This window comes from Balaenoptera musculus, chromosome 8 (genome assembly GCF_009873245.2).
Source record: "Balaenoptera musculus isolate JJ_BM4_2016_0621 chromosome 8, mBalMus1.pri.v3, whole genome shotgun sequence".
In the NCBI taxonomy this organism is placed as follows: Eukaryota; Metazoa; Chordata; class Mammalia; order Artiodactyla; family Balaenopteridae; genus Balaenoptera; species Balaenoptera musculus.
Genome location: NC_045792.1, coordinates 102,403,049 through 102,677,872, shown reverse-complemented (window position 1 = coordinate 102,677,872; position 274,824 = coordinate 102,403,049). Strand labels below are relative to the sequence as shown.

Below are 274,824 nucleotides of genomic sequence, written 5' to 3'. Positions count from 1 at the left end.
ATTGATCACAGTCATTATTATTGTTATTATATTACTATTTTTATTAAACCTCCCCCTACTGATGAGTAGGGAGCAAAATAAGTATTTATCTCCTCAAATGCCATATTCCCGGGAGGGATAGACCCTGACACTCTGTGAGGCAGTAAGAAACCAATAAAGACAACTTTGTAAGCTGCTGGCCTCCCCGCCTGGATCTGTCTTCCTGGGGTTTAGAAAATGGAGGGAGGAGTGGGGGCATCAGAGACAGCTAAAGACCAGGTTGTCTTCCTGTATTTTCACAAATCGGATGATGTTCACATGGGGGTAAGTGAGGAGAGTTTACAAGCGAAGGGACGGGACTTCCCTGGTGGCACCGTGGTTAAGAATCCGCCTGCCAGGGCTTCCCTGGTGGTGCAGTGGTTGAGAATCTGCCTGCCAATGCAGGGGACACAGGTTCGAGCCCTGGTCTGGGAAGATCCCACATACTGCGGAGCAACTGGGCCCGTGAGCCACAACTACTGAGCCTGCGTTCTAGAGCCCGCGAGCCACAACTACTGAAGCCCGCACACCTAGAGCCCATGCTCCACAACAAGAGAAGCCACCGCAATGAGAAGCCCGCGCACCGCAACAAAGAGTAGCCCCTGCTCGCCACAACTAGAGAAAGCCTGTATGCAGCAACGAAGACCAAACTCAGCCAAAAAATTAATTAATTAATTAATTTAAAAAAAAAAAAGCGAAGGGACGGTTTACAGAAGTGTGGGCAGCATCAGAGGAACCCACCAAGGAGTGGCGGCGCCCTGAGCCCCGACAGCAGTGAGGAGCTGGTATCACCCCCGGGTCAGCCGGGCGGGAGAAGGCAGGTGTTACTCTGCGGGAGCCAGGCAGGAAAAGGCAGGTGTTACCCTGCGGGAGCTATGGCTCTCAGTAGAAGCACTTGGCCATGGCCAAGCAGGAAGGCAGCCCAGGAAATTAATTCCTCCACCTCACTCTACTCCCTCCCTCCCTCCCTCCCATCTCCTGCTTCCTTTTGTCCAAACCCAAGCAGCAGCCAGAGGCCCCCTGGAGCTGAGTTTCTGCAGGTCTAGAGGGCAGCCTTTGGGGTCCAGAGCAGGGTGGAGACGGGAGGAAGTGGATTTGAAGAGCGCATCCTGCTGCCCCACCCAGGTGAGACTGCTGAGAGGAGTAGGGGGAGGGGAGGTCTGGGAGGGGTCTCACTTGTTCTAATCTGGGGTGTCCATGACTGGGCAGGACCCAGGCGTTGAGGCTGGGCTGGGTGAGGCAGGAGGATAAGGGCTGCGTGCTGGGATCAGGGCAGGCTGTGCCCTAAGGCTTGTGGAGGGCCCTAAAGGTAGGGAAAGGGGCCTGGTTAGAGATGGGGATTGGAGGGTGCCCGTGAAATTCCAGGGCCTGGTTAGGAGTGCAGCCTTGATTCCAGTCTAGTTCTGCTGTCATGGGCAAGTTACCTGACCTCTCTAAGCCTCAGTTTCCCCATCTGTAAGTGGGGATCATAACATCCATCTCATGGGAGGTTCTGGTGAGACTTTGGCAAGACAATGAGTGTAAAATGCCTTCAGCTTACTCAGGAAATGTTTGCCTATGGAGATGCAGAAGCCCAAAGAGAGGGCCCAGGGCAGGGACACTGAGGCCTCTTACAAGCTAGGGCCTCCAGCCATCCTCACCAAATTGGAGAAATGGCTGTTTCCCTGGCACCCCTCAATAATTTAGCCAAAAGATTTTCACAGTTTTACCTTAAAAAAATTTTTTTTCTCCCGAAGTTTTATGTTGACAAATTTCAAACCTACAGAAAGATTGAAAGAATATGAACGCCCTGGGACTTCCCTAGTGGTCCAGTGGTTAAGACTCTGCGCTCCCAATACAGGGGGCCCGGGTTCAATCCCTGGTCAGGGAACTAGATCCCACATGCCGCAACTAAGAGCCTGCATGCCGCAACTAAAAGACCCCGCATGCCGCAACTAAGACCTGGTACAGCCAAATAAATAAATATTAAAAAAAAAAAAAAAGAATGTGAACTCCCTACACTCTTCACTTAGATTCACCATTATTAACATTTTGCTGCTTTTGCTCTACTTCTTTACCCATATAAACGTGTATACATAGCATGTATTTTGCTAACATTTGAAAGTAAGTTGCAGACAACCTGAACTTTGCACCTAAATACTTTGCAGGCGTCTCTTAAGAATAAGGAACCATCATGCCGTGGAGCAACTAAGCCCGTGCACCATAACTACTGAGCCTGCAGTCTAGAGCCCGTGAGCCGCAACTACTGAGCCCATGTGCTGCAACTACTGAAGCCCACGTGCCTAGAGCCCATGATCCTCAACAAGAGAAGCCACCACAATGAAGAGTAGCCCCCGCTCACCGCAACTAGAGAAAGCCCACGTGCAGCAACGAAGACCCAACACAGCCAAAAATAAGTAATAAATAAATTAAAACAAACAAAAACTAACCACCCCATATTTCGGGGCCCTCTCACCTTCAAAAATAAATAAATAAATAAATTTATTTAAAAAAAAAAGTATAAGGAACCACCAAGAATTCCCTGGCAGTCCATGTCATTTTTTTTTTTTTTTTTTTGACCTGGCAGGTCCAGTGGTTAGGACTCTGTGCTTTCACTGCCGAGGGCTCAGGTTCAATCCCTGGTCGGGGAACTAAGATCCTGCAAGCTGCATGGCGCGGCCCAAAAAAAAAAAGAAAAGAAAAAAAAAGAATAAGGAATCACCAGAAGTCACTATTATTATCTCAAGCAATTTAATATTTTTTTAAATTTATTTATTTTATTTATTTATTTTTGGCTGTGTTGGGTCTTCGTTGCTGCGCGCGGGCTTTCTCTAGTTGAGGCAAGTGGGGGCTACTCTTCATTGCGGTGCGCGTGCTTCTCACTGCGGTGGCTTCTCTTGTTGCGGAGCCAGGCTCTAAGCACGCAGGCTTCAGCAGTTGCGGTGCACGGGCTCAGTAGTTGTGGCTCGCGGGCTCTAGAGCACCGGCTCAGTAGCTGTGGTGCACGGGTTTAGTTGCTCCACGGCACGTGGGATTTTCCCTGACCAGGGCTCGAACCCATGTCCCCTGCATTGGCAGGCGGATTCTTAACCACTGCGCCACCAGGGAAGCCCTCAAGAGATTTAATATTGATACTCTGTATCAATCTGTTATGGGTTGAATTTTGACCCCTAAAAAATGAAGTCCTATTACCAAATACCTCAATATGTGACCTTATTTGGAACTAGAGTCATTGCAGATGTAAGTAGTTAAGATGAGGTCATTAGGGTGGGCCCTAGTCCAATATGACTGGTGTCCTTTAAAAAAGGGGAAATTTGGGGCTTCCCTGGTGGCGCAGTGGTTAAGAATCCGCCTGCCAGTGCAGGGGACACGGGTTCGAGCCCTGGTCCAGGAAGATCCCACATGCCGCGGAGCAACTAAGCCCATGTGCCACAACCACTGAGCCTGTGCTCTAGAGCCCGCGAGCCACAACTACTGAGCCCACATGTTGCAACTAATGAAGCCTGTGTGCCTAGAGCCCGTGCTCTGCAACAAGAGGAGCCACTGCAATGAGAAGCCAGCACAACGCAATGAAGAGCAGCCCCCGCTCGCCGCAACTAGAGCCTGCGTGCAGCAACGAAGACCCAACGCAGCCATAAATAAATAAATAATAAATAAATAAATTTATTTTTTAAAAAAGAGAAAAAAAAAAAAGGGGAAATTTGGACACACACACACACACACACACACACACACACACACAGGGAGAACACCCTGTGATGATGAAGGCAGAGCTCAGGGTGATGCTTCTACAAGCCAAGGAATGCCATAGATTTGCCAACAAACTGCTAGCAGCTAGGAGAGAAGCCTGGAATAGATTCTCTCACAGCTCTCAGGAGTAACAAATCCTGCTGACATTTTGATCTTGGACTTCCAGCCTCCAGAACTGTGAAATGATACATTTCTGTTTAAGCCACCCAGTTTCTGATATAATTGTGTCAAAAATGTTCTCTGTAGCATTAAAAAAAAAAAAAAATTGAGCATCCAATTCTAGATCACATGTTGCATTTGGTTCTTGTGTCTCTTGAATCTCCTTTAATCTACAACAACTTTCTCCTCCCACCTTTTTGGGCCATCTTTCATGATATTAACTTTTTTTTTTTTTTTTCGGCCGTACCACACAGCATATGGGATCCTACTGCCCTGACCAGCGATCGAACCCTCTTCTCCTGCAGTGGAAGCGCAGAGTGTAGAATAACCCGCAATTTGCATTTGTCCTGATTGTTTCCTCATTAAAGTCAGATTTAATATTTTTGTCAAGATATTACATAGCAGATGCTATTTTAAATTAATTTTAATTACAATAATACCCTTTTTTTTTTTGGTAAATTAGAGGCTGAATTCCCATTTTGAATCCCTGCCCTCCTCTCATAAAGTTATGTCAGTGTTCCATATATGCCCATACATGTTACTGGCAGGCATCAAGACGGACCACCCTCCTCCAGCCTCCTTGCCTCCATCAATGGGAATCAAGTTGGAGCCTCAGAACCCTTCCTACCCTTGGCAGGAAGCCCTGCTCTCCGTGCTCTCACACTCACAGCCGGCCCACCACCGTACCCCTGCCTCAAGACCATCAGAACCGGTCCTACTCTTTGTCCCTGTTGCTCAGTTTCACCGCAGGGACTGAAGCCTCTAGGTTCTCCATGGCTCTGGCCATCCCTTTAGCTGATCCCATGTCCACCTTCAGCTCCTGGTAGCTGTTCACCATGCGCTCTAGAGCTGATGGTCCATCTTCAGCAAAATCTCCCGTGTCCTCGCCCCCTTCTGCAAATGGTCCTTAACCCTCCTGCTCTGTCAGAAACTTTGCCCTCCCTGGGGTCACTGTTGCTCGCTGCCCCATGTCCCACAGGCTTTCTACACCCCTCCCACCACTGGGCCTGGAGATGGGGTAGGGGTCCTCCCCCATGGCCACCGATAGACATCCTCCTCCCTCCTCCTTTCAAATACTTGGGTTTAAGCTCAAGTTATTAGCTTATACCACCCACTTTGCTTCAGATATCTCCTAACCCATGCATGGCTCATTTCTTGATAATTCTGGCTCCTGGCTTGCTGTCACTCTCTCCATCCTATTCCTATTTTAATTCTTAGAGACTTTGATATACATGTGGATGATCCAGCTGCCAGGCCTCTCAGTTCCTTGAACCCATCTTCTCCCATGATCTTGCCTTCCATCTCATCCCAGTCACTCACTCCCATAGCTATACTGGAGAGCCGCACTGTCCTATATGGGAGCCACTGGTCACATGTGGCCACTGAGCACTTGAAATGAGACTAGTCTGGGGACTTCCTTGGTGGTCCAGTGGTTAAGACTCTGCGCTTCCATTGCAGGGGGCACAGGTTCGATCACCGGTCAGGGAACTAAAAAAAAAAAAAAGAAATGTGACTAGTCTGAATTGGCATGTGCTGTGAGTATAAAACACATACCAGGGACTTCCCTCGTGGCTCAGTGGTTAAGAATCTGCCTGCCAATGCAGGGGACACGGGTTCGATCCCTAGTCTGGGAAGATCCCACATGCCGAGGAGCAACTAAGCCCATGCGCCACAACTACTGAGCCTGCACTCTAGAGGCCGCAAGCCACAACTACTGAAGCCCACGCGCCTAGAGCCCGTGCTCCCCAACAAGAGAAGCCACCACAGTAAAAAAGCCTGTGCACCGCAATGAAGAGTAGCCCCTGCAACTAGAGAAAGCCCTGGGGCAGTAACGAAGACCCAACACAGCCAAAAAAAAAAAAAATACATACCAGATTTCAAAGACTTAGTGTGGGAAAAAATGTTATCATTAATAATTTTTATATTGATTACAAGTTGAAATAACGTTTTGGATATATATTATTAAAATTAATCTCACTTGTATCTTTTACTTTTTTTAATGTAGCTACTAGAAATTTTAAAATTACATATGCAGCTCATGTTAGGTTTCTACCGGAAGCACTGATCTAAATCTTTATTTTTGGCCGAGCTGCCTGGCTTGTGGGATTTTAGTTCCCCAACCAGGGATTGAACCCTGGCCCTCGGTAGTGAAAGCGTGGAATCCTAACCACTGGACTGCCACAGAAGTCCCCTAAATCTTTTCACTGCCAATAATGACAGCAGCCGTCTCCCTATAATCTCAATCCCAAGCATCCTACTCTCTATTCAACACCCCTATCTTTCCAGCTCTCTTTAGCACCCCAACTCCAATAAACTTTTGACCCCATTGGAACCTACAATCCATTGATTTTGCCACGCTTTTGCAGCCCCTCATCCCTCTTATGTCCTTACGTTCCTCCCTCAAACAGCCTAAATTCCAGTCAATTGTTGTAATCACTCCTTTGTATGAATGTATTTGTTCATTTATTCAGCACATAATTGTTGAACATCAGTTATGTGCGGGACACTATTCTAGGCACATGGAACACGTCAGTGAACAAAACAGACACATTCCCTGTCCTCGTGGAGCTTATATTTTGATGGTAGGAGAGAAATAATAGACAAATAAGTAAATTATATTAGATGCTGGAATAGTGGTTCTCAACCGGGAGCAATTTTGCCCCCCAGGGACATTTGGCAATGTCCGGAGACATTTCTATTGTCACAACAGGGGGAGGGGCATCTAGAAGGGGTAGAAGCCAGGGTTGCTGCCAAGCATCCTACAGGGCACAAAACAGCCCCCAACTACAAAGAATTATCCAGCCCCAAACGTCAATAGTGCCTAGGTTGAGAATCCCTGTTCTAGAAGGTGTTAATGCTTTAGAAAGAAAAAAAAAAAAAAAAAAAGTAGAGTGGGGTGGAGGGACTGAAAGAGGAATTTGGGTTGGAGAGTGTGATTTTAAGTAGGCTGGTCAGGTCTGGGTCAGCCTCATTGAGAAGGTGGCATTTGGGAAGGAGACCAACTGGGCTTCCTATTTCATTGAGAAAATGAAAGTACCCATGTATTCTGCCTTCTCTCCAATTATTATTATTATTTTTAAACTTTATTTTTTTTGGCTGCGTTATGTCTTCGTTGCTGCGCGGGCTTTCTCTAGTTGTTGCGAGCGGGGGCTACTCTTCGTCGTGGGGCGTGGGCTCCTCATTGCGGTGGCTTCTCTTGTTGTGGAGAACAGGCTCTACGTGCACGGTCTTCAGTAGTTGTGGCACACAGGCTCAGCAGTTGTGGCTCGTGGACTCTAGAGCACAGGCTCAGTAGTTGTGGTGCACGGGCTTAGTTGCTCCGCGGCATGTGGGATCTTCCCGGACTAGGGATCGAACCTGTGTCCCCTGTATTGGCAGGCGGATTCTTAACCCCTGCACCACCAGGGAAGTCCCCTTCTCTCCAATTATTATGGCTAGACTGTGTTCACGCTCCTAGCAAAGTACAAGTCTGTCACTCAGGAACTCCCATCCTCTCTACTCGTTCAAGGTCATCAGTCCTGCATTCTCTCCTATTAAACAACAGCCACAACACCATGACTTCCTTTGACCCTCTTCCCCCTCCAGCTGCCATCTTGATTTTTTTCCTTCCCTTTGCTGCAAAGCTCACTGAAAGAGTTGTGTATTATCACTGTCTCCAATTTCTTTCCTCTCATTTTTCTTGAGCCCAAGAACTCTGGGCTGTTGGTCTCAAACCGCTCCTAAGGTGGTCACCAGGGGTTCTCACAGAGCTAAATGCAGTCAGTCCTTGGTGCTCAGCTTGCTGACCTGTGGGCAGCACCCGACACTGTTGATCACCCCTCTGCCTTGGTCTTCTGAACCAGATGCCCGTCTGGTTTTCCTCCTATCTCTCTGGCTGATCCCTCTCAGAATCCTATTCTGGTTCCTCCTGGTCTCCCAACCTCTACATGAAGGGGTATCCTAGAACTCAGTCCTTGGTGATCTCATTTCCATATACCCCTCACTCAATTTCCCCTAATGTTAACATCTTACACAACATGGTACATTTATTAAAACTTACTGATGAAAACTATAAACGAAGCTACAGGTTTTATTTGAATTTCATAAGTAGGGCTCACAGTTGCCCAAGACTTGACTGGTTTAGTTTTAAAACTGAAAGTCCCGTTCCCCTGAAGTCCCCTCAGACTTGGGCAAGCTGGGACAGTCAGCCACCCTATTCACCAGTTTTTCCACTAATGTCCTTTTTTTCTGGTCCAGGATTCAACCCAGAACACCACGTTGCATTTAGTGGTCCTGCCTCCTTAGTGTCTTCTAATCTGCAACAGTTTCTCAGTCTTTCCTTGTCTTTCATGACCTTGACACTTTTGAGGGGAACTGTCAGGTATGAGCAGTCTGAAAGTCCCTCAGTTTGGGTTTGCTGGATGTTTTCTCATGAATAAGGCTAGACTTATGGTGCTTATGGGTTTTTCTGGAAAAAACCCACAGAGGTGAAGTAGGGCAGGAATTTTATCTCTTTTATTCACTGCTACATAGCCAGTGCCTGGGATTGAGTGCTTGGCCCATTATGGGCACCAAAAATCTGTTTGTTAAATGAATAAGTGAATGAATGATTCTGTAGAAATTTAGTATTGTTTTGAAGTTTTAAAATGATAATATAAATACTACCCTATCATACATATCGCTCTGTAGCTTTTTCCCCTCTACAATTTGCCCTGAAGATCCATTTTAGGATGCATAGAGCTACTTTACTCTTCTTGTATACAAATAACTACAATGGTTCTTTAGATGTTCCTCTTTGCACACGTGTTAGATTTTCTCATGGACAGAAAACTAGACATAGAGTAGGCACATTTACGTGTTAATGGATACCGATAAATATACAACTACAATGGCTGAACACGTTTACAGTACTCCAGCAGTGTTTAAAAGTACCCGTTTTCATCACATCTTGCCGACACGTGATAACCTACAGAAGCTCAGCAAGTGCTGAGGATGCCTGCTCACTCTCCGGACTACAACTCCCAGAATGCACTGCGGTTCCCCTGCCTACCTGGGTCTGCGTGAAATGGAATGACCAATCCCTGAGGGCCTCAGGAAGGTGGCGCTGCCTCCGCTCCTCATCTACCTCTGGGTTCTGCAGCGCCCAGAGCAGCGGGACTACCACTCCCATAAGCCACCGCGGACTGGCCGGCCCAGCCACCATTTCAAGACTTGGCAGGGACAGGGGCGGGCCCCGGACTCCACTTCCCGGCAGGCAGTGCGGTCCGAGGGGGCGGAACTCCATTTCCCAGCAGGCTCCAGGCGGCGGGCGCCGCTGTGCCTTGTGTGGGATGTAAGCGCGGAGGTGGGCGCGGGGGACCGAGGCCAGGACTCTCCTTGGGACTTGGGGGGCCTGGCCTAGGGGCGCCTTCCGGGCGGACTCTAGGGCCCTGGGGGTATGGGCGCAGAGAGGGGGCGGGGCGGCCATTGGGAGTCCTCAGTGGGGTCCTAGGGGCGCACCCCCATCGGGACCGGGGCTCCTGGGGTTGTGGGGGACAAGAAGGCCCCGCAGCCTCGGCTGAGGGGTCTCTTCGACGAAAGAGGGGGAGCAGATGAGCGGAGCGTGAAGGGGCGGGGAAAAAAGGGATTGTGTCTGTGAGTGTGTAGGGGGGTGTGGAAAGCTAGTCGAGCCTGGGAAGGGGACTCCTGGGCCGTGCCCACCCGACCCTCCCTCCCCACGCTTGCCCGCAGGCCGAGGCCCGCCGCCATGGGGCTGAAGGCCGCCCAGAAGACGCTGTTCCCGCTGCGCTCCATCGACGACGTGGTGCGCCTGTTCGCTGCCGAGCTGGGCCGAGAGGAGCCGGACCTGGTGCTCCTATCCTTGGTACTGGGCTTCGTGGAGCACTTCCTAGCTGTCAACCGCGTCATCCCCACCAACGTGCCCGAGCTCACTTTTCAGCCCAGCCCTGCGCCCGACCCTCCTGGCGGCCTCACCTACTTCCCCGTGGCCGACCTGTCCATCATCGCCGCGCTCTATGCCCGCTTCACCGCCCAGATCCGCGGCGCCGTCGACCTGTCTCTCTACCCGCGAGAGGGGGGCGTCTCCAGCCGCGAGCTGGTAAAGAAGGTCTCCGATGTCATCTGGAACAGCCTCAGCCGCTCCTACTTCAAGGATCGGGCCCACATCCAGTCCCTCTTCAGCTTCATCACAGGTTGGAGCCCGACAGGTGGCAAGGGGCGAGAATCCTGTCTCACGTGTGAACCTTGGCCCACTTTTTCACAACACTGTGTGGTTTACAGAGCCCTTTTGAGACCTGTAAGCCTTGTGAGGTGGAGCAAGTGTTATGTCCCCCTTTGCAGCTAGGGAAACTGAAGCCCAGAGAGGGAAAGTGATCTTCTAAAGTCACACAGAATGGCAAGGCTGGGACTGGACCCCAGTCACTTGACTCCAAATCCATTAGCCCACCCTCTGCCCCCTCAGCACCCCCCTCCCTGCCATTGAGCAGCTACAGGAGTCCTGCAGCCCAGCCTGAGGCACAGAGGGCAGCAGCAGATTTAGGGAGTGAGGAGCCAAAATCGGGCTACATTTGAGCCAATTCCATGAAATATCTATGAACATGTTTTGAAAGTGAACAGACCAGGGCTTCACCTCAAGAAACTGAAGGCTCAGGGCTTGCAAAGAGCGTTCCTCTTTGATCCAAGCCCAGTTGACTGGCAGTCAGGTCCTGGAGTGCCATATTGAGAAGGAATCTGAGGCTGCTTCTGAGCTTAGCAGGAAAAGAATACAGAGAGAAATTGGGAGTGTCTGCCAGTGGGTGTGTAAAAAGAGTGTTGGCTAGTGTCCTGTTTTTGCCGTCCCCGGTTATAACCTAATAGGTACAATAAAACGAGGAAATTCTTTAATTAGCAGAAATATATAATACAGTTGCAGAGAAAGAGAAGAGACAGGGTCAAAAGCTGGGTGGAACTACAAAAGATCCAAGGTCTCCTGTTGAGGATGGGGAACGTAAAGGGGGAGGGAGAGTCTCTGAACACGTAGGAGGAAAGGGATAGAGAGAAGACGGGCAGGAGTGCCTGAGGTTTGAGCACAGGCTTGGAGGTGAGTGTGGGAGGGTGCATGGCCCGTCACTACCTGGTCCCTTCCCCCAGGCCAGAGCTCAGAGGACCCTCTTTCATTACTTTCCCTTCCACAGGCACCAAACTGGACAGCTCTGGTGTGGCCTTTGCCGTGGTGGGGGCCTGCCAGGCTCTGGGTCTCCGGGATGTCCACCTGGCCTTGTCTGAGGACCATGCCTGGGTAGTGTTTGGGCCCAATGGAGAACAAACAGCTGAGGTCACCTGGCATGGCAAGGGCAACGAGGACCGCAGAGGCCAGACAGTCAACGCGGGTGTGGCTGAGCGGGTACTGCACCCCTCCCCATACTCTCCTAGCCCAAGCCACCCAAGGAGCTCTGCTTTCTTGGGCCATGCTCCCCTCTTCCTATCACCACCTACATATGTCAGGAAGGGGAGGGTCCCCTTCCTGGCCGTCATTCCCTAGAGCAGGCACAGGTAGGCCATCGTGAGACATCTGGTCTTGTCCTCTCCCAAGAGCTGGCTGTACCTGAAAGGATCATACATGCGCTGTGACCGCAAGATGGAGGTGGCATTTATGGTGTGCGCCATCAACCCTTCCATTGACCTGCACACTGACTCCCTGGAGCTGCTGCAGCTGCAGCAGGTGAGGGGTGCCTGTGGGACCCTGGGCCCGGGCGCTTTCCCTTCCTGAGCTTCAGCTCCCCCTTCTGTAATGTGGGTGAATCATTCCTGGCCTGGACTTTCCTGGGGCTCTTGGGAGGGGAGAATTGAGACATGAAAGTGCTTTGACTTCAATAAGGGGCTAGTTCTGAATTCTGGCTTTTCCCACCTGGTGGGAGGTCCCTACTGGTGCTGGCCCTCCGTCTGCCTGGTAGACTGAGGACCCCCCTCTCTCCCGCCAGCTCACACTTCTCTCCTTTGGCCCCTAGAAGCTGCTCTGGCTGCTCTATGACCTGGGACATCTGGAAAGGTCAGTAGAGGGAAGTGGCCAGGCTGGGCTTCGGGGTGGGCTGGGGGGCAGCTTGGACTCATGAGCCTTTCCCAGGTACCCTATGGCGCTGGGGAACCTGGCAGATCTGGAGGAGCTGGAGCCTACCCCTGGCCGGCCGGACCCACTCACCCTCTACCACAAGGTGGGGACATCTCAGGAGGGTACAGAAGGGAGGTGCAACGATGGCTGGGGTTCCCTTCTATCTGGGGACTGGGAGGGGGCAGGTGAGGCAAGAAGAACTTTGTGTGTATTGGGGGGTACCGCCCATCCAGTCCCCATTTTGTATTTACCGTGTGCATATTCAGGGCAGTCAGGGCTGTCTGAGGAGTGTTCTGGGTTCCCTGCCTGGGAGTGGTAGGTCCCGGATTTGTCCCCTCGGCCCTACCTTTTCTACTGCCTGTCATTGTCCTTCTTGGAGTATAATGGAGGTCAGACACCGTGAGAGCACTGAGGCGGGGGTGTTAACTTGGTGGGGCTGCGGGTAGGAGGGACATTGGGCTGGGCTTGGAAGGCCAGCCCAATGCAGACCTACAGACCCAGGGAGGAACACCTGGTAGAGAGGATGGCCCGGGGTGAGGTCACGTGGGAGATGAGACTCTCTGGGATCTTCCTATTGCTCCTCCTGGGTGTGATCCAATGGGACATTTGTGCCACCTGGGGCAGCTGGGAGCTGTCTCCCTGAGGCCCCTCTGCTCTATCCCCAGGGCATTGCCTCAGCCAAGACCTACTACCGGGATGAGCACATCTACCCCTACATGTACCTGGCTGGCTACCATTGTCGCAACCGCAATGTGCGTGAAGCCCTGCAGGCCTGGGCCGACACGGCTACTGTCATCCAGGAGTGAGGATCCCCCCACGGGGCCCCAGCCTGGCCTTTCTTCCCCTTCCACCCAATTTCCAAACACCCTCGTCCAGGAGGGAGGCCTGGGTCCCAAGCCCTATCCCCTCTCCATCCAGTCAGCAGGCAGCCAAGGCCACCATCACCCAAGAGGTAGGGACCCCTGATGAGAGCTTCACGCCTTTCCTTCCCTCCCCTCCTCCTAATTTCTAACTACTGTCATCCAGCTGTGGAACCTGCATTCCCCACCCCCCTCCTCACTCTTGCTCTGGGCTGACAGACACCACCATTTTGGAGTGAGGACCCCAACCGTTCACTCAGTCCCTGGATGACCCCGGAAAAGAAACCGGGGCTCCATCCCCTGCCAGATCCCTGGGGGTACCCACCATGTCTGAGACCCCACAGTGCCCTGCTGCTCTCACAGCTACAACTACTGCCGTGAAGACGAGGAGATCTACAAGGAGTTCTTTGAAGTAGCCAATGATGTCATCCCCAACCTGCTGAAGGAGGCTGCCAGCCTGTTGGAGGCCGGCGAGGAGCGGCCAGGGGAGCAGACCCAGGTGAAGGGCTGGACCTCCAGCCTGTGTACACCTTCCCACCTGAGCAGGGCTCCCAGTCACAGGACGTGGGACTGCTGCATGGGACTGGGGATGGCACGGGACAGGTGGCCCAGCTCAGGCAGATAGCTGTGTTCTCTTATGCAGTAGCTGAGGGCCTGGGTTTGGGTTTGAGGAGTTGAGGTAAATGGGGTGGAAGCCCCTCTCTTTCTCTGTCAGGGTCACTCATTCAGCTGAGGGGGTGAGATGGAGGTAAGGGATGGTTCCTCCCTCCTCCCAAGTCCTGGCTAAGGACTGGTTTTATAAAAGGAAGGCGGTTCTAAGAATTCTCTCCATCTATGCTCACATCTGCCAGAGCCAGGGCTCTTTGTCCAGGCGAGAGGTCTGGCCTGTGCCCTCTGATGAGGGGTGAGTAATGGGGTCTGAACTGTGCCCTCCTTTCCCCCTTTCCCAGGGCACCCAGAGCCAGGGTTCTGCCCTCCAGGACCCAGAGTGCTTCGCCCATCTGCTGCGATTCTATGATGGCATCTGCAAATGGGAAGAGGGCAGTCCCACGCCCGTGCTGCACGTGGGCTGGGCCACCTTCCTTGTGCAGTCCCTAGGCCGTTTTGAGGGACAGGTGAGGGACAGCTGTGCAGGGTGGCTGGGGAGGACAGGTGGTGACAGCAGCTACAGCGGAGTCAGAACCTTTGTAGCCCTGAAGGGGATCTGCCCATCCCCTTTGGGTGCAAGTGAGACCGAGGCTCCATGACAGGATGGTCTTGGCCGGGTCTTGGGGTTCCACCCACTGGCCTGCAACCTCTTCCTCCGCTTGCCCCCCCCACCCCAAATCCGGCCCAGGTGCGGCAGAAGGTACGCATAGTGAGCCGAGAGGCAGAGGCGGCCGAGGCAGAAGAGCCGTGGGGCGAGGAAGCCCGAGAAGGCCGGCGGCGGGGCCCGCGGCGGGAATCCAAGCCTGAGGAGCCTCCGCCGCCTAAGAAGCCGGCGCTGGACAAGGGCCCAGGCGCGGGCCAGGGTGCGGTGCCAGGACCCCCCCGGAAGCCCCCAGGCACCGTCCCGAGCACTGCCCGCGGCCCTGAAGGCGGCAGCGCGGCTCCGACGCTGGCGCCCGCCGCCTCGCCGCCACCGGAGGGTCCGGTGCTCACTTTTCAGAGCGAGAAGATGAAGGGCATGAAGGAGCTGCTTGTGGCCACCAAGATCAATTCGAGCGCCATCAAGCTGCAGCTCACGGCGCAGTCACAAGTGCAGATGAAGAAGCAGAAGGTGTCTACACCTAGTGACTACACTCTTTCATTCCTCAAGCGGCAGCGCAAGGGCCTCTGAAGTACCCGGGTCTCAGTATCGGCCCACTCGGAGCCCGCCCTCAATCAGGATGAGGCTCCACCCCAGCCCCCCTAGCGAGCCCAGGCTCCGCCCCTGGCCTAGGGGCCTAGGCCCCGCCTCCAGGCCCCACCCCTACCCGGAACTCAGGCTGCAGGTTCCCAGAGTAGACTACCCAGCGCCCGAATCGAGGGCTCTGCCCAGTCACTGGAATATAGAGCCCATCCCCCAGGATCGCAGCCGGCCAATTGAAACCTTACCCTGAGTCCTTCACCCATCTTTAAAGGTCCAACTACGGGAAGCTCAGGCTCCATCTCAGAACCGAGGCTCCAACCTTCGGCCTAACCAGTGTTGGCTCAGGGTTGCTTCCAGCCCATAGGGCTGTTTCACCCTAAACTCTAGGAGCGCAGGTCCCACCCACAGCCCGGGAACCAAGGACCCCGCTCAGCCCCTAGGAGTACGTTTCCGCACTTCAATAATTCCATTCCTTGGGAATCCAAGCCCCCTACCGCAAAGAACCTAAGTAACGCTTCCAGAACTTGGAAATCCTAGCTTCCTCCCTTCCCTGTCGCGAGTCCGGGACACGAAACTCCGCTCCCGGCGTGTGCGAATCCTGAGCCCCACCCGCTTCCTGACCAAACTGGCCCCAGATCAGAGCAGACCTCTCTTCCGAACCTCTGGGAACCTCCCCGGGGTCCATCCCGTCTCGGGGGACTCTGGAGGAAATCTGCAGGGGTTTGCGAGTGGGTGAGGGGAGCCTGATCGCTTCCTGTTTTGTACATAGATTTATTTTTCAGTTCCAAGGAAGATGAATACATTTCGTAAAAAAAAAAAAAAAAAGTACTTGTCCGTGTTTCATCTGGGAATTTGGGAGTGGAGCTCCCCCTCTTTCCTCTGCCTTCCGGCCCTCCGGGCTTCGGGCTCCCCACCTGTAGAGCGCGAGGAACCGGTGGCTGGCAGAAGAGCCTCGGCACCATCGGCTCGTCCCGGGCTCGGGACTTTCCCTAGCCGCCGAGGGCCGGTCCCGCGGGCGCCTCCTCCCGGCCGGGCGGCGGGGCATCCCCGGCCTGGCCCCGCCCCGGGCCCCGGCCCCGCCCCCGCGGCCTCGGAGCCACCGGCGCCCGCCTCGGCGGTCCCACCCCGCCCCGCCCCGCCCCGCGCCGCCCCGCGCCGGCTCCGCGGCTCCGCAGCTCGCGCCCGCCCGGCGCCGGGCCATGGCGCTGCTGCAGAATGTGTCGCTGCAGGATCCGCGGGACCGCTTCGAGCTGCTGCAGCGCGTGGGGGCCGGGACCTATGGCGACGTCTACAAGGTGCGCCGGGCGGCGGGACGGGCGGGAGAGAGGAGAGGAGGGTACGCGCTCCGCGCCCTGCTGCGGGATCCGGCCCCCAGCCCCGCCCCTCCTCATCTCGCTTCACCCCCTCCGCCCCTGCAGGCCCGCGACACGGTCACGTCCGAACTGGCCGCGGTCAAGATAGTCAAGCTAGACCCAGGTGAGGGCCCGGAGCCAGGGCCTCAGCGCTGGAGGGAGGGCAGAGGGCCGCAGAGCGGGCACGGTGTGAGAGCTGACATTTCCGAGACCCCCTGAGGGGCAGGCCCCGGGAGGTACTGTCCGCTGGCACCTGTCTGCCCTGGAGAGGGGAGGCACTCTGTGCCCATTTTGCAGATGGGGGCATTGAGTTAAGGCGGCCCCCTTCATGATGCCCTGTGTTTCCCAGGGGACGACATCAGCTCCCTTCAGCAGGAAATCACCATCCTGCGTGAGTGCCGCCACCCCAATGTGGTGGCCTATATTGGCAGCTACCTCAGGTGAGGCTGCTTTATCCCCTTGCCTGCCCCCAGGCAGCCCCCATATGGCCCTGCCATGTGCCCACCCCAGCTCTGTGTCACCCCAGGAATGACCGCTTGTGGATCTGCATGGAGTTCTGCGGAGGGGGATCCCTGCAGGAGATTTACCACGGTGAGGGCCAGGACTCCAGGCCACAGAGGGTCACAGCCTTCTTCCCATCCCCACCACAACACAGGGCAAGAGGGGAGAGCTGGGGCCCTGGATTTGGGCCCCTCTCCACTTCTCACTAGCTGTGTGACCTTGAGAGAAATGCTATCCTTTTCTGGGCTGTATATCCCAGCCTATGTCGGGAGGGGATGTGGCCAACTCCCCTTTCACCAGCAATGCCTGCTGCTTACCCCACACAGGGTGGAGCCTGGGAGGGTCAACATATCCCCCCAGACCCCCCTGCCAGCCCTTACCCCTCCCATTTCAGCCACCGGGCCCCTGGAGGAACGGCAGATTGCCTATGTCTGCCGAGAGGCACTGAAGGTAGCTGGGCCCATAGGGCTACTTACACCCCCAGTCCCCTGGAGCAGGGCAGGGAGCCCAGCTGGCCAGTGTGTGTGTTGGGGGGTGGGGTGGGTGGAGTGCTCAGGCAAAGGTGCCTGAGGGGCTGTGGGTCCTGGGGGGAAGGGGCCCCAGCCGTGTTGCCGGAAGCAGCCCATTTCCCTTTTGGCTCAGTCATTTCCTGTTTGGGGAGAGGGGAGGAGGAAGCAGCTTGGGTGGGGGGCCCCCGTCCTGAGAGGGGGTTCAGGAGAGGTGGGATATACTGGGTAGCTGCTCTCAGGGGCTCCTCTTCGTCCCCAGGGGCTGCACCACTTGCATTCTCAGGGGAAGATCCACAGAGACATCAAGGTAGGGGTCTGGCCAAGGGCATCGTGGGAGGGAGGAGGAGGCTCTCGGGGGCACCAGACGGGATTCTCTCTCCTCCATTCCCACAGGGAGCCAACCTTCTCCTCACCCTCCAGGGAGATGTCAAGCTGGGTCAGTACCCTGGGGACACAATCAGGGTGAGGGTTCTATGGGAGATCCTGGAGTCTTAGAGCCTACTTTCAAGTGCAGCTTGTCCTTGAGCAAGTCATTTTACCACTTGAGCCTCAGTTTCCCCATTTAGAAAGTGGAACAGTTCTCCCTTCCTGTTGGAAGTTGGATGTGGTTGGGTCCGTAGGGAGTCTAACATGGGACCGGGCACGTGGTCATGGAGGGAAGGTGCTTGACCCCTCCCAGGAGGGGACCTGGCCTTGCCTTGTGCCTGTGGCAGTTGTGGCTGAACCTGGGCTGCCTATTTTCTGAGCCCTGCCAAGTGCATCCTGAGCCTGAGCCCTGGACGTGGGTGGGGAGTGGCAGCCAGAGGTCGGATGAGAGCAGCTCTTTCTCCCTGCAGCTGACTTTGGGGTGTCAGGCGAGCTGACGGCATCTGTGGCGAAGAGGAGGTCTTTCATTGGGACTCCATACTGGTGAGCCTGCACCTCTGGCTGAGGGGGTGGGGGCCACAGTGGGGCACCCGGCCATCTCATCTGTGACCCCGCCTCTAGGATGGCCCCGGAGGTGGCCGCCGTGGAGCGCAAAGGTGGCTACAATGAGCTGTGTGACATCTGGGCCCTGGGCATCACCGCCATCGAGCTGGGCGAGCTGCAGCCCCCTCTCTTCCACCTGCACCCCATGAGGTCAGCTGAATACTTGCCCCTTGCCTGACCCCAAGAGCCCTGTGACCCTCGACCCCTGACCTGTGGTCTCCATAGGGCCTTGATGCTGATGTCAAAGAGCAGCTTCCAGCCGCCGAAGCTGAGAGACAAGACTCGCTGGTGAGGGCCCACATCCCTTGCTGGGGCCCCCTTTTCAGCCCAGCCCCATGGGGGCGGAGGAGCCCTCTGCCACCCCCCGGGGTGCAGCCTCAAGGGCCCTGCCCTCTCTGGGCCTCCACAGACCATCCGCAGGAGGGGCCTGGGCCCTGCTTCTGGGCTGGGGACCAGTGTGGACAAAGAAGGGCAGATGGTTGATGACGGAGGCGCTGCCGGGTCGCAATAGCAGTGTTGCTCAGGCCAGCTGCCCTCGGCCTCAGGCTGGCTCCTTCCTGGGCAGGCCCAGCAGACTCCTCTGGAGCGGTGGCAGGATGGCCTGCCTGAGGGCTAACCTGGGCCTGCGGGTGGGGTCTCTTGTACCCACTAGGACCCAGTATTTCCATCACTTCCTCAAGCTTGCCTTGACCAAGAACCCCAAGAAGAGGCCAACAGCAGAGAAGCTCCTGCAGGTGGGAGGTAGAGGGGTGGGGCAGGGGGCTCGATGCTCAGAAGCAGGGACCCGGAGGCCAGGGACCAACCTGCACCCCCTCCATCCTCCAGCACCCCTTCACGACCCAGCAGTTGCCTCGGGCTCTCCTCACACAGCTGTTGGACAAGGCCAATGACCCCCACCTGGGAACCCCCTCCCCAGAAGACTGTGACCTGGAGGTAAGTGAGAGCAGCTGGGGACTGGGTCTTGGCCTGGTCTGGTCATAAGGCATGCAGAGATGACAGAAGTCAAGGTCCCTTCAGCTTGTATGTTTCCAGCACATGGAGCTTCAGTCTGGTCGAGCCCACCCGTTAGGAATCTTCCCTGAGCTGGTTTGCCTCCTTGTCGCCCCCCTGTGATAGGTTCTTGCCCTTGGCCCAGCATGACCGTGACCCTAGTTAAGCCATCTTCTGCTTTCTCTGTGATCTTTGGCGAGTTACTTGCCTCTCTGTGCTGGTTTTCTCATCTGTGAAACGAGGGTGCCGTTTAATCTCGCAATAATCTCAGGGCGTTTTCGTGAAAACAAACACATCAGTGTGTGTAAAGCAGCTCAAGGAGTACCTGATGTGAGGTGGGCGTGGACACGTGTCCACTGTCTGTGTTCTCTCGTAGACTTACGACATGTTTCCCGACACCATTCACTCCCGGGGGCAGCATGGCCCAGCCGAGAGAACCCCCTCAGAGATCCAGTGTGAGTCTGCTTTGGCGGGGGGCTGTGTGGGTTGGGGGGCTGTGCGTGTGGATTTGGTGAGAGTTTCGGGGTCGGTCCTGAGGCTCTGGCGCCCTAACCCCCGGATCTGGGCCCTCCAGTTCACCAGGTGAAATTTGGCGCCCCACGAAGGAAGGAAACAGACCCACTGAACGAGCCGGTGAGGGGCTGGCGGCGTGGCAGGGTGGGACGCAGGGCTGGGCTGGGGAGCTGTGCGGGTGACCGAGCACCGCAAACTCAGGAGCCTTGCAGCAGCAGCAGCCTGGCCCTCGGGCCCGGGAGAGCTGTCCAAGCAGGCCTGTCCGCCCAGGGACCCGGAAGCCTGGGGGCTCCTTCCTGGCGCAGGTTGTTTTGGACAGTCAGCTGGGGGTGGCAGGGTGACCACGCCTTTCTAAAACGTGGGCCTGTCACTCGTCTGAGGACGCCCCCGCCCCCTTCGGCACGTCCTTCTCTGCCTCGGTCGCTGTGACTGCTGGGCTGGCGGACTCACCATCTCTGCTCTCTCGCTGTCTCTCCTTATCGGCATCTCTCTTCACCCCCACGATCTCAGTCCCTCCCTGCCCTTCTCTCTCACTGTCTCTCTGTCTCCTTCTCTCTCGTTGTTTGTCTGTTTGGCCCTTTTTCACACTTTCTCGGCCTCTTGTTGTCTCTCTCACAGTCTTCTTGCTTGTTACCGATCTCACTTTCCATCTCTGTCTGTCTGCCATCTCTCTCTCCCACAATCTCTCCAGCACTCTCTCATGTTGCCTGTCTGTCTCTCTGCCTCCCTCCCGGTCTTTCTGACTCGGTTTCCCCACAGTGGGAAGAGGAGTGGACGCTGCTGGGAAAGGAGGAGCTGAGCGCGTGAGTGAGGGGGAGGGAAGCTGCGGGGGGGGGGGCGGCAGGAGGAAAGGCTGACCTCTGATCCCTTCCCCTCCTACCCAGGAGCCTGCTGCAGTCAGTCCAGGAGGCCCTGGAGGAAAGGTGAGGGGCCAGGGCCCAGAGCAGGTGGGGGGCAGCTGGGCTCAGGACCCAGTCACATCTCACACCTCGTCTCCCTCTGATTTGTCCCCGACAGGAGCCTGACCATCCGGCCAGCCTTGGAACTCAAGGTACGGAGAGAAGGGGAGCGGGGGATGGGGATGGGGGGCAGTGCGATAGCAGGTGCAGTTGGAGTGGGGGTAAGTTACAGGGTCCCCTGCTAACAGCTGGGCTGGGTTCCCTGACCCTCCTGCCAGGAGCTGGACTCCCCAGATGACACCATAGGAACCATCAAGAGGGCCCCGTTCTTGGAGCCGTCCCCCACTGAGCCTCCAGCTGAGGACCTTCAATCCAGCCTCCCAGGTGAGCCCCAGGCTCGGGGGACCAGGAGGCGGGCCCTGGGAGGTAGGGGGTGGTCCAGGACCGGAATTCACGGCAGGTCTGTGCCTACAGGAACCGCACCTCCACCTGTCCCAGGCCCTGACAGCCCCCCACTGCTCTCCACTGCCTGGGCCACCATGAAGCACCGGGAAGATCATGAGGTGAGGCGGTGCAGTAGCGGGGGTCGGGGAGATGGGAGGCTGGGGCTGTGGCCCTGACTCCTTTCTTCCTTCCCAGAGGTCATCCTGCCATGGGCTCCCCCCGACCCCCAAGGTGCACGTAAGTGTTTGCGCGTGGCTCCACCTCTGCACCGCCTGCTGCCCCACCGCCTGCGGCTTCCCCCGCCCCGTCCCCCCAACCTAGTGCTTCATCAGCCTCTTGCCTCCTCTCCAGATGGGTGCCTGCTTCTCCAAGGTCTTCAATGGCTGCCCCCTGCGGATCCACGCTGCTGTCACCTGGGTTCACCCTGTCACCCGGGGTAGGCCGGGGGCAGGGAGGAAGCAGGAGCCTGGGAATCCCCAGCTTGGGCCAGGGGACGTGGCTGACCTCTGACCCCATACCCAAACCTGCAGACCAGTTCCTGGTGGTGGGGGCCGAGGAAGGCATCTACACCCTCAACCTGCATGAACTGCATGAGGATACGCTGGAGAAGGTGAGGCCCGGCTGGCGGGGGAGGGCCGAGGGCCTTGGGCGTCTGGGGTGCTGACCCCTGTCCATCTATGGCTCTGTGGCCTCCAGCTGATTTCGCACCGCTGCGCCTGGCTCTACTGCGTGAACAACGTGCTGCTGTCACTCTCAGGTACAGTTGGGGCAGGCGGGGGCAGGGCCAGCGCCCCACCCACCAACACTCTCTGAGCCCCTCTCCCCTCCGTCCCATCCCTCCGCAGGGAAATCCACGCACATCTGGGCCCACGACCTCCCAGGCTTGTTTGAGCAGCGGCGGCTACAGCAACAGGTCCCCCTCTCCATCCCCACCAATCGCCTCACTCAGCGCATCATCCCCAGGTCAGGGACCCTGGGGAGCCTGGCCCTGCGGGGATGAGGGAGGAGGGAGAGGCAAAGGGACAGAGCCAGGGCTGGAATGCAGCCTTTCCCGGTACTGAGACTGTTGGGATCTGAGACACGTCACTTGGCCTCTCTGAGGCCCTGTTTCCTCATAGGTCAATACAGTTGGTAGCCTCCCCTCCCCCTGCACCCAGGCCTGTCGGGAGGGAAGGAGACAGGGCATGTGAACGTGCCTGGCAAGCTCTGGGAGCTGCGGTGGGTAGGCTGTGGGGCAAATGTTTCCTGAGAACCTACTATGCGCCAGGTCTTAGGCTGGGCTTAGGGATGACAAATCAAATGAGTTCTTGACAGTCAGCTCCTGGGACTGAGGTGCGCCAGAGGGAGAGCTGGAAGGGGTGGGGAGGCCCCAGAGAGGCCAGGCGAGCTCGCGGAGTTTGACAGAGCGTTGGGGGTCTTCCAGGCAGATGAGTTAGGAAACAGCCTTCTAGCAGTGGGAGGAACAAGTGTGAATTCTCGTAGGCGATCGGGGGAGTTAAAAGGTGTTTGGCCCGAGCTAGGAGGGGGGAGCAGCCCAAGAGGAAGCTGCACAGGTGGCAGAGCCCTGCCGTTGACGCCAGGCCCAGGATCTGGGCTTTGTCTGCCTGGCAGCGGACCTGGAGCATCTTAGAAGGGTCCCTCTGTACATCAATCAGGGTTCTTCCTGTTGCAGGTGATTCAACTCGCTGGCTTAAGGACAAAAGGGAACTTAACGGCTAGTGTAGGAGTAGGGTCAGCTGCATGCCCAGCTGGATCCAGGCTTAAATGGCATCTTCAGGCATCTTCCTGCATCTCCTGGCTCTATTTTCCTCTTGTCACCTTCATTCTCACTCAGGCTTTCTTGTCCAGTGATGGCTGCCTGCAGGTCCAGGCCAGCGTTCCACTAGCTAACAACCCAGTGGAACTGGAACCTCTGTTTCCAAGTAATCCCCACAAAAGTCCAGGGCCAGTTCTCACTGGCCTAGCTTAGGTCCATGCCTACCCCCGGGGTAGTCACTGTGGAAGGGGATGAGGAGCCAGGGCCCAGGCCTGCGTCCCGTGCCCTCTCCTGGAGCTGGGGGAAGGAGAGGGGGGCTTGTCTGGGCAGATGGAACCAGGAGCGTCTGCTGGCCGCTCTGGTGACAGTGGGAAGGATGAATGGAGGGGGAGGCTGACGAGAGGGCCTGGAAAGGAGGCCGGTGTAGTGACCCCAGGCAGTGTGAGAACTAGATGGACTCCAGCAATATTTAGGAAGTGGGATTGACAGGATTTGGGGACTAATCAGAGTGAGCTGGAGGGAAAGGGAGGGACTGGGAGACCCCCAGAGAGCAGACTGTGTGGTGCGTTTATGGGGCAGTAGAGTCCCTCATTCAGCCATTCAGCACCTAGCATGCGCCAGGCAGTGTCCTGGGCGTGAGATACACCTGGGAACTGGAGACCCTCATATTCCCCAGACTCTCCTGTTGAGACAGACGACAGTGGACATGAGAAGGAGTCTATGCGGTGGTGACACAGAGGGGAAAGTGCCCCGTGGAGAAGAGCAGGGTGGTCAGGAAGGACCTCGCTGAGAAGGTGCTTTTTGAGCAAAGACTCGGAGGGGTTGATAGAGCAAGTCCTGAGGGTATCTGGGGGGCTGGAGCCGGCCTGCCTGTCTGAGGAACAGCAAGGAGGCCAGTGAGTCCAGATGGATGGAGCGAGAGGGAGCTGGCGTCCGAGGGCTCTGTAGCCACAGTGAGGGCTTTGCCCCTGACTCAGAGCAGCCTGAGGGCCACTGCAGAGGAGTGGCGTGACTGAGGTTTTCACGGGTCACTCTGGCTGCTGCGCTGGGAGGAGACTGGAGGGGACGCGGGCGGACGCGGAGACCCGTCAGGAGGCTGTGGCACCATCAGGTGGGACGTGATGGCGGCTTGGGCCAGGGAGGCCGTGAAGGAGGAGAAAAGCGGTCAGAGTCCAGTTTTATTTTGAAAGCTGAACCAACAGGATTTCCGGACAGTTGGTGGATGGAAGAGAAAGAGGAGTCAAGAATGACTCCAAGGTTTTGGCCTAGACAATGGGAAGGATGGCGCTGTCATCAGCTGTGGGTGGAGCAGAATTCAGTGTTGTCACATGGAGTTTGAAATGTGCAAGTGGGACCTCAGCCCTTGGCGGGGGCTGGGGGGTGGGGGGTGGCGCTGAGTTCTGAGGGGGAAGGTGGGCTGTGGGCTTAGACATCGTCATGACCAGGTGGGTGGTGGAAGCCGGTGGGGAGGGCGGGGGAGGCCGGGCCATGGGCAGATGAGGGGCCCAGGGCCATTATTCAGCGGGCTCGCTTGAGGACCACATCGGGAGCCCCGTGGCCTTGGGGCTTCCTGACCTCAGTCCCAAGCCAACCTCTGCTTTGGCCCAGGACCTGCAGGAAACAGGCCCATTACAGGCCCAAGTCACAGGCAGCTTTGGGCGTGTGTTTGGGAAATCACAGTATCACAGCAGAGATCTCGAATTGTTGGGAAAAAAAACAAAAAATATCCGCCTCTGTCCCGTCTGAAGGCCAGCTGGGAAAGAGAGTGGAAGGAATAAGGAGAGAGAGAAGAGTGAGGACAGAGGCGGAGAGAGAGGTGCTGGCTTCCTTGGCGGGGCCCACATCCCAGCAGAGGGTGCAGACAGGGCTGGGTCACTGGGAGGAGGTGGCAGGGCTGCTGACATGTAGCCCTGTTCCCCAGAGGAAGAAACAGGTTCGGAAGGTCCCCTGAGGGTTTGGGGGACAGCCAGTAACCAAATGAGGGACCCCACTTCTCCCTCGGCACCAAGGTGAGCCACCCACTGGCCACCCCATGGAATAGCCTGAGCTGAAGCAGGAGAGGGCAGGGCGTTTGCTGTTTTGTGAGTCTTCATCTCCTCCGCGCCCGGCTTGCTCATCTGTGACTTGCAGCGTGTCGGGTGGGGACTGGCCCTGAGTGCTCTGGCCGCCGGAGGAGCTGGAGGCTGCATTAGCTTGCCGCCCTCCCACACCCTCGTTTTCTCAGTTATTTCTTTACTTACACCCTGCCTTTGCCTAAAAAGTATTTTCGATGACTGAAAATAGGTGGAAAAGTAATAATAACGGGATGAGAAAAGTTAGCCTTTTGTGAGGGCACCTGATGTGCCAGGCTCTGCTGCAAGCTCCTCCCCTGAGTTAACTCATTTAGGCCTCACTGCGACCCTGCGAGGGGGGTACCACGGTTATCCCCAGGCTGCAGGTGAAGCAGCTGAGGCCCGGAGAGGTTAAGTCCCGAGGGTACTGCAGGTGAAACTGCAGGTGAAGCAGGTGAAGCAGTCGAGGCCCGGAGAGGTTCAGTGCCTTGCCCCAAGTCGCACGGTGAGAGGTAGCTCTGTGATCCAAACCCCTGGACTGGATGTACACGCTCCAGGCTGTATAGGGGGTGCTGGAGCCACGAGCACTGCGTCACATCCTGCGCAATTCACAGCTTCATGGCTCCTCGGATACTCGGGCCAGGGGCTTGACCTCTCTGAGCCTCGGTCTGCCACCTGTGAGGCGGGGAAGGTGTTAGTACCCGCCCCTTAGGGCTCTGCAGGGGGCCTTGCCCAGGGTGGCACCCGTGACGCCTGCCCTGGTTGCCACCCCACAGGCGCTTTGCCCTGTCCACCAAGATTCCTGACACCAAAGGCTGCCTGCAGTGTCGCGTGGGTAAGAGCTGGGCGAGGTGGGCGGGGCCGGGTGGGCGCGGGTGGGCACAGCCCCGGGCCCACCACCCCCTCTCTCGCAGTGCGGAATCCCCACACAGGCAGCACCTTCCTGCTGGCCGCGCTGCCCACCAGTCTGCTTCTGCTGCAGTGGTATGAGCCGCTGCAGAAGTTCCTGCTGCTGAAGGTGCGGGGCCGGTGGGGGGACCCCCCGGGCGGGTGGCAGGGTTTCTGGGAGGAGAAATGGAGGCCTGAGCGCCCCTGCTGCCCCCAGAACTTCTCCAGCCCCTTGCCCAGCCCAGCAAGGATGCTGGAGCCGCTGGTGCTGGATGGGAAGGAGCTACCGCAGGTGTGCGTGGGGGCCGAGGGCCCCGAGGGGCCCGGCTGCCGCGTCCTGTTCCATGTCCTGCCGCTGGAGGCTGGCCTGACGCCGGACGTCCTCCTCCCACCCGGTGAGCTGGAGGGCCAGGCTGCTGTATGTGAGTGTGTGTGTGAGTGTGTGCATGTGCATGTGATATATATAGAGGGAGAGGGAGAGGAAGAGGGAGAGGGAGAAGTTCCTCACAGCTTATGGCGCCACGGAGACCTTGGGGACCCGAAGCTCCCAGCCTCTCTTCAGCTCAGCAGCTAAGAAAACCTGACCAACCCTGCAGGGGCTGCAGGGACAGAGCCAAGCTGGGGAAGGCGGGTGCCAGAGGCCTCCATTCTGAGCAAGGAAGCAGGACACTGGGCGTTGGGACAGCTCAGGGGAGCGGAGTGAGTGGCAGTGGGTAAAGAAAGGGGAAGGTGCCCTGGACCAAGTCCTTGCGGTGGCCCAGACCCCCAGCCAGGGGTCTCATGGGATTTTACTCTTGATCCTCACAATGGCCCTGCAAGGTAGGCGTCGTCGTGCCTGGGTTACAGATGAAGAAACTGAGGCCCAGAGATTCGAGGTCACACAGTGACCGAGTCATGAAGCCTGGCTCTCCTGACTGCAGAGCCCCTGCCCTCCCAAGCCTCCCTGGGCCTCAGCCCTGCCCCTTGCGATGGGTCACTTTGCTGCCAAACATCAGTTCCCCTGCTGTGCAGTGAGACTGGCCATCGTGACCCCACCCGGCTGTTGTGCAATGCACTTGTGGTGACAGCTGGCTGATGCACACCTCCAGCTTTTCCTCTTGGGGCCAGAGTGGGGCTGGTGGCTCAGCCAGGCCGTGTCTCCCTTCTCTGCCTGCAGAGGGGCTTCCGGGCTCAGCCCAGCAGGTGATCCAGGTGGACAGGGACACAGTCCTAGTCTGCTTTGACCGTGAGTGTGCCTGGTATCAGGGCTGGGGGCTGGAAGCAGGTGGTGAGGGAGGCCAGGTGGGTCTGTCTCCCCAGAAGGGAGCCACCCCGCCCCGCCCACCAGCCCGCCCCCTGTGCAGGCTGCGTGAGGATCGTCAACCTGCTGGGCGAGCCCACGGCGACGCTGGCGCCTGTGCTGACCTTTGACTTCCCCATTGAGACTGTGGGTGAGTGAGCAGACAGAGGTGGGGGCGGGAGTATCCCTGGCCTGGGGCACGTGATGTGGCCCCGGGGCCCGGGGCTGGCAGCGGGACAAGGAGGCAGGTCCCCCAGCCCCTCTGGAGAGCCATCCTGCTCAGCTGCGGCCCAGTCTGTGAGGACCTCTGTGGCCCAGACCCGGGCCCAGGCCGTAGCTGGGGGAGCCAGTGTCCCCAGGGCAGGTGCAGGGCTGATGGCCGCCTGGCCCCTCCTAGTGTGTCTGCAGGACAGTGTGCTGGCCTTCTGGAGCCACGGGATGCAAGGCCGCAGCCTGGACACTAATGAGGTGAGTGAGACTCAGGAACCTGGTGGCTCCCCACCCAGTTGTCCCCACCTTTTAGGAGAGGACCCGCTGGGGTGGCCTCAGTGCCCCTTTTCTTCCCAGGTGACCCAGGAGATCACAGACGAGACAAGGATCTTCCGAGTGCTTGGGGCCCACAGGTAGGACACGGTGCCCCGGCCTCCCCTTCAGACGCTCTCCAGGCCAGGTGGAGCTGCCCAAGTGTCTTCCCACCTTGCTCACCTCCGGTTCTCTCCCCTCCAGAGACATCATCCTTGAGAGCATTCCCACCGGCAAGCCGGGGGCTCACAGCAACCTCTACATTCTCACGGGCCATCAGAACAGTTACTGAGCCAGCGGGCCGGCCTGGCCAGGGGCATCCCCCGCCCGCCCCAGGCCTTAGCGGCAGTTCTTTTAGGCAGAGGGGACCCTCCCAGATCAGAGGAGCCCAGGCCCCGGCTCTGCTGGTCTGAAGGGCAGAAATCCTGAGAAGAGTTTGGGGGCTGGGGAGGGTAGGGGTACCTACCCCACACCTCTGCAATAACTGGACCAGAGGAAGCTGCTGTCACCTCCCCCTCCCTGGCGGGCAGCCAGTCCCCAGTGCCCCCTGGCAGGGGCCCTGGGCTGGTTGGGGGCGGGCCCGGGGCTATCCATTCCATTTGGTTCCACATTTCCTTTCCACTCTTCCTGCCAAGAGCCTGCCCCTGTGCTCTGTCCTGGGGAACATGGTATTTAAAAGAGAGACTATATTGGTATTAAAGCCGGTTTGATTTTATTCCACTGGTTCCTCTGGTTTGGGGGGAGCTGAGCCCACCTGCCTCATCTCCCTCTACCTCTCCCTCCAGCACACCTTTCTTTCTGTAGCACCAGGTGCTGTGGATATAACATGGAAGGGAGGCCACCAGTGTCCTGGTGGCTCTCTCATGGGGAGCCAGGCAGAGGTGAGGGGGAGGCCATGGCCCCCCGTGGCATCTCAGGGTCGCTGTGTCTTCCTGGGCTCCCTTGCTCAGGATGAGCCCTCAGCCTTGCAGTGTGAGGTCTCTTTTGTGGCCAAGGAGTCATGCAGATGGGGCCAGGGGAGGCACTAAACGAGGGACTCATCCGAGCACCCCTATCTCATACGAGATCTCACCAGGTAGCCTATGGAGAGGCCCGCCAAGGGCTGCTCCACCCAGCCCCGGAGAGGCTGCAGCCTTTGGAGACAGCCTGCCCTGACCTGTATCCCCCACCCAGGCCTGGGGCTGCCTCCCGGCCTCCCACCTGCTGCCTGGATATCAGTTGCTCTGTCAGGCCAGGATTCCTGAACATGGGTGTGCTCACCACGCTAGACTCTGGGAAGATTAGCCTGTGTCCATTTAACAGGAATTCCCAGAGGGTCTCTTCAGTGCCCATCCCTGGGCTCCCAGAGGGGCCCCTACCAAGATGTAGACCGGCCCCCGGTGAGGGGAGCTGTCCTTGCTGGAGCCTGCGTCTCGAGGGCGCATTCGTCCACCCGTTGCTGGCCTTGTGCTTTGCGTCGTCATTCTCCCACATTTCCCTCTTAGCGGGCTCCACGCCCCCAGGCCAGGGAGCCCCCTGTGGCCCCAGGCACTGACCAGGCTGCTCTTGACCAGAGCCTTTGGGCAGGTGAGGCCAAGGAGGCAGGATGACAGCTGGCCTTAAAGGAGGGGTCAGTTGCACAGACAGGACCAGAGCTGCGGAGGGTGGGAAGGCCTGAGTCTGGGGGAGGAGCTTGAGCAAAGGTCCAGGGTCAGTTTGGCCCGATCATCTCCCTTCTGATGTTCAAGGCAAGTGTTTGAATGAGAACTCTACACCTGGTGGGCTGTTGGTAAATACTTGATAAATGAATGAAATGATAAGTGGGTGTGTGCTGGGTAGATGGCATGCCAGTCCCCAGTGCTCCTGGCAGGGGACCCCGGGCGATCTCATGGTTGTCATATTGTCCCCTTTTCCACCCTTCAGCAGAGCTCTGACTGCTCTCTTAGAGACAAGGGAGGGTTTTGAAATGGGGAGTCAGATCAGGGGCAGAGACACAGCTCCTGTGAACCAGGCATGCATGCCTGTGTTCCCCCTGAGACCCAAAGGAAGGAAAGAGGCACCTTCCAAGTTCTGAAGGTTTGTCTGCACCAGCCTGGGGAGGGGGGGCATTTGATGGGCCAGATGGAGGGGGTGACTGGGATATGATTCCTAACTTCGTTTTTCCAGATTTCTTAGCAGAGGTGCAGGATTAAGGAGTGCCGGGGGTGGGGAGGTGAGCTCCTGCTCCTTGGACGGAGACCCCTGACCCTTGACCCCAGGTACCGGGAGAGGACTTTCAGCCCATGGAGCAGCAGGCGGCAGACAGTGCCACCTTGTGGCAGGTTGCCCCAACACTCTAAAGGAGGGTTGGGGGGTGTCAGAATGTAATGTGCCAAAGCAGGGGTGCCTGGGAGAAGCAGGGGCCCCTGATAAAATATTTGCTGCCAGCAAAGTCTGGCCACCAGCCGAAGAAAGGCCAAGAAGCCAGGGAATATGCACTGAAAGACCAAAATTGTTATTTTATCTGTGTGTTTTTAAATAGGTAGCCCTTGGCCATAGGTACACAATTTTTTTAAAAATACAAAGTAAATACAATGAGAAGTCTCCTATTCAGGTCCCAGTTTCTTATAAACCTTCTGGAAGTACTTATGCATATTTAAGCAGCAATGGTATGCTTTAGTCTTCCCTGTTTCTTACATACACGGTAATATATTCCACACACTGTTCTAATCTTGCCCTTTAAAATCTGTCCTGGAGGGAATTCCCTGGCGGTCCAGTGGTTAGGACTCCACGCTTTCACTGCCCAGGGCCCGGGTTCGATCCCTACTTGGGATACTAAGATCCCGCAAGCTGAGTGAGTGGCCAAAAAAAAAAAAAAAAAAAAAAAATCTGTCCTTGAGAGCTTTCCATGATCAGTGCCTCCCACTTTGTTCTTTTATAGCTAGTGGTATTCCACTGTATGGGTTTCCCATAACTAATGTGAATTAACTGTAGTTAGATCCCTATTGATGGAAATTTCAGTTGTTTCTACTAGTTTGCTATTACAAATGATGCAGCAATAAATACTCTTATGCCAGTGCCACTGTGTACGTATTCAAGTGTCCCGTAGGATAAATTCCTGGAAATGGCCTTGCTGGGTCAGAGCTGGCTGTCTTTGTCCTTGTGACAGCTACTGTCACACTGCCGTCCCTGGGCAGAAGCCTCTGGGATGGGTCAGATCAGCCTCCGTTAGCCATTCCGTGGGTAAGAGGAAGAGGCTAGGGCACCCCAGGATGTTCGGGTAGCTGGCCCATAGCCGAGTCAAGTGAGGGTCAAGGTGAGAGGTGACAACCAGAATGTGTGCTTCAAGACAGCAGGGCATCGGCCGTGCTCACAGTGGTATGTCCAGTGCCTGGTCACTGCCTGGTGCACAGAAGGCCCTCAATCATGCTTTCTGAGTGAAGGAATGAGCGTGATATTGTGAAGAGGAGGCCCTAGAGTTGGGCCCCTGGACTGGTGAGCTTGCTGAGCTGTGTTTTCCCCAGGTAGACCATGTCCTGTCTATCTGCAGGGTATAGGGAGGATTGGAAGTATTGTAGTACACATAATGCAATGACACAGATGAATCGTAGAGATGTAATGCTGAGTGAAAACAGCAAATTGCATAAAATGACACACAGTGTGATAGCAAAAATAAGCAAAACTAAACCATCTATTGTTTGGTGATTTAAGCACATGTGATAAAACTCTTAGGAGATCAAGGGAAGAAAAAGCACAAAATTCACATGATGGCCCCTGTGAGGGGAGTGGGAATGGGGTAAGGAAGGATCCCAGGAATTTGCAAAGGTGTTGGTAATACCTTGGTTCTCAGGCTGGGTGGTGGGTTCATGAGCATTCGATTTATAGCTCAGTTCCTAATGCACATAAGGTTCCACACAGCCTTCTGTATGTATCAAATACTATGTGAGGGAATTCCCTAGTGGTCCAGTGGTTAGGACTCCGTGCCTCCACTGCAGGGGGCACCGGTTCACTTCCTGATCTGGGAACTAAGATCCCCCATGCCACGCTGCACAGCCAAAAAAAAAAAAGTAAGAAAACGTAAGTTTAGATATTTTAAAGTAAGCACTTAAAAAAACTGTAATCGGGCTTCCCTGGTGGCGCAGTGGTTGAGAATCTGCCTGCCAATGCAGGGGACATGGGTTCGAGCCCTGGTCTGGGAAGATCCCACATGCCGCGGAGCAGCTAGGCCCGTGAGCCACAACTACTGAGCCCGCGCGTCTGGAGCCTGTGCTCCGCAACAAGAGAGGCCGCGATAGTGAGAGGCCCGCGCACCGCGATGAAGAGTGGCCCCCGCTTGCCGCAACTAGAGAAAGCCCTCGCACAGAAACGAAGACCCAACACAGCCAGAAATAAATAAATAAATAAATAAAAATTAAAAAAACAAAACAAAACAAAAAAACTCTGTAATGGCTTAAAAAACAAAACCAAAAAGGCAACATAATCCTTTCCCAGATGATAAAATCAAGTGGAGATAATGAAATCAATGTTCCAGTGACAAACTATGGGCAGGTCCCTCTGTAGCTGCTTTCTTCTGTTGCTTCTTTTAAAACAGCTTTACTGAGGTATAATTGGCACACAATGAACTGCATATATTAAAAATGTACTATTTGATGACTTTCACACATATACACCAGTGAAACCATTATTGCAATCAAGATAAACATTTCCATCACCCCCAAAGCTTCTTCCTCTTTCTAATCAGGGCCTCCTGCTCCTCCTTGCCTCCCCATCCCGAAGTAACCACTGATCTGTTTTCTGTCACTATAGATGAATTTGCATTTTTCAGAATTTATATAAATAGAATCATATTGTATGTATTCCTTTTTTTATTTGGCTTCTTTCACTAAGCATCATTATTTTGAGGTTCATCCATGTTGTTGCATGTATTAATGGTCATTCCTTTTATTGCCAAGTAGTATTCCATCATATGGATATACCACTGTTTGTTTAGCTAGTTGCCTGTTGATACACATTTGGGCTGTTTCCAGTTTTGGACTATTTATTACAAATAAAGTTGCTATGAACATTCACGTACATGTCTTTGTGTGGATATATACTTTCATTTCTCTTGAGTAAATGCTTTCTAGTGGAAGGGCTGGGTCATATGGTAGGTGTTGTTTCATTTTTTTTTCTCTTTTTTTCTTTTTTGTTTAATTCTAATTAAAAAAATATTATTTTAAATCTTGTTTCACTTTTTAAGAAACTACCAAGCTGTGTTCCAAAGTGGTTGTACCAGTTTGCATTCCCACCGGCAGGGTAGTTGAGTTCTAGCTCCTCCAAGTCCTTGCAAACACTTGGTATTGTCAGTCTTGTTTAATTTTAGCCACTCAAACACATATGTAGTGGTATTTCATAGTGGTTTTAATTTGTATTTCCTTCATGACTAATGATGTGGAGCATCTTTTCCTGTGCTTATTTACCATCTACAGGTACACCTCAGAGGTACTGCGGGTTCTGTTCCAGGCCACCACAATAAAGGGAGTCCCGTGAATTTTTTGGTTTTCCAGTGCATGTGAAAGTTACGTTTACACTATACCATAGTCTATTAAGTGTGCGATAGCATTATGTCTTTAATAAATATACACACCTTAACTAAAAAATACTTTATTGTTAAAAAAATTGCTAACCATCATCTGATCCTTCAGCGAGTTGTATCTTTTTGCTGGTTGAGTGTTTGAAATATTGTGAGAACTACCGAAATATGACAGATAGACACAAAGGGAGCGAATGCTGTTGGAAAAATGGCACCAACAGACTGGCTTGACACTGTTGCCACAAACCTTCAATTTGTAAACACAATCTGCAAAGTGCAGTAAAGCAAAGCACAATAAAGTGAGTTCTTTGGTAAAGTGTCGATTCAAATTTTTTGCTTTTAAAAAATAGGGTTTTTTTACAGCTTTATTGAGATATAATTGACATACAACATGGAAGTTTAAGGTATACAGTGTGATGATTTGATACACATATATACTGTGAAATGATTACAACTAGTTGACACCTCCATCACCACACAAGTTGTTTCTTTTCTTTTTTAAAAAATTATTTTATTTATTTATTTTTGGCTGTGTTGGGTCTTCGTTGCTGTGCGCGGGCTTTCTCTAGTTGCAGCGTGCGGGGGCTACTCTTTGTTGTGGTGCGCGGGCTTCTCATTGCGGTGGCTTCTCTTGTTGCAGAGCACGGGCTCCAGGTGTGCGGGTTTCAGTAGTTATGGCACCCAGGCTCAGTAGTTGTGGCTCGGAGGCTCTAGCGCACAGGTTCAGTAGCTGTGGCGCACGGGCTTAGCTGCTCTGTGGCATGTGGGATCTTCCTAGACCAGGGCTCAAACCTGTGTCCCCTGCATTGGCAGGCGGATTCTTAACCACTGCGCCACCAGGGAAGCCCACGAATTGTTTCTTATTGTTGAGTTTTGGGACCCTGGATAAAAGTCCTTTACCAGATATGTGATTTGTACATATCTACTTTGCTATTATTTCTGATTTGTAGCTAACTCACAAATTCCAATACCCATCCCCCCCACCTTGTTCAAATTACCTTTAATTGGGAGTTGTAAATAAACATGGTTTTCCAGAGGAAAAAAGTTATTAAAAGTACTTGGTGCATCATGTGTGCTCACTCCATTGTAGATATTATTATTCCTAATTCAGGCAATGGAATCATGTACGGGGCTCTCCAAAGGCTGGATGCGGGGCGGAGGGGGCGGTTGGTTGTGGTGAACAGCGATGGATTTGCTCCCTCTAGGCTCAGCTAGCTGCATGATACTACCTCCTGATCTTGCCAGGGGCCTGGGGTTTCTGAACTATCAGATTAGAGTTAAAAGATAGAAAACGCCAGGGATTAGTAGGTAGGGGTCAAAACCTTTTTTTTTTTTTGGCTGCACTCCGCAGCATGCAGGATCTTACTTCCCCAACCAGGGATCAAACCAGTGTCCCCAGCGGTGGAAGGGCAGAGTCTTAACCACTGGACCACCAGGGAAATCCTGAAACTTCTTACTCTTTATGTTCTGACACCAATTCTCTGATACCAACTGGATGTCCTACAATTCAATTCTTTTTTTTAAAAAAATTAATTTATTTATTTTTGGCTGTGTCAGGTCTTAGTTGTGGCTGGGGGCTCAGTAGTTGCGGCGCGTGGGCTTAGTTGTCCTGCTGCATGTGGGATCTTAGTTCCCCGACCAGGGATCGAACCCATGTCCCCTGCAGTGGAAGGCGGATTCTTAACCACTGGACCACCAGGGAAGTCCCCTGCAATTCACTTCTGACATGAATTACCTGAGTTGGGGAAGACCCCACAAGTTAAGGAGTTCAATCACAAGTCCCGGGTCATCAGGCTACCCACATCTCTGTCTAACTTGGCTACAAATTCAGGGGTTCCCACAGCCCCCCTTCAGGTTCAATGATTTGCTAGAATGACACACAGAACTCAGGAAAGTGCAATATTTATGATTACCAATTTATTTTAAAGGCTACTTTTAAATGAACAGCTAGATGAAGACATGCGTTGGGTGGCAAGGTCTGGAAGAGTCCTGAGCCCAGGAGCTTCACCCTGACCCGTGGAGTCAGGATGCATCACCCTCCTGTTACATTAATATGTTCACCAACCTGGTGGATTAACTGCTTTCCAAGGCTGCCTACTAATCCCAGTTATGGGTGATCTCGTTTATTCAGCCATTCACATATTGATGGTAATCTACTTCGTTTCCAGGTTCTTGCCATTACAAACAAGGCTGCAGTAAATGCAGTAGAAGACTTTGAACTCATTACATTATATAATCACATGCCTTGCTTTGGGGCAGATTCCCAGGACTTGGAGTGCTACATTGAAAGGTTTAATTTTTCCTGCAAGGGGTACAATTTTAACAGATAACAGAATGCTTTCCGAAAAAGAATTCATAGTAGGTGTTAGCACTTTTTTTTTTTTCTATTTGATTGTTATTTAAAGATTTCTCATTATCACCTTAATTTGCATTCCCCTGCTTGGGCTGTTAGTACCTTTCACGTTTTTTTGGCTGTTCAGATTTGCTCTTCTGAGACTTGCCTATTCAGTGTTTGCTCATTTTCTATTGTTTTTGTCTTTTTTCTAATTAGTTTTCAAGACTTCTTTGCATATTATAGATATTAGCTCTGTATCATATGTATGGTAAGTATATTTTCCTAATGTCTTATTGTCTGTTGACTTCTATCATAGGTTTACTTTCTTTGGTAATCAAGTATATTTTTTCTTTATATTTTGAGTTTCCTGTCTTCATAAAGTCTCTACCCCTAGATGACCCTGATAATCTCCTAAATTGTATCGTGTCTGTTTTATTGTTTAGATTTAGGACTCTATACCATTTACTAGCTAAATCTTTTCCTTACTGAATTGAAATACCACCTTTTTGGTAGGTATTGTAGGGAATCTATTTCCAGACTCTATTCTGTTGCACTAATCTGTTTTTCCTACAACAATAACACATTGTTTCATTATTGTCTTTTATACTGTGTATTATCTGGAAAGGCAAGCTCCGCCATAATCTCGTTTACAAGTTTCCCCACTATTTTCAGTTATTTTATATGACTTAAAGATGATTTAATCAACCCCAACCTCGTTGGGATTCTAATCAAAATTAACTAATTTTGGAATTGACAACCTCATATTGCTTTCCACGTAAGATATGTGTACCTCCATCGGCTCAGATATCGTTCCTTAATCCGTCAACAAGACTATTTCATAGCTTTTGATTTTTCCACTTTTATTTTTTTCAAAAACAGTAAGTCCCCTTTCACCTGAGTTGTCAACGGATCTGGTTTACCCAACCGCGCCAGCCCCTCCCCCGTCCCTCGGTTCTGGGTTACCAAGGGAATCGAGGATTGACGTCACCAAGGGCTTCCGCGTCGGACCCGAGGGTCGAAGGTGAAGCCAAGTGCTGAGAGGCGGTTTTGAGCCATCTACGCATGCGCGCTGCTGCTCCGTTCCCCGCGACCCTAAATCTCCTTCGGCCCGGGCTTTTGCGTCGCGACCTCTCGCTTAAACCCAGCGAAACTACTCCCCAGGGGAAGGGAGTAGAAAAAAGAATCGAACCAGCGACAGCCAATCCCATGACACTACGACGCAACCGAGTTTGACTCCATCAACTCCAGCCAATGGGAGAGCGCTTGGCCCCCACACGTCACAGAGTTTGCCCCACCCTATCCCCGCCTTTCTGGACTCCGAGCTCAGTTCGCGCAGTAACAAATGAAGTGCGCGCTGCGACACCTCCCAGCTCTCCAGGCTCAGCCGCCATTTCCTCGCCTGGCCTAACGGTCCGGCCAATCCCAGCGCGCATCGAGAAGGGCTAAGGCTCCGCCAATCGGAGGCCGCCGATTTCGACCCCTTGCCTCGGCCCGGCCCAATCCAGGCTCCGGCCCCGTCGCCCCCGGCCCGCCCCCGCGGCGCCCTCTCTCCTCCCTCTTTGTGCGTCTCGCGCCGCCGCCGCCGCCCGCCGCGTGAGAGGACGGGCTCCGCGCGCTCCGCGGCAGCACAGTCAGGTCCCCTCCCCCCAGAAGATTCGCGAAGGAGAAACCGCCGCCGCCGCCGAAAAGGAGCCGCCGGTGCCGGTCCCTGGGGGGCGCCATGGCGACCGGAGCGAACGCCACGCCGCTGGGTAAGCTGGGCCTCCCTGGCCCCAAAGGGGGCTTCGAGCCGGGGCCACCGCCTGCTCCCGGGCCTGGGACGGGGCTGCTGGTGTCCGGGCCGCCGCCGCCCCCGCCCGTGGGCTCGGTGGGGGCCCTGACCGCGGCCTTCCCCTTCGCGGCGCCGCCGCCGCCGCCGCCGCCGCCGCCGCCGCCGCCGCCGCCCCCCCCACCTCCCCAGCAGCCGCCGCCGCCCTCCCCGGGCTCCTCGTACCCGCCGCCGCAGCCGCCCCCTCCGCCGCCGCTCTACCAGCGCGTGTCGCCACCGCAGCCGCCGCCGCCACCCCAGCCGCCGCGTCAGGACCAGCAGCCGGGCCCGGCCGGTGGCGGAGGAGGTGAGTCGGGCCGAGAGAGCGCGACAGGCGCTGCGCGGATGGGCCCGGCCGGCTGAGGGGCGCGCGGCGGCGGCGACGGCGGCTGCACGCGGCTGGGGCGCGCGCGCACGGGGAGACCCGGGCGGAGGCGCCACGGGGCGCGCGGCCGGGTTCTCGGGCCTCGAGTGCGCCCGCGCGTTAGGGGTGGGGGCCCGGCGGGAGGAAGTTTGTTGTGCGCAGGCGCAGTGTGGCGGCCGGACTTTGCGGCCAGCCTGAAAACCTAGGTGGGGGGGGGGGACCCCCTGTTGCTCTCCGCCCCTGGTGTAGGGGAGAGGCGTGGAGGGGGTCGAGTGAGTGGATGGGGTGTTGGGTGTGCAAGTCTGGAAGGTGTGAAAGGGTCAGTTGATGACGTGGAGCGTCCTTTTCCTGGTTGTAGAAGAGTTCTAAAGGGAGAAGAGTACCCAGAGTAGCTCCTCGATTGCTACAGTAAGGCAGGGTTTTCACTACAGAGAACCAAAGAGGTTGAAAGTCTTCAGAGGATGGTTGGGTCTGATTTTTTTGTGGCTCTTTCTGGGGGAGGAAATTCTGTTCGTTTCCTAATCTCCCTTTATCTACCTAAGAAATGTGACATGCCTTCCCCTCTTGAGGCTTTCCCCCTGGGTCTGGCCCCTGAGGAGAACACTTTTGTGTACCAAATGCTAGGGAGTTTCTGCCTGTGTACTGGAGAAGGAGGATTTGGCTTTTATATACCTTGCTCTTTGTTGAATTTTTGATACATCTTTTAGATACTAAGTGTCCAACTGGCCAGGAAAATTGACTGCTGATCTTGACTAAATTTCTGAGAAAAAAGTGATCTTGCTGAAGAATCCAGGTTTTTCACTTAGTAACTATAGGTTTAGTTGTGTTTTGGCCCCTTTAGACAGGTGACTGATGGGGAGGTGGGAGGAGCCAGCAGGTCCCAATATTGCTTTACACGTTTGTCTGAATGTTTAGTCTACTCTTATCTCCCCTGGGGCTGTTAAGGTGTTTATGGACAACCACGTAGTATATTATCTTCTCAGTATTTTATTTTACTACTTGAAACTTTATGCATTGAGATTTGTTACCTTGTTTACGTACTTCACAGAATTTCTGTGGACAAAAATTACAAATGTGAAATGTTAACTTTTCAGACCCAGGTCCAGGTCCCCTTCTAGTGGCCATGTCTCTTGACTCCTCAGGTTTGTGTTCCATTCTTTGCCATTTCCATTTTAGGTCAAGCTCTCAGTTTCACAGTCTGCTGAGGTTGTGTGTAATAATCATAAGTATCCTAAAATTCTTTTGGTAGTTACTCTGCTGGTTTATATTTGCATCTGATGAACTTTATTTCTTTTAGACTTTCCCAGTAAGAAGCGGAAGAGGAGCCGCTGGAACCAAGACACAATGGAACAGAAGACGGTGATTCCAGGAATGCCTACAGTTATCCCCCCTGGACTTACTCGGGAACAAGAAAGAGCTTATATAGGTAAATACACGTTCTGCACCCAAATGCATTTTCGGATTGTTACTATTCTGAGCAACATTTTATCTGTTGAAAGTTTGGGACTTTAAAGTTTTCTCTTTTTTGAGAGGAGGTATGGTCAGGTGTACTTGCGACTTTGGTATAATCTATCAGTTTTTGCTCTGTGAGTCCTGCATTTGTAGCTCCTTGTTTTGGTCTGTTGGTAACAGCAGTGTTCTCCATGAGTGCCAGCAGGGTAGAGGGGCCCACTTAGTGAGACTAGTCCCCAGTCCAGCACCCCACCCCACCCTTTTCAGCTGCTGTTCATTGCCAGTTGATGAGGTGAGTGTTTTATGCCTCTCTGGACACGGCCCCAGTGGAGAACACTGCAGGTATTGTAAACCGAGTACCTTTTTCACAGCATGGCCTTTCACCATAATTTCATATTTCTCCCTTCCCTAAAATGTGGTCTTTTATTTTTTATAGGTACTTTCTAAAAGGGAAAAAAAAGCTCAGTTTAATCAAAAAGTGGTTCTGAAAGTGTGTTTACAGTGCACCCCTTTTTTACCATTTTGATGAATTTAACCTTTCCTTTAGCATCTTTTCTGGTTTGGTCTTTTGTGGAGAGCTGTCTTGAAATGAGGGCTCTTGTGTTTACTACTAAAGAACTCTGCAGGGAAAGGGATACTGCTTGGATATGGAATAATGAGGTGGTTAGGATAAAAGATCTTAACTGTTGAGAAATTTTGAGAAGTAAGAATGTCCACAGTAGAAATGAAATTAACCTCAAAATTACCTTTTTTTTAAATACTAGGATATTAATGCAAGTTTTACCTTTATTTATGTAATTGTGCAGCTGTCTCAAAAAAGTTCACTTGATAAACATTTCCTACTAACCAAATAAACATCCCCTTTGGAGTAAATTAGGGCAGACGCCTCCTAGACCCGTGAGGTTGTGGCCTTCACGAATAAAAAAACTTCAAGGCCGTTGTTGTTCTTGAGGATCTTAATCTCTTGTGTTTCTAGATTGCTGAGAATTTTGAGGTGTTGGAATTGTCTATCTCTTTTTTACAATACTAATAATTCTTTCCCCACTGTTCAGTCTATTCCCACCCATCCCTTTATGTCTCATATTTGACTGGTCTGGGTCTTGATAACCTTATGATGTTCCTAGTGGAGTGATATCCCAAGGACACAAGCAGATGTAGAAAATGGGAAAAACAAACTCATTCTTTACATCTCCAGCTCTCTTCCCTTGGAGGGAGTTAATGCTCTGGGCCCTAAGGGCTATTTATAGCTATAATCAAAGTAGAGAGAATCAGAGCCTAGGCTACTGTAGGTCTCTGCTCCAAGGAAGATAGCAGCCTTTTGATTTAAGTGCCAGCAATTTTCCTTAGATCAGATCCCACACCCCTAACAGTCCAGTTAAGATGACTGCCTATCTCCATGAAGGTGACTTTCACCTTGAGCTGTTGAGCTAATACTTGACTGCCAAGTCAGAACTTTTCTGGCATAAAAGAGCTTAGGGGCCCATGTGTGTCTTACTGCATTTCTGTCTTTCATGGTACATACTGCCCTGTACAGAATGCCCCCAATATCTTCTCTTGATATTAATGTGGATTTTCATTTCTTCAGAGTTTGAGTGGCTGTGTGATATATCCCTGTGGGATGTATTTAAAATTAGAAGGGTGTCTGGGGTTAGACATGCATTAATTCTCGGAGCCAACTCAACTTTAACCCAACCCAGTAAAACTTGCCCTTATTTAGAAGTATCTGTTTAGAACACTCAGATACTACAAAGGTAAGAAACAGGTGGTCTTCAGCATGCCGAAGAAAGTGGTTTGGCTCTGCAGTGCCATTGTCTTGAGAAAACATCTGGGTAATATTCCCCTGGAATCACTGAACTTTTGTGAAACCCTCATCTCTCTTTTTCACATACAGCCTCATTTGTCAAGGTCTGAGGGCCACACATACTGTCTTTGACCAATACTTTTCATCCTCTGCACCCCTACTTTTACTCCCCACATAAGGAACAAGTCTAAAAACAGACTTCTTGCATCGTAACGGTTACTGGTTTATTAAGGTATATGGATTGTCATAAAATTTGAATAAAAAACAACAGGTATTGGGAGATCCTTTGGATCTGGTTTTACACAAAGAGTATGTACAAACTTATATGAGATTGTTGAATTGGTTATTAAATGTCTTATTTAAGGAATTTTAAGTCTGGTATCAATGAAAATGATCTTTGCTTAACTGGTGTTTTTCCTTGTCCCATGTTAATTGAGTCTCATTTTGGGTTATGTTTAATATTTAATGAAGGAAAAATAAACTCTAAGAGTCTTGCACTCAAGAATGTAATTTGATGGGAACAGGATATTGGTGATAACGTGCTTTAGTTCTGGGTACCAATTGTATAGCAAGCCTTGGTGGGGAGGGAGAGGTGAAACACCTCCTAATAATTGCTTTGATGTTAGCCTTAGCGAACAGTCTATACTGCTAACCCCTCTTCCAACAAATTGTTTGCTTCCTTAAGTGATAACCATTTTGAAGTGAAAGATACTTATAGATGTAAATGGACTCCTGCCAATAGGTGGTTGGGGGTTTTTGCCTCAATGTGTTCACTGATCAGTCGTCCCTTTCAAAGTCTCCGAGTTCTTCATGCTTGTTGTTGAGATTTGAGATGTTTTTTGGTAACATTGTCTTTTTTCCATCCTTTTTTTTTCTTTCCTAACCTGGTTTCTTCCAGTGCAACTGCAGATAGAAGACCTGACTCGTAAACTGCGCACAGGAGACCTGGGCATCCCCCCTAACCCTGAGGACAGGTTGGGAAACAGTTTTAACCAGCTGACAGTAACGCTTTTACCTTTTTCTCAATACATTTTACTGGTGGCAACATGTTGTGTCAGTTCAATAAAATCCTAGTAAGAAGACTGGTACTGTGACCATTCTGGCAACTAGAGTGTAAATTAGCAGTATATATGGTCAGTCATCAGTTAGAAAATTGGAATGAAATTTAATTACTAGCAGAATCGAAAGTTAACAGGAAAATGGACAACCGGTTTTCATTTGGTAAGCATGTAGGTTTTTTAACCTGATTTACCCACCGGTAGGGACAGTGAGGTGGCCCGTTAACCAGCCATTTCAGTACCTGTTTTGGCTGAGAGCCCAGGTGTAAAGTTTTCCTCACAATGTAGGGAATAAGAATATTTTTGAGCATCACTGAATCTGAGTAGGCCAGAAATTCATTCTGGTCAGCTCATTGCTGCAGTCTCCTGCTCATGGTTTTGACATGGTTTTAAAATAGACAAGATTCTAACCAACTTCCTTCACTGCCAGTTAATTTTCAGCCTTGGCCATTGCCTGGGGTGTTGGGAGGGGCCAGAATATTCTCACCTGTTTTGGGAAGGCAAGCAACCAACCCTAAATTACTTTTTTTTTTTTTTTTTTTTTTTTAAAGGGAGTGTGGTCTTCAAACAGCTGTGGTCTTGTCATTTCAGTTTATAATTTCTCTCACCTCTGAAAAGTAAAAAGTCTAAAAAGTCTGAGGGAAATGAACTTTTTAAACAGGAATTTTATTCGCAGGCTGATATTTGAGCAGCTAAAATCTGGTCCATTTAATAGAAGGGCAGTATGCCTCCCTCTCAGTGAAATTTCTCTTAGTGCATGCAGCATAGTTCAAAACACTTTGCTTTTAAAAAGTAGTGTTTTTGGCTTTTGTTACCCATTTTAATAACTTGTTAAATCAGGAAGATGATGTAATGGTTTTAGAAGCCACTCAATTAAGCATCTTTCTGCTGCCCTTTGTCAGGAAACAAATTAACTTATTTCTCCATATTGACGCTTTTAATTTTATTTAATTAAATTTATTATTTTTTCACCAGTAGATTTTGGTTGGAGGGTTGTATTATGTTTTATATTTTGACTTTTTTAAGATTTGAATTATAGGTTGTAGACCACAACTGTTAGTGTCTTTTTGGCCTTTTTCCCTTTAATGACATGTCTACAGGTTACCAGGCAATTCCTCAAAAAGTTGAATTTTTAACAAACCTTCTTTGCTTCCTGGAGAATTTGGATTAGAAACTAGATGATCTATAATAACAGTGCCTATTCAAAGCGAAGAAGTTGGGCCAATCTGACCTCTAGAATATTGGCTTTTGCCTTTCAATTCCACAATTTGGAAAGAGGTTCACTGTTGCAGGACCTTTAAATGACCAATTTGGTGCTGGTAAAACTGGTGATTAGCCAGAAATGCTTAATTCTAGACAGCTATGAATGAGGTGGGAATTAGAAACGTCAAGCATGTTAGAAATAAAAACAGAGCAGAGTTTTTTTTCCTCCCTTGTATTCAGTTTGAAAGAGGCCCTAATTAATGCCTGATGGTTTTGCTTTGAAAGAACCCAGGTTGGAGGGAAATGCTATGAGTTTCTTACTTAAGATTATTTCTTAAGAAGGTGTATTCTCAATATGAAGCCACTTTATGCCATTTTGATTTTGCTCAAGTTGCACAGTTAAAAATGTTTTAAAATCTCTTATAGACTTAAATGTATAAGATGATAGTCTAATAAGCTGGGGTATGTTTGTTTTTGTTCACTATTATTGGATTGTGCTAACAGTTTATACAAATGCTAGAAACGGAGGTGTCATTTAGCCGTCATTAGCCATGAACAAACCTGACCTTTTATTCCATCGTGTGTGTAACGTGGTATGACATGGTTCCCTTTAGGCTGAAGACAGTGGGAGCAGCCGAGTTCAGTCCTTGCTCTCCAACTAGGCAAGGTTCTCTCAACTAAACCAAGGGTATAGGAGTCTTGACTACTTTCAGGATGTTTTTAAAATAACCTGATCCACATGGTCTCTTCCCTTCTTGCAGCTGCTACTAAATTTTCATTCAGAATATCAAGCTATGGTCCTTTTTGTAATCTTAACTCAGAATTCTAGGAGTGTAACTTTTCTTTTTTTTTTTTTTTTTAATTACCGCAAAATCCAGCTGTGGTAAACTGACCATTTTATCGTTACTATTTTTTACTTGTAGCAACAGCATTTTACTCCTTAAAAAAAGAGAGAGAGAAAATCTGCTTTCTGGACTTGTAAACTCTGGTGGAGAATCATAGGATTTCCCCTTGCTGTTTGCAGGTTCAGACCCTAGACAAGTACTTGACCAAATCTGCATTTGCAGCCTCTCACAGAAGCTGCTTTAGCAATTTAACGGTTTTCTCTACCCAGACTCCCCAACCTCGAACAGCCAGAAAACAGGTTGACTCCTGGGCCTTGGACACAGCCAGCCAGGCCATTGAAGGAAAAGCAGAGACGAAGCCTTGAACCATCTCTCTCCATTGTGGGGGCCAAGTAGCTGCAGTAGCCTTGAGTCCCAGTTGCATTGGGTTAAAGAGCTCATACTTACTATGTGGTAGGGGTACAGACTCTCTTCCTGATAGGGCATGAGCTCTGCAAGAGTAAACGTTTTGCCTAAACTTCGGGTTTCCGTGGTTCATAAAGTTGTAATGTTAATTTTTTTTCAAATGAAAGCAAATTCGTATTTGGCAAGAAGACTCCAGAGGATGATAACTGTCCTTGCCATTTACAATCTAGATATTTCCCCCCAGAAGGACAGACTTTTTTTCCTCTCTTCACTTTTAGAAGCAAAACTACTTTTTTCTTTCTCACACACACCCCAGTCCCCCTAATGCTAAGCCAGCTTCCACCTCCCCATTCCACACGATCGTGAATAGCACACGTTATGGTCGGTTCCTCCGAAGAGTGTTGAGTTAGGGTCTGAGAGGCAGAGGGGCTGGGGAAGACTTATTTTAGCCCATGTGGGAATGAGAGAAAAGTGAAGGCAGAACAGTGATGGTGGTCTGTTTCCCACAGGTCCCCTTCCCCTGAGCCCATCTACAATAGCGAGGGGAAGCGGCTTAACACTCGTGAGTTCCGCACCCGCAAAAAGCTTGAAGAGGAGCGGCATAACCTCATCACGGAAATGGTTGCCCTCAACCCTGATTTCAAGCCACCTGCAGATTACAAGTAAGCAGGGGCCAGGTGATCTGGGACAAGGACACCTGCGGATTAGGTGTGGTCTGGTAGAGCAATTTTGGTACTAACCTCTTACTCCTTACCCCCAGTCACCTGTAATTAACACGTGGTGTCAAGGTTTAGTTCTAGAAGAGCTCTCTATTTGTGTCATCTTGGAAGTGTGCAGAGTCTATGAGTCTTTTCTTTCTTAGACCTCCAGCAACACGTGTGAGCGATAAAGTAATGATTCCACAAGATGAGTATCCAGAAATCAACTTTGTGGGGCTGCTGATTGGGCCCAGGTGAGTAACTACTATCCTCTGGAATATAGAATTCCTAAGGACCTGGGAGATGTATCTGTCTTCTGCCTATTTGGGTGCCACTGGTGGCTTATTTTCCTGTTTTGGGTAGGATGTTCACTTTGGCTGAGTGCATGCCTTTGTGTGAGAAAATCTCTTTAACTTCCCGATTTCACCGCAGAGAAGTCAAATCTTGAGGGTTGCTGTGTCTGTGACCTTAACTTAGAGATCATGGAGCTCTTGGTGGGAAAATCCCATTCTCTGCACTCACGGTTTCCTTCCAGTGCCCAGCGAGCCACTCTGGCATGTGAATTTGTGTGTCAGGTATGACAGCGGTCTTTTCTGCCTTTGACAGAGGGAACACCTTGAAGAACATAGAGAAGGAGTGTAATGCCAAGATCATGATCCGGGGGAAAGGCTCTGTGAAAGAAGGGAAAGTCGGGCGCAAAGATGGCCAGATGCTGCCAGGAGAAGATGAGCCGCTTCATGCCCTGGTTACTGCCAATACCATGGAGAATGTGAAGAAAGCAGTAGAACAGGTGAGGGAGCCAGAAAGGAAGTCTCTAGCCAGAATTCTAGGTGGTAGTCCCAGGACTTATATAACTGTGCCCGTTGCATCTCCACCAGATAAGAAACATCCTGAAGCAGGGTATCGAGACTCCTGAGGACCAGAACGATCTACGGAAGATGCAGCTTCGAGAGTTGGCTCGTTTGAATGGGACCCTTCGGGAAGACGATAACAGGTATGTATGTGATCAGTTTAGAGGGGAGTGCACAGAGACCTGAAGTACCTATGGAGGAAGGGTGATTGGCCATAGCCCTTCAGGTGACTTTTTTCTCTCAACAGGATCTTAAGACCCTGGCAGAGCTCGGAGACCCGCAGCATTACCAATACCACAGTGTGTACCAAGTGTGGAGGGGCTGGCCACATTGCTTCCGATTGCAAATTCCAAAGGTGAGGGTTTCCTGGTAGCCCGTGGAATACAGGACAGTTCCTGTTAACCTGCAGACCCAAGAGAAGCTTTCTTTCTGTGAATGTGGTCTGTAATGGTGTGATTTAAAGCCCAGGATGATTAGAAACAGCTGATGCAGAACATCCCTGTTTTATTGCTTATCTTGAGCCCAGGGAAACTGGAAAACTTCCCTTCTGGGTATAGGTGTTTTCACAGTGGCTTAATGTTAACTGCCATTTGCTGCTTAAGATTGGTACAAGAAGACAGCAATCCTGTGGAGTTTTGACCAGTTGCGAACCAGATTTGATAGCAATGTTTTTCTACTTTGGGTGGCAAATATAAAAGCTTTGTTAAGGAAGTTCTGGCAGTTGCTCCGGTCTTGCATAGATTTTCCTTCCCTCAAACCTGGAATGTAGAAATTGATGAAACTTGCTGTTTTGGAAAAACCTGCGCTTTCCTGGCTGGCGTGGTTGGCTCTGGTCTGGTGCTTCCTGTCTCCTCTGTTCTTGCCCTAAGGGTCTCTGCTGTGGCAGAGGTACATATGGTAGGTAATCCCAGTTGCAGAGCTGGGCATGGAACTGAAGCGCTGATGAGACTCTTTTGAGGAAGGGGTCAGAAAGGGTGACTGAATTCCTCAGAACTTCCTCTGTGTAAATTTCTTACAGTAAAGGTTTCTATCTTAAGGAATTTTTTTCCTTTTCTCTCTTTGTGTCCCCCACCCCACCTTCAGGCCTGGTGACCCCCAGTCAGCTCAGGATAAAGCGCGGATGGATAAAGAATACTTGTCCCTCATGGCTGAACTGGGGGAGGCACCTGTGCCCGCATCTGTGGGCTCCACCTCTGGGCCCGCCACCACACCCCTGGCCAGTGCACCTCGGCCCGCTGCTCCTGCCAACAATCCACCTCCGCCGGTGAGCTTCAAGGGCTGGTTCTCGTAGCCTGGCCCCCCTTGTCTTTCGAAGAGACTGGGGGGACGTGGCCAGGTGCTTTGGGTAGAACAGGTGGACATGGGCGGCAACATTGTTCTTTCGGGACGTCAGGAATGTTTGGGGACCTCTCAGTTTGGGGAAGATCTTGTCCTTGTGTCCTGGTCCTGTGGCATAGCCGAAAGAACAGTGTTGCCACCAGGGGGAGCAGGCAGGGACGCTGGCGGGAAATGCTCTCACGTAGTCTCTCATGTCCACTACCCAGAGCCGCCCACCCTGGATGAATTCTGGCCCGTCAGAGAGTCGGCCCTACCATGGCATGCACGGAGGTGGCCCTGGTGGGCCCGGAGGTGGCCCGCACAGCTTCCCACACCCGTTACCCAGCCTGACGGGCGGGCACGGTGGACATCCCATGCAGCACAACCCGAATGGACCCCCTCCTCCTTGGATGCAGCCGCCGCCACCACCGATGAACCAGGGCCCCCACCCACCTGGGCACCATGGCCCTCCTCCAATGGGTAAGTAAGTGTCAGACCAGAAACCTTGGGGCTTTGGGATAAGCAAGGGTTTGTATCGTCACTGCACACTGGAAGCAGGTCTCGGAGCGGTCGGGTATTGGTACTGAGTCTCTTGCCGAGGCTTGGGCTCCAGGTCAGGAAGAAGGTTCCATCCTGGTTCAGGGAGGGACTTGTGTGTGGGGTAGGCACAAGCCTACTGCTTAGGGGCGGAGTCTCAGAACTGCCCTTGTGAGGGTAGTGATCGCAAGCTGTGCGGCTAAGCTCTTGGTGGGGCGGTGTCTTCCCTGGCCAGTTCCAATGTCCTGCTAAGTTCCTGCTCTTTCCTTCCATCAAGATCAGTACCTGGGAAGTACGCCTGTGGGCTCTGGGGTCTATCGCCTGCATCAAGGAAAAGGTAATGGAGCCTGGCCATTTGCTCACTTTGGGGTGTCCCGTCCCAGGCCTGGGAGTGAGTGGGGGCTCTGTCGCAAATCCCTCTTCTCTCCTGAGGCCTCACCCTTGTGTCCACCTGCCTGCAGGTATGATGCCGCCGCCGCCTATGGGCATGATGCCGCCGCCGCCGCCGCCTCCCAGTGGGCAGCCTCCACCCCCTCCCTCTGGTCCTCTTCCCCCATGGCAGCAGCAGCAGCAGCCGCCGCCACCCCCTCCGCCCAGCAGCAGTATGGCTTCCAGTACCCCTTTGCCATGGCAGCAAAGTGAGTGGAATATTTTGGGCTGGTGGGGGTGGGTGGGATTGCGGGGGAGGGGGATGAGAGGAGTGAGAGACCCTTGCAGACGGGCAGGCAGACACCTTGGGGTGAGACTCTGGTCTCTGCTGCAGGGTAAACAGAAGGGCCTTGTGGCCCCTGGGGGCCTCGGGGAGGAGAGCTGATGTTCGGTGTGGTTGTGTCTGGGGAGAGGTTTGTGGGGGCCTGGAGGGGAGCTGCCATCATAGGTAGGGTGCCAGAAGTCCAGGCTCTCTGCCGAGTGAGCTGCTGGCTGGCCCAAGCCTATGCGTTAGGCCCGGGTTGGGGGTGGTGCATGCCTGCTCTGGAGAGGGATGTGATTGGGGCCTGAGAGACTGCGGGGATGGGATCGGGATCGGGCAGCGGGGAGAGTAACCGTGGCCTTGAGGTTGAATGTGCCGTTCGGTGGTGGCGGCGGATGGGCGGAGGGATGTCAGAGCCGGTTCTTGTGTCTGGTACCTTCCCCTCAGCCCTTCCAGGGGCATTGGTGACAAAGGGCTTACTCTGTTAAGCCTAGAGACCTTGAGGCTGACCCCAGGGTAGTCCTGCCCACCCCTCCACCCCCATCGTCAGGACAGCCCCGCCCGCCCGCCCCCCACCACCGTACCGCATGCCAAGCAAGGAGCAGGCGTCCCTCGCCCCCCCATCCCAAGGCAGCAGCCGCAGAGAGCCGCGGTGTGCCCCCGCGCGTGTGACCTTGGGCTTCTTTACCACCCCAGATACGACGACTACCACCACGAGCGCTGGCACAGGGTCCATCCCGCCATGGCAACAGCAGCAGGCGGCTGCCGCAGCTTCTCCAGGAGCCCCTCAGATGCAAGGCAACCCCACTATGGTGCCCCTGCCCCCAGGGGTCCAGCCGCCTCTGCCGCCCGGGGCCCCTCCCCCTCCGCCGCCTCCACCGCCTGGTTCCGCCGGCATGATGTATGCCCCGCCCCCTCCTCCTCCGCCTCCCATGGACCCTTCTAACTTTGTCACCATGATGGGCATGGGGGTGGCGGGCATGCCACCCTTCGGGATGCCTCCAGCTCCCCCACCGCCTCCACCACAGAACTAGACTCGGTTTTTTAAGAAAATATATATTATATAGAGAGAGAATTGGTCTCGTTTAAACACACGCCGAACCTCACCATATGGAGCCAGACATTGGGACGCACGCATGTGATTGTGTGCACGCATGTGTGTGTGTGCACGCACCGGGCTGGGCCAAGCGACTGAGGCCTCACTTAGGAACGGGCAGGTGGTAGTAGGGGCGCCAGCTTGGGCTCTCCTGGCGCCCCGTAGCATCGAGTGTCTTCTTTGTCTTCTTTCTCTCCTCACCCAAATCCCTTTGCCTCTCCCCAAACCGGGCCGCCAGGATCCCTCCCCGCGGCGGCGATGGCCCGAGCCATGAGAGTGAGGACTTTCCGCGCCCATTGGTGACCCTTCCAGGCAGACAGCCTCAGCAGCGCCCCTGGTGGACAGGATGGTTCGGCAAAGCAGCCTGAGTTATTTTTATGGACGGAATCGGAACACGCTGGCTCCATATTGTGAAATTTTTTATTAAATTTTTCTTTTTCCTTTGTTATTTCCTTATCTTTTCCTTTCTTCAGACTCCGTCCAAGGAGATGCTCTCCCCGGTCTTCTGCTGCAATTAGATTTCTTTCCCTTTTCTCATTCCTCGTTCTTCTCTTTCTAAGGAGAGAGGAACAAATGGTTTTTAGGCAAAGGCTTTTGGCCATCAATGTCAGGGTAGTGGGGGGTTCCTTTGGTTCTAAGATTTTCAAGGTGCCATAGTCGCCCTGAGATTTTTTTTTTCCTAATTTTAAGCGTGGGGTTTTGTCTGCCACCTTTGTAGACTAGCAGGTTGACCCCCATGTCCAGGGTCCATATCCGTCCTGGCATCCCTGCCAGTAGTTGGGGCCGCCTACGCCGCCGTGGGCTTGTCTGCCAGCCAGGAGCGCCCTTTCCACGCCCCTGAGCACCTGAGCTGCCTCAGATTTCATTTGTTCCTCTCTTTCCTGGAAGGCTTCCTTTTCAAATTTATTTTAGTCCCAAATGTCAGTGTTTTGCAGTGTCTAGGGGTTTGAGCCCCTTGTTTTCCGTTCTGCTTCCTTTTTTTTCTCCTTCCTCTTCATGGAGTGATTATGTTGACAGTAATGTATAATGCGCGTTCTCTTCACTGGTTTATCTGCAGAAATTTCTCTGGGCTTTTTTTTTTTTTTTTGGTGTATGATTCAACACTGCGTTAAAGGGGGATGTTCATTGAATAAAAGAGCAGTGTGGTTTTCTGGGTCTGTTTATTTCCTTTTCTTTTAAATCCCCTCTGCCACCATCAGCACCAGCACCAGTTACCTTACCTGCGTTCAGCTCCTGGCCGCACTTGTCGTTTTCTTCCTGGAGAGCCTCTGGGACCTTGCTGAAGGAAGCCCCCGTCTACCTCCCTGTGCAGTTTCGCTGGGGGAAGCTGGTGTGTGGGTGGCCCCACCTCCTCCCTCTGCCTTCGTAGTTAATGGCTGAGAACCTGGTGACCCCCTCCCTGGTCTCTGTCCTTTCAAAGGCCTTTCCCTGGGGTTTGGACCTCCACATGCGATGAGCTCCAGTTGTGATTTGTGCCTGGGAGCTGCCACCTGACTGTGAGGTCCTGGGCCTAGGGAGGCATCGGCACTAAAGGTCAAGCCAACTAATCCTGCCTGTCAGGCTCAGAGCTGCTAAAATTAAAACCGCCAAGTGGCTTTTTCTGTCTCTGCTGGTGACTCGCCGCCTGCCAGCACTGCAGGCTTCGGGGAGAGGTGGGGCAGGAGAAGGGGCCCCACCTTGTGCTTTGTAAGCACTTCGCAGAGGGTCTCAGGCTGTTTTGGTCTTTCGTGTCTGGGGTAGTAGATAGGGCCCATGGTGGCACTAGAAAAATCCATCTCAGGACATAACATGGGGCAGTGAGGGTCTTGTTCAGCTGCTGCTGCTTTGCTACAGTTCCCCTGGGGAGAGTTGCGCTGGGGCCTGCCTTTTCCCACTAGCTTTCCTTCCTTCCGGGAGGCTGAGGGACAGCAAGCTCCTGTTGCCCACGGCTCCTGGCCAGTGGGGACAACACAGTGCTGGCCCGGGCTGCTTTCCAGCTTCAGGCTGGGGCTGGCCGCTGCTGTTTTATCTGGAGCAGAGCCTGGGTATCTGGGCCCCGTCCAGGGTGCCTGTGTTTGCGGTAGGCCCGCGGGGGTTAATGAAGCCTCAGAACCCAGACCTGTTCCCTGGGTCTCCCTAAGCAAGCCCTAAACTTCAGTTGACTGAAAGGGAGCAGGGAGATCTTTTCTCTTTGTCCTTAGCTGACAGAATGGGGGCAGGGCCTGGGGCCTGGCAACCCTCTTTGACCTCGGCTTCATCACATTGTTTCCCCCCCACAAGCTTGGTTTCCCTGGTGGGCTCATTGGGCAGTTAATTAGCTCTTTGAAGCTCTGGAAGAGGCAAAGTGGCGCTATGTGGGTTTTAGAAATAAAATCAATAAATGACTTAACCACAGCCCAGCTATCTCCGTTTCTCTCCCCTGGGGCCAGCTCCATTCCTGCGCTCACTCCCTTTCTGCTCCCTGCCATCAGCTTTTGTTAAGGTTTTGGAGGGTAACGAAGTGGCTGAAGGAGGCATCAGTGTCGGCCTTTCTCCAAGCAGCTCAAGGCCCTGAAATGGACGAGAGACAGCAGGAAGGCTTGGCCCTCGGAACCACAGCAAACACCTGCCTTTGTGGTGGAACCGGAGGGAGAAGTGCTCTCCCACCCGTCTTGGACACCTAGAGTAGAGAAGAGCCCTCTACTTGACCCTGTTCCTGTTCTGCTGCAGCAGCAGTGTCTCCCCACCCCCTCAAAGCTAGGTTGGGGAAAGGAATGTCGGTTGGGAAAGGTCACTGTTAGGGCTCTGTTACTGAGACCCAGCCAAGGGCTCTGGAGAAACCCAAGATTGGTCCCAGGAAGGAGGCAGGATTTCTGATTGGAAACCTAGTCGGACATAAACAACCTTGAGTTAGTTCAGGTTGGGAAAGTGTGCGCTCGGGGTTCTTTAAAGTCTATACATGCAACACTAATGGGGGTGAAAGGGGAGAAGGACTTGGGGAAACAGGTAAGTTTCAGCCTTCAAGTTTCCATCATGCTGGGCTGGGGGATGCAAAATAAAAGGGGGGCTCCTGAGATGGCGTCACCTTTGGAAAAGACTGGAAAGTTTTGAGTGGGTGCCAATGACACAACAAAGACCAAAAGAACCCAGAAGAAAGGTAGTTGGAGAAACCAGTTCAAAGTACATCTGTTTTCCAGGAGAAACAGGATGTGTCCCAGTTCAGCAAGTGCCTTGAGTGCAGGGGCAGGGTGAGCACTAAGATAAGCAGGGAGAGGGGCGTGGATGGAGTTGACTTGGGGAGCAGGATAAGAAGCTAGGAAAGCTCTGTTAGGAGCAGGTCCATAGTGGCAGGAGAATTAGAGGTCAGTGCAAAGGTTTGTGTGGCCAGAGCACGCAGCCACAGTTGGGGCATGAGGTGACAACATGGGTAACTGGCACTACCTTGTCGACAACTGTGCCAAGGAGCTTCTGAGCTCTCCGCGGCCCTCCACAAGGAACCACAGGCCAGGCAGCCCAAGATGCTGGCCAAGCCCAGAGACCAGGTGCTTGGTGGAGGGTGGGGTGAACCTCCCCAGAGGCACAGCCCAGGAGGAAAGGCTGAGGGTGGGAACTGTGAGACCTGAGGGCCACCAGGCATTCTTTTGAAATACAAGGTGTAAAAAACTTTTCAAATGCAAACAGGTTTTAAGAGGAAGTTTTCTACGTTCTCATGGCATCTGTGCAGATGTGTTCTGGTGTTCTCTTCGTGGTCTTTTTTCTCTGCTTTGAAGCACGCACTATGGAAGACCAGAACAGACGCTATTTGGGAGCAGGGGTAAGAGCAGAGCTTGGCCTTTGGAAGACTTGGAGTTTGGCCCCCATACCAGGGTGGTACTTCCAGGGCTGGGTCTGCTGTGGCTCAGAGAGTCCTCAGAAACAGCTTGGCCTTCCTTGAACCAGACTCTAGCATCCTGCAGCTGTCCAGGTCTCTGACCTACTTCCTTGACCCTCAGACCAGAGCACCCAGTTCCCTTCCACCGGCCCACTGCCCTGCCGCGGGAAGCCCAGGCATCCTTTGAAATAGCACCAGGCCCTGGGCTCCTTTTGCTCAAAGAACAAAGCAGGATCTGAGGTCAGCCTCCACAAGAATAGGAGGCAGTGGCTGGAGGAAGCAGGGATTTATATTCTCACTTGAGCGTATACATTTCTTGAAGGAATTCAAGGCTCAGTAAAGTAAAGCAACCAGCCTAAGTTCCCACAGCAAATCAGTGCTGGGGCCAGGACACCAGCAGTGAATTGGGGGCAGCCAAAGCCACAAAAGGAAGGATCTGTAGCTGCCAGGCCATGAGGAGGAATGGTGTAACATTCCCGGGGTGCAGGAGCTCCCATTTTATGGGTGAAGTCACATTTGTGAACCTGGCCCACTCTTTTTTTTTTTTTTTTTTAAAATGTTGAGTTTCTTTAGGAGTTTTTGTTTAAATTCCTCTACTTTTTTAAAAAAAATTTATTTATTTATTATTTATGGGTGTGTTGGGTCTTCTTTTCTGTGCGAGGGCTTTCTCTAGTTGCGGCAAGTGGGGGCCACTCTTCATCGCGGTGCACGGGCCTCTCATTATCGCGGCCTCTCTTGTTGCGGAGCACAGGCTCCAGACGCACAGGCTTAGTAATTGTGCCTCACGGGCCTAGTTGCTCCGCGGCATATGGGATCTTCCCAGACCGGGGCACGAACCTGTGTCCCCTGCATTGGCAGGCAGATTCTCAACCACTGCGCCACCAGGGAAGCCCCCACTCTTTTTTTTTTTTTTTTTTTTTTTAATACAGCAGGTTCTTATTAGTCATCAACTTTATACACATCAGTGTATACACGTCAATCCCAATGCCCAATTCAGCACACCACCATCCCCACCCCCCCGCAGTTTTCCCCCCTTGGTGTCCATACATTTCTGGCCCACTCTTTAGGCCTGTCCAGCGTGTGGCCCTGTCTAGTGCATGGTCCCAGGTGGGAGAAATGAATGGGAGAAGGCTTCACTCACTCACCTGGCAGCTGCGTCATGGGGGAGACCTAATGCCATTGGCCAATGTTGTGTGTATGTGTCTGTGTAGGGGGTGCTTCAGTTCTACCCCTGTGGGCCACAGGACTACAGTTCCCAGGGGCCCCTGCTCCAGGCTGGTGGCCTCTAGCCAAAGCTGGCCTGTAATCTGACCGTCCCTCTCAAAAGGTCACTTCAGAGGTCCTTGAGGGACAGCAACAGGGGGAGCTCAGAGTGACTTGACTTTGTGAGGGGTGGGGCGGGGAGGGGCCCTGCCTCAGGCGACCTCCCTATACCACCCCTGGAACCCGGGGTCCTGGTCCCCCTTCTCCCAGCCACCCAGTGTCCTCTGCTAGCTGCCCTTCTTCTGTTCGGGGTACCCTGATCCTCAGCGCCTGGGCCTTCAGCCTGTGGGGAGTCCTGGCCCCTCTTGCCACATGTGTCCTCCCCACCCGGGTGCAGGGCCACCGTGGAAGCTTGACCAGAGGGCATCCCGCCTGTGGTTTGCAGCCTCTTGCGTGAAGGTCTAGAACCGAAGTCAAGCTGCTCTGATGGAGGCTGGGCCTCCTGCCACCTGTCCGCCTTTGACAGCCCCCTCGGCCTCTCCAAGGAGCCCTGATTGAGGGCCCGCAATCAGGCTGCATCCTTCATCTATAACCCAGGAGAGGGGTCCAGATCAGGGTGACCTCAACCAAAGTCACAGCCCAGAGGCTCCAGTCAAGCCTCAGGCCTCTCAAGCCAGCGCTCTGCCTGCTGCATCTTGTCTCTGACCCTGCAAAAGGCAGGGACGGGGAAAGAAGACAGCAGACCCCAGTGTGTGAGGCCTGGCAGAAGTGGGTCAGCGCAGGGCTGCGAATGAGCCAGGGTGGCCCTCCCTGTCCTGTGTGGAGCTCGGCCCTGCCCTCCCTGCCCCTCCTCTCCTCCCCTCACCCCAAAATAGCTCCCCGAGCGGTCAAGCCAAGACCCTCCCATCGAGGGAGGAGGCGGGGCACGTTGCCCAGAGCCAGGCTTTAAAGCACCAGCCGGCTGGGGATCTCCACTCAGGCCGCCCACCCGTCCACACAGTCAGTCCGGCCCGCCCTCCCGCAGCCATGTCCCGGCCCCTGACAGACCAGGAGAAGAGAAAGCAGATCAGCGTGCGTGGCCTGGCCGGCGTGGAGAATGTGACCGAGCTGAAGAAGAACTTCAACCGGCACCTACACTTCACCCTCGTGAAAGACCGCAATGTGGCCACCCCTCGAGACTACTACTTTGCGCTGGCCTACACCGTGCGTGACCACCTCGTGGGCCGCTGGATCCGCACGCAGCAGCACTACTACGAGAAGGACCCCAAGGTGCTGCTTGGGGCACCCCGGGAGGGGAATGGGCTGGGTCCCCTGCCTGGGGGCTGGGAGATCTTGACCAAGTGGCAGCCCCTCCCTGGGGTCAGGGCTCTCTGCAGCAAAATAAAGGGTCACTCCAGGTTCCTGAGGTTGGAGGATCCAGGGGTGCCAGGTGCAATGGGTTGCTGGGGCAACCCAGGGGGAGAAATCTGGGACGGGGACAGGTCAGGGGGCTCGGGTCAGGTAGGCTGGTTGCAAAGGCCCAGGGCTCACTCAGAGAATGGAGGGGCTTCTGGGGGGCATGAAGACCCCTGTGGCCTGGGTTGGACCCTAAGTGGAAGGACATATTGAATGCGTGCGTGGTGTGTGTGCTGGTGCAGCGCATGGGGCGCAGCTGGGGCAGCTGGGGTGGTGAGATCAAATGTCTGTTGGGGTCACTGGTAAATGTCAGCAACCTGACACTTCTGGGCAGGAGTGGGGGAGGGCCAGGGAGGGGACCCAGGGAACCAGGAGACCAGGCACCATCAGCATCCTGGACCCTGGCGGCTCTCCGTCCCCTTCTTGGGACTGAGGCTTGAGGGCCAAGGGGCCCTCTGCAAGGACGGGAGGTGGCCAACTCTAGCCCTGCGTCATGTGTGACCTTGAGCCAATGACTTCTTTCTCTGGGCCTGGCTTTCCCCTCTGGGGAGCACTTGGAGGGGCTTCCCTATGTCCTGACTCCCTGATGGGCTGTTGGCAGGATTGCATGCGATGGAAGGAGTTCCTACCTCTCCTAGGCACCTCTCCTAGCCCCTGAGGTAGATATGGCCAGCCCCATTTTCCAGCTGAGGAAACTGAGGCTCAGAGAAGAAAAGTGATTTGTCCAAAGTCAGAAGAAATGCTGGGACCAGAATCTTGCCTGTTGGGTCCCAAAGCCTGAGAAGGGGGGAGAAATGGAGGCAGGGCTGGAACATGCTGGGGCCTAGGAGTGGGGCAGGAAGTATGAGAGGTGCAGGCCCAGCTGGGCCTGGCTGAATGTCAGTGGGTGGCCTTGACGCCCTCCCCTCCACCTCCCCACCTGTCTCTCTGGGCAGAGGATCTACTACCTGTCTCTGGAATTCTACATGGGCCGGACGCTACAAAACACCATGGTGAACCTGGCCTTGGAGAATGCCTGTGATGAGGCCACCTACCAGGTGTGTAGGGGTGGGGCAAGCCTTGGGGCTTGGGAGATTGACCTGCTGGCCCTTGGCCCTGACGCCTGCCATACCCTCCCGCCTCTAGCTGGGCCTGGACATGGAGGAGCTGGAGGAAATCGAGGAGGACGCAGGGCTGGGCAACGGGGGCCTGGGCCGGCTGGCGGGTAAGTAAGCAGGGTGGCAGGGGATTGGACAGAAGGGTTCCTTTGTGCTGCGTCTCTGACACCCACCTCCATGCACACCCCTAGCCTGCTTTCTGGACTCCATGGCGACACTGGGCCTGGCTGCCTATGGCTATGGGATCCGCTATGAGTTTGGGATTTTTAACCAGAAGATCTCTGGGGGTTGGCAGGTGAGTGACCTTGGGCCCTGACCTTGTAGTTATGATGGAGAAGACCCCTATTTGTTCATTCATCTGCACATAGATCCAGAACCAGCCCCAGCCTTGGTGGAAAACATCCTTGCCCCTTCCCCCTGGCCCCGAGCCAGTTGTTAGCTCCTGGGATAGGAGGTCCACACCTGTGGAATGTCTCAGACTCTCATACACACACCGTGTCCCCTTGGATATTCCACCAGACCAGGGGCCCACCTATCCCAAAGTCCTTCATTTACACCCTCCCTGTATAAGGCACATTAAGGCCACTGCTCCTGCCCTACTCACCACCTGCTGTGGTGTGAGCCTGGCTCTGACACTGCCTTCCTTTCTCCCCTGACCTGCCTTGGGCTCAGATGGAGGAGGCTGATGACTGGCTTCGCTACGGCAACCCCTGGGAGAAGGCCCGACCCGAGTTCACACTGCCTGTGCACTTCTATGGCCGAGTGGAGCATACCGACCAGGGGGCCAAGTGGGTGGACACGCAGGTGAGGGGGAAGCCAGGGAGCGGGGGGTGGTGGTGGGAAATCTAGTGAGGAAGAGGGGAGGAGGTTCTAGAGGAAACAGGGAGAAATAAGGACAGAGCCTGGAGGCTACTGGACCTAGTGCTATTTTATAATGGATGCCACTGAGGCTCAGAGAGGTTAAGTGACTTATTCGAGGTCACACAGCTAGAACCAGGAGAGGCTGGAGACACGGTCACAGGGGAGCCAGACCAAGTGCAGAGCCTGGGAGGAGGAGAGAGGCCGCCCTACTCTACCAATGCTTCTCCCCTGACCTGGCTCCTTTCCATCACCCCACAAGACTCATCAAAGGATAATCACCGAGTCTTGGCCCCCCTGCACATCTGAACTGGGGGCTTGATGGGAAACAAAGCAACAGCCCAGAAAGGGGGACAGGGGAGAAACTTAAAGCCTGGAGAGGGCAATTGACTTGTTCAGGGTCACAGAGCAAGTTAGAGGCAACCTAAAGCTAAACGAGGTGTCCAAATCCCAGCTCAGCCAGTTCTCTTGCTGTGGCTGCAGGTCATCGGCCTCCAGATGGCTGCACAGCAACCTCTAGACTTTCAGAATCAGAGTTTGTTCTGCTGTCATCCACGCTAAGGTCCAGCAGGGCTCTGGCTGCCCGCCTAGCTCTATGCTCTTGGGCCAATCCCTTCCCTCTCTGAGCCGCAGCTTTCACTCTGCTCCAATCAGAGGCTACTTAACGTTGGGGAGGGAGGCGTGGGTGTGCCCCCGCCCCGTGGTAGCAGGCAGCTATCGGCAGCAATTATTGATGTTTGCTAATTGTGGGAGGTGGGGCCAGCATTAGTCACTGCTAATTAGCCCTGTGGTCAACCAGGCGTAAGCCCTTTGGATGGACTTGACCTCCGTGACCCCCTCAGCCAGGCCCCATGATTCCTCCCAGCCCTTCCATGAGTCCAGAGTGTCCTCTAGACTGTGCTCAGGCCGGCGGCCAGCTCATCCCCGTCATGGCAGAGTGGCCACCAACAGGGCCCCACCCTGGGCTCCGAGCTCCTCCCCGCCTCCTCCTGGAATTCTCACAGCAGCCCAGCAAGGAGGGGCATGGGGGTGTGGGGAGGCACTGGGAAGTCCTCTCTTTATGGACGAGGTCCAGAGAGGTTGGCGGGGTTGCTTGTGGTCACCCAGAGTTGGGACGAGAACCCGGTGTGGGGAGTTGGCGGAGTGCAGGGACAGAGCCCGGAGTTCCGGCTCTCAGGGCCTCTCGGGCACGGCAGATGCCCACCTCTTGACGCCACACCGGGTGCCCCGCAGGTGGTGTTGGCCATGCCTTACGACACACCCGTGCCCGGCTACCGCAACAACGTCGTCAATACCATGCGCCTGTGGTCTGCCAAGGCCCCCAATGACTTCAACCTCAAGGACTGTGAGTTCAGCCAAAGCCAGCAGCCCCTGCCCACCCCGGCCCACACTCGACCCAAGCCTGACCCTGTCCCCACGTTCGTTCCTCAGTCAACGTCGGTGGCTACATCCAGGCTGTGCTGGACCGCAACTTGGCTGAGAATATCTCCCGTGTCCTGTACCCCAACGACAACGTATGTTACCCCCTGGGCTGGGGACAGGAAGCCAGAGTGCATGGGAGAGGGCAGGAGAAGGGGAGTGACACTTGCCGGTGCCCTAGTCACACCCAGGGCATATTGCTGGCCCCTGTGTGTCCTGTTCTTCCCCCAAGTTCTTTAAGTGGGAGGATGCCTGAGTCCTGGGGGCAGCAGGTTAGGGTGGGGCACTTTGGATGAGCCGCTCCCTGGTAACACCCACAATACTCCTGGTCCTTATCCCTCCCTCCAGCTACCATCCACATTGCTGCTTCTTGGTGGGAGAAAGACCCCTGGGTCCCTGAGGTGGGGCACCTTGGTGTGGGTGGGAGTCTCCCCTGGCCACACCCACAGCAGTGTTAGGCCACCACCTTGACTCCACCCTGCCTGGCACTGTCCCCAGTTCTTTGAGGGGAAAGAGCTGCGGCTGAAGCAGGAGTACTTCGTCGTGGCTGCCACGCTCCAGGACATCATCCGCCGCTTCAAATCCTCCAAGTTCGGCTGCCAAGACCCTGTGCGCACGAGCTTCGACGCCTTCCCGGATAAGGTACCAGGCCCCAGGGAAGGCCGGCCTCTACACCTCCTGTGATGGGTGCCATCCCTCCTTCCTCCAGTCTCAGCCTGAACTGTCCATTTTATAGATGAGGAAGTGGAGGCTGGGTGTTGGGGGTGGGTGTGGGGGGATCTGCTCTCGATCCTCAATATAACCTCGCTCCCCTCTTCCTCCTGCCCCATACCTGCCCCCATGAGGGCCTCCACCCCCAGCTCAACCCTAGAACCATGAGGGGCCCTGGGGGGGTGGTGCTCTGAAGGGGCAAAGGACAGCGATCATAGCCTTGGTTTGGAGCCCAGACTGACTCCAATGGCCGCCCCCCCACCAGGTGGCCATCCAGCTCAATGATACCCACCCCTCCTTGGCCATCCCCGAGCTGATGAGGATTCTGGTGGACCAGGAGCGGCTGGACTGGGACAAGGTGGGCTTCAGGGCCCCTCCTCCACCCCTGCCTCACCCGCTGCGTCTCAGGGTTCCCCTCCCAGCCTGGGGAGTGGAAAGATGTGGGTGGAGCCCCCACTGCACAGACGGCAGTGTGAGGCCCAGAGGGCGGGTGTCCTAGAACCTGGCATGGCGGTGGCAGGGCCGGGGCTCTTGGCTGCACAGTGTGTGTGGAGAGTCATCCGGCTTCAGCCCGGGGGTCCTTCCTCCCCATCCCATCTGTCAGGCATGGGACGTGACTGTGAAGACCTGTGCCTATACCAACCACACGGTGCTGCCCGAGGCCCTGGAGCGCTGGCCCGTGCACCTCATAGAGACCCTGCTGCCCCGGCACCTCCAGATCATCTATGAGATCAACCAGCGCTTCCTTAACGTGAGTGGAGGAAGCGTGGGGTGGAGGGTGGGGCGTGGAGGGCATGGAAAGCATGGCTCCTGAGACTCTGGCAGGGAGGGCTGTGGGCAGAGATCTGGGCGTAGGGGCTGGGAACCTGGGTCCTGGGTCCCCGTCCTAGCTCTGGGCTCTCCTGGCACAGCGGGTGGCGGCTGCGTTCCCAGGGGATATAGACCGGCTGAGGCGCATGTCGCTGGTGGAGGAGGGCGCGGTGAAGCGCATCAACATGGCGCACCTGTGCATCGCCGGTTCACACGCTGTCAATGGCGTGGCTCGCATCCACTCCGAGATCCTCAAGAAGACCACGTAAGACCCGCTCCCCAGACCCCGCCCCTCCCGCTGGAACCCCGCTCACCCCCTCACTGCCTGGCACTGGCCATTCACAGTCGCCCTCAGCTGGCCCCTTCCACAGGTGGCGCCGCTCTTACAAGCATCGTAGCCTTGCCGTCCGGTCCAGCCCTGTCCCCAGATGACCCCTCTTACACACAGCACCCTCCCCCTCCCCTCCAGGCCCCTTTGATCAAGAAACCAGGGTAGGGGCCCCAGGGAGGAGGCCTTCATCCCACAGGGGTGATTGGTGATCCCCCGACCCCATCCTGTAGCTTCAAGGACTTCTATGAGCTAGAGCCTCATAAGTTCCAGAATAAGACCAACGGCATCACTCCTCGGCGCTGGCTGGTTATGTGTAACCCTGGGCTGGCAGAGGTCATTGCTGAGGTGAGCATTCACGTATGGCCAGTAGGGGTCAGCGCGGTCACTGCAGGGAACGTCTGGGTGTGGTTGTGTATGCGGTTCACTGTAGGGCACCCATCTGAGGGCTGAAAGCCATCCTGCACCGCGTTCCCCAAGCCTTGCATCTATCTGGAGGAGGGGAGCCATTTTCTTGCTTGCATGAGGGTGCCTGTGGGCGAATGGAGGCCCTGGCTATGAAGGTCAACCTGGTGGAGTTCACAGTCTAATGGAGGGGTTATCAGCAGGTCACATCTGAATTGAGACCAGAAATGGGCAGAGATTGGGAGCAGGGCCCTGAGGTCAATGCCTGTCAGAGGAAAAGGCCAGGGGGAAGGCCTGTGGGGTCAGATGGGGGTCAGCCATCAGAGCTCAAGGTCAGGAGGGGAGGAAAGATGCACATACATGTACCACCCCCCAGCTGGGAGGCTGCAGAGGAAGGAGCTGTCTGCAGTGGACGGGGCTTGGTTGACCTGGAAAGGGACCCCTCTGTGAGGGAGGACGGAGGAGGGACATGGGCCTAACTGAGAGCTATCTTCCCACAGCGCATCGGGGAGGACTACATCGCAGACCTGGACCAGCTGCGCAAAGTGCTCTCCTATGTGGACGATGAAGCCTTTATCCGGGATGTGGCCAAAGTGAAGCAGGTGAGGAGCGCTGCGACCTGGGACAGACCCCTATGCCAGGGCTTGAGTGGAGGGTGCTGGAGGGGCCGGATGTCTGAGTCAGGAATGGTCGATAGAGCTCATCTCTTCTGCAACCTCAGGCCATTGGTAGAAGTTGCCTGGAGTCAGTCCATGGTGGGAAGGCATCATCTGACCTCACTGGAAGAGTGCTGACATTGATTAGCAATGTCTGCCCTGATGCAGGAGTGGATGAATGTGGCAAGGGAGACTTCTATCCTCACCTTCCTGGGAAAGAAATGAGACTGTAGGATTTCCTGAGGCTGAGGCCTATTGGTGAGCTCTCTCCACTCCCCTGCCTTCAGGAAAACAAGTTAAAGTTCTCTGCGTACCTAGAGAAGGAATACAAAGTCCACATCAACCCCAACTCGCTCTTTGACATCCAGGTGAAGCGGATTCACGAATATAAACGCCAGCTCCTCAACTGCCTCCATATCATCACAATGTACAACCGTGAGTGGCAGGGCTCCCTCTGGCTCCCGGTTCCCCCCTCTGTGTACCTCCCAGGGTACTACATACTTCCTGATCAACATCTCCTTTGACCTCTTGGGACATGGAATTTTCCCCATTTCACAAATGGGCAAACTGAGGCTCAGAGGGGGCGGAAGTGACAGATCTGAGGTCACAAAGCAAGTGATTGCCCAAGTCAGGGCTACTGTCTCCCAGCCCAGCCCTGGCTGGATGGGTGCTGTCAGGTGTTACTGCCCAGAGGGAAAGCCTGGCCCACTCACTGGATCCCTCTATTTCTCCACAGGCATCAAGAAGGATCCCAATAAGTTTTTTGTGCCTCGGACTGTGATAATTGGAGGGAAGGTGAGAAGCCGGGCTGCAGACCACGGCTGTGGTTCTTTGACATCCAGGTTGAGGTCAGCCTGGCTGGGTTGCAGGATGGGGGTAGGAGGTCAGGCTGTGGAGCTGACCCCAGACTGTGCTCCCACAGGCTGCACCCGGGTACCACATGGCCAAGATGATCATCAAACTCATTACAGCCATTGGGGATGTGGTCAACCACGACCCGGCGGTGGGAGACCGCCTCCGCGTGATCTTCCTGGAGAACTACCGAGTCTCACTGGCCGAGAAAGGTGGAATGCCGCCAGTGGGGACCCTAGGGAAGCTCTGATTAGTTCAGTCCCAGGAAGAGATATTAATCTCCTCTTGTTAGGGTGCTTGCACTTTGAGGAAGAATCTGGAGAGGACAATACTCAAATCATGAGGATGTCCCTTTAATGGTGGTATGGGGTGAAATTATAGGGGAGATGGGCCTCAGTGGTGCCCTTTAAATCACACAATGGAGCTGGGGGGTGGGGGGAGTCCAGGTTAGATCCCAGATGTTCAAGAATCAACAAGAGGTGGCGGGGCGGTGGGGGCAGTGAGAGGGAGACTTAGTTGGTTAAGACTGGAGGGTTGGGGTGGAGGGGACTCTGAATCTGGCTAGGTCTAGGGCCAGACTAACTCCAGAGTCTCTAGCTGGTCTGGGGCTCTTCCTGGAGCTGAGCTTGTCCCCTGCTGCCCCACCCCCCACAGTGATCCCGGCCGCTGACCTTTCTGAGCAGATCTCTACTGCGGGCACTGAGGCCTCAGGCACTGGCAACATGAAGTTCATGCTCAATGGGGCTCTGACCATTGGCACCATGGATGGGGCCAATGTGGAGATGGCAGAAGAGGCGGGAGAGGAGAACATCTTCATCTTCGGCATGAGGGTGGAGGACGTGGAAAGGCTTGACCAGAGAGGGTATGAGCTGCAATGTTCACAGTCTGTGGGCAGGAGGCACCAAGGTGCGACTGCTGGAGGGTAGAGCCGGGAGCAAGAGGCATGACTGGAAAGGCTGGTCCAGGCTGCACAAGGCCTTAGTTATGGCCATCACGAGTCTAGAAAACTTTTGGGGTAACTTATAACAAAAAAGGTTAATGAAATGGGAAAAGAAAGAAGTAACATAGAACTGAAGGAAAAGGAAGAGAAAATAATATCAACCCTAAGAGATAATATTATTTCTGGAATTGGAAGTAAAGTGAAATTCTTAGCTCCCTGGCAGCCATGGCAAAAAGGGAAATATGAGTACAGTAGTCATATCTGTGCTTGTGGTCAGAAACATAGATCTTCAGAGAAGACATTTTCCTGGCATTACATTTTTAACATTTTAAAATATGATTTTTTCTTATCATAAAAGCAGTACATGCTCACTGGTTAGAAAAATACAAAGCCACAAAGAATAAAACAACCGTCATCCATAATCTCATCACCCAGATTTAAAGCCACAGTTCTCTTTTTCTTCGTGTATTTATATGTGTGTGTATATAGTTTTCAAAAGTTGGGAATAATGTATGTACAATATTGAATCCTGTTATCTTAACATTGGTGAGGCATTTTCCATGTCATTAAATAGTCTTCAAGATATTTTAAATGTTTGTATAGCATTCTATCCTATGGACATGGCATAACTTATTTAACTAGTTCCATATGGTTGGACATTAAGGTTGATTTCCCCTGTCTGTTAGGATAAATGTCCCTGGTGATGACTAACCTTTTACATTGATGTCCACATCTCTGATTATTTCCTTAAGATAATTATTAGAAGGGGATATTTCTGAGTAAAAAGTATGAGTTCTTAAGGCTCCTGATACACATTGTCAAATTGTTTTCCAGAAATTTGGTACCAGTTTACACTCCCACCAACAGCTTACAAGAGCTGGCACTGAATATTGATAGGAATTTCTCCTGTGGGGCTTGACTAGAAAGTTTAGACTTGGTCCTTTGTTGTTGTTGTTGTTGTTTTGGTTGCACTGTGTGACATGTGGGATCTTAGTTCCTTGACTAGAGATTGAACCCGCGTCCCCTGCATTGGAAGCGCGGCAGACTTGGTCCTTTCGACAGGAAGGAAATGCGAAATGTTTTGAGCAAAGTCCAACACGTTCAGAACTAGGCTCCAGATGGACACTTTTGGCTGCAGGAGGGCGGCTTGACTGGAGGGGACAATGTCTAGGTGGGGGACCAGTGTGGGGCTGACGCCAGACGGCACTGGGGGTCCCCTGCAGCAGACCAGTGCTGGGGATGGGGATTAGGGACAGTGTTGAGGAGGCGGACTTGGTTTCTGGTTGGAAGAGAGAAAGGAAGGAAAGAGATGAGACTGGTCTTGAGAGATATGAACCCAGGTGGCTCAGGAATGGATTGTGCTGCCTTAGGAAGTGGGACACTGGAGGAAAGTTGGTGCCAGGCACAGCGATGAGCTTGGCTAGACGGTTTGAGTTTAAGGGTGTTCCTCAGGATATACCTGTTCGCTCCTCCTGGGGCCTGAAGGCGGGGCCAGGGATGGGCTGTGGATGGTGACGCAGAAAAGCCATTCACGGAGGAAACAAACCTGTTGGGAGACAGTGGTGGTGTGTGGGAAGAAGAGCGCTTGGTTTGGGGCCTTTGGCTCTGACACTACCTTTCTCTCCTCTCTAGGCCTCAGTTTCATCATCCACAAAGTGGGGGATGAAAAGCTGAGCTGAGAAGGGAGGGGGCCTCTTGGAAAGACCTCCGGAGGGAGTGTGGCAGCTGCGGGGAGGGCAGTAGCAGGCTGGGCCTGGGTTTTGACCCTGGGGCTTGGAACTTCCTGGATTTTTGCTGGAGGAGGAGGAGCCAGGAACCCATTTCCAGGGCGCTGACTACGGCTCTTCCCCCACAGGTACAATGCCCAGGAATATTATGACCGAATTCCAGAGCTTCGGCACATCATTGACCAGCTGGACAGTGGCTTCTTCTCCCCCAAACAGCCCGACCTGTTCAAGGCCATTGTCAACATGCTCATGCACCATGACCGGTGAGCTGGCCGGCCAGGAAACTGCACACGTGGGGCTGCTGGGCTCAGTAGGGCTCAGGTGCGGTGGGGAGGCTGGACAGGGCTTCTGGGCAGTTGGGACTAGATTCCTTTGGAAGCAGCATCACTGTTCAGGGCCTCAGAAATCCAATGGGACAGGATGGGCTTGGCCCTTGACCTCATGAAACTTCCTGCTTCTCCATTCCCCTCCAGGTTTAAAGTCTTTGCAGATTATGAAGACTACATTAAATGCCAGGAGAGAGTCAGTGCCCTGTACAAGGTGAGGGGTCCTGGGCCAGGGGTTGGCAGGGCTTTGGTGGCCCTGGTTGGGATGAGGTGGTAGGTGGGGCAGAGCAAACCCAGAGCTCCCTTTTGGCTTGTAGAACCCGAGAGAGTGGACGCGGATGGTGATCCGGAACATAGCCACCTCTGGCAAGTTCTCTAGCGACCGCACCATTGCCCAGTACGCCAGGGAGATCTGGGGCGTGGAGCCGAACCGCCAGCGCCTGCCAGCACCTGACGAGAAGATCTGAGCCTCTAGACCAGACCCAAACCTGCCCCTGAGTCTGTTGGCGATCCCTTGGGCCAGCTCCAGCTCCTCATCCAGAGGGTGGGGTACTGGAGTTAGATCTCTAAACCTCTTCCTGGAGCCCCATTTCCCATCAGCCTCGAGATCCCAGTGTTCAGCGTGACTAAGGACACTGCTCCTGTCCCGTCCTCGGGCTCCCTGCCCGCTCCTATTTATGGGTCTGACCAACTTCACCCACTCCCCAATAAATTGGTTCTCCTTGGGAGCCTCCTTACTCCTCTCTCTGTTGGGAAATATTTTTAGCTCTGGGCGGCATAGCAGCTGCGCAGTCACCGTGCCTTACCCCCACCCGTGTCAGGTGCGTTCCCTCAGAAGGTGGGGGTGGCCTGTGGGGGCGGGGCCCGGACTCTCCTGCCCCTTTCCAAGCGTCACCCTCCACGCCTCTCTTCCCAGTGCTGTGTCCATACTAGGTCAGCGGCCTGCTAGGCTTGCCGGGGGCGTGGCATCCGCCCGGGTGGGGCCCACCCGGGCCGGGAGCTGGGACTTAGGCAGAGGCCTCCAGGACTACTGAAGATCCACGCGGTCGGGGGGCGGGACTCAAAAGGGGGAGGGGCCTCTGGGTGGTTGGCGCCTTCTTGACTCCGCCCTTAGCCCCGCCCCACTGCGGCGTTTAAGGGTCTCTCAGCAGGTGGCTGCTCTAGGTCCAAAGTAAGGAGAGTGTTAGGGCGGGGGACACGCACAGACCGTCTAGGCTAGGCCGGTGTTGCCCCTCCTCACTTGGGGAAACTAAGGACCAGAAGGGGCCTGTTTGTAGGTCTCGTTTTACCGAGATTGAGGTGTGGGGGAGGTCCTGCCTCCGCAGCCGGGTAGCAGGGCGGGGCAAGCCTCAGAAGATTTGTTTGGGGCCCGATGGTTTCACAGTGAGTGTGTTTGAACCCGAACAGCCGGAAACGGTTACCGGCTCCCCTAGGCCCGGCTTGTGGGGACCCCAACCGCCTGCGGCTTCCCCTCCCAAGTTCCTCTCTGCCGGGGGCGGGGGGGGGCGCAGGCCCCCAGGCTCCAGTTTTCTAGCTGCGGAGAACCCACCCGTCGCTTGCAGCTGCCCCTTTTCATCTGGCCTCATGGGGAGCCAGGCTTCCGGGGCCCCAGTCCCTCCTGTGTGAACTGGAGCTCCCTCTATCCCCAGACCTCGAGGCCCCTTCTCCAGGTAGCCGCGTTTTCATTCCTCCCTCCCCACAAGCCCCTCTCCTCCAAGTGTTCCCACCTTGTCCTAGCCCCTCCCCCAGGCTATCACAAGGACCCGCCGCGCCCACGCCCCCGATCTCTACCCGACCTGTGCCCCCCGCTGCCCGCAGGAAGACGCCCGGCCCCAGGCCGGGTTAGCCCCGTGGGAACGGTTTGTCTCGAAAACAGGAACCCGGGCCGGGGGCTGGGCGGGGCGCCCCTTCCCCACCGCAGTCTGCTTCCTGCCCCTCCCAGCTTCCTCTGCCCCACACCAGGCAGGGCGGGGGGCAGGGGGGTGTCTGTGGTGGGGGGAGAGGACCGGTGGTTTAGTTTCCCCCCTCCATGTCCCGCGCGGCCTGACCTCCCCTCACCCACCCTCGGCGCGGCCCGTGGCGCAGCCCCCCCGCCCGCGGCCCTGGTCTCCCGGTCGGCGCGGCAGGGCAGGGGTTAAGCTGCCGCAGGGACCGCCGTGTGCGGGGCGAGAGGGAGCCCCCGATGGGGGAGGCGCAGCCGCCGGTGCGGAGCCCGGCGCAGGGGCGGGAGGGGAGGCGAGGGGAGGGGAGAGGAGGGGGCGGCCGCGGAGCGGGGGCGGGGCGGCGGGGAGCGGGGCCGCGGCGCGGAGAGCGGGCGGGAGCCGCAGCCGCAGCGAGGTCGGCGGGCAGGAGAGCACGGAGGTGGCGCCAGCCGGGCCGGGTGCGGGCTTCTTGCCGCGGGTCCCAAGTGTGAGTGAGCGAGCGCGGGGGGGAGAGGAGGGCGCGCAGGGCAGAGGAGGCCCGGCCCCTAGGGGCCCTCGAGGGCGGCGCAGACGGGCTGGGGGCGGCGGGTGGGTTGGTGGGTGGGGAGGCTGCGGCCCGGGTCAGGGCTAGGAGGGACCTGCCGAGAGACCCGAAGCTCCCTGGACAAGCGCGGGAGGGGGCGGCATCCGGGGCGCACCCGGCCCCTCCTAGCCATGTCTCAGCGGGACCTTCCCCGGCGAATCCCCCATTTGACAGATGAGAAAATTGAGGCTCCGAGAGGCCAAGTGACCCTCAAGGTCACACAGCGAGGAAGCGGGAGAGCCGGGCGGCGATGACTCTGGGTGCCTCTTAGGAAAAGTCTACCAGAGAACTCCATAGAGGAGTCCCCCGCTCCCCGCCCGCAGCCCGGGGGAGTATGTGTAGGGGCGGGGTACCTTCTGTGGGGCAAGGCTTTGCCAGCGTCCATGGGTGCGGGATGTCAGGTCGCTGGGGCCGCAGGGCTGGCCCTGGATCGCAGATGAAGGGGGCGGGGGCGGAATGGGCGTGTGTGCGTACCCACCGGGTGTGTGCATGTGTGGGAGAGTGTACATGCGTGTAGGTGCACTGCCTTGCGTGTGTGCACACGTGTGCGGATGTCAGCGCTGCTGTGGCCGCGGAACTCCAGGCTGGCCTGGCTCTAGTGAGCAGCAGGGCCGGAAGCCGGCCCCTTCAACGGGTTTGCATTCTGGGGTAGAGAGCTGGGTATGTGTGTCCGAGGTTTCCTTCGTTCAGGTGTGCGAGGGGTGTGGGTGCCATTGTGTGTGTGAGAGAGAGTATGGGAGGTAATTGCCTGAGGCTCGGCTTTTTGGGAGCCTCAGGCATTCTTGCACCCCGATGTGGGTCCCTGGCCTCGGGCGTGGAATGAGTGTCTGTCTCTGCATGGGTGTGTATATTCCCGCCAGTGACTGGAGTTGCTGGTGGAGTCGTACAGGCACTCTCCACCCCCCACGGTGCTAGCGCCCCCTCCTGGGCACCCTACTCTGTGCTCGAGTGTGGACGGCCTGTGTGTGCACTCAGTTCGACTGTGCAGTATGGGGACCTGCGTCAGGGTCTGGGGATGAAGATAGCCTGCGGAAGGGCTGAGCCGGGACCCTTGGGGCCTTCACGGAGGAGGTGGCTTAGGAACGCGCGGTTCCCAGGCTCAGGCTTCCCGCTGACGCCTCCGGGCCGCAGTGGGCTCCCCGCTCCGCCCTCTCCGCCCCCCCCCCCCGGAATGTTCCTCTCCGCTCCAGCCCGCCTCCCCAAGGGCAGGCCCCTGGGGGCTGCCACAGCCCCGCCTCCCCTTCCGGGGAGCCCGGGAGGGGGCGACGCGGGCAGGACGCCTGGGTTCCTCCCCCCTCTCATCCCAGGGAGAAATTCCTCCGAGGTCCCCTCAGGCTCTGGGTTCCCAAAATAACCCTGCGGGGGAAGGGAGGCTGTGAAGGGAGGGAAGCGGGAGGGGCGCAGAACTGAGCTGCGGGGTGCTGCAGGTGCCTCTGGGGAGAGGACGTGAGGAGAAGAGGGCCTGCGGGGAGGGGGGCTGGGCTACTAACCAGCCCCCGGAGTTCTGGCTCGTCCCCATCCCCGGGGAGTCCCTCAGCCCTCCCACGACTCCAAGGGTGGGCCGGAAGCTTCTTGGCCAGTTCGTTTCCCAACTGGTGGGTTGCAACATCCCGGGCCAGTTAACCCCAGGAGTGGCCGCGGCGGACGACTCCGCCCCTGCCCAGCAGGGGGCGTGCCTGCCCCGCCCCATTTCTGTCCGCGGGGCCGCTCCCCCGGCCCGCGCCTTCGCAGACTCCCGCTCTGCCTCTCCCGGGACAGGGGTCCGGTCCGAGCCCCGTGGAGGCTCTCGGAGCGCAGCTTGGCCCAGCCTACCCGCGCCGGAGGCCATGGCGGGCACCCTGGACCTGGACAAGGGCTGCACGGTGGAGGAGCTGCTCCGTGGTTGCATTGAAGCCTTCGGTGAGTGGCACGGGAGGACACGCCCAGCCTGAGCCCAGCCGGGAGCCTGAACCCGGACCCCTGCCTCCCAGGGCAGACCTCTGCCCAACTCGCATCCTGCAGCCTCTTTGGCGAAAGTCTCCTCTGCATCCCGGGGTAGAGAGAGCCACACGCTGCAGAAAGAGAAAAGGTTTCCCTTCCCTAGTATACCAGCGTTGAAGGGAGGGACGGCGGTGTCCCCAGGCTCTGACCCATGAGGACCATTATCTGCCTCCCCGGGGGATCCGGAGGAACTCGCTATTGCGGCCTGGAAGCTGTTTCCGGCTGATGGGGGGTGGCTTATCTGGTGAAGGGGTGCCCCTTCCCCAGGCACTCAGGAAATGACCTCTGGATTCTTGACCCCGCGGAACCCGTCTCCTTCCGCCCCAGCTGGTTCCCCTCCAGACTACAGGCCCGACTCAGACGCTCCTCTCCTCTAGTTCCTCGGATCCTGCCTTATCCCTCTTCCACCCTACCTTTACTTTATAATCTGCCTCCTGGTTTCGGAGCCCTGGGAAAGCCGGAGGCGGCCGGGAGCCAGAAACCCGGCAGGCTGCGGGGTAGGGTTTAGGGACCGCGGCTGCGGGACGTAGGGTCAACCCGCTTCTCCTTGACCCCTCGGAGTTAGATGACTCCGGGAAGGTGCGGGACCCGCAGCTGGTGCGCATGTTCCTCATGATGCACCCCTGGTACATCCCTTCCTCTCAGCTGGCGGCAAAACTGCTGCACATATATCCTTCGCCAGCCTCGCCAAGGGCCCTGCGGTCCGGGTCCATAAGGGAGCCCCGCTGCCCAGCGGGGGCAGAGGATGGGCTTCGCTCCTAGAGCGTGGGCCGCTCCCACATCACAGAATTCAGGATTGGCCCAGGCTCCAGCTAGGGCCTAAGCTCCACCCCTTTCCTCCCCTCTGAACTAAGGCCCCGTCCCCGGGTCTCTCCCCAGCCTAGGCCTTGCTCTCTCCTCCCCACAGCCTAGGACCTGCTTCTACTCCCAGCGCAGGTCCTGCCTCTTGCTTCTTTCCCAGAACCCAGGTCCTGCTCTCAGCCTCTCCCAGAATCTGGCCCCCATGTCCACCCAGGCACCCTCCCAAAGCTCACACCTCACCTCTGCCTTCAGCCCCTTTCCAGAGCTTGGGCCCTGCCCACCCCAGACCCCACCCCTAGAACTTCTCCTAGAACCAGGCCCTGCCCTCATCCTCCCCCAAGAACTCGGGTCCCATCCCCTGCCTCCTTTTCTAGAGTAAGTCTCCATCCTTGTTTTCCTTAACTCTGCTTCACCTACCAACAATCCCGGAAGGACAGCTCCAATTCGCTTCAGGTGAAAACATGCCATCTGGTCAGGTGAGTCTTCCTCTTGGGGCTCAGTCCCCTCCTCTGCTCCCTTATCTCAGGCTTCAGACTGGCCTGAAGGAGTGGAAATAGCTCGTTCTGCAAGCTGGTCATGTGGGTTTGAACCCGGCTCTGTCCATGGTGGTGGTGCTGCTGAAGGCTTGCCCCTTCCTGGTCCTGGACCGGTCCCTGTTTTCTGATCTGCCCAGTGCCGGTGGGGAAGGAAAGAGCTGGGCGAGGGGAACCACAGTTTGAGGCTCTTTCCCCGTCTCTGGGAAACTACGATCCTAGGGAATGTGGGGGAAGGGCTGCCTTGGGTGACTCTGAACCTCCACCAGGTACTGGATTTCAGCATTCCCAGCGGAGTTTGATTTGAATCCTGAGCTCGCTGAGCAGATCAAGGAGCTGAAGGCTCTGCTAGACCAAGAAGGGAACCGCCGGCACAGCAGCCTCATCGACATCGAGAGCGTGTGCGTGGGGGGAGCTCGGAGGGCTGGGAAGGGCACTCAGCATCCTACACCATCTGCACTTAATACATGTTTGTTGAATTGAATGGGTGAGGGTCATGTCACTCTTGCTTAAAAACCTTCTATGGCTCCCTATCGTCTTCACAATGCCTCGGCTGGGGATTAAGGCCTTTCATAGTCTCAGGCCAGCTTGGCATTCCTGCCTCATCTTCCACAGCCCGCCGCCCTATACCAGGCACCTCATACTGCAGCTGCACGGGTCCACCCACCATTCTGCAGCCCCTGCATCCTTTCCCACCATGGCTCTTTGCTCATGTCCCCTTGCCTCCTCCTCCGTGTTATCAAAGCTCAGCACAAGTGTGGAGTGTCTGTGGACTCTTTCAGGGCAGAATTTGTCGTTCCTGCCTCTGTTCCTCCATGACACTTTGTGCAGACCCCTGCCCAGAGACCTCTGCACTTGTGCCACACTATTTCGTGATTGTTTGTTTCTGTGTCTGTCTCCCTCAGTAGACTGTGAGCTCCTCGGGGGCAGGAACCGTGTCTTGCTCATCTCTGTACCCCCAGCGCCTAGCACAGTGCCTGGCACAGAGTAGGTCTTCCATAAATCTGTGTTGAGTGCGTGACGAGGGGGAGATTGCAGGAGGTGCTGGGACTGGGGACATTCGTGCTCTGCACAGTGTCTCGCAGTCAGCGTGAGTGGCATGAGTGTGGGGCCATGAGGGGTGGGGCATCTCCAGCAAAGGACTCACTGCCCCGCCCTACTCCCCCAGCCCCACCTACAAGTGGAATCGGCAGGTGACCCAGAGGAACCCTGTGGAACAGAAAAAGCGCAAGATGTCCCTGTTGTTTGACCACCTGGACCCCATGGAGCTGGCAGCACATCTCACCTACTTGGAATATTGCTCCTTTTGCAAGATCCTGGTGCGGCCCAATGGCCTTCGGTCAGGGAGCGGGTGTGGGCTGGAGAGGGGGTGCCAGGAGGGGCAGGGTCTCTGGGGTAGGTGGGGTCACAGGGTGGGTCTGGGGTTTCAGTGTAACCACCAAAGGGCCACTGGAGGGTGAGGAGCGGCTGTTGGTGAGGGGAGGGGCCACAGGGTGCTGAGGCCACCCTGCCTGCAGTTCCAGGACTATCACAGTTTCGTGACTCACGGCTGCACCGTGGACAACCCTGTCCTGGAGCGATTCATCTCCCTCTTCAACAGTGTCTCGCAGTGGGTGCAGCTCATGATTCTCAGCAAGCCCACAGCCCCGCAGCGGGCCCTGGTCATCACACACTTCGTCCACGTTGCAGAGGTGCCTGCCCCTCCCCTTCCCCCCAACCTCCCCAATTGCCAGTAGGGCTGAGTCCCTCCTTTCCCCTAACCCACTGCCAGGTCTTCTCCAGAAAAGCTGGGCCAAGTTCTGGGCCCACTCAGTGACTCACTGCCTCATCTCTCTCCATTTATTCCCCAGAAACTCCTGGAGCTGCAGAATTTCAACACGCTGATGGCGGTGGTCGGGGGCCTGAGCCACAGCTCCATCTCCCGCCTCAAGGAGACCCACAGCCACGTGAGCCCGGAGACCATCAAGGTGCTTGAGACTCGGGGGGTCAGGGGAACGGCCTGGTCAGCCTTCCCAGGGCTGGCCTCGCTGAGAACTCCCAGCAGCGCTGGGGGCTGGGCACTCCCTCTTCATTTGATAAATGAGGAAACTGAGTCTGGGGGTTAAATCCTTTCCCAGTTGCACAGTGAAAGCAGCAGAGTGGAGTCTCACAGGTCTGCCGAACTTCAAAGCTCGTGCTTTACTCTTCCCCTGCTTATTTTATTTTATTTTATTTTTTCGGCCGTGCCGCACACATGTGGGATCTTAGTTTCCTGACCAGGGATCAAACCCGTGCCCCCTGCAGTGGAAGCACCGAGTCTTAACCACGGGACCACCAGGGGAAGTCCCTATTTTATTTTAAAAAACATAACTGGTGACATACATATAGAAAAGTCTATAAAACATATGTACAGTTAAAAAAATTAGAAAACGCCTGTGTAACTACCACTCAGGTCTAGAAGTAGAACACTGCCAGCACCTTAGAGCATAACTCCCTCCTCATCAGAGGCAAACAATGTCGTGACATTCCTAAGGATGATGACCTTGCTTTTCTTTCTTTCTTTTTAAAAATTTTTATTTATTTATTCATTTATTTTGGCCGTACTGCATGGCATGTGGGATCTTAGTTCCCCAAACCTGTGCTCCCTGCAGTGGAAGCTCAGAATCCTAACCACTGGACCACCAGGGAATTCCTGACCTTGTTTTTCTGGATGGCTTTACCACCTATGTATGCATCCCAAAACCATGTGGGTTTCTTGTTGCCTGTTTTTGAACCTCCTATGAATGGAATTGTGTTGTATATGTGATTTTACTTCTTGCTTCTTTCATTCTTACATTCTGTTGTGTGGAGCAATTGTTCATTCACTTCCGTTGCCGTATAATATTTTAGTCCACCCCGATTTGTGTATCTCCTCTACTGTTGAACATTTGGGGTTTTTCCAGTTTGGGCTGTTACGAATGATACCACTAAGAATATTCTTCGAAATCGTCGTCCTGTGCTGCTCTGCCTCCCTGATCCTCAGTTTCCTCTCCTGTGAAATGGTTTTTTAAAAAATTATTTATTTATTTATTTTCTTTATTTTTTTGGCTGTGTCGGGTCTTAGCTGCGGCACGTGGGGTCTTCGTTGAAGCTTGCGGGATCTTTTGTTGTGGCGCGGGCTCTTCATTGCGGCGTGCGGGCTTCTCTCTAGTTGTGGCGCACAGGTTCCAGAGTGCTGGGCTCTGTAGTTTGCGGCACGCAGGCTCTCTTGTTGAGGCACGCGAGCTCAGTAGTTGCGGCATGGGGGCTTAGATGCCCCGCAGCGTGTGGGATCTTAGCTCCCTGACCAAGGATCCAACCCGTGTCCCCTGCATTGGAAGGCGGATTCTTTACCACTGGACCACCAGGGAAGTCCCCTCTTCTGTTAAATGTTGATGATAATCTGTGCCTCGGCCTGGTGTAGAGGTGTGGTATTTGGTAGTGGGTGTCCCTTTGAACTCATGACCTATGAATTCTGATTCCCAGGGGCTAAGGGAGCCAGTGTTGGGGGATAGTGAGGGAGGCTTTTGACCTTTCACCCATTCCTGACCCTGACTCCACATCCTCTCCCACGTTTCCAGGGCTGGGCAGGGGAAGGAGAGTTGAGCCTGTGACATGTGATGTGTATGTGATGTGTGTGTGTGTGTGTGTGTGTGTGACCCTCTGCCCTTTGTCCCCCAGCTCTGGGAAGGTCTGACCGAACTAGTGACGGCCACTGGCAACTATGGCAACTACCGGCGCCGGCTAGCAGCCTGCGTGGGTTTCCGCTTCCCCATCTTGGGTGTGCACCTCAAGGACCTGGTGGCCCTGCAGCTGGCACTGCCTGACTGGCTGGACCCCACCCGGACCCGACTTAATGGGGCCAAGATGAAGCAGCTCTTCAGCATCCTGGAGGAGCTGGCCATGGTGACCAGCCTTCAGCCCCCAGTGCAAGCCAACCCCGACCTGCTGAGCCTGCTGACGGTGAGGGGCCAGCAGCGGGGTCGACAGCTGCACCTGGTCCTGCAGGCTTGGCCTTGGGTTCTCAGTTCTGATCGAAGAACTGAGACCCAGCCTGGGCCCCAAGGTTGGGGTGAACTTGGAGAAGGGTTCTAGGCTCCAGATGGGGCTGTGGGCCCCTGAGGCTGGCATGTGGACTTGAGGCTGGGCCTGGGCCCTGAGTTGAGTTCCTAGCAGTGGGCTGTGTTCAAGGTTTGGGGTCAAACTCTGGATTCTGGGTATAGGGGTGGCTTTTATTTTATTTTTTTAATTTTAATTTTCATTTTTTGGCTGTGCTTCGTGGCTTGTGGGATCTTAGTTCCCTGACCAGGGATGGAACCCGCACCCTCGGCAGTGAAAGCGCTGAGTCCTAACCTCCGGACCGCCAGGGGATTCCCCAGGGGCGGCTTTTAAACATGGCCCTGAGCTCTGAGGTTCTGGGCTTGGTCTTGGACTTGGTTTTGAGCCCTAGCGTAGGAGTTGTGTTCTAGTCCAGATCTGGACTAGGTTCTAATTGTTGGGCTGGGGCTTAGGTTTTAAGGTTTGGTGTGAAGTCCTACCTGTTTCTAGGTTCTGGACTGAGATGGGGATTGAAATCTGAGCTGGAGTCTGGTTGCTGGATGGGGTTCTATGTTGAGGGGGGAATTTCAGAGCTCTCAGCTGGGTTGTGACCTGGATTCTTGGCTGAGATCTTGGCAGTGCATTGTGTTCAAGGTTTGGGGCCAAGATACAGGTTCTGGTCTGTGGGCTAGGCTGGCGTGTGGTTGCTGGGATGTGTTCTAAGCTGGCCTTTGTCCTGAGTCTAGCTTCTGGGCCAGGCTCGGGGCTGGGCTGTGACCTCTAGGTGGACCTGTGGGTCTGAGTTCTGGGCAGTGGGCTCCTGAGAGCAGCAGAGGCCGGTGGGCGTGATCAGACCTGTGTGTCCCAGGTGTCTCTGGATCAGTATCAGACAGAGGATGAGCTCTACCAGCTGTCCCTGCAGCGGGAACCGCGCTCCAAGTCCTCGGTGAGGGGCGGACTCGCTGCTTACCCACTCGGCCCATCCTCTTCCTCCCCCACCTCTGCCCTCCTGGGAGTTCCAAGATTAGAGGCTACCTCACCCATCCTGCTCGTTGGGCAGGCTTCCTTGTCCCCAGGGCTTGCCCTCTCTCCTCCACTGGGCCCTGGGCTTCCTCACCTCTGGCCCTCTCTCAGCCTCGACCATTCCCACAGCCAACCAGCCCCACCAGCTGCACACCGCCGCCCCGGCCCCCGGTGCTGGAGGAGTGGACCTCAGCGGCCAAACCCAAGCTGGATCAGGCACTCATGGTGGAGCACATTGAGAAGATGGTGGAGGTGAGACTCCGTGGCAGCCGGCTCCGGAGTCCGCGGGGGGCGGGGGGGACAGGCGTAGTGGTCAATCAAGGCTAGTTGTGCCAGGGCACTGCCCTGGGAGCCACCACCAGTGCCAGGTGCTAGGGCCAACACTCAGTCTCCAGAAGGCACGGGGCGCAGCTGATGGGTGGGGTTGGGATGGGGGTATGGAGAAGGGAGGTGGTGGGGGAGACAGACAGCTGCCCACGGCTGAGACGCCCCCCCCTTCATCACTTGGACTGGGAATGTGGGCACGGTGGGGCCGATGCTCCTTTTATCCTCCCCTCCCCCATGTGTCCCTCTGTGTACCCCAGTCTGTGTTCCGGAACTTCGATGTCGATGGGGACGGCCACATCTCACAGGAGGAGTTCCAGATCATCCGTGGGAACTTTCCTTACCTCAGCGCCTTTGGAGACCTCGACCAGAACCAGTGAGGAGGCCTGGGGGCAGGGGGAGAGGGAAGGCAGGCTCACTTCCCCTTGGGTTTTAGTTTCCTCCCGTGCAAGATGAGGACATTGAACCAGATGATCTTGAGGGAGGAAGCCACCCATGTGGGGAGGGGCTCTTGTTTTCGGGGTGGCTGCCAGCTGCAGAGGCACAGGGTTACCTCACTTATTCAGACCGAAGAGGGGGTGGGGGGACTCCACCTGAATCTTGCGAAGACTGTGGCCTGGGGACTGTTGCTACGTAAATGCCATTTTATTTGTGGAGCTCACAGCTGGCAAAAAGTGTGGGCACGTTGAACTCCTCGGTAGCCTGTCTTAATGAATAGATAAGAAAAGCCTGCAATTAGCAGCACCCACTTGCTTATCAACAATTCACAATTCACATGCTGACAATTTGGACAAACAGCTGGTTCTCTGGAGTAGGTTAAACATGCCCCCTGCAGCCATGTTCGCACCCTGGTTTTGCTGAGCGGACAAAATTCCAATCAAAATTTATAGTCCATCCCAGGTCGATTTACTTTTTAATGTTATCCGTATTTCAAAAAGCTGGGTTTTTTTCCATATTATAAAAATCCATGGATAAAAAAAATCCAGGTAGTAAAATAGATTTATAGTGAGCAAAGTGTATAAGGTAAGAAGTGAAAATTCCCTCCCTCCTTTCCCACTCAGAGGTTGTCATTAGTAACTATGTTAGTAACATTACTGGCTGGCAATGCCTGTATCTTTCCAGTCTTTTTTTCATGCATGTTGCAAATTGTTAGAGAATTTGTCTGTGTCTGTTTCATAGACAAACAGGATGATGGTATAAATCTAGTTCTGCCAGTGGCGTTCATTGTAGTTGCTTTGTTTCTCCTCCCACTGTTGGGAGCAAATAGTTGAAAACAGAGTTTTCTCTAAGTTGAAAACAGTTCCCCGTCACCTCCCTGGGTGGGGTGGATTTTTTCCAGGCCACACTTTTAGGGAGGGTGCAGCCCTTGGAGACCTTCAAGGCGTCAGCTTCATGCAGGCATCTCAGCCTTAACTCCCCACCTCCTGCAGGCCCCAGGCAGGTATCAAAATCCAGCACCTGGCTCCTGGGGCAGCCGCAGCTCACTGCCTCAATTTGAAGATCTCTCTTTGTTTCTGAAACTTGGGGGTTTCCATTTCTTACAAACTCACCTGTGCATTTAAAGCAATTTTTGATATATTTTAACCAGCATCTGGGTATTTGTAGCAGTAGGGTTTTCAGGGTTTTTTTTGTTTTTGTTTTAAAATCACTGTCTTGACAGAACTGCATGCTTTGTGTTTTTTTACTTTTGTTTTCCACTTAAACCCTCATCATGGACATCTTTCCAGGCCGATTCATGCAGAACTACCTCATTCTTTAGAACAGCTGCAGAGTATTACACTATGTGGCTGGGCCATCATTTGCCTCACCATTCTCCTGCTGATGGACATGTAGACTGTTCCCAGTTTTCCGCTATTAATATCCACCATGCTACTGTGAACATCTTTGTACCGATGCACTCAGGCCACTATTTTTGTAGGAGAAATTCCTAGAAGTGGGATAATTGGATCAAAAGATATGCACATTCTAAATTAGAAGAGAGACTGCCAAGGTGACCTCAGGCAAGGTTGTGCCAGCTTGCACTCCCATCAGCAGTGAACGAGTGCCCATTTCCCAACTTCCTTGCCAACAGTGGATGCTATAATAAGCTTTACAATTTTGCCAGTCTAATTGGCAAATGGTGTCTTGGTTAAATTTGCATTTCTTTAATACTAGTGGGGGTAGGATATCTTCATATGTTTATTGGCCGCTTCTGTTTCTTCTGTAAATTGCCTGTTCGTGTTTTTTGTCCATTATTCCACTGGGTTTGTGAGTCTTTTTCTCATTGATTTCTAGAATCTCTGTTAATGGATATTAACCCTTGGTGTTGAATATGTTTGCAAATATTTTCTCCCAGTCTGTCATTTATGTTGTCCTTTTCCATATAAAATTTTTTAAAAATGTGTGCTCAATATGTCAGTCTTTTCCTTTATGGCTTCTCGGATTTGTGTTATGCGTAGAAAGGCCTTCATCCCCTCAAGATTACAAAATTCTTCCCTCATACCTTTTCAGATACTTTGAAAATTTTATTTTTTACATTAGTGTTCTGAATTTAGTGGGAAACAAGTTTTCATGAACAGTGTGAGATAGGAGCCTAGGTTTACATATTTTCATAAACCGTCAGTTGTCCCAATGTACCATTGATTTGAAGGACCACCTGGATCACCCAAATACAATGGGCAGGCGTTTCCGACAAGGGCCACCCCTGGTGGAAATAGCTCCCAGTGGCCCAGCACCTATTAACCATTACAGACACTGTTGTCAGTGCTCCATGGGCACTATCTCATTTAATCCTTACCCAAAGGCCTCTGAGGTGTAGGAACTATCATCGTCCCCATTTATAGAAGAGGAAACCGAGGGATGGGGAGATTAACTAGCCTGAAGTCACACAGAGAAGAAGTAGAGCCCAAATTTGAACTGAGTTCTGTCCATCTCCAGAGCACGTGCTCACTCTTTCCCTAAAATATGTGAATGGGTGAAAAAAAAGGGCTCCGTGGGGAAGCCCCGGATTACCTTTCTGGCAGGATTGCACAAGAGTGAGACAGGTGCAGCTTTTTCCAATCTTACCTGGTCCCCAAACTCATCAGAGATCTCTTAATTCTCAGGGCTCCGGACTGGTGTTCCACAGAGCTCACTTTGGGAAACAGAAGCTGATAATCCCATGGGAAAGTGCAGAGCAATTTTAGTTTACACACCAACTCTGTGAAGTGAGCAGGGCAGGAATTATGATCCCCATTTTTCCAGGGAGGAAACCCAGGGCAGTGACTTGCCCAAGACCACACAACTAGTTAGTAGCAGCTACTACATCTGCCTGACTCCAAGTCTAGTGCTCTTTCTCTTTCCTGCACCAGGGGTCCAAAATCAGGAGTCGGTGAGGACCTTTAACTTGGTAGGGGTTTTTCCCAGTGGGATGGGTTAAGCTGGTGGTGGGTGGTCCCAGGGAGGCCCCCAGAGCTGAGGCCCTCCCCCTTCCCGGACAGGGATGGCTGCATCAGCAAGGAGGAGATGGTCTCCTACTTTCTGCGCTCCAGCTCTGTGCTGGGTGGCCGCATGGGCTTCGTACACAACTTCCACGAGAGCAACTCCTTGCGCCCGGTCGCCTGCCGCCATTGCAAGGCCCTGGTGAGCCCCCGCCCAAGCCACACCCCTCCAGCACCGGCCCCGCCCCATCCACGCCCCGCCCTTCCTTCTGGCCCCTCCCCTGCCGGAGCCTTCTCAGCCTAGGCAAAGCTTAATTCCACCTGCCTCTCCTCTTGCTGTTCTGAACAAAACCCTGAGGGGGCCCTAAGGCTCCAGAAAGGGTCAGTCCCACTCCCTGCCCATAGAAAGGAAGAAGTAGAGTCATCCCCTCTAAACCCCTCCCCCCTACTACGGCCCCCTCCTCTATTTCAGATCCTGGGCATCTACAAGCAGGGCCTCAAATGCCGAGGTGAGATGGAATTACAGGGCTGCTGGGCTGAGTTTTTTGGGAAGAGTTGCTATCTGGGTGAATATTCTTATTTTGGTGGGGTAATTGCCAAGGAGTGAAGTACCTTAGAGCCAAAGAGGCATGCTGATTGATGTGAAGCGTGTAGCCTTTAACAGGGCTTTTGTTGGGACTTCCCTGGCTATCCAGTGGTTAAGACTCCGTGCTTCCACTGCAGGGGGTGTGGGTTCGACCCCTGGTCTGGGAAGTAAGATCCCGCCTGCCTCGCAGTGCTGCCAAAAAACCCCCCCAGAAACCAAAAACCAAGACAAGCAAACAAAAAACCCAAAAAACAAACAACAACAAGCAAACAAACAAAAACCATGGCCTTTTATTTTGGTGAGGCAGCTGTCCAGGAACAGGGAGCTTTGGAGAGGGCACAGACTGCCGAGTAGGATGAAGAGAGCGCTTGGAAAGGAGGCTCTTGTTTTGGTGGGGCAGCTGCTCAGGAGCAAAGGGACCTGGGGAGAGGTGCAGGCCTGCGGAATGGGGTGAAGGGTGTTCTGATCAGTTGATCTGGCTGGGTTCCCCATCTGCCTCCCCAGCCTGTGGTGTTAACTGCCACAAGCAGTGCAAGGATCGCCTGTCAGTTGAGTGCCGGCGCCGGGCCCAGAGTGTGAGTCTGGAGGGGTCTGCCCCCTCACCCTCCCCCACACATACCCACCATCGCGCCTTCAGCTTCTCCCTGCCCCGCCCTGGCAGGCGAGGCTCCCGGCCTCCAGGTAAGAAGGGGTCTCTTTCTGTACTGGCCTGTGGAGGGAGAGAGGCAAGGCCATGGTGGCATAGTATTACCTTCTCCAGGATGGAAACTATTGCAGAGTTTGTAATTGTCTTATTTTGGTAGGGTGATGGAGAAGGGCTGGACAGGTAAGGGTGTCAGAAGGTGACCAGGGAGCCCTCAACCCTCTGAGGCTGAGGAGGAGAGAGACTAATAAATAAAAAAGAGTAAAAGTGAAAGAGACTTCAAGATTCAATTTGCACTCTTATTTTGTTAGGGGGATTGACAATGGATTGGAGAGGGAGTTTGGTGAGCCATTTGCCTGTGTTTTCCTTTTTGGCTGCTTTGGAGGCTATTCTGAGAAAAGTCCCTTGTCCCCCAAATCTCCCAGCAGCTCTCTTGGAGCCATTGGTGGTTCTAGGTCAGTTTTCTGAATGACAGTTCCTCAAATGATTATTTTGCTGAGAACACTCTGAACAACCATGTTAAACTGGGGTCTAAGGCAGTTGACCACAACTGTTCAGACTGGCATAAGTCCTCAAAAATAGAGGCAGGCACAGGGCATAAGGTCTCAAATACAGAAAAGATGAAACCATTTGCATTGCGCCTTCCAGAAGTGCCGGGGTCTAAAATGTAAAACACACACAAAACTGACATTTAAGCAAACCGCACCGATACATCTGTGGCTGCAAAAAAGCTGTGGCAAAATGAAAACTTAGAAAAAGAGCCTCAAAAATTGGGCCTTTTGGTCATTCAGTGAATTGATTTTTGGTGGATGGTTCTGCTTCTGGGATGGGGCAGGGTGCCTCCGGGGATGGGGAGAAGGGCTGCTGAGGGCACAGGGACCCAGGAGTTGGTCCTGTGACACCCCCCTCCCTGCAGAGATCCGAGAGGAGGACGTTCAGATGGTGGAGGACGGCGTGTTTGACATCCACTTGTAATCGATGGTGAGCCCCCCTGCAGCCTGTGCAGAGCCTCCCCACTCAGGGCTGGGGCAGTGCGGGGATGAGTGGGACGGGTGTTCTGTCCAAATGGCCCAGGCCAGGTGGAATCCTGCTTTTTGGGGAGGGGGGAGGGTCTTCCTCACAACCTCTGTCTTTTTCTTCCCAGCTGTGACTGGATCAAGCACTCATGCCTGCTTTGGAGAAAAGACTTGGACCAGAGCAGGGAGCCTGGGGTGCTGCGGCAGCAGGCTGGGGCTGGGGGGCGGGCTGTGAGGGTGGCATGCGGCTGAGGGCAGGGCCAGGGCTGGTGTCCCTAAGGTTGTACAGATTCTTGTGAATATTTGTATTTTCCAGATGGAATAAAGGCCCAAGTAATTAACCTGGACTATCAACGCCTAGAATCCTTGCGGGGGGCAGAGGGCAGGGGTCCGTAATCACAGGGACTAGAATTGTGGAGCCTAAAACTTTGTAGTCAGAGAATCTTGGGAGATCTGGAATCTCATGTGTCTGGAATCTTGGGGGGGAGTAGAATTGTAGGGGATAGAGCCTTAGAACCAGGAAACCGTGGAACAGAGAGTTTGGGGGGGAGGTCTAGAATCTCTAGGAGTCCAGAATCTTGGGGGCCTAAAACTTGAAAGTAGAATTGCAGAGCCTGGTGGTCATGTATAGCCATAGCCTTCAGCCCGCAGCTGAATTTCCCTTGCTTGACAGGTGGTCTTTCAGCCTCTGCTTGTATACTTCCAGCAACGGGGAGCTCACTACAGAGAATCATGGGAGGGAGGGGGCAGCCCAGAGTGCTGGATGTGGGGGAAGGAGCGAGGGGGGCCACACTCCTTGGGCCTGCAGTCTCCTGGCCTGGCGCTGCTGCCAGCAGAAGGACAGGGACTTCCAGAGGAAATGCATATTGATCCTGCTGTCAGCCTCTGGCAGCTTCTCCCGACCCAACTCTTCCCTCCCGAGTTTGCAGCATGGAGGTTTTGGGGGTCACCACTACCTGAGGAAGGCTAAGGCCACTTCAGAGGCTGGTCTTGGTGAGGAGGGTGGACTGGGGGTCTTCGAAAGGTTCTGAAGCTGAGCCAGGCTGCCCCTGGGGTCAGGAGGCTCTAGACAGCAGTCCGAGAATGGGAGCTACCTCCCCAGCCCCCCTGTCCCAAGCTGAAGCATGTCCTACAGCAACTGCAGGTTGTTCTGGGAGTAGAGGCCTGAGCACCCCAACTCCTACCTGCAAAGCACAATATCTGAGGACTTGGCAATGGCCTTGGCCCCCTCCCTCAAAGTTCCTTGACCCCGTGCCCATCTTTCCCTTTGAGACCCCACTCCCCCTGGCCTACTCCTCATCTGGGGTACCTCCTCCTCCCACCCTGTTACTTCTCAGCTGCAGCTCTGCCACCTGTTGGGCCCCCCCAGCCCTGTCCCCCGTTGGGTCCCCCGCACTGCCCCTCCTTCCATCCTCAGCCCCCTCCCTCCCTTCCTCCTCTGGAGGCTGTAATATCCGTTTCACGATTTGGGGGCTGAGTTGCTATAACAACAGACGGCGATTGTGCTGTGAAGAGCAGCTCGCTCCCTGCGCTGCCTCCATCCCTGCAGCCTGGTCGGCTCCCCTCCCTGCCACCCCCCAGCCCCAGCCTGGCCTCTTCCCAGTGTGTGTGTTTGCAAATGTGTGCCCAGGTCTGCTCCCCCTGGGGATTGTGACGTGTGACTGCCTTTTCATGGTTGCCTGTGTGAATTTGGCAGATGAGCTTCACATTGTGTGCGTGTGTGCATGTGTGTGCACAGGCACGCATACTGTATTTGCTGCATTTCTCCTCCACCGTGTGTCCTCACTGGACCGCGCATGGGAGAAGGGCCACGTTGGGTGGGTGCCTGTTGGGGGGGGTGTCTTGAAGTGGTGGGTCCCACCTACATCCGGTACTCCGAAGCCTGGACCTGGGTGGGGGGAGACATCACTGTAGCTGGGGGAGGGGCAGGGAGGTGCAGCAGCTGCCAGGTGACCTTTCCTGCCCTTGATGGGCAAAGGTGGCCCAGGGAGCTGGGGGTGGGGACCAGAGACAAGTGCTCACTCTTGAATCTCTCCCTGCCCCTGCCCTCCGCCCACCCCTTCCCACACCCATCTATAAGGGTCTGAGAGAAAGTCTCTGTGAGTCACTGTGCCTGTCTGTGTACCCATCAATGCCCTGTTGCCTGGCTGGACACGTCTCTGTGTGTGTGTGCGTGTGCGTGTGTGTGTGTGTTGTGTGTGTGTGTGTGTGTGTGTGTAGCCTGCAGGGAGAGGAGCAGTGGGGGATGGGTAGGGCAGTGGGCTCTGGGGTTAGAGAGGCAATTTCACATTCACAGGCCCTGACTCAGCAGTTCCCATTCTCTGGCTCCTCTAGTGGCCTTGGTGGGGCCATCCTGAGGGTCTCTCCGTCAGAGTAGGCCCCCCAAGTCTAGAACCTGGCTCAGGGATCTCTCTTCCCAACCTCTAGGGTCCTACAGCCTGGGTCCCCCTCTCATCCCCTCACAGGCTGGGAGGGAGCTCTCTGGTGGGGGGGGTGTCCCCACCCATCTACTCAGTAATTGACCACTCTGTGCAAAGTGCCTCGGGGGGCAGGATGACCTCATCCTCTGTGTACACCTGTTCCCCCTGAGGCATGCATCTGCCTCAGGCACCTGTGTACACAAGTTTGTGTATGTTCTTGAGCAAGTATATGCTTCTTGTGGGCGTTGTACCATGGGGGGGGCATTTCTGCAGGTGTCCCTGTGTGTCCCCTTGGGAACGCCTGTGTGCACATGGCTGTGAGTACACCCACGAGTGCGCATGCATGCATTAGTGGTCGAATGCTAGTGTTCTTGCATGTTGCCTCTGGCTAAGGAAGCGCCAACTACCACTGGCTGTGCAGATCACGGACCCTGCAACAGAAATCAGGGTCCTGGAGTGAGCTGGCAGAATGGTCTTTCACACACACACACACACACACACACTGCCTCCCTCATTCAGAAGCCCAGTGTCCAACTTTGTGATACACACGCTAGGTGCCAGGTCCACCTTGGGTTGGATGAGTGAGTGAAGGTGGTCCCTTTCTTTCCAAACTCATACCGATGCATAGTGATGCAGACGCCCTCACAGGGAAGACCTTCACCCCAGCACCACATTCACTCCGAAAATTCTGGTTGAAGGGAGCTGCTGCCAGCTTCCCTTCTGTGGTCCGGGCAGTGTACATCCACGCCCCTGCCCCTCAACCTACTCCTATCCCAGTCCAGAGTTCCAGGCAGGACTGGAAATCAGGCTTCAAACTCTGGGATTCCCATGAGGCAGGGCTGGGAAACCCCAAGCCCCTAGGTCTACCCCGCCCCCATCTCTGCCTGTCCCTCCCCCACCGCGCCTCTGTCCTTTTCCCAGGAAAGACCCCTCCTCAGTTCTAGGGGCGGCCAGGGGGCCCTTGGGCAGTGGGAGGCGGAAGCCAGGCAAGGGCTGGAAAGGGCCTCCAGCAGCCCACGTCCCTAGGCTCCGGGCAGCCCGGGCCCGCTCCAGGGCGTTGCCAGCAGAGGGCGCTGCGGCCCGGGCCCCGCACAGGTCCTGCTCCTTCGGGGCCCCAAGTCTGGGCCCACAGCCTCCCCTTCGGCTCGCCCCAGCCCTGGGCGCTGCCACCTGGGCCCGCGGGCCGGGGGATGCGGGATCCCAGGGCGAGAAGCTAGGGCGCCTGGGTTTCCGGAAAAGTCACCGGGGTTGGGTTGGGGGTCTGCCTGGTTGGGGGCCCAGGCGCCAGGGTTAAGGACCTCGAGAAGCGGGGAAGAACTCGGATGCCGGGAGGCTGGGACGCCGGGGTCCCTCGCGGGGGGGTGGGCCTGTGGAGCAGCGGGACTGGCGGCTTCTGCGCCTTCGCATTGGCTGCGCAGCTCGTCCGTTAGCGCAGCGTGATCCAATGCTCGCGTCTGGGGGCGGAAACTGGTGCTGATGCTGCCGTCAGTCGGTGTTGCAGGGATGCGGCGGCGGGAGCAGCCGCCCTGACTCGCGGAGCATCCTTCTCCGAGCGGCACCGCGGCGGGGCGGGCGGACCGGCAGGCGGGCGGGGACGCGGCGGGGAGCGAAGAGAGGCGCGAGGCGGCAGACACCACTGGCCCTGGTTCTGCCACCCGCCGGAGACGGGGCGGCCCTGGGGTTCTGACACCCACCCTCCTGCTCCTGGCGCCCCCAGAACCAGGTACGGGGGGGTTGCTGCGGCGGAGACGGACGGTGGGGGGGCGAGAGCCGATCGGGGGAGGGGAACGATTGGAGGGGCGGGGGAGGCAAGAAGGGCGGATTGGGGGGCGGGGGCGCTGCCGCGCTGAGAGGGCTGGCTGGGTGACAGCGAGGCGGCTAAACGGCTTGGGGGGTTGGGGGTCGGAGGCTCCCTGTGGAAGGGGCACTGGCCCTGAGCTGGGGTGAATGGAGGGGGGTGGGAGGGATGGTCGTTGAGGGGAAGGAATGTGGCGAGAAGGAGGGGCATCCGGAAGGCTTGTGAGGGAGGCTCTGAAGGGGGTCCCCAGCCTATGCTAGCCCCGAGGGCTGGAAGCAGTGCTCGTCCAGAGGGGATGAGGAGCTGATGTGCTCTGAAGGGTCTGCAGGGGAGAAACCAGCGAGGAACTGGCCTTCCTCGGAAAAGGAGAGGGGGCTGGAGAGGGGAAAGGAGAGAAGCGGAGAGGCAGGGAGCAGGGCCAGGCCAAGGGCTCCATACTGGGGGGCACCACGGAGGACCAGGCTTTACTGGGGGATGGGAGCCAAGGGGAGAGGAGGTTATTGGGAGGGAGCAGAGGGGAAGGAGCCAAGGTGCTAGAGGCAGAGATGGGCATGTGCTGGTGGAGAGCCGGGAAAGATGGGGGGCCCGAGGGAGAGGAGCAGAAGCTTGCGGGGGAAGGTTGGAGGTGATGAGAGAGGGAGACTGGGAAATCAGTAGGAGGGGGCTGTGCTGGGGTGGGAACGCGCTGGGGGCGGTGACAGGGTTATGGTCAGAGAGTGCTGCAGGGAGAGGAAGCTGCAGGGCCCTGGGCTCGCTCCCCTGCCCCCAAAGAGGAGGGGAGCATTCCTCATGTCCCAGCCTCCTCCCCAGCTGAAGGAGCCATCTGCCCTGGGTCCTCTGGGCTGGGGTATGAGCCCTTGAAGCCTTGATGGGTCCTTGGAGGAAAAAATTGGCTGTGGGCGGCTGTTGTCTTCCTTACTCTCAGCGCCCACCTGAGTCCTGGGTGAAGGCATTCGGTGCCTCATTGAGCCAGCAAGGGCTGGGAGGGGCTCGCTCTTGGTGCCTGGAGGTGAAGGGGGAAGCTGTCCAGACCTGGAGTGATGAAATCAATCTTAGGGTGTGGGTCTTGGGTCTCCAGTCCTCTTGGCTGCCTTGGGGCTTCCATACACTTCTAGTTTTTTATGTGTTGGGGGTGGGGTCAGGTGGGCGAGGACCTCCCGTTCTTTCCTGCCCCTCCCTCTCGTCTACCTTCCCAGTGTCTGGGTATTCCTTTTGGGGCAGGGTAGACTTCAGGGCTTTGCATTCTCTATCTTTCGCCAGAGAAGTAGACAGAGAGAAGGAAGACAGAGGAAGAAAGAGAGGAGGGAGGTCGGCTGATCTGTTAACCGTAAAGCCTTCTGTTTTGTGGGTGCTTTGGCCACTCAGGTCCCTAACTCCTTCTGCCTCCAGGGATGCTGGCATCTGAGGCTCGGCTGGATCTTTCTAGGGGCAGGGGAGAAGGGTCAGGCTCGGGGCTTCCTTCATTCCTGCTACAGGAGGTGTTCTCAGATCCGTCCTGTCCTCATACCCACAGGGTGGGCGGGACTGACCGACAGGCAGAGGTCGGCCATCAGAGGATGGCTGGGCAGTTCTCTCCAGGAGCCGGGGCCTCTGCTGGCTTCTCAGCCTGGGCTGAATCCAAACTATGGGTTCCTGAGAGGAGGGGGCTGGCTTCCAGAGGGACTGCTGGGGACCTCTTTCCCCTCCCAGGTCCTCAGTCTCTATCCAGGTCCAGCTGCTCCCTCCCGCCCGCCCTTGCCAGTGACACAGACAACCTGACACTGATACATATGCTCAGTGGCACCCACCCAGACACACACCTACACAGGCACACACACCTGCGTACACAATACACCTCCCGGCTGCACACCGCCCACACTCCCCGCCCAGAGAGACAGCCACCTTACTGCCTGCCTCAGAGACCTCCCCCAGGCGCCCTGCTCTCCTGTACGTGACACGCTCATGGCCCCTACCTGCCCCCAGAGCCCCAACACTGCACTGTCAGCCCTCACCCTCAGGTGCACACAGCCCCCCATGCAACCATTCACCTCCCCGGATTCACACAGACATCTCAGGCACATCTGTATTCTCGCAACATACCTTCACTCCCTGGGACACACCCTCTCCTCCTAGCCGCACCCCACCCCCATCATTAAGCACCACGTTCTCTTCCTGGTCCTAAGCTGTTTGCCCCAGGCTTGGGTGTGCACGACCACAGCCCCTCTGGGTCCGGCCCAGCACTCAGCCACACCTGCCATCCTCAGAACCTTCCCATTTCTAGGCGCTGCACCCCCCAGCACTAATCCTCACACTCACACCCTGCCTGGTGCCAGAGCCATGCTGTCCATTTATTCCCAGCCCTCATGGGGACACCCCGACCCACAGTGCGAGCCCACGCCACCCACCCTGCTCCTCCATCTGCTGGGGCGCTCCCGGCCTGGCCCCGTCCACACCGGCAGGGCTATGGCTCTCAGGGACTCATTCAACAAATAACCTGGCATCTGCATGACACCTTGCCGGTCCTTGATCCTTACAAAGCTGTCTCTGCTGCCGCCACGGTGGAGTGGGGTGAGAGTGAGGCCGCCTGGGCTCAGCTCTGCCCCTCTGTGAGCCTCAGTTTCCTCATCTGTAAAATGGGGGTTCCCATACCTACCTCATGGGGTTCTTCTGAGGAGTAGGCCAGATGATTATGCTGACAATAATAATAGTAACAACTGTATTTACAGGCATACTTTGTTTTATTGTGCTTCACAGATATTGTGATTTTTTGCAAATTGAAGGTTTGTGGTAACACTGCGCTGTCAGATGATGGTTAGCGTAATTTAGCAATAAAGTAATTTAAAATTAAGGTATGTACATTGCTTTTTAGACACGATGCTATTGCACACATGATTACAGTATAATAGACCATGGTATAGTGTAACTGGGAAACAAAAAATTCGTGTGACTTCCTTTATTGCAATATTCGCATTATTGTGGTCGTCTGGAATTGAACCTGTGGTATCTCCAAGGTCTGCCTGTACTCTGTACCTACTGTGAGCCTGGCTCTGTGCTAAGCACTCTGTGAACTTTGTCATGTATTTGTCATGACCCCGGTAAACGGCAGCTATTTCCAGCATCATCACGACACGCATGCACACACCTGTCAGGGGTACCTTTAGGAAAATTCCCAGGCACCTCCTGCTTACTCACAAGTCTACCCCTGGAAACCATCTATCCCCTCTGCATCGCTGGGGTGTACCCACCTGCGGCATCATCCCTCAGCTGTGCATAGCACAGGGTGGGCACAGGGGTGAGCTCACTCCTTTCACTGACTACCCCCAAGCTCCTAGGCACCTGTGCTCCGGCCCCCACTCTGCCGAGTCATTCATTTGCACCTCGGTCCCCAGCCCACCCGTCTCCTCAGCCCCCCACACCTGGCAACAGCCTTGTCATGCACATCTTGAGCTGCCGCTCTTGTGCTCAGCCCCCCTCACGAACACCTGCTCAGGGGGACCCTTGCACACACCTGCCCACTCCCAGCCGTGCTGCTGTGGGACCTCCACTAGTCTCCAGACCCATTCATCCCTTTCCCACCTTCCTAGGTAGGAGGAGGTGCTCAGCAGAGGGGAGGAAGGCTCAGCAGGCAAAATCTGAGTCCCAGCTCTGCCACTGACAAGCTGTGTGACCTTGGGGACTCTGCACCCAGTCAGCTCCCTAGCACCCCCTACCCACAGGTGGACTCTGAAGCCTTGAGCCAGCGGTGATGGGAGCTGGAGGGGGTCGGGGTGGGAGTGACTCTGCTGCTCTCAGGATCTCAACTCTTTCTTCCCCCACAGAATCCTGTCCCATAGAAATGGGCACTCAGAGGCAACTTCTCTTCTCTGAGTGTCAGTTTCCCCATCTGCAAAAGGGGGCAGTTATAAGGCCTGCAGGTGGGAAAGGGATGGACCATTACTTCTCTCATCTGGCCTTGGTGAGAATCAAAGGAAACAAGAGACACATAGAGTTCTGCAAACTGTAAAATGATGAGATGAGGAGTTTTAAAAGTGATTATTAATACAATACATACTTTTCCACTTTAGTCTCTGCTAGGCACTGTTTCAAATGCTTTACATATATTAACTCTTAATTTTGACAGCACTACTAATATCTCTATTTTACACGTAAGGAAACTGAGGCCCAGAGAAGCCAAGCAACTTGTCTGAGGTCACACAGCTAGAAAGGGGTAGAGCTGGAATGAACCCAGGCCCCTGAGTCAGTGCCTCTAATCACTGCAGTATCTCACTTTTGCTTTTGCCCCCTGCCGAGATGTGGCTGGACTTGGACTTGCCCAAGGTCTTCCCTTGTCACTTCTAGGTCATCAGGGCTGGAAGGAGGGAGCAGGAAGAGGGGGTGGGACCTATTCGCAGCCCACCAATCCTGCCTGAGGTTTTAGGGAGGAAACAGGACCCTCCAAAAAACACCTTCTGCAACTGAAAGGGCCCTCAGAGCTCAAGCACTTCGATGCCCCCTCCCCTATGATTCAAGAGCCCCCCTCCTGAGCACCTCTGAGCAGTAGTCATCCTTTCTCAGCTCACACACCTCCACAGACGGGGAACTCACCCCCCCACCCCCCCCACCCCCCCGGAGGCAGCCTACTCCACTGTTGGCTGTTTTGGATTGCCAGCAAGTTTCTCTTTAGCTCGAGCCAAAATCTCCCTCCCCATAACACGTACTCTCCCACCTGTCCACGGGCTGCCTTCTGGGGCCACCAGAATGTGTGTAAACCCAGCTCTTCCTCCCTGATGTCTGGGGGAGGCCCCTGCTGTCACACTCCCAGCTGGCGAGGGAGGGAGCTGGCGTGAGGAGAGCCAGAGGGAGGCTGGTGTTCCCATGGCTGGAAGTGTGTGTGTGTGTGTGTGTGTGTGTGTGTGTGTGTGTGTGTGGTGTAGATGTGGCCAGAGAAGGGGCTGAGTGGATGCTGGGAGAAGACCCCTGACCAGGGGCTCTGCTGGAATGGGTACAGACGATCTCACCCTGGAATTCACATCCATTCACTGAGTCTGTGCTGGTGATATGGGGGCTAGGCCTTTGGTCAGGCTAAAAGGTCCAGGAGTGGAACAGTGGGTACAGGGGAAGCATCTAGAATGGGAGGCCAGCGACCTTGATTTTAGTCTTGCTCTTCTCTGTGGCCCTGGGTCAGTCACTGCCCCTCTCTGGGACTCCGTTTCCCCCTCAGAGAAGACGAGAGGGGTAAACTCCGTGAGCTCTGAGGTCTGTGTCTTTCAGCCCCCGGGGCGGACTCAGAGTCTGGATTGTCTGAAGAGGGCGGTGGCCCCCGTGAAGGTTGGGTCGGAGAAGGGTGGGCTCTGTGGCCCGTGCACAGTGCAGGGTAGAAGGAAGGCCATAGGTGCTGGAGCCAGCCGGCCCCTCACCTGCACTTGGGCAAATGAATCCATCATTTGAAGCTCAGAGTCCCTGTTTGTAAGCCCGGGGTGACAAAACTACCTCCTAGAACTGGAGGATATGTAAGACAGTGCGTGCATGTGGTGGTCCAGCCTGCCACCCGATGCACAGTGGGAAGCCCCAGCGTTGCAGCCCAGATGCCACACTGGCACTGGCCTGGCCATGGGAAGATGGGAAGGAGGCTGTCAGCCTAGGAGGACCCAGAAAGAATCTGTGGGACAGGATTCTGTGGGGGAAGAGTGTGGGCTGAGGTCCTGAGCGCAGCTGAGTCACCCCACCCCCACCCTCTCTAACTCCCATCACCGCTGGCTCAAGGCTGCTGAGTCCACCTGTGGGTAGGGGGAGCTAGGGAGCTGACTGGGTGCAGAGTCCCCAGTTACAGGGAAGAGGTCTGTTCCCCAGAGGAGCAGTGGCCCTGGGCCAGCAGTGGCTGGCAGTGTGCACTGCACTGACATCAGTCAGCAGGCAGGATATCCCGAGGCTGCTCTGGCAATGTCCCCGCACTGGCAGAAGGCACTGGAGAAGAATCAATCTTGGGGAGCAGCACCTGGACACTGTGGGTGCAGGGGGGCTCCCACTGTACTGCATGAGCCCCGGGGAGGAGCCATGTGCAACTCCAGGGACACTGTTTACTTGATGTAATTGTGCAAGGCCATGGCCCTGGCCCACGGGGAGGAGACCTGAGGCCAGAGAGCTGCGTACCAGGAGCTGAGGAAGGATGGAGCATCCTAGGTTAGCAGGAAGCCCCTGCGTCCTGGGAGGAAGGGTGGGTTGAAGGCTGGCTCAGCAGAAGCTTGGTCCTGGGGAGGCAGGGAGTCCGAAGGGAGGGGACAGGAATGGCGAAGAGCAGCAGGTTTCCTGGGAACTGTAGGGTGGCGTGGGGTGGAAAGGACCCAGGTGTCCGCTTAGCTCATGCCCCTCTTGGGGCTATCTCTGCCTCACAAGCCTGAAGCTGCCTCATTGCTCCCTGGGTCCCTGGAGAGAGGACGCAGGGAGGGCCGGGGCTACCTCCTGGCCAGCTCTGCAGCCCCTGTGCCCCTGGCGCTGAGCTAGGCAGGCCTGTGCTGCAGAGCTGCGGGCTGTGGGGAGAATGAGTAATGAGCTTTGAGGGGGGGCAGGCCCAGACCCTGCCCCGGCCCCTCCCGGAGGCACCGCAGAAGCCCAGCCTCTACCCCGGCAGGCGCTCGCAGGCACGTGCCTGCGCACAGCACCCGCTCCCTTGCCACACTCTTCCTCCACATCTGGGCACACAAAGACCGATAGAGTCATCCCCTCCTGGACTCTTACCCACTTTGCCACTGCCGCTCCCATCCCCCAGCCAGGTAACATTCCTTCCGGCTTTTAGGACCTAGGCATCTGCCTCCCAGCCTCTGGAGGCCGCCTCACCATCCTTCACTCTTTCTGTCCTCTGCCAACTTCCTGAATGAGGGAGACCCTGACCCCGGGCTTTGCCAGTAGGAACCCCTGTGCCACCCTCTAGAGGGTGGGGGCTGTGACTATGACAGACGGACTGGGATGGGGGTGGGGCCGGGGAACTAATCCCCTCCCTTTCCTGAGCTGAGGAGTGAGCGGACAGCAGCACGAAATCCTATTCCCTCTGCCAGCAGAAATCGATAGCTAATTAATTCCCTCCCCAAAATAGTGTCTGGAGGAGGGGGTGGGGGCCTTGCTCAGAGGCAAGGCCAGACTGAGACTGAGACCCTGGGTCCGGGAGGGAGGGAGGATGCAGTTCTCCGGCGGCCTCCGGAGCCGTGCCTCTGCTGGGGGTCTCTGGCTGCTCCTTCTGGGAAGAGGGGGAGTTTGGCCTTTCCCTCCCCCAAGCCTGAGGGACCCTCTCCCCTGCCCTGGGCTGGGGTGAGGGTGCATGCGTGTGGGGGTAAGGGCGTCAATCAGGCTGGGAGCAGGTGCTGCATTTAATTTGATTGGCTAATTAGCCCGCGCATGTTAATTATCTCTATTACCCAGTGAGGAGAGGCAGTGGCAAAGCTATATATAACTGCGATAGTGTTTGGAGAGAGAAGGGGCTGCTTGCCTGGAACACCTCCCTCCCTGGGGCAGCCCTTGGAGGGGCGCTGGGGCAGGACACTTGAGACCCTCTTGGAGCCTGTAGGACTGGGGGGGCAGCAGTCAGAAGGAGCGAGATGGAAGGACCTGAGAGCTGGGTTTGGAGGGTCTCTTGGAGATGGCTCCCCAAACTCTCTCTGTTGCCAGCCTCCTGAGGCCTTCTCTGCCCCATCTTCTTTCTGCATACATATCACTCCAACCATCCTGCCCTCCCGTGACTCTCTGCTCACACCCCTCACTCTGGCCTTTTAGGGGGTCCCTGGGTTTCTCTCTCCCCCTTCATACTCCAGCTTCCTCCCATGTAGGGAGGAACCACAGCCATCCAACCTTCTCTCTCTCCAAGTCACCCCTCTTCTCTTCTTTTGGTTCACACCTCTCTGAACCACAACTGTGGCTGCCCTGCCCTTTGTCTCTTTTGTGGAGATGCTGGAGTCAGACCTACATGGATCTAAGTCCCAGTTCCCTGCTGACTGGCTGTGTGACCTTGGGCAAGTCCCTAGACTTCTCTATGTGGGCTTCCCCAGTGGTTAATGGGAATAATGGGACATCCCAGACTGATTAAGTAAAATGACATTTGTAAAAATGCTCAGCGTCCAGGGTCTTGACAAATGCTGTTGGAATTTGGAATTTAATTTTCTCTATCTTCTCATTCCTTTTCTCCCCATCAGGCCACCTTTCTCCTCCATTACTCTTCCTTTTCATGAGATTTCTCTTCTTCCTCTCCGCGCTCCCCTTCAATCTTTCCCTGTCTCTTCCTAAACTATGGTCCTTCTCTGCTTCTCTCTCAGGCTTCTCCCCACCTCTTTCCCTTCCTCCCTCCCCAAAATAAAATCAATGCAATATTCAGGAGGGTTGTTGGATATAAATAATTACGACTCAGAGTTTAACGAGATGCAAATTCCCCTCCCTGGCGTGGGGTATAAATTGCTCTCTGACAGCCCGTTACAAGGGTAATCATTTCAGAAAGGCAATTTTATGCAAATGAGGCTGCCTGCCTCCTGGTGGCTCCCCCAGCCCTGTATGAGGAGGAGGGTGGAACTGAGGGGTGAAGAGAACCCAGGTATTGGCTCAGGTTTCAGGCTGAAGACTGGGAGCTGGAGGTTGAGGGTGACAGACATTTAGGTTCACAGGAAGGACCTGGGCTGGTGAACAGGGGGTTGGGGCCCAGGAAGGGGTGAGTGTGGTTTTGGGGGAAGTGGAGACACCGAATCAGATGCCTGTCTCTTTGCATGGATGGAGAGGGCTTGGGGTCTGGATGCCTGGGTCCTGGCTGGTTTCTCTCCCTTGCCCCCTTCCAGCCAGGTTACCCAGTGATAACCATTGACAAATTGGCATTTAATTAATCCTAATGAATTATTTAGCAACTTCATTATCCAGCATCAGGAACTGATGAGAGAGAGCCGTGGCTGGTGGTGGGAGCCACGCACAGAGGTTGGGTGTCTCAAAGACGAAGGGGCTGTGGTCACCAGCTGAAGGAGTCTTTAGGCCTCACCCACAGGAGCTGGCCCTGGTCCTGATGGGAGGCGGGGGTGAGGGCATCTGGGTTGGGCTCCTACTGGACTCGAAGGTGTTACTTCCCTACCTGTCTACATCTTAAACCAATAATGTCCCTAGCGAGTGTCATCTCCCGCCCCCCCCCAGGGTTGGGCCCCCAGTACTTCCGTCATGGTGGTGTCTCTTGTTTTGAGACCCTCTCCAGGTCAGGGCGGCTCCTCCAGTCCTAAAGGGAAACAGTTGAGCTCTTGCTGGTGTGAGGGGGGAGCCAGACACCGACACCTCCCCTCCTCCGAGCCCCTCATTAACCCTTTCCTTTCCGTTTCCCCGCAGGCATCCCTCTCCCATCTTCCGTCGGAGCCCGCAGCGGGGGAGGGGCGCCTCCGCCTCCGCCTCCGTCCGTGGAAGCCGGCACCTGGGCCTCTGCTCGCCTCGCCCTGCGGCCGGGCCCATGGCACTGTGAGCCGGCGAGGGAGCCCCGCTCGGCGCGGGGGGCGCCCGGCCCCCTCCCCGCCCCATGCGCCGGCGGCTCTGAAGCCTGAGCGGGGCCGGGGGCCGGGCGGGGCCGGGGCCGCCGGAGGCATGGCGCCCGGGAACCCGTGGTGGCCGCCGTCGCTGCCGCTGCTGCTGCTGCTGACGCTGGCGGCGGGTGCGGGCGGCCTGGAGTTCGGCGGCGGCCCCGGGCAGTGGGCGCGCTACGCGCGCTGGGCCGGAGCGGCGAGCAGCGGCGAGCTCAGCTTCAGCGTGCGCACCAACACTACTCGCGCGCTGCTGCTCTACCTGGACGACGGCGGCGACTGCGACTTCCTGGAGCTGCTGCTGGTGGAAGGGCGCCTGCGGTTGCGCTTCACGCTCTCGTGCGCCGAGCCCGCCACGCTGCAGCTGGACACGCTGGTGGCCGACGACCGCTGGCACATGGTGCTGCTGACCCGCGACGCGCGCCGCACGGCCCTGTCGGTGGACGGCGAGGCCCGCGCCGCCGAGGTGCGCTCGAAGCGGCGCGAGATGCAGGTGGCCAGCGACCTGTTCGTGGGAGGCATCCCACCCGACGTGCGACTCTCGGCGCTCACGCTCAGCACCGTCAAGTACGAGCCGCCCTTCAGCGGCCTCCTGGCCAACCTGAAGCTGGGCGAGCGGCCCCCCGCGCTGCTGGGCAGCCAGGGCCTGCGCGGCGCCGCAGCCGACCCGCTGTGCGCGCCAGCGCGCAACCCCTGTGCCAACGGCGGCCTCTGCACCATGCTGGCTCCCGGCGAGGTGGGCTGCGACTGCAGCCACACGGGCTTCGGCGGCAAGTTCTGCAGCGAAGGTGAGCCTGGGGGGAGCCGCCGCTGGGCGCCTGGGCGCGGAGTGAGGGGCGGGAGAGTTGTCTGGGCCTGTAGGGGCGCCTGCGGCCCGCAGGCTCAGGCACGGGGGCGAGTGAGAGTGTGTACCAGCACGCGAGTTGGGAGGGGCGTGTGAGGACGCCTGTCCCAAAGAGAGGGCGCGCACGGTCAGCCAGTGAACTGCAGGAGCTGCGGGGTGCTGAGGTTTGGCGTGGGCGTGGGCGGCCTGCGGGTCCCGTGTGGGCGTGCCCAGTGTGGGCGCGGCCTCGTGAGCCCATCCAGTGCCCCTCTCCCTGTCCTCTAGTGAAGGTCCTGTGGCGACCTGTGGGTAGGACTGTGTAGTCAGGTCCAACTAGCGAGAGGATGAGGGCCGGCCCTTGAGGGCGTCTGGAGCGGGTGGGTGACTGTGAGGCGCCCGTGAGGGCTGGTGGATGTGATCTGTGTGGGCGGGGCCTATGTGATGCAGTGGGTGGGGCCTTGTGGGCGGGGACGGTGGGAGTCCTGTGAAGGAGTCCTGAAGACGGTGTGTGGGGCTTGTACCGCTGGGGGCTGTGTAGGGCTGTGAAGGAGAGGGTCAGCACGGGGGGGGGCGGGGCCTGCGAGGGCCGTGGGTGGGGTCGGTACGGGCGGGGCCCAGGAGGCGGGGGCGTGGTCGGCCCAGGAGGGCGGGGCCGCGGTCTGAGGGTCAGCGCGTGGGCGGGAAGTACTGTCTGAGAGGCCGGGATTGGACCAGAGGATGAGGGCCCCGGACGGAGGGCGGTGGGCGCGGCGAGAAGGGCAGGGCGGCGCGTGCGAGGGCAGATGAGGGCGAGTGGGGTTCGCCAGGGTGACTGCACGCGCCAGGAGGGCGGGAACCGAGTGTTTTGAGAGTGAAGGAAGCCCGAGGGACAGGGTGGCTGAGGCCTCTCAGGCTCGTGACTAGAGTTGCTGGTTTTGTTGACGGGCAAAAAAAATGGCTGGTCGTCTCTCCCGGGTGAGAAACTGGAAGTGGAGGCCTCTGTTTTGAACACTGGAGCCCTCGCGAGCGTGGGGTTTGGAAGGGTGACTGGAGGGCTGGAGAGGGGTGGTGAGGACTCTGGAATATGGAATTGGATGTGGAATTGGGACTTGAAAAGGAGGTTAAGGGAGGGAGAGGTTCCGCAGGCTCCCGGGCTGCAAGAGGCTGCAGTGGGCGAAGTGAGGGGACAAGGTCGAGGGTGGCGCCAGGCCTGGGGTGGGCTGTGGTTTTAGAGGGGGTGGGGGAAGGAGGGCTTTCGAGGCCCCTGGTTTACTTTGGTCTGGCTGGGGAGCCGGGGAGAGGTTCCCCATCAGTTTGGGGACGGGGCACGTGCATCTCCTGGTCTGTGGCCGCCGTTTTCTAGCAGATGTGTGCAGACAGATGAGCGTTCCTCTCCCCTAGCACCTCTAGAAGCTGGAGTACTTAGCAGTTGCGTGTGTGTCTGCCCTCAAGAGGTAGGGTCTTTGAGGAGTGTGTGTGCCACAGACCAGCACGGCCCTGGGACTGCTTTGGGGCTGGTGTCCTACTGGCTGGGACCTGCCTACAGCCATGGGAGGAGCCACATCTGCAGGTGTGGCTCTGGGCTTGGGAAGTCTGTATTTTGATTATGTATCTGCAGTTGTGGTAGAGGAATATATAAGGAAGGTTTTGGATGGCTCTTGGGAGTTGTTTGTACAAGGTTGGGTGATGTATCTTCAGGAACTATGTGTATTAAGTTAATCTGACACCTTCTCACCTTTTCTCCAAGGAGTGCAGGTGCTCCCGAAACTGTGAAATTGTGTGTCTGTGCGTGTTTGCTTGCACACAGTGGTGCGTGAGTCTGGCAGCGTGTATGTTACATGTGAACGGTCTGTTTGAAAAGTAGTGTTTGCAAATAGAAGTCCTGTGCCTAGTAGAGTGAGTAGTACACAAGAGTAAGGGTGCGGGTGCTCGTGTAGGTATCCACGTGCGTGCGTTTTCATGTGAGACCTCAGTAAGACACCTGGACTTCATGAGGAATCTTTTATGACCTTTAACTTGATTCTCTGGTCCCTATGACTTCTCCCCTCCAAGCCTTCCTAAGAAAATAGGATGAACCACCCTTCTAAGTTGATGGAAGGTAAATGTGAGCTACAGAGAGGCTGCTGGTCCATGGTCTCACTGTGGCAGAATTGGCCTGGGTGTATGAAAAATGCAGCCAGAGGCCCCCTGGTCAACCAGAGCCTTTGTATTAATTCCCTGAAAGGATTAATTGGCCAGAGGCTCCCAGTAAGCCATACAAGATGTGCGCTTCTGAAGGCGCATCGTGTGGTTGTGTGTCTGAGATGTGTTTGGGTCCCTGTGTGTGACAGGGATGGTTGTATCATGTGTATATGTGCTGGATGTGTATCAGTTGAATGTTCGTGGCAGCTGTGTTGGAACTGTGAGAGGCAGTTGCGTATCTGACCCACTGTGTGTGTGTGTGTGTGTGTGTGACATCTGTGGAGGGAGTTGTGCTTTGTCTATGATAAAAAGGGAGGGATATTCATCTCTGAGTTCCCTGCACCTAATGTAGTACCTGGCACTTTGTGAGTGTTTGATAAAGATCTGTGGAATGACTGAAGAGATATTAACAAGTATCTGATAGAATAAAGGCTTGGGGTAAGGCTGTATGTGTATATGAAACGATGTATGTGTGTATTTTCAGATATATGTTGTAGGTGGCCATGGTGGTTATAAACACTGATAAACACTGATTACATCTGGCGATGACAGGCACAGTGACAACTCTACTGATTGTCCTCCCCACCCATGACCTCATTCCCTCCCCTTATATTTGTTCCTTATTTCCTGGGCAGCTTTTGTAAAATCCTGTGCTCATTACACTTCTTCTAGTACATTCCCATCCAGCCAGGGAGGACAGGAATGAGCTTCCACCCTTGGGTGTTAGGGTTAGGGATGGAAGATTTTTAAGGGGAACAGGTCTGGCTCCAGATGAGGGCCAGAGTCTTCAAGCTTCCCTGGAAGTTACATTTACTTCATTATTATCTGTTTTGAGTGGTTCGCAACTTTTTCTGAGATTGAGGACATTTTTGAAACTCAGTAATTCACAGTACCCCTTCCAAATAGTAGTTATTTTTATATCTGTTTATTGTGAAAACATATGACTCAAGGCTACTGTGCATTCAGGAAAGCTTTTAGATGGCTTTGATGTTATATTTGCCATTGTGGTTAATCAAATATACATTAGGAAAAATAGTTTTAGCTTTATATGTAAGACATGCCAATCTGCCTTCAGATATTTGGTGTGCATATGGATTTGTGGATCCTTTGGACCACGCCCCCCCACCCCACCCCCACCCCCGCCCCCTGCCCTGCCGATGCCTTCCTGGGTCTGGGCCTACCCGCTGACTGAGAACCTCCATGCTAGGAAATCTGTTTCTTTTCTCTGGGGCTCTGGCCACAGGTGATTGAAGACAGAGCTAAGCATGAGTCACTGAGTATGTGTACTGCTGCTGACTGTCTGCCAAAGTGGGGATCAAGTAGACTGGGATTTTGCATTGGTTTACATGTGAACTCCGCCTCGTGTCACTCATGTGTGGGGAGAAAGGGATGAAAAGTGATCAAGGAAGAAGAGTGTGCAGGTGTGTGTGGGATACCTCGAGTGGAGTGGGGATGTAGATGTATACGATGAAATGTCAGGTGCGTACCTTGCTTGGGGGAGAAATGAAACCAGCGGTAATGCCTGTGTTGGCAGGGAGATAGACGCATGGGTCTCGTATTTTGTAGGTGTGTTGGCAATTTAATTTAACAGATTGTTGTCAAGTCCTCCGTGGTGATAAGCCTTGTGTTGGGGGCTGAAGGTGAGTCAGACATGAAGAAGACACTGCTCAGGGAGTTGCCTGCTTAATTGGGGAAGCAGATAAAAAAGCAGTCCAGGGTGTGGTTAAGAGCACAGATGCTGTAGTCTGGCTGTCTGGGCAGTGACGTTGGACTTAAGCTCTCTCTGCCCTGGTTTCCTTATCTGTAAAATGAGGACAGTAATAGTACCTACGTTACAGAGTTGTTATGGAAATTAAATTGGCTAATTCATATAAAGTGCTTAGAATAGTGCCGGCACATAGAAAGTGCTCAATAAATAATAACAAAAGAACAGCATGGCGTATGCAGTAAGATGCAAAGAGATGCAGTGGGGCAGTGTAGCTTAGTGATTAAAGCATAGTCTTCTGAGGCTCAGATCTGGGTTTAAATCTGATTTCTCTACTCACTCGGCCTGTGAGTCAGATGAGTACTAACCTTCAGACTACTTTTTCCTGACCTGTAAAATGGGGATAAGCATGCTTATCTCACAGGTTTGTTTTGGGAATGAAATGAGTGTCTAGTACATAATTAGTGGTGTAAATGGTAGTTGTTATTATAAGCAGAGTGCTCTTGGGGTTTTGAAGAAGGGGTGAATTTACAAGTCAGGGGATTAATAATAAAAGGCATACTATTTAAGATTGGCCTTGAATGTTGATCAGTAAACCTGGTGTGGGGAGGTCACGCTAAGCAATGGAACTAGTGAGGACAAAGGTGTGGAAGAGGGAAATGTACATCATGTCCTTAGAGGGGCACCGAGGAGTACAGGGAAAACAGTGGAATCTATAGCAGGAGAAGCAGGATGAGGCCAGGTCTTGGAGTTTTTCTTTTTTGGGGGCGTGCCGTGAGGCTTGTGGGATCTTAGTTCCTCAACCAGGGATCGAACCTGGGCCCCTGGCAGTGAAAGCACTGAGTTATAACCAGTGGACCACCAGGGAATTCCCCAGCTCTTGGAATTTTGACTTAAATCATTCACCTAACATTTATTGGATGCTGTGTATAAAGTATTGGTAAATGGAGCCACAAAAGAATCTTGAGCAGGCACGTGAATAAGAAGAACTGTGTTTTGGAAGCTGGGAGTGAAGGGTAGAATGGAATATGGAGGGCAGAGTCCTGCGGTGGAGGGGTCAGTGGGAGATGGTTCAGGAAAGGGACATTGGGGCCCTGACCCTCGGCTGTCTTGGGGACTGGCAAGGAAGGGTGGTGGCGGCAGTGGTGGCAGTAGCAGCAACAGTGGCTGAGAGCTGCTGCTGAGACTGAAGCTGTAGGACTCTGCCTTTCCCACGTGGAGGGGCAGAGGTGATGAGGTTTCAGGTTTGCTTGCTCGGAAGGATGGTGGTGGGAGTTGAGGGGAGGGAGAAGTTGGGACGGGGAGTAGGTTTGAGCCACAGATCATGCACCTGTCTTGGTGTTCCCGGACAGAGGCGTCCAGACAGTTGGAAGTGTGAGACCAGAGCTTTGAGTTGAAGGTGGGGCTGCAGGTAGAGACCTGGGAGCCACGTGTGTGGAGAGAGAGTATTTGAAGCTTTGGGATCAGATGAAGTGGCCAAGGAGAAGGTGAAGAGACTTCAGGGGGGCTCATTTGGGAGGAGGAGGGAGAGGAGTGGCTACAGACTCAGGGAAGGAGCAGTTAGAACAAAAAGTAAATCGGATCACACAGTCAAGGGAGGAGAGAGCGGGGCCTCACAGCGAGTGGGCATTTGCTGGGTGCCTTGAAGGCATGACCACCCCATGAGATGTAAGAGCTGGGATCTGAACCGAGCTGACTCCGGGGCCCCCCACCTTCTCCACACTGCCTCCGAAAAGGAGAGTCAATCAGTCAGCTGTGTCCGTGGATGACCTGCATTTGGCTTACTGGAGGTGCCTAGGGACAGTGTTTCATTAGAAACCAGCAACCACCCCAGATTCCTTGGGCCACAGCTTCTCCTTTCAGCCACTATGTGTTGAGGGTGTTCCCGTATTTGTCGTCCCAGCAGTGAGAGAGGGCAGTGGAAATCGATCAGGAAACTCGCAGGCTTCCGGAGCCCGCGGGGAGGAACTCACCCTGGAAAGTGGGGCATTATCCCATTAAAATACACAGCTCACTAGCATTTAGAACATTTCAGATGGAAATCTTTTAAAAATATGTTGCACACCTCTCTGCCTCCCTAAGCATATTTGGAATGTGATTTAACCTTTTCCGGATGACTCAGGATGTCGCTATTCCCCTCAGGTATTGCACCGGACTGTCACACAGTGGTTCCTTTGTTGAGGTTTGTCCCTGCCTGAAATGATGCCTGACTTTTGAGTTCTTATGTTAGCTTTTTCTAGTTTTTCCACCTCTGCCCTGAGGAGTTGTCAGGTAACAATCCATATCCCTCTCTCTCTCTCTCTCTCTGTGAACTTGGACATCAGCATTCCCAGCATGTTAGAATTGTATGTCGCTAAGAGGGAGTGGATTCTGGGTTGGGTCTGAGAGGCTCTCCTATGAGAAAATAACAGTTTTTAATGCATAACTGTTACCATGTCGGTTTTGGCTGCTCAGAACTGTTTCTTTTCTTTGGTTCTGGTCTTCATCCCTGTCCTTGATGATGAATCTGCTGGGATCCCCAGTTCATGTTAGCCAAGACAATGCCATTTATGCCCTCTGGGGAGGCACTCAAGACCTGTGTGTATGAAAGTTGAGTAAATGAAGTCACATATGTGGAATCACTCTGTCAGCTCTAACATCTAATACCTGTGGTCCTGACAGTTTCTGCTGTTGGAAACGGCTCTAGGCAGAATGGGATGGACAGCTCGAGAGAGAGCTGTGCAGAGAGCGACTGCTGTAAGATCCCAGAGATGAGACAGATGCTCCCGAGGAAAGCCTCCTGTGGCAGAATGGTTACGAGCATGGGCTGACGGGTTTAATCCCGGCTTTGCTACTTGCTAGCTCTGAGAACTTGGACAGTTTGCTGAATTGCATTGTTCTTCATTGTCCTACTCTGTAAAATGGGGGTCATGTGTTGTTGTAGGACTAAATGAGTTAATACATGGAAATCCTTTACAATGTGCCAGGCACTATTCTTAAGTGATCAATAAATGCTACTATGATTATTAACCCTTGTGGTCAGAGAAGGCTTCAAGGAGGAGGTGGGACTTGGCTAGATCTTGAAGGATGACTGAGTGAGATTTGTGGAGGTAAAAGAAAGACCAGGGTTTCCCCGCCAGGAAAATGGTCTAAATGAGGAGTCCAGAGGGCGTGAGTCGAGTGTATCAGACCAAGATGGTTGTGCTTTATGGGAAATAAAATCAGAACTGTAGATTAAAGCCAGCTTCTAGAAGTTCTGAACTTCAGGCCAAGAATGCAGCCCATCGAAACTTTTAAAGCCAGACAGATTTGGTTCAGATTTTGACTCTGTCCCTCACCACCAGTGTGACCTTGGGTAAGTTTCTTCCACTTTCTGAGCCTTGATTTCCCCATCTTCACAAGGGAGTAATAGTAGTATCTGTTGATGAGGTAGCAGGGAAACGAGGCATGGAAAGAGCCAGGCACATTTGAAGTGCTGGGTAAGTGAGAAGTGTTCACTTCTTATTTTTTATTCATTCAACAAACACAGGCCTGCCTTTTTCTGAGCCAGGAACTGTGTAAGCAGCTGGATATAGAGAGATGAATGAGACGTTGTCCTTCCTCTTGGAGCTCTCACAGTCCAGCCAGGAAGCAGACGTGGAAACACAATCGCAATAGAGATGCGATAAGTGAAATAACAACCCGAGCTACATATCGAGAACCGGCACAAAAGAAGGATGGCTAGGAGGTCAGTTCAGAACACAGACCGACGTATACTGACTTGGTCTGAAAGCAGGAGTCGACTTTCTCAGGCAGCTGAGGGCGAGAGGAATGAGGATGGGGAAGGGTGTTTCAAGCCGAGGGAATAGTATGTGCAGAGACGTGGCATAGTAGGGAAAGGGGGAGAAATTGGGTGTGGCTGAAGCCCGGACTGTCGCAGGAAAGGAGGTTGGAGGGAGGCATGGTCAAACCCAAATGGACTTTCCTGAGAAGACTGGACTTGATCCTGTGGGCCCTGGGAAGCCTTGAAGAGTTCTAAGCAGGGTCGTGACTCAGTTGGACCACTTTGGCGGTGCTTGGACTGTGACTTCCGGGATAAAAAGACTGGCTGGAGGGGGAGGTCCTTTAAGAGGCTTATCAGTGTTCTGAGGCGAGGATCTGATGAGGGTCTGGCCTTGGGGCTGTGCTGATGGTGAGGGAGGGATGAAAAGTGTTTCTAGGAGTCGAGTCGAGCTTTTAGAGTTTTACAGGTTGGAGCTGATAGGACCTGGTGATTGGTGTGAAAAAGAAAAGAGCAAGGCTGATTTCTGGGTGTCTGACCTGATCCGGGAGTGCAGGCAGGAGGAACGGGCTTGCAGCGGCGAGGGTTTTGAGGTCCATCTTGGACATGAGGACATTCAGCCCATGAGACACTCAGGTCAAGCTTCTCTGAAGGCAGATCGGGAGCACAGAAGAGAGGTTTGTACCCAAGCTACTGAAAAGTTCTGACCGTGTGTGTGTGCTTGTGCATGTGTGTTGATCATGGCAGTACTTAGTCAGGTGTATCTGGTACACGTGCCCAAGAGCGAGGCTGGGTGTGGGCCGGGGGACCAAACAGCAGGAGGCTAATGAAGGAAACCGGGGGTCAGGGGTGAGCATGGGGGCTCTGATGACCTAGGAGCGCAGTGGACAAAGGCAGAGGTGATTTTGTGCTCCTGGGCAAGTGTCCTTTTCTTTGCAAAGGAGGTAGGTAACACACCCAGCTTGTGGGGGTTGCTGGGAAGCTGATGGGGACAACGCACATTGAGGGTCTACACGGTGTCTGGCACGTGGCTAAGTCTGGGCCTCCCTGGAGCCTGGCAGAGTGTGGGGCACATGCTGGGTGTTCAAGAAGTGCTGGTGGAAAGCGGTGCCTTTGCTGAAGGCAGGGAAACGGAAGCTTTGTTGCAGCGGGTGGAGATGTCAAGCGCGGCTTTAGTGGTGGACTGGGTGTCAGGAGCTGAGTGACCACAGAGCGCACGGCTGGGAGTGCAGGACTGGCCCCCAGGGAAGAGGCCACGGATGAAGATACAGGTTTGGGGGTCCCTTAGCCACGAAAGTGCACTCGCATGGAGGAGGGCGGGAGAAGAGAGAGGAGCGTGGAGGGCCTGGGGCTGAGCCTGGAGGGGCCCGTGATGGCAGGTGAGGGGCACAGGTGAATCAGCAGAAAGCGAAGGGCAGCTGAGAAAGAGAGGCCAGTGAGTCCCCAGGGGCCCCTCTGCGAAGCCAGGAGAGGGGAGACTCATGCAGGCAGCAGGCTGTACTTGGTCGTCTGACCTTCCTGAGCATAGCACGGCCCACATTTGTGGCAGGTGGGAATAGGGTTTGAAATCCCCGCCGTGTCAGGTGATGTGCCTCCTTGTTTGTGCAGGAGCTGGAGACATGTGTGTGCTGACCGACCAGGGCCCCAGCACACTGCGACAGAGATCCGGACACAGGGCTGCTCTCGAGAGTCCAAGGGTTTTCCCGAGGGTCCCTTCCTAGCCAGCTCCCCTCCCCACCATAAATGTCACGTGATTCAGTTTATTTAAGGGAATCAGTGTATACACGGCTTTTGGGGGATGCAGCTGTCAGGTAAAAGAAGCTCTGTGTTGTATAGAAGTGTGTTTGTAACACACGTGGATATGTAAAGGCTTGTGTGTGTAGGTTTAGAAAACAGGAGACTAATAGATCGATAGATAGCAAAAGGGGGCTGTGCTCCTCCTGGGGTGTGTGTCTCTAGCCACTGGAGGGCGTGTGGGGTGGCGTGGCGTGTGCATCTCATATGATGTATTAAGTCACAGCACGCGTATTGATTCTGCATTCAGCCTGTGTGTGTGTATTGTGGGCGTGCTATAAGGTGTGACAAATGACAGTGTGTGTTTCTGGAGTTTAGCTAACCCCCTAAGAGCGGATGAGAAGAGAACACAAAGTGAGGCTGGAGGTAGGAGATAGTGTGTGCACACGGGCGTGAGTGTGTCCTGAACAGCTGTTTGCGTGTACACATGTGTATCCTGGGTCCACATACGTGTGATTGCGTGCGTGTGTGTTTGCCCAATGGGTCTGTTTGTTTGTAGGTTGTGCTCTTCCTTTTCCCCCTGTTGCCTCCTCTAAAGGCTCCCCGTAAGTGGGCAGGTCAGAAATGTTTGCAGAGGGGGCTTCTTGGCCCTCTTATAGAGCAGGCCGGAGCCCAGCCTGCTTGAGCTTAGTTGAAGGAACTGCCTCTCTCCTCCCTCCCTTCCTTCTTTCTTGATCTCTTTGGTGAGCCCCAGGGACAGGCCCAGGCAGGCCCCTGAGAGGTGAGGGCTGACTGCCCAAAGGCTGTGGCACGACAGAGGGATGGGCCCGGTCTGGCCCCCTGAAGTGGCCCGTCCGGCCTGGGGGCCCTTTGCCACACCCAGCTGTTGAGAAGGCATTTACCCCAGAATCACAGAACCAGAGCCAGAAGGGCCCTCAGAGGAGCTCTAGCCCACCCGTCTCGTTTTTGCAGAGGAGGTACTGGGGGCTCAGAGAGGCTGGGTGACTGGGGTGGGAGTCACACGGCACTTGCCGGCAGAAACTGTGTTTTCTGAGTACGCTGACTTTTCTCCCCCGACAGGGTGGCGGTGGGGAGTGCTTGGGCCTGAGTGTGCACAGGCTTCAGGTGTGAGTCGTGTGAAAGATTATGCATGTCTCTGCATCATCAAGTGCCTATGTGTGTCAGTGTGTCACTGAGGGTGAGCCCGGCGTGAGCGTGTCCCCATCTGTCTCTGAGACGCGATGGAGTGCGGGGGTGGGGGGAGCGCGCTGGGGGAGTCTGGACGCCTGACTGCTGTTCCTGGCTCTGCCTCTGATTTCCCATGTGACCTTGAGCGATTACCTCCCTGTCCTGGACCTCAGTTTCCTGAAGTGTAACTCGAGGCTCATGTCCCCTTGGACTGTGTGACCCTGTGTGTGAGGCTCTGTCTCATCCCCGCAGGGCCTTCCTGGTTGGGTGACCTGTGTCCGGGCCTGGGTGGGCTAGGGGAACTTGGACCCACCTTCCATCACTCCCCTTGGAGCCCTGTCCTTGGTACCCTCGCTAACCGTCCTCCTTTTTTTCTCTCTTTCTGCATCCCCCTTCCTGAACCTCGCCGGCCTGCAGAGGAGCACCCCATGGAAGGTGAGTGATACCTCTTGGTCGCTAGGGTGGCAGATCAATCGCCGGGGGGCCTGGTGGTTCCCTCCCCTGCCCACGTGTGGCGTCCCCGGGGAAGGATGTCTGGGTGTCCTCTTGGCTGCCTCGGCCCCGGGGAAGGATGTCTGGGTGTCCTCTTGGCTGCCTCGGCCCGCCTCTCACCTGGTCCCTCTTTCTGGTTTGCTGGGGAGAACTGCCTGGTAGAGGCGGTCCCTCCATTGTCTGTCTTCAGCACGTCTGCCCACCAGCCTTTCTTCTTTCCTGGGAGGAGACCAGACTGGGGGTGGAGCTGGAGGGAGGGGGCTGGAGCATTCAGAAGTGTCCAGAAATGACTGAGGAGATGGGGTTTTGCCCAGCCCAGCTGAGGAAGCTTAGAAAGGCCACGCTGCCAGGGGTTGGGGTATGGCTGGGGGTGGTGCTTGGGTAGAATCCGCTCCGGGGTCTGAAGAGCGCAGGCATGGGGAGGGGGTCGGGTCCCCGGGTCAGGGGATGTGGGCTGGGTAGCAGCTTCTCCTGTTTGACACAATTGTAGTCCCCTGTCCCCTATCCCACGGGCTGGCCTCGGTAGGTAGGGATGGTCTGCTTCTTCCTTCAGCCCAGGCCCCGGGGAAGGGTGGGGAACGTGCCTCGCTGCGGGGTCTCTCTGTCCATTCTTTCCCTGTCTTCTGCTTCGTTTGCCTTCTCTCTCTTTCTTGTTTTTGTCTTTGCCTCTCTTTTTCTCCAGGGTTCTGTCCCTGGACCTCTCTCTTTGTTTCTGTCCTTCCCCAGGCTCTCTCTGTGTTCCCGTCTGAACCTTCTCTCACCATGCTTTTCCCTGTTTCTTTTCCTTCTGCGAGGTGGACCACGTCAGGGAGGGAAGACTGGGTTGAATGGTCCAGGCTTGACAGCTGGGCTGCAGGGGAGCTCATGTGGCCCGCACAGGGAGGGCATGCAGCGGGCTGGGAGGGAGGTAGGACCCCCGTCGCCAAACCTGCCCCACACTTTCTTCTTGGAGTAGCGGGTGTGGGAGGCATGTGTGCAGCCCCAGGCTGGGAGCTCCCCGGGCCTGGCCCTGCCCTGGACGCAGGAGTCCGGGGAAGGAGAGAAGGGGCTGGAATCCACTTTCCCTGGTGGTGTCCATGGTTTGGCTTGTCTCTCTCTCTCATGTCCCTTCTCCTTGGGTGCCCTCAGGTCTCCCGATCCCTCTGGGCAGGCACCCGTGTGCGTGTGTGTGAATCCGTGTGCACACGTGTTCACGCAGCTCTGCTGCTCTGTTGTGTCTCGGTGTCTTTGTGCACGTCTGTACACGTATGCCTGTGTACATGTGTCTGAGTGTGTGTAGAGGTGTGTGCCCCTCCAGCGTCGTGTCTTCTGTGGCGTGGCCCACATCTCCGTGTGCCTCTGTAGGAGCGTCTGCATCTCTGTCTGCATCTGTCCTGTCTGTGTCTGCGTCTCCGTGTGCCAGTGTTTACCTCTGTGTGTGTGCGAGAGAGAGTCTGCGTGTCTGTGTGGACGCAGCCTTCTGAGGGCTGGAGATAAGATTTAGTGCTGATGTGACTTTTACTTGCTCTTGATGTCACGTCTCCTCCGGAACAAAGGGAGAGATGGAGGAGAACGAGAGGGGAAAAGGGTGGAGGAAAGGGGCTCGGGGGGTAGGGAGCAGGGGGCAGACAGACAAGAGGAAGGAGAGGGGGTAAGTAGAGGCGGGAAGAGGAAGGACACAGTGGAGAGAGGGGCAGAAAGGGGAGAAATGGGGAGGGGGAAAAGGCCAGCCCAAGAGAAGAAACCGGAGGGCTGCTGTGGGGAGGAACAGTGGCCTGGAGCTGAAGGGGAGGAAAAAGGAAACAGTTCTTCTCCAAACAAGTAGAATAGTAGAATAGAGGGACAAGACGGGAAGCTGGGCTTTAGGGACAAGTGGGGAATGAGACCACTTAGCCATCTCTTGGGGGCGCCATGGTGGCCTGCTGGTCTGGATGTGGCCCTGCGTGTGCTTGCAGGTCAGTGGCTGTGCAGGGGTGTGTGTCTGAGGCTGTGTGTGTGTGTGTGTGTGTGTGTGTGTGTGTATACACCCAGGGATGTGATGCATCTGTGTGTCTTTGTGTCATGGCTGCTTGTGTGTCTCACAATCTTGTCCCCTATAACCCTCTTCCTTCTTTCGATGTTGGTCCTCCCTGGGGTTTTGTCAGGAGAGTAAGGGGGCGAGACTGAGAGTGGGGAGGTGGGTCTGGTAGGTGGTGGCTTCACGGGGGAAGGGCTGCGGGACTCCTTGGTGGCATTACGCTCTGGACTCTGCAGGTCCCTCTTCAGATCTCTGAGTCCTCCGTGCCTTCACCCTCTTGTCTGGTCCTTCGACACTGTGCCTCAGGCCTAGCTTTCTCCCAGGGACCCAGCCATCCTGCTCCCCAGGCCCCTGCCGAGCATTTCCTTTTGGGGATCCTGGTAGCCCCACCCCTCTCCCCCTAGCCTTTTGTAGCAGGGAGAGAAGACCCAGAAGCAGCCAGATAAAGTGCCCTAGGAGAGGACCCTTGGTAATGCCATCCGTCACTACCAGCCTCTTCTCCAGTGGCTGGAGGAGGGACTGATGCCACAGGTAGAGGTGGGGAGGGTATAAGGAGGGGGGCCGGGGCATGGGGAGAGCAGAGATTTCAGGCCAGGGGGTGAGGCAGGCTTTAGGGAGAGCACCCTCGGGCCAGGCTGGGCTGAGCCTCAGGTAGACAGGGCAGGGAACCGGCCTCGCCTTCCCCAGGATGGCTGGTGCTGTCACTCCTGAGGGAGCTGAGCAGCTGGTTGCCGTGGCGACAGAGGGAGAGTGCCGTATGCTAATGAGGCTGGCTGGGAGCTGGGCAGTGGAAGGGTCTTCGAGGCAGAGATGCCACTCCGCCACAGCAGTGGTACAGGCGGCAGGGGGGACAGGAGGCAGGTTCACAGGTCACTCGGCTCCTGGGCCTGGAAGAGATGGATGAGGGGTTAGGGCCCTGGGTCTGGGTCCTGGATTCAGGGGGTTTGGAAGATGCTGGTAGTTTTGGGGGAAAGAGTTGGTGGGGGGCGTTCGGAGCAAGGAATAAGACTTGGTCCAAATGCTTGGGTCCCCTCCGGTTTTGTGGATAAAACCTGTGTCTTCCCAAGAGCTGTTTTGTCCTGAGGCAGCCCTTAGCAGCTGTGGCCCCCTCCCCTGACTGGCCTCAGACCCAGCACTGGGGAGAGACCAGTGCTGCCTGAGACAAGGGGGCAACATGAACCATCTACCCAAATCTTCCACAGGATCCAGGCCCTTGGGCGCTGGCCATGCCCTTCTGGCCTTTTTGCTGCCTTTCTTTTTGGAACCCAGGCATCCTGGCCCTCAGCCTTGCCCCAGAGACACCTGGAGCGCTTTTCCCTATCTTCCATCCTGGTCCCGGCTTTCTCCCCCCAGGGCCCACATCTCACGGCCTCAGCAGCGGGGATGGTTTCCAAGGGCGAGGTGGTGCTGCAGGGCTGTTCCTTCCCCATCCTCTTGGCCAGACACCACGGGTGCAGGGATGGGGGAGGCGGGGGCTGAGGTCTGGTGGGGCTGGTCATCTCAGGGAGCCCCGGGGTCTCAGCTCCGCTGTGGGGCATGGTGCTGCCAGCCTCTCTGGGGGAGAGTTTTCCTTGGCTGATGCCTTCTGGGGACTGGGGTACTGGTCCAGTGGGCCAAAGTCTCTCCCCCTAAGGCTGAGGGGGTCCCCAAATCAGGGCTGACCAGGCTCTCTCAAGGGACCAAGGCACCCCTGAAAAAAAATCCCACACAATCTTGCTTTCCATCTTGGCTGTTGGGCTTCTGTTTTCCCTTTTCACAATTCAGCTTTTGGGTCACCTCAGAGAGGGCCTGTCCAGAGAAAGGGGGTCCGTAGAATAGTTTCGAATGAGGTGTTTCGACCTCTCAGAGAGCTGGGGCTCCTGCCCATGGGTCTTGGCTGCCCTCTTTGGTCTTTGCTGTCCAAGAGTGCTGGCCTGGCCTCCCAGTCCTCCCTATGGAAGGATCCAGGCCCCCATCCTTGCTCCAGTGTTTCCCTAGATTCTGTTTCCTCCAACCTGCTGTCGCTCTAACTTTGTCCTCCTGAATCCCAGTTTCCTCGTAGAACCCAGGTGGGCAGGGTGCCTGTTACCCATTCGGAGGCTGTTGGGAGGGGTGGAGTTGGGAGGATTGGACCCGGACAGATGCCTTTCCACAGCCCCCTTTGGTGGGAGATTCCCTCTAGGCCCAGGCTCTTCATGCCCCCGTCTTCCCGGTCTCTGCCAGGCTCGTGGGGTAACGGGATGGGGTGGGAGGGTGTTGGATATCCCTCTTGTCTGCTCAATCCCGCGCTAACAGGACACTCTCTCTCTCTCCAGGTGGCTTTGATTTTTGTGTCGTGTTTTATTTTCTCCTCCATCCGAATCGTTTTTCTCGTTACCGTTTTTTTTTCTCTCCGCCTCCCGGAAGAAAAAAAAAAGAAAAAAAGAAAAAGGAAAAAGCAGCCCTCCCAGACTCATGCTTCTCCTCCTTTTCCTTTTTTTTTTTCCGGCAAGAAGAAAAAAAAAGAAACCAAAATCTCCTCTCCCCCTGCAGTGACTCCTGCCCCAATCCTTCCTCTGGTTCTGCCTGTACCCCCTCACCCTCTCCGGCGCCCCCCTTCTCTCTCTCTCTCTCCCCCCCGCTTCTCGTGCCCTCCACCCTCTGTTTCGGCATCGGGCCCCTTTCCTCAGCTCTGGGCTGGGGGCTTTCCCCCGATGTCTGTCACAAGTTAAAAAGGGTTTTTAAATTGTGGCAGCAAAAGCTTTTTTCTCCCCTCTCTCTGGCTGATTTTGATGACTCGTGTTTTCTTTGTTTCTTTCCCCTTTTCTTTCTTTTTTCTTCTTTTATTGTCTCCTTTCTTTCTTTCTCTCCTTCCCTTTCCAAGGTCCGGCTCACCTGACGTTAAACAGCGAAGGTATGGTTTGAAGTTCTGGCTTGGTTTGGATTGGATTGGATGGCCCCCAACCTGCGCCTGGATTTTCTGTCCACCCCCCCTTGCCCCCCTTCCCCCTCCTCCACTTGTCCCGCCTCCTTCCTGCCTTCCTACCCCCTTCCTCTGCCTTGTCTTTATTTTATTTGGGCGCTGGGGTGGGGGGGGGCTGGTCCCCGTGTATGCTCTCCCCTCTCCCACCTCCCCCGACACACTCCATCCGCCCTCATCCCACCTTGGTTTCTGACATCAAGAGATGTTTGAACTCCTGCCGTTGTCTCCAGTCACCTTTTTGTGTTTTCCTGATAGTGTATCTTGCTTTTTTTTTTTTTTTTTTCTTTCTCATGGTGGTGTTTTATTTCCTTCTACTCATTCTGATCATTCTTTCTTTTCTGTGAATCCAAATAGAAAGAGAAAAGCATGGGCTGGAGGAAGTGGATTTTAGGCAGCCTCATTCCCCTCACCCTGCTGCTGTGGGATGCCCCCTTTCCACAGCTGTTCCCCTCACCCCCGTACACCCTCACCCTTGTGTCTTTTGGATGTCTCCTGACCCTATTTGACAGATGAGGACATTTAGGCCCAGAGAGATGAAGTGACTTGCTAGTGATTACGCAGCGTTTAATTGGTGGTACCGTTGGGACCGCTCATCTATTTTTAGCCTCCCTTCGACCAAGTCCTTACCATCTTTAAAAGCCCTGGTGTTCGGCAAACCTGGAGACAGACCCCAGGAGTCCTGACCTTGATCCCCCAGCTCTGACCTCCCTGTTGCTGACTCCCTCCCAGATCCTCAGGCACTGCTTCCCTGCCCCGGTGGTCTTCTGTTGGGGCTCATCTTCCATAGGGACGGGGTGGTGTCCTTAGCCTGTAGGCAGCAGAAGCCTACAGGATGAAGGCTGGGCTGTGGGGAGAGACTCAGATCGGGAATTTGGGATGGATTTAGGTCTGGGGAGGTAGAGGCCTGGGATTCTTGCAGGGATGTGAAATTATGGTAAGAAATGTGGGGAAAGAGGAAGTCCCGAGTGGGGAGTCAGGGCCTGGTGGGTTTACTCACATCCTTCTTGCATCTCAGTGCCTGGTTCTGGGTTTGCTGGCTGTGGCTCACCTTTGTCCTAGATGAAGCCCTGAAGGATCCCTAAAGCCACCCCTCCACCTCCCGAAAGGGCACAGCCCAGCTGTTATTCTAGCTTTAGTTCTGGGGATTGGGGTTGGAATAGGACCCAGACAAGGACTTTTAAACTCCATTCTTGAGTTCCCCTTAAGAACCATCTCGTGGGGTCTGGCAGTAGGTGTGGTGCCTGGGAGCCGCTGGTCAGGGCTGGGTGGAGAACTTAAGGCAGCCTGGAGCCCAGACATGGTGACACGTGCCTGCGGGACTCTGGAGGCCTGGGCTGGGGGCGCTGGGTGGTGGCGAGCGGGAAGTCCTCCCCGAGAAAGGCCTTCCCGCATCCACTGTGAGCTCAGCCAGGCAGGACCTCCTGGTGTGCGCAGCCCTGCTGAGGGCACGGTGGAGGGACAAGGAGCAAACAGAGCGCGCGGCCCTGCGCCTGGGAAGCCCCTCGGTCTAACTGGCCAAGAAGTGGATGAAGGCAACGTTGAGAGCACTCACTGTAGTAAAGGAACAGGTGTAGAGGGAGAACCAGCTTGCCTCGAGGATGGGCAAAGAGGAGAAGAGGGCTTTGGTGTGGGAACGGGGCGGTTTTGGAAGAGGGGTGCTCTGTCAGGCTGTTGGACTAGTCGAAGAAGAGGAACCTGGCCCAGCAGAGCGCAGCCAAGAGTGGGGGAGAATCTGGACAGGAGCTCAGGGTCCCCAGGGCCAGAGGTCTGGCCTGTTTGCACGTTGTTGGGCAGAAGGGGCTCCTGAACCAGCAGCGAGGCCTCTGCCCCTCCACTCGTCCCCCCGCCCCTGGGCAAGGAGGGGGAGGTCAGTGGTCGTGAGTCTGACGGGGTTTGTGGGGCTGATGGTTCCCGGTTTGTCAACTGGCTCCTTCCCCAGAGGCCCTGAAGCGAGCGAGTCCCCAGAGCAGCACCCCACCCCGACCCTGTACCTCCAAGCCGGCCCTCCGCCCTGGACAGGGCCCTCCATCGCCTCAAGGCTGGGGTGGGACTGCCTGGGTAGCCCCCCGTGCCTGACTCCCCAATTCTGCTTCTCCAGTAGGGTCCTTACTGTTCTCCGAGGGGGGGGCCGGGAGAGGAGGAGCCAGCGATGTGCACCAGCCGACAAAAGGTCAGTGACCCCACGGTCCCCCGAGAGCCCAGCCCTCACCCTCTGTAGGCCAGCTTCACTTTCTGGAGGGCAGCTGAGTCAATAGAGGCGTGTCCCCTTCAACCCCCTCTGAGGTCCACCCGCAGTACCTGCCTCGGTGTAAAGGGCCACAAACCTCCATTTCTTTCCCAAAGCCCATTTGTCCTGATGACCTCTTTCTAGAACACGGATGTCTTTTTTTCTTGGCCGCGCTGATCTTAGTTCCCCGACCAGGGCTTGAACCCATGCCCCCTGTGGTGGAAGCGCTGAGTCTTAACCACTGGACCGCCAGGGAAGTCCCCACAGATGTCTATTTGTGGCAGTTGTTCAGGCCAAAGAACAGGGATGACTAGAAAGTATCTGTTTCTCTGGGAGAGTGGCTAGGCAGCAGGGTCAGCCCCCCATTTAACCATCAAATTCTGCAAGCACGATAGGTGTCAGCCCAGGGGGATTCTGGATGGGAGATGTGGCATTTATAATAAGTTATGTATCACATGCATCACCTAAATGAGCCTTCACAACCCCCTGTGGAAGGGCTCATTGCCCTTGGTTTACAGATGAGGAAACTGACGCTTGCCAACGCCCCTGAGGCCAGCCCGGGCCCCTTTATCCTGTCTCAGGGCTGTAGGTTTCAAGCTCCTTTTTTTTTCTGCACTGAGGCTGCCTCTCTCTCTCTCTCTTTTTTTTTTTTTAAATAAATTCATTTATTTTATTTATTTATTTTTGGCTGCGTTGGGTCTTCGTTGCTGTGCGCGGGCTTTCTCTAGTTGCGGCGAGAGGGGGCTATTCTTCGTTGCGGTGCGCGGGCTTCTCACTGCGGTGGCTTCTCTAGTTGCAGAGCACAGGCTCTAGGCGCGTGGGCTTCAACAGTTGTGGCACGCGGGCTGAGTAGTTGTGACTCGTGGGCTTAGTTGCTCCACGGCATGTGGGATCTTCCCGGACCAGGGCTCGAACCTGTGTGAGGCTGCCTCTCTTAAGAGACTCTCTTCCCTAAGAAGTTTACAGGGCAGTGTAGCAACCCCTCAAGGAGCTCCAGTGGGTGCCAAGCCCTGGGGCTATCAAGTCCCATTCTTTAGTTCTCGCTGTTCTGTTGGCCTGGATTCCTCCCATCCCTGCCCTCTTCCCCAACCATTTGGTATCTCTTTCAGCTGACTCTCGAAAAAGCAGCCAGGCCACCACACTGGAAGTCTCCCCCAAACTCCCCAGGCAAACCCAGAAGCTGCTCGGCGTTCCCTTTGTCTACACATCCATTACGTCACTCGCCACACGGCGAGTAACTGTCACTTTACCTGTTTGCCTCCCCAACTTGACCGAGCTCCCTGAGGACAGTGGTTGGGTATTTTCGTTCGTATACCCCTGGTGCTTTCCACAGCTTCTGGCACAGATGTAGGTGTGTGCTCAGCAGATTTATTTTAAATGGGTGAATGGGCTCTGTTCTCAAGGGGCTCATTGATGTTCTAACAAAGAACTACAATAAAGTGTGGTACGTGCAAAGTATAGGGAAAGTGCAGACTTTGTGCAGAGGAGTTAATTTATTCATTGATCTAGAGAGAGAGGCAGCACATACACACAGAGGAAGTTACATCCCAGTGTAAGAGTCGTTTATTTGTGGAATGGTTTACAGTTTATGAAGCCTCACCTGGTCTGGTCTCTTTCTAGATGCCCACGGTGACCTGTGAGGTAGGCCGATGATGAGTTCCTTTGTCCTGAGGAGGAAGCTGGGGCTTAGAGATGTTGCCTCTCGGCCAAGGTCACAAAGCTGGTGCAAGAGCCAGCATTAGTGCCCAGGTCTTCTTTCTCACATCACACTTCCTCCCAAGGGAGCAGTACAAGATGTTACTAGGCAGTAAGTGCCAAATGAGCAGAACAGACAGCTGTAGTGCTTGAGCATAGGGAGGGGCTAAGGGGGTTGGAGACCTTCCCAGAGGAGGGCTTTGAGCTGGGCCTGGAAAGGAGGCAGCTGCTCTGCCCCGCCATGGCCATTAGAGATCCAGGACCACAACAACTGGTCTCTAGCCACATTCAGCTTGACTGCAGACACTTGTGGGGCTCCACATTCCCTGACCCTGGGAGATAAACAGGTATCAGCAATGACCCCCTTCCAGTGCCAGGGACTATTAGGAGTGGGTAACTGTTCAAGTGCTGCCGGGAGTTGTAGTTCTGGGGTCGTCCGCGCGGCGAGGTGTGGGAGAGCGCCCCCTGCTGTTTCAGGTCTCGCTCCTCTTAGATCTGGTTTGGTGCTCTTCTGAGCATGGTTGGCAGGGCAGCCCCCACGTGCTTACCTGACACCCTAATCCCTAGAGGTCCTACTGCCTCCTCCCCACTCAGGGGCTATCTCTGTCCTTCCCACCACCTTGGGTTTTCTTGTTCGCATTTGCTCATCTGTTTTCTGTCGCTCTCCCCCAATTCTTTCAGGTTCCCTCTGGCTGCTCCAAGCCTCTTTCCATCCCTGGGCCTACCTGGGTCTGTGGCGGTGACGGGCGTTGGAGAACATGTAGACTCTGGCTCCAGAGTGGCTGGCTCTGCCTCCTCTCCGAGGAGACCAGAGCCAGAGCCCAGAGGAGTCAAGGAATGGCCTCATTTCTCCACTTTGCCTTGGCAGCCGTGGTCCAGCCTTAGGCCCGCCTCTCTCCTTTTTACTGGCCTCTTTTGTTCTGTTCCAATCACTTTCTCACGTGGTTGCCTTATTCTTTCCTTTCTTTCTGTTTGACTCTCCCTTTAATATTTTCTTTGACTGTAGTGAAGCTGAGGGAGTGGGAGGGGAGGCCCGGCTTCTGGGAGGGAGTAGGATGCGGAGCAAACTCAAGGTCAAACACATTCCCTTTTCTGGTCCTTGAGCCCACCCCCCCCCACCGGCTCTGCCTGGGCAGCAGGCCTGGTTGCTATGGAAACAGCAAGGCCCCAAGAAACCCTTGGCTTCCTTTCCTGGGAGGTCTCTGTCCCCTTTTCCTTGAGGGCCCTCTTCCCATCACCCTTACCTGTCCCCTCCCAGCTTGCCTTCGTCTTTATCCAGATTGCTTCCCCCATCACCTCTTGCTCCCTCACAGCTCTGTGCTGTCTCCATTTCCCTTCTGTCCCTCATGGTCCATCTTTCTCCTTCTCTACGTGGCCTCCCTCCACATCGCCAGTCTTTCCCTTCTTGTTTCTCCTTGACTCCTCCTCTTGGTTTTCTGGCCCTTCCCACTGGAGCCCCAAGGTAGGCAGAGCGGGGCTTGTGGCTGTCCCTGTGTGGCCGATGCCCCACCAGCCTCACTGCCCTGTGACCTCAGGAAACCGGGCCTGGCCAGCTGCAGTGAGTGCGGTGCCAGACTCTGGGGCAGCAGCTGGTGCCTTGGCATCCGGAAGCAGTGAGGACTGAGTCTGTGGGCAGACTGCCCAGAGGGAGAGAGTGGGGCCGTTGTGCAGGGGAGAGGCATCTGCAGGAGAGGCACCCAGAGAGCCACGGCTTCCACACGGGGCGCCTGCTGCTGGGGCCCGGCCCACAGGGGGGCAGGGGCCACTGAAGGCCGCGTGTGCCCCCCACACCGGCATCGTGCCCTGCTTCTTCCTGGGCCTGGGGACCTGTGCTGAGAATCTCTGCACTCCATGAAGGCCCTTGGCCAGCCGTCTTGTTCGCCCCCCATCCACCCTGCAAGGTGGGTGGGCCCAGCAGTTGTGCCACCACCTGCTGGGAGGAGAAACTGTCAGAGTCCAGGTCCTCTGCGCTCCCTTGACTCCACGGCCTGTTTTCTTCCCTCTGTGTGGGCTCCGGCTTGTGAAGGTGTGGGGCTGGGACCCACCTTCCTTCCACGGAGCCATTGTCACCCACTTACAGAACGCTAAAAGTCCCTAAGGCCCTCCCAGTTGTTTTCACTCCTGTTTAAAGTGTGCCAGTGGAAGGAACCCCATGCAGGGCGCTTACCTGTGCACACACACTCACGCACACACACACGAGAGCCGGGCCTGCCCGTGCACTTTTGCCCCCAACCATCTCCTGGCACACAGGGTCCCACACCTGCCCTCTGGGAATCCTTGGAGGCTCTCTGCCTAGGGCCTGTCTGTGCTGTCCTCTCAGGTTGAACTAGGAAGCTGGGGGGGCGGTGACAGCTGGCATGGTGGCCACCTGTGTCAGCCCCGCCCAGTGGCCCACTGCTCCCTGACGCACATCCTTGCCACCTGCATCGCCTCCCATGTGTCTTCCCCCTGCCTCCTCCACCCCATTCTCCTCATCTGCTCACTGCTACGAAGTAGGCCTACTAGTCCCATCCCATGTGGTGAGGCCTCAGGCAGTCCCCAGGCACTGAGAATGGCAGAAGAGGCGGGAGGGGGAGGTGGGCTGCACTCAGGAGACCCTTGGTGCCCCCGCCATAGGGGGGCACTCTGGGAAGATGTCCGGTGCAGTTCCTTGTTGCTCTTCCACATCCTTTTGTTAAGGGGGGTGGCCGATGGAGGGCCAGTGTGGGGGGAGACAGTGAGAATGTCTGCTTCGCTTGGCCCTGTGGCAGCTTAGTTGTCAGCTGGCAGTGTGAGAGCCACTTAGCAGCCTCCTGCTTTGGAGACAGACATGGGGGAAGCTGACTTCTGACAGCAAAGACGGCAGGGTCCAGAGAAGAGGGTGGACAGCACGGGGAGGGGAGAGAGCCTAAAGCTTGCAGTTGGGATCGAGGGGCTCCCGGTGCTCAGGACCTGCGCCTGGGTGGCTGGAGGGGAAGAGGGAGGGTCTGGAGTGCCCTGCCCCACTCAGCCCTCTCCCGTTTCCCCACCGCGGCATCCAGGCAAGGAGGAGTTTGTGGCGACCTTCAAAGGCAATGAGTTCTTCTGCTATGACCTGTCACACAACCCGATCCAGAGCAGCACGGACGAGATCACACTGGCCTTCCGCACCCTGCAGCGCAACGGGCTGATGCTGCACACGGGCAAGTCGGCCGACTATGTCAACCTGTCCCTCAAATCTGGGGCCGTCTGGCTCGTCATCAACCTGGGCTCGGGAGCCTTTGAGGCCCTTGTGGAACCCGTCAACGGCAAGTTCAACGACAACGCCTGGCACGACGTCCGGGTCACTCGAAACCTGCGCCAGGTAGGGGGAGCAAGAAGAAGGCCAGGGGCCAGCTGTATCTGGGACAGAACGGGAGTGGGGAGAGCGGGCTGCCTGGGGTGCGGGGCGAGGCGTCAGGGCCAGCAGCAAGGCGTGGTTCTGAAGGAGGTTTAGGCCGCGGGTGGGCTGGGAGGGTCCAGGAGCGCAGCCGCAGGGGGCAGGCTTCAAGGACCAGGATACTGTGCTAGGGAGGAGGCTGCCCCGGGGCCAGAGCCCGAGGGAAGAGGAAGGGCCAGGCTCCGACTGGTGCCAGGGGCTGGGTTCAAGGGTTGGGGCTGAGGAATCCGGTAATCTGGCAGGAGGGCGATTCGGGGGGCTGGGAGGAATGAGATAGAACCTGAACTTGCGGGGCCCTGGGGGGCTACGGGATGGGGAGACTCTGGCCAGACTCTGGTTGAGTCGGTGTCCCATTAGGGCAGGAAGCCTGGGCCATGTGGGGTGGGGTGCGGCCTGCCCTTAGGCGGGGCCTTTCTAGGGCAGAGGCAGGCCTGGGCTCAGAGCAAGGTCGGGGCAGCAGGCGTGAGAGGTGAACGGACTGGCGAGGTGCTGGGTCCTGCCTCTCGTCCGGGCAGTACCCTCTCTCCCCTGTCCCTTCCCGTCCCTCCGAAGGGACGCAGGCTCTCCCACCGGTCGGTGGCTGTCTTTCCGTGGCTTCCAGGCCAGCCCATGCGGGAGCTCGAGGAGACTCTTGGGGCAGCCCCTGCAGGCAGGACAGTGTCCTCAGCGTCCCCTCAGCTCTGTCTCGCAGACTCCCCCCCACCCCGGGGGCTGATGCGTCTGGGCGTCGGCGCTGTCCTCTCAGTGGCCTCTTCGCCTCTCACGAGGCGCAGGGTGGCTATGGCGGGCGAAGCGTTCCCTCTGGCCGGGCTTCTGCTTGACAGCAGGCTCCACAGCTTGTTTCCAGCCCCGAGAAGTTCCCGCCTCAAGCAGAGTCCGAGCCAGACCCTTCTTCCAAAGCAGGAGAAGCCGCTGTGCATCCTCAGCGGCTCCTGGATCCACCTTCTGACTCCGTGCCCTGATCGCTTGGCACCTGGGCCCCAGGTGCCCAGACTCTTGCTGGTCCTTCTCTCCGGGTCCACCAGTTTCTGTAGCAGGTGGCAGGGACACTTTTCCAGCTCCACCCCCAGCAAGCTCAGCGCAACCAGGAGCACGGAGCCTCTGTGCCCTGGGAGGTGCTGTCTTGGCTGGTTTGCAGCCCTTCTCTTACTAGGTATCTGCTCTGTATTTCCTGCTTCTAGCTGAGCTTCCTGGTGGCTGAACTTCCGATGACTCTGCTCTTCACCGTCACTGTCACCTGCCCTCTCCTCCTCCCCTTCTTCCCACTGAAAGGCTCGTGGGGGGCGGGATTCCGGCTGACCTCACACTGTTCTTACCTGCTCTTCTTCAGCCCACTGAGTGATGATCTAATGGGGAGTCCCCCTCCTCGGGTGCCTTCCCCTTGCTGCAGGGACACCGTGACGAACCCGCCTGCTCTCTCCGAGCCGCTGCTCCCTGCTGTACTTGGCTCCCACCCAGGCACCTGCTCTCGGTGCGCCCCGAGCTCTGAAGAGCGGCACTCCTCCTCAGGGTGGTGCCCCCTTCATGTCGCATCATCCCCTGACCCTGCCGGAGGGCTGTCCTGTGTTGTCACCACCATCTGAGCAAACCTGAGTGTGTGTGCTGTTTGTCATACTTTTAGGTGCCACCCACATTTACTGCAGGGCTGGGCGGAGTTGCCTTCTTTCTGATGTTCCCTCCCCAGGACCAGCGCTGTCACTTGGTACTGCCTTTGGCAACACGCTGCAAGCCCAGAGTCCCTATCCACGTGTCCTTTGGCCAATATATTGTCCATCTATACTGGGTACCGAGGGAAAAAAGACATGGGCCCCGCCCTCCTGGCCCTTCGGCTCTTGAGGAGACAGGATGAGGCGGTTAAAAGTGGACAGAGCAAAGGCACACAAGGGCCGGCTGAGCAGCAGGGATCTTAAACGTTCTAGGAACTCGAGAGGCCTGGAGAGGAGTGAGAGGTCTGTGACCAGGGAAGGCGGGGACGCCATACGGAGGGAGTGAGGCCTGGCCTCAGCAGTACTGAGTGTGGACAGGGACCCATCGTAGCCTCTTCCCGGGGCTCACAGAGTCCCGGGTCTGAGCTGGTAACTGGTGACCACATCCCCCTGGCCTGCTGTGCCGGATGGGTCAGAGCAGAGTCAGCATGCTGACCTGAACATAAGCCTTCAGGGCCAAAGAGGGTGTCTGCTTTAAGACTTTGATTGAGAGGTCTCCTTAGAAAGGGTTTCTGGAGAGATTTATTTGACTCCAGTCCACATCCGTAAATATGAGCTGCAGCCCTTTTTTGGTCATTGTGACCATCAGGGGGATGGAAGGGCAGCCCTAAGGCTCTGCTCTGGATTCATTGCCCTTGCTCAGGGCCTAGCCTGTGGCCAAGTCCATCCTCACCAGGCCTTTTGAGTGCCTGTCTTTCAGGGCTTCTAATAATTTATTGGGTCCTGTTGTCCCTAGAGCAGTGGTTCTCAACCGAGGGCGGAGTGCCCCCCAGGAGACACTTCGCAATGTCTGGAAGCATTTTGGGTGTCACAACTCAGGGAGGGTGCTACTGGCATGTAGTGGGTAGAGGCCAAGATGCTGCTAAACATCCCACAATGCACAGGGCAGCCCCACAGCAAAGAATTATCTGGCCCCAAATGTCAGTAGTGTGAAGAAGGGGAGAAACCCTGTGCAGACACATTTATACAGGGGCCACGTGGTGTCCTGGGATTGGAAAGATCCTTTTATGATCTTAGGAGTGACGTTGGGTTGGGAGTGGCCAGGAGCAAAGACGGGGATGGGGGGGTGAGGTAAGAAATGACATTTGCTTCTGCCTTTAGGGTGGATGGCTGGGATCTGAGGACACTGGGATCCACGCTGTTTTCCCCAAGTGATTAGAACAGCCGGGGAGGCTGCCTCCTGGGGAGAGCCTGCCCCAGGACAAGCACTGAGGGGTCTCCCTTCCTCTTGGTCCTGCAGCTTTGGGAAACTGGAAGGAGGCAGAATTTCACCCCCCTCCCCTGAACCAGATAGTGATCCCCGGAATCGTCCAGAGACTCCTAGAACATTGCAGTCAGCACCGGAGGACACCTGACTGAGACCACACCCCGCTCTCGCCCTCCTCTCCCTCCGAGCCCAGCCTTGAGGACCCTGTGCCCGGTGGTGTCTCTTGGGGGATCTTTGCAGGAATAATTCCCTCTGAGGATTCCCTGAGGCCTATTTTTAATCCTGGGCCCACCCTCCTCCCACACGCAGTATGCCTCCCCCCACCACGTAAGCCGAGTGCCAACCCATTTCATCACTAGCCAGCACGAACTCTGGAAGACAAGCTGGCTCCCAAAATATCATGTGGAGCTTCCACCCGCCCAGCTCCCATGAGGCCGTTCCTCAGTGGGGAGATTTTCGGGAGCCCCTCTGGGCCCCAAGGAGAGACATCCCCCAAGGATGGGGCCTGGCAGGCACTTGGGACTCCCTCCCCCACCTTCCGGCCCGGGCTGCCCTGTCTCTCCGGCCTGTCACACGCCCCATCTTAGGGCCTAACTGTGCTGCTCTACACACCCTGTCTATACTGGCTTCCCGAGCTGCCCACCTCGTTCCCACAGAGCTCCCGCCAACACCACCGTTCACCCTCCCTTCTGCCGGGTGAAACCCTAGAGCTGGGGTTTGAGTCGGACAGACTGGGTTCAAATCCCAGCTCCGCCACTAGTTGGAGTGACTCGAGGCAAGTAATGTAACCTCTCTGTGCAAAGTGAGAGGGGCCTTTGAGGAGTAGCTGAGGCGACGGCCTGTGCCTGGCACCGCGTGAGCCGCGGAGGGCTTGCTGCCGTCATTATTGTTAGTTGTGGGGTTTTTTTTTTTTCCAATCCTTCAGGCCCAGCTGAACCGCCACCTTTTTTGTAAGGCCTTCCTTGATCCTCCGGGCCCCCTGGCCGGTCTCCCTCTTTGCTGTGCTCTGGCCCTATCATCACACTGCGTCTGCATGGTCAATAATTTGTGTTCACCTCTTTTCTCTATTTCTACATGGTAAGCTCCTTGAGAGCTTAATACCAGCAACTACTGAGTGTTTTTGTTTTTCTAGTGGTTTTGCTGGTTCCTTTGGGCTCTTTCTTGAAGCCAGTTGGTGAGGTTTTGGACATGAGGATCCAGCAGATCTATTTCATAGGTGCCCAGAAATATCTTTTGTCCTCTGGGAAAAACTCCACCTCACTTTACTCTCCCGCCCCCTCAGAGTCTCCTCAGGACCTGTCCCTTTCTTACAGCATTGTTCAGATTGCACCCTCACATCTCTCCTCCTCCGGAACCCCCAAGTTCAAGGGTCTCTTTTCTCTTTTGTATCTCACCTAACTTTTCGAACAATCCTGTGAAGTGGGAGATACTCCTATTTCACCAGCGAGGTTGAAGAGCTGGCCCAAGGCTGTCCCGCAGGAAGTGGGAGGATGGGAGTCTGACTCCATCTTTCTGCCTCCCGGGAGGGCCTGGCTGCCGGCCATGGTGCGCACTGCTAAGGTGCCTGTCGTTCGTCTTGTGGTACCGCCATTCTTGGGTGTTCCCAAATCTTGAACCATCTAAATGTTCTGCTTGTCTCTTGGAAAAATGGGCCCCTCTTTTTTTTTTTATTATTATTTATTTATTTATGGCTGTGTTGGGTCTTCGTTTCTGTGCGAGGGCTTTCTCTAGTTGCGGCAAGTGGGGGCCGCTCTTCATCGCGGTGCGCGGGCCTCTCACGATCGCGGCCTCTCGTTGCGGAGCACAGGCTCCAGACGCGCAGGCTCAGCAATTGTGGCTCATGGGCCTAGTTGCTTCGTGGCATGTGGGATCTTCCCAGACCAGGGCTCGAACCCGTGTCGCCTGCACTGGCAGGCAGATTCTCAACCACTGCGCCACCAGGGAAGCCCAGTGGGCCCCTCTTATCTCTGAGTCCTCTTCTCTTTGTCCTGAGCGTCTCTTGCTCAAGCTCCACAGAGATTGCCTTCACTCAGACTTTTGTGATTTGTGTGTATAATCCCCCTCTTGGCTTTCTTGAAGGGCTGGAGCTATGCCGATAGATCAAGGTGAAGATGGGGTAAAGTTTTGTCAAAGGCCCTTGGCCATGGTAAGTTATACCTGCTACAATGACTGACTTCTTCCCTCTGTGACTTGATGCCCTCCTCCCTCATCATGCACCGTCATCCTTGTGCTCCTGGCCTCCAGGAGCCCTCTAGCTGTTTCTGTGGGTGGGGCAAAGCTTTCCTTGCTCATCTGTTAGTCTGAAGCCTCAGCCCTCCCGATCCCGGCATTCGGGAAGGCATGGGCTGCTGTGTTACAGGTGCCAGGATGGGTTCCAGTGGAGGCTCCACTGTAGTATTTGGCCACAATTGCCCCCTCGGGCATGATCACCATGGACTGGGTTCTGGATCTGCAATACCTAGGTCTAGAGGGGCCCCGTCTCGCCCACCACAACCTCGCTATTTATCAGAGGAAGCCCGGATCTCTTGACACATCAGTGGAAGGCCCTCTCAATCTTGTTTCTTTCTTTCTTATTTTTTAATCTGGCTGTGCTGCACGGCTTGCAGGATCTTAGTTCCCTGACCAGGGATTGAACCCGTGCCTTTGGCAGTGAAAGCATGGAGTCCTAACCACTGGACCACCAGGGAATTCCCTCAATCTTGTTTCTTAATTCGCTCTTGTACTTGTTAAAAATTGAAGTTGTCCATGAAAGTCGAAAATTATTTTTTCCTTGTTCTAGTCTCCACAACCAGTTCTAATTAAAAAAGAGTAGTAGCTGGACTTTTACCTCCAATGCCTTTTTCCCCCTATCTTGTTTGACTAGTGCAGTGATACCAGAGCACTTGTACCTTTTTTGGTGCCATGGGTTTAGCTGCCCTGAAGCTAATGGTTCCTTGTCCTGAGTAGCTGGCCTCTTCATTTCCCAGCGGTCCTACTGGCTGATAGGACCAGTCCTTGTACCACGTGTTATCCCCTGTTCCAGTCTCTGCACCTGCAGTTAGACGCTTGTCTTCCTGCTATGTAAACTGTTTCTGCATCACTAATAATTAATATTGGTTATTTAGCACTTCTTCTAGCTGCTTAGTATTGAATTCTGTTATATTTAATGATACAAGGCCTTTATTAATTGTCTTACTGAATTAGTCCTGTGCCCACTGGTTATAATAACTCTCTAACTAATGGATCTGTCTCTAGAAGACCTCTCCTTCTCACAATCACACTCTCGGGCGCACAGTTTAGTATTTGATGGACATCAAGCAGTAGTGTCCCAACATCTCTGATACACTAAGTGAAGCTGCCTCAGCCCCTTCGCCATCTCCTCCTCAAAGGGTAATTTTGAAGGTGGTTCTCTGACCATGAGGAGAGGAAATGAATATAAAGCCACATGGGGGCGGGGCCTCTAGAGTCTCGGGTAGAAGAAGCTGGCTTATAGTTTACAGAGGAGTAAGGGATTTTAGAGAGAGGTGGGCCTCTCTGTTCCTTTTTATGGTGTGGTCTGTGGGGGGAGTGAATTTTTGCTGCTGGCTGTGGGGAGCGGAGGCGCAGGGGTCTGGGGGTGTGTGTGGAAGGAGGCTGGGCTGCTGGGAAAGCCTGACCAATTCCAGGGACTTACAGGAGCGGTGGTGGTGAGGGGGTACTTCATTCTGGGAGGAACAGCTGCCCAGAGGAGCATAAGAGAATAGGCGTGGGATGATTGAAGAACTGGGGGAAATCTGGGCTCTGAAAGGTCAGTTTACGAAGGAAGGAGGAGGCAGTTCTCGGTGGGAGCAGGGAGGGGAGGGAAGAGGTTTTGGGATGATTAGCTCTGATGTGAGCGTGAGCTTTCTGCCAGCCCATGGAGGGCAAGTTTCCTTTTCCCTGTTCTGGTGGTGACTTGCTCTCTCTTCCTTTCTCAAGGAAGAGAAACGGGAAGAAAAAACCCCAACCCTACCCCACCCCCCCCACCCCCACCAAAAACAGAGCTGCCCCTCCCCCCACCATGACTCCCTGGATCTATTTGCTATCCTCCATCCCCAGGAAAAGCAGACACCCATATCGCCTCCTATGCTCCCTGGGAACCCCTTCTCTTTGCCTCCAAATGAAATTGCCTCTCATTTGAGCCAGTCCTGGGATTCTCTGGGGGCCTTGGCCACTCTTCTCCCAGTCTGACAGCCAGCTGGCCCATCACCAACCAGTTAACCCATTAACTCGACATGGTCACTGGTCAGCCAGTTGGCCAGTACCAACTTGCTCTTTAGCCAGTTCTCTGGAAAGCCATCTGGTTGACCAGTTAGCCAACAAACCCATCCGTCCATTCCCTGAGTCAATAGCCCATCCCTTTCTCACACCCCTGTTCCCCTCCCTCCCTTCCCCTCAACTCCCTAACATTTCAGCCCATAGGACTTACTAATACTGCATAATTGGGTCTGCTTCTTAACCGCCTGCCTTCCCTCTCTCACCTTCTGTTGGAAAACCCCGTTGCCAACTCTGTGTGTGTGACTAACACGCTTATAACCTGGGGGACCAAGGGATGGGCAGGGACAGGTGGGGCAAGGTATGAGTGAAAAACCGAACTAACCTTTCTGTCTCATCTGCGGAATGTCGCCATCTTTAAGTCTTTGCTTTCCTGGTCCAGTTCTTTTGTTGTTTTCTTCTCTACTAACCAAGGTCTTTAACTGTTCCCCTTCTCTGCAGCCGGCTCTTCCCGGAGGGGATGGTGGAGGGGAGAGGAATCCAGAGGAGGGGTTGGGGGGGGATTGGGAGAAGGGATTTAATTTTTGTGTGTGTTTTATTTCTCCCTCCCATTATAATTTAATTTTCTTTAAACAAAATACTTCAGCTGAACTTAAGGTGGGAGGGTCTGAACAGACAACCAAACATATATGGATATATATTTTTCCTCCTTCCTTGAGTTTCACAGTTGGTCATTTTCTTTTTCTTTTCTTTTCATTCTGTTCTTTCGTTGTTGTCTTTGTTGTTTTCTTTGACCCCACCCCCCACCCCCTTCCCCCATATCTCCGGTGAAGCACGCAGGCATTGGACACGCTATGGTAAACAAACTGCATTATCTGGTAGATATCACTCTAATTGTCTTACCGTTTGGTTTGCCGTGGGTTTTTTTAACTGTTCGATTCTCCCTCTTTCGTTTCCTTTCCCCGTTTGGTTTTGGTTGTTTTGCTCTTCCAGTTGTTTTCTGCATCCTGGACAATCTTTAGATTTTGCTTCTCTCTTTTAGTTTTCCTCTTTCCCTTTTCTTTCTTTCTTTTTTTTTTTTGGTTCAAACTCAAATCCAAAAGACAAACGGAAATTGAGGAATTTGGTCTGTCCCTGCCCTAACCCCCCACTTCTGAATTCAGATTCCTGGTCAGAGAGACCTGGGGCAGGCCCTATGTTCATCGGCTCTGGTTAGACCAGCCCCGATGCCAGGCTGCTTATTTTATTGCTTTATTTTGTTCCTTTTCTCCCCTGCCCTGCCCCTTGTTTCTTTTCTTTGATTTAGTTTCTTTCTTGGTCTCCTGAAAATCCATGGAAAACACCATCCCATGACATGCTACGCTCTGCTCACTGTCAGCTCCCGGACAGGCCCCTTGAGTTGGGGGAGGGGGCTGGGGGTGAGGCCTCCAGTGGCAGCCAGCTCCATAGGCTGCAGCGAGGGAGGTGGCCTTGGGGGATGCAGGGCCATCTGGGGCCGGTCCAGAGCTCCTTCAAATCACCATTCATACCAGTTTAGGAGCTGCCCCATGCTGGCTGCCAGGGAAGAAGCGGCATCCCCTCCCTCACTTCTCAGTCTTGAGGGGTCCTGGTTCCGTCTCCCCCGACACCCTGCATGGCATGAATGGTCTTTTCCCCCCTCCAGGGACAGTGTCCCATTCCCCCACCACTCTGCTGCTCTGACTAACACTGTGTCTCACACTGTCTTCCTTCCTTCCCTTCCATCTCCTGTCCCCTGTCTGCCCCCTGCCTGTCCCGCATGGCCTCTGACTGGGGTTGGTTCCCTTCCCTGTTGAGGGGGTGAGAGGAGGAGGCCCAGCTGGGGTGAAGTCGGGGTACTTGTCGCCAAGCTCCTCTGTTTGGGTTGGGCTCAGTCCCGGTGAGTGTTGGTGTGGGTGTCTGTGTAGACGCAGCTGGTGTGTGTTGGTGTGTGGGTGCGACTGTGTGTAAATGTTGGTGTGACATTTAGGGGGTGTTAGTGGGAGACTGTACTGTGTGTTTGTGATTCTCTGCTGGTGATTCTACAAGTGTAAACGCCGGTGTGAGCTGGGGGCTGCGTGACTGTGTGCTTCTGAGCTGCTGAGGGCTCTTAGGAGGTGGGCTGTGGAGACAGGGAGGGCAGGAACAGGGAAGAAGCTGAGGCTGGCCCTTTGCTCCTCGCCTCACCTTGGAGCGTATGCCTGCAGGCCCTGCTGTGCGCCATACCCCGGGATTCCCTCCTGCCTGCCCTGTCCTGGCTCTGCGGCAGCAGGCGGTTAGTCATCGCCTATTAATAATGCAGAGTGACTGAACACCAGGCTGGGGACCCTGCAGATGGACGTGTCTGCTCCCACGGGGCCCACGCCGCTTGGGGCAGCTGCCTGGCCTTCCCAGCCTCCCAGGTGTGCGTAGCTGCCTGGCTGGAGAGGAGGGAAGCATGAGAGCCGAGGCTCCCTGTCTGAGTGGCTCCCCCACCTCCCCAGGAGGATGTACCTCTGAGGCCACATCTGGCCTGTCCTGATACTCTTGCAGGTCTGTGTTTCCCTGCACCCACGGACCTGTGGTGGTCCCATCCTTTGCCCTGTCCTGAGCTAGTGCCTGTGGCCACGGCCAGCCTAGCCCTCCCCGGTCCAAGACCTCATTTGGCCACTCTGTCGTCCCAGTGTTTAGGTGGAGCCATGTGGTGGTCCCAGCACGGCCCCTCCACAGACCTTGTTCTCCAGCTGCTGCTGCTAGGAGTTCGGTGCTGCCACGCCTCAGGCCAGGCCACTGAGTACCTGTTAGGAGCTGGGCATTTGGAACTCTTTCTTCACAGAGCTTCACTAGACAGCCGAACTGTGACTTTGGGGACAGAAGGGAGGCAAGATAAAGCCAGCCCCTGGGGATACCATCTGAGAATCAGGGCCCTACAGACCTCCCCTTCCTTCTAGTCTCAATTCAGTTAAAAACTGTGTGAACTGGGACTAAAGCTGTTTCCTCAGCTACCAAACGAGCTGCTGATACACCTGCATTGCCTATGTCATGGGGTCAGTGTGAAGATCAAGAAGGGGAATGGAAGTGAAAGCGTCTGTACTCTGTAAAGGGAATTATAATTTTATTAAGCTTTATGAGATGTTAACTGATTATCTCCGTGTTTCCAGGGCAGGGATGTTTTGTAAAGAAGCAATTCCCTTCTCATAGCAAACCCTGGAGAATACAGCATATCTGGCCCCATTGGAGATCCTATTACCGTCCTTTCTTGGGAATCAGTCCCAAAATAACTACATGAAACCCCAGAATGCCCCAGGAATCGGGCCTGGGGAGGATGGAATGACTTGGTTAAGTTGGTCAAGAAGCAAACAGCCCTGTCTGGTTTCAGCCCTTGCCAGGAAAGTCCCTGTGAATTTCTAAGTCTCCAAAGTCCACGCGTTCTAGCGTGAGCGTCACTGCTTGACGACCAGAGCTGGTGCCCGTGGGTGGCCTGAGTCGCCTCATAAAGCCTCAGATACCTGTCCCAGGGATCAGCTCTTTCAGCCAAGAATGGAGTCAGACAACCGGGCACCCGAAGAGACAGGGTTCAACCTGCTCTGATTCCCGGGCGTTCCTCAGCCGGGCTCTGGTTGGTTTTGTATTTATTTTTACTAACTTCTTTATATGGACTCTTTTTGTTATTTGAGTATTCCTTCTTGGGGGAGAGGGTGGATCCGGATCAAAAAGGCCAACCAGTAGAGAGGTTTGGGTCAGGTGTGGTCAGGCTGAAAGAAGTGTTCTCTGCTCGTGACACTGGAGGCTTTGCTTCTTCTAAATAGCTCTCACCTTTTGAATATCATTTAAACTCGACGAATGCCTAGATTGCAGGCAGCAGGCAGAGATTATTCCCAGTTAACAGATGGGGAAACTGAGGCCCAAGAAGGCCTGGGGTCACATAGCAAGTAGTGGAAGAGTTCAGTGCTTTCACTTTATTGATCTCATTTGATCCTCATAGTAAGCCTCGGAGAAGCAGGAGTGATGGAAGTTGTTAAACCCCTTTTACAGACGAGAGTCAGAGATGTAAAATGAGATTGTTCTGGAAGGTGGTAAAGGCCATAGGAGAACTCAGGATTTGTGACCTGAAGTTTCTGTTCCCAAACTTTATTAAATCCAGTCGTCAGGATTCACTGTGGGGCTACCACTGCTGGTTAGGTCATCTTCCTGGTGTGTCTTTCCAACCTGTTTCTCTCTCAGCTTCTCCCCACCCCAAGCAGATGGCTAAAGTCAAACATGGAACAGGGCTGCACACGCTCCCTCGGCCATCCTCCCGTCCTCATGCCCTACTCCCACGTCCGCAGTCCTAAGGGCAGGCCAGGACCTTCTTCCTAAACTAGTTGTCCTTACCCGTCTTTGGCTCAGGAGCTTTTTGAGAATTTGGTGGCAGCAGTGGACTCTCACAGGAAAAAGAAGCCCATTGAAGCAGTTTGCATACAATGCCAAGGGGTGTCATGACTCCCCAAAGCCCATCTAGCCTGCCTACAGGTTAACAACACCTGCCCCAAGTCTTATTCTCCCCCAAATAATCCCCCTCCCAGGAAGGTCAGCGACCCTGTGATCATAGCAGGGAGCTGGGAAAGGCTCTGGATGATGTCAGAGGGGTATTTTCCTCTTCCCCAGCCTCTCCTCCGGGGGTGTGGTGGGCATGGAATGCCCGAGTGGAGATATTTGTGGCCAAGACCTGGTTTCACATCCTAGCAGCCTGCCTAAGGGGGGAGATGAGCAGAGCAGAGCAGAAGAGAGGTGGGGCCAGTAGGGAGGGTTGAGAGCCCACCCAGGTCATAGGCTGCCCCTTGCAGCCACCTCCAGCCACCCTCCCCGTCCCTGGGGAACAGTGGAGGTTGGGCGCTGGGCTCCTGAGTCTTCTGTGCTCCTTCCCCTCATCCCTGGCTGGGCGTGGCTCTTCCAGGGCAGAGCTGTGGCTCATTCCTCTTGTCCTACTCAGCCCCACTCAGGGCCCAGTCTGTCTGTGTTGCGTGGATTGGTGTGGGTTGGGTGCAGAGTATCTGCTGTGTCTTGGGGTGCTAGCCGTGGTCCTGATGACAAAAAGGATTCTGCTTGGAAATGAGCCTGTCAGGACTCCCTCCCACTGCCTTCAGTAAGACGTGATGTGTGAGCAGGTGTGTCTGGGCTCAGTGATCCGTGATCAGTGGTGAATGGGTGGTGGGAATGAGTGTCTGGGTCACCCTCTGGGGAGGGAGGTCTGAGTCTAATGTCCCATCCCTTTCTTTTGCAACCTGTACATGTCTCTGTTCTAGTGGTGGCTCCTCTCCCTTCCTCCGTTGAAAGGAAGCTTCTCCTTCCTGCACCCCTACAGCTCTTTCGCCTCCATCTCGGTTCTTCCCAATGCCCCCCGGTCCCGCACGCCTTCCCACCTGTGGCTGCCTTTCTCTCGCCTGTCCTGCTGGGCCAGGCCCCCCATCCTGGCCCTCTAACCTGCACGCGTCCTAGCTGTGATGGCTGTTCTGTGTCGCATGCCCCCCCTCTGCCCTCTTCCCCTGCTGGCCCCACCCCTTCCAGAAGCTGCGCGGGGGGATTGGGGGGCAGGGGCATCATGAACCCCTGGGGTGGAGGGGGACCGGGGGAATTATTCCCCTGTTTCCTGCTTTTACTAACGAACCTGCCATTTTTGTGTCTGGACTTTGATTTGTCTGAGGGAACAGTCGGGTTTTACTAATCTCAGTCATCTCCCTCCTTGCCTTCCCCAGAGACCTTCCTCCATTCCCCCGACCCTTGGCTTCCTTTCTACCCGGTGCCCGTCTCCCCCTTTCTCTCTCTTCTTCCCCCACCCCCAGGCTGACCACCCCCCTTCCTCTGTGCACCCCGTGTTACCCTGCCTCCTGCTACCCTCTCCCCACCCCCTGGGCCAGGGTGGCTCTAAAATAGGGACAGATACAAAAGGGATTAAGGCAGCCCTTTCCCAATAGGGGGCACCACGTGGTGGTGATTTGCGTAAAGCCATGGCGGGCAAGGTCAGATTTGTGCCCAGTCTGGAGGGGAGTTGAGGAGGGCCCCCCCCCAAGTCAGGTCCTTCTAACTCTGAGGGCGAAGACAGGTGAGCTGGCTGAATCGACTGGCGGAAGAGGGCCCATAGGGTGAGGAAGATGCCAGTAGCTGGCGCCCTGGCTTCTGGGGAAGGAAGACAGCTGACCGGCTCAGGCTGCTGGTAGGCTGACGTATATGTAGAGCAAGGAAGAGCCTCTTCCGGGGGAGCTTTGGGGCCGGGAGGGCCCTCCCCATGCACAGGAGCAGGGTCGTCCCATCAGAGCAGTCTCGGAGGACTGAGATTCTGTCCACCAAAGGCCCCCGAGGCGCCGGGTTCATAGATGGGACACAGGCAAGTGAGAGCCAAGTGTGGCCCTGGGTCACAAGGTGACTTGACATTCATTTTAATGATGGAGACGTGTCCCCTGGACTGTGCTGGGATTAGTAGGGTTACAGGGACACATCAGGCCAGGGGCCCGGCCTTCAGGAGCTGACTGTCTAGTTGGGGTGACCAGACACAGGCTCAGGAACTAATAGTGGCCCAATTCCTGGTCTCTCAGTGCAGCCCCGGGAGTGGAGGTGGAGGGCAGGATGGAGGCCCCTTCCCCCTGCCTCCCTGTCTTACCCCCATCTCTGTGTCCCAGCCCCCTTCTGCCCTTTCTCCAGCCCCCTTCTGCCTGTTCTAATCTTGTCTGCATGTTTTTGTGACTAATACTTTGACCCTTCCCTTTTCCACCCAGATCTCCACTTCCTAGCCTCGGGTGGGGTGGAGGGAAGAAGAAATAAACAATAATGACCAGCCCTCCCCTCGAAACAAGACCCAAAAGCTTCAAAGTGCCCGCTTCCACAAAGACACCCCCTTACCTCTGTCCTTGAACCTAGTCCCCCCAGCACAAGATTTGATGGTTCCCAGGAGGGGGCCCCTTCGGCCCCACCCCTCTCACTGTGAGGCTCCAGCCCAGCACGAGGGGGACTCGAGGGGCCTGTTAGGGACGTTCCCCTTGGCCCCGTTCTGCCCATGTCCCTTAGGTGTTCCTAACCCGCACTCTGCGGCCCTGCAACAGTGGAACCCTGGCGACCAGTCACTGGAAGATGGCTGGTGGCATGTGGGTATGGACTGATGTGGGGAGGACATCACGGGCTGTGATTGGAAGGCCCCAATCTCCAGACTTGGCCCAAAAAGGGGGTGCTGAGGCATGTTTGGAGTGTGGGAGTGGGGTGAGCTGTGGCCTGCAGAAGCACAGTGTTGGGTTCACCGCGAGCCAGCTTCCTGATCACCCCTGCAGGAGCCTGACTGTCCTAATCCACAGCCTTCAGAGAGTGGGGGCTTATGGTCCCCCGGCCTTGGCTCTTCGCCACAACCTGGCTGGGTGTGGGGTGCTCCTACGGCTAGGCTTTTCAGGGGTTCGGTGGACATTTGCCTGGGGAGCAGGGAATCATGGAGCTCGCTGTACTTGTCACTGCCCCCCACGGTCACTTCAGCCTTCTCCAGGCCACTGCTGAGCCCCTTTCACCTCCTCAGAGCACCAGGTATGCTCCCATCCCTACCCATCTTGCTTTCTTACCTGACTTTTCAGCCCAGGGTCAAGGTGACATGAGGTTAGCCTGTCCCCCTCTGTTCCTTACCCTGGCCCCGTTGATGGTGGTGGTGAATGAATCAGGCAGACTGATGAATAGGCCAGTGGCTGCCCTCTCCTTGGGGGACAAGGGAGTGACTCAGAGAGTAAAGAGACAGACTCAGCAAGGGGGCTAGGACCAGTTAGGGGGTGCTGGTAGGAATCAGCCCTCAAGGGCGCTGTGTGTCCCCCAGGAAGTTCCAGGTCTCCCCAGGAATATCGGGGCTCCTGTTCCTCATGCCCTTGCGGTTGTCCACCTCCCTCCTGGCTAAGATTGAAAGGACTCCTGCACGCCCTGCAGGGAAAGCTGCAGGGCAGTCCAAGCCACCAGGACCCCAGGAGAACGGATGTTCTCTGCCTTGTTTATGAAAGATGCTCTGAGATCACATGGGGGTCCAGAGACCCCTTCAAGAGGAGAGAATCGGGGGCGCCATTTGCATCCTGCCCTAATGGGGCCCTTCCTGAAGCTCCCACTCCGTCCGGAGCCACTTGTTTGTGCTACTCACAGTGAGCACTTCGAGTGCCCTTCAGGCCTCTGCCTGCCGAGCTGGGCCTTAACCCACCCTGAAACCATCAAATCTTGTGCTGCCTCCTTCCCCCACTTCCCTCCCCCCACCCCCACTGTTCCTCCTCCGAGACAAGCAGACATAAAAATGGGGGGGGTCCCCCTCCCCTGCTGCCCCCCGGCCCCTCCCTTGCCCAGCCCGAGGCTCTTCCCAGGGAGTTGATGCCGGTTGTCTCCTTGTCTCTCCCCCTCCCTCCCTGGGCTGGGCAGGTGACCATCTCAGTGGACGGGATCCTGACCACCACAGGATACACGCAGGAGGATTACACCATGCTGGGCTCTGACGACTTCTTCTACATTGGGGGCAGCCCCAACACAGCGGACCTGCCGGGCTCGCCCGTCAGCAACAACTTCATGGGCTGCCTCAAGGATGTGAGTAGGGCCAGGAGGGGGACGGGGGCAGCCCGGGAACCCTGTCTGCAGTGTGATTCGGTCTGACCGGCCAGCTGCCAGGGGCCTCTTCCTTCCGGTCAGTGGTGGGAGATCTCCTCTCTTCAAAACCTAAGGCCCATTGACTCCGGCTTCTCCTCTCTTGTTTCCTTGAGCCCCAAAGGCCTCCATCCTCTCAGAGGACCCTCGAGGCAGCTGTGTACAGAGGCGAGAGTGGTGGACGTGAACACTAAAGACCTGTGTTTAAGGCCCACTCACTAGCTCCATGACCTTGGCCGGGTCCCTTGACCTGTCTGACTCTTAGTTTCCTCGTCTGTAAGACGAGTGGTCAGTACCTACTTCTCAAGGCGGCTGTGAGGAGCAGATGAGAGCGTAAATGTCAACCAGACGTCAGTGGCAACTGTCCTGCAGTTATTATGAACTGCAATTCAGCAGCCCCGAGGGCCGCCGTGCTCGTGCTGGGCAGGGAGACAGGACAGAGAAATAAGTGGGGCAAGGGAGGTGCTGTTCACAGCCTCTACTCGTGCAGTTCTAGAACAACGGTCTGGGGTGTGGAGTGGGGCCCTGGGGCTGGGTGGCAGGGGCCCGTGCCGCCAGGCAGGAGTGGCCAGGCCCTAAACTGCTTCCTCTTCTTCATCCTGGACCGCCCACCCCCTCCCCTCCCTGCAGGTGGTCTATAAGAATAATGACTTCAAGCTGGAGCTATCCCGCCTGGCAAAGGAAGGAGACCCCAAGATGAAGCTGCAGGGGGACCTGTCGTTCCGCTGTGAGGATGTGGCTGCCCTGGACCCTGTGACCTTCGAGAGCCCTGAGGCCTTTGTGGCGCTGCCCCGCTGGAGCGCCAAGCGCACCGGCTCGATCTCGCTAGACTTCCGCACCACCGAGCCCAACGGGCTGCTGCTCTTCAGCCAGGGCCGGCGGGCCGGGGCCGGGGCCGGCAGCCACAGCGCTGCCCAGCGGGCTGACTACTTTGCCATGGAGCTGTTGGACGGCTACCTCTACCTTCTGCTGGACATGGGGTCTGGGGGCATCAAGCTGCGGGCGTCCAGCCGCAAGGTCAACGACGGCGAGTGGTGCCATGTGGACTTCCAGAGGGACGGGCGCAAAGGTCAGAGGCCTCTGGACCTTCCCCTTTCCCCTGACCGCCCCTCTCCACCCACCCGGGCTGTTCTCCTCCCACCCTCCCCTGGCCCTCCCGGCCCCTCTGTTGTCCCTGTTGCGTGGTGCCTTGGTGGAAAGAACGGAGTCAGTCGGACCCGGGCACACACCTCACGCTCCCACTTCCTGCATGTGTGACTCTAGGCCGTCACTCAACCCCCTGCAGCCTCAGTTTCCTTCTTTATAAAAGGATCGTTAAACTGGGTCCTCAGGAGGGAAAATCAAGAGAACACCTGGAAAAGCATTAGTGCAGTGCCGAACACAGTGGTTATCCCGTTCTCTCTCTCTCTTTTTAAAACATTTATTTATTTATTTATTTATATTTATTTATTTTTGGCTGCGTCGGGTCTTAGTTGCTGTGTGCATGCTTCTCTCTAGTTGTGGCGTGCAGGCTCCAAGGTGCATGGGCTCTGTAGTTGTGGTGCGTGGGCTTAGTTGCCCTGCGGCATGTGGGATCTTAGTTCCCTGAGCGGGGATCGAACTTGCGTCCCTTGCACTGGAAGGCAGATTCTTAACCACTGGACCACCAGGGAAGTCCCTATCTTGTTCTCTTAAAAAAACTTCCCAACCTTGCCTCCCTTCTATCTAGATTCATTCAACCTTCTTTATAAACTCACTCAAATATTCAGCAAGCACCTACTGTGCGCCAGGCGCTGTCCAGGGTGCTGGGATGGGGCAGTGGTGAGCTGGAGTCTTGGCTGTCCCGGAGCTCATGCTCCAGTGGGGAGACACAGACAGTAAACACCACACTCTGCCTGGTGAGGTTCTTACACAATAAAGCAGCGGGGCGGAGGGCACTGGGGCCGGGCAGGTGCTGTTCTTGAATCTTCTGCTGCTTCTTGCCACCTCTCCTCCACTCTTCCTTTTCAGTCTTCCTTTCCCATCCTCTTCCTGTTTTCTGCCTAATTCTCTTCTTTACTCTTCTCCATCTTGTTGGACATAAGAGAAAGAATTGATATAAATGAGAACTGACACATTATCCAATTTAAGCTTTTATCAATGTCAACTAAATTTTCATGCTCCCCCAGCTGTCGCTGCACGGGGCCTTCATGTCTGGGTGGAGTGAGCGTCCCCACGCACACAGGGAGGAAGGGGCTGCCGTGGCTCCTGGAGGTGTTGGCCTCTCATGGGCTTGCTTGTTTCTTCCTCTCCCTTCCTCAGGGAAATGTTGCCTTCCCCAGGCTTTGCGGTAAATGGCTTCGTCCCCTGGTTTTGTGTCATGATGGTACCCGGGAGTCTTCACAGAGCACTCGTTGCCTCCCAGGGTTTCCACACAGGGGATCTGTAACTCTCTAGGTTGGAAATCTGCTCAGGCCTTGCATAGAACCCCAGGGCCTTCCGCTCTTCTCTGTCTTCAGGAAGTGGTCTCCTTAGTCTTGCTCGATCTCCAGAGCCCACACACCAGGCCTGGCTAGTCCTTGGGTCACTTCGACCATTTCTAATGGCCCACATTTGTTCGTGTACACCAGCACAGACTTGGGACAGTCACTCCATCAAAGCTCTCTTTGACCTTCCCCATGTTTCTAAATTTTATTGTGGTAATTTATACATAACGTAAAATTTACCATTTTAATCATGTTTAAGTGCACAGTTCAGTGGCATTAAGGGCGTTCACATTGTTGTGTAACTATCCCCACCCTCCATCTCCAGAATGCTTTCATCTTCCCAAACTGAAATTCTGTCCGCATAAACACTGACTCCTGTCCCCCAGCCCCTGTTTACCACCATCCCACTTTCTGTCTATGAATTGCCTATTCTAGGGACCTCCTATACATGGAATCACACAATATTTGTCCTTTTGTGTGTGGCTTATGTCACTTAGCATAATGTCCCCAGGGTTCATCCACGTTGTAGCATGTGACGGCATTTCCTTCCTTTTTCACAGCTGAATAACGTTCCATTGTATGGATAGACCACCTTTTGTTTATCCACCCATCTGTCGTGGGACACTTGGTTTGTTCCCTTTCCATGTTTTAGAGTGACCTTGAAACAAGACCTGTATTCACTTTAATTTCCTTTTGCTGACTCTCCATTATACAACCTTTCCCCACCATAGCCTTCCTCCCCCTTCCTTCTTTCATGTTCTGTTCGTCTGTGGAGAGTCCAGTTGGGTGGTGTCCGTGTCCAGCAGGCCCCACAGGGGGTGGGTGGAAGCACCTGGGGAACCTGCTACAGATAGAAGTGTGGGTGATTGGGGGCCATGTTTGGGGGGCCGGGAGGGGGAGTGGGGATCTGAAACCTTGTCAGGGAGGACAAGCCAGGGACCATGGTGTTAAAGTGGGGCACAGGGGAAGGGCCTCTCTGGTGCAGGGAAGGGTTTGCACAGAGGAGCATGTGCTCCAGATGAGGCGCCAAGTGTGCAGAGGAGGCCCTGGTCCTGTTCCTGCAGCTCCACGCTTGGTGCCCACGCTCTGTCTCTTACCACTCCCCACCCCCAATCTCTGCCCGATCAGGCCTAGCGTGGATCAAACCATCCTTACCTCTCTTTATTAGCCCCTCTGAGACAGTCGGACTTTTTATTTTTATCTTTTAAAGAATTCTTCCAAACTTGAGAAAGGAGAGCGGAAGGAGAATGTATGGAATAAAAATTACAAACGGAATAAAGCTTCTAATGTATAGGTTTTGGTTTCTTGAGATCTCAGGAAAGGCTTTGAAGCTCGCACATGATCCCAAATCTTTTTTCTAAGATAACCAGCCTCTCCTTCCAAAGAACTCTTACAACTCAGAAACTCCATGCTTGGTTTCCTTTTCCTGGCTGCCATCCTGTCTCACAGGCTCCAGGAGCTGATCGCCTGCCTACCTCTCCAGGTCCGGGGGTGGGAGATGCAGGTTCTGGGGTCCTGCCACCTGGGTGGTACTTTAGCTCTGGTCCTTACTCGCTGCGGCACTTTGGGCAGCTTCCCCAGTCTCTCTAAGCCGCATCTGCCATTTCAAAGTGGGATCGTAAAGGACCAGTTTCATAGGGTTACCGTGAGACTTAAGAGATACGATATACGTGAAGTGCTAAGTGCCTGGCATATAGTCATTAAAGCTCAATAAATGTTAGTGGGGGAAACCCTTTGGATTCAAGCCTTTCAGCTTCCTTGGGGGTCTCTGCCTCTGACTCCTGGTCTAAGGGGCTGGCTGGGGGAAGGACATGTGAAGGATCCAGCCCTTTGGGGGTGTGTCCACCTCCTGTACATCCTCTGAGGACTTGCTCAGGTGGGACGGAGGAGTCCGGACAGAGGCCCACTGCACACTGCAGCTGGGCTGGGGCTGGCTCACACTGGTTCCTGAAATTGGCACCTTTGTCAAGCAGCGTCTGCAGCCTGGGGCTGCCTGCGGTGCGAGGGCAGGACGTCCTTTCTGGCCTGTGGGGTCTCTCGGTCCTGCCTTCCCCACTGAAGCCCACTCTCTCTCCATCTGCAGGCTCCATCTCGGTGAACAGCCGCAGCACGCCATTCTTGGCCACCGGGGAGAGCGAGATTCTGGACCTGGAGAGCGAGCTGTACCTGGGCGGCCTACCTGAAGGCGGGCGGGTGGACCTGCCCCTGCCCCCGGAGGTGTGGACGGCGGCGCTCCGGGCTGGCTACGTGGGCTGCGTGCGGGACCTCTTCATAGACGGGCGTAGCCGAGACCTCCGGGGCCTGGCTGAGGCGCAGGGGGCTGTGGGCGTCGCCCCCTTCTGCTCCCGGGAGACGCTGAAGCAGTGTACCTCCGCTCCCTGCCGCAATGGCGGCGTCTGTCGAGAGGGCTGGAACCGCTTCGTCTGTGACTGCATCGGGACCGGCTTTCTGGGGCGGGTCTGTGAGAGAGGTGAGGCTGGTCGTCATCCCCGTGCCCCCTGCCCGTCCCTGTGCCCCTCGTAGACCAGCCCTGGGCCTGCCACCCCTGCAATGATTCTCTCGGTCTTCTCTCTCCCTCTACTGGCCTCTGCCTGTCCACCCCCCCTTCTCCCTCCCCCCACTCCTGGGGCAGAGGCCACGGTCCTGAGCTACGATGGCTCCATGTACATGAAGATCATGCTGCCCAACGCCATGCACACGGAGGCGGAGGACGTGTCTCTGCGCTTCATGTCCCAGCGGGCCTACGGGCTCATGATGGCTACCACCTCCAGGGAGTCAGCTGACACCCTGCGCCTGGAGCTGGACGGGGGCCAGATGAAGCTCACCGTCAACCTCGGTAACCGCCCCGCCCGTGCCCCTGGCCCCTTCCCCGACCCTGCCTCTCACCCACACCCCCTCTGTCTGGAGAAGCTGGTGGTGGTGCCAGTGAGAGATTGGCGGTGGGGAGGTGCCAGCCCTGGTCAGAGCCCCTGAGAACGTCGTCCCAGCGAGGACGCACAGTGTAGGGCGATGCCTCGCGCTCGGCAGCACTGGGGGAGGGGGACCCCGAATGTGTCTGGGGTGTGACAGCCACCCTCCCGGGGCGCTCCTGGGTCTCGGAGCCACGTGTCCCGCGCGCACACATGTAAGGACATAGCTCATTCCTGGCTGTCGGCTCATCCGCTCGCTCATATGTTGGTTCATTCATTCGTGAAGTGCTCGCAGACGCCTACTGGTGCTCAGCCCAAGCTCAGTGCAGTGGCAGATCCGGAGACAGGAGGACCCAGCCCTCACACAGCCGCCCTCGTCTGCTCTGCGTTTAGAGAGCCGTGTGTGTGTGTGTGTGTGTGTGTGTGTGTGTGTGTGTGTGTGTGTGTGGTGCACAAGGGGACATGCCATCTTCCCCTTGTCTGCTTTCACATGTGAGTCCCCATAGCTGCCCCTGTTTTATAGATTGTGAAATCCATCTACTGGCCTGTCCAATATCACAAAGCTATAGTGATGGTCGGGGAAGACCCCGGACTCAAACGCAGGTCATTTGCCCCGAGGTTCGAGGTTCGGTGCTTTCCTCATTGCCTCTAACAGAGCTGGGGTGTGGAGGGGCATCAGGGGCCCTTGCCACCTGAAGGCTCGATGCCTCTGCCCCTGCCCAGAAGAGGCACGGCTCCGCTTCACCTGGCAGTCCCTGGGGCATCCATGTGGCGGGACCGTGAGACCTGTTGGACTCTACGTGGGCTTCAGCTCTGTGGGCAGGGTCAAAAGGAAAACAGCAGGGCGACTCATTCAGCTGATATTTATGGGACACCTTCTTAGTGCCAGTGTGTTCTGAACCTGGGGCTACAGTAGTGACTAAGGTGAGGTCCCACCATCATGGAGCTTTCAGTCAGAGGAACCCTGGAAGCTAGAGGTCCTAAGCTGCCCAGGCTGGGGTCACATCTGTCCCTTTCAGGCTAGCCTTTGAGCGTATAGAGGTATAGCACCCAAGGACCTGTCATGTGGGAAGTTCAGGCCCCTGGGGTTGCTTGTTGTGTCCTGGGCCTGGAGGAGAATTTGGGCTCTTCTGAGCAGGTTAGAATGCTCAGCTGGAGAGAACACGGAGCTTTGAGCTTTAAATATTTATCTGGAGTCTATCCTAACATTGGTCTCCAGGGCATTTGGGGGACAGACTGTGGCCTTTTGGGGACCCATTACCTTGCTAATAAATTTATACTGTGTCCTTTCCCCTTTTGGCCACCTGGCCTTTGTACTCCTAGGACAAAAATTTGCTGAGTGAGGCGGGGGCTGGAGGTGGGGAGGTGTGCAGGCGGCCAGGGCGCCAGAGGTGGGGAACTTTAGGGTTCCCTGAAGCTCAGCTTCTAACCGCAATCACAGCCTACAGAGTGGGTGGGTGGTGGGTGGCAGTGGGAAGCGGGATGGGAGACACCCTTTGGCCAGTGCTCCACGGGTCTGTACAGCGGCCCCTGGCACCCCTGAAACGGTCACAGGAGGAAGGCGCCAGCCCAGGACCCCGTGCGTGGCCCTGCGGTTCTCAGACTGCCCAGGTTTGTGTACCCAGGGTGAGGTACCCCTTCACCCTGGCACGTGTGTGTTCTCGGTGTGGTAAGCACGTGGCTCTGTACTTGGTGGGGACACTGCAGGGGAAATCTGGGGCCTTCTATTTGCAGGGAAAGCAGATGCTTCTCCCTCATTTGGACTGTCTTAGTTTGCCTGTGAAGAAGCGTGGGTTCCTTCAGGTTCGACAGGAGGCAGCAGCCTTGGCCAGGACAGTGCCCTCTGGGGGGCCCTCGGGACCTTTCACCCTCAGGATCTACCCTCTCCTTCCCATGGATATGCTTTTCTGTCTGTGTCACATAAGTATTTAGAAGTTAAGGAACAAGGTGGCCAGCAGGACAGTCCTCCCACCTCTCTCGCTGCCTGCTGTGCCCACCTCCATCCACGGCGATGCCATCTCTAACGGCTCATGACAAGCCGTGACCAGATGCTTGTTGCAGACACACCTGTCCACAGACACCAGGTGATGTGTGTGCAGGGAGGCATGTGACCTCTGTGTGAACCACACAAGCACACAGGTGGTCCACACCCAGCCACCAGCCTCAGGCTATGATGGGAAGAGCACTGGGCCTGGGGCCAGAAGATCTGGGTTCTCGCCCTGGTCTCCTAGACTGCTGGGTAAGTCATTTCCCCTCTCTGAGCCTCTGTTGTTTTGTCTGTAAAGTGGGGATAAGGAGCCCCACTCTGCCTCCTTTCTGTGGTGGTTTTGAGGCTCAAATGGAATAGTGGGAGTGAAGACGTTATATAGATGCAAGACACACACATAAAGACTGACCCAGCTGACTGGAAGGGAAATCGTACTGGGACAGGGACCTAAGCTTAGAGCCAGGCCCGGGACTTGCTTCCACATTGCATGACCCAAGCTGGCCCCACCTCAGGAACCCCATTCTATCCCCATCCTGCTTGCTACCCAGGGCCTGCTCCACCGAGGCCCCGGTCCTGGTCCAGACTTGCTGCTGGAGGATGGAGAGGAGCCCGGCGGGCTTGGTCTTTGGCCTCGTGGTCCCATCTTGTAGTGAGGGAAGCCAGGCTCCCACAGGCAGCTGCACAGCATGTCAGGGGCTCACTGGAATGACGCAGACTTGGTCCTGAAGAGAGCGGAGCTGGCCCTGGCCATGTGGCGGGAGGAGGCGCTCAGTGCCAGCCTCAGGCGCCTGGGTGTTTGCTGGGCTGGAGAGGGCCGAGAAGGCCTGAGGCTGCTGCCTCCATCCAGGCAGAGATGCCAGAGAAGCCGACTGTGCCTCCTGCCCCGGCCCCGGCCTCCACCACGTCCGCCGACGCTGAGCCAGTTCCCGGAGCTCTGCTGTCTACGGGCCCTGAGCAGGGTGGTTGGTCTCTGTCCCTAGAGGACCGTAGAGTCCCTGGATTCTTCACCCTGTTCCTGGGTGACCTGGGTTCCTGGGTTCCTTCTACCTTGGGCGTGGCCTCCGGGGCCAGTGCCCAGCCTGGCCTGCCCCTCGTCACCCCCCTGGAGTTGCCTTTCTCCAGGTGTGCCCGTTGGCAATCCCAGTTCCTAGTGAGGATGACATGAACGGCGCATTGTATCTGAAGTATCTCCAAGCTGGAGGGGCCCTCAGAAGGCACCTCCTTCACCCCGCCCCCGTGGGTGCATCCTCTGTGCCTTCCCCCACCAACGGGAGGCTCTCCACCTCTGTTCAGACGCCTTCCGTGTCAGGAGCGCCCCACCTCTGAGATGGCCACCTCCGTGATTCTAATCACTGGGTTGTTCTTCCCTGGTGGAAGCTTCGCTTTCTGAAGTTCCTACTTGTGGACCTAGTTCTGCCCTCTCGAGCTGTACAGACAGAGCAAGCCTGACGCTCATTTGTGTTGTCAGCCGGCTAAATGCACATTACATGCCAAAGCCCCTTAATCTCTGGGACCATGGGACGGTGCCTTGTTCCATGGGGGGCTGTTCAGTAGGTCTTGAGCTGCTTCTGAGGCTGGGCTGCTGGGGAGATGGCTGTGAACGAGGGCTGCGCCGGAGTGCACGCTGCCACTCTGCGGTGTCACCTCCAAGACTCCAGCCAGCGGGGCCCTGAGGCTCCTTGCATTGGAGCCTTCGTTCTCTCTCCCCCACCTCCAGTCCTCGGGGCCTGGGTGGGGGGCAGGTGGGTTGCAGAAAGAGAAGCCTGGCTTCTTTCCCTGAGCTCCTTTCCATGCAGGTGACTTTTTCCCACCAGTCTTATCACACATTCATACCATCACCCCGGTCTCCATGTCCTGCCAGGACCTTGGTGGGTCTCTGCAGACCAATCGCTTCTGTCCATTTGCTGAACTTGAGGCGTAGGTTTCTAGTCAACAGGTTAGCAGTTAAAGCTCCCTGAGCTGCACTCTGGGCGGGTGTGGGCACCAGAGGGCAGTTTCTCCCACTTACTCGCAGTTCCTGGCTTTCCCCTGGGATGGTGCTGGCTGCTTCCTGGGGGCCCATCTTCAAGGGGAGTTTTCTGCCCTCAAGCCCCACTGGAGTAGGGGCTCCTGCGGGTGGGGTCATTGCAAGGGGGTGGGCCTGGAGCCGACACCTCTTCTCTGGACAGATGGACCACCCCCCCCCTTCCTGGTGCTCCGCTGCTGGGGAGGGGAAGAGCTGTGCTCCTCTCTAGGCCTCTTCTCCAACAGGGGATCGGCCTGCCTTTCCAGCCCCCTTTTTTCTTTTTTGGACCCTTCATTGGTGAAGACTCTGCTGGCCCTGAGAGAGCGCCCGTGACCTGACTCCAGGCCTGGCACCCCTGCCCTCACCTCGACATCCTCCCCTTCCCCCTCTGTCCAGCTCCTCCTTCCCTCTGCTTGCCCTTTCTTCCTCCTTTCTCTCTGCATCCTCTCCACTTCCTTCCTCTCCCTGTGACTTCTGACTTGCCCCTGTATCTGCCCCTTGACCTCCCTCTGCCCCTCCCTTGGTGCCAGGCTGTGGCTCAAGGTCCCGGCTGCTCCCCCCACTCTTCTGCTGCGGTTGACAACGCGTGTGGGGCTCAGCTGTACTGCCCGAGGGGCCCATGCCCCCAGAGCCACAGGGGAATCTTTCACCTCCGCTGCAGGAACCTTCAGGGCCCAGGGGATGCCAGGTGCCCCCACCCCTCTTTGCCTCCTGGGCTTTGTGGGCAGAGCCTGTTCCGGGAGGAGCCACAGGATGGCAGGATATTGCTGTTAACAGAGGCCTGGAACTTGCCCCTGTCTCAGAGGCAAGGGCCAGCCCAGTGGACACCTTTTCTTTCTCCCAGCTTAGGATCCTCTTGTTCAAGACCCTCAGCTCACAGGGAGGGGAGCTGAGGCTCGGAGAGAAGAGATTTGCCCGCAGTCACATGATGAGATTAGGACCCAGCATTTCTGCCTCTTCCTGCAGGACCTTCTGCAGCCCCAAGCTGTCTGGGTCTGATGGAGCAGGACAGGCGTCCAAAGGGCCCTAAGCCCCAATTTCACAGGACTCTAGTGCTCTGTATCCTCGGCAAGGCTGGCTGACTCACATGGGGTGGGTAATGTATCCCACCAGGGGTGTGGCCAGAGGCCCCGGGGCTCCGGGCTGCAGCTCTGTGTAAACAGTGTGCTTTCTGAGCACATGGGGCCCTCCGAGCCTGGAGTTGCAGGATAGCAATGCTGGGTCTGGGGAAGGGGCAGGAGACTTTGCTTATGGTAACTTCTTGTCCCTGAAGTCCTCAGGAGTCACACATTGGGGGCCTCGGTGTCTTCATCTGTGAGCCCCTGGCCCTTCCCTAGGAAAACGGATTAATACTAGTTCCTCTTCAGGGTGAAGGACCACCCTGGTCCCCAAGGACAGCCTGGCATCCTCCAGGTTAGGAAGGGTAGCAAGAAGGTTCCTGTAGGGTTGGTGCTAGCCCCCTGGGACTTTGGGAGGTGTGTGGCCACGGGAAGGGGGCCCTGGGGCAGACTCCTCCATTTAGCTCAGAGCCCAGAGAGCACGGGGTGATGTGTCACAGCCTGGGCTCTGAGCACGGAGTTGTTCCAGAGCAGGGGGTGCAGGGGCTCTGGTCCTCCCCACCCGTCTCCCTCTCAGAGACGGGGAGATGTCGGGTTGGTCAAGCCCTCAGTCCCCCACTGATCCCCTGTACGACTGGGATTCCCAAGGTGCCCATCTCCCTCAGACATGAGAGGCCTGGGCCCCTCTAAGAAGGGAGATGTAAACCTTCTTCCCATCACCTGGCTGCCCCGCCTCCCAGCTCTGGGGAGGTTTGGAGCCCTCTTGGGGGAAGGAGGGAGAGGGGTCCAACTGAGGAAGGGGAGAAGGCACCTGAGCACGCGTGGTCCCCAGAAAGTGGCCCTGGGGGGAACCCCCGCCCGCAGACACCCCTCCCTGTGAAGGATGTAAAAAAAAAAAAAACAAACAAAAAAACTTGTTCTGCCTTTTTGTCTCCCCTCCCCCTCTGCCCGCCCCATGGCCCCCCCAGACTGCCTGCGCGTCGGCTGCGCACCCAGTAAGTGGTTTCCCTCTACTTCTGCAGAGCCCCAAGGGGCCTGGGATTCTGGACTCTGGGATTTGGGGAGGGATGGTGGGGGAGGAGAAGGCTTCATGGCTAGCTTGTGTGGGGCTTGGGCAGTGGGTGTGGAGAGGGGAGCTGGAGTGGTGGGGGTGAGGGGGATACGGTCGTGGAGGGCAGAATGAGCCCAAGGAAGCTGACCCAGGGGCAGCGGGTGGAGGGTCCGGGTCAGCATGTTCACCGGGACTGGGAGAAGGAAGGCCCAGAAACTTGAAGTCATCTCAAATCCTCTGGAGGGTGGGGCAAAGGCTTGGTGGCACCTACAGCAGGATGGCCGGAAGGAGCCAGAGAGGGGCTGGGACATCCTGCTGCATCTCCAGAGGTGGCCACAAGGGGGAGGGCGGGGCACACAGGAAAGACGATGAGGGCGGGAGGTGAGCGGGAGGTGAGCTTGGCCAGGGCTTCAGAGCTCAGCCCTCCACAGCCCCTGTTTGGGGTGGGGGGCGAGATTCTGCCAAATGGGGGCTCTTTGAGAGGTGACAGTGAGGCTCGCAGCAGGGGTGAGATGGAGAGCGGGTGTGGACAGTTCTGAGCATCCCACTGTGCCTGGATTCAATGCTCTGTCTCTGAGAGTGTTTCTGCATGGTGTGCCCTGAGGTCACGTAAGACAGCACAGGGACACGGCAGCCACAGGCAGAGAGGGTGTGTACGTACCGTGGCTCTGGTGTGTGTTTGGCATGTGTGTGCGCGTGCGTGGTGAACCCTGTCCCTGCTGGCAATAGCACTGGGGGGCCCAGGTGTAACCTGGGGGTGCTGCAAATGGGCTGCAGCACCATTCTAAAGCTACATGTTTTTAGTCTTGGGAGTGGTTAATCCAGGTCCCGAATAAATGGCCCTAATTCCTAAGACACATTCTGCTCTCCGGCCAGGCTGGATGTGCTGTGTATACGATTGCGTGTCTGGGTGTGTGGAATTAACCAGGCATGTGCAGAAAGGTCACGTTGGGTTCCTCTAGATGGGGGAGCTGTGAGTCTGTGTGTTTTCACTGCCAGCAGTGAGTCTGTGGGTGCACATTCACATTTGGGCGCGTGGTAAGGCTCAGTATTTTTGAAAGTTTTAGGCCTATGTATAGATGCTGGGACTTTAGCTGCTGGCTACACACACTGACGACTGAGGGTCCTTAGGAGATGTGGGGAGGAATATGTTGGTGCCGGTGTGAGTCTCTGGTGCAGAGTCTTAGGGTACAGCTCCAGAGGCACCACGCCATTCACACCGTATTCTTTTCGAACAGCACCCTTGGAAGTTGCGCGAAGTGTGGCAATACTGAGCATCTCTGTGTTTAGGACTGGGTGTGTAAAAGCTCTGTGTGTGTGGGTGTGTGTACCTGTGTGCATGGGTGTGTGCAGTGGTGAGGCTCTGTGTGCCCAGGGTGGTACATGAAGCCATATGCGAGCGGGTGGAGGTGCCGTGCTCACTCCCCCCTTGGTGCCGCAGGTAAAGGCCCCGAGACGCTCTTTGCGGGGCACAAGCTCAATGACAATGAGTGGCACACGGTGAGGGTGGTGCGGCGTGGCAAGAGCCTGCAGCTGTCAGTGGACAACGTGACCGTGGAGGGTAGGTGGTCTGCGGCCCCATTCTTGGTGACCACTACCTGGGGCAGCATTCTGGCAAGCTGCCAGTGCCATTGGTATATCATGGGCTCCTGGACCCCAGGGACCATTTCAACTCCCCGCAGGCAGCTTTGCCCCGCAAGCCTGTCGGCCCTGGCCTAAAGAGTCCCGCAACTCCCCCAGACCCAGGAGCTGTGCTTGCTGCCAGCACCCTCCTGCGAGGGTTTGCCAGTGTCTCTCCCATGTGGCCCTTGAGTGGAGGGGAGGCTCCTGGGGACCCAGTGATCCTACGATCTGGGCTCCAAAGCCACGTCCCCATCTCTGTCTCCTGTCCCGAGCAGGACAGATGGCAGGAGCTCACACGCGGCTGGAGTTCCACAACATTGAGACAGGCATCATGACGGAGCGGCGTTTCATCTCTGTGGTGCCCTCCAACTTCATCGGGCACCTGAGCGGGCTGGTGTTCAATGGCCAGCCCTACATGGACCAGTGCAAGGACGGCGACATCACCTACTGCGAGCTCAACGCTCGCTTTGGCCTGCGTGCCATCGTGGCTGACCCCGTCACCTTCAAGAGTCGCAGCAGCTACCTGGCACTCGCCACGCTCCAAGCCTACGCCTCCATGCACCTCTTCTTCCAGTTCAAGACTACGGCCCCCGACGGGCTCCTCCTGTTCAACTCGGGCAACGGCAACGACTTCATTGTCATCGAGCTGGTCAAGGGGTGAGGTGCTGGGCACTACACCACTGTCAAGGACGTGGTTCCCGCCCCCCCCCCCCCGCCATGACCAAGATGCAGCTCCCCCAGCCACTGGCTGAGATGTCCAGTCCCCCCAGACCACAGGTCAAGGTTCAGGTCCGCCCCTCACCAGCCAAGATGGAGAAGCAGCACCCTGTCTTCCACCCTGGTGACCGCCCCCCCACCCCCGCCATTACTTCCTTGCCAGGGATTTCCCGGTCATATCTGTCCTCCATTCACTGTCCTGGCTCAGGCAGAAGACAGGGCTGTGTCCCTCTGGCCTCTCTTGCCTGAGAGGTCCCCGCCCTAGAGCAGCTCTGTCCCTGTCCCCAGAGGACCCTGCTGCCCTCACAAATCTCTCCCCCCACCAGCTTCTCTCCTGAGCCTGTCCCCGGAGCCAGGTCCTCTGTGGCCTTCCCTGCCCGCATCCGCCCATGACGGGACCTCACACCAGAGTCCTCGTGTCGTTGGCTCGGGTCCCTCCACTATGAGGTCTCCCTCTCCACCCCTTCTGCTTACAGCTCCCAGCCCCGCCGCAGCTATAGCTCCTCCTTTCCCCGCCTTCCCAGCATCGCCCCACCTTGACCCAGTGTCTCCTCCCTACTGTGGGGCAGGTACATCCACTACGTGTTTGACCTGGGGAATGGCCCGTCCTTGATGAAGGGGAACTCAGACAAACCAGTCAATGACAACCAGTGGCACAACGTGGTGGTGTCCAGGGACCCCGGCAACGTGCACACGCTCCAGATTGACTCCCGCACTGTCACTCAGCACTCCAATGGCGCCCGAAACCTCGATCTCAAAGGTGGGGCCTGGGGCCTCTGCAGAAGGCCTGGCCCTACCCCAGATGCCCCCTCGGCCCCAGCAAGATCACCCCTAGCCTGGGATGCTCTTTCACGCGTGTGATTCTCCCCCTGCCCCCACCCATGGTTTCCCTCGCTCTTTCCTATTCTCCACTGTGTCCAGCCCGACATCTTCCCGTCAAAGTTCTGCTCAGCTCCCCTGCGAGGCTGCCCTCTCAACACTGAAAGCCTGGTTGCAAGTTGTGTCTGTCTCACGGGGAGCTTGGTGGCCTCACTCTAGAGCTAGGAGTAGGCAGCTGGGCCTTCTGAAGACCTCTTGGCCCTCCAGGGTTGAGAAGTCTGCCTTGGTTGGGGGCTGGAGAGAGAATAGTGTCCTGGCAGATGCCTCCCTGCTGGGGTAGGAGGGGGCAGTGATGTGGGGAGGAAGGAGGAGTAATCACCAGGTCCCCACATGCTGCCCTGGTCATAGCCCTTGGGCATTGGCTGGACAAGGTCTGGGAACTTTTTTGGACTCAGGGCCTCCCTGGTGGGCTCAGCGTCATACCAGGGACCTACATTCCCCAGGGTCTCTTCAGTAGCTAATGAAACAGTCATTGCCTGCCCCCCGAATGCGTGGGTGAGAGAGGAAGGAAAAGGAGGATGAGCTTAGAGACTGGGGTTTTGGAACAGGAGTGAGGACAAGGCCTGCGGCTTCTCCAGAGCCCACTGGGGTAACGTGAGCGACCCTCACATGCCCAAAGCAGCCCTCAGTCCCTTAGGGACCCCTGGTGTCAGTGCAACTCGGACTGTCCGAGCTGGGGGAGGGCCCTTAGAGACTATTCATCCCCCTCTTGGAGAGACAGAAATGGAAGCTTCAAGAGGCTACATGGTTTGCCCAAGGTCACAAAGTGAGCAGGCCGCAGAGTTGGAACCAGAAGCTTGGTCAGATCCAGGGGCCGACGAATGGCACAGTGCTGTCAATTCTCCCTGATGCCAGAAGGGGGCGATGTGTCTTGGATAATCCTCAGTGGCAGCAAACCCGGGGTGGTCTGGGCTGGTCTTGCATTGCACTGAGTTCACGGCAAGGGCAGCAGGGTTGACCATGTCTTGTTGGAGCTCTGCTGTGGGCCAGCCATGATTTCTAGGGAGTTAGGGTCTATGTGGCCAGGCAGTGATGTGTCCCTGAGGAGAACTTCCTGGTGTCACCCAGAGTCCCCAGGCCAAGCCCTAGTTGTTGTTGGAAGGTGCTGGGCTTAGAACCCCCAGGAGACAACTCAGAGTCGGGAGAGGCTGGCAGAGGCCTGAAGGAGTTCTGGGGATGGGAGACTTTGGAAGGGAGGGAGCGGGGGTGGAGGGGATCTGGCTGCACATCTATGAAAGGCCCTGATTACAGGCCGGAACTGGAATCAGATGTGTGGGAGAGAGCACGGAGCAGGTTCCTCCAGCTGCTCCCCCCTTCCCGGGCATCTGGGCTTCTCTGGGAGGGGAGCAGACAGATGGCAAAGTGGAGAAGGAAGAGAGAAGAGTGGGGGGTGGGCATCTGCGGGCTGCTGTATCTCTGACAGGAAACTGGAGTCCGGGATGGGACACTGTGGGGCTGCAGGACCTGACAGCTGGATGCCGATGTCCTGGGAGGGCAATGGGGACCTGGGGAGTGGGATGCCGAGGTTCTGATCCCACTCCCTTTGCAGGGGAGTTGTACATTGGCGGTCTGAGCAAGAATATGTTCAACAACCTGCCCAAACTGGTGGCCTCCCGGGATGGCTTTCAGGGCTGCCTGGCCTCGGTGGACCTCAACGGGCGCCTCCCCGACCTCATCGCTGACGCCCTGCACCGCATCGGGCAGGTGGAGAGGGGCTGTGACGGTGAGTGTGGGGCACAGAAGTCAGGTGTGACTCTGCACGCTGCAGGGGGGCCAGCGGTAGAGGCAGACCAGGGCCGCTGAGTGGATCTTCCTCTCAGACCTCGCAGGAGCTGCCACTCTGGGCCAGGGTATGCGGGAGTCAGGCGGGTCACTTGCCCTCCCTGTTGCCTCCCACCCTGGCCACTTATCACGGTTCCAGGCCAAGACTAGCAGTCCTTGAGCTCCCCTCCATCCCCCTCCCACCCCCATCAGTTCTTGGCCCTTTCTGCCCAGCAGAACGGAGGGCAAGACCTCTCGGCCTGGCCCCGAAGCTTCCATACCTCCTGAGGCTGGAGGGGGCTTGGCTGAGCAGGGGGTGTTCCTTCCTCCTGCCTCTTCCAGGCCCCAGCACCACCTGCACCGAAGAGTCTTGTGCCAACCAGGGCGTCTGCCTACAGCAGTGGGATGGCTTCACGTGCGACTGCACCATGACCTCCTACGGAGGCCCCGTCTGCAACGACCGTGAGTGCAGGACCGGGAGAGTTCGGGGTGCTGGGGGGAGATCCTGGCCCGTTCCCGGCCCCAGGGATGCTCCGGAGGAGGGAGGGTCTCTGAGAGCCGTGCTGCTTGCTCCCTTCTCATCCCTTCTCGTCACGAGAGACCGAGGGAGCTGCTGGCTGCTCTCCCCTCCCGGAGTCCCCTCTCGGGCCTGTGCAGGACTGCTGCCGCCTGCACGTCTGGGGCAGATCGCTGATAGACGGCCGCTCCTCTGCCTTCTGAGCTGGTGGGACACCGCTCCCTTCACCCCTCACCAAGGGCGTCAGCCTCTGTCGCTCTCCCCATGCGATCCTGGCGATGGTCTCACAAGTCGTAGCTCACACATACACACTGTTGCACAGGGTGGGGGGTGGGAACTGTCGACCTGCACCCCCTTTCCTCTGGTGCCCTCAGAAACGTGCAGTGGAAGCCTGGGATTTCCTGCCCAGAGTAGGCCCACGCCCCAGAGGATGGGCTCAGGAGACTCTCAGGAGGGCAGCCCTCTGGAGCTGGCTTCCCTGGAAGCCGGCTGTGGTGCAGTTCCCTGGTTTTCCACCCAGCTGCAGGGTGTCCCTTGGAGCCACAAGAACACTCCCTAGTGTCCCCACCTGGTTCTTCTCCTCCCTGGCTGGGTGTCTGCTGCCAGCTCGCATAGTGTTTGAGGCCCCTTCCCAGAGAGGGCAGTTTCAGCGGCAGTTTCCAGTCCCTACTGGTTGGTGGCCAGCAGCTGGTTGAGCTTGGCAGACGGAGGGCAGTGGGGCAAGAGCGGGGGAGAGCCAACCTCCTGCTTGCGGGGGGCGGGCTGGGGAGCACGCAGCCTCTTCAGGTGTCATTTGAGTGGTCTTCCTTGGGGTAGCCCTGCTGAGACCAGGGACATGAAGAGTCAGCTGCCTGGGAAAAACACACGGACACACAGACACACAGACACAGACACAGACACACACACACACACACACACACAAAGGAGGATGGGGCTTCTCCATTTTACAAACATGGACACTGAGGCCTGGAGGGGTGGGTGGATTTCTGGAGGAGTGAACGGTAGATCTGGGCTGAGAACGGGGGTCAGGGCCTTTGCCTCTGTGCCACACTGCAGAGCCTTGGTCATCTGGGCAGAGTCCTGAGTTTCTTACGGGATAGATAACCTACTGGTTTCAGGGATTGGGCTCTTGCGTGGGTCTTGATTTTTTCTTCTACTTTGTAAGAATGCCCACCAATCTCCCTCAGCGCTTTCCTGGTGCTCTCAGGCAGGCCTGTCCTTCGGTACCTCCACATCCCGTCCTGTCCCCCAGGATTTTTCTTGTCCGACCTGCCACTCTGTGTACCTTCCAGCCCTCAGACAACGGCCACCTCAGGGGCACTCCAGCCCTGGCTGCCGGGGAGTAAAGACAGGGCTGGGCCTCGTCCTCTCCAGCTCACTCAGCTTTGCACGGGCGATCTGGGGACGGTGGTAACTTTGCTGTTTAACAGTAACATTCCCCACTGATTGTTTCATGTTTTGCAGCTTGCAAAGCCCTTTTAATTTGTCCTCAGAGAAGGCAGTAGGATGGAGACCAACCATCTGATTTAGCTGCTGAGGACACTGAGGCCTCAGTAAGAGGCAGTTCCCTGCCCTAAATCACAGAGTGCTAGAACCTAGGCGTTCCTAAAGTTTGCTGCCCCTGCTGCTCATTTAGTCCCGGGGTGGGGGGTGGTGGCGGGGGTGGGGGGTGGTGGCGGAGGTGGAGACGGTGCCGATGGTGGGCATTGCTTGCCCGGGCTGCAGGGCATCAGGAGCGAGAAAAGCTGCTGCCCGTCATCACTATTACACTCCCACACGATGGAGCTTTCTGGAAGGGAGCGTAGAGAGGGATGGTGGTTTAGCGAGTCAAGCCATCTTTCAGCAGGTGTGGGAAGGGAGCTTGGAGCAACTTCTCTGGGGGCAGGTGGGAGGCAGGGAGCGTTGGGGCTGGGCACGTCTTGGGAAGTGTCACTGTCCCCGAGCACTGGTCTGTGTGTCTGGTGGCAGAGCCTGAGCAAAGCCATGGAGGTAAGGACAAGGTGGGTGCAATCTGGGAGCCTCCAAACTGGCCCTGGGGTACCTCTGAGATCTCTGGCCCCAAAGGTCGAGGCAGGAATCTTGGGTCAAGCCACAACCCCCTTTTCTCTTGAAGCTGTGCCTCCTCCCGCTTCTCCAGGCTTGGCTGTTTCATGTTCGTGCTGTCTCTCTATGGCGGGTCTTCTTGAGGCTCCACTGATGCACGACTTCAAGCAGACACTTGGCCCAGAGGCCTGTTTGCTTCACCCCCAAGTGTGAAGGCCCTGGAGGCACCACTGGGCACCAAGGGCCCCTGTGCCTGAAGAGAGGGAGGCGGGTGGGAATGGCCCAGGTGTCCTTAGAGGGTTGGGCCTGGGGTGTGGAGCTGTCTGGTGGTGAAGAGACTGGGATGAGGAGGAGTCCGACCTTCAGGACAGCCTTTCCCCTTGTGTGGCCTCAGTTTCTCCATCTGGGATATGGGCATTACACCTGGGGCTGAAGGTACCTCTGTGAGGCTCAGGAGTCTGCCCTGGGAAGGCAGGAGAGAGATCAGAGGGAGAGAAGTCATCTCCAGGATGGGAGAGAGGAAAGCGGAGAGAGAATGAAAAAGAGAATATGAAATGAGAGGGGAAGGAAGCTGGAAGGAGGCATGCTTCCTGGCAGGGCCTGAAGTCCCAGGGCTGAGGTCAGGACAGCTCCCCTTGGCAGCTCAGTCTCCCAGAGCCTGTCCCTGGCTCGCCCAGGCAGTCGGTTCTTCCCCATCTCTGCCCCTCTGTGTGTTTCTCAGCTCTCCACTTGCTCCGCAGCCTCTATTGATCTCTTGCACACCTCTGTCTCTCCCTTCTTTTTTACCCTCTGTCTCTCCCCCTTGCTCCTCAGCGTCACCCTCTCCAGCTCTCCACTTCCCACTCACTGGTATTGATTGGCCTCTAGGCGGTTTCCCTTCCTCTCCTCTTGCCACCAGCTCCTCCCTCCCTCCCTCCCTCTGGGACCATACATTTCTGCCTGCTCAGAGCTATGTCAGTCTCTACCTCAGCGCCAGGGCCAAGAGCGTGCACGGGATGAGGGCAGGAGGACAAGGCTTTGGGGGCCCCAGCCCTGCTCCCCAGCCTGCAATCTCTCCTCCCTCATGGGGCCACGCACCACCTGGAAACTTCCTCCCGGGTGCCTCTGAGGACCCCTTTCTTCCCTTCTGAAGGGCTGGAGGCCAAATGGGGCCCTGGCATCTAGCAGGGCTGGGGAGGCGGCAGCTGCGGTAGAGGAGCTGTCCCGGGTTCTGACTGCACCCAGGAGCTGGGTGCAGAACTTGTGGGGCGCCTGGTGGCAGTTTTTGCTCCACAACGGAATTCAGAATCAATAAGCAGGAGCCAGCCCCTCCCTCCCCTTTCGCACCCCCTTCCTTTTGCCCTTTCTTCACCACCTCTCCTTCTCACTCTATGACACTCCTTCTTTGCCTCCTTCCAGGTCCCATCTCTACCTCCCTCCCTCTCTACCTTCAGCATCTCCCCCCCACCCCCATGCAGAGGTGGCATCCAGATGAAGGGAAGAAAGCCTCCCTGCACTTACCTCTTGGCCTGTGACACGTGTTTCCCAGAGGTGTCCCAAAGTCTGAGAGGGGGCAGATCTCAGTGGAGGGGCCCCTAGAAGGAGAAGTGACTTCCTCAGCTGGACATGAGTGGCCCAGGAAGGGTTTTGTCACAAGTGGGCCACTCAGTGGATAAGTATCCTGGAAACCCCCTCCCCAGAGGGAGAGGTTGAGGCAGCGGGAGGGGCAGGGGAAGTGGAGAGGAAGGATTGGAGGAGTCCAGGAGGGTGTGTGTGTGGGGGGAGGGGAGCACCCTGTTGGAGAGGTGTTGAGGGACTGTGTGTGTGTGGCATGTCTTACTCTGGAGTACCTTTGAACCTCTGGGTGCGTTGTCTGTAGGCGCATGGGTGACCCTGTTTTTGGACGGTGAGCTGGAGGGAGCTGTCCGTGTGTACGTTGGCTGTTCATTCATTACCTGTGACCAAACATGTATGTGTGTGTGCATGTATTGCCTCCGTGAGCATGTGTAACACGCTCGGCTGAGTGTGAGTTCGTGTGCCAGTGTCTATGAGCACATGTATTCATGTATGTGTCTGAGCCTATGTGTGCGTGCGCGTACACTGATGCCTGTATGGGCACGTGGGTGTCTCCATACCCGAGCCCGTCCACATCCTAGCGTGCACGTGTGTTCCGAGGCGTGCGTGCAGAGGTGGCGGTGGCCACGTCTCTGCGCACTGGACCAGCGAGCACTCCTGGGGTTCGTCCAGGTGGGGGGGAGGGAGGAGGTGGAAGAGAGCGGCCTCTTCTGCTAGCCTCAGTCCTGTTCAATTATTCAGCAGGGCCCCTTCTCCGGAGGGGGCGGGAGGGGAGCGCGCGCCCGGGCGCGGGGGAGGGGCGGGGCTCGCGCAGAGGAGAGGCGAGCCCCGAGCCGGCTAGCCGGGAGCCGCGCGGCGGAGCTGCCCAGCGCCGCCCGCAGATCGGGAGCCGCTCGGGTCCCTCCACCCTGCCCCCTCCTTCTCCCGCGCTCCCCCTCCCCTCGCCTCCCCTCTCCACTCCGCTCCTTTCCTCCCTCCTCTCTCCCTCCCTCTCCCTTCCAGCCCTCTCAGCCTCTGCAGCAACACTCCGCTGCCTCCATCTCTCCGCCGGAATCTAGCAGGCTCACGCCTTTCCTCTGCTCAACCCCGCTCCCCTCCTCTCCTCTCCCCTCCTCTCCCCTCCTCTCCCCTCCTCTCCTCTCCCCTCCCCTCCCCTCCTCTCCTCTCCCTTCATTCCCCCCTCACCCGGATTTGCTTCCCTTCCCTCTTCTCCCGCCCCCCCTCCCCCGGCCCCTCCCTCCTTTCCCCTGTCTCCGTCGGGCGGCAGCGGCAGCGGCAGCGGCCCTAGCCTCCGTCGGTCTCCCGTTTCTCTCCTCCAGTCCCCCTCCTCCCCGGCTCGGTTTTTCTGCAGGATTTCCCCCGCTTTCCCCTCCCTGCTTGGCCCCCGCGCCTCCCCTACCTCTCCACCCGGCACCATGCCCCCTCCCCCGGGCGCTCCCCCGGGTTTCTGACGGCCCTCTGCGCCGCCCCGACCCCGCCGGGATGCGGGGAGACCCTTAGCTCCTCGCGATGGACCCAGGCGTCCTGGACCTTGGCGTTGCCACTCCGCGGACCCCGGATTTCCCGGCGGGATCCAGTTGATTTCGTTGGCTCTGGACCGAGGCTTGGGCTCTGGTTTTCCTTCTCTTCACCCCTACCCCCCTCCCGGGGCTCGGAGCCGGAGGGGGGCTTCGCGGGGCTACGCAACCCCGCATCCCTGCCCCCGGCCATGGGACTGTGAGGCGGCCGCCCCCGGGCCGAAATGCCCCCCGGGGGGAGCGGGCCGGGGGGGTGCCCTCGCCGCCCCCCCGCCCTGGCCGGGCCCCTGCCGCCGCCGCCGCCACCTCTGCTGCCGCTACTGCTTCTGCTGCTGCTGCTGGGGGCGGCCGAGGGGGCCCGGGTCTCCTCCAGCCTCAGCACCACCCATCACGTCCACCACTTCCACAGCAAGCACGGCACCGTGCCCATCGCCATCAACCGCATGCCCTTCCTCACCCGCGGCGGGCACGGTAAGTGGCGCTGCCGATACCGGCCGGCCGGCTGGCCCCCGGGGCCTCCCGTGTGCGCGGCCCTGGCCCCCGCGGGCCGCACCCCAGCCCGTGAGCGCCGAGGCCCGGCCCCTCGGCTCTGCGGGCCCGTGCCCCCTCACCTACCATCTTCGGTTCCCAGCGTCTCAGCCCCACCCTCGCCTCTCCATCACAATCCCCCAACCCCGTCCCTTTATCACCCTCATCTCTGTCTTCATCACTTTCATTCCTCGCCTCACCTTTACCTCCGAATCCCTATCTCTGGTTTGTTATCACCTTCCTGTTTAGGTCCCCTCACCACCTCCCCGTCTGTCCTTTCATCCTCTCTGCCCAGCTCTCCCTTCCGTTTCTCTTGCTCTTCACCTCCTCCGTCCCTGCCCCTTATCATTTCTCCATCTGGCTTACCTCCACCTCTGCCTCACCATCGCCTTCCCACTGCTGGTCCAGCATCTCTGTACCCATTATTTTCTTATCTTTGTCCCCCACCAACCTCTCAACTCTGTCCCATCTATCATCTCTGGCTCAGACGTGTCCCATCTCTGCCTCTTCCACCTCTTCATATCTGTCTCTATTTTACTTCTGTTTCTCCAGCAACTGTCCCGTCTTTGTCCTGTCTTTCCCCCATTACTGTCCTTCCACCACCTCCCAAGCAATCAACTCGCTCCACTGTCTCATTATTCTCCCAGCCTCGTTCCCTGAATCTCTGGTTTCTCCTCTCCACACCTCTTCATTTCTGCCCTACCTCCACCTCTGATCCTCAGTATCTCCCACCTCCCACTGTTTGAATTTCTGTTCCCCTGTCCCAGTCTCCCCATCACCTCCGGAGTCAGTCCTCTATCACTTTACACTGACTATCACCTCTTATCTCAGCGCCCCCTCCCATAACCTTCCATCTCAAAACCTACTTCCTCTTCCCTCTCAGACTCCATCACCTTCCATTTCTGACCTCTATCACTTCTGGTTTCTCCCCTTGGTGGGTTTGCTGGCTCTCCCAGCCCAGTCCCTTCATCACCTCATACCTTAGACCTCTAAGATTCTCTGGATGCCATCTCTTCCCATCTCTGTACCTGCCACCTTCCATCTCTGTCTTCCGTATTATGTGTACCTCCATCACTTCCCATTATTGCATCCCCATAACTTCCAATCTCTGCCCTCCCCACTACCTCCCGTGTCTGTCCCTCTTCACATTTTACTCCGTGTCAGACTCCATCATTTCCCATCTCAGTCTCTCCTTCACGTTTCATCTCAAAGCTCCTGTTACCTACCATCCCAGAGACCCCCATCACCTCCCATTTTAGTCCACTTCCCTTCTCTGTACTCCACATCACCTCCCATCTCTGTACCTTGCTATCACTTTCCGTAGGGTACCACCGTTTCTGTACCTCTCTCACCTCCCATATGGTGCAACTCATCACCTCCCATCTCTGTACCTCCATCACTTCCCATCCATATACTTCTTCACCTTTCATCTTCGGTCCCCATCTCATCCCTCCAACACTCACCGTTTCTGTACCTCCATTACATCCCATCCCTATATTCTCATCACCTCCTATACCTGTCCTCCCATCACTTCCCATCTCTGAACCCCTATCACCTCCCATCTTGGTACTCTGACATCTCCATGCTTCCATCACCTTTTATCTTGACTCCCATCACTGTGCCTTCACCAGTTCTCACTCTGTACCTTGTTGCCTCTAATTTCTGTATTCCCATCACTTCCATTTCTGTTCATCCATCCCCTCTCATTTTTTTTTTTACTCCATTTTTGTTCTGCCCTCATCTTTCATGCCTGTATCTTCACTTCGCATCTATGCCCTCATGGCTTCCTATTTCTGCACTCATCTCTGCCTCCCCATCGTTGTTCTACGTCTGTCCATCCTTGCTTCCCAGTCTTTGTTCCCCCATATCACTTTAAGTTCTTCCACCCCTTTTCTACTCTCCTTCCCCCTTTTTTCCTAGTTCACCTTTATCTTCTTCATGTCTCTACTTTCTCTTCATCCAGTTCCCAGGAGCGGCCTCTTCCAACACTCTTCTTCATTCCTTTCTTCTCCCTTGCCCAGCAGGGTGTCCCTGGCTAACCTCTGTCCCAGCTGGGGTCCTCTCTGTGCGATGCTCTCCAGGCTCTTTTCCTTGCTCCACTTCCCCCCACACACACACCTTGCTCCTGATTTTAACTCCCCTTTTCTCCCCGTGAGCAATCTGGCCCTCTTTGCCTTTCACCGTCCTCTTCATCGTCCCTTCTGACTCCCTTGAGGCTCAGTCCCCAGAGACACCCAGATAGGACATGGTCTTTCTGGGCAATGAGGAGAGGCATGAAGGGACAAGAGAAGAAAGGCTATCAGGGGAAATCATGGTGGGGGGAAGAGGAGAGGAGGTGAAAGGGGAAGGGAAAGGAGAGAGGGGCTGGCCCAGGGGAGCTGAGCAGATTGGAAGGAGGGGCCTGGGAGCCAAAGTGCCAGAAGAAGGCTCAGTGAAGGAGTTGGAGTCGCGATGCAAAGAGCTGGGGGAGAGGGAGGGAAAATGGAGGAAAGAGCTTGGGGGGGTGTTGGGGGATGGGAACCTATGGAATGTTGGTGTTGGGATGGCCTCAGAGACTCCCTTGCTGTGCAGAGGAAAAAAACAGCCCCAAGAGGGCCAATGGCTGCCGAGGACCACCTGGAAGCAGAGGAGGTGGAGGGCGCTGCTGGGCAGTGATGGAAGGTGGTGGGGAGACCGAGTGGAGGAGCCCAAGAAGGGTCAGGCAGTTAAGAGGAAGGAAGAGGGTCAAAGGGCAGATAGAAGAGGAGGGAGGAGGCCAGCTGTCATGGCTGAACCCCACCTGGGCGCACCTCAGACGTGGGGGAAGGCGACAGGATGGGCTTCTGCTGGGACCCCATGCTTGGCTAGAGGAAGAGGCCAGCTTGGGAGACCTTTGTAGGCCAGAGGAGACCCTTCCTTTCTGTGCCAACATCTCCCTGGCTTCCCCCAGTGTGAGAAGCCTCTCTTTCTTGCACCTGCGTCTCCACTTCCCTCCTCTTTGGGTTCTTCCTGCATTCCTCCTTGCCTTCCTTCCCTCCTTCTCTTCACTCTTTCCTCCCTTTCCCTTTCCACACTCAACCCCACCTGTTACATAATATCCCTACTGACCTGCCAGACACTCATTGACACTCCTGCACCTGATGTCAGTCTGAGCTTGGGAGGGCCAGTACACCTGGGTCCTAAAAATGGCCTGAGGGGGTGACACTCTCCTGATTCCAGTTTCAGAGCCCTTTACGAGCCTTGCAACCCCTGACCTTCATTTCTTGTACCCTCTGAGGCCAGGAATAGAGGGGTCAATCCCAGTTCGGTTCTGAGTCAGGAGCTTCCAGGGGTTCTGGATTCATCACTCCAGCTTATAAAGGGGGCTGGCACTTAATTTGATTTTCTGGATATGGGTGTGTTCACTTGGATTTCTGACTGGATGTCTTATGGCCAAGAATAGGCTTAAGAATTGAGGGGATATTGTTCTGGGATCAAGAGAGACCTGAGCCCAGGGCTCTGGATCTGGAGAGATAACCCCTTGGATTGTGAGGGTCTGTATACAAAGAGCTGGTGTGGGCTGTGGGCACCCAGGACTGCAGCTTTTCTGGATTGTGCAGGACGTTTTATCCTCTCATGATTCTAGATCTACCAGAAGGTTTTTGTCATGGCTTCTGATGCGGCAGGGACGTGCAGGCAGAGGGTCTGCACATGTCGTTTTAACCACAGGGGCAGCACTGCATGCGTGGTTTTTCACGTGGGATGATTATGTTGTTTGGGTCTGGGTAAGCTAACCATTATTAATGGTTGGTTGGGGTTTTTTTTTTTTTTTCTAGAATGCAGGTGTGTGGGAATTGTACAGAAGATTCTTGATCATTTAGTGTTTTACTGGATCAGTGAATTTCTGGGTCCAGGAGGCATTGAGGGGACTATGTTGGGTGTGGGCAGAAGGTTCCAGGCCTGGGCCTTTGGGTGGTGGCCACTTGGGCCTGTGGCACTTTGTGTCTGGCCAGAGGCTGTCTTGCCTTGGGCTTCAGGGTTGCTCCCCACCCTTCCACCCTGCACTGTTGTGTACTATGTAGCTCACTAGCGTTTTCCTGGGGAGGTCAAAAACAATGGGTCTGGACCACCCTAGGGCAACATAATGGGCCTTGGCTTTGGCCCCTTTCTTCTCTGGAGCCCTGTCCGGAACCTTTCAGAGGTTCTAGCTGTGGTTCGGTGTCCTGGGCTCCACGTGCCTTCGCCCCCCGACCCAGGGCATCCGGTGGCCAGGGCAGAGGACGGCTTGCGGAGTGAGAGGCGGGAGGCGCCTACGCAGCGCGGCGGGGAGGGACGGGGAGGGACCAGGCGGAGTCCCGCCCCTCCGCCCGCGTCCTCCCCAGCCCGAGCCCTTTGCGCCCGAGGGCTGGAGCGCGGTGCCGGGGAGAGAAATGTCTCCCCAGGGTAATTACTGCCGCCCCAGTCCAATAAACCATTCATCCTTCACCTCTTCGGCCCAAGAAGTGTCTCTCCACCCGATCCCCCCACTGTGTAATGAACGCCCTTAAGCTTTAACAGGCCAGCCCCGCGTAAAAAACTGGCGGCAGTGGGAGAGCAGCTGTGTAATAAATCCCGGGGGAGGCCCGGCCGAGCAGGGCCCTGGCTGGGGACTGGGGGAGGCTGGGGCGGGGGTGTGCGGCCCATGCGCCATGGGCCTCGGGGGCGGGGACCCGTGCGCCTGTCCCGTCCTGCGCGGTGCCAGCCGCTGCCCTCGCCGCCTGCCAGGGCCCGTCTTTGTGCGCTTACCGCCATGTTTCCCGGCTGTCTCCTGTCTGGGGTCTGCCTCTCCACACTGGGTCTTTGTGCGCAGCTGGCTGCGTCGTGGCCTGTGTGTGGGTGTGGGGTCTGCGGGTGCGTCACTGGGGAAGTGTCTGCTGCGGAGCCCGGGGTTTGGAGCACCCGCCCCGCCTCTGATCCCTCCGGCCTCGCTGCCCTATGGGGCATTGGGCGTGCTCGCTCCTCACGCCCTCTCCGGGCTCAGCCAGATGTGCTGTCTGGGTTCCTGGGGTGGGAAAGTGAGGAGAAAGGGCCTCCTTTCCCCTAGACCTGGGAGATTTGGGAGGCTCCAGGTAGATGGAGTTTCCTTTGCTGGTCTGAGGGATCAAGAAACCCAGTAAGCCCCTCCTGCGTCTGACTGGGAGGCCCTGGAGCCCGGGGGCTGAGAGGCAGCAGCCTCTGGTCCGGGAAGCAGGGAGGGGTGTATGTGGAGGAGGGTCAGCACCTTAGCTCCCCTGGCCCTCCTCACCCCCCAAATTTTGTACATGCAGCTTGTGAGTGAGTGGAGGGGGAAGGGAGGACGCTGGCTATTACGGTTACCACGGAAACAGCCGATTTTCCAGAGTGCTGCAGTGTTGGGAGTGGAGAGACCGTTGCTGACCGAGGCCTACCCTGCCCCTAGCCTTCGGGCCCTGCCCTGTCCATGCAGTGACCTGCCGGAGGGCGGGTGTGTGGCTCACTGCCCCAATCCAGCTCTCCACCCTGATCCTGGGACCCCATCCTGAGAGTTCAGATCTCACCACTGAGCCTCTGGGGCCCTCAGGTAGGAAGCATACCTCAGTTTGAGGGGGCAGAGCCGAGCTCCCTCTATCTTCTGCGCGGGGGGCTTTCCCTGCAATGTGCTGTGGCAAGATGTCAGTTAATTGACATCAAGGTGGTTCTTTCCCACCTGCCTTGCCCCCCGGGAATCATCTCTCCCCTCTAGCCTTGCCTGGGGAGACGGAGGGCACTGATGACAAGTGCTCTGGGTGACAGCTGCTGCTCCCCCAACCCCAGCCCCCCGCTGGCCTCACTGCCTCTCTGGGACCCAGGCAACAGCCTTCGCTTCTCTCCTCAGCTCCCCCTGGGCCTGCAGATGGTGCCTCCCTCCAAGGCACTCAGGAGTCCCCTCTCCTTTGGGGGCCTAGGAGCTTCCTGGGCTAGAGGCCCCTGATCCCCGATTGCCCAAACTACAGTGGGGTTCGCAGTCCCTGAGGTGAGAGACCCCAAGGTGCTTGAGAGGCCTGGCCTTAGTGTTACCAGCTTGGCTGCCGTCTTGGCAGAGGGGTTTTGCTCCGGGGAAGTAACCCAGGCCTTCCCTGACCCGGACTTCCCATCCCACCCAGAGCTCTCCCACCCCCAAGGCCATGCTTTTCTCCCAGCCTACTCCAGACTTTTGCCCTCAGGCCCCATCTGCCTCTCTCTTTCTCTCTGGATAAGTCCTCCCCTGAACCCCTCTCCCCGCAAGAAGTGCTTTGAGAGGAGTCGTTAGTGGCTAATTATTTAATTAAGCATTTTATGAATCTCATCTGCTTCATTTATGTTCTAAAGAATGCAAGATTGTTGTCTTCCCTTCTCTGAAGGCCCCAGAGTACTAGTCCTCTAGGCCTCCCAGACAAAGCTCCCCTCCCGGAAACTGGGTGACCGGCCCCAACTCCTGCCTCCACCCTGGCCATCAGTCTGCCCCCACCCCCAGGGAGCCCAGGCAGCCGCAGGAGGGAACAAGGCGACTAATAGGGTTTATTTTGGGGCTGAGATCGTTAGGGACCTCACACCCGCCCCGGCAGCAGCCGGATGGCAAAGAGGAGACAGAGGGGGAGAGAGGGTGGGGTGGGGGAGGGGAGGGAGAGGGAGCCCTTCATCATCTCTGGCTCCCACTCTCCCGCTTTCTCTCACCTACACCCCTCTCTGTCCCTCTCTGTCCATCTGTCTCTCTGCCTCCTTCCTCCTCTGGCTGTCAATCTCTACCCCCCACCCCCTTGTCTGTCTCTTCTTTTCCGGGCAGGGCTCCAGGACCCCCCCTCCCCCCCGCCCCGTTTTGGCACCCAGGCAGCCCCCTATTTGGGAGTAGAAGCAGGGAGTCGGGGCAAACTGGGACCAGGATTTGCAGGGGCTTGGGAGGGGGTGGGGAGCAGGTGCTGGAGTGGGGCCAGCCTGCAGGCTGTGAGTCAGAGCAAACAGCCCCTGCTCGTCCTCCCGCCATCGCCTGGGGCTCCTTTTGCCTCGGTGCCTGCTCAGCTCAGGCCCCACAGAAGCACACACCTCGAACCTGTCACCTCTGCCAGCCCTGGGAGCACTCGAGTGGGTCAGGCCTAGGCCCCCTGGGTCCTGCCTGTCCCTGGCGATCTTCTCTGTCCCCTTGCAGCCAGCCTCTCTCCGGGCTCTCTCTCTCTGTGTCACTGTCTCTATTACCTCTCTGTTTTGCTGTAATTAAAGCTAGAATTCTTGATGAGGCAGCTACATCTGTCTGTGCGCTTGCACGGGCTCCCACCCAGGCACCCGCCTGTCAACTGTTCCCTGAGAGGGCAGGGCCTGGTGGCCGCTGTGGGTATCACAGTTGAAGCCCCGTACCCTAAACCTGGTGTCCCAGTGCTCTGGTCACAGCCCCAAGGACCTGCTAATCTCGCCCTCCTGACCTCTTATCTCCCTCTCCCTTTCCTTCTCTCTGCAGCCGGGACCACATACATCTTTGGGAAGGGGGGAGCACTCATCACCTACACATGGCCCCCCAATGACCGGCCGAGCACGAGGATGGACCGCCTGGCCGTGGGCTTCAGCACGCACCAGCGGAGCGCCGTGCTGGTGCGAGTGGACAGTGCCTCCGGCCTCGGGGACTACCTGCAGCTGCACATCGTAAGGACGCGGGGCCGGTGCCCCCGACCCCCCAGCCTTCTACCCCAAATCCACTCAGTCCTCTCTTGCCGTGGGACCAGCACCTCACATCTTTCCCTCCCATGGAGCCCTCAGAACCTCTGCTCCCTGAGTGCTGGGGTTTCCTCTCTGTGGTTCGGCTCCTGAGACCCATTCTCCTCCCGGTTGTTCACTGAGGTCCCCAGAGCCACCTCCGCTGACCTGAAGCTCCCCAGCTCCCCACCCTGAGACCGTCTGTGTCTCTGACCTTCCGGAATGTAGTCAGGGGCCTCCTTGAGCCTTCCCGGCCCTTCTCCTGCAGCCTGTGGGAACATCCCCACCTTGTGACTGCCCTGGGCTGCTGCCTGCTCACTCCTGCACCACCTATGCCTCCCACTGAGTCCTGTCCCCTCCTTCGGGCCTCCCTGCCCGTGATTACTGTTCCCATGACCTTTGCCCTCCCAGCCGCCCCCTTACCCGGCCTCCCTTACAGCCTTTCTGGCCATAGCCCTGCTCATTCCTCCCTGACCTCTTGGCCCTACCCCACATCTCTGCTCTGACCTCCGGTCCCGCTCAGCTCTGCTTTTCTCTGCCCAGCTCCCCTCCTCGCCCTCTGCTGCTTCCCACTGCCTCCCTCTAGGCCTCCCGCCATGCCTGCGGCTCCTCTTCTCACAGTTTCCATCCTAACTCTCGTCTTCGGGCGGCCCCCTTTCTTCCCCGTCTCTGATGCTGCCCCACACACTTCCCTGTGGCCTCAAGCTTGGCTCCATTTCATTTCTGCTCTTAGCCTCTCCCCTGCCCTCTGCCCACTGTCTTAACCCTTGGGCCTCTGACCTCAGTCTCCATTTGCCACCTATGCAGCCCCTTACGGCCCCCTCCCTTCCCTGCCCGCATCCCACATGGTGACCCTGGCCAGGACCCCCCGAGCTGGGAGGGTCGAACAGGCTGGCCAGGCTCTGTGTGCTGGAAGGGTCTGAGTGGGGGGCCCTGAGCTTTCAGGGGAGCGAGGGAGCCAGGGGAGAAGGCTCGTTTGGGCTCTGGCCCCTCCTTACGACAGCTTTTCAGGGTCCCCAGCCTGCACACCCCTTCCCCGACACGAGGGAGGGACGGAAGGAGGTCTGAGGAGAGCTGGAGGAGCGGAGCTGGAGGAGAAGTGGCAGCTGATGGACACCGGGCCTGGGAGGCCGGGCAGGGAAACGAGGGGGAAAGGAAAGCAGAGTAGGAGTAGCCTGGGAAGAAGGCCTGGAAGTTCCGTGCATGTGAGCGTCTCCACCTGCGTGAGAGGCAGTGCGGACGGTGACTGTATGTGACTGTGGGCCCCGTGCAAGTTGATCGTGTCAGGAGTGCTGGGGGGGAGCGCCGTGGGGGACAGTCTCGTGGCCTCTGATTGGGTGTGTCGCTCTATATTTGTATTTCTTGGCAGTGTGGTGTTTGCTGCTGTTTCAGTCTCCTGACTGCGTGGCAGGTGTGACTGTGTTTCCGGGTCCCTCTCTGTGAGTGAGGGCTGCTGCTCTCTCATCACATAGTCCTGAGAGGCAGTGTGTGGCTTTGGAGCAGATGCCCGGGTTTGAGTTCCAACTCTGCCACGTCCTTGCTCTGTTCTAGTGCAGTCACCTTGTCTCTCCGAGCCTGTGTCCTCATCTGTGTAATGGCATGATAAAAGGACAGAGATGCTCACAGGTTTAAACGAGATCATGTATATAAAGCACTGAGGACATTGCCCAGCCTGTAGGAAGCACTGTGTTCACTAATATCCTGAGCATCTGTGAGCATACACCTGGGTGAGTCGATCTGTGGGTGTACTGTGTCTGCCTCATTGACAACTTCTGTTTCTGTGCCTGTAGGTTTAGGGGACAGGGTTCCCCCAGTGCTGAGGAGAAGGGGCAGGGGGATCAGGGTGCAGGGAGAAGGAGTCTCCTTTCCCCTCCCAGCGGTTGCCCACAGCCCTCGCCTCGTGCCGGGTTATGGAGGAGCAAGGGTGATGGAGGAACGAGGCCTGGTGCCTGGTGCTGTAGACTGCGGCGGCGGGGCGGGGCGGGGCGGGGCTGCCCCTGGGATGGGGAGCCTGGCGAGGGTCGGGGGCCCTGGAGGAAGCGTGGGAGCCATGAGAGAGGTCAGCTCTGAGGGGAGAGCTGGGCACCCGACGGGCTGAAGCCCCCTGGGGCAGCCCCCAAGCCCCCTCCTCCCCTGGTGATATATCAGCTCCCACCACAGCGTCATTAGCAGCTCTCAGAGAGTGGGGAGGCGGCAGCAAAATAAGAGAAAAGCAATTTGACGTTTCTAATAAAGCGTCGCTCCACTTTGCCAAATTAATTTTGACTCCCATAATTATTTGCTGTAGGAGCGGCCTCGTTCTCCCACCGCCGCCTAATGAGGTAATTGGGGAATTAGGAATTAATGACTTTAACAGAAGTGACAACTGACTTCACGTGGGGAGCAGCTCTGGGAGCTGCCTCTCCCCCGGAGTGCACGGCTCTGGGCTCTGGGCTCGGCTGCCTCCTAGGAAACGCAGGTGCCCTGCCTTCCAGCCGCCCTGGACAGCCCTCTGCCATCCCGGCTCCCAGACCACTCCTGCTCCTTGACCGTTGTCACCACCCAGCTGAGCCTCATGGGGAGAAACCCTCAGAGGCACCCAAGGGGCTGATGCTATTCTATTACTAACAATAGTACTGAGGTCTGTTCCTCTCACGTGGGGAGCAGGGACCACCCCTTCTCCCTGGATGTCGTCAGTCTGTGGGTGGTGGATGAGTGCGGCTTGCTAGTACCCTTTGTTAGGCAAGCTCAGCCTCAGTTTCCCTGCTTTGCTGCATCTGAGGGACGCTGCATGTGTATGACTCTGTGTGTGTGTGTGTGTGTGTGTGAGTGTGTATGACTCTGTGTGTGTGTGTGCGTGTCTTTCCCAGGTTCTAGGAGGGGGAGAACCACAGTGGGGAAGGGATAGGGCATGGATCTTCAAGTGGGCCACAGCTGCACATCCTGCCCCCCAACTCTCTCTGCAAAACCCCAATCCCTGCCCCGTCTGTGAGTCACCCCATCCCCACTCCCAGTGCCGCCAAGCCTCTCGGCCCTGTTGGGCGCTGGAGGTGGCAACTAAATGGTTCCTCATGCCCAGGCCAGACTGCGACAGTCTTTCAGGAAGACTCCAGGAGTGTAGTGTCTTCCGTGATGATCTGGTCCCCGTGACTGTGTGAGCCTGTGCGAGTGTCTGTCCTGTGTGGGAGGAGGGGTGCAGGAACTCAGGAGGCCGAGTTCGGGGGTGCTGCTGGGTAGTACAGGGGAATGGAGTAGGGGCTCAGGTTTAGGGCCAAGTGGGCCTTCCACTGGCTTCTTTAGATGTCTTTGGTCTTGAAGGAAGGTTGGCCTCAGTAGCCTCTCAGATCACCCCCACCTCCAGCACTCTGAGTCAGTGTCTCCCGAGACTGGCGGGCAAAGCGGGAGAGAGCACTTGGCTTTGGAGTCAGGCCAACTGGGGTTCAGATCTGGGGTTCCTTTCTTATGAGTTGTGAGATTGGGGGAGGTTACTTAACCTCCCTGAGCCTCAGTTTCCCCCTCAGTAGAATGGGATGCTGTCTATTCCTCAGAGGGTTGCTGTGGGCATGAAGAGAGCATGTGTGTACAGTACCCACAGAGGACCTGGCACCATTTAGGGGTTCAGTGAGGCTCTCCCTCTCACTCTGGCACCATGGACAGAACTCTTCCTGGGCTGGATCCTGGGTGGCCTCTGCAGGGTTCCCCATGCAGGTCCTCTCTGGAGCCTGGGCCTGGGAGAGGTTGCTCAGACTGACCCTTTGCTCCCCTTCTCCAGGCCTCAGTCCCTGTCTTTCCTCTTCCTGCCCCTTCCCAGCTGCCGGCCCTATCCTCTACCATTACACCCCCAAGCTCACCTTCCCTTAATAAGCCCAACATGGTTTGTCTTCTTGATCTCTTTCTACACCTGACTCCCTCCAAAACACACAGTCCAGACCCCATACCTGTGCCCCCTTGACTGCAGAGGGGCTGCCCCCGCACTCAGGCCTGACCTCCATGGGCTGACACCTGCCAATGCCCTGGTGCCAGAGCCCCCAGGGACTTGCCCAGTGCTGAACATGCAGGGGAGGCGAGGCTTGAGCTTGGAGGTGTGAGGAGTGGGGAGGCCGGACCCTCCTCAGGCACAGGGCTGGCTTCTGTGGATTCCTCTGTTGGTTGTGACTCGGTGAAGCCTCCACCTTCTGTGGGCCCACTGGTCCTGGGTTTCTCTTGGTCGTCCCTGTCTGGGGCCTGGAGGCTCAGTGGCCCTTGCATGGAGGAGGTGCCCTGTGAACATTTGTGAACATTTTGATTGAACCAAAAAGCAACAGGCAGGTGTGGTCAGTGGAAGTGCTCCAGGGTCCATGCTGTGCATCCCACGGTGGCTTCCCCAACCTCTCTGAACCTCAGTTACTCCCTTGCTTGCATATGAGGCGGGGAGGGGGCAAGCCTGCCCACCTCCTTGGGCAGGTGAAAAGGTCCAGTAAAGACGTGGCTGGGAGAGGTGTGTTGTAAAGCTGTTAAATGCTGCAGAGCTGGACCGGTGGTGTTCACAGGTGGAGTTCTAGGAGTGAACGGTCTCTCCCTCCGGATCCCTGACCTCTACCTCCCTGTCCCCAGGACCAGGGCACCGTGGGGGTGATCTTTAACGTGGGCACGGACGACATTACCATTGACGAGCCCAACGCCATCGTGAGCGACGGCAAATACCACGTGGTGCGCTTCACTCGAAGCGGCGGCAATGCTACCTTGCAGGTGGACAGCTGGCCGGTCAATGAGCGGTACCCGGCAGGTAGGCGGCGCGGGGCGCAGAGGAGGTGCGGCGGGAGGGGCGGGGCAGGGCGGGCAGGGCGGCCTCTGATAGGAGAGCTGCCTGCACCGGGGGCGGGGTTAAGTGGCGAGGCTTTCGGCTGCGGGAAAGGCGTGGCTTGTAGGGGCGGGACGATGGCGGGGCGCGGCTAAAGGGAAAAGTTGGGATTTGTAGGGTGGGGGCGAGACTGTGGGAGTGGGTCAGCTAGGAGGGAGGCGGCACAGCTGAACAGGCAAGGATGCAAGGCCAGGGTCCAGTTTGTGGATGGGAGAGGAGAGGAGCGAAGGAAGGTAGAGGTAGGGAGTCTGTCGTAATTGAGGGAAGGATGAGTTGAGAAAAGAGGGACAGGTGGAAATGGGGAGGTAGATGCAGAAACCAAAGAGAGAAGATCCAGAAGTAACCCAAAACGGATCTTGGCAAGGAGGCAGGGCTGTTCCCAAGGATAGAACCAAGGCAAGAACCCAGGTCTTTACAAAGAGCAAGTCAAAGGTTCATATTAGGTGATCTCGATAAAGGAAGAGAAGTAACCATGGAGACCCAGAGAAAAGGAACCCCAGGGTCTCAAGAAGTAAGGGACATGGTGAAAAGGAGAGAGCGACAAGTGACAACAAGAGCGAAAAATAGGTCAAGTGCCTTCAACAAACCTTCATTGACAACCTACTAGTATCAGGTCCTGTGCTGGGCCCTGAGGACACAGCATACAGCCCCTGCTTGCAGGGAGCTCACAGTCTTGGGGATGGGGGAGCACGGAGATGCAAAGAGACCCAGTTCAACAGTGTGACAGCTGTGGTGGCCGAGGACACACCAGGGTCTGAGGAGCACAGGGGAGGGACAGAAATGAGGACCTGAAAGACATGAGGAGGCAGAGACTCTGCAAGAATCTGAGGGAGGCAGAAAAAGAGCCTCAGAGTGAGAGGAAACCAGAGGAGGAGCAAGGGAGAGATATGGAAATAGTCACCGAGACAGAAGCCAAGACGGAGGCAGCTCCCAGAGGGATGCAGGGAGATATATGGAGCCGCTGTCGCGCAGACCCAGCCAGTGAGAGAGGAGGTGGCCAGAGCCTTGGGAGGGAGAGGAAGAGGGAGGGGAAGTGGAGGTACTGCAGGAGAACCGCAGAAACACAGAGATGCGGAGATACAGGCTGAGCAACACTGCAGAGTCACACGCGCGGGGGCCGACTGAGAAGCAGCCCCTGAGAAGCAGAGAGAGCGTCTTCGGGCTCAGCCCCTCTCCTGGCAGAAGTGATGCCCAGAGAAGCTGCCCCATGCTGGCTGAGAGGGCCGTGGGCAGACGGACAGTGAGAGGTTCAAGTGTGCAAACCCTCATGGACCCGCTTACGCTGGGATGAAAATGCCAGTGTGGGCTCACGACTCACAGTCATGCAGGCTTGTACCCAGACACTCTCAGGCAGCCCCTGGAAATAAAGAGAACCACACCGCCCCCTAAGAAACTCAGAGGCTGACGAACACGCAGGCCAGCCCCAGACACACAGACAACTGCAAATATTCACATGGTCAGACAGACACAAGGAAAAAAAAGCCCTACAGAGGGATGCCAGCTTACACCAGGGCCTGGGCATGTGTAGGGCAACTCAGGCACATAAACGCTCCCGTGCTGAGCCCCACAGATGCGCAGACACTGACAGGCCAGGCTCTGTGGGCATCAGACTTCGCTCTGTCTTAGACATACACACCAGTGAAGACACCAGCCTACACTGGACAAGGCTGGACTTGGGGAGCATGAAGGCTTTACCATGTCAAGCCAGAGCTCCTCCCCTTGGAGCCCAGTAGGCTGGATGTGAGGTTAGAGGAGTCACGCCTTCTCTCCTCTACTCAGGGACCCCTGGCTGGGGTGCGGAAGGCCACTGGGTGCCCCCTTACCTGCCAAGCAGAGCAACCTGAGGGCCTGGCGGCTGCCTGTGTGCCCTGTGGCAGCAGATCCCTTACGAAAGCTGAGAGTCACCCTGAACAACGCCAGCAGGCCAGGTTAGCAGTGTGCGTGGCCCAGACTCTTAGGAGACACAGCCCAGGGACTCCGAGTCAGCAGGACCTGCCTTTAAATCCTGGATTTCCGACTGACAAGCTGTGTGACCTTGGACAAGTCATCTAGCTCCTCTGGATCTCAGTTTCTACCTCTGAAAGTTGGGGATAATATCTACCTCATAGCCGTACTGTGAGAGTTCCATGAGATAACCTAAGGAGAGTGCTAGAATGGCGTGGCGTAGCAGAGGTGCTCAGAGGTGCTGTGTAAACAGAGCTTTTGTTAGAATTGTTACGTGTGCCAGTGAGACACACATACATTCTTCCCTCCTTCTCAGGACCCGCACACAGACAAATACATGCCACACACAGACACACAGACGCACCCACAACTATCCCAGTGCAGGTAGGTGCCCGAATGCCTCCTGCCCTCCTGCCTCTCTGCCTCTGTCTGTGTGCGCCCTCTCCCTCCCCTTCCCCATCTGACCCTCTTCTGGCTACTATACTTCTCCTCCAGTGTCTTCTAGGGCCCCTCCCAGCCCCGTCCCCAGGGCTGTGCTACCTCTAACAGAACACAGGACACTGCTGGTCACTTGCCAGTCTCTCCTGCTTGGCTGGGGCTCCCATGGTCAAGGACCGGACCTTCATCTTTGCATCTCCAGTACCCAGCACCAGGAACAGAACAGGCACTCAAGAAATGTTTGTTGAGTGACTAAACAAATGGATGATCCATTTTTGTCTGAAACACAAGTGACCTGAATCTGTGGATTCAGAACCTGTGGAATCTGTGGGGAGGCAGCGTCTCATTGCCTCGCAAGCACCTAGGGAGGCCCCATCCATGCTCGCGTGAACACACCATGGGCTCATTCATGGGATGTGTATGCAGGCAGGCCCAGGCCCAGGTCTCACTGGGCAGGTAGCGCAGCTGTGCAGTGGGAGATGAGAGGGAAAATGCCCCCGGCATGCATGTTACTGAAGATCGTGTAAGTGGTTTCAGTGGGTAGAGTGGCCAGATTCCCAAAGGAAATCATTTCCATTTCCACGGCTGCAGTTTGGGATCACCCACAGCCTTGGGGAAGAGCTCACAGGACACACAGACACACAGACACAGACAGACAGACACACATGCACACACACACACACATCCTCCTTCCTCCCTGTGAGTGGAGAGAAGAACAGGTGTGTATCCAGATGGGCAGCCAGGATTGAGAGGAGGGGCGGAGCTTAGGAACTGTGGGGGGAGGAACCTGAAGGAGGAAGGCTCAAGTGGGAGCTGGGCTGGGTTCCCCAGGGCCGGAAGGAGAGGGCACCTGAGCGGAGAGGAGTCTGAGGGTCTTGGAATGAAGCTGAGAGAGAGGGGTAAGAGAGCAAGGTGCCGCCAGGCAGAGGAGGGCTGGGGTGCCTGTAGGGTGGACCAGGGGTGGAAGAGGAGGTGAGATGCAACGGGTGGGCGAGGCAGCTGGGTGACATTCAGCTGCCACAAGCAGGCACCTGTGACCAGGGTGAGAAGGCCGGAAGTGCCTGCAGTGAGAGCAGCGGGGGGCTTGGGGGGATTCAGATGGAAGCTGGTGGTGGGGTGGGGTGGTGTGGGAGGTGAGGGGAAGCTGGGGGTTGAGCACGGAAGGTAAAGGGAGCCGAGGGGGCTTCGAGAAGTGGTTTAAATCTCACTGTTAAATGCGTGTGCTGGGCCACCCCTTAAATGCCGCATAAACCCCCGCTTAACCCGTCCCTCCCACTTCTAAACAGCCCTCTAAACGCAGTAACCAGCCGGGCCACTGAGGCCTCCCACCCCCTAACTTAAACCCGCTAAATGCCCCTCCCCGCCCCTCTGCCCACCTCTGGGATGGGGAAGGAAGTGGGCAGACTGGGAGAGCACAGACAAACCTGTTTAACCTCTGACCTTTGACCTTCCAGCTGCCTTTTCTTCCATCCCCCTTTCCTTTTCTTCTTTGTCCCTCTCTCTTTCTTTGGGTCGCTCCCGCCCCCAGGGTGGGGCTGGCTCTGCACAGGAACCTAGGGAGGGGGACCGGAGGGAGGACGAGGGACCCGCGTTTCTTCTCCCGCCTTGGGTGGACCTGGCCCCCTCTCCGTTGGATGTCGCTGCTTACTCTGAGTCTCCTGAGAAATGCATAATTACTTTTCTAATTCCTTTGGACTTCGCTGCCTGAGAAACCTACTGTCTTTCTAAACTTTTCCAAGGAAACTTTGATAACGAGCGCCTGGCGATTGCTAGACAGAGAATCCCCTACCGGCTTGGTCGAGTAGTAGATGAATGGCTGCTCGACAAAGGTAATTAACCAGAATTAATTAATTAATTAATTAATTAACTTTAAAAACACTATCTTAAAGGTGCAGAGCTCTCTCTTTCCCCATCCGTGCCTTCCCCGTCGCCCACCCCCTAGTGAAAGGACAATTGTCCGGCCAGGTTGTTCCCTTCCTCTCTGTTGTCAAGGGTCCCTGTCCTTTAGAGTGGTGGTTTGGGCAGGGGCGGGGCTTTTCCTAGAAGAGGGAGAGTCCTTGGTCTCTTTCTAAACCTGGGAAGGAACTAGGATCATAGGGGAGATTCTGGAACCCCTCCAGGAAAGCAAGCTAGAGTGCAGGTTGGGAGGGAGCTGCCCCGTTGGCTCAGAGGTTTTGTCAAGGGCCAGCTGAGGGCCACAGCACACTGAGAAGCAGGAAGGCTTTGGGAAGCAGCAAGTGCTGGTCCTAGGATCCAAAGGCGGGTAGGAAGGGTCCACCAGGGTCATCTGAGGAGCAAAGGGAAGAGTGGGGGGCTCAGATCCTACTGGAAAGACTGCCACCCTGAGAGAGTGTCTGTGGGGCAGCTATCTCTGGAACGGGCCCACCTCGGTCCAGAAGGTCTCCTAGAAGCAGTGGAGGTTGCAGGGAGACTAGGAGATGGGGAAGAGGTGGCCGTCCCACGGGGATTCCTGTGCCTGCTGAGCTGATGAGGAAGACAGAACAGGCTGGCTAAGCGGCCATACGTGTGAGGCGCTGCTGGGTGTGAGGGAGAAGGCCACTTGTCACCAAGGGAAGTTGGGGCCAAGGGCAAAGCCATCCCATTCCCTTTGGAGAGGGGGCGAGCTCTGTACCTCTAAGGCTAAACTCTAGGGGGGAAGTAGAACTGTTAAACCTCCACCTAACCAGCTGATAACTGAGCTTTTAAATGTCCACTGGGGCCTGCCCCAACTAAAACCCCCAATGTCACTTCCAGCCCCCCACACGGCCAGCGGGGACTAAACATGCTGATAACCAGATGTGATAAATCCATAACAGGACAAAAAGTTAAAGGGACGAACAGACATCGCTAAAACCTACAGCGCCCAGCCACACTGGGCTGCTCTCTCCAGCGGGGTGAACTTTAACCCTTTGAGGAGTTCGTGGTGGGTGGGGCCCCAGGGGCCTAGTTGGCTCACCTATGTAGCTTCCTCTCCATTACCCACCTCCTTCTCCCGGAATCAGAGAGGCCAAGGGAGCAGCTTGGGCTGAGGCTGGGACAACTTGTGACCCCAAGGGTAAGGAGAGCCGGACAGGCCCGGGAGGGGGGTGGGGGGGCGGGACTTGTGGTCCAGATGAGGGAAGAGCTCCTGCCGGTGGTGTGGAACCCCAGGCATCCTTTACTAGCTGCAGGGTCACATCTTCTCTTTAGGCCTCTATTTCCTCTTCTGGAAAGTGAAGGGTTGGGCCACATACTCCAGTATTTCCCAGAGTGTGGCTGGAGGAGCTCACTTGTTGCGTGGCCTTGCTCAAGGCTTCCCCTTCCCGAGCCTCAGTTCCCTCCTCGGGGAGACAGGGATGGTGATCCCGGCTCAGCCTGCCTCACACGGGGTGCTGTGAGGATGAGATGAAATGAGGAGCAGGAAAGTATTTGAGAACAAAAGCTGGGCATTCTTTGGGGGATTACTTTACTGTCAGCACCTGGCGTGTGGTAGGTTCTCAATAAATATTTATTGAGTGAATCCATTTTCCAGTTCCAAAACATGTCCTGTGAAGCATAAGTCCCATGAGATGCTTCACAATAAAGAGATTTGTGGTTAAAAAAAAAAAAAAGAGAGAGAGAGAGATTTGTGGTGAAATGAGCTTGAGAAATCTGAATCCTGTTTCTCCCTCTTGGAGATGCCTATGGACATGGATTTCAATAAAGGCTCTGAGAGGTCCTGTGAGAGAGAGACCTCGTGTGTAATTGTGAAATGTTTGTTTCCCAAACTCATTTGACCACTGTGAACCTTCTCCCCTTCGTTTTTCTCATAATTCTCATATGCGGGAATAAACTCTGGACGCAGTGCTTCTCAGGGGCCTCTCTGGGTCTGGTGTCCAGCCGCCACTCACTAGTTCTCAGCTTCTGTGGGCTCCGGCTCCCCTGTCTGTAAGATGGTGACCCTGCTCCAGGCCTGAGGGAGGTGCTGGGCAGAGGGAGAGCTGGAGGAGGTGCAGAGGTTGAGCAGAGGGGCTGAGCAGACACACCCCTGGCTGATCATAGGCCAGAGGCCAGACAGATGGTTGGGTGCCCCAGAGGCCTGGGTGTCCCAGGGAACCCGTGTTTCCAAGGAGGGTGTGGGTTTCACAAGTTGGACTGTCCTCAGCCCAGGTTTCGGGGGCAGGGCTTATAGGCACGTAACTCTAAACCAGATCTTTAACGAAGCACTAACCAGAGGCTAACAAGGGCTAAGCCAGATCTTAAACACCCCCAGCACCAGCAGCTGAAGGTCCAGGGGAGCAGGGGGCAACTTAGTAGTTCCTCTGACCCTCTACCCCGCAAAATAAGCAACATCAAAACCAAAGTTAAATCTAAACTTAAACACAATAAATATCTTTTCTAAAAACCAAACCAAAGCAACAAACTCAGAGGGTTAAACTGACCCCCAGATCCATTAAAACCAAACAGAACAGCCAAACCCCACCCAGGTGGGAATTCTGAGGTGTAACTGCTAAGTAAAGAGCGAGGTTGGAGCTGGAGTGGGTTTTTCTTGGCTGTCAGCAAGCGAAGCAAGGTCCCTTTAACATTTTCCATCTCTGTGCTTGCACATCCTGGCTGGGAAGGAAGGTCTCTGCTCTCCAGGGCCTGATCCCCAGGCAGTGGCTGGGCCTTGGAGGGGAGGAGGAGAGAGGGGGGGCCTGGCCAGAGGTCAGAGGGCCTGATGGTGGCTGGGAGGGTGGAGTGAGGTCCGCGTGGCTGCTCCCAGCCTCACTCACGCTGGCGCTCCTCCCATGCACTCTCCACCCCTCGGTCTCATCTCCATCCCTGCCCTGACATGCACTGACCCTGTGGCCTGGCAGTGGCTGCTCTGTCTCTGCCTTTTTGTCGCCTCTACCTGCTGCTTCCGAGGGTTCTGTGGCTTGGGGCTGGACACCGGGTGTGGGAAGCTTGGGGAAGCAGAGAGGGAAGGTGGGGGGTCAAATTGAGGGAAGGGAAAGAAGGGGGGTGATGCCCCTGGAGCAGGAGAGGAGGGAGGATGGGAAGGCCAGAGGCATGAGCATGGTGGGGAGAGTGGGGAGCTGGGCCCCCTTTCCCAGCCCAAGTGTGCCCTGGGGACCGTTCCTGTCCAGGGTCCCGACCTGGCTGTGCTGGCCTAGTGGCTGACAAGGACTTTCCCTTTGGTGTCTGCCCCTTCCTCCTTTCTCCCTCCCCACCCCACCCCCACGTGCTGGTTTCCACCTCCACCCCTCCTTCCCTCCCTTGGATCTCCCTCCATTCTCCCTATCCCTTTCCGGTCTCCCCCCTCCCCACTGCCTGTCCCCCCTCTGTCTGTCTCTCCTGCCCCTTCCCCTCCCCCCCAGGCCGCCAGCTGACCATCTTCAACAGCCAGGCTGCCATCAAGATTGGGGGCCGGGATCAGGGCCGCCCTTTCCAGGGCCAGGTGTCCGGCCTCTACTACAATGGGCTCCAGGTGCTGGCGCTGGCCGCCGAGAGCGACCCCAACGTGCGGACCGAGGGCCACCTGCGCCTGGTGGGGGAGGGGCCGTCCGTGCTGCTCAGCGCGGAGACCACGGCCACCACCCTGCTGGCCGACATGGCTACCACCATCATGGAGACCACCACCACCATGGCCACTACCACCACGCGCCGGGGCCGCTCCCCCACGCTGAGGGACAGCACCACCCAGGTGAGGGCCCCTCCGCCGGTGCACGAGGGACCGGGCTCCAGGTGGGGAATAGGGCTGATGTCTGCATAGCAACTGTGGCGCTCAGGAAGGGTCTGAGGGGACTATGGTTTAGGTGGGGCTGGCAAGGTCTCCTTTCTTTCTTTTTTTAGAAATATATTTACTTACTTACTTACTTACTTATTTATTTATTTATTTATTTGGTTGTGCCGGGTCTTAGTTGTGGCAGGCGGGCTCCTTAGTTGTGGCTCGCCGGCTCCTTAGTTGTGGCTCACCGGCTCCTTAGTTGTGGCATGCAAACTCTTAGTTGCGGCATGCATGTGGGATCTAGTTTCCTGACCGGGGATCGAACCCAGGCCCCCTGCATTGGGAGCACGGAGTCTTAACCACTGCACCACTAGGGAAGTCCCCAAGGTCTCCTTTCTCGAAGCGGTTGTCACCCTGATGACCAGGGATGTTGTAGATGTGGAGGTGACCACTATTTCTAGGGGGACCATTCCCAGAGTTGAGGGAAGACCACCCCACTTATGAGAGAGGAAGTCCGGGCTGGGGGTGAGGGGTGGAATGACCCCCTCTGCCTGCCCCATAATGAACGCCGCGCCCAGTGTTGTGTGGGCATCGAGGGGGAGACGGAGGGAGCCAGGATGGCATCGCTCTGCGCAGGGCACAGAGGCGACGGCACCGGAGGGGCCGGTGGCTCACCCGATGGTGGCAGCCCCTCTCCGAGGCTGATGGAAGCAGGAGCAGCCTCTCCCCGATGGCTGGTGTCTTTCAGTGGGACTGCCAGCCCGCTGCCTTCACAAGTCCTCTCCGTGTGACCTTGAGTAGACGCCACCGTGTAGCAGGCCTCAGTGTCCTCCATGCCTGTGGCTCAGAGCCGGGGCCGGTACAGACAGTCCCCTGGTGCTTTACCCTCCCTCCCCACCGCCTGCCCCACCTGCTCAGGTGCTCTCCCTGGGTCAGGTTTGAATTTATCTTCTCTTGCACCCAGGGGAGCACCGGAGGGGGCTGTACCTGAGAATGAGGCTCCACTGGGGAAGGACAGGCCTGGCTTTTCTGGTGACCAAAGCCGATTGAGTATATGTGACTTACCAAGGCAGCCCTGGGGTGCAGCTGAGTTTTCTAGTTGTTGCTGCCAGTCATTGTTGGCCTGCGGGGGGAGGGCTCACACCTGGCACATTGGACCTTGCTTGGTCACCCTGCTCCCTCTGCCCAAGCTGCTTCTGTCCCCCATCACACATGGCTGTGGGCCTCTGGGCCTGGAGGGACCTCTGTCCTCCCAGGGTGAGGGAGGGGCTGGGTCGGCCATGGGGACGTGTCCCACCTCCACCGCCAGCCTGCCTTCAGCCTCTGTAAATGAGGGCTGGGTTCTCTGAGCTCCGGTCAGTGCTGCAGGGGCCTGGGTCGGGCTGACAGCCTTGTCCAGGCAAGGGAGTCAAGCCTGAACCCCCTTCCGTTCTGCCTTCAATGCCAAGAAAATCGAGGGGACCTGAATGCCAGGCCTTGCCCTAGGGAGCGGGGAGCCCTGGGAGAAAGGCCTGGCTCTAGCCGAGGTTGGGCACCAGCCATGCCCAGTGCCCAATGGCAAGAAGGGCCGTCCCGTCTCAGTGTGAGGTGATGGGCAGACCATCGAGGTAGAAGAGAAGGGTGGGGTTCTAGGGGTCATAGCTGTGCTGGTGGAGCCTGCACAGGGGAGAGGGGCGGAGATACAGAAGGAAAATTAGTCTTCCAGGTCCCACCTTGCCCTTGGGTGAGGGCTGCAGTGTCCGAAGCTCAGGGGGTGGGGAAGAAGCAAGATGTGACCGTTTCACCCCCTACCCACCCCAGACTCCTCCCATCCTTGGCCTTCAGCCTGGCCCTCTCCCTGCACCCGAAGTCTCTCAGAGTCCCTTCCTGCTTGGATTCTGGGTTTCCCTCCTTGAGTTTCTTCCCTAGCACCCCCTGAGAATCCCCCCCACCCCTTAACACTCACTCATCTTGGGGATTCTCTTTCTTTGCAAGCAGGAGGAGAGAAAACGCTGACAGAGTCGACTCCTGTTGTCATGGCAACCATAGCCCTAATTATTGTATGCAGCCGGGTTTCCAGGCTCCAGGAAGGGGGTTGGGAGAGAGATGAAGGTGGTGGGGTGGTGAGGCTGGAGCCAAGAAACCCCCCAGGTCCTGCTCCGTGTCTGCCCGTGCTGGCCTCCAGAGGCCCCTGTGCCTCACCTCCCTGCTGCCCCGGGCCCCCTTGCTCTGGCCCTGCAGTCCCAGTTCCGGGGTCCAGTCTCCCAGGCTTCCCAGAAATAAAAGGCACAACGTGTGCTGTTTCATTGATCTCCAGGAGCGATGGAACCGCTGCAGGGCAGGCGCTGTTCAGTCTACCATTGCACAGGGGAGGTGGAGGCCCACGGTCACCCAGCAAGCGATGAGAGAGCTGGGGTGTGGACCAGGGTGTGTGTCTCAGCCCAGGGCTCATCCCCTGTGCCTCAAGAGGTGGATGTGGGGCCTGCTGACCTACCCTGGAACCCTCTTCTTTCCCCCCACCCTCCTCTCGCCCCCAAGAACACAGATGACCTCCTGGTGGCCTCGGCCGAGTGTCCGAGCGATGACGAGGACCTGGAGGAGTGTGAGCCCAGTACTGGTGAGTGCCTTTCCCCCCTCCCCTGCCCCGGGCCCGCTGCAACACTGATGGGAGGGGGGCGACTGTCCCTGCCACCTGGCCCAAGCCCGAGGGGCCTGCTGCCAGGCCTTAGCTTTCCCTGATAGCTTCCTCTCCCCTCCTACCATTGCCCCAGGTCCCGCAAACGCCCCCTGGCGAGGCAGTTTCTGGCCTTTTGGTGCCCCTCAGAGACAGTGAGGTCCTTAGCTTGGGGTCATGGGGTTGAGGGCCAAGGGATGCCGGGAGGGAAAGAGGGAGACTTTCCCCTAGAAAGACGAGTAACTGCAGCTCCCATGAGTCCTTATGGTGTGTGTGTTGGGGGCGGGGTGGGTGGGGGATGGGGATGGGGAACACAGGCCTAGGAACTACAATTTCCATCAACTCCTGGGTCCAGAACTGCAACTCCCATCAGTCCCCGAGGCCTGGTGTTCTTTTGGTCTCTAGAAGAGGAGGTCTCTGCTGGCTCCCGAACCCTCCTCATTCCCAGAGTCAGGGAGGTGGCCAGACACTGCCGGGGCTGCCAGGCCAAGCTGGGGCAGTTACTACACAGTGTCGGGCAGCGTGCTGGGTAGGAGGTGCCCCAGCCAGACATGAGGTACCCCGGGGAGATTGGGCCTGGGGTCTGGTCCAGATTTCTAGTTGGGGAGCTGCTATAAGAGGAGAGCAGAGCTGGGAGGGAAGGCTTACTGGGGGAGGCATTCCAGGGCCCTGCTTGATGCTTCCAGCTGGAGAGAAGGGTGCAGCCGCAGAGAGAGAGAGACCAGATTGGCAAGGCAGGGGTGGGCCTTGGGTGCCGACTCAGAAGTGTGGGGTGTGGAGCGGCACAGGGGGTGCCTCTGCACAGGTGGGCAGTGGCTGGGAGGAGCTGAGGGGACGGAGGGCCCGAGGAGCTGAGGCCCTGGTGCCTGAGGCTGGCCATGGGAACGGAGGGAGACCGGATGTGGTCAGATTTCCCAGTGGGAGCGCGTGGGCTTGGCGGTGTCCTGGATGAGCCCCTGGGAGCCTCATCCCTGGCTTGGGTTTCCAGAGACTTCTCTCCGTTACTTTGCAGTGTGTGGCACCTGGGCTGTTGGTACTGGAAGGCTGGAGGTTGGGGCAGGTACCTACAGGGTCGGGGCGGGGGGTGATGGGGTCAGGTGAGGTGGGCAGTGTGACCTGGGCATATCCTGTGAATCTGGCCTGGGCATGAGCCTAGGGGGTCTGCCAGCCCCAGAAGAGACACTCTGGGGCTGAGGGTGAGGGTGGGCTGCAACCAAGGAAGGAGTGTGAGTAGAGCCAGGAGACCCTGCAGCCTTGGAGCAGAGGCTCCGGTTCCAGAGACCAAGGGCAGAGAGGTTTCTGGGGCGCCGGCCGCCAGGCCCAGAGGCTGAAGCCTGACTGCTCCGTGTCCCCCCAGTAGGCCAGAGCTGAGGGGGTTGTTCTGGCCGTCCTGGGCCCTGAGGTCCTTGGGGGAGCCTCCGGCTGCTGGGCTGGAAAGCCCTCCTCATCCACAGCCAAGGGCCAGTGCTTTCTGGACAGACACCCTCCACTGCTGGGGGCTCTCCCCTCCGTCTCACTGGGTGATCTCGGCTCAGGGATGCACCCTCACACCCCACCGCTGCTTTGGGAGGCTCTGGGAATCTGGCAGCTTCGACACAGCACTCTCCTTGCACCCTGCTTTTCCCCCTACCTAGTCACTGGTGGGGCTTTCCTATAGGTGGACACAGTACCTCAAGCCCAGGCCTGCGGGGGGTGCCTGTGACAAATGGTCCCCTGAGAGCCCCGGGATGGGACTCTGGGGACAAAAGGCTGTGCGGTCACAAGAAAAGGGCCCGGCTTGGCCCTGCCGCACGTGTTTGCACACTCGGGGGTGGGAACTGCCGGGTGACAGGAGGAGCCTCTGCTCTCCCTGGACCCTGCAGATGGCCATGACGCAGGGCCGGGAAGTGCACACTGGGCTACCCCAAGGCCGCATCCTGTCCACCAAAATTCTGGCCTCCCAGCCCCAGCGCAGGGTCTTGTCCGGGGCCTGGGTGTGATGCTGAGCGCGTGCACAGGTGGGCCGAACTCTTTTAGGCTGTGTTGGGACCACGGAGTGAGGAGGAGCTGAAGTGGGCGGGTCAGCTGCCCTCCCCGCATCAAAGGGCCAAGTATGTGAGGGGACAAGGAGGGTGGAGGAGGAATGGAAGCTGGGGGATGGGGAGAGGCTGGCGGGCCAGCCCAGCACCCAGCTTTAAAAATAAGAGGGAGGGAGGGCAGAGTGCATGCTTGAGCCCCCAGAGAAAACCGACCCAACCCACAGGCTCCCCTGCACATGCGCATCGCGTATGTTTGCACCTCCACGCTCATACTGCCCTGAGATGCTTAAGTTGGATTTTTATCTTGATGGGAGGCCAGACAACGACCAAGATGACTCCAAGGGTCCCTCAGGCGGATTTAGACTGTGATACACGCCGCCTGGAGAGGGAGGGGGACTCAGGCCAGAGCCCTCTTGTGCCCCCAGTGCAGGGAGGCTTTTTCTCTAGCAGACGACCAGGACTCCTTGGGCTCCAAGGTCAGCGTCAGAGGTGGAGGCAGCCTGGCTGGAGACAGCAGCTACCCAGGGGCTGACCCCAGGCTCTTTGCACCCCTCTTCCTTCCTGGGTCCAGGTGTGAAGCCTCGGGTCATCCCTGAAATGTTTCACACCTTCCCTTGACTTGGACCCCTCCACAGACCCCCGGTCCCAGCCTCCCCAGCCTGGAGAGCCCATCATCTAGCAGTTATTTTACCTGAGGTTGGCAGCCCAGCCAAGAGTACTGTGTTGATGGACACGGTGTTTAACTTCTTTTGAACGGGAGTGCCTTTATGGGGACCTGCCCCGCCTCGTAGGCAACGTGACCCAACGCCCCTCGCTGCCTTAGCCAGCCTGTCCCACACCTTGTGTTATGCGCCCCGGTAGGAATTGCGCCCCTCGAGACACATAGGAAGTGCACACACAGACTCAGACCCACAGAGGAACCCAGCTACATGCACACTCGTGTCTGACCAGAGGCACGCCCACATCCAGGCACAAACATTTATGGACCTACCAGCAAGCTCACGCACATCCACTTCCACAGGTACTCATGTGTTCAGACCTGAAGGGCACACACACCATTTGTGCCTAGAGCAAAAGAGGCACCAGGTGCTTAGATCTAGAGACACGCACGTATTCAGAGCCCCAGAAGTCCGATGAACACAGACAAACCCATACACATGTGCACATTTTCACAGAGATACACACGTGTGCTCAGAGCTACGGTCCTGCATGTGTGGGCTTAGGGCTCCACACCTAGATGTGGACTCACAGGTGTCTGCCTGTTTAGACACTTACACACGAGCTCAGCTGCACAAGGGTGCACATGCAGCATGTCTTCAACCCACCAAGGCAGTTGCATGTGCTCACAGCTGCACATCCATGCACACACAGACCCCTGAAGCGCACATCTATCGAGGAGTAGACCAGATGTTCAGAATCACATGCACGTGCTCAGAAGCACTTGCATATTTCACACACTCACGAGACACGTACACCTATGTGCTGAGACCCTCGAGGCCCAGGCATACACGAATCCTCAGACTCTCAGAATTCCACATCCACACTCAGCTCACAGAGGCACACACACGTGTACAAATCCACTTGCATCACACACATGCTCACACATGTGCTCAGGCCACAGAATCCTCCACATGAGCCCAGACTTACAGACGCTCACAGATGTTTCAGAATCACAGGTGCGTGTGTGCGTGTTCAGAGCAGGCACGTATACAACACGCGCAGACCTTCTGAGATGTAGGCACACCCATGCGCACGTGGGCGTGTGAATTCAGGGATGTACACGTCTGCGCCCAGGCTCACAGAGGTGCATGAGTGTCACACACATACATACACTCGGGCTCAGACCTACAGTCGCCTGCACTCTGTTCACGTACTCTAAGACACACACATCCTCAAAGGCATACCCTCGCGTACCGACGTGTGTGCTGAGGGCCATGAGGGCGCACGTGTGCGCGTCCTCAGGCAGGCTGTGTGTGCCCAGACCCAGGGGTCCACGCACACACACACATTTCTTCAGACTCACAGACCTGCGCCCCTGCCCCACCGCCCCAGGAAAGGAGACCCTCGGAGCCCCACCTCAGCTCAGACCTTCCGAGGCTCACTGTGATGTGCATGCCTTATGCTCAGACACACACACACGTGCTCAGACCCCTCAAGGCATGCATACTCGTATTCAGTCCCACGGTGGTGTACACACACGTGAACACACAGAGTCAGGCCAACACTGACTCACACGGGCGCTCACAGCTGCTGGTGTACTTACTCATATGCTTAGAGGTACACATGCAGCTCCACATAGAAGGACACTCACATATCCGTGGACCCTCAGGCCAATCACACCTGTTCAGACACAGTAAAATGCATGCTTCCGTGTTCACCACGTGAGCACACAGACCCACAAGGACCCACACATACATGTGTACTCGGCTTCATATAAGCCCACGTGTGCTCAGACCCAGAGAAGCAGCCTCATGCACTCAGCCCACATGTGCCCATCGCTACCGAGGCGTTGGCCCCGTGCACACATACACAGGGCCCTCAGAGGCGTACACATGCTTAATTCCACAGGCACAGACACATTTGCTCAGACCCACACATCTAGCTCAGAATCACAGAGGCACAAACATGTTCAGATCCCAACGTGTCTTAAGGTAACACTAGTTGTTGTAACAGAGAAACTCTCAACACCCGTGGTTAAACACACAGACATTGACTTCTCCTTCACGTAAAGTTATAAACACTGTTCCTGATGGGTGAGCAGCTCTTTTTTTTTTTTTTTTAACATCTTTATTGGAGTATAATTGCTTTACAATGGTGTGTTAGTTGCTGCTGTATAACAAAGTGAATCAGCTATATGTATACATATATCCCCATATCCCCTCCCTCTTGCGTCTCCCTCCCACCCTCCCTATCCCACCCCTCTAGGTGGTCACAAAGCACCAAGCTGATCTCCCCATGCGATACAGCTGCTTCCCACTAGCTATCTATTTTACATTTGGTAGTGTATATATGTCAATGCTACTCTCTTACTTCGTCCCAGCTTACCCTCTCCCCTCCCCATGTCCTCAAGTCCATTCTGTACGTCTGTGTCTTTATTCCTGTCCTGCCTCTAGGTTCATCAGAACCATTTTTTTTTTTTAGATTTCCATATATATGTGTTAGCACACAGTATTTGTTTTTCTCTTTCTGACTTACTTCACTCTGTATGACAGACTCTAGGTCCATCCACCTCACTACAAATAACTCAATTTCATTTCTTTTTATGGCTGAGTAATGTTCCATTGTATATATGTGCCACATCTTGTTCATCCATTCATCTGTCGATGGACACTTAGGTGAGCAGCTCTTTTCAGAGCGCCGATTCAGGGCTGGTCTGTCTCCACCTTGAAGCTGCACCATCTTCACCGTGACTTCCCGAGTTGTGGTGGAAGGGGATGAGCAGGGAGGGGCATGAAGGGGAGGGTTTGTGGGCCAGGCCTGGGAGGAAGAGGTGTGCATGGGCCCTGCTGATTCTGTTCTCCAGAGCTCGGTCATGTGGCACGACCTAGCTTCCAGGCAGTCCAGGAGGAAGCAAAAACAGATTTGGTGACCAGCTAGCCATTTATTTGTCACAGTCTGGGCTTTGGGTCACCAACGATCCAGTCCACTGTTCCCCCCACTGACAGAGCACACCCACTCCTCCCCAGGGGAGACACCCGAAGCCCTACCCGGTTAGGATAGTCATCTCAGAGGTGAGGATGTCTGGGAGATGGACCCACTCCATTGGGTCCAGACTTGGCTCCTGGGTACCCATATGTGGTCTGGATACCCATGAACTAAAAGGATAATTGATCTCACTGCCCATACGGCCCAACACACACCCAGAATACCATGATGGGCCAGAGAAAACCACCACCATAAAACCCTGCGTCCAAAGGGAAGGATGGAGGGTGCACGGCAGCTTGTAGTTCCTAGTGTTGGGAAGATCCAGCCAGCAGGCAGCTTGAGGCTCTGCCCTCAGCAGTGGGGAAGTTCCTCCCTGAATCCCCACCTCTGCTGTCTGGGAGAAACTCCCCTGTCCTTTGTTTGGGGCCCTGGTGCTGCCCTCTGGCAGATCCTTCCCAGTCCTTATCCTCCATGGCCATCTCTGGGTGGGTGTTGGGGAAATGACCTCCTTGGAGGTCCCACAGCCTTGACGGCCCTCTTCCTGCTCGTGCATATTTGGGGGCCCAAAGGTTGTTTTAAGGCTCAAACAGTCAACGGAACGACACTCAGAGTTCTCTCCTAGACATAATTCTCAAGCCTGTTTATTTCCTTGTTTCTCTGCCCCATCTCTTAATTTAGTGGTGACTATCTTGAGGGCGTTTGAAACAATAGGTGGGGAGACACACCCTTAGTGTGATCCTTGAGGCAAGGCTGAGCCCCGTTTTTCAGGTGGAAGTGTCACTGGGCCACTATCCCTGAAAGCCGTTTCCAGTCTTCTCTCTTAAGATTTGGGGTTTGGGGGCAGTGGTTCTTCTGACACTTGCCGGCCCTGCATTTCTGGGCTCTCTCTGGTCCCTTCATCTCTGTTGCAAACGCACCAATTCTTGTCTAACGTTGTCTCTTTCTTGTAATACGTTACCAAACACAGAAAGTAAAAGCCGGCATTGTCGTCCCGACTTTCCTGGCACCTTCCCTTAGTGCCTCAGCCTCAGTAAGCACGTGGCCTGTCCCAAGCAACGAACGGTTGGTGCCAGGTGTCCTGCCGCTGCATTATGTGGTTCTGCATCTTTCCAGCCTGCAAATCCATTTCCTTGAATTGTTACCTGAGGGCCACAGGTTTTTGTTAATGTGACACCCACTTCTGGCTGTGTCTGTATTAAGGTAACATGTGTTTCTGTAACAGATAACCGCCCCCCGAATCTCAGTGGGTCCTTCAGGGGAAGTTTCTGACTCAGGTGAAGCCCCACCTGCGTGCTCCTGACCAGCAGGTGGCTCTGCCCCAAGGAGTGCTTGGGGAATCCAGAGTCCTCCCATCTGTGGCTCCTCCATTTCAACACGTGGTTTGCAAGGTCACCGGAAGGAGGAGAAGGAGTGCGGAGGATCGGGCACTGGAGCTTTTATGGGCCGGTACTGGCACTGCCCACTGCTCACTCCTGTGGCCACACCTAATTGCAAGGGATGCTGAGAAATGTAGTCTCACTGCCCGAGAGAAGGAGGTGGTCACAGAGGCACAACCGCGTGTGTTCAGACCCATGGTGGCACGCTCACATGTTCTCAGTGACACATTCATGCATTCACATGCACACACACGCTCAGACCCAGGCTTAGAGGCAGGCGGACCACACACAAACCACGTACAGAGCACAGGCTCACTCACATGCACGCACGTCCGCTAAGACTCGCTGACACGCATGCTCATGTGCTCAGATACATTGAGGTTCGTGCGCGCGCAGACATGCACACACGCACACACGCACACACATGCTTAGAGACACATGCCCAGGTGCGCAGAAACAGACCCTCAGAGGGGTGGGTGCACGTGCGTGCACACAGTAGGCGCTTCACCGTCTCTGACCTTGACTCCACCTTGGCGTTTGCCCTTGCTGTGTGTGGGTTTCCGGATGGGGCGGGGTGGTACCCTTCAGGCCACTGCACACAGTTGCACAGATTGTTCTCTGCTGGAACAGGTGAGTAAGGGCTGAAATCTAGCCAGTGCTCTGCTTGCCAAGCTGTGTGTCCTGCGCCCTGGAGCGGGGCTGTGTCCACCAGGAGAACAGAATGCCTTTTTCCAGTTTTGCACAGAGATACTGTTTGCCAAATCGTGCACCTGCAGGGCTGTGGCCACACTGAGGGGCTGCCGTGTTTCTAATCCACACGAAATGCCCTGTGGACTAGAGGCCTTCTTGCCGTCACAGCCTGGGCAGGGCACCCAGCGTTGGCGGATGAGGCCTCAGGCAGCTGATTGCTTAGTCTCTGACGCTCAGCCTCAGTTCTAGATGCTTCTTTGGGGGTGGGCACATCTTGCTTGGGTGGGAATGGGGTTCTTGGGTAGATTTTCCGTCAAGGGCCTTCTTTGCCCTAAAGGCAGAAAGGGCCCAGCTTGCTTGCCCAGCAGCCCCCAGAGGCAGGGGAGCTGGGGGAGGAGGGTGCTTGGGAATGGCTTGTGGTCTCCTTGGCCAGAATGGAATTCCTTTTAGTAAGCGGAACTGACATGCACTGAAATTCAATTTAGGAGCAGAGGGTGGGTGGCGTCTATGATAAGTGCTCCTGTGAATATTTCCCAGATGCTGCAGCTGCCTGAAGTGGGGGAGGGGAGGGAGGCTGCCCAGGGTCCTTATCAGACCCCAGGGGCACCCCATCCCAATGTGCACCCCTGGCACAGAGCTGGACCCAGGGTCCCAGGCACCATGAGTCTTCATGAGTCTGCACCCCCAAAAGCCCAGAGGGAGGGGCGGCCTGGGGAGCCCCCAGTTGGACTTCTGCAGTGAGAAATCTCTGAGGGTTCCTCCCCTCCTCCAGGCCCCACTAACTCCTCATTGGGGCAAGCTTGCCTGACCCTTCCTGCATGACCCCAGGAAAATCTGGTACCCTACTTTGTGTGTGACTTCACTGCCACAGAGGCCAGGCAGACCTGAGTGAGAGCTGGGGAAGGAAGGCAGCGTGGGGTCTCAGTAGTGTGTCATCTTGTGGTGAAGGGTGTAGGGCCCAGGGAGGAAGTGGCGGGGGAGGTGCTGGTTGATGTTCAGGGCCAGGAGAAGGGGACACCAAGGGGCAGTTGTGGCAGCGTGGGGGATGTGAGTGAGGGCAGGACACCCTCAGGAGATGCTGTCAAAGCCTCGGGCCAGGGGAAGTCCCCAAAGGAGCTGGGGACACAGGGCCAGGACCAAGACCCAGAGATGGAGGCCAGGAATTGGCTGGGGTTGAAGGGCAGGGCCAAGAAGTCAATATGACCAGGCCTGGGAGGGCTCTGGAAGCAGGGTTGGGGGAAGCAGGAGGCTGCACAGGCGGACCATGGGAGCCTGTGTGTCCCAAGGACCTAAGGAACCAGTGAGTTGGGGCAAATGGTTGTCGGTTGCGGGGGCGGGGGCGCTCAGCTGAGCAGGATTTGTCTGTGGTCCAAGGCCTGAAGCCCCCGTACACCCTCATCTACCGGGAAGGTGAGCAAAAGGATAGAAAGCCAAGGTCTGCGCCCTGATTGGCCTGATCAGCCCCTCTGGGCCATGATGTGTCCCCAGCAAGGGCCTTCCCTGGCAGTGAGTCCAAACCTGTGCCTCCAGGACAGAATAGGGGACAAGAGAGGCACCCAAGGAAGGGTGGAGCCTCTGGAGGTCTGCCTGGAAGAGGAGGTATTTGGTTGGATTCAAAGGATGAATGAGATATCAGCAGGGGAAAGGTGTTCTGAACAGAAGGCAAAGGTCAGGAAGGGGGCAGGTGGTGTGGGCCAGCAGTGAGGACCCCAGATGTGTTCAGGGTCCACACAGGGAAGGGAACCTTGTCATGGTTGGGTCCAGATGCCACCACTCGAAGGGCTACCAGCCTCCTCCTGAGACCTAACAGCTGAGTTTGCCACTTACGCAGGGGTCAGGTTGCTGGGCCATCCTTGGTGGGTCTAGGGCTCAGTGGGGATGGGAGGACAAGCTATGTTCATCGATAGGCTGGAATCCAGGCCTTGGCCTCACCCTGGGCCTGAAGCCCAATACCCTAATTTTATAGATGAGGCAATTGAGGCCCAGAAAATGAAAGAAACTTGCCCGCAGTCACACAGGAATTAATGACAGAACAGGTCTTGGCCTCCCACATTAAAATCCAAGCCAAGAGTCAAGCAGCCTAGCAGATTCCTGCAGGCGTGGGGAGGATGAGTCAGGCCTTCCGGGGCTCCTTGTGAGACTTGGCCCTCGCCTGGCCTCTGAGAGCCACAGAAGGGACTGGATAGTCTATTCATTCATGTAGCCTGACGGTGACACCTGGAGGACCCTGGAAGTCCTGCCCGCCCCAGGCCTCAGCATCCTCCTCCATAAAAAGCTGGGGTTGCACAGTCCCAGCCCCACAAAACATGCTTCTCTGCTCTTGGCTCAGTTTTCCAGTGTGGCTGAGCCAGTGGAAGGCCAGGTGCCCCGAGGCTTCACAATCTGGGGTGCAGGTGAGCCCTGTCCAGGGGGAGATTGGAGCCTGGTGGGGAGAGCAGCCTGAGGAGCTCAGCAAGGCTGTGAGTTCAATAGCAAGATCTTGGCTGAGCTGGCTAGTGTGGCCAAGGACAGCTCTGCCAGATTGCTGGAGCTCGTGATCTGAAGGATCAGCAGAGGTGTTTGAATAGCAGGGCGGAGACCAGAGCGCTTTGGGTGGGGGGAGGAGGAGAAGAGGTGCCAAGGTGTGGTGGTGGTGGCACATGGCTGGCCTGGATGCACTGGGGCAGAGGGGTCTGTCAGTGAAGCCCTGAGAAGCCGCCCATGGAGCGGGTGGGAGGCTTGTGGTGTGATCTCTGAAGATCAAACCCTGCAGAGAGACCAGGGAGCTGCACTCAGATGGGGGCGGGGCTTGAGCTCTGCTGGAGGGAGAGCTAGAGAGGAAACCTACAGCCCCTACCAGGCCCAGAGCTGCCCCTCCAAGAGGAGGGAGCCCTTCCACCAGCCACCTAGACCCAGGGCTGCAGCTCTCTTCTACCCCAGAGCAGTGAGTTGCAGTGCTTTTGTTTGAGAGGGGACCCAGGGGGCTGATGGGAGTTGTAGTTGTTGACCCAGGGGCTGATGAGAATTGTGGTCCACACCCCTGTAAGGACTAATGGGAGTTGTAATTCTCACTCTCTGGGGCTGATGGGAATTGCAGTTTTGGCCCAGGGGACCCCAGTTATCAGACCTAGGGAGTGAGGAGACCTACACCCCCACCCCAAAGGCCCTCCCCAGTAGTTCTCCTGGGCCCTATATTAGCAAGTGCATCCTTCCCAGATGGCTGTGTATGTATTTTCTTTTCTTTTTTTGCTTTCTTCTTCTTTCCGTTGTTTTATTATTGTTTTAACAATAATAAGAGGGCCAGAGGCCGTCAAGCCCTGGCCAGGTGCTGGCGGCCCATGGGGGTTCTGGGGAGGGGGAGGGGGGAAGTCAGTGGGGGTCAGAGGTGGAGGGTGAAGAAAGAGAAAGTTGGGGGTTTAGGATTAGCTCAAGAATCACGTGTCCCTGCCCAATTCCCTCACTCACTCCCTGTCCTTCCTCACCTCCTTACCTCGACATGGCTTCTCACCACCACTCCCAAAGTCCTATAGGACAGGACCCTCCTCCAGTGTGCCTGTGTCTCCCTGCCAGCTCTTCCTCATGGACCTCGTCACCTCCCACCTTCAGTTCTCCTCTCCCCATGACCAACCTGCAGTTAGCCTTCAAAGTCCCTTCCCATGATCATCCCCTTCCAAGTCCTCTCGCCCATGAGGCAATTCCTACACAGCTGCCTGTCACGTACCTCCTCCCCAAGCCTTCCTTCCCACTGCTCCCTCCGTCCCCCACACGCTGACACCAAGTGGTGGTAACAGTTCCTCAACGCCAGCCTTCACTGTGCAGATTTCAGCTTTGTGTTTAATGAGGGGGAGAGGGCACAAGTGAGGGAGGAGAGAGAGTATTCTGGAGGAAGCAAGTTGTTCAGGGAGAGAAGAGTGAGGGAGGGAGATACCAAACAGATAGACAGGAAACGTTGTACGGAAAAGTTGTTTTTTTCTTATTTTTTCCGGGAGAACCCGCTTACACAGCTCTGTTTGTAATTTTTTTCTTCATGCTAAAATCACACGGCCTATTTGTTGATGTAAGTTGCCTGAATTCCGTGGTATGCTATCTTCTTTTTTAAAAACAAAAGAAAAAAAAAAAAAAGCAAAAAAAGAGAAAAACCCAGAAAAAACCCTAAAAGATATTGTTGTTAGGTTTGTTTAAATGCTGCTCTTGTATCTGTTTTTAAAGCCTTAAACCAGTAGAGTTCTTTTTTTTTTTCCATTTCTTTTCTATTTCCTTTCCTTTCTTTTCCTTTTGGTTTCTTAAGACAAACAAAAGACCAAAACCCAGAGAGCCACAGAGCCCGTGCGTGGGGTGCCCAGGGCATCCGAGCCGCTGCCCGCTTAAAGCGCAGTGCTCCGGCCGGCTGGCGGGCGGGCCCAGCCCGCTCTAGTCTCCGCCAAAGCCAATTGGAACCGATTTGGGTGTGTGAGGCTGTTGTTTCTCTCTCTGTGCCGGCCGCCTGCACCCCGGCCTTCGCTGACGCCCTGTCTTTTCTCTTCTCTCTCTTGTTCTAGGAGGAGAGTTAATATTGCCCATTATCACGGAGGACTCCTTAGACCCCCCTCCCGTGGCCACCCGATCCCCCTTCGTGCCCCCACCCCCCACCTTCTACCCCTTCCTCACGGGCGTGGGTGCCACCCAAGACACCCTGCCCCCGCCCGCGGCCCGCCGCCCGCCCGCCGGGGGCCCATGCCAGGCCGAGCAGGACGACAGCGACTGCGAGGAGCCTATCGAGGCCTCGGGCTTTGCCTCCGGGGAGGTCTTTGACTCCAGCCTCCCCCCCACGGACGACGAGGACTTTTACACCACCTTTCCCCTGGTCACGGACCGCACCACCCTCCTCTCCCCCCGCAAACCCGCTCCCCGGCCCAACCTCAGGACAGATGGGGCCACGGGCGCCCCTGGGGTGCTGCTCGCCCCCTCCGCCCCGGCCCCCAACCTGCCAGCGGGCAAAATGAACCACCGAGACCCGCTGCAGCCCCTGCTGGAGAACCCACCCCTGGGGCCCGGGGTCCCCACGTCCTTCGAGCCGCGGAGGCCCCCTCCTCTGCGCCCCGGCGTGACCTCCGCCCCCGGCTTCCCCCATCTGCCCACAGCCAACCCCACGGGGCCTGGGGAGCGGGGCCCGCCGGGCGCAGTGGAGGTGATCCGGGAGTCCAGCAGCACCACGGGCATGGTGGTGGGCATCGTGGCGGCCGCGGCGCTCTGCATCCTCATCCTCCTCTACGCCATGTACAAGTACCGCAACCGCGACGAGGGCTCCTACCAGGTGGACCAGAGCCGGAACTACATCAGTAACTCGGCCCAGAGCAACGGGGCGGTGGTGAAAGAGAAGGCCCCGGCTGCCCCCAAGACGCCCAGCAAGGCCAAGAAGAACAAAGACAAGGAGTATTACGTCTGAGCCCCCCGGCACCGCGCCCCACTGCCAGCTGCCCCTCCCGGGAGGGCCCGAGAGGAGGGTGCGGCCCTCTCCCTGCCGGGGCCCTGGGGACCCACTCCCTGGCTGCCTCAGACTTCTCTCACGAAGAGGAAACGCAAAAAAATGAAAAAAAAAAAAAAAAAAGGAAAACCCCGTGCTCGTCCCCTTCCTCCTGCCGTCCGTCCGGCGCGGAGTCATCGTGCGTCCTGGGGCTGTCTGTCCCTCTCAGCTCTGCGCCCATCGGGCAGGGCACGTGCTCACAGCCCTGGGTTGATTTATTTTTTTAAGGGGGGTAGTTTTATTTTGGTGGGGTTGGGAGGGAAGGAAGACTGGGGGTTTTGTACAGTGTCAACTACTCGTCCTGTTCATTTTCCTCCATTTTTCTTCCTCCTCCTTCTGTTCCCCCAGCCTTCCTTCTCTTCCCAAGCCCTCCAGTCCCCACCCCAGGCTTGCTGTGTCTCTCTGTCCCCACCCTCCTTCCCCACTTCTCCTTTTTGTGTGTGTCTGGTTTCCCCCTTCCTTTCCTCCCTTTGGGTTTCCAGAGTCGGTGGGAGAAGGGCGGGAGGGTGGGCGGAGCGTCCCAGCGGGGGGCGGGGCCGGGATGGCCCCGAGAGCCATGGCTCCGCCCACCAGGAGGAGGCGCCTGCCTGGTTCCGCCCAGGGAAGGGGCTCGGGCCTGGGAAGACCTGTTCTGTTGTGTGCCGCCGGGCGACGTGCATTGATGGGGAAGCTGCTGGAGGAGCAGGGTGGGGGGCGGGTGGGAGGGGAAAGGAAAATGCAGATATATATTGAAGACAATTAATCTAGATATCGCGAGCAGCAGCCTGTGGCACCCATTGGGCGCGGGCAGCAGGGAAGAGAGGGAGCCAGGCATTACTCGCGTACTGCTGGGGTCACTTCTCTGCCCACAGGCTCCCTGCTCCCCCAGTTTTTTTTTTTTTTTCTCTCTTTGTTAACAAATGTGTCTGAGTCTTGGAAAACACCCCAACCCCGGAAATGTGTGGGAAAAGAAAACAAAAACTTTCCAAATCCAACTGTCCTGTGCAGTTTGTTCGGGTTGGGTGCTGTTGGGACATTGGTCCGAGCTCTGGGCTGGGGTCTGGGTGCAAATTGGAGCCCACGAGAGCTGGTAAGTAGCCCCCAAAGTTTTGGGCTGAGCATGACTTTGGGTACCTTGGGGCAGCTTGTCTTTGTCTCACCCCCGTGTCCCAGCGGGCTGGGGAAGGAGACAGCAAACAGACCCCAGGCTTGTGAGCGATGACTGGTCTCTGGTCCCATTGGCCACGGACCTTAGCTTCTCTGGGGGCGGACAAATCCCGAGATGGGAGCAGCGTTTTGCCCCCTAGTGGCTAAAGAGGGCCTGCCCCTCTGGTGGCTGTGTGTGCAGGGCACTGGCCTTGACACAGCCCTTAGGGGAGGTGATGTTATTCCTGGGTGGGAAGAGCTTCAGTGGCTGGTCCAAGGTCTCAAGGTAACTCAGTGTCTGAGTCCAGATTGGCCCCCAGTTCCGCCTAACTCCGGCCTCTGCCCCTTCTGCATCTCTAGGGTTTGGGCCTTGCCCCCCACTGGCTGACCGTGGGCAGCCCCTGTGGCCGCAGGTGGAAGTAGAGCCAGCACACCTCAGACCAGGTGTTTGCTTCTTCATGGGCACAATAAACAGGCTCATGGTCCCAGACATGCTGAGATGGGTCTGGATTTGTTAAGCCTCTCCGTCGAAAGGAGCCGAGACTCTTGAGATGGGGGTTGTGTACGAGGAGCCGCGCACCTGGGCATCCTCGGGAGAGCAAGCAGAGCGTGCGTGGGTCTGCGTCTCCCGGGGCGCCACGGTGGGCCGCCATGCCACTGGACACAGGACTCAGCCAGGCTCTGTCACTCAGGTCTCCTCTGCCTTCTGCTTGGTGGGTCTCGCCTCCCCCTCATGGCTCTGCTTTCTCTTGCTCTTGGCTCACCGTCGCCCTTCACCGCCCTATTCTGCTTCCTGAGCTCCCACCTCGGGCGGCTCTGCTGCCGGCCAGCTCATCTTGCAGCATCTTCCAGTTCACAAGCCTGGTCTGTGTTTAGGCCTGGACCCCACGGAGGGCCCTTGGGCTCCATTGCCCACAGGAGCCCCACCCAGGGCCGCCTCATCTCCCCCTCCTTCCCTCCATCCTGGGACAAAGCTTTTATCGTGGGACCACCCTTCCCACCATGGGTTGTGCCCCAGTGGCCCCTGAGAGTCCTCCCCCCACCCCCAAGTCCTAACATGGGTGGGAGAGCGAGTCTTCCCCCAGCGGCCCCCGAGGGTGGATTTCCATGGACTTGGCTTCTCCTTGCCCTCCTGAACCAGCCACCGGGAGGGCGGGTTGGGCCCCGCTTGCCTCCGACTGCTGCTCAGAGTCTTGGAGATCAGCATCACCGAGGCCGGCTCTAACCCTCTGTGGGAGCCCGAGCGGGGAGGCCTGACTTGAGGCAGGCTTGTCAAGACATCCTGTTCCTGTGCTGGTGGTGGCCTTGCCCCTGGTTCTTCTGCTGCTGCTCTCTCAGTCCAAGGAATGGAGACTTAGCTCAGGTTCTCCTGCCCCCATCACCACTGGCCAGAGAAAGCAAAGAGAGGCAGGCAGGATTTGCTTGGTATCAAGAAGGGAACATCCTTACTCCAGAAATTCTAGAGTGGCCTTGAATAGTCTAGCAGAGTAGGGGGCCAGAAAGAGGGAGCGTGCAGGAGCTGGAAGGATGGGCCCCAGTCCGGCTCATTGCCATGTGGCTGTGGGACTGGCTGTTTTCCTCTCTGCGTAAGGAAGCTAAGAGCCCTGCCACCCAAGGACTTGGTAGTAAGAGGAAAGATTCCCGGACTCTGCCAGTGACTCAGTGCACTTGTCTGTAAGAGATGGTCACCTTGCTCTTAGCTCCTTCATCCTGTGCATCTGATATTGAACTTAACACCTGGGCCGGACCTGGGCTCCTTGGTGTCTGGCTGGGCTGGCAGTGACCCCCAGGAGAGTCCAAACAGCATACAGGGGGTGGCCGAAATTCCAGGCACGCTGCTCCTTGACAGCTGGTACTGGCAGGGATGTGTCAGGAGATTCTACCAGGGGAGCGGGGAGGGAAAGGAAGGATGGAGTTTGGGGAAGAAGCTTGCAGTGAAGTCTGGCTGATGCCTTTGACCTTGAAGACCTGCACTGGCCATGAAAGCCCCCAGGGGAGGGAACACAAGCTCAGCCAGTGCTGGGGCTCTTCTGGGAGGATGTCCTCCTCCTGGGGGTGGACATGGAGCCTGTGTTGCTGACACTGTCCTCCCTCACACACCCTCCTGGGTGAGCTGCAGGCCTGGCTGGAGGCAGGAGAATGGCCAAAGTGGGTCCTGAGGCATTTTCCTGTGCCTGCTGCCTGAGGCCTCTCCTGCCATGGCGGGGCGGAGACTCTAGGGGTGGTGGCGGAATCTTCTTTCCCACACCCACTTCCCTTGGCTCTACCACTGCAGGGTGCCCAGCAGCTTCCGGGGCCAGGAGCAAACTGGGACGGGCATCAAAAGAGCGAGTGTGTCCCAAGTGAAGACCTGCCTTTCGGGTAGTAGCACCTAGCTGATTGCAGGCCTGTGGCTGCTGCCAAGGGAGGCCCCTTCTCCCTTGGTAGGGCGCCCACTCCGCCACAGTGATGACACTGACTCCCTAGCTGCCCCAGAGGGGCAGGGCCCTGGACCTCCCAGCTTCTAGGTCCTGTTAAGTGAGGAGCGACATGTTGGAATTAGGTAGGCCCTGGGTCCTGGAAGGCTGTGACCACCTGGAAGGACCAGGAGCGAGGCCAGTCTGAATTTGGGCACAGGGACAGCTCTGACCACTTGGTGAGCTGGAGGACATCCCTGGGGAGAGGAGGGGCCATCTTCCACCAGCCCTGGGGTCTGCCTTCTGGAGACTTCTGGATACCCTAAGGCCCCGAGAATGCTAAGCAACAGTAAGTAAGGCAGCTGGGGCTCAGCTGGGCGGCAGACAGACAAGACAGAAGGTCCACGGCAGGCTGGCAAAATCTCACCTTTGGGCATCTTTACAAACATGATCCCCACACCCAGCCCCTTTGTTCTGGGGGTCTTCACTGAGGGGTGGCCACAGGAAGACAGCTAAAGGACATGATCCCCCAGAGGCCCAGGCAGATATGACCAAGCCAGGGAGTGATCCCATCTCCTGGGGCCAGGGAGCTGCTTCCTGTTGACCTTCTTACGTGTGTGCCCACGTGTGTACACCTCACCGATGTGTGTGTGTATGTCGGTGTGGAGGCGTGCAGCCTCCTGCTGAGGTGCCTGGAAGCAGAGGCGCAGGCACAGGTGGACCAGAGACCACCTGAGCACAGGTCTGGGGTGACTCAGTAGATGGGGCAGCTGGCGGGGACCCCACCGAGCAGGAAAGGCTTCCTGCTGCACCCATGTGTGTGTTAGCTGGGGTAGGGGAGCTCGGGGGCCCATCCCTTTCCATCTGAGCCCTTGCACTGGGTTTCCCCATAAGTGGTGCCAGTGAGGGGGTTTTGGATGGTTTTCAGAGGGAGGCCCTGCCCTCGAGAAGCATCATTGGATGCCCAGACTGTGAGGCCTGAGAGCAGGCTGGGGATGTTGGGGCCAGAGCTGGCTCCGGAGGCCTTCGGACCTGGGCTTGACCCCTAATCTGCCCCTCCTATCTGGGTGTCACAGGCACCCAGGCACAGTTTCTCTGAGCCTTAGATTCCCCGTATGTAAAATGGGGCAACATCTACCTCAAAGGGTTCAGGAAAAGATGAAACGAGACGATGCCTTGAGGCGTCCAGCACGGTGCCTGGCCCACAGCAGAGGCTGGAAAAGGCAGCCACTCGGCTGGCACTCAGGACAGGAAAGTTGGCCTGGGAAAGGGCCGCCCCAGTGAGGAAGTCCCCAACCCCTGCGCCGGCAGACCCTGGGGGCGCATCACTGGAGTCGGCGAGGCACAGTCCTTTATGCACTCTCTCATCTCCCTCGCACCAATGGCCCTCTGCTCTGTGTGGGAGCTGGGGACACGGGGAGGCAGACCACCCCAACCCTCTGGGGACTCACAGGCCGGAGGGGTGGGGGACAGGCGTGTGGCCGCAGCCATGGTAAGAATTTCACCGGAGACTTGGGTTGGGTGCTGGGCCGCAGAACAAGGCCATTGCCCTGGGTCTGGGAGGCTGAGGCGGGGGATTTATCAGGTAGAGAAGGTGGCAGAAGCGCTCCAGGCAGAAGACCTGGCTGCGTGGCTGGGGTAGCGAGGGGGATGGGGGGGCGGGCGTCTCTCTGGCGAAGCTGAGGTGCCTGTGCGAAGCCCTCAGGGTGGAGTGAGAAGCTGGGGAGGTTTAGGGCACGGCTGACGGTCAGCCTCCGAGCTCAGGGGCGTGAGCGGTGAGGAAGCACAGGGTCGGGCCCGGCCCCTGCTCCTTCCTCTCTCTCGGCAGCCTTGAGAGAGGGTCGGGTGATGGTGTACCGGGCAGCGTCCTGCCAATCACACCATCCTTTGCCCCTTCTGTGTTTAAGGCGGCTCCTCAGCTAGTGAGAGGCTGGGCTCGGCTGGAGGGGCAGCCCCCCGGCCCTCCGGAAATCGAGGCCTTTGCTCTCCTTCAGCAGAGAAGAGCCTCCCATCCCATCCCATGCCATCCTTCCCAGGAGGCCTAAAATCGTGTGGATTTCAGAACAGGACGCCCCTGGGTGCTGTGTGTTGCCTTCTTTACTGCCCTGTTCAGGAAAGGCACGGAGGGGTTATGTCTCGTGGGTGCAAGTCACGCCTGACCCCTGACATGTGTCCGTCCTGAAGACTTAGGAGATACTGCTGCCCTGCTCTCAGGGGCCCAGGACTGAGCTCCCTGAGCACATCGTGGGGGATGGGTGCTCAGTGACAGCCTTGATAGACATCTAGGGGCTTTAGTAGTAGAGTCTGGGGCCTGTGAGGACCTCCAACACAGCCATCACACCCTCAGCTCTCCCCCTCACAAAGTCCTACACGCTCCCTTCCCCTTGAGCTCTCTCGAGGTGGAGCTGGGGGTAGCTGGGGCATTTAGGTCCCAAATGGTGGAATGAAGGGTAGGGGACAAAGTCCATACTGTCAGCCGGGAGACCCAGCCCTTGGTCTCCACTCTCCCAAAGATGGGCTGTGTGACCCTGGGCCAATCCTTTCCCTCTCTGGGCCTCTGCTTCTCCCTCTGTCCAGCAGTAGGGGTGGGTGCCAGGCGTGCCCTCTTCTGGGCTTCTCCGGAGGGTGGAGGGGACGGTCCGCTCTCTGGCTCCACACATGCTGGATAGTGTCGCCCAGTGGCAGGCTCTGGGTCTCGGGCAGCAGCCGTGCGGCCAGGCCGCCCAGCACTGGCGCCGCCCCGTACAGCAGCAGGGTAGGGAGGCACCGTGTACACCCTGCAGCCGGACCAGAGGCCCCAGGAAGGCTCCCCCTCGGGCTGCCATCTGGCCCAGGCCCACTGCGGTCATCCTGCCCGCACAGATGCACCTGTGAGGGGCCGTACTGCCTGCCTATGGCTTTGGCCTCTCACTCTGGCCCGGCGCTACTCAGCCCAGAGAGGCGCAGTGGGTCAGGCTGGGTTGGGATGCACCTGGGCAGCCCTGAGACCACATGAAAGAGAGATTCAAGGCACGAACATCCGGTCTGGGGGAGGCCACCCCCACGGCACCCTCCCAGCCCAGATGTCCCCCGCCGTGGGCCTCACCTGAGCACAGTGGGGAAGATCTCGCCAGTGTAGATGGTGATGCAGGTGAAGGCGCCTCCCCCCCCCACCGAGCCCCAGTACGGCCAGGGCTGAACACAGGGCCCCCACCTCTGTGGATAGAGATGGGGTTAGCGGGGCTGCTGGAGAGGCCCCGGGGTCCCTCCATGACCTTCCAAGTGTCTGCTAGTCACCTCCACCTGGGTGTCCCCAAATTCCACACATGCACTGTGTCCTAAGTGATCTCATGGCCACATTCCCTGCCCCCCAACTCTGCTTCCCACCCAGACACCCAGAGCCAGACCCTGGGAGTCCTCCTCGACCCCCTCCATTTCTCTGCCTTCCCACATCCCTGCAATCTATCACTGAGTTCTTATTCTGTCTCCACAGTTTTTCATGATGCTGCCCCTTCCATCCAATCCTACACCCGCTGCCCAGTGCGGGCCACCACCATCTCTCCCAGACGCCCCGGCAGCCTCCTTCCTAACTGGGCCCTGCTCTAGTCCAATGCCCACTTGAAGAGGGGGACGAGGGTTCTCTGTTTGTGGCTTAAGCCCTCCCCAGTAGGGAGCCTCTGGCCACAGCCATGTGCACCCAGCCTGCCAGCTCACCGTGGGGCACCAGCATGTCGGCCAGGATTCAGAACCCCACCAGCACCAGGGATGCCGCCTGTGTGGACCGGTGGTCCAGGCGGCTCAGCAACAGCAGGGTGCCTGTCTTGGCTGGGATGTCAACATCCCCGATGAGGACGTGGAGCAGGAAGATGTTGCTGCCTAGGGCCTGCAGGTCCAGGGCCGGGTTGCAGAAGGTGAAACCAAAGGCAAACCTGGGGGGTGGGGCAGGCAGGTGAAGTCAGCCTGGGGATTGGGCTGCTGGTTTGTTCTCAGACCTGTTTCCACCCTCCTCCTGCTGACTCTCTACGGTGGGGGGGGGGGGGGGTCTCTGTAGACTACATTTCCCAGGTTCCCTTGCCAATGCCACCTCCTCATGAGGTTTGGCCAATGGGAGGCACTGGTGAGAGGCTGGAGGCGGGACTAGGGGAGAAGCTGGGGTATTGCTCCCTCCCCAGCTCTGGGTGCCAGGTCGGGCAGTGGCTGTGTCCCCTCCATGGCTCCAGCTTCCACTGAGCAGCCCCTTTCTCTGTGGCTTCAGTGGTGTCAGTCTTTGCCAGGTGACCCTGGCTCCTGGGCTCTGATTGTACCTCTCCCTCCTCTCTTGTCCTTCCAAACTAGGGTGGATGTGCCTTTCTGCCATTGAATTCTTTGATTGCCTCCTCTGCCTAGGGGCTCTGCAGCTCTCCCAGCACCTTTGTTATGAATCTTCCTTATTAATCTCTTCTATTGACTCTCTCCCTGACCTGAGCCCACCTGAGCCGGGCTGTTTCCTGTCGGGAGCCTGACTGATAGAAGGGGGTACCAGTGCTGCAGCCCTGGTCCTGGAGGCCCTCTCAGGCCAGTGGGGCCAACAGAAGAGGCCGCAGAGGCTCCCTGGCTGGATGCCAGCCAGAGCCCTGATTCCAGGTTCCCTGGCTGCTGGCAGCCCGAGGGCTGGCCACAGGCAGAGGCTGGGGCCCGGGTGGGGTGGGGGGGCCGAAGGGGCATCCACCAGCACAGGGTGGAGACACAGGTCCGGAGGCCCAGTCCAGGCGTGCGGAGCAGGGTGCCCAGGCTGGCAGGAGCCTGGCCCACACTCAGCTCCTCCTGCGTGGCTGAGAGCAAGACCTGGAGCTGGCGGGGGCGGGGCGCGGGCATCAGCCTGGCCCTCCTCCCTAAGACCCTCAGGCTGGGGGCCCAGGGCCCTCCTTAGGCCTCCCAGGGGCCCTGTGCAGGGACAGGGAGAGGGTCTGAGGGTCGAGTCCTGGGGGAAGGCCCAGCCCCGCCTCACCTCGATGGTCAGTGCGTCCCCCACTGCCCTCTCCCGTTGACGGCAGCCGCCCTCTGTCGCTCCCGCAGGCCCCTCTCCAGCCTGCCCGTAACGAGGAGCCATCGTGCTGACCCTGCCAGCCACCTGGGGTGGGGGAGAGGGAGGAAAGTGGGAGGCGGACCCTGCCTGTGGTCCCCAGGGCCTGGCCTGCGTGAGCCTCACTGCCCCTCTGTCCCCTTCTGCCCCAAGTGGTGGCCTCACTGCCCCTCTGTCCCCTTCTGCCCAAAGCGGTGGCCTCACTGGCAGCCGAGGCTCAGGGTGGCTGAGGTCGGGGGAGGGCAGCTCAGGGCTCCGGGGCTGTGGAAGCTGGGCCCTCTGACACCCTCCTTCCCCTGCAGGCCACCCTTTCTCCCTCCTCCCTCCTCCCTCTCTTGGGCTGGGGTTGGGGTCCCCTGTTCTTCCTTCCTGCCTCCTTCCCAACCCCCTGGCCCTTCCCCGGCCTCACCAGGGCTGGTGGGCCTGCATGCAGTAAGGACGCCCCCAATGGCTCCAGGACCGCAGTCCTGCAAGCCCACCAGGGTCCCCCACTATCCACCTCTCTCCGATGTCACACGGCCCTCCTGTTTATCCCCATGGCCACACCTTCCTGCCTGAGCTGGCCCCTCCCCAGGTGCCCCTCCCTGCAAACAGGTCCACACCCGCCAGGGGAGGGGCTCAGGCCTGCAGCAGGGTCTTTGGTCCTGACATCACCAGCCCCGTCCACCTGCACCCATCAGTCACCAATGCCCCTCACCTCCAGCGCCCCTCGCAGGCGACCGGCCCACTGCCCTTGCCTCACTTTTGGCCCTTTCGCCCATGCCCGGTGACAGTCGCCGCCTCCTGAGTGCCAGTCAACCTCAGGCATCCCAGTGCCCCCTCCCCGTGGCAGGGCCCAGCCCCTAACACTAACCTGCCTCCCACCCCCTCAACATCAAGCCCAGATCCCCTGCACCATCCCGGCCTCGGAGCCCCCTCCGTGCCCACCACCGCGCACAGGCTCCTGCCTCCAGACTCAGGTCCCCCAGCCAGACACGCTCCCCCCCCCCTGCCAGCAGCAGCCAGGGCGGGGCCGCCTGCCCCACAGCCACCGGGGCCCTGAGGTCCTTGGGGGTTTGCAGAGCAGGGGAGAGAGGGGGACTCAAGCGCACATTAGAGGTAGAGTTGGCAAGACCCCGTGACCTGCTGGACTTGGGCTGTGGCAACCGTGAGGGAGAGGGAGGTGTCAGGGTGACTCTGACTCCAGTACCTGTGGGTGGGGGCCTGCCATCAACGCTGGGGAGGCCCTGGGGAGGAGCAGGGGTAAGGAGATGCTACGTTTGTGATGCCGAGACACTGGTAATGGGGACGTCACGCAGGTGGCTGGAGGCCGCGGAGCGGCAGGACAGGGGAGGGGGTTGGGGGCCTGCCGTGACCGGAGGGAGAGCCGTGGGCACAGGTGAGGTCCCCGGAGAGAGGGCATCGGTGCCCTTTTGTGCAGGCGCCGAGGGAGGGGAGCAGAGCGAGGGCGGCAGGGTCATTGGAGTGGGTTTGTGTGTGCAGACGCTTCTCACGAAGAGAAATTGGGTTGGAAGAGAAGCAGAGGAGCTGGCGGGAGCTGAGGGGCCGGGGGGTCCCATCCTCAGATGGGTTCACATCCCCCACTGATGCGTCAGACCCTAAGCGTGGTTTGTGACGCTGGGATGTAGGGGATTCCCTGCGAGCGCCACGTGGGCAGTGACCCTGTCCGTCCTGCTCAGCGCTGTCGCCCCGGCGCAGCCACTCCCCCACCCATGGGGGTGCTCAGTGGCAGTTTGCTGCAGTGATGAAGTAGTGGAGTAATGACTGCATGTGGGCACGTAGCACCTGTCTGCCAAGGAAAGTGGGGCTCAGCCCCGCGAGTCAGCATCAGAGAGCCAGGAGGGGTGCCCTGGAATCTGCATCACTGACATTTGCCCTTCACCCTCTTGTTATGGGGGTCAGTCTGCCATCCCAGAAGGCCACCTGTCAGGTACGAGTGCCCTCTCTCAGAGCCACTGCGTGAGATGTGATTGCCTCCTGCTCTGGAGAGTGACTGCAAATTAGTTGCTAAAGGCTCCATATTAAGAACTTTTCTGCTCCAAGCTGTTGGGCTGGGAGAGATTTGTGGAGCCAGCCTTCCTCGTAGTGCGGGTGCAGGTGCCCCGTCCTCCACTGGGCCTCTGCTGTGCTCCTTTCTGCGGTGGCTGCAATGGCCAAGCGACTACCAGGTGCTGGGCCTATATGTATGTGATCAGCGAGGCTCAGCCCTACCCTGAAGGGCCATCCATCCATTCATCCATCCACCCACCTATTCATCCATCCATCCATCCATCCACCCACCTATTCATCCATCCATCCATCCATCCATTCACTCGTCTATCTGTCTTCCTGTCTATCTATCTCTCCATCCATCCAACAAATATTGACTGTGCACCTACTATGTGCCAGGAGCTTGGTAAGGGCCATGCCTGATTTATCTCAGGGCAGTGCAGACATTTCCTAACCTCCCCTATGTGTCAGCCCTGTGTGGAGGAACCAGGGACCCCTCTGACAGTTGGGTTGTGGTCCTTGTCCTCTAGCAATAATGTCAGTATGTAAGGCTGACTGCGGCTGTGTTTTGGGAGTGGTGTGTGTGTGTGTGTGTGTGTGCGCGTGTGTGTGTTGGATCTTTGCATCCCATCCCCCCATCTGGCCTAGTGCTGCCATGCCTGGCACGAAGGAGGGGCTCAGAAAACGTGCCTGGGGGCACACATGCCAAGGCAGGCAATGACAGGAGAGCGGAAAGGGCCAAGAGGTGATGGGAAGGAAGCGGGAGGGAGTGGGATGAGCAGGGGGAGGGCGACGCCTGGGAGGAGCAGGGGAAGAAGCCCTGGGTTGAGTGGGTAAAGCTGTGGCTGTGCCAGGCCCCTGTGGCTCCCCTCCGGCCTCCGGCACCCCAGCCCTCTGCGCCCCGGGTGGAGGGTGGGCAGTGTCTCCTCCGAGGAGGGGGAAGGGCCGCACCCGCCAGGAGTACACGAAGCAGAGGAAGAAGGAGGCAGAGACCGCCAGCCGCAGCAGCGCCCAGCCGCGCACACCGTGGGCCACTGCGGCCATCAGGACCCGGCCGAAGCTGAAGCCCAGGGCTTTCAAAGTCATCGCCAAGGCACGGGCTTGCGCCGATGTCCACTCCGTCACTGCAAGGAGACCAAGTGGGTCAGCCTGGGAGCCTGCACGAGCCTCCCCTGCACGGCCCGGGTCGGGGGACCTACGGAGAGTGCCGGTGCTCATCATGACGCCCGCCACGGCGAAGGCCACCAGGAAGCGGAAGAGGCAGTACACGGGGAAGGTGGGGGGGAAGGCGGCTGCCGTGCCCCAGACGGCCATCGGAAAGTAGCTCCAGGTCAGCACCAGCCTGAGCGCACACCTGCGGCACACACACAGGGAGGGCGGCCGGGTCCGTGGTGTGCCCACCCTATGCTCGCCCGCTGAGCATAGCGGTGCTAAAGTGCCTCTCAGGGCCAGACCCGCATTCTGCGTCCGTGGAGGGAGGGCTCGTGGGCAGCGCCCCCGCGGCCCAGGCAGGAGTGAAGGCACTGGGCAGGGGGTGAGCTCCCTGTCAGCAGGGGCAGCCAAGCAGCAGCTGAAGGCAGGCACGTCGCTGGGCAGGTTTTAGCAGTGAAGGTTTGATGAGGGCAATGACCCTTCACAGCCGCAGAGGAGGGTCCGTGAAACCGAGGCCTGGAGAGGGGCTGAGCCTTGCTCAGCGGCACAGCTGGAGGGTGTCAGAGCGAGACCCCGGAGCAGGTGTTCCCACTGCAAGCGGAGTTTTCTCCCCAGACCGGCTGCAAGAGGCCAGTTCAGGGCCAGTCAGGGCCGGGAGTCTGGGAGCACAGGGACAGTGAGGGGAAAGGGGGCCTCACCTGTCAGAGGCTTGGCGGCACGCAGCAGCTCCCACCAGGATCCCGGCCAGGGAGATGGACTGGGCCGTGGGCTTCCGGGCCTCGGAGTCACACATCAGGTCCCCCTGGTGGGAGAGGAGGAGGATCTGAGCTCAGGAGGCTGGATAGCCCAGGTGGGAGGGGCAGGAGGGGGCAGAGGAGCCACATGGGAAGGCCCAGGGAACTGGGGCCGGGGGGCCGGCCTGGTGACCTCTGGGGTCGTCACCCCTTGCCTAAGCCCCTCCATGGCTCCCTACTGCCCACAGGTCCAGGGTCAAGCCCTCTCTGGCCTCATCTGCCTCCTTTGCTTTGGCCCCTCCGCAGCAGCCACCCCACGCTGGCACCTCCTCCCCGCTTTCCCGAGGCCACTTCCCTCCCGTTCCATAGAGAGGCCCCTTCCCGCTTGCTGGCATGGGCCGCCTCTCCCGCTCTCCCACATTTGCTGGATGCTGCCTCTGGGAACCCAGTGACTCTCCCCTGAGTCCCCTGAGACTCCCGGGTGGAGAGAGCTGCCCGAGTTGCAGCCACAGGAACGCCTGGGCATCAGACCTGCTCTAGTACCACCCGCTCTTCCACAGCCTGGGGACAGTGTCCGTCTGCAGGCTCATTCCTGCCACCAACCCCTGCAGGGCAATGTGGCCCAGGAGGAGCCAGAAGCCACCTGTGAGTGTGGAGGCCAGGGGTGGCGGGTCCCTCCGGGACTGGGCCATTTTTGAGTCCAGCCAACTGTGATCTGTGACTTTGGCCTCTAAGGTGCTAGGACCTGGGGAGGGTCTTGGGGGAGGCCCTCACCTTGGCCACGATGGTGGAGGTGCTGCGGTCATAGAACCAGCCGTCCACGCGTGGCTCCGTGGCAGCCTCGCTCCAGTTGGTGGCCGTGGCTTTGGGGTCCAGGAGCTGCCACTGGTTGGCAGAAGCGGAGACACTGGTGGGGCTCCTGGTTGGGGCCCGGTAGGATGGAGACGGCCAGGAGGGCCTCAGGGTCCAGGGCCCCGGGGACACTGGCCTGGGCAGTGCTGTTGTCCAGTGTCCGTTGTTCACAGTGGCTGGGCATGGCGGCCGAGGAATTCTCCAGCATATTCTGAGTGGTGAGCCACATGATGGGGACCACCAGGACCACCATCTGGAGAACCTGGAACCTGCCCAGGCTGCCCACTCAGTCCGGGAGTTTGGAAAAGGCCATGGAGCCTGCCCAGGGGGCCAGTGGAGGTGCCCACTTCACAGAGGCTGGCGCAGGGCAGAGGGGCTGATGTGAGGGGCCTGCCTCCCCCGTGGCATATCCTGCTCTGCCAGCCAGGCCACCTGGGGCATGGCAGTGGCGCCCGCTTCGCAGACTTGCCCGCGGGTATCCGAGCGCCTGCTCAGCCGCCGTCACCCAGGGTGGCTCTGACGGGGACCTGAGTCTGTGAGGTGTGACCCTGAAGCCACCGGCATCTCCCCAGAGACGTAGCTGCCCCTGGATCTCTGGGAGAAGCTGAATTTGGGAAGTGGGGAAAGAGGAGGCTGAAGTCACCCAGGCTGGAGTTACTGTGTCCAGGTGACACTATGGAATAAGGGTTACTAATCATTTCCTTGGTCAAAGTTTAACCCGGCTCTGAGGGAGGTGCAAATTCAAAGGCACGGCAGCTCCTGCCCCGTGTGGGCTGGGAGGCCTTGGCTCTGCCCTGGTTGCCGTGAGGCTGCCGCCGCCCCCAGCATCCCTGCTGCCCCTTGGCCTGGCTGTGCTGGTGCCAAGGGCTGACCCAGGAGAAGCACTGCCCGGGGTCCTCTTAATCTGGGGGCTGGTATGACATCGTGCGCCGTGAGGACTTCTGTGTGTGTGTAGGCTGAGTCATCTGCAGGCGTCCAAACCCCACACATCCCAGCCAGTGTGGCCCAGCCCTCCACCCACGGCCCCTCACTTGTACGTGTCCACTGCCATTGATGCTGACCCCCTTTACGGTCACCCCCTCCTGAGCCCTTCATGGGGCTTTTAGTGTCACCAGACACCTCGTGGGTTCCTCAAGTTCAGTGTTTCACCAAGGTCTCTGCCCCCTCCCCAAATCCACTCCCAAATTCTGTGTCTTGTTTCATGCTTCCTGTTACTCACTTCCCAACCCCTCCAGTGGCCAAACCCTACTAACTTCTCCTCCCCTACCTCTCTGTCTCCACAGCTGTCCCCTCCCTGGTCTCCCTGCCTCTGTTCCTGTCCCTGCAACCCATCTCCCACACTGCAAAACCCTCCTGTCAAATCCTGCTTAAAGGCCAGGGGCACCCCCTCAGCAGCAGCTAGCCAATGTGTCCCATGGCCAGGGCGGGGGTGGGGAAGCAATGCATGCTGGGGGGGAGGTCAAGAAAGATTGGACCTGAGCCAAGAGACCCCCCCCCCCGTGGTTGCAATAGTTAATTCTCCAGGCTAAAGGGCCAGAGGCCACAAAAGGGCAAAAAATGTGTGTGCGTGTATACATGAGTGCATGGATGTGTGTGCCCATGTGTGTACATGAGTGCACAGATGTGTGTGCACAGGCATGTGCACGAGTGCACGGATGTGTGTACACACGTGGTGCATGAATGCGTGTGCATGTGTGTGCGTGAGTGTATAGATGTATGTGCACATATATGTACATGAGTGTGTTCAAGTGTGCGTATGACGTGTGGCAGGTAGAGAGTGGGCAGTGGAGCAGTGACGGTGACCCAGCCATTTGTTCTCATGTGCTTTGGAGCGTGAGACCCGCCTATTTGAGGAATATCTCCCCTCCCACTGCTTCCTTTTGTCTTGCCCACTCTTCCCTCAGCCCGTTCATGTAGCTCACAGGTACAACCCCCTTGCCTCCCTGGCCTCTGTACCCCAGCTCGCCCACTGCTTCCCACACGCACCCTGTGCTGGCTCAGTGGGCTCCTGCCCTTACTCAGACAGTGACCCTAGCCTAGAATGCTATCTCCAGGCTCACCCTTGGGCCACATCCTGCATGTACTACAAGAGCCTCCTCCTCCAGGGAGCTCTCCTTGATTATTCCTGCCTCCCCGTGGAGCTCAGAGTGGGCAGTGGAGCCCCCCTCTTCACACTGTCTTGCACCCTTCTGTTATTGTCCGGCTGGCCTCAATTCCATCCAGTTCATTCTGGGCAGGGACCCTTCTTAAGAGCATCTTTGGAACTCAGGTTTGGACAGCAAACAAAGGTTCCATGAAGATGTGCTTCAGCTGTTTTTAAAAACAACTTCTTTTTTTCCCCTGATAATAAAATTAATGTATGCACCTTCCAAAAAATTCAAAAAATATTGAAAGGTAAAAAGAAACAAAGATCTCTCCTAAACTCACCAACCAGTGATCACCACTGGTAACAATTTGGTGTGAATACTTCCAGACTCTATTTTAGTCATTGTATGTTCTGCTTCATAAGCCTGGAATGCAAACTAAGCTTAACATCTCCTTTTGTAAAGTCCAAATGAAAAGCCTCTGCCTTTTACCTAGTGATTCTAACCTATTCACATTTACTGTCGTTATGGTCATGTTTGGCCTTTTGATGCTTTTTCTTCTTTACCATATTTTCCCTTTAAATCTTTTCCTTGTTCCTATTTTCTGTGGAATCCATTGCCTTTTCTTGTTCTATTTTTCTTCTGTCGTGGTTTGGCGGTGACACATTTTATTTCTGTTAGCCTTATATTTGAACACACAAACTAGGAGCTCTTTTATACCATCTCCTCCCTTCAAACCTCCCACCTCCTCTTCTGTCCTCTTAATAAATGTCTTTTCTCCTTATTTCACTAAGAAAATAGAAGCCATCAGAAGCCAACAGTCTGAGTCTCTCACCGAAGCCAACAGGCCTCGGTGCCCCAACATTCTGCCTTCCATCCTGCCACCGTAAATGCCCTACACGTCCCCTCTCATCGTGGCCAGCTCCTCCCTGTGTGCCCTGCAGCCCACCTCTCCACCTTTTCAAGACTCCCCTTCCTCCTTGGCACCTGACTTTCCCTCCCTACTGGACAATTCCCATCAGTGTACAAACATGCTGCTTTTTTCTCCAATCCTCAAAAAAGCTCCCCTCACTTTCAACCTTGCATCTCTCTTCAGCTGCCACCCTCTTTTTCTGCTTCTATTTACTGTACAGTTCCATAAAAGGCTTGTCGACACCCATCTCCAATTTCTCTCTTCCCATTCTTTTTTGGATTCATCTCCATCAAGTTTTTGCCCCATCACCCCATGGTCACCAATGATGTCCCTGCAGTGAGTTCAGTGCCACTTTCCATTTTCATCTTACTTGAGCCATCACAGCCTCTGAGATTTCTCCTTTCATAAGACCCTTCTTACCTGGGCCCCAGGGCTCGCCCGGCTCTCCTCCCCCTCCCCCGATTTTCAGTCTCTTTGACTGATTCCTCCTCTTCTCCCCACACTCTTAGCCTTGGGGTCACAAGGCTCAGTCCTTGGTCCTCTTCTCAGTCTCTCTCCTCTATCTTTGGGACAATTCACCTCTTCAAGGACCTCTTCTTGGAATGCTAGACTTTAATCCAACCCCCTAAACGTAGGGGCCTGTTGAAATACACAAGGCCCCAGATGGAGCCGCTCCTGCTGGGGGTGCCATGGCAACAAAGGAAAACTTTGATAACATTCATGTCCCTGTAAATGCTCCACTTGACCAGAAATGCAGTGTATGCAGTCAGCCGGTCCCCAGATGACAAGCCAACCCTGGGCTTTATACTTATTGCCTTGTTGCTTCTCATTCCAAACAGGGTTCACTATGTGGCCCCAGCCAATCTGATATTTTCTACTTTTCTCATCCTATTCTTTATTCTTTATTTTATAAAGCTTCCTGCCTTCCCCCTCCCTCATTTTGCAGTTCTCTGAATGGAGATGGTCCACGTCATGAAGTGTTGTGGGTTTTTTTTTTGAAATTTTTATCTAATTCACCATTAAAAAAAATTTTATTGGAGTATAGTTGATTTACAGTTAATTTTATAGTTTATTGTTGTGTTAGTTTCAGGTGCACAGCATAGTGATTCAGTTATACAGATACATATACTCATTCTTTTTCAGATTCCTTTTCCCATATAGGTTATTACAGAATATAGAGTAGAGTTCCCTGTGCTATACAGTAGGTCCTTGCTGGTTATCTATTTTATATATAGTAGTGTGTGTATGTTAATCCCAAGCTCCTAATTTATCCCTACCCCCTCCCACCACGTTTCCCCTTTGGTCACCACAAGTTTGTTTTTGAAATCTGTGAGTCTTTTCTGTTTTGTAAATAAGTTCAGTTGTATAATTTTAAAAAAATTAGATTCCACGTATGAGTGATATCATATATTTGTCTTTCTCTGTCTGACTTACTTCACTTAGTATGATAATCCCTAGGTCTATCCATGAAGTGTTAAATAAACTTTGTATCACCTCAGTTATCTTCTTTAATCATTTTCTAATAGGCCTAACAGACGTCGCACACTTACCGAGGCCAAAGCTGAGCTCCCTTTAAATGTGCTTCTCTGTGGCTTTCCTGTCTCAGCGGTCGGGGACTCCATCTTTCCAGCTGCTCAGGAAAAAACCCTGGAGCCATCCCTGTCATACTTCATATGCCATTTGCCAGGATGTCCTGTTGGCTTGACCTTCAAGCCATGCCTGGACCATGCCCACTTCTCCCCTCCCCATCTGCTACCCCCATGGTCCAAGCTGCTGCCGTGTTTCCCTGGATCATTGCAGGGGCCTCTTCACTGGCCTCCCTTCCTCCACCTTTGAGCCTCTGCCATCTATTCTCCCCATGCACACAGATAGAGGGATTCTGTTTTACTTTGTTAACAAAAAAAATTAATCAATAGTCAACCTAAGAAAGAAATGGAAAATTTTATTTGAGCCAAACTGAGGATTATAACCTGGGAGAGAGTCTCTCAGAGAGCTCTGAGACTCTGAGGACTGTTCTGAAGAGGTTAAGGGGGAGGCCAGTATAGAAGTGATTTTGGCAAAGCTGGAACCTGCAATTGAGCACACATCTCAAGAGAATGTTGCCGCTAGTCACGAGGAACAGACGTCTTAGTTAATGACCTTAGTGCTTTTCTAAATGTGAGAAGGTGCAAGAATCTGAGTTCATAAAAAATTTCTCCTGAAAATAGCTAATTATCCAAAGGCCCGTTCTGCAAGTTTTCCCAGAGCATAAAGTGCTTCATCTTGATCTTTGCCCTGAATTTTTTTAGGGTTACTGTAGGTCAGAGACTGCAGTGGCAAATGACTTGATTCTTGTAGAACTGGATGGTGGGCAACATTCTTTATTTCACAATCCCTTCCCTTTTGGACTTTATTTCGACCAAGGCTTAGGAGGCATTTTGTGACCAATTTGTCCCACGGAACTAGGAATGCTTATTCCCAGGTCAGGCGAGGATTTCATTGATAGGCCACTCAATGTGCTATTCCTGGACTAGGCCCTGTTAACAGTAGCCAAAAGCCTCTGGGCTGCCTGTCTTATTAGTCTTTTATGGTCCAGGAAATTGTTCCCTCTTGTTGCTTCTTCCCATATCTAGAGTTACACTATTACAATCATTGATCTTACAGAACTGGATATTTGATCTATTGTTTCAAGTCACCTAATCATCACTAATTTTATCAGAGGCTCAGTCATACATTTGGTAATGCAAGAAACAGTAATTTTATAATATGACAGAATACAAGTAATATAGCTAGTAACCTTAATATGGTTGTAAGTATTTAAGCTAAGAACTTCTATTAGGTGTGGCCCAGTATCTCCCCAGGCCATCCGACCAGTCTGTTCTGGGCCATACAAGGTGAGTGGTGGGTCATCTTGACCCCTTACAGGATTGAGAAAGGAATGTTATCTTCTAAGGGGTTACATGGCTGGCGCCAGAGGGAGAAAAATGGATCTTTATGGTTGAGCAGGTATCTCTGCCATTGGGGAGGTCTGGTTAACACATAACGTGGATGCACTATGCACACCAGTGGGTAGGGAGGAGGCCAAAGGGCAGAGAAAAAGTTTTATGTTAAAATTTTTCTTGTCTTGCCTTAAGATGTGAATTTTTATTTCGTCAACTTCCATCAGACTGTGTCACTGCTATGCAGGAAACCCGGCAGTGCCTTCTCATCTCACACAGAGTGAAAGTCAAAGTCCCCTCACTTTCAGCCTCTGCTGTCTCTGTAGCCTCCTCTCCTGTCCTTCCTGCATCCACGCCAGCCCCACTGGCCTCCTCCTGTTGCTCCATGTCTCTGCCTCAGGGCCTTTGCACTTGTTGTTCCTTCTTCCAGGAACCCTTTTCTCCCAGAGAGCCACACAGCTCACCTCATCCAAGTCTTTGTGAAGAAGTCTCATTCTCAGCGAGGCCCTCCCTGACCCCCCCTATTTACTTATTTAAAATATTTATTGGAGTATAGTTGATTTACAATGCTGTGTTAGTTTCTACTGTAGAGCAAAGTGAATCAGTTATACATATACATATATCCACTCTTTTTTAAATTTTTATTTATTTATTTATTTATGGCTGTGTTGGGTCTTCGTTTCTGTGCGAGGGCTTTCTCTAGTTGTGGCAAGCGGGGGCCACTCTTCATCGCGGTGCACGGGCCTCTCACTATCGCGGCCTCTCCCGTTGCGGAGCACAGGCTCCAGACGCGCAGGCTCAGTAGTTGTGGCTCACGGGCCTAGCTGCTCCGCGGCATGTGGGATCCTCCCAGACCAGGGCTCGAACCTGTGTCCCCTGCATTGGCAGGCAGATTTTCAACCACTGCACCACCAGGGAAGCCCTCCACTCTTTTTTAGATTCTTTTCCCATATAGGTCATTACAGAGTATTGAGTAGAATTCCCTGTGCTATACAGTAGGTCCTTATTAGTTATCTATTTTAGATATAGTAGTGTGTATATGTCACCCCCAATCTCCCACTTTATCCCTCACGCCCTTTCCCCCTTGGTAACCATAGGTTTGTTTTCTACATCTGTGACTTGATTTCTGTTTTGTAAATAAGTTCATTGCTGACCCCCTATTTAAATGCTAACTGCCCCCAACCTCACACTCCCCAGCCCCCTTTCCTGCTTCTCTTCTCCCCATTGCTCTCCCCCCCATCCAGCACATTTCATCTTTTACTCCTGGATTCCCTTGTTGTCTGGCTTCCCACTGCTAGAATGTAAGCTCCTTTGAAGTGGGGGCCTGGTCAGTTTTGCTCACTGCTGTATCCCCTTCACCCGGAGCAAAGCCTGGCACTTAGGAGGCACTCAGTAAGTGTGGACTGAATGAATGAATGAATGAGCAAATACTTAAAGTGCACACTACAAACACAAACACATTCCAGAATTCATCAGAATCAACCTCCTCCTGGTGGGAGGCATTCCACTCCAGCGTCCAGCTCACTGAGTTGCTCTTTACTTGAACTCATTCTGCTCTTCAGTCCTTCAGTTGAGACTCTGATTTTCAAACTGTGGGAATTTTAATTTCAGAATGTATACTTTTCACTTCAAAATTACTATTCGGTCCTTCCTACAACTGCCTGTTCTTGTTTCCTAACTTCCACTTCTTGTTTCATAGGTGGCATCATTTCCTTGATCTCTTAGAGGATATCAAGTGCGCTTTTCTCTTAGTGTTGTGGAGATTCATTCTTCACTGAGCAGATTTTACTGAGCATTGATTATGCACCAGCCACTGCTCTTGGCACTGGGGACGCAGCAGAGAACAAACAAGCTAAGTACCTGCCCTTGTGCTCCGTGGAGGCCATGCTGCTGGGGGAGGGGAAGCAAACCAAAAAATAGATGAATATAATCCAATGATGAGTAGTGATCATGCCATGGAGAGGAACAAGGTGGCATAAGGGGTAAGAGTGAGGGGGTTCCTTTAGACACAGCAGTCAGGGAAGACCTCTCTGTGGAGGTGACATTGGAAGAGACACAAATAGGTAAGGGGACAAGGCACACGAACGCCTGGGGATAGAACATTCCTGGCAGAGAGAAGAGCAAGTACAAAGGCCCTGGGGTGGGTGTGTGCCTGGCATGCTCAAGGCTTGGTAAGGAGGCCGGGGAGGGAATGGAGTGAGTGAGAGAGAGTAGGATGAGGTGAGCAGTTATGGGGCTAGAACATACAGATCCTTACAGGGTTTTGAGGAGGGGAGTGATGTGGTCTGACATGTTTTAAAAAGATCTCTCTGGCTGCCATGTGGAGAATGCACTGAAAAAGGAGCAGGGTAGGAGGGGGTCCTCAGGGGTGGTGTCCCCGTGAGCAAAGACAAGGGTCAGCTCTAGGATGTTAGGGCAGGTGGGAGATATGCTTAGACTCGGGGTATATTGGTTTGTTTTGGGTTGGGTGTGGGTGCAGAGAGGGGAGGGAAGGTTGACCCTGTGGTCGGGCCGGTAAATGGGGGGCCATCTACTGAGATGGAGAACACTGGGGTGAAGCAAGTTTGAGGGGGCAGCAAATTGTCTGGCTTTGGATGTGATAAGACTGACCTGTCTAGGAATTGCCTGGTGGTCCAGTGGTTAGGACTTTGTGCTTCCACTGCAGGCGGCACGGGTTCGATCCCTAGTGGGGAAACTAAGATCCCGCAAGCCGCGTGGTGCAGCCAAAAAAACCCAAAAACCGAAAAGCAAAGTAAACAAAACCTGACCTGTCTATCGAAGGTCGCTATGGAGTGAGAGTTGGTATTTGGGGATAACTAGGGCTGAAAGGCATTTCAAGTCCAGGACTGGCTGAGCTCCTCTAGGGAGTGACCTTTCACAGCAGGGAGATGAGGTCTGAGGCTGAGGCCTTGGTCTCCAGTGTTTAGAGGCCAGGAAGACAAGGCTCCAGTGAAAGAGAATCTGGATCATGACCGTGGGGGTGAGCGGCGGGTGGAGAGAAGGTCAAGGAGCAGAGAGGTCAGGCAGTTGGGGCGAAGGGACCAGGGGAGGTGCTCTTGCAGGAAGGTGTGGCGTCCCCGCTCCGGAGCCAGCCCTGGTAAATACTGGGGGTTGTGACCAGTAAGATTGCGTACTTTCCGAAAATAGGCACAGGCAAGCTGTTCATCAACATGTTTTCTTTTGTCTTTTTTTGTGTGTTTTTTTGGACCTGGGGATGCGCCATGGACCTTTCTGGCCAGATGGCGCAGCAGGGTTTTTGTGATTCCTACCAGCCCCAATGTCCTGTGGTGACAGCAGCTGCCCTTGGTCCCAGGCCAGGCAGGAGAAAGGCCGGTAGGAGTGCTTACTGTCAGTGACTCAGCGAAGTCCCCGGTGGCCAGGAAGGCTGGCTGCATTCAGGCAGGCGGCTGGAGGAGGTGGCAGCCACAGCCAACTGAGTTTGCTTATGCCTCCGGGGTCCCCAGCACTTGGGACAGAGTGTAATGTAGCACCTGAGCTCCACTGTCCTCCCTTCCCTCAAGTGCTTTGAGACCAGATGACAATTCTGGGAGGACAGTCTCAGTTGGTCCCTCTGAAGGTGTCTGCAGGCTCCGGCTCGTCAAAGCCTCCGATGACTCCCGAGTGCTTCAGAGACAAGGCCAAGCCAGCCAGAGCCCCCCTCCCCAACCCATCTTCAGAGCCTTCACTTTGCCGCCTCCTTCACATGGCCTGAAATGCCCTGCACCCGTCTTCCCTTGTGTGCCATTTCTTCTATCTGAGGGCCATTGCCACCATCCGTCCACGCTTCTCCCTCCCTGTCCCTGCCCATCTCCATCGCAGCCCCCTGCCCGCGGGAGGATCCTCCAGCTCTTCCCTCTGTCGGGTAATGGGCTGCACGCTTCCCAAGGGCCCAGACTAAGTCATTGTGTCCCTCACGGTGCCCACAGCAGGACCCAGCACGCGGACCAGGGCCCAGGCAGGACGCAGGGAGACTGTGCGGTCTTCATGGTCTTGGTTTGAATTTGGGCTCTCAGGGCCTTTTCTTTTCCTCATCTGTAAATAGAGCATCATAACCCCCACTTCGCAAGGTTGTTTTCAGGACAAGAAGTCATGGTTCTTTGAGGGTCCTCACCTTCACCCGCTGCCAGAGTGTCCAAGTAATTAGAGCCCCCAACACATGTGATGCCTGGAATTCCAACTCCTTCTCCAGAACCTCTGAAGATCTGGTCTCCTGGGTGTTACTTTTTCCAAACTGCTCTTCCGGGAAGTTCTGAAAGTCTGGGCCACCACCTTCCTGGAAAAATGTACTGGGCCCGCTCCTCATTACTACCAAATGTGGCCACAGGCTCAACTCAGAATTCCCTGTAGAACAGCTGAGAGATGCCTCAAGGCTTGATGATTATGCTGGTGGTGGTGTTGGTTGTGGTGAGGAAGATGACGATACCGGATGGTCTCATTAACGCTCCCCCCACCAAGCTTTATTGAAATGTAATTGACAAGTAACATTGTGTAAGTTTAAGGTGTACAATGCATTGATTTGATACTTTTATAAATTGAAAAATGAGGACCGCCATATATTAGCTGCCACCTCCATCCCGTCACATAGTTACCATTCCTTTTTGTGGTGAGAACGTGTAAGATCTACTCTCTTAGTAACATTCAAGCATATGATACGGTATTATTAGCTATAATCACCATGCTGTATATTAGATCCCCAAACTTGTTAATCTTGTAACTGGAAGTTTGTACCCTTTAACCAACATCTTCCATTTCCCCTATGCCCCCAGCCCCTGGTAACCGCCATTCTACTCTGTTTCTCTTAAGTTTTCCTTTTTTAGATTCCACATATAAGTGATATTATTGGGTCTTTATATGTGTTGGGCACAATTCTAAGTCCTCTTCCTGTAATAACTCATTTAATCCTTCTGACAACCCTTTTAATTAGATATATGATTCTTATACCCATTTTTACAGATGTGAAAACTGAGGCTCGTAGAGCTGAGTCTGGGTCATACAGCTACTCTGTGGCAGAATCAGGACTCCAGTCCAGGCCTGTCCAGCTCCAGTGTTTATGTTTTTAACTCCTGAGATTGGCTGAAGGCTTTCGGGCAGCAAAGGAGGACACCAGGTAGCATCCTCGCCTCAGCATCCTTGCCTCAGCATCCTTGCCCCAGCATCCTTGCCTCAGCATCCTTGCCCCAGCATCCTTGCCTCAGCATCCTTGCCCCAGCATCCTTGCCTCAGCATCCTCGCCCCAGCATCCTTGCCCCAGCATCCTTGCCTCAGCATCCTTGCCCCAGCATCCTCGCCCCAGCATCCTCGCCCCAGCATCCTTGCCTCAGCATCCTCGCCCCAGCATCCTTGCCTCAGCATCCTTGCCCCAGCATCCTTGCCCCTCTCCCTGGGCTCCTGCTCCATCAGATCAGCAGCCCCTGCCCTCACATCCTCTCTTCCTTGAGCCCAAGGGCCCCCTTCTCCTAGCTCAGAGCCTCCTTAGAGGGAGCCCCAAATCAATCCCTCTCATAGCCCTTCAGGGGCCGGGGAAGAGATCCATTTACTTCCTGATGCTGCCAGCTTGACCTCCTCTCCTTCCGGACCAGACTCTAGCTTTACCTTTCTGTAGCCAAAAGCCCCAATAAAAGGTTTTACCAGACAGAAAAGCAGCCTTCCCTCCAAGCTAACTTCCAGAGTCACCCGTTCCCACCTCTGGGGCACCGCGTGTGGCACCTGCCTGGTATCCAGTGGGCACTCATCAACAGAACCCCTGCTTCCTGCCCCAGGAATCTCTCCAGAGCAGTCACAGGCACTGGCTGCGTTGAAATGCATTTTCCTCTGGCGTCGAGGCTGCTGACCCCTGGGAGCAGGAGAGGCTGGGCCACCTGTGTGTACCCACCGCCCACGCGGAGGCCGCACAGTGGTGGAGAGGGTGGCCGCGGGCCGCTGGCTCAGCACCATCTCGGGCAGGTGGCCAAAGCTTGTGGGTGAGTATAGCATGGCTTTAATTGGCCCCCTCGTGCGGGCTGCCACAGCCCTGGTCACAGCCCCCGTTTGTTTCGGCCTCCCAGGAGCCACCGCCCTCTCCCCCCTCCCCCTCCCCCCGGTTCCTCTGGCCCATGGAACAGATCAGCTCTAAGTAGGTCAAGGAGAGCTTTGGGCGGCCGTGGCTGCGGCTTCTTCCCTTTCATGTGCCTGGCGGCTCCTGCAAGCTTAGCCTGCCTTCACCAAAGGGGCTTCGCTCTCCTTGCTGCGTCAAAAAGATATTTCATGTTAAAATTCAATGGGGAGATGTTAACCAGCCAGTCGGAATAAGGCTCGTCAGAATACGAGCCGCTCAAACAGGCTGAACTTTGCCCCGCTCTGCGCAGGGTCTTGACCACAGCTGGTAGAGACCAGCTGGCACATTTTAACAAGGCTGGATGCAAACGGCTGGCCCCCCAGCCCTTGCACGATTTCCCTGGAACCCGTACCACGGGGCCCCTGTTCCAGGGGTCCGGACCACCCCTGCTGGCCCCCCGGTTCTCGGCCTTTAGGATTTCAGCATCTTTACTGAGTAAGTCATATGCTGGTTTAGCTGCATTCTTAGGAACGCCTGGTCCTCTAGCAGAGCGCTGTCTCTTTGATTTTGTGAGTTACAGCTTTTTTTTTTTTTTTTTTAAGGTTGGGGACCACTGTTTTATAAATTTATTTATTTTATTTCATTTATTTTTGTTGTGTTGGGTCTTCGTTGCTGCGCACGGGCTTTCTCTAGTTGCGGCAAGTGGGGGTTACTCTTCCTTGTGGTGCGCGGTCTTCTCATTGCGGTGGCTTCTCTTGTTGCAGAGCACAGGCTCTAGGTGCGTGGGCTTCAGTAGTTGTGACGCGTGGGCTTCAGTAGTTGTGGCGCACGGGCTTAGTTGCTCTGCGGCATGTGGGATCTTCCTGGATGAGGGCTCGAACCTGTGTCCCCTGAATTGGCAGGTGGATTCTTAACCACTGCGCCACCAGGGAAGCCCTGTAGCCTATTGCTAAGAAGAGTAATTTTAGGTGGATGCAAGGAAAAGCTGCGGGGAGTGTAAGTGAAAGTGTGACATGGATTTTGGCAAAATCCCTCTCATTTCACTGTAAAACACAGTGGCAGGATTTGGCCGGCAATGTGCAAACACACCGTGCAATCAGAAGCTTTCTTTTCTGCTTCTGTGGATGAGACATGTACGGCCTGAGATCAGAGTAGCCAGTGCCGGCCATGGTTTTAACAAACCCCTGAATTCTCCCGAAACGAGAGGCAGTGTGGTTCGATGGTTACTCACACAGATTCGGGAGTAGGCTGTCTGGATTTGAATCCCTGCTGTGCCCAATCTGTGTGGCCTTAGAAAAGGCATTAAGCCTCAGTTTCCTCCTCTGTAAAATGGGGATGATAATAGTTCTGATCTCATAAAGCTCTGTGAGGACTAAATAAGTTTATATAGATCACTTATAACAGGCCCTGACGAGCAGCGAATGCCTGTTATTAATGTCATCATCTTCATCATCAACATCATCATCATCATTTTTTTTGACCATGAGGACTGTGGGAGACACATAGGGAACCCCAGAGACCAACTTGAGAAGGGCTCATAGGGAGTGGGTTTCAGTCCAGGGTCAGATCAGGCAGGGATAGATGTTGTTTGAAGGACAAGCACTAAACTGTACACACGGAGTGAGGCTGGTGTAAATCTAAGTCAAAGTGTGATTCATCTTTTCACGTATAACTAATGTTGCTTGGCAGTTTTAACGAAGAACTCTTATTTTTCGAGGAAGAACATCTGTAATGCAGATGTCAGGGGGACTGGACCTTTGGGCTCTCTCCCCATCTGTGCTATTTGAACAAAATGAAGGAGGGTTTTGTGGGGAGGGTGAAGGTGGGGCTTCCAGGCTCCTGGTTACTTCCTGTCCTGCTGGAGTCGCTGTCTACCACGGGCTTGTGATTTCCTACGGTTCTATCCTGGGTGGGTCTGTACCTTGGAAACTGAATGTCAGCCCCCAGCCTTTATTTACACAAACACACACACACGTGCCCATACACATATGCACCATTTGCCTAAATCCTAGAGGCTTAAGGAGACAGAGGGCATGTTTTCCTGCAGCCGTGAGAACATGCATGCCCGGGTGGAACTGGACAGCCTTGCTTGCGGGATGCCCTTGCCTCTGGGTTCACTGGGCAGCCTCCGCCTTACCCTCTGTCAGCAGTTTTCTCCCGCCCCAGTTTGCAGTTTTCTCCTGCAAAGACTGGTGTCCTCAGGGTCTCACCTTGGCCCACGTGACCTAGCCAAGGGAGTTCCCTAAGCCAAGACAGCTGTACCCATGAGAAGTCAGTTCTCAGCTGTGAGGACTAAACATGCCACGTGCAACTGGCGCTCCGTTAGCACCTCCTCAGGGACCCAGGTGGGCACACAGCCTCGGCAGACCCCCTGCCACCCACTGAGCCAGAAGGGACACGCATGGCTCCTGTGGGTGCCCTGCCCCCACCCTCTGTGCCAGGCCAAGGACCCTAGTGCAGCATCGCCAGGATTTGGGTTGGGACCAACACTGTCCCCAGCTCGCATGAGACCAGGGGGAGAGTTGCACTGGGGGCCTGGGGGCTGCGTCCCTCCTCTGTCCCTTGTCTCCACTTCTCTCTTGGCTTCATTCTCGCTGCAGATCTGTTTCCTCCACACAGGGGACAGCGTGGCAGCCATCACCCCAGAATGTCAATTCTTGCTGCTCCACCCCCAAAGAGGGCTGATCTTCTTTCTCCATTTTCCTTAGAAATGTCCCAGGAGAGGGCTTTGGTGGACCCAGCGAGGGCCCAGAGAACACGATGATGCCATGGGGAGGGAGGGGCGTGGGCGGGTAGCGAGTTCTGACGTCTGTGCCAGGAGGAGGGGGTGGGAAAGGGGGTGGTTGTGGACGGGTCGTGGGCCCACACTCTAACTTGTGGGGTGCTCGGGGCTGTCCCCATGGACCCCAGGAAGGGTCAAGCTTTCGGCAGGTGGAGGCAAACGGAATGGAAACCCCACTGAACAACGGGACGCTCTCTTCGGCCTCCTCACTCTCTTCTCTCCCATTCATTCATTCATTCATTCGTCATTCATTCACCCAACAAACAATTATTGGGTACCTTGAGTTGGGCCCTGGAGCAAAGCTCTGGGGATGTGGTGAGAACAAGACAGAAGCATTCCAGCCAGCAAGGTGGAGGGAGGGGGCCACATCTCAACTGGCTCCCCAACCACTAATTTCGTGAAAACAGATTCTAAGGGTGATGAAGGAAACCAAGAGGGCGTGGAGGCAACAGGGAGGGGTGGGAGGGGCCCCCAGCTGACGTCAGGATGGCCTCACGAGGGAGGGAGGAGCCTCACGCCCGGCGGGGAAGGAGCTGGGCATCCAGGCTGGTGAGGCTGGAAGAGGAGGGTGGCTTGGCTCCTCCAGACACCTTTGGCCCAAAGACTGTGTTTTAAACAATCGAGCCAACGTTGAACATTTTGGAGATTTCACATAAAAATTGTGACCTCTGACTGATTGGCACCCCTGGGCTCACAAGCTCCAGGGCGACAGTGGTTGGGGCTGGGTGGTCACGGTCCCCACCCCCTTGGGTTCTCCACCTGCCTGGTCTCCCCAGATGTGTGAGTTCACAACCCTCACTCTCCCCTTGGGGAAAAGACGTCACCCGTCTCGGTAAAACGCCACCAGGCGGTCATTCAGACACACCGCGCAAAGTCTCCTCGGCAATTCCTCTTTCAAATTCCACTCCTAACCTTTCAGCAAATCCAAAGGGCTCTTCCTGCAAATCACGCCCCCCCTTCCCTGACCACTCCTCCAGGGGGTGCTGCTGGCACCCCAGGCCAGCCAGTCACCTCCTGCTTGGATGTAGTAGCCCTGAATGGGTCTCCCTGCCCCAGTCCCCCGCCTGGTCACCCATTCCCTTCTCCCAGCCAGAGCATCTTCCAGAATCAGGTTAGATCCCATCAGCCCTCTACTCAAAGCCTTGCATGGCCCCTTCTCACCAAGAGTAGAGTCAACAGTCCTCCTCACAGACACTGGCCCCAGGGACTGAGCCCTGCCACCTGCGTGACCCCAGAGCCCACTCTGTCCCCCATACTCGTGCCCCTGGGCTACACTGGCCTCCTGCCAAGCACCTGTGGCCTCAGATGAGCTGGGAGCTGTCCCCCTGCAGATTCGCTGCTGCCTGAGGTTTGCTTTCAAGCTTAACAAATGAATAAAGGGGAGAAAAGGAGCAAACCACAGCCACGATCAATCATCGACGAGGTTGTATCTCAAACACATAACACTGTTGTTGAAAGAAGTGGTTGAAGACTACGGGATGCCATGCTGTTGTCACCAAACAGCATGCCGTTGAGGAATGTGTGAGTAGGTGGCACATTTATGAGGAAAACACAAGAATGTAGGCTAGCAGTTACCTTGGGTCACAGGTCAGGGGGCCACCCAGGGGGCTGCTGAGTACTTCCAAGGCCAGATTTCTTAAATACATGAGTGTTTTGTTTGATTATAATTTTTAAGTTTAATTACAGTTTTCTTGAGGATAATTGACTGAACTTATTTAAGTTTACAAAAAATGTGTGCAATTTAATGCTTTTTGACATATCCACTCACCTGTGAAACCACCTCCGTAATCAAGATAAGGAATGTATCCATCACCCCAAAGATTCCCTGTTGCACCTTGGAAATCCCTCCTTCCCTCCCCTCCCCGTGTGCTGGGCAACCTCTAATCTGCTTTCTGACCCTAAAGATTAGTTTGCGTTTTCTAACATGTTATAAAAGTACATGTTTTATATAATTTGTATTTCATTGTCTAGATATACCAAAATCTGTTACCTGTTCATCTGCTGACTGACATTTGGGTTGTTTCCAGATTTTGGCAGTTGCAGATAACGCTGCTGTGAACGCTCAAGCGCATGTCTTCGAGTGGGCAAATTCTCCCATTGCTGTTGGTAAATAAAAACAGTGGAGTGGCTGGGTCATATGACTGGCATAGGTGTAAGTTTTTAAGAAACTGCCACGCTGTTCTCCATTCTCACCAACACTTGGTCTTTTAAATTTTTGCCCTTCTTGGGTGTGTGGTGGCATTTTGTGGTGGTTTTAATTTGCATCTTCCTAATGGTGTAGAGCATCTTTTCATATGCTTATTTGTCTTCCCTAGCTCCTCTTTTTTTTAAAAATAAATTTATTTATTTATTTATTTATTTATTTTGGGGTGTGTTGGGTCTTCGTTTTTGTGCGAGGGCTTTCTCTAGTTGCGGTGAGCGGGGGCCATTCTTCATCGCGGTGCGCGGGCCTCTTACTGTCGTGGCCTCTCTTGTTGCGGAGCACAGGCTCCAGACGCGCAGGCTCAGTAGTTGTGGCTCACGGGCCCAGTTGCTCCGTGGCATGTGGGATCTTCCCAGACCAGGGCTCGAACCCGTGTCCCCTGCATTGGCAGGCAGATTCTCAACCACTGCGCCACCAGGGAAGCCCCTTAGCTCCTCTTTGGTGAAGCATCTGTTCAAACCTTTTGCCCTGTTTTAAAATTGGATGATCTTTTTTTATTGTTCAGTTGTAAGTGTTCTCCATCTTTTCTAGATAGAAGTCCTTTGTCAAATATCGATTTTTCAAATGTCTTCCCCAAAGTTTGTGGCTTGCCTTTTTATTTTTGTAACAGTCTCTTTACAGTCTCTTTGGAAAGCAGAAGTCTTGTTTTATGAAGTCCAATATATCATTTTTTTCTTCTATAGCTCATTTTTTGTGTTCTATTGAAGATATCTTTGCCAAGCCCGAGGTGGCTAAGATTTTCTCCTGTTTTCTAAGCTTCTAAAAGTGTTATAATTTTTTTTTTTTAAAGAGTATTAGTCATTTTATTTTTATTTATTTATTTATGGCTGTGCTGGGTCTTCGTTTCTGTGCGAGGGCTTTCTCTAGTTGTGGCAAGCGGGGGCCACTCCTCATCGCGGTGCGCGGGCCTCTCACTATCGCGGCCTCTCTTGTTGCGGAGCACAGGCTCCAGACGCGCAGGCTCAGTAATTGTGGCTCACGGGCCCAGTTGCTCCGCGGCATGTGGGATCCCCCCAGACCAGGGCTCGAACTCGTGTCCCCCGCATTGGCAGGCAGATTCTCAACCACTGCGCCACCGGGGAAGCCCAAGTGTTATAATTTTAACTCTTATGTTTAGGTCTATGATACATTTAAAGTTAATTTTGGGGGACTTCCCTGGTGGCGCAGTGCTTAAGAATCCGCCTGCCAATGCAGGGGACATGGGTTCGAGCCCTGGTCCGGGAAGATCCCACATGCTGCGGAGCAGCTAAGCCCATGTGCCACAACTACTGAGCCTGCGCTCCAGAGCCCGTGCTCCACAAGAGAAGCCACCGCAATGAGAAGCCCGCGCACCACAACGAAGAGTAGCCCCCGCTCGCCACGACTAGAGATAGCCCGCGCACGGCAACAAAGACCCAATGCAGCCAATAAATAAATAAATAAAAAGTTAAAGTTCATTTTTGCATACGGTGTGAAGTAGGGTTGAATTTCATCTCCCCTCCTTTCTTTCTTCTTTTCCTTCCTTCCTTCCTTCTTCCCTCCTTCCCTTCCTCTCTTCCTTCTTTCCTTCTTTCCTTCCTTCCTTCCTTTCTTCTTTCCTCCCTTCCTCCCCCCTTCTTTCTTCCTTTCTCTCTCTTTCTCTCTCTCTTTCCTTCCTGCCCCTCCCTCTTTCTCTCTCCTTTTCTTTTCTTCTTTTCTTTTCTTTTCTCTTCTTTTCTATGGCTATCCAACTGTTCCAGCATCATTTGCCATAAAAGATTACCCTTTCCCAATTTAATTCATTTGGCACCTTGGCTGAGAATCAATTAATCGTTTATGCATGGCTCTATCTGAATTCTTGATTCTATTTTATCAAACACAAGTTGTCCAGCTCTGTTCCTCTTTTCTTTTTTAATTAATTAATTAATTTTTATATTTTATTTTATTTTTGGCTGCGTTGGGTCTTCGTTGCTGCATGCGGGCTTTCTCTAGTTGCGGTGAGCGGAGGCTACGCTTCGTTGCGGTGCACGGTCTTCTCATTGCGGTGGCTTCTCTTGTTGTGGAGCACGGGCTCTAGAGAGCAGAGTCAGTAGTTGTGGCACATGGGCTTAGTTGCTCCACGGCATGTGGGATCTTCCTGCACCAGGGCTCGAACCCATGTCCCCTGCATTGGCAGGCGGATTCTTAACCACTGCACTACCGGGAAAGTCCCGAGACTTTCTTGCTTTCTTTTTATTTTAAATCTTTTTTTTTTGAATTTTTGAATTTTATTTTATTTTATTTTTATACAGCAGGTTCTTATTAGTTATCTATTTTATACATATTAGTGTATATACGTCAATCCCAATCTCCCAGTTCATCCCACCCCAAACGCCCCTCACCCCGCCACTTTCCCCCCTTGGTGTCCATACGTTTGTTCTCTACATCTGTCTCTATTTCTGCCTTGCAAACCGGTTCATCTGTATCACTTTTCTAGGTTCCACATATATGTGTTAATATACGATATTTGTTTTTCTCTTTCTGACTTACTTCACTCTGTATGACAGTCTCTAGATCCATCCACGTCTGTACAAATGACCCAACTTCATTCCTTTTTATGGCTGAGTAATATTCCATTGTATATATGTACCACAACTTCTTTATCCATTCGTCTGTCGATGGGCATTTAGGTTGCTTCCATGACCTGGCTATTGTAAATAGTGCTGCAATGAACATTGGGGGTGCATGTGTCGTTTTGAATTATGGTTTTCTCTGGGTATATGCCCAGTAGTGGGATTGCTGGGTCATATGGCAATTCTATTTTTAGTTTTTTAAGGAACCTCCATACTGTTCTCCATAGTGGCTGTATCAATTCACATTCTCACCAACAGTGCAAGAGGGTTCCCTTTTCTCCACACCCTCTTCAGCATTTGTTGTTTGTAGATTTTCTGATGATGCCCATTCTAACTGGTGTGAGGTGATACCTCACTGTAGTTTTGATTTGCATTTCTCTAATAATTAGTGATGTTGAGCAGCTTTTCATGTGCTTCTTGGCCATCTGTAAGTCTTCTTTGGAGAAATGTCTATTTAGGTCTTCTGCCCATTTTTGGATTGGGTTGTTTTTTTTTAATATTGAGCTGCATAAGCTGTTTATATATTTTGGAGATTAATCCTTTGTCAGTTGATTCATTTGCAAATATTTTCTCCCATTCTGAGGGTTGTCTTTTTGTCTTGTTTGTAGTTTCCTTTGTTTTCAAAAGCTTTTAAGTTTCATTAGGTCCCACTTGTTTATTTTTGTTTTTATTTCCATTACTCTAGGAGGTGGATCAAAAAAGATCTTGCTGTGATTTATGTCAAAGAGTGTTCTTCCTATGTTTTCCTCTAAGAAACAGTGTCTGGTCTTACATTTAGGTCTCTAATCCATTTTTAGTTTATTTTTGTGTATGGTGTTGGGGAGTGTTCTAATTTCATTCTTTTACATGTAGCATTCCAGTTTTCCCAGCACCACTTATTGAATAGACTGTCTTTTCTCCATTGTATATCCTTGCCTCCTTTGTCATAGATTAGTTGACCATATGTGTGTGGGTTTATCTCTGGGCTTTCTATCCTGTTCCATTGATCTATATTTCTGTGTTTGTGCCAGTACCATATTGTCTTGGTTACTGTAGCTTTGCAGTATAGTCTGAAGTCAGGGAGTCTGATTCCTCCAGCTCCGTTTTTTTCCCTCAAGACTGCTTTGGCTATTTGGGGTCTTTTGTGTCTCCATACAAATTTTAAGATTTTTTTGTTCTAGTTCTGTAAAAAATGCCACTGGTATTTTGATAGGGATTGCATTAAATCTGTAGATTGCTTTGGGTAGTATAGCCATTTTCACAATATTGATTCTTCCAATCCAAGAACATGGTATATCTCTCCATCTGTGTCATCTTTGATTTCTTTCATCAGTGTCTTATAGTTTTCTGAGTACAGGTCTTTTACCTCCTTAGGTAGGTTTATTCCTAGGTATTTTATTCTTTTTGTTGCAAAGGTGAATGGGATTGTTTCCTTAATTTCTCTTTCTGATCTTTCGTTGTTAGTGTATAGGAATGCAAGAGATTTCTGTACATTAATTTTATATCCTGCAACTTTACCAAATTCATTGATTAGCTCTAGTAGCTTTCTGGTGGCATCTGTTGAGGATCTCTTTTTCTTCTTGTGTCAGTTTGATGAGAGAGGGAAGGCACTTGCCTGCGTAGGCAGGGATTCAATCTTGGGCAATCTGGCTGCAGAGCCGGGCTCTTGCCCAGTACATTTTCCTGTCTAAGGTACAATCACCTTCTACCTGTGAGGCCTCAAATAAGTCACTTCATCTCTCTGAGCCTCTTGTAAACAGGGAGAGCAATAGTATCTTCCTAGCAGGGTTGTTGTAAAGATTAAATGGTTTCAGAAACATGCTGCCCTGAGCATGGTGTCGGGAATGCTCTGGGCACTAAACAAGCTCAAGCTGCGGGCATCATCTGGATGACCAGCCCGGCCCTGTTCCTGACCTCTCTGCCCAGGACATCTCCTGACTCTTGGGCTCTCCTGTCCCTGGGCTGTGGTGGACCTGCCACCATATCTGCAGCCCCACGCAGCTGCATCACTCCCAGGGTGGCCATGGGTCACTCACTGTCTCTCCAGGTCCTGGATGGTGTCAGGGAGTGGAAGTCCCCAGGTCTCCAGCAGGAAGAGGACAATGAGGTTGGAAACGATGGGGATGACACCGTAGGGGGGGGGCCAGCAGGGGAAGGACCTCGCGGGTCATCCTGGTTAGGGGGACCATCACAGACCCCCGCTGACCTGCTGAATGCAGGAAGCCTTCTGCTATCATCCTGTGGGTAGAGAGGAGGGCCGGGACCCTGGTCACAACTGCCACTTCAGAGAGGCTACTTGGCTGGGCCAGGGGAGGGAAAGCTGGGCTGCTGGAGTCGCCCTCCTCAAGGGCTCTTCTAACCCCACCTCCTCCATTGAGCCCACCTAGATTTTTCCCATCCAAAGGGGATTCTGCCTCCTGGGAACATCCAGAGTCCTTCACGGAACTCTCTAGGGCCCACCCTATTCTCCCTGGTCTCAGGTAATTTGGAGGCTTGTCTCAGGGCTCCTGCTAGGCCACGGAGCTCCCAGTTCAGACTTTCTATAAAGTATCAACAAAATCAATAAATGTGTGTCAAAAAAAAAAAAAAAAGAAAGAGTGGACGAGTGAGTGAGTGAGTGAGCACCATGAGTGAGGCTGGGCCAGACCTCTGGGGGCCGGGGTCCAGCCCTGCTCTTCAGCTAAGTCCTTGGCCACCCTCAGCCTCAGTCTACCCAACTGCCCAATGCAAGGGTGCTCTAACTCTAGACCACTGGGTTCCGAGGTGACCTGGGGCTCCCTTGGGGCAGGGAGGGGACAGTGGGAAGCAAGCAGAGTCCCCACTACCCCGGGTAGCTCTTGATCTCCTCACCAGGGCTCTTATGAGATCTCACCTGAGCAGAGAGCTGTGTGGCTCGAAGCGGTTTCCAGCCCGAGGGCTCTCCGTGGGGGGGCTGCCTCCGAGCCTGGACTCTTGGGGAGGGGCTGTTTGCGGAGGCCCTGGCTGAGCAGGTGCCTTTGGGGGAAGGTCTCCAGGGCGTCTGCTCGGTTCCATGTCGGCACGCTGGGTCCCCCTCTCCCTCTGCTGTGTGTCCCTGGATGCCCAGTCCCTCTCTCTACCCCCGCCGCGGGCTCTCGCAGGGGTGTCCCTTTCTCGCCCACCCCAGGCCTGGCGGCCCCTCCTGGGCCCAGCCGGCAGCCCAGCCTACCGCAGCGAAGTTGGGAAGAGTTCCGGCTTGTAGACCATGATGCAGGTTAAGCTGATGCACAGCCAAGATCACATGCAGAGTCTGCAGATCTAGGAAAAGGAAAGGGTGAGGGTGGGGTCTGCTCGGGAGGGTCCCCAGGAGCCTGGAGCAGAGGGACTGGGTTCTCCTACAAGGCTGCTTTGAGCTGAAAGCAGGTCCCGGGCATTGTGACCCGGTGCCAGCCTGCCCCGGGCCAGGTGGTGATGCAGTGCAAGATGACATCCTGGTGGGTGGGCCGGGGGTAGGGTGCAGGGCAAGAACCCAGCCGGGTCTGGGGTGGGTGAGCCTGGGGGCAGCTGCAGGTGGCACTCGCGGGGTGACAGTGCCAGGGCTCCTTGGGCCCTGAGGGTGCTTCTTCCCTCGAAGGAGAGAGTCATGCCAGGCCCAGGCCCACAGCAGGGGCCCTGGGGTGCCCAGCTACCCAGAAGCCTTCCCACCACCCCTCAGCCTGCCTGTGGGGCCCCTGCTTCCACACGGAGCCTCAGCTGGGAAGCCAGGGTGCAGGTCACAAGCCAACGGCGGGCCTGGGCCTCACCTCCCTTCCCGCACGTGGCTGGGAAGAGTCATAAACTCTCAAGTGCTCGTCTTTGGAGTTTTTCTCAGAGCGCTGCATCTCGCTCAGAGTTTGGGCTCCCGACTGCTCCTCCCTCCTCACCCGGCCCCTCCCAGCTGCTGGTCCTCCCTTGCCTCCCTCCTGGCTTTGCTGCCACCGTGGGACACCTGTCCCTGCCCCTCCCCCAGTCACCCACCTTGAGCAATAAAATGAGACACGGAGAGGGTTTCTGGGGCCTCACAGCCTCAGTCAGAAAGGAGAGTGGGACCAGGGCCCATCCCGGCTTCCCCAGTGCTCTGCCTCTTGCTTCTTTTTTTTTTTATACAGATTTTTTTTTTTTTTTTGTCATTAATGCACCCACATTTTATAGTATCTGCAGTATGAGGTTTTTAATTTTTTTTATATAAATTTATTTATTTATTTATTTATTGGCTGTGTTGGGTTTTCATTGCTGTGCGCGGGCTTTCTCTAGTTGTGGCGTGCAGGCTTCTTATTGCGGTGGCTTCTCTTGTTGTGGAGCACGGGCTCTAGGCGCGCGGGCTTCAGTAGTTGTGGTGCGCGGCTCAGTAGTTGTGACGCACGGCTTTGTTGCTCCGCGGCATGTGGGATCTTCCTGGATGAGGGCTCGAACCCGTGTCCCCTGCATTGGCAGGTGGATTCTTAACCACTGAGCCACCAGGGAAGCCCCCTTTTTCTTCTTTTTTTGTTGGCCATGTGGGAATCTTAGTTCCCCAACCAGGGATCAAACCTGGGTCCCCTGCAGTGGAAGTGCAGAGTCCTAACCACTGGACCGCCAGGGAAGTCCCCCCTCTCGCTTAGTTAACAAGAGGAAACACCACACACATTCGGCCTGGTGCCTCTCCTGCCTCACTTGGAGCCCCCCTCAGCCTCCCGGACCCTTCCTCCCACTGCAGACTTGGCCTCTGGCTTGAAGTCTGGTCCAGGCCTGGCTCTGTCGCTTGCTGCTGAGGGACCTCGGGCACCTGGCTTCGTCTCTCTGAGCCTCAGTTTCCCCAGGAAAATGGGTGGAGGGCTGGTTGGGCTGTGGCAGTAATGGCCTTGGGCAGAGCCGGGGCACAGTGGCCCCTGCCCATCCTCGGGGCCGGGGGAGGGGAAGAGGCTGGAGGGGGTGCAGTGCAGTGGACAGGCCAGCAGGCGCCCGGGCCGGCAGCCCCTCAGCCTTCCCTCCCGCTGCCCTGGCTGCACCTTGTGGGACCAGCATGTTGGCCAGGATGGCGAGGCCAGCCACAGCCAGGGAGCCAGCCGGGGTCGTGTGGCGGCCAAAGAACCTGAGCAGGAGCGTGGTGGTGACCCGGGCCCGGAAGCCCGGGGCTCCAAAGAGGACCTGGAGGAGGAAGATGTTGCTCCCCAGGTTCTGCAGGCTGAGGACCAGCCCATCGTAGGAGAGGGTGAGGGGCAAGCTGTGGGGCGGATCCAGAAGCCAGGTCCCTGCCCCATGGAGGAGAGGGCACCCCTGCACCATCACCTACGCCGGGGCTGCACCAGGAGAGCACCACCAGCCCAGACCCCCGGGCAGCCTGGTGAATGCAGGATGCATCTCCCTGGGGTCAGGTTGTCCCAGGAAAGGGAGGGGAGGGTGGTGGCCCCATCCATTCCACGTGTGGGCCTTGGGTGTTAGCCTCGGGTGTCGGCCATGGTGGGCTGGACGTTGCCTCTTAGGCTCCGTCTCCACCAACCAGCAGGAAAACACGACCCTCTCTGGGCAGGTGGGGCAGTGGGTCAAGCTGACCTGCCCCTTCGCCAGGCTCTAGCACCCTCTGGCTTTGTTTCCTGTTCCCAGTCGTGGCCGGGGACCATGATCTGGGTCCCACTCTACTAGCCATGGACCTGGGCAAGTCTCTGCCTGGCCCTCTCTGGACGCGTTTCTTTGTCTTGAAACATGGGATTAATAATAGAATGGGGTCTCAGTGGAGGACGCTGGCCTGCCCCCTTCAGTGCCCTGGGGAGTTCTGTCCCCCAGCTGGGGAGAGCATCCCATGGCTGGTCTACACGGTCCAGAGAGACAACTCAGAAGGGTCACCCCAGCTCCCAGGTCCCCAGGCTGGGGCCTGGCTGTGACGGCGTCACCACGACCTCTCCCCTGCCCCTGCTGCTTCCTGCCCTCCCTGGCCCCCCTCTGCTTCCATGAGAGGTGATCCCTAGAGCCCCCTCTGTGAACTGCCTGCCCGTCGACCTCCATCTCAGAGCCTGCTTCCCAGGGGACCCCCCTGACACAGGCTCCTGAGTAGCTGAACTTAACAGTAGCTGAATTTCTACACATTGGAGATTGAATCTGGCTCCACAAGTGGCCATGGTGGGAAATTATTCTCCACCACTTTTCCAATCTGTCCCCATCCCTGCTTCACCTGGACGCTCCTCCCAGCCCTCTCCTTCAGCGGCACCTGACTGCCGTCCTCAGGAGACATCTGGCACCACCAGGCCAACAACTGTAGAGAAAAGCTGCGATTCCTGCAGGAACGCAGTGCTTCCTGAAGTTTGTGAAAGTGACTTGACAAGGGCCAGGCTGGAGCTGAAAGCGGCTGACCCGTAGGAATCTAGAGCCTTAGCCAGTAACAACTGGGTTAACAGAGACAAGAAAACCCACGAGGGTGGCCGCTTCACAGCCTGTGATTTGAATAACAAAGAGTGCAGAGTGGCCCCTGGGAGAATTGAGGAAGCCTTGATGGTTTTTGAAAGAATGGCCCTGGACATTCAGTGGCCCTGGGCACTCCTAATTTATCAGGAAAAAAAAAAAAACTTAAGCAAAAAAATAGAGAGAGAGAGAGAAGCATTTGATGCATTCTCTGTCTGAGATGTAGCATGTATTTGCCATTATAACCCATATGTGCTTAAATATAGCATAAAATAAATGTTTTCCTAATTTTGAGTTTTATTTCAAGATCAAGGCCCAATCAAACCTGACCCTCACTTTTCGATCCACTCTTCTGGAAGTCACTTAAACTGAATTTGTCTTAAGGAGCCTTTTCCTGGTCCCAGGTACCCCTGGGAGATGGGGCCTCCTGGAGTGGGACGGGGAGTCCACGCTCAATGTGGGGCTGGAGGGTCAGAGAGCAGGACGAGGAGGTAGCTCAGCCTGGGTTCAAATGCCTGCTCTGTCATCTTGGGCAAGTTTCTTGCCTCTCCCAGCCCCTCTTTCCCCATCTGCAAAGTGGGGTATAAATGAACTTATCTCATGGGATGGCTCAGAGGGAGATGTGTGTGGCCAGCACGTGGTCCCTGCCACCCTCTAGGAGTCCAGCTGTCAGGGTGAGTCCAGTGCTGACCAGCAGTGACCCTTTCCAGCTATCGCTGGTCCCTTGGCTCTGAGGACCTGGCTCTGCCTCTGCCCTGGGCTTCAGCCTGACCCTGGCACCCTGCCCAGGACCACAGCCCAGCCCTGCCTTCTAGCTGACTTCCTGAGCAAGCTGGCCTCCCGATCACATCTGTACGTACTCTGTCTCCCCCACCTGCTAGGCTCCTGCCTCCTGGGGGAGCTGCCTGTTCCAGCCAGAAATGTACCCCACGAGGCCTGCAGGGGCTGTTTTCCCGCTGGACACCCCGCCCTCCTTAGCCCCGGGAGGGATATGGCATACCTCACTACCAACAGTCTGCAGCTTCTCCAGCGGAGCGCGCGCATACGGAACAGGCCCAGCCCTGACCGGCGGGACTTCGCAGAGGCTACGTCCTCCTCCATGCTGGACATCAGTACCTCCAGCGATGACGGGGGCAGTGAATGTTGGGGCCATGGCCCTGCCCCACCCCCGTGCCGGGAACGGTGTCCGGATGGGCAGAGTGATAGGCAGAGCCTGGCCTTGGCCTCTGGAGACTGGAGAGCCCTGGGGGGTGCGGGTGGCCTGAGGGCAGAAAGGGTTCTCTCTGGCCCCTAGCTGAGCTATGTTCTGCAGACCCGGTCGCCCTACTCAGAGCCAAGGAGCAGGTCTTGTGTCCCAGCTCTAGTCTCTGAGCTGCAGGCTGCAGGAAGGTTTTGGCAGTTACCCCGCAAAGCCCTACCATCCCTCTTCACTCCTCTTGGCTGGCATCAGCGCATGCCCCCTCCAGCCATTGGATCCTCCCAAGTACCCGTCCAGTCTCTGCCTGCACCGCGGACCCCGCCTGCCCTGTGGTCAGCTCAGCCTGGTCAGCTCTAGCTCACGTCCTCTTGGAAGCTTTCCCTGATCCTTCTGCCCCCAGGGAGCTCTGTGTCCTCTAGTCTCCGTTCGCACATCCTCCCACACCTACTTCCTTGAAATAGCTACCTTCAGATAAGCACATCCTGCTTCCCCAAATACGCTGAGAAGCCCCGTGAGGTAAATGAGCAGTATATGTGAATTAAGGTGATGAGTAATAGAGATGGTGATGTGGGTGTGCTGTTGTTGACAATGGTTGTATTGTTGTTACTGGTGGTGTTGATGGTGGCTGTGGTGGAGTTGGGGATGGTGGTGATGAGGATGGCAATGATGGTGGTGAAGGTGATGGTGATGGTAATAGTGGTGGTGTTGGCGATGCTTTGTAGAGATGTTGATGGTGATGTTAATGATGGTATTGGTAGTACTGGTGATAATAAAGGTGAAGTCAATTGTGATGGTACTGCTGGTGGAGGTGATGATGGTGGTGGTGATGGTGGTAATAGTGATGGTGGGTCTATGGAGAGTTGTAATGCTGTTGATGATGGTGTTGATATTAGTGGTATTATTATTATTATTGGTGGTGGTAATGATGGTAGCGGTGTTTGTGTAGAAATGATGACAGTGGTGGTGATTGTGGGTGTAGTGGACATGGTAATGGTGGTGATAATGGTGATGGTGATGGTGATGGAGGTGATGATGGTGCTGATACTGGTGGTGATGATGATGGTGGTGATTATGGTGATGATGGTGGTGATGATGATTATGGTTGTGGTGATAATGGTGGTGATGATGGTGGTGATAATGGTGGTGATGATGGTGGTGATGATGATTATGGTGGTGGTGATGATGGTGGTGATGGTGATGGAGGTGATGATGGTGGTGGTGATGGTGTTGGTGGTGATGGAGGTGATAATAGTGGTGATGGTAGTGGCGGTGATGATGGTGTTGATTATGGTGATGATGATGGTGGTGGTGGTGGTGATGGTGGTGATAATGGTGGTGATGATGATGGTGGGGTTGATGGTGATGATTATGGTGATAACGGTGGTGATGATTATGGTGATGGTGATGATAGAGATGGCAAAACTGACAACAGTGGTGGTGATGTCGATGGTGGTGTTTTGATGGTATGGGTGTGTTGATGGAGGTGGTGCTGGAGCAGATTGGGGTGATGCTGGTGATAATAATGATAAAACATCAGTGGATGTCCTTCCCTGGGTCATGTCCCACACTCTGTATCACAAATAGCAGCATCTCACCTCTATAGTCAGTGTCTTTTTGGCTTCCTTGTGGCCATTTATCTTGGCCACCTTTTTGAGTTCCTGAAGCGCTCGATCTGTTTTGCCCACCATAATCAGCCATCAGGCGGATTCTGGCGGCCACCGGTTAAAGAAGCAGGTGCTTGGCTGGGTCTTTGTTTTCTTCGTGTAGATTGGGCACTCCCCCCAGGTCATGTGGGGAGGGGGTGGTGGGCAGCAGACCTGCCGGCTGCAGCAGGAGTGGGGAGAAGGCAGCCGCTTCTCCCTCTGCACCGCTAATGCCAGGCTGGGAAGTCCCTGATGGTCTCAGAATAAAGATGAGTCCCAACGCCTGGCCGCCCTCTTCACCAGCCCCCACTCCCTGGCACCCCATCTGGCTTCCCTGCTGCCAGGAGCCTGCCCGCCCAAGCCTCACATTCAGCCAGCGCACAGGCTGCCTGGACATGGGGTGATTCTGGGGTCATTTCTATGGCAGAAAGCTTGCATCATGCTGCATTTAAAAAAAACACACATTTAAAACATCCCCAACCAGAACCAAGTGGTTTTATGAAAGTAGTAGGCTTCTTCCCAGCCTCAGGGGCAGATGGGCAGGGGGAAGCATCTCCCTTTTGAAAGGGTCAGGGTTTTCCCAGCCCACAGGAGCTCAGCCCTGTTTTCAGGGAAGCTAAGAAAAACTTCTGGAGGCAGTTTGACGAGGTGGTTAGAAGAGTCAGCCTGCCTGGATTCAAATCTTGCCTCTGGCACGCAGTGACTGCGTGGCCTTGGGCAAGTCACTGGCCCTCTCTGGGCCTCAGCCCCTCATCTGGAAGTGGCAGTAATAACATCATCTTGCTCATTAGAAGGAGTGTTGATATACATCTGGTGTTACCAACAGCACCTGGATGCACCCAATAAGTGTGACTAGGGCGGCTTAATCAGTGTAACTATGGGATGGTCTTCCTCCTTTCTTCCTGGTCCTGTTGACACAATAAACCTCCATGTAGTCGGTGACTTTTGATCTATTTTATTTGCCGATGGGTCCCCAGTGCCTAAAGCCAAGTCTGGCACAGAGCAGGAGTGCAATAAATATTTGAGAATGAATGAATGAGTCCTTAGACTTCTCTACACCCCACAGCAGACCTGCGCAACTCTGGCCCATGGGCACAAGAGAACTTATGAGGACAGGAATTTGTGTTTATTTCCCTGTATCTCTTCTTCTAGTCTCCACCCAAGCAGGTATTTCCAGACCTTAGGGATTTTCGCAGCACCGAAAATAATAGTGATACTATCTTTCCATATCCAATGCCTGACTTGGAGATCTGCAGGCTGGGCAAGTGATGTGAGGGAGTGAAGCTGGTGGGTGGGTGGGTGGGGGGCTGGTGCCAATGTGAGGGAAGAACGGAGCCCTCAGCCTCAGGCCCAGAGGTCAGTGGGCTGGAGGGAACCATGGACCCCTGGCTGAAATGCCCACCCCGTAACTCTGAGCCCCCAAGATGTCTCTCCCCAGTGGGGTCTGCTCACATCATTCTCTTCTATGGTCTTGGCACCTCGGGAGCCGTGGCCAGCCAGAGTGGTAGGGCCCCTCTCACCCCGGGTCCCCCTCCCGTTCAGTGATGTTCTCCCCAAGGGAAAAGGCCCCAACTGCACTGACCAGGATATCAGGAAGATGACCAAGAAGGGCACCAACAAGGCCAGCTGGAGGGTTCGCCGGTCCCACAGGGCAAAGGCCAGGCTGCCCATGGCCGTCTGGCCGATGCTGTAGGTGCATCTCAGTATCATCATGGTGACGGCCCTCGTGCGGGTCGTGGTCCACTCCAACACTGAAAGACGGGGCAGATGAGCAGGTGAGGGCCACATGCAGTGGCCTTGAGCCCCCTCCTCCCCACCCCGACAGGGCTGGGGCAGGTGATCAAGGGATCCACTGAGCGTCGCCGAGGTCAGGATGATGCCAGAGAATCCCAAAGCGCTCAAAAATCGTAGACAAGGAAATTGGGGGCAACGATGGGGCTGATGCTGGCCACGCCACCTGCAGGCAGCGCCAGCTCAGAACTGGCTTCCGCCCAAACCTATTTCGGGAGACAAGCACAGTGGGGGCCTGGAGAGGGGCCCTGGGGACTTGGGCATAGAGGCAGGGACTTGCCGCCGGGGGGCCGAAGGAGGCTGGGGCACCTGCTGGGGCACCGGCCACTGCAGGCAGCACCTCCTTCTCGGATCTCCTAGGACCACGTACAGAGTGCATTTGTTATAAAAACGGCAGACGCCTTGCTCTCTGGGCCACAGTTTCTCCATCTGTGAAGTGCAGGGATTCACGATGACATACTGAACAAGGGAGGAGCCTGGCAGGAGGCTGAGCGCACATGGCCTTGGGTGACCCAGGCAGCTCCTCCATGCCTGTGACCAGAGGGCCCTCAGCCCCAGTGAGGTCAGCTTAGCCCGAGCCACCGCCTGCATTTAGCTGAAGTATGTGTCAGTCAGACTGGAGAGATGTGGGCGAACCTTGGCCTGGCCTGTCCCAGCAGCGCCCAGAAGCAGGGACACGCGCCCCAGATCCGGGGTGAGGTCTGGGGGCTGACACCTGGCGCTGACCCCAGGCTCGCCAGGCGACCCTCATACTGATTGCGATTTGGCTCCCGGTGTGGGTGGCCCCTGGGGAAGGATAAGTGGCGGCACGGCGGCCAGTCCTCTGAAAGTGCAAACTGGACCACCTCCTGCCTTGCTGCTCAGGCTTTCCGCTACGCTCGGGATAACATGAGGCCCACGAAGAGCGACCACTGTGCTGGCCCGGCCCAAGCTCTGCATGTGATTAACTCAATCATCACAGCCCCATGGGTAGGTGGCAGGGTCCCCACTCACAGGAGGAAGCCCAGAGAAGCAACAAACCCGCCTTCTAAGAAGCTGGGACACATGAGGTCCCAGAGCCTGCACTGCCCAGAGTCCGGAAGCCATTCATGCATTCAGCGTATTATGATTGTGCGCTATATGCTGGGCACTGAGGATACGGCCCCAAGGCCCCTGCCTTCTTGGAGCTACGTTCTCGTGGGGACACACACAGTAAACGAGCTAACGAAAGCTGGGCACCGGCAGAGAGAGCCAGGAGCTGTGATGGGGAGCGTGGGCAGGACCATGGGACCTTTGTGCCTGAAGCCGGAAAGGCCTCTCTGAGGAGTGGCCTGGAGCTGAGGCCTGCGTGCTGGGCACGAAGCAGCCGTGGGCAGAAACCTCTAGGCGAGGCTCGGCCACCGGCTTCAGTGTGTTCTGTGTGCTGGACGGGACCAGCGGTGCCCCAGGAGGGGCCGGCGTGGCTCAGGGGGAGAAGCCAAGTGCTGAGCAGGGGTGGTGGGGTGGGTGGGGACTGTCCTTGGTGTGGGAGCCCAGAGGACCTCAGGCTGGGCAGTGACCAGATCCACATATAAGCCTTTGCAAAGTCACTCTGAGCTCTGCAGCAGAACGGAAGGCCCAGTAGAGGCAGGAGACCCCAGAGGAGGCGTAGCAGGGGCAGAGAGGGCGGTGGCTTGGACGGGGGACAGCGGGCGTGGGGGAGAGGGTGCTGGGCTGGGGCTATGCCCTGGAGGATGAGTGTGGGCGGTGAGGGAGGGAGCACAGGGCTGGCTGTTTTCCAGGGTGGAGTCTGCTGGGGAGGGGGCTGGGCTGCGGGTGGAGAGTCAGCGGCTCAGCATTGACGGTGGTAAGTGTGAGGTGCCTCCAAGTCTGCAGTTGGGCTTACAAACTGAGGGGGTGCAAAGTGGGCGTTTTCAGCACTGGCCAGCGGCGCCCCATGCAGGAGGGGACCGCAGAGGGAGAGAAGGTCCCGGACAGCGTTCTGGGTGCTCCACCTCAGGAGGGTGTGGTGGGAGGCAGTGGAGGGGCGATGATGGGGGAGGAGGGAGAGGAGTATTTCTATTTCATTACATTTCATGTACTTGGAGTTAAAAGAAAGAGGGGTCTGTCTATGCCCAGAAGACCATTAGCTCCCTGAGGGCAAGGGCTGTGCAGTGCTTGGCACACAGTAGGTGCTCAATAAAGTTTGGTGCAATAGCTGAAGATGAGAGCCAGTGTTCAGGGCAATTTCTCAGCTCAACCTGGCATCGAGGTTCAGACATTGGGTTCTTGGCTCCCTGGGAACCTGGGACACGGACCCCAGACCAGGGGAGGCCCTCTCTTAGGAAACACGAACGCTCACTGGACATTTCCTTACCTCTGTCCCCACGATGCTCACTCTGTTTTGAAGGAGCTGGGAGGGGGAGAGATGCTCACCGGTGGGAGAGGAGGCCCCAGGTGATTCACCCGCCATGGCCCCCGCCAGGTAGATGCACTGCCCTAGGGGCTTCAGGCCCTGGTGGTCACACACCAGGTCCCGCCGGAAGAGAAGGAGGGTGCATCAGCCTGGCTCAGGGGGTGTGGAATAGCAGGGCCAGGGTGGCAGAGGAAGGTCCAGGACCCCCAGAGGGGATCCGGCCACCCTGCATGGGGTCCCCAGTTTCCTAAGGCCAGGTGACCCAGGTGGAAGGGGGGTGCGGGCGGCGGGCCTCAGCCCCCCACTGGCAGCCAACAGCGTGGCGCATGTGACACGGCTGTGGGTCTGATGGCGTGACGGCCGCTCCGAGTGGACAGTGGTGGGTGGTGGTTAAACCACAGGCTCGAATTCTGAGTCAGCTGATGACCGACCGGCTGGTGCCCCTGGGGGCGTTCCTGCACCTGGCAGAGCCCGTCTTCTCCAGAAATGAGGCTGTACAGTTGCTTCTCTTACAGGGCACGAAGATGAGCACTGAGGGCTAAGCACGTGTCACCGTGGTTTTCCCTGCTGCCTGACGTGGACCAGACAGACATCACCTGAACATTGCCCCCATCACCTCTCCCCCCCAGGTCAGCCCTTCCCTTCACCGAGGCCTGGCCGCTCCGCCCACGGTTCCCTCTCCATCTCCGCCTCTCTTCCCTTCACTGAGGCCTGGACGCTCCGCCCACGGTTCCCCCTCCATCTCCGCCTTTCTCGCCTTCACCGAGGCCTGTACGCTCCGCCCACGCCTCCCTCTCCATCTCCGCCTCTCTTGCCTGAATCGCTGCGGGAGGAACCCCCACCCCACAGGGCATTCTCCACCCTGCAAAGTCACCTCTTGAAAATGCAAATCAGATCACAGCATCTCCTAGTCGCAAAGCCTCCAATGACTTTCCTTTGCACTTAAACAAAATCCGGGCCCCGTCCCCACACTCCCCAGCCACTGCAGGACCCCTCACCCTCTGGGCCAGGTTCTGCTCTTTCAACACCCAGACAAGCTCCTACTTGGACCTCTGTCCCAACTGAGCTTTCTCCCGAACTTCACGTGACTGATTCCTTCTCTGTCTTTTAAAAAATTATTTATTTATTTATTTATTTATTGGCTGTGTTGGGTCTTCGTTTCTGTGCACGGAATTTCTCTAGTTGCAGCGAGCGGGAGCTACTCTTCATTGCGGTGCGTGGGCTTCTCATTGCGGTGGCTTCTCTTCTTGCAGAGCACCGGCTCTAGGCGCTCGGGCTTCAGTAGTTGTGGTGTGTGGGCTCAGTAGTTGTGGCTCGGGGGCTTACTTGCTCCGAGGCATGTGGGATCTTCCTGGACCAGGGCTCGAACCCGGGTCCCTTGCATTGGCAGGTGGATTCTTAACCCCTGTGCCACAAAGTAAGTCCCTGATTCCTTCTCTTATAATCCAAGTCTCATCTTAAATGTCACCTCTTCAGAGAGCCCTTCCCTGCCTGCCTCTCCCTTCCCTACTAGCAGGAGCTGCTTTCTCCTTTGTGCTCACTTATGACGCAGGGGCCTTGAGACTCAAGGCAGGACAGAAAGTGATGGAGAAGTTCTGGTGCCTGGCTGCCTGGGTTGAATCAGATTTGAGTGTGCTTTAGCTGTGTGTCCGGGGGCAAATTACTTAACCTCTCTGGGCTTTGGTTTTGTCACTTATTAAACGGGGTCAATAATAAAACCCACCTCAAGAGATTGTTGTGAAATTGCGATGACAGGGAAAGCATCAGAACAGTGGCTGTCACTTAAAGGGCACAAGGTATGGACTTGGTCTGCTGTTATTACTGGTTTAAATGTTGACTGATTCTGAATTCTCCAGCAGAATGTAAGCTCCTAGAAATCTCCCTGTCCATCCTGTAACCTTAGCCTTAGATCAGAATCCAGGCCATCCCAAGTGATCAGTAATTATGTGTTGAGGGAGTGGCATATCATTTAACAGCGGTGATGGAGTCTATCTCATCCTCCCCGTCATTGGGAGGCTGGGAAGGAAGGAAGTGGTGGGGTTGGTTGGGTCGGGTAGGGGGGAGGCCCTCACCTCGGTCACGATGGTGGAGGTAAACGTGCTGCGGTCGTAGACCCAGCCGTCCACGCACGGCTCCGTGGCAGCCTTGCTCCAGTTGGTGGCCGTGGCGTTGGGGTCCAGGAGCTGCCACTGTGGTTGGCGGAAGCGCAGACAATGGTGGGGTTCCTGGTTGGGGCTCAGTGGGATGGGGACGGCCAGGAGGGCCTCGGGGGTGAGGTTTGCGGGGGCCTCAGAGCCATTGTCCAGCATGTGGGCACAGCAGCGGTGGCCTGGGACAGCGGCTGAAAAGTTCACAACTAATTGGATGGGCGCCCAGACAGAGAGGAGGAAGAAGGTGAGGACCTGCAGGGCCTGGAAGAAGCCCACACCCTCAGCCTGCTCCAAGAGCTCAGTGAACACCATGGACAGAGATGCCGGCACCTAGAGCAGGTCTCCTGGGGGTCAGGGAGCTGGTGAGTATCCAGCCTGCTGCCCAGAGCCACTAGCAAGCGCAGGATCTCCAGACCTTCTGCTTCCGCTCACCACTCGGCCCCGTGGGGGTGGGGCAGCTGTCCAGCAGCCAGTCAAGTGTGTCCCAAGATGCCCAAGATACTTTGAAGAAACCGCTCCTCACCCAGTTTCTAGGAATGACCACTCAGATGCTCCACTGATCTGGAGAGGAGATAAGACTCACTGGGGCATCTGGGGCACCCTGTTCTCCAACACCAAGAGTAAAAGGTCAAGAAGCTTAAAAAAAAAAAAAAAGACTCGATGCCGTGATGTTACTGAATTACAGCTGTGGAAGAAACATCAACCGGGCCGTGGCCTCGTTGCCACGGTTAAAGTTAAATCCCAGCAAGGAATCCTGGGGGAGAAAGGCAGGCTCAGCTACTCAGAAAGGCCTCAGCAGCTCCCTGCGGGCCGCCTGATAGCATCCTTCAGTCTGAACTTTCAGAACCAGGAAACTGTTGGCCGAACTTTCATGCATCCTGGACCATATCAGTTCATTTGGCTAAAGCACGGAAGTGAGGATCAAGCAGGGCCCTCCGGAGCGGGGCTCCACCACCCTGAGGCTGCAGGGAGGCTGGGGGAGGTGGGAGTGGGCGTGCAGAGCTGGCAGGAGGGCCCAGGCCTGGGCTCTGTCCCTCCTTACTGTGTGCCTCCTACCAGGCAGCATGGGGACACCAGCTTACAGACGCACTATTTCAGGAAATTTCCATTTCAAGGTTCCAAGTTGCCTTTATTAGATTGTAAGCTCCCCCAGGTTGGAAACCAAGGCTACGATTTCCTGGCATCCCTTAGAAGGCCCTCGGGGGCCCTGGAGCTGAGCAGACTGGGGAAGTGAGTAAAGTCACACCTCCCTGACCCAGTATCTGATGCCAGTCCAGCTTGGTGTGAGGAGGCGGGCAGCCCCTGCCCCAGCGCCCCACCCTGCGCTATGCCTCTTAGTAACAGCTGCTCCTGGCACCAAGGGCTTGCTGTGTGCTCAGCTCCATGCTGACCACGTTGCCTGCACTCTCTCATTCCCTCCTCATAGCAGCCCAGGAGAGAAGCAGTACTGATTCCCCCAGACAAGGAAACTGAGGCTCAGAGAGGGCAGGCAGGTTGCCCAAAGTCACACAGCATAATCAGGATTCGAACCAGACACCACAGCCTGTGCTCTCTTCGAGGCCCCTGGCTAGCTGCTGTTTGGTCTCTAGCTTGTCATGTACCAAATCCCAGCTAAAGGCTGGAATTCAGAATTTGGGTCAGAATTAGGGCCTCCCAGGTGCAAGAAGAATTGGCTGAGTCAGTTCCGGAGAGAAGTCTGAAGAGCGCTGGAAGTGTGGGTGAGGTGTGGGTGGATGTCTGGACCCTAAACTTCCCAGAAGCTCCCCAGAGCGCTTGGGGAACTCAGCCAAGATGGCGCCCAGCCAGGAAGCCGGGAGTCAGGGTTCTGGGCCTGGATTTCAAAGCCCGGGCCGCTGCCTCTCGGGCAGGAACTCGTTGTGAATTTTAAAATAGCAAATAGAGAGAGGTGGGGAGAGAACCAGCCCAAACTAAAGCCCAGGAGGCCAGGAGAGAGGGGCTGATTGGGAGCAGCCCCCTCCAAAACTATCCCAGGCCAAATTTTACATGGAAAGAATCGTGCTTCATGCCTAGGTTTGTGCAAACAGCATCATCACAGGGGCAGGCCTGGACCCGGGGACCATAACCTTGAGCAGTGACTTCCGCTCTCTGGCCCCTGGTTTCTGACCTGGGAAAGGAACTGTTGCCATGTTGGTGTTTCAAACCTTAGCCAGGATCAGAAACCATAGGAGTGCTGGTGAAAATGCAGTTCCCCTGTGGGCCCAGGAATTTGCATTTAAAAATAAGCCCTGAGGTGATTCTGCTGCACTAGGACCCAGGCCTCCCTTGGATAGTGGCTGGGCTAGAGGTGGCTACTGAAATCCCAGGGTCTTCGAGAGAATTCTTTTCTCCTTCTACCTCCTCCTTCCATATGCTTTAAAAAATGTTCTCTTCTTCCCTGCCATTTGCCTGTCATGGACGCCCCTAGGCTTTGCTTACAGGAGAAGGTCAAACCTCCTGGATTTGCCAGAAGGCTCCCGGAATCTCCAACTGACTTTCCGCTTCCAGACCAAGGAATTTTTAATTTGTATTTTCTCTTTTTCTGGGGCTGCAGGGGGCAGGGCTGGGTGCAGCTGCTCCGCCACCTGGTGGTCACACCCGGGACTGCAGCATTCCCAGCATCCCGCTCATCCTCACCCATGTGCCCATCCCCCAAGAATACCGAAGCAGAGGTGGGAAGAGGGGGCCTTGGGGTGGGATGCAGGCAGCCTCGGATTGTAGCCACCAAGCCCTCCAGACTGTCTCATTAAATTAATTCATGTAAAGTGAACCCCTGGTTCTCGTAGAACCAGAATTGCCCTTGGGGTTGACTTTTCTATCCAAGGGCTCTACCAATTAAAGCCAAGGCCAAGGGACTTCCCTGGTGGCACAGTGGTTGAGAATCTGCCTGCCAATGCAGGGGACACGGGTTCGAGCCCTGGTCCAGGAAGATCCCACATGCCGTGGAGCAACTAAGCCCGTGTGCCACAACTACTGAGCCTGTGCTCTAGAGCCTGCGAGCCACAACTACTGAAGCCCACACGCCTAGAGCCCGTGCTCCGCAACACGAGAAGCCACCGCAACTAGAGAAAGCCCACACGCAGCAACGAAGACTCAATGCAACATGCCCCCCCCCCCAAAAAAAAAAGCCAAGGCCAAACTTGGCTGCCAAATGACCTTAGGCAGTTCACTTCCCTTCTCTGAACTCCAGGGTCCCTTCTCTGAATCTCTAAGGTGGAGGCCTTCCGCTTACTTATAGTGAGATTAAATGAGATAATGAATGGCCTGACAGTGGGTATTAACCACCACCATCATCACTGGCATCGCACTTGACCCCTTATTCTTCCTTTTTTTCTTTTCCAGTTGAAGTCACAGCATTTCAGATCCAGCTGGGCTCACTGGATTTTGGCCCCTTCCTGCACTCCTAGAAGATCCTAGGGTCGGGAAAAGGTGAGGGTCTTTCCTGGGCTCACACAGCAGGGCAGGGGTGGAGACTTGTATAAGTCACAGACTCATGGGGGTAATGGAAGGAAAGCCCCTTCTCTGCTGTCTTAACGCCAGCACTTCTCCCCCAGAGGAATCCACTCAAATGCTTTTTTCTATGTATTCAGGAACACATCAACATTAATAATTAGCTGTCTTTGAGAAGTTGTATGTGTACACGGCAAACAACCCAATGTTCCAGCACTTTGTAAAATGACAAATAAAATTCCTCTTCCCCCATCACCCTCACCTGCCCGGAGGCAGGTGCCACCAACCATGTTTATTCTTCTAGAAAAATCTTAGAGCATCTTCAAATATACGCATCAAGTTTTAAAAGCGTTGAATAGGTAGTCAATTCGCAAGATTCGGAACAGAAAATGTAGACAAGGTATACAATGAAGCGGCTCCCCCACTTGCCCCCTTCCACAGTCCCCACTTGCCACCTCCACCCTCAGGTAACCTTTTAAAATTTCTTGTGCATCCTTTCACATTTGCTTCCTAAAACATAAGCAAGGGCAAATGTGCATTCTTATTTTGCTCCCTTTTATGCAAAAGGTACCTTTGCACTTTGTGTTTATTTCCACACAATGGTATACCTTGTGCATCCGAGAACATCCTGATTCATTTTCATAGTTGCATAGTATTCCATTGTATGGATTTCCATAATTTACCTAACTGGTTTCCTATCGATGGATAGTTGGATTGCAACTAATATTTTGATATTACAAAAAATGTTGAAATGAATAACTTTGCACATATACCCTTTTGAATGTGTGCTACTGTATCTGTAGAATAAAATTCCAGAAGTGGGATTATGGAGTTGAGGTGTCAGTGAGCTGGTGGCCTTGAGAGGCAGCCCCAGTGGCCTCCCCAGGGACACCCTCATGTACACTGTCCCCAGCTTCCTAACACACTGCACTATGACCACACTTGTGGGGTTTTGCCAATATCATGGGTGACAAGTAGTATTTTAAGGCTGCTTTATTTCATCTTTCTTTTCTTATGAGTGAGGTTGAGCATCTTTTAACATATTTAAGACATATTTGCATTTCTTTTTGCATGAACTGTTTCTTCTTGTTCTTGGTCTATTTTTTGATTATGGTCTGTGGCTTCCTTAGCAATTTCTACAAGTCCCTTTTATGTTAGGGAGGTTGGTTCTTTGCCTGTGATAGAAATTGAGAATATTTTTAAATTTCTTTGGACTTTGTCACCATGCTATTGTTATTGATCTTTTTGCATGGAGAATTTTTTTTTTTTTTTTGGTCATCAAATTTTCAATCTTTTTTTTTTGACTTTGGGATTTTTGTGGCATAATCTGAGAGGTCTCCTCCACACTATGGTGATGAAGGAATTTTTTTTATGGTTTGCCTCTTTAAATCAAGAAGGATTGTTGGGTTTGTCACATGTCTTTTCAACACCTATGGGGTTGACAGGATGACTTTTCTTGTTAAATCGATGAATATGATGAATTATGTTAATAAATTTCCTGAATCATATGAATGAGTTTTCCAAAGAATGCCGAACCATCCTTTCATTCCAGCAGTGAACCTACTTAGACAAGGGCTATTATTCCTTCAATGTGCAGCTAGATTCTGCTCGTTAAGGTTTTATTTAGAGCTTTCCACGACTCTTCGCATGTGAGTTTGGGCTGTGGTTTCCTCCCTTCCTTCCTCCCTTCCCACAATCTTTGTAGGTTTTGGTATCAATGTGATACTTCATTAAAAATAATTTGGCTGTGTCTTCTCACGCCCTGCCTCAGTTTACATAATGGAGGGCTTTTCCTCCATCCTCGATATGTAGGAAGGCTGAGAAACGGGGGCCTCTGGGACCGGGGAGGAGAGACGGTGTAAGAGGGTCTGAGCTGCACCTGCAGGTTCCAGGAGGTAGGATGTGACCAGACAGTCTCATATCTGAGCTTTATTTCCTCAGACGGGTCCAGGCTGCCAGGTGCTCATGTTCAGAGGTTGTCTCCTCTCCAGTGGACCCTGGTCACCACAGCCCCCTCCCCACCCCCCCGTTTATGCTTTGACCAGATGCAAGAACTGTGATGTCTAGAAACTGCTGGAATTGTCCTGCAACCCACGGCCTTGTCCACTGGTCCTTCTCAAAGCAAGTGGCCTGAGACTGGACTTTCCCTCAGCCCCAGCTACGTGGATTCAGCCCTTGTTATTTGGCTTCTGCTTACTTACTTTGGTTCTGTGGGAAAGGGGGCAAAGGACTTCTTTTCTGTACCTTCTGACGGCACCTACTGCGGGTACCCGAGGGCTTTCTCTGGCTGCAGGAGCTCGAGGGGGCCACGTGGAGCAAGTCAGAAGTTTCAGAGACATAAGGCCCCCAGAGCAGCCTCCAGCCCGGAGCTGGTGGGTCCATCCCCAGCTTGTCTGGCCCCAGTGCCACGAAGGTAGCTGGCTTGATACCATCCCCTGTGGGCTTCCTTCTCTTCCCTGTCTCACTTCCCCTCCTGAGATCACCTCCAGATAAATGGTTTACACTCAGACCTTTGGAGGAACCCAACCTAAGGCAGGGGTCCCAACCCTCTTTTGTGAGGCGTGACAGTTGGTCAACAGGGGTCCTGGGATTATGTGTGGGCGCCAGGCTGATGCCTCGGTTACGCTCCGGACTACTGAGGAGGTGGGTGACTCATGAATAAAGGAGGCTCAGAGATGTCAGGTGATTCCCTCAAGCCTCACAGGGATGCCACAGGGGGGTGAGCCCCACTCCCAACCCCACCCCTTACTCCTTCAGGGTGTCTGCTGCTGGGGGTTCCCCTCTGTGCATTCGCCAATAGACTAAAGGGACAGAGACTTAGAGACAGAAGGATCCTGAGATGCGTCCTCACCCCTCATCTTGCCACAGAGAAGAGCCTCAGAGACATAAAGTGCTGGCCCCGGGGTGGAGGGGTGATGGGGCAGCGGCCAGGATCCAGGTGTCCCCGCTCGGTTCTCTCCACACTGCCTGCAACCACCAGAGAATGACCATGAAGTCACCGGTCACCCGTGCTCTGCCCGCCTGGACTGACCCACTCCCAGCTGTTGTGAGACCCACTCTCGCATTTGTCTCAGAGGGCTTGGGATTCATCTCATTGCACATTGTAAGGGGCTGAATGGTGGCCCCCAAAGTGATGTGTCCACACCCTACTCTCCAGAACCTGGGGATGTGACCTTATTTGGCCAAAAGGTCTTTGCAGATGTGATGAAGGATCTAGAGATGAGAACATCCTGGATTACCTTAAATCCAATGACGAGTGACCTTATAATAGACACACAGAGGAGAGGCACAGGGAGAAAAGGAGGTCAGGTAAAAACAGAGGCAGAGATTGGAGTGATGTGGCCACAAGCCCAAGAGCACCTGGAGCCCCCAGAAACGGGAAGGCACACAGAGAGATGGTCCCCCAGAGCCTGTGGAGGGGCACGGCTCTGCGGACACCTTGAATTTGGACTTCTGGCCTTCAGAACCATGAGAGAATAAATGTCTGCTGCTGTTAGCCACCTGGTTTGTGGTGCTTGGTTACTGCACCCTAGGAAACTCAGACACACATTTATTTATTCCACTTGGTTCTTAAATGTTTTTCCAGCAATTTCCCTCCACCTACCAAGACTCAGATCCCAAAGGCTGTGAAAGAATTCATCATTACTTCAGCTCCACAAATACATATTAAACACCTACCAGGTGTCAGGCCCCACGCTGGGCCCTGGGGACCCAGGTTGAGTCAGCAAGGAGGTATGTTCAGTGGAGAGACAGAGGTAAAAAGTCATCACGACATAGTCTGATCACACAATGTCAGCAGGACCTGACACACATCGGGACAAAGCAGAAGACATTAACTGCCGGGGAGGGGTCTCCGGAAGAACCGAGAGAGGGCACAGGTCTGAGGCAGGGAGAGGGAGGTGGGGTGGGTATTTGAGGAAGGAGAACAGCAGGTGCAAAGGTCCTGAGGCAGGGGGGTGGCGGGGGGAGGGGAGAGGTGGGAGGAGAGGGTCTGGGCCCCAGAAGAATGTGTAGGGATGGAGGACTACAGGACTAGAGTAGGTAGGGACCCTGAGCACAGAGCCCACCCGCTGGCTCTGCCCCCGAGGGTGACGAGCAGCTTCAAGAAAGAGGGCTCCACTTGTGTTCACAGTTTTGAGATATCTTCTTGGCCAGTGTGGGGATGGGCTTGGACAAGACGGGGCTAAAAAGACGAAAAGCAGCAAGAGGCTTTTGCCAGGCCCCGTACCACGCCTGGGCTGAGGATGGTGAGAGTGTAGTTTCAATAATTATTAAAGAGGTAACGATATGAACCACCCGCAGAATGACCTGCTGGATCCAGCAACATCCCTCCACACAAGTATCATCATGCACAATCATTTTCGTCTTGATAGCACGTACTGTTCTTCAGAATTCTAAAGTGTCTCTTTTCGGTAACGGGGCATCTTCCTGACCCGCAGAGTGAGCCTGTCTTGGTCACACGCTGGATTAACCTTTAAGCTTATTTATCAAACCCGGGTCAACCGCTCTCCCCACACGCACATCTTCTGCCTTGAAAGGGGCCCTCGAAGCTCCGTGGTTGGGGAGGGTTTTCCCAGCTAGGTTCCAAGGGTGGCCCACACTGTCCTGGCCCCTGGCCAATGTCACGGGCTGCTGAGTCACTCGGGCCCGAGACAACCAAGGGTTCCTGGACACCCGCCACGTGTGCTGGCTCCACACAGAGGCCTCACTTTGTACTTACGGGGACCCGATGACAAACTCTGAAACCAGACACATGTATGCCTATAGGACCTTGTCTGACCCAGCCTCCAACCCTGGAACAGAGCCAGAGCCCCTGATGTTCTGAAGAAGGGGGGGTCCCACCTGCCCAAGCCCCTAAGCTGATGGGCGCTGTCCCACCCGGGCACACCCACCCCCCGCACCTTCCCCCTGGGGTGGCATGAATTCCTGGCCAGTGAGATGCCAGGTAGGAGGGCCTGCGGCCTGGCCGGCCCAGCATCGAGACTCAGGCCTGCGTGGGCATAGCACCTCCCCGAGAGACCACAGGACTCTTCTCCTGGTGGGGTTCCCAGGGGTCTGCACATCACCCACAGTATGGCAGCAAGGGTGCCGCAGGAAGCTGTGGCTTCCCTCTCCCCTTACTACTCAAAGTGTGGTCCACGGACCGGCAGCACCAGCGTCACCCGGGAACTTGTAGAAATGCAGATTCTCAGGCGCCACCCAGACGTCCCGGGTCAGAATCTGCATTTACCAAGATCCCCGAGGAATTTGTGTGCCTGTTCAAGTTCAAGGGGTGCTGGCTTAGACCGTTCTCCTCCACCAGCCACCAGCTGGTCCAACCCTTCCACCTCCTCAAAGAGACTTTCTAAGAGGGGCTTTGTTGTTATTCACACCACTGCCTCCTCATCGAAACATAATCTCTTCAGGAATGGGATCTCACCTCATCTTTAAACTCTCCAGCGCCCAAGCCTGCCTATGCACGGGAGGCGGGAGGCGCACGCTGGGTGTTTGCTGCGTGAAGGAGGGAGCGTTGTCAGGAAGTTTGCAGAGTGCCGCCTCGCCAACTTTATTCTCTGCCGGCACAGAGGGCAGGGCAATGGAACCTGCTGCCCCCGCCAGCGCTGGGCCCATAGAGACAGACACCTGGGGACGTGTGTTTCCCCACCCCCCTTTCCCGTTCTGCCCCCGGTGGCAAGTAGACCCCAAACTCTCCTCCTCATTGTCAACCCAGCTACAGAGGGACCTCACTCAGCCACGGCCTCCCCAGCTACGGAGCCTGCCGTTAAGGAACCTGCTGGGTGCCATCGCCCAGGGGATGCAGGGGCCCCAAGGCCCTGCTTCACCTGGGTCTCCTGAGCTCTGTACCTGGTTTCCCGGGGTATGAAGGTGGGTGTAGGGTACAAGATAACCTGCAGAGCACTCATTTATCTCCCCCTCCCCAAATTCAGGTGGATTGAGAGAGATGACAAAAGGCAAAGGAGGAAAGGAATACACGTAAGATATAATGATCATGGGGCAGACGGACAAGGAGACCCCCCCCCAGGCAGAGGGACCCACCACCCCACATAGGAGGAAGAAGAGGAGCTTTTGCAGGAGTGGAATAGCGCCAGGTGGGAGGTTGGGGGGAAAGGAAGACCATCTGGGTAATTAACAGAAGGGGCATCAGCAAAGTAGTCATGCCAGCCCCCTCCCTACCTCCCCTTAGCCACCAACTCCAGTGTTTGCCCAGGGTCAAAGGCTCAAGTACAGATAAAAGGGGTTCAGAAACTGGGGGCTAGGCCCACAGAACAAGGGCAGCACCCCAGCAATGTAAGGGTCCCACATCGGAGTGGAGCCCTATATTCAGAAATTCATGTCCACTCGCTCCACCAGGCTACAGGACTTGACTGCTCGCCCCCACCTCAAAGGACCATGGCCAGGGCTACTGCAGTCAGAGATGTCACTCACAGCTACATGGCAGGAATTCCCACTTGGCCTGAGGAAAGATGTTCCAGCAACCAACGATTTTGTCCAGATGCCCCACTTCTTCAAACATGAATGGACAATCAAGAAACACCGACACTTAGGAATTCCAGTGCACTGAGAAAGATACGCCAGATCAACAAACAGAAGAACCAACTCAGGAGGTAAGTGAAGTAATGCAGTAAACAGAAGAAAAATCTAAAGTAATTATAGCTTATATTGTCAGAGAAATTTAAGAGGACATCTGTTTTTTAAAAACAGACTGCTGTGAAAAGGAAACATTCTCAGCATTTTGGAAATTGCAAACATGACTGACAAATTCTGAAACTGTCAATGAACGGGTTGAACAGAGAAGTGGATGCAGTGACCTGGGAGTTCCTGATGAGGGAATTTCCCAGAATACGGTGCAAAAGGACAAAGAGATGAAAAATACTCACCAAAAGTTACAAGTCATGGAAGTTAGGGTTTTTGACATCTAATAGAGGTTGGAGAAAACATTGAACATAGGATTTGAAATAGTAGAAAAAAATTAGAGGGGAAAACATCTCTGAGCTGAGTGGTTTAGACTGCTGAGCAGGTATAACAAAAAAATGACACACACTTGGTGAAAGTCTAAACTCCAAGAATAGAGATGGGTTTACACATTAAGTTCCCACCATGACTCACGCAGTATATAGTCACCTAGGCCATTATTTCAATCGCAAATCTTTTCTGAGGACCTGAGCACTGTGCCAATTACAGGTATCCCCACTTTTCAAAAGTTCACTTTACGCCAGTTCACTTTTACAAAGAGTTACATTAGCACCTGTTTTCATTAATTGAAAGAAATCTGAAGAGGACTTTCACTTTTACGGAAAAAAGTGAAAATAGAGATCAGTATTTGTTCTGCAGCAAGCCCTTATAGAGGCGGTGCCGCACCCTGGGCAGCGGGAGTGGCCCTGCCAAGTTCCTTCCCCAGGAACTACACCCAGCATCTCATAGTTTCATAGGAATGCTCTACTTTTGGATAGTGGGGGAAACCTGTACTATGGACGTAAAGGTGAAAAAAAAGCTTCTGGTCTGGGGGAACAGAGGCGAAGCAAGGCAGCTAGGACAGAGGTGCATCCCACAGTGGTTAAGAACACAGGGGCTCTGCAGTGTGAATCCAGCTCTACCTTTTCCCAGTTCAGTGACTTTGGGCAAGTGACTTTAACCTCTCTGTGCCTCAGTTTCCTTCTCTGCAAAATGGGAATTCTAATAGCAGTTCCATTTCCGTAGGTCGTGTTGAGGCCATAAGTAAAGCACTTAGAACAGTGACTTGGACATAGTACAAGTGAGCACCATATACATATTTGATAAAGACATAAAGGCAGTGATAAATGCTAATGATCAGGGATTCGGAAGCACAAAGAAGGTGGCTGACCCTCCTTGTGGGATCCTGGGGCCCTGAAGGCGAGTGGGAGTTGCTCTAAGGAGGTTTCGGGCCCAGGTTCACTTAAGCAAGCGCCGCTGCCTCTTCCCTGGGACCGGGGCCTCGCCGTCCACCTCACTCATGGAAGCGCAGTGGGGCCCTGGGCTTGTCATGTCCTGTCTGGGTGATGCTGACGAGGATGGCAGTGGCACCAGCGCCTGAAGGAAGCAGCCCTGGCACTCGGGATGCTTCCCATCTCATTAGAGAGCTCTGCTCATCCACAACCTGATTTCTTTTTAGCACATCACAGTTCCTCAGCCCCGAGGCCAAGGGCCAGGGCCAATCTGTGGGCAAGGAGGGCCCTGAGAGATGAAGAAAGTGGGGGAGGTGGGCTGTTATATTCACCTGGAATCGTGGCAAGGGAGGTGGCCGCGAGGTGGGCTGCCTCTCGGACTCTCAGTGGAAACACAAAGAGAAGCAAAGCATCCAGGGCACAGGTGGCCAAGAGAAGAGGCTTTAGGCCAAGTGCTCCCCCCCCAGGGCCTGTCCTCAGGGACATGGGGGGCTGGGGACGTGCTACCTCTGGGCAGGGTCTCCAGAGGTGGGGAGGCTTGAATCTGGATCTCTGTGAGGCCCCAGGAGGAGGAAAAACACCAGTTGACTTGATAATTCTCTTCTTCTCTTGGAGGGTTCTGCTTCCTGCTTCTGGAACGATGAATACAAAAGGCAAATGCGGCTCCAGGGGCTGGGCTTGTGGTCAGGGGACATGCAGCCCAGGCTCTGAGGCTCAGGGGTAGCCCAGGGACAGGTGCATCCCATGATGCACAGATGACTGGAGGCCCCCTGTCTGCTCCCCCACGGTGGCCTTGGGTCACTGACTGCAGCCCTCCAGGGCTTACAATGCTGGGCAGACCACGACCTGGACTCCAAGGGAAGAGCTAAACCCCCAGAGCCTGTCCCGAGACTGAGGACAGGATTTCCTGGTCCGCGGGGACTCCAGCACCTCTGGGCTTTCTCTGTGACCTCCAAGGAGTTTCCTTGCCCCGTGATTTTGTCACCAGGACCTTGACCCTTTTTCCCCCTAGGGTCCCACTCACGGTCCTCCATGTCTTGGATGGTATCTGGTAGTGGAAGAAGTTTCAAGAAGGAGAAATGACCCCAGACTGGACTTCCCGGGAAGGATGCAGTAGATGATGTGCAGGACAGAGGTAAAGCGCCTCCTGTGACCTTCAGGACCCAGGCCAGCGGACGCCTGGTCCACTCCCCTGCGGTGGGAAGGCGGAACATCCTCCAACACTCCCATCCTGGAGGGGAGCCTGCCGGTGCCCATTTTATGCTTCAGCGACCAGCACTCCCCTAACTCTGCCCTGGCAGGACAATGACGGCCACTCTCAGCGCTGTCAGCTTTCCCCGACCAGGGGACACCAGCCAGGGGAGCAGTGACTGTAGTCTAAAGAGAGGATTTCCACCCCAAACCCTTCGTGTCTCCCTCAGTCCCCAAAACGCAGGGGCCCCAGTGCACCTCTGTAGTAAAGGACGATGCAGCCCCAAGAGGCTCCGAGGCAGGCGGCCATGGCAAAGACCTGGTGAAAGGCCTGCGTTTCTGCAGAGCACCCCCTGCCCTAAAACGCCTTTGAAAAGACTACCTGGGAATTAAATTGCTGTGCTGACATCGAGCTGCTGAGCATGAAGGCTAGGAAGCCAGGACCCCATGAGAGTTCACAGCACTGACTCTGGAGCCAACCAAACTGGGTTCAAATCCCAGCTCTGACCTCTGGACAGTTAGCTAACCTCACCGTGCCTCAGTTTCCTCCTCTGTAAAATGGGGACAGTAGTACTGCTCACATAGGGTGTGAGGATGAAATGAGATATTATATTAGTAAAGCACTTAGAATAGTGCATAGCCACACAGATAAAAGCCATGTACATATTTAATAAAGAAATATTTGTTCCAGGTTTTCAAAATCTTCAAGACCCAGGTTCAAGTCACCAAAAAAACCCCAAGACAAAGACACAGTAATAAAATGAGCTTCTGACCCAGCAGGCGTTCATCATCTTGCTTCAGAGCACTGTTTTTTCAAAATTCCATCATTTAGGACTTCCCTGGTGTCTCAGTGGTTAAGAATCCGCCTGCCAGTGCAGGGGACACAGGTTCGAGCCCTGGTCCGGGAAGATCCCACATGCCGCGGAGCAACTAAGCCCGTGCGCCACAACTACTGAGCCTGCGCTCTAGAGACCGCGAGCCACAACTACTGAAGCCCACGTGCCACAACTACTGAAGCCCCCACGCCTAGAGCCCGTGCTCCGCAGCAGGAGAAGCCACCGCAATGAGAAGTCCGCGCACCGCAACGAAGACCCAAGGCAGCCAAAAATAAATAAATTTATATAAAAAAACTTCTATCATTTACATGTCTTCCTGACTTCTGTCACATCCTCAGTTCCCTTGTTTATTATTAATAAATAATAAATTATTATTTATTCATGCTTTTCTTTCAGTCAACAGACTTCTAAACAATTTATTTTCTGCGGGATGTTCGTCAACTACCATAACTGGAAAACCAGTGTCACTTGTCATAAATAGAAGGAAACTGTAAAAACAGATCCTGTGGAAACGAAACAAACAGTATGATGTTCTGGCTGGATCCCTTTGCCTGCCAAGGACTCTGAGCTTTCTCTTTGTTTTTAAGAATAAAGCATCAGCAAGGGTTAAGAAGATTCTCCCGTCAGCCAATCAGGGGGCGGAAAGAGAAGTGCCTAGGGAATCAACTTCTTACCCTGTGAAGGCACGTATTTCCCCCTCCTGGGACACCGCCTAGAATGACCCCCTGCCCCTCCGGGCGTGCGCCCGCATCGAGGAGTGAGCATTTGGGGGCGGCGCTTTCACAGTCGCCCTGGCCAGATGCGCGCCGGCGGTGACCCAGAACAGGTGAGGCGGGAGGGGAGGGGCGGCCGCTGCTCAGGGCTGGGTTTGTCCAACGTGTGCCCTCTGGCGGCTGCTGCCTTTGTGCAGGAGGAGCACGTACGCCTGGGGTCTCGGTGGAGGATCTGCTAAAACAGCTGGACTCCCTCCCGGGACCCGCTGGACACCGCAGGATAGGAAGTCATTGAGCGCGCATGGGGGGAGGGGGGTGCCCGCTCCGCCCCGCCCTCTTCCTCCGGTCACCTGGTGACCATGGCCAGCTTGGGGCAGACCTCTGGTGCCCAGACCCCCTAGGCTTCCCTCCCGGAGACTCCTCGCCGCTCCCAGCATACGTCAACCTGGCTCTGCCCTTGGCATCACAAGCCGTGCTTTCCCTCTAAGCAGGACCGAAAGACATGAACCTCTACCGTCAGCCAGCCCGAAGAGGAGGGGGCGGGGGGACTGAGGCCCCGAACGCAGCAGCCGCTGCTCAGACGATGGCGCCCCCCCCCCCGGCCCTGCGCACCCACCTGGGCGCCCAGGTAGTTGCGAGCCCGCTGGCTCCGCCCAGGAGCAGGTCCAGCGTCCGCGCGACGCAGCGGCGGGTTTGCTGGCGGCGGATTTGCAGGCGGCGTGTGCACTTCGCCAAGCAGCGCAGGGACGGGGCCTGTCGCTCCCCACAGCCTGCAGGGCCCCGGGGGGCGGCCAGACCTGCGGGCGGGTGCTGAGAATCCGCCTGGGATGGCGGCCTCAGGGTTCCCCAGCACCACCGACCGCACAAAAAAGGGAGGAGCCGCGCACCAGGCAAGCCTAGGGCGCCGTGGATCGGTGGATCGTGAGAGGCTGAATGTACAAACCGACCAAGGCCAGACCACATACAAAAATAGAACACTGCGCGAGCCGCAGCAGACCAGCCCGGGGAAGCCAAACCTCAACTTCTGCAGCCTCAAACCCAAAAGGCCAGAACTCGGTAGGTAACTACCAGCTGCCCTAATTTTTTCTCTGCTCCAACTTCGGACCTACCAGAGAAAACCAAATCAGCTCCCCTGACCAATCACATGGGCTGCTTCCCTTCTAATTTGCCCACCTCCAGCTTCCCCATGCTGACAACCTCCAATCCTGGCACACCTGACGCCTCCCGTTTCCCACTATGAAGCACCTGTGGTGGGAAGCAGGTGGTGTGGGACATAGGCAGCAGCAAGAGCTCGAGGGCCCCCAGGTCTGTGCCCTGGATGGTGGCCCTGGGGTCCCCCGTATGATCCTCATCCCTGGGAGCAGACAGAGCGCTTGGGATGAACTCTACACGCACTCATTCGTTCATTTATTCATTCAACAGACATCTCCTGAGCGCCTGTTGTGTAAGGAACGGCCCGAGGACACGCCCCTAAAGCGCTGCCTCATAGGGGCTCCACTCCAGCAGAGGAAGAGAGACAGCAATCAACGCGCAAATATACTAATAGAAATGGAGGACAGAGGATGATATAGCAGAAGGGGATCGAGCAGGGAGGGGAATTCCTCTAACTCAGGCGACGGAAAGCCTCTGTGAGGGGCAGCTGTGGCCTTCGTCCTCTTTGTTTAGGGCGAGTCGGGAGAACTAGGGGGCTCTGCCCCTCTGCGGGCTGTGCGGCAGCTCCTCTCCCCTCCCCTAGTGCTGGCGGCCGTCTCCCTGCCGCTGTCCAGGACCGCAGTGCTGTCCACGTTGCTTTGCAGCCCCATCAGCAACGTACTTTGTTCCTGAGGCTCCGGAAGGACGGACGGGCAGCCAGCATCAACCCACAGGGACAAGGAGAGCACGTGAGGCTGCAGCCTCCTCTAGAACCGGGTGCTTTTGGGGACCCCAAGGTTGGCTCAGGGCTGTGAGCTGGGGCAATGCAAGACACAGCAAAATACCAGCCCGGATGTAGGTTTGAGGTCTCACTGTACATAAGAAAAGAAATGTGGCTCAGCTTTGGAAAGAGAGAGCCGGGTGGAATCTCGCTTTGTCACCGTGTGACATGGGGCCAATTATTTAACCTCTTTACTAAGCCTCACTTTCAGCACCTGGAAACTGAGATGCAAATAGTAGCCCTCTCACGGGGCTGTCGTGAGGTTTCCATGAGATAATCTATGTGAAGCCCAGAGCCCAGAGCCTGGTGCCGGAAAACCCCTAATAACAGGGCCTGTGTTAACCTGGCATCCAGCAAGCCCAGGGGCTTAAGGGGTGGGCAGTGTTTGTTTCCTATGAGGAAACCGAGGCTGGAGAGCTTAACATGGCCCCATGAAGACTTGGAGCAGGGCACTGTGGGTCCTTTCCCAGCTCACTTCCCGACCTGTCCAGGGATCTGTCCTGTTCTGGATAGCAGCCCCCAAAGAAGGCTCTGGTTCCGCCTCTCCCACCTGAGCTCGGCTTTCCATGAATTTGTCTATGCATATATAAATATGTATTTTTTTCTTCTTTTTTACACAAATCGTAGCCCCTCTCCATTTCCACTACCAATAATTCTTGGAACTCATTCCATATCCGTACGTATAGAGCTTCCTGATTCTTCTTTAAGCCCGAGTGATACCGCACTGTATGGATGTGTGCAGTTTATTTCCCACAGGTGAGTACATTGGTAGGTAAATTCCCAGAAGATGAGTGGCCAACTTGGAGGCGTGTGTGTTTGTAATTCTGAAGGTGTCACTGTTGTAATAGATGACCTGCCTCCCTCACCATCAGTGGCGCCTGCTTTCACATTGTGGATCTTGGCCAACATGATGGGGGAAAACTGGTATTTCAGTGTTCTTTTAACACATGTCCTGCTTACGATGAGTGAGCATCTTTCACATGTTCAACAGCCATTTGTAATTCATTTTTGTGAATCTCATCTGCCCAGCCCTTCTCCTCCCCCAATTAGGCTGTGAGTCATTTTCTTGTTGATTTGTACATGCTCTTTATATTTTAGGGAAATTAGCCTTTGTCTGTGATGTGAGTTACAGATATTCTTCCCAGGCTGTCATTCAGAGCAGCACTTCTAACCTTTCTGCTAGAGACCATACCCTGTGCTCTTTTTTTTTAAATTCCACCATTATTGAGTCATAAGAGTTGTTTATATTTTCTGGATATAGTCCTTTGCCAAATATATGTATTGTGAATATGTAATATGTATTCTCCTCTGTGTAAACACAGACTAAAAACAAAAGACTAAAGTCTTTTCATTAAAAAAAAAAAATCCCCCAGCATCTAGCTTAGTTCTTTGCCTATGGTAGAAAATCAATAAATGCTTGACCATTAGATTAGTGATGTAAAAACATTCTTTATTCATCATCTTCATTAACTAAAAAGTTTAAAGCTTATTCTCACCATTTCATATTTATTTAGTTATAAATATATACTTAGACTCCTAATATATTAAAGATAATATAAAAGATAATCAAGAAATGGAAATTTAAAAGAATGAGCTAAAAATAAATACAAATGGGAGTTCTGACATTTCTTCCCTTACCCCGACAGATTGTCTGGTGCCTCCCCCAGAAGCATGCCACCCACTTTGGAGATCTCTGGATCACACATTGTTTCCTGTGAACTTCAGCTTAACTGTGATGTGAATCGGTGTGGCCACTGGGGTTGGTTGTGGAATGTTTGACTTGCCTCCCCTGATCTAACACCAGGCATCTCTGAGCTGTCACCGAAACCAGACCACACCTGCCAGGAGTACAGGAAGGGGGGTGGCGATGGTGAGGTGCAGGAGGTGCCAGTCTGGGATGCAGTAGCCCAGGGTCCCCAGCAATCTGAGGCCCACCGGTAGTGATAGGCGATGATGGCCCCCCCTGTGGTTCAGGCCCAGTTTGCAATCCACTCCACACGGTGAGGAAGCCCGCAGAGGAGCCTGCATTAGGGACAGGTGGGACCCACAGCCAGGCCCCAGGGTGTGCTGCCTGCAGACTTACAGAGAGGCCTTGAGGTCGTTATCATGCTAGCCACACCCACTGACATGGTGCCACTGTCAAGCTTGGGAATCCTGTACCAATGACTGGGGCAGGTGCCAAGACGTTCTCCACTAAATGGTGAGATGTCAGCAGCTCCCCGGGGAAGAGGATGGACTGAAATCTCCCCAGGCCCCCCACTCTGTCCAAGGAGTCAGCAAGGGCCATGGGGCCCCTGAGCAGAGTTGTGGCATCATGGGGAGCCACAGGCAAGGACATGCTCGGAGCAGGTATACCAGTTTCCTCTTGCTGCTGTGACAGTGACCACCAACGTGGTGGCTTAAAACTACACCATTTCTTCTCTGACAGTATGGAGTCCCGAGGTCCACAATCAGAGTCTCAACGGTCTGAAGTCAAGGCGACGGCAGGGACTTCCTCCCTCCAGAGGCTCGTGGGGAGAAACTGGCTGCTCGCCTTTTCCGGTTTCCAGAGCTGTATTCCTTGCGCTCGGGAGCGTAACCACCTGCTTCAGTGCTCTCATCGCCACCTCCTTTCATCAAATCTCCCTCTGCCTCTCTTACAAGGACACTTGTGATCACGCTTACGGCCCACCCAGATAATCCAGGATAATACTCCTTAATCTCAAAAACCTTAATTCCATTGCATCTGCAAAGTGTCTTTTGCCATATAAGGTAACATTTGCAGGTTCCAGAGATTAGGACCTGGATATCTTTGGGGGGCATTCTTCTGCCCACCACAGAGGGCAACGCCAAGCAGACAAGAGGCTCCGAAGACCAGAGGGTGTCGGGGGTGTCCAAGCTCACTTCTCACAGAGGCTGCGAGGCACAGGGGCTGGGACTTCCAGTGACCCGCCCCCCCCACCCCCGAGGTCTCTGCAGTAGCCCAGTGGCTGCTTTGGGGAGTATCTCCAAGTTGGGGATGGGGAGAGGAAGGAGGGAGCCTGGATCCAGGGCTCACATCACCCACCCATGGGCACCACCTGCCAGACCTATTGCCCCGTTGGTCCGGGATGACGGCTGAGAGGTGGCTGCTGAGTCCTCCTCCCTCCAGCCTCCCTTCTGGTCCCAATCCAAGTATTTTTCTGGCGTTTTTGAGGACAGCTTTTGGGCAGAGAAAAGGCTTTTCAGAAATACTTTGGTTTTTAAGCCCTAATTCTTTGCTGAGCTTTTAAATGCAATGTGCAAATCTTATTCTATGAATATATCCAGCCAATTTTAGCAATCATTTTTAAGGCGAACTTTGATTCATGTTTGTAGCATTTACCTACTTAGTTAATTAAACTCCTTTAAACATTTTACGCTGCAATCAAAGTGTATTATATTCCATTTTCTAACTTTTTCAGTTATCTGACTAATAAATCTTCCCAAGTCCTTAAGCGATCCTTATCAATCAGATACATTAAACTTATAATTACGGTGATTTTTAAATATTCAAAAACTGTTTACCAACTTAGTAAGATTTCAACTTACAATCACACGTCGAAACCAATGACTCAAGAGCACATTTAAAATTAGAATCACAAGTCTGATGTTAACACTCAAATCTGCCCAATTTGCTTAAACTTTCTAAGTTCTGAAAAAGCCAAAGATACAAAGTAGATTTCTGAGCTTAACACAAAAAGATAAATGCTATAGTTTTGATTTACTTCATCATCACTATACTCAATTCTAAATTTCCCTGGGTTAAAAGTGTTCCCCAAACAGATTTGGGGTTTCCTTCTCAAGCACATCCTTCTCAGCTGGATGTGGGTTCTCAACCCGCAGATGTAGGGTGAGTCAATTCTTTTTTTTTTTAAATAAATTTATTTTATTTACTTATTTATTTTTGGCTGCGTTGGGTCTTCGTTGCTGCGCGCGGGCTTTCTCTGACTGCGGCGAGCAGGGGCTACTCTTCGTTGCCGTGCAGTCTTATTGCGGTGGCTTCTCTTGTTGCAGAGCATGGGCTCTAGGCACGCGAGCTCAGTAGTTGTGGCTCTCGGGCTTAGTTGCTCCAAGGCATGTGGGATCTTCCCAGGCCAGGGCTCAAACCCGTGTCCCCTGCATTAGCAGGCAGATTCTTTTTTTTTTTTTTTTAATTAATTTTTAATTTAATTTTATTTTTGGCTGTGTTGGGTCTTAGTTGCTGCACGCGGGCTTTCTCTAGTTGCTGCGAGCGGGGTCTACTCTCTGTTGCGGTGAGCGGGCTTCTCATTGCAGTGGCTTCTCTTGTTGCAGAGCACGGGCTCTAGGCAATCAGGCTTCATTAGTTGTGGCATGCAGGCTCAGTAGTTGTGGCTCACAGGCTCTAGAACGCAGGCTTAGGAGTTGTGGCACACGGGCTTAGCTGCTCCACGGCATGTGGGATCTTCCCGGACCAGGGCTCGAACCGGTGTCACCTGCATTGGCAGGCAGATTCTTAACCACTGTGCCACCAGGGAAGCCAGGGCGAGTCAATTCTGACATGAACTTTCTTTCCATTTTGTGAATAGTCCACACTATCTATCCATTTCACCGAGGAGGACATTCGGGTTCTTTTCAGTTTGGGGCTCTTGTGAATGAAGCTGCTCTGGGGACTCATGTGATGTCTCGGTGGGATGCACACTCATTTCTGTTGCATCTACACCAAGGGTGGACTTGCTGGGCAGAGCCTGAGCATCTTTTTAGCTTTCCTAGACACTGCCAAACACTTTTCCAAAGTATGCACTGCCCATCTCCCTGTTCTCAAGAAAGCAAGCCCTGAGCAGAAAGGACTCAGCTTCCCAGCCTGTTTACCCTCCATTTGCCTTGGCTTAGGGTCCTCCCACAGCTCACAGATCTCTCAGTTCATTGTGTTTCTGAGTTTACAACTGCTCCTCAAACCCCTGCCACATCACAATCTTGGGGCAGCTGTGTGCCGGACACTGTGCTGACCCAGAGGGCCCAGCTGAGCCAGGCCGGGTTCTCATCAGGAGCTCACTGGGCGGGGAGGCAGGCAAGCAACCGGCCACCAAGGATGTACTGTGGTCAGTGCCAGGACTGGTGAACATGCCCACAGGGGCACCAGGCCCACTCGGATGTATCAGAGAGGGAGGCATATACTTGGGCAGTGTCCCCAAGTATCCAGTATCCTTTCCCCTTGTGATAACATCGGCCCTTTGGGGACCACCCCTCCCCCATTCATGTGGACCAGACTGAATCCATTTCTGTTGCATCCACAGGATCCTGGCCAATCCTGAAGTTTTCCCAGGAAGTGACACCCAAGTTGGGTCCTGAAGGATGAATAGGAGTTGGCAGAGGAGGGATGGGAGGAAGGGCAGGAGGAACCACACATATGAAGGTGAAGAGGCAAGAATCGACCTGGAACAATGGGAGAAATGCAGTTCTCTCCACACTCTGGGAGGTGAAGTGAGAATCAGCACCAGGTCCTGAAGAGTGGGACTGCAAGGCTGGGGATGTGGAATTTCATCCTAAAAGGTAACCCGGAGCTGTCAGCAGGGTTTTAAGCTGAGCGACTTGCTCAGATTTCCACCTTGGAAAGCCTCCTCTGGCCACAATACTTGGGCCAGATGGAGGCAGGAGACCAGCCAAGAGGCAGTTGGGATGGGGGGGGGGCGGGGCCCAGGTGGAGCAGGGGAGGGGAGAGGCCTGACAACAGGAACCAGGCTTGTAATAGGGGCGGGGCAGGCGAGACCTATAGGAGCCCCGCTCAGCCACTGGTCAGCGCTGCAGTGGGCCCCTCCCCTCCCCCCTCCTCTGTATAAAAGGAGCCTGAATTTGGACTGGGACAAGATGGTTTTTTTGTTTTTTTTTTTTTTTTTTAGAAATTCACGTTCTTTTATTTATTTATTTATGACTGTGTTGAGTCTTCGTTTCTGTGCGAGGGCTTTCTCTAGTTGCGGCAAGTGGGGACCACTCTCCATCGCGGTGCGTGGGCCTCTCACCATCACGGCCTCTCTTGTTGCGGAGCACAGGCTCCAGACGCGCAGGCTCAGCAATTGTGGCATGGGGGATCTTCCCAGACCAGGGCTCGAACCCGTGTCCCCTGCATTGGCAGGCAGATTCTCAACCACTGCGCCACCAGGGAAGCCCCAAGATGGTTTTTTGAGACACTACTCTGCCATCTTCTTGGTCCCTAGCTGTCCGATTAAAATAGTTATTCCTTGCCCCAACAACTCGTCTCCTGATTTATTGGCCCATCGTGCAGCGGGCAGAGTGAGCTTGGGCTCGGTAACAGGCTGAGGACCCTCCAGACCCACATCACAGCAGAGCTGAGCTGATAGCTGCGCCCTGAGCCCAACGAGCCATGGCCTTTCTGGAAGGTTCCTAGCTCTGCCCTGCTCCCAGAGCCCTTCCTCCCTCCCTCCCCGACAGGGAGAATCAGCTGCTGCCCTTCCCCTGGGATAACAAGGTGTAACACTTGGTCCTAATCCCCAGAACGTGTAAATGATACCTTCTAGGCAAGAGACTTTGCAGATGTGACTGAATTAAGGATCTTGAGATGGGGAGATTATCCTGGATTATCCTGGTGGGCCTGATGTAATCAACTGACGTGAAGACAGAAGCAGAGAGAGACTTGAAGATGCTACATTGCTGGCTTAGAATATGGAGAGGCAGCCTCTAGAAGCTGGAAGAGGCAAGGAACAGATTCTCCCCAGGAGCCTCCAGGAGGAACTAGCCCTATTGACACCTTGATTTTAGCCCAATGAGAACCATTTCAGATTTTTGACCTCCAGAAATGTAAGATAATTTGTGTTGCTTTTAAGCCACTAAATTTGGGGTGATATGTTACAGCAGCAATAGGAAACTCATACATACAACAGGGCAACAGAAGCAGCCAGTCTCCACCAATAGGTGAGGATGGTCCTTCTCTGCCCCACCCCTCATACTCTGCCTCCTACAAGACAACGTGAAGCCCTCTACCTTCTCTCTATGGGGTCAGCTGTGGGCGTGGCAGAAACAGACCATCCAGTCCTGCTGGGGCTGGTTGGACACACCCTGCCACCCTACAGGCTGAATAATAAGCTCACTGCTGGAACTTATCATTCGGGAGTTCCAGCATATGTCTGTTCTCTCCCTGCACAAGTGTCCCAGTAGTATTCTCTTAGGGGGACTGTAATGCTACGTAACAAAATCCAGAGGCTGGTCTGTGTGGTGACTCACGCCCCCACTTTCACACTTAGCCCTAGGCAATGGTGGTTATTCTAAGACACTTAGGACAGTCCAGTTACCCACTTTCCCAGCATCCCTTGCAGTTAGAGGAAGCAGAACATGACTCAGCACTGACCAGCACTGTTCTGTTCATCGAACTGCTGTTCATTCATGCACAGAATCAGTATGAGTGTATTTGGTTGCAAGTACAAAACCCAACCAGCTATGTCTTAGACAGATGGGGTTTCTTTTTTGTACGTAACTGTAAATCCAGAACGAACAGCCTACCAGAAATGACGGGTGCATCATATTCAATGGGCAAGAGCAGGAGTGTCTTTAGCGATAGTTCCAGGACAAGTGGCTGCAGTATGGGAAGGAAAGTTGGATCCATACCTCACACCACACATGAAAATAAATTGCACATGTATTAAATAAGAGGAAGAATAACACCCAGAAATCTAGAAGAAACTAAATATTTATAAACAGAAAGTAATACATGTATTTGGCGGTTTGGAGGGCATAGTAGGCATGCCCTCCACATCACAGTGGTTTTTTATCCCATGTTAATATGACCCCAACCCCTAAAAGAACGAACACTCACACACTTAATACCGGACCATCAAAATATGTGAAGCAAAAACTGATAGCATTGAAGGCAGAAATAGACAGTTCTACAATAATAGTTGGAGACTTCAATACCCCACTCTCAATAATGGGTAGAACCCGATGGAAGGTAAGTAAGGAAATAGAGGACTTAACACAACAAACCAACTAGACCTGATGGACATATACAGAACACTCCACCTGACAACAATGGCATACATGTTCTTCTCAAGTGCACAAGGGGCATTTTCCAGAATAGACCATGTGTAAAGGGATTCTGAACCCAATTCCAATGTAAGTGGGGGGATGGGAGGTTCCCTCCATATCACCAAGCAATTCTCCAGGCACCAGCTGGGTGTATTATCACTCAACTCAATCCTGACACTGTCTACCTGGAGTAGCATCAGATCCCACAGATAAAGGGCTCAGTCCCACAAGACTCTTCCCCTCCCCCACTTCCTCCTTCCCCCCCAGGTTGTCACCTGTGCTCCTGACCGACTGGCTATAGATTGGAGGTTCCAGTGACCTCCTTCTAGGACTTCCAGGTTGTGACCTCATGGATTCAGCCTATTCCCTTTCCAGGGCCTGAAGGGGTGGGGAAAAGTAAACAGGTAAGTACAGATGACAGAGATAAAGTAGAACTGAAGTCTGAGACCCGGAGCAATAGAGTCCTTTATTTATTTGACTTTTTAAAGGAAAAAACAGTGGGAATTCCCTGGCAGTCCAGTGGTTGGGACTCCGAGCTCCCAGTGCAGGGGGCACAGGTTCGATCCCTTGTTGGGGAACTAAGATCCTGCATGCCGCACAGTGTGCCAAAAAATAAAAATAAAAAAGATTAAATAAAAAATAAAAAGGAACAAAAAAAGAAAAAGAAAGTGTTCAGAGTGGCCCAGAGCGTGCCGACAGCAATGCTGACTCAGAGCCAAAGTCACGGGTCAGATAAAGGTCAGGGGTTAGGAGGCAAATACCAGTGATGTGGAGAAGAAGTGATACATTGAGACAAGGAACTTTTTTTATATAATTTTTTAAAATAAATTTCCTTCTTTCTTTATTTTTTAGCTGTGTTGGGTTTTCATTGCTGGGCGTGGGCTTTCTCTAGTTGCAGCGAGCAGGGGCTACTCTTCGGTGCTCAGGCTTCTCATTGCGGTGGCTTCTCTTGTTGCAGAGCACGGGCTCTAGGCACACGGGCTTCAGTAGTCATGGCACACGGGCTCAGTAGTTGTGGCTTGTGGCCTCTACAGCGCAGGCTCAGTAGTTGTGGCGCACGGGCTTAGTTGCTCCGCGGCATGTGGGATCCTCCCGGACCAGGGCTCGAACCTGTGTCCCCTGCATTGGCAGGCGGATTCTTAACCACTGTGCCACCGGGGAAGTCCCGAGAGAAGGAATTTTTAAAAAATAGAATAACCAACTTGAGTTTGGGAGGGGAATAGTTGAAGCTGTCCAGTTAGTTGAATCAAGGCATTTTCAACACTTTCGCATAAAAAAATTTCCCTACATTGAGATTCCTTTGAGTTTATAAATTTCTCTTGGAAAATGTAAAGGATCTTTAAGGGTCAATTCTTTAGGCTGTTTCCTACTTAAATTCCTCTCAATAGCCCATCTAAAGGCAGAGACCCACTAGGATGGGACTTGACTGGGGTTGAGGAAAGTTGATCTTTGATCAGGGATGGTTCATACAGCTGGAACATTAAGGAATGAGACAAGGGGCTGGGGTTCTCAGGATGCAGCGCAGGAAATGGGGAGCAAAGTCCCAGAAGGTGGGAGGAAAGGATTGGAAGAGTTGGCGGGAGAATGGCCCCGACCCAGGCCACCCACTTTGCAGCGTTTGCCCCTGTGGTGGACCCCCTCAGGTGGCAGTGTATACACTTAGAAAACATTGTGACCCATATTGTCCCACTGGGTTTCTCCTTCTTTCTCCAGCTACCTCTTCGGATATAGCCAGGGTGATTTTCAATCTTAATCATCACAAACTCAGAAAATGTACCTGAGGGTCCCAGAGCACACGTGATTTGAGTGTCCACCAGTCTGATCACAGAACAATCTTTTAGGTCATTCTGACTCCAGTGATCGAACTGCCATCTAAGTAACTCAGCAGGAGGTTGAGCCCCATATTCCCCTGGAGCAGGCAGGTTGATGTCATCCACAAAGACAACCTGAGAACAGAAGGAGAAGAGGTATCAGAAAATAGTAACATCTGCACAGTGTCCTATTGGGCAAACAAGGTTCAGGCAAAGAATTAAATTACCTTCTTGTTGAGTAAGTAGGTGGGAAGTGATGGTTTCTTTTCCAATCAAGAATACTGTCCCTTTGCATCCATGCTTTTAAGGAATAGGGAGACATTTTCATTACTAACCTTCATAGGTTAATAGTTTAGGACTCCTTAACCCTCTCACACAATTTATTTCTCAATATATCTTGTCTTTTTTCCGTGTACAACATCAATACGTTAAAACAGATGAGAAAGGTGTGATTTCAAAATGAGCACAACTTTTGAGTGGCGAGGGTGAGAAGGGTGTTCCTTGCAGAGGAACACAGATGAGTTAGTGGATAGCTGGCCTGTTAAAAGGCCCAGATGAGCAAGCAGCCGACTCTGCTGAAGGTAAATAATTCCCCAGATGAATAGTCTACTTTTAATTCAAAGGGAAGCTGCTTGTTTTGAATGCCAAGTTGTCCAATGCAGATACAAATATGACCACCATTTTAGGAAAACTTCTAAATCAAAATTCGTGATTTAAAAAAAAAAAACAAAAACTGTACACAAAGCTGTCAAGCCCAAATAGTTGGTTTTCTTGTTCCGACCATAGCTGTGTACATGAAAAGGACCAGTGCAGTACTATGTGGATAGAAACCAAGGACAATTACCAGTCTCTTGCCCAAAGGAGTACCCAAAACTCCCTTTCTTCTTTTGTTCCATTTTGACATGATAATATTCTGAATTTGAGCTACTGTAGTTGGTGCCGAGAAATTAATTAGCAGAGGCTTGTAGGCTTCCTTATTAAGTTAATCGAAAAGAAAATTCTATATAACAGGAAATAATAAAATGAGCCATCGTTGGAATTATGTTTTGATATTTCAAAATAAGCACTAAACATCATTGTTGACAGACTCAAATTTGTAACCTTTAAGTGTCATAAAAATGTGAAAAGAGATGGAATCCATGGAAATAACCATGTCAGTGGAGTTTCTCTATTTGTCCAGGGCATGTATGAGGCTTCTCTGATTTCCACAACCACCATGTAGAGTACAGATTCCTTCTTACCATGAAGTCACAGGACTCAGAGGTTAAGAAACTTGCCTAAGGTCTCAGAGATGGATCAGGATTTTGTCTGCCATTTATTTCTTCGCAAATTAATGTCCTTTTAAATATACCTATTGTCTTTCCATTTATGTATCAAGTTTTTTGAAAAGATAGATAATCAATAAAACAATGATGGGGCTTCCCTGGTGGCGCAGTGGTTGAGAATCTGCCTGCCAATGCAGGGGACACGGGTTCGAGCCCTGGTCTGGGAAGATCCCACATGCCACGGAGCAACTGGGCCCGTGAGCCACAATTACTGAGCCTGCGCGTCTGGAGCCTGTGCTCCGCAACAAGAGAGGCCGCGATGGTGAGAGGCCCGCGCACCGCAATGAAGAGTGGTCCCCACTTGCCGCAACTAGAGAAAGCCCTCGCACAGAAACGAAGACCCAACACAGCCAAAAATAAATAAATAAATAAATAAAAGAACGTGAATTTCTAAAAAAAAAAAATAAAACAATGACAATTAGGCTGAAAACAGACTTATCACCAGCTACAGTGGAAGCCAGAAGACAGTGTAATAATGTTTTCAAAGTGTCATTAATGTGAAATAAAGATTCTACAAACAAAAATCGAGAGTTTACCAGCAACAGATGCCAACCAAAGGAGGTTCTAAAAGAGGTACTTCAGGAAGAAGGAAAACAATCCCATAAGGCCTGAGGGCTTCCCTGGTGGCGCAGTGGTTAAGAATCTGCCTGCCAATGCAGGGAACACGGGTTCGAGTCCTGGTCCGGGAAGATCCTACATGCTGCAGAGCAACTAAGACCGTGTGCCACAACTACTGAACCTGCACTCTAGAGCCCGCGAGTCACAACTACTGAGCCCATGTGCCACAACTACTGAAGCCCGCGTGCCTAGAGCCTGTGCTCTGCAACAAGAGAAGCCACCACAATGAGAAGCCCGTGCACCGCAACGAAGAGTAGCCCTCGCTCACCGCAACTAGAGAAAGCCTGCGCACAGCAACAAAGACCCAACGCAGCCAAAATTTAAATAAATAAATAAATAAATTTATTTTTAAAAAAAAGAAAGCTAAGGCACTTTTATGTAGCCACTGTAATTTTCAGTCCCACTGCAAGATGGAAGAGGATGGACTGAAGTGTGCAAAAATCATTGAAGCAAACAGGTCAATTATGAAATTATTGTCTCAGCTCCAAACCACTCTCCTCCATTTGGCTTTGTGAACCTGGGGCTGGAACTCAGTAAATGTTTCTGCTTTGTCAGCAGGGTCCCTGCTCGGTTCTGCCCATAGGGGGCAAAGATGGAGGAGGAAGAAGAGACTTCTTCCTGTTTGCTTCCTGTTCTGGTGAACTTTATCCCGGCAAAGCTTCTTCAGCCCAGCAGCAGCATTTCCTGCCCACAGCAGCGGGTGGGATCCAGTTTGCAGTTGTGAAAATTAATAAACAGAAACCTCATTTGAAATGAAGTCAGGAGGCCAGAAGGGGGAACTCTCATAACCTGCCACTTGACCTCAATTGCAGAACCAACAAGAAGAACGTTGCTACTTACCACCCAGCGGGAGGAAGGAAGAATTTCTCTTTGCCCCGCAACGGCCCAACCAATGAGAGACTGCCACACTCAGCCAATGAAAAGCCACGACACTTTGAACTTCCAGTTTCCTCCAATGGACCCTTTGTTTATAACAAAACAGCCCCTCCCAGCTCCCCCTTCTCCTCTATAAAAGAACACTTCTCTTGTTTGTTCTCGGACTTGCCTGTGGTTCACAGTCAACGTGTGTCCTTAGTTGCAATTCTTCACTGTTGCTGAATAAACCCATTTTGCTGGTAAAGTAATTGGCCGTTTTATTGTTTTAGGTCAACACAGTTTTTCCAACGCTTGCAGACCAACTTCATCATGCCCTCACTCTACCCTTCAGAGACACCAGTGCAGCCAGTACCTCCCCTCAGAGGTGTGGGCCCCAGACCTGGAGGAGGGGCCCTCCGCTGTGTTTCTAAGGGAGGGACATTATTCTAAGTTTAAAGATTCCAGCCTCTTATCTTTGTTCCTTCAGCCCTGGGGGTGGTAGCTGCTTCCTGTGGTTGCTCACCCCCTAATACCTTAGAGTTTTCTCTTTACCTTTTTTGTTACCTAGTTAACAACTGTATACATAGTTAAGGATTCTTTTTGTTTGTTTTTTGGCTGCATTTGCGCGGGGGCTTTCTCTAGTTGTGGCGAGCTGGGGCTACTCTTTTTTTTTTTTTTTAATGATTTTTTTTTTTAAATTTTATTTATTTATTTATTTATTTTTGGCTGTGTTGGGTCTTCCTTTCTGTGCGAGGGCTCTCTCCAGTTGCGGCGAGCGGGGGCCACTCTTCATCACAGTGTGCAGGCCTCTCACTATCGCAGCCTATCTTGCTGCGGAGCACAGGCTCCAGACGCGCAGGCTCAGCAGTTGTGGCTCACAGGCCCAGTTGCTCCGCGGCATGTGGGATCCTCCCAGACCAGGGCTCGAACCCGTGTCCCCTGCATTGGCAGGCAAACTCTCAACCACTGCGCCACCAGGGAAGCCCTGGGGCTACTCTTTATTGCTGTGCAGGGGCTTCTCATTACAGTGGCTTCTCTTGTTGCGGAACACGGGCTCTAGGCGCGGGGGCTTAGTTGCTCCGCAGCATGTGGGATCTTCCTGGACCAGGGATCCAGCCTGTGCCCTCTGCATCGGCAGGTGGATTCTTAACCACTGCGCCACCAGGGAAGTCCCAAGAATTCTTTATATTAAATCTTCTCTGTTCAAATAACTGGAGTGGTTTCTGTCTCCTGACTGCTCTAACTGATACAGTTTTAGAAATTAAAGTTTGTATCATATAATGTTGGAAATTTAAAAAACACTCTTCTTAAGTAAAAGCGCTTGAGTAAACCATGAGAGAATTATTTTACAATTTTGGAGTGGGGAAGAACTTCCAACTATAATGCAAACTTAAAAGCCATAAAATGCACACAAAAAAAGAATAAATTTGACAATATAAATTGAAACATTTCTGAGTGGGGAAAAATGACTAAGTAAAATTGAAAGACAAAGTCAAACTGGGGAAAATATGTATAATTAACATTACAGTCAAATCCTAATATATAAAGAACTGCTACAAATAAACAAGAAAGACTAACAACCAAAAGAAAAAACTTGGCAAAGGAGATAATGATTCATAAAAAAAGAAATACAATAACTTTAAAAAAATAAACTTGTTATCTAGGAATAATCTTAGATATACAGAAAAGTTTCAAAGGTAGTCCAATATTGCATTTATTTTGCTGCTCAAATAGTTCCAGCTTTGACCATTGGGAGCTTTTTCAGTTGGCTCCTGAGACCCTTTGACATTCTCCTATTTATTGTAGGTTGTTTCTTGTTTTGTTTTGTTTTTAGCACTTCTTTAATTCTGACACTACAAGATGCTCCAGGCTTATGTTTCCTGCCCCAGGGAATCAGCCCTTTCTCCAAGGAGTCCTAATTCCTTTTATTGGAGAATAGCATTTAGAAACCAAGATCCATATGAATAACTTTAGAACATATAAAATTCGCTCTCCTTTACTCAGAATAAGAGAAATTCAGGTTAAAGAGAAAATATAACATTATTCACTAGTAGATCAACAAAGAACCAAAATTTGATAGGATGCTGCTGGCAAAGCTAAGGGGTAAATAGAACCTCATGCTATGCTGCTGGATATATAAATTGGAACAGCCTCAATGAAAGGCATTTGGAATAGCTATCAAAATTCAGTTGCACATACACTTGACCTAGCAATTCCATTTCTGGTGATACGCTTGCCCACTGTGAAATAATCCCCCCAAAAGGGTTTTTTATGGCAACATTGTTTATAAATTTGAAAAACCATAGACAAAATAAACGTACGTCAATAGAGAACTAAACTGGGTATTTAGAAAATGGTATGTTTAATTGATGGAATACTATGCAGCTGTAAAAACAAATGAAAAGCTCTTTACATACTGATGTGGAATAATCCCTAATATAAACTGTTAAGGACAAACTAAAACACACTTCAGAACTAAGGCATAGGATTTGTCTAAGAAGGGGGAAAGGAATATATGCATATTTACAAATGCAAATAATATGTTTATATGCTCATCTACACACATTTTGAACTATATCTGAGACATAAACTCAGTTAATGACTAATATTAGTTGCTTATGGGTGTCTGGCAGGGGGGACGGGGAAAAAGTGACAGTTTTCCTTGTAGAACTTTTAGGTTTTTTGGATTT

At 55.2% G+C, this 274,824-nt stretch overlaps 9 protein-coding genes and 1 long non-coding RNA gene across 55 annotated transcripts in view; 8 read left to right on the top strand and 2 right to left on the bottom strand.

Annotated features, from left to right (window-relative positions):
- The window catches only part of CDC42BPG (CDC42 binding protein kinase gamma), a 19,625-nt gene extending 19,450 nt beyond the window's left edge, over window positions 1-175 (top strand). For all 5 annotated transcript variants that reach the window (XM_036859394.1, XM_036859393.1, XM_036859400.1 and 2 more), the window contains one exon: window positions 1-175. This exon is cut by the window's left edge and continues 1,032 nt beyond it. The gene's annotated coding sequence lies outside the window, so the exon portion shown is untranslated.
- An 8,955-nt stretch (window positions 176-9,130) lies between these two features.
- On the top strand, window positions 9,131-15,695 carry MEN1 (menin 1). 3 transcript variants are annotated; one of them, XM_036860343.1, is made up of 10 exons: window positions 9,131-9,217; window positions 9,616-10,076; window positions 11,058-11,266; window positions 11,456-11,584; window positions 11,871-11,911; window positions 11,987-12,074; window positions 12,637-12,773; window positions 13,195-13,330; window positions 13,782-13,946; window positions 14,168-15,695. In XM_036860343.1, coding segments are annotated over exons 1-10 (1,851 nt in total). In that variant the 5' UTR covers window positions 9,131-9,215; the 3' UTR covers window positions 14,651-15,695. The 3 variants fall into 3 exon arrangements, with proteins under 3 accessions (XP_036716238.1, XP_036716235.1, XP_036716237.1); XM_036860340.1 differs by having other exon boundaries at window positions 9,177-9,229; XM_036860342.1 differs by lacking the exon at window positions 9,131-9,217 and adding an exon at window positions 9,300-9,320.
- A 109-nt stretch (window positions 15,696-15,804) lies between these two features.
- Window positions 15,805-28,050, top strand: MAP4K2 (mitogen-activated protein kinase kinase kinase kinase 2). Of its 5 annotated transcripts, XM_036860335.1 has the most exons (32): window positions 15,806-15,957; window positions 16,081-16,138; window positions 16,364-16,454; window positions 16,541-16,605; window positions 16,910-16,965; window positions 17,284-17,331; window positions 17,418-17,460; window positions 17,861-17,933; window positions 18,012-18,143; window positions 18,219-18,281; window positions 18,646-18,727; window positions 18,819-18,926; window positions 19,360-19,438; window positions 19,558-19,616; window positions 20,256-20,299; window positions 20,381-20,419; window positions 20,514-20,547; window positions 20,674-20,779; window positions 20,870-20,958; window positions 21,035-21,076; window positions 21,191-21,275; window positions 21,370-21,449; window positions 21,536-21,596; window positions 21,685-21,802; window positions 25,423-25,481; window positions 25,561-25,664; window positions 25,752-25,929; window positions 26,691-26,759; window positions 26,878-26,964; window positions 27,211-27,281; window positions 27,381-27,436; window positions 27,540-28,050. In XM_036860335.1, the coding sequence occupies exons 1-32, from the start codon at window positions 15,862-15,864 to the stop codon at window positions 27,625-27,627; spliced, it is 2,463 nt and encodes an 820-aa protein (XP_036716230.1). In that variant the 5' UTR covers window positions 15,806-15,861; the 3' UTR covers window positions 27,628-28,050. The 5 variants fall into 5 exon arrangements, with proteins under 5 accessions (XP_036716233.1, XP_036716230.1, XP_036716231.1 ...); XM_036860336.1 differs by lacking the exon at window positions 17,284-17,331 and having other exon boundaries at window positions 17,445-17,460; XM_036860337.1 differs by lacking the exons at window positions 16,910-16,965; window positions 17,284-17,331; window positions 17,418-17,460.
- An 8,492-nt stretch (window positions 28,051-36,542) lies between these two features.
- SF1 (splicing factor 1) lies at window positions 36,543-50,480 on the top strand. 15 transcript variants are annotated; one of them, XM_036859718.1, is made up of 15 exons: window positions 36,545-36,951; window positions 38,466-38,513; window positions 38,669-38,797; window positions 41,523-41,598; window positions 44,645-44,797; window positions 44,998-45,087; window positions 45,440-45,623; window positions 45,712-45,827; window positions 45,932-46,039; window positions 46,768-46,948; window positions 47,208-47,485; window positions 47,816-47,875; window positions 48,000-48,176; window positions 48,926-49,130; window positions 49,564-50,480. In XM_036859718.1, exons 1-15 carry the CDS (start codon window positions 36,921-36,923, stop codon window positions 49,597-49,599), a joined length of 1,872 nt encoding a protein of 623 aa, XP_036715613.1. In that variant the 5' UTR covers window positions 36,545-36,920; the 3' UTR covers window positions 49,600-50,480. The 15 variants fall into 15 exon arrangements, with proteins under 15 accessions (XP_036715609.1, XP_036715613.1, XP_036715614.1 ...); XM_036859714.1 differs by having other exon boundaries at window positions 36,543-36,951; window positions 47,229-47,481; window positions 48,926-50,480; XM_036859719.1 differs by having other exon boundaries at window positions 47,208-47,481; window positions 47,821-47,875; window positions 48,926-50,480.
- A 4,845-nt stretch (window positions 50,481-55,325) lies between these two features.
- On the top strand, window positions 55,326-66,616 carry PYGM (glycogen phosphorylase, muscle associated). Its single transcript, XM_036861238.1, has 20 exons — window positions 55,326-55,626; window positions 56,688-56,789; window positions 56,878-56,956; window positions 57,041-57,144; window positions 57,522-57,653; window positions 58,941-59,052; window positions 59,139-59,221; window positions 59,625-59,768; window positions 60,103-60,195; window positions 60,442-60,588; window positions 60,749-60,912; window positions 61,209-61,323; window positions 61,881-61,982; window positions 62,324-62,471; window positions 62,773-62,831; window positions 62,959-63,100; window positions 63,543-63,750; window positions 65,684-65,818; window positions 66,029-66,095; window positions 66,199-66,616. The coding sequence occupies exons 1-20, from the start codon at window positions 55,384-55,386 to the stop codon at window positions 66,346-66,348; spliced, it is 2,529 nt and encodes an 842-aa protein (XP_036717133.1). The 5' UTR covers window positions 55,326-55,383; the 3' UTR covers window positions 66,349-66,616.
- Window positions 66,617-68,179: 1,563 nt separating this feature from the next.
- RASGRP2 (RAS guanyl releasing protein 2) lies at window positions 68,180-83,066 on the top strand. Of its 8 annotated transcripts, XM_036862102.1 has the most exons (18): window positions 68,180-68,290; window positions 70,145-70,285; window positions 70,932-71,034; window positions 71,581-71,643; window positions 71,970-72,101; window positions 72,869-73,019; window positions 73,218-73,391; window positions 73,551-73,667; window positions 75,379-75,660; window positions 76,604-76,681; window positions 76,888-77,010; window positions 77,343-77,458; window positions 80,541-80,682; window positions 80,953-80,989; window positions 81,571-81,747; window positions 82,021-82,052; window positions 82,626-82,690; window positions 82,854-82,996. In XM_036862102.1, the coding sequence occupies exons 2-18, from the start codon at window positions 70,213-70,215 to the stop codon at window positions 82,975-82,977; spliced, it is 1,989 nt and encodes a 662-aa protein (XP_036717997.1). In that variant the 5' UTR covers window positions 68,180-68,290; window positions 70,145-70,212; the 3' UTR covers window positions 82,978-82,996. The 8 variants fall into 8 exon arrangements, with proteins under 8 accessions (XP_036717997.1, XP_036717999.1, XP_036718000.1 ...); XM_036862104.1 differs by lacking the exon at window positions 82,021-82,052 and having other exon boundaries at window positions 82,854-83,066; XM_036862105.1 differs by lacking the exon at window positions 81,571-81,747.
- Window positions 83,067-86,661: 3,595 nt separating this feature from the next.
- NRXN2 (neurexin 2) lies at window positions 86,662-196,201 on the top strand. 15 transcript variants are annotated; one of them, XM_036861697.1, is made up of 23 exons: window positions 86,662-86,868; window positions 96,241-97,213; window positions 108,192-108,209; window positions 113,105-113,134; window positions 115,302-115,373; window positions 120,146-120,447; window positions 128,481-128,525; window positions 136,027-136,188; window positions 136,876-137,314; window positions 140,773-141,159; window positions 141,322-141,525; window positions 147,617-147,643; window positions 149,141-149,260; window positions 149,598-149,979; window positions 150,609-150,799; window positions 152,468-152,641; window positions 153,022-153,141; window positions 166,262-166,443; window positions 171,067-171,238; window positions 175,435-175,524; window positions 179,014-179,339; window positions 181,881-181,959; window positions 194,263-196,201. In XM_036861697.1, the coding sequence occupies exons 2-23, from the start codon at window positions 96,490-96,492 to the stop codon at window positions 195,147-195,149; spliced, it is 5,133 nt and encodes a 1,710-aa protein (XP_036717592.1). In that variant the 5' UTR covers window positions 86,662-86,868; window positions 96,241-96,489; the 3' UTR covers window positions 195,150-196,201. The 15 variants fall into 15 exon arrangements, with proteins under 15 accessions (XP_036717592.1, XP_036717596.1, XP_036717595.1 ...); XM_036861701.1 differs by having other exon boundaries at window positions 128,481-128,504; window positions 194,845-195,234; XM_036861700.1 differs by having other exon boundaries at window positions 194,845-195,234.
- A 4,588-nt stretch (window positions 196,202-200,789) lies between these two features.
- SLC22A12 (solute carrier family 22 member 12) lies at window positions 200,790-208,829 on the bottom strand. The gene is given in 13 exon segments (XM_036861374.1): window positions 200,790-200,853; window positions 201,405-201,501; window positions 201,504-201,598; window positions 201,834-201,898; window positions 201,900-201,943; window positions 202,442-202,656; window positions 203,436-203,585; window positions 203,739-203,837; window positions 206,734-206,902; window positions 206,978-207,132; window positions 207,629-207,732; window positions 208,439-208,550; window positions 208,552-208,829. Coding segments are annotated over 13 exon segments (1,647 nt in total).
- A 21,202-nt stretch (window positions 208,830-230,031) lies between these two features.
- Window positions 230,032-243,839, bottom strand: SLC22A11 (solute carrier family 22 member 11). The gene is given in 14 exon segments (XM_036861373.1): window positions 230,032-230,137; window positions 230,139-230,237; window positions 231,187-231,243; window positions 231,245-231,275; window positions 232,985-233,199; window positions 235,372-235,487; window positions 237,165-237,311; window positions 238,791-238,963; window positions 239,066-239,119; window positions 239,122-239,169; window positions 239,172-239,209; window positions 241,398-241,425; window positions 241,428-241,499; window positions 243,440-243,839. Coding segments are annotated over 14 exon segments (1,584 nt in total).
- A 9,086-nt stretch (window positions 243,840-252,925) lies between these two features.
- Window positions 252,926-255,535, top strand: LOC118899448. Its single transcript, XR_005020949.1, has 3 exons — window positions 252,926-253,063; window positions 253,326-253,579; window positions 255,494-255,535. It is a non-coding gene; the product is annotated as an uncharacterized LOC118899448 (long non-coding RNA).
- The last annotated feature ends 19,289 nt before the right edge of the window (window positions 255,536-274,824 follow it).

Bases quoted from the DNA above. Each gene is read 5' to 3' on its own strand.
- MEN1 (XM_036860343.1), top strand. The intron at 11,912-11,986 runs GTCAGTAGAGGG...AGCCTTTCCCAG, and splicing joins GACCTGGGACATCTGGAAAG to GTACCCTATGGCGCTGGGGA. The intron at 13,947-14,167 runs GTGAGGGACAGC...AATCCGGCCCAG, and splicing joins TAGGCCGTTTTGAGGGACAG to GTGCGGCAGAAGGTACGCAT.
- MAP4K2 (XM_036860335.1), top strand. From the start codon at position 15,862: ATGGCGCTGCTGCAGAATGTGTCGCTGCAGGATCCGCGGGACCGCTTC. The intron at 18,144-18,218 runs GTCAGCTGAATA...TGGTCTCCATAG, and splicing joins TTCCACCTGCACCCCATGAG to GGCCTTGATGCTGATGTCAA. The intron at 21,803-25,422 runs GTCAGGGACCCT...GCCACCCCACAG, and splicing joins ACTCAGCGCATCATCCCCAG to GCGCTTTGCCCTGTCCACCA.
- SF1 (XM_036859710.1), top strand. From the start codon at position 36,921: ATGGCGACCGGAGCGAACGCCACGCCGCTGGGTAAGCTGGGCCTCCCT. The intron at 46,949-47,207 runs GTGAGCTTCAAG...GCTCTCACGTAG, and splicing joins CCAACAATCCACCTCCGCCG to TCTCTCATGTCCACTACCCA. The intron at 47,482-47,815 runs GTAAGTAAGTGT...CCTTCCATCAAG, and splicing joins CCATGGCCCTCCTCCAATGG to ATCAGTACCTGGGAAGTACG.
- PYGM (XM_036861238.1), top strand. From the start codon at position 55,384: ATGTCCCGGCCCCTGACAGACCAGGAGAAGAGAAAGCAGATCAGCGTG. The intron at 57,145-57,521 runs GTGAGTGACCTT...CCTTGGGCTCAG, and splicing joins AGATCTCTGGGGGTTGGCAG to ATGGAGGAGGCTGATGACTG. The intron at 59,222-59,624 runs GTATGTTACCCC...CACTGTCCCCAG, and splicing joins TCCTGTACCCCAACGACAAC to TTCTTTGAGGGGAAAGAGCT.
- RASGRP2 (XM_036862102.1), top strand. From the start codon at position 70,213: ATGGCGGGCACCCTGGACCTGGACAAGGGCTGCACGGTGGAGGAGCTG. The intron at 77,459-80,540 runs GTGAGGAGGCCT...CTTCCCGGACAG, and splicing joins GGAGACCTCGACCAGAACCA to GGATGGCTGCATCAGCAAGG. The intron at 80,990-81,570 runs GTGAGATGGAAT...CTGCCTCCCCAG, and splicing joins GCAGGGCCTCAAATGCCGAG to CCTGTGGTGTTAACTGCCAC.
- NRXN2 (XM_036861697.1), top strand. From the start codon at position 96,490: ATGGCGCCCGGGAACCCGTGGTGGCCGCCGTCGCTGCCGCTGCTGCTG. The intron at 141,160-141,321 runs GTGAGGCTGGTC...CTCCTGGGGCAG, and splicing joins GGGGCGGGTCTGTGAGAGAG to AGGCCACGGTCCTGAGCTAC. The intron at 166,444-171,066 runs GTAAGGACGCGG...CCCTGTCCCCAG, and splicing joins ACTACCTGCAGCTGCACATC to GACCAGGGCACCGTGGGGGT.